The sequence below is a fragment of the Procambarus clarkii genome, chromosome 6 (genome assembly GCF_040958095.1).
Source record: "Procambarus clarkii isolate CNS0578487 chromosome 6, FALCON_Pclarkii_2.0, whole genome shotgun sequence".
In the NCBI taxonomy this organism is placed as follows: Eukaryota; Metazoa; Arthropoda; class Malacostraca; order Decapoda; family Cambaridae; genus Procambarus; species Procambarus clarkii.
Genome location: NC_091155.1, coordinates 41367647 through 41656004, shown reverse-complemented (window position 1 = coordinate 41656004; position 288358 = coordinate 41367647). Strand labels below are relative to the sequence as shown.

The window sequence follows — 288358 nt, the reverse complement described above, 5'->3', positions numbered from 1 at the left end:
GTTGATATGTGTCTGAGTCTGTGGGATTTTACTTGAAAGGTTAGCACCAACCGATGAAAAGAAGCTATTAAATTCATTCGCCATTTCTAAGTCAGATGACGGTGTAAGGCCATCCTTAGAGAGTGTTATTTGGTTGTGGGAGTGTTGTTTAGTTCCCAGGATGCTAGAGATGGTATTCCATGTGCTTTTCATGTTGCCTTTTGCTTCTTTGAATCTAGTCTAATAATATGAAAGTTTGGCTTTTCTTATGATACTGGTAAGCACTGATGAGTACCTTTTAACTACTTCCTTTGTAACTAGGCCAATCCTAAATTTCTTTTCATATTCATGTTTTTTGTTGATTGATTTGATTATGCCACTTGTGAGCCACGGATTGTTGTTTCTTTTATCAGTTACTTGTTTGGTAAGTTGGGGACAGTGAGTGTTGTAGAGGCTTAGAGTTTTGGAGAGAAAGAGGTTAGTTAATGAGTTTATATCCTGTGTATTATTAAATTCAGATTCCCAGTTAATATTGTGGAGTGCATTAGAGAGATTGCCTAAAGCTGATTCACTATGTAGCCTAAATGAGAGTTTCTTGGTTTCTGGTGGTGCTGTGTCCATGTTTGCTATGAGGAAGGTAGGATAGTGGTCACTTGTTCTGTCATAAATTACCCCAGATGTAAGGGGAGCTGTTATATTAGTCCATAAGTGATCCAGGGTAGTGGCAGATGTTTGAGTGACTCGGGTGGGCTTGGTGATTGTGGGGATTAGCATACAGGAGTGCATGCTGTTACGGAAATAGTCAACTTGAGGGTTATTTTGAAGACCCAGGTCAATATTGAAATCACCTCCCAGAATGATGTGATTTTTGTTGAGATTGTTATTTATGATAAGATTCCTTACATTGTCTGTGAATGAAGCTATGTTGGTATTAGGAAATCTATAGATGGCACCGATTATCAGGGAGGATTTAAGGGATTTACTGGAGAACTTGGCAAAGGTATGTTCACAATAGTCGTCTCTATCACTAATGACACTATTGTAGATGAAGGAATCTTTGTAATATATTGCTGTGCCACCTCCTTTTTTATTAGGCCTGCAGTTATGAATGGCTTTATAACCAGCTAAGTTGTAGAGTTGGATATAGTCTTTACTTAGCCAAGTTTCTGTTAAAATGATGAATGATAATTTAGTACCTAGTGCTGTGAGTAGTGCATTTATATCATCAAAATGTTTACCAAGTGACCTAACATTTTGGTTGTAAACTGATAAGCAGATGCTATTTAGGAGTTTGTTTTTTGCAAGATTTGCTGTGTAATACCTGTGTAATAATGCTCTAATAACAGCTTTGTGTTGAGTAATTAGAGGATGGAAATGATTTGGGTAGTAGAACCCCAAGCACAATTACCATAAATGAGATAAGAATAGACGAGGGAGTAATAGAGCGCCACCAGGGCAGGGGGAGGAACATAATATCTAATCTTTGAAAAATGCCAACAATTTTATAAACTTTTTTTTGCTATATTTAGAATGTGTCCCTGGAAATTCAGCTTCTTATCGAATTCGTCGATAATGATGACTTCAGTAGCACCAACGAATTTACTATCTACTGTGTTACATAAAGCCTACTGTGTTACAAATTTGTATATTGTTTATTTTTAGATTTATTTGATTTGAGGATTTATTACCAAACAGAATATAGAAAGTTTTGTCAATGTTAAGGGTGAGTTTGTTAGCAGTTAGTCAAAAATGGACTTTATTTAGTTCAGTATTTACTGTGGCATTTAGAGCAAGGGGGTCAGGACTGGAGTAAATGAAGGTTGTGTCGTCAGCAAATAAAATTGGTCTGAGGTGTTGGGAGGCATTTGGAAGGTCATTAATGTAGATGAGAAAGAGGAGAGGGCCAAGTATGCTGGCCTGAGGAACACCAATGTTGATGGGTAGGGTGGGAGAAATTGTATTATTCACAGAAACATACTGGAGCCTGTCAGTAAGGTAAAATTTGAGGTATTGCAGGGAGTGTCCTCTGACTCCATAATGATGTAATTTAAGAAGAAGGTTTTGGTGGTTGACAGTGTCAAAAGCCTTACGCAGGTCCACAAATAACCCAACAGGGAACTCATTTTTATCAAGAGCTGCATGAATCAAGTTAATCATACTAATAAGTGCATCGTTAGTGCTTTTTTGGGTCTGAAGCCATATTGGCAAGTACTCACCTAATTGTGCTTGCCGGGGTTGAGCTTTGTCTCTTTGGTCCCACATGTACTAAGTATTATATATTTGGCTAGATAAGAGTAAAGCTGCTTGTAGATTAGCTTTTCAAATATTTTTGATAAATTTGGCAGAATTGATATAGGTCTGAAATTATTGACATCAGTGAGATCACCACATTTATGGACTGGGGCTACTCTCACTTTTTTTAAGCAGATCCGGAAAGGTTTGGAGTTCAAGTGATTTATTGTAGAGCAATGGAATGACAGTGTAGCGAGTAGATTATCTCAATAATCTACTCACTACTCGCAGGTGACAATTCACGAGGAATGGTGTGATCGCGAGTTGAGTGCAGTGATAGTATCTCACTGTGCAGTATCTCTCAAGTGTCTGTTCTCAACCACTCTTGAGAGTAGACTGGTTATTACCAGCTATTCTGCTGCTCATATGGTCGGCAACACCTCACCGTTCTTCAAAGGTTGGAAGGAATTTTAACTGTAAAGTAGAGAAAAGGTTTGAGTTCTGTAATTAGTGCTAATAAGAGCTTTGCTTCTCTCGTTAGGCTAATGAGTTTGGAGTATATTATTGGGATAATCTACTCGCTACAGCAGGAGCTAAAACTCTGGAATATTTTTTTTTAACCAAACTAGGAAGGAATGCTTTACAAATCAAGGGACCCAGAATGTGGAATGACCTTCCCAATCATGTCAAAGGCTGTACCTCTCTCAACCAGTTTAAACTAAGTACTACCTAATTAACTCCATGTAACCTACCTTCCGGCTCCTAAATGTCAACCCATGTCTTACTATTTTTAAACAATGCTGTTTGTTGACCAACTTGTATATTGGCTATTTTCTGCCATGTTCTTCCCCCCCCCCCCTTTTATATTTTTTATTTTATATTTTTAACACAATTTATACTTTAAGCTCAATTACTATTAAGTTTTAGTCTAAGTGTTTTTCCCCACCTCACCTTGCCCTAAACGCTATGTGTACTAGTGGCTTTAGGTATTGTATGTACTACCTCTATCTTTAAATCAATCAGAATGTTTGTAACTGCATCTATGTACGTACTTTTCTTAAATAAATTATTATTATTATTATTATTATTATTATTATTAGTAGTAGTAGTAGTAGTAGTAAATAGGTTTTTCCAGTGTCAGTCCTCGTAGCTATAATTTTACCATCTCGCACAAAACAATGTTTAATTACAGGGGAATTTCTGCAGAAACCACGCAGTTTAAGAAAGAGATTTTGTCTGAACCTGGTCAGACATTCAATCACATAAACAGTGGATTTACAAGAGATTGAAGATTTGATAAAGTCGGACTTGAGGGAGCAGCTATCTAGTTTAACTCGAATTTTCCTGTTATTTATACCAGGTGATTTGATGCCCACTTTATAAGCTGATTTGATGTCACTTGTTATGATTGAATACTTTATCTTATCCTGCAACTGATGGATCACGATGGCAGCACAGTGTTCTCCTTCAGATTCTTGGGGAAAATCACGTGAAGAGATAATGACAGAATCAAGGAGTTCATGTTGGTCTGATTCATCTTGGATAACAGTGTGTTGCTGTTGTAGGGTGTTAAGACGATTTTCAAACTGTTGTAGCATTTCTTCCTGCTTTCTAGTTCTTTCTGTTGTTTTAAAGTCAGTAACTGTGGTCTTGAGAGAGTTTAATTCTAGTTATGCAACTCCCAATGTCCTTTTTTGTCTATATATAGACCCTTCATAAGGGTCTCTAGATTTAATTACTTTTAAGCAAGTCAGTTCTTGGTGGTAGTAAAGAGCAGTACCACCACCTCTGTGTACAGGACGACAGTTGTGAATAGCTGAGTAGTTAGGTATGTTGTAGAGTTGAGTAGTATCCTCTTTTAACCACGTTTCAGTAAACACAATAAAACAGAATTTGTTGTCAACTGTTTGAATCAGGACATTAACATCATCAAAGTGTTTGCTTAGAGATCTTACACTCAAGTTAATTATAGAAACATTGTGATTATGTGTAAAACATTGTTTACATCATGTGCTGTGTAATACCTGTATTTTTTATCATTAAAGTGATGATTGTCATAGATACTAGATAAGAGGTTAATGTTTTGGTCTATAATAGCTTGCTAAGAGGGCTGTTTAACAGAAAAAAAGACAATTATAAAAGAACTAGATATGAAAGAAAAAGAATAATATAAAACTATACACAAAAAGAGGTAGGTTGCTTAAAGGTATCTTCAGGTACACTGAAGGTAATAATTTGCACTAGGAGACAGGTGAAGCCTAGCGCACAATGGAGCAAGGGTGGTGAGGCTAGGCAACCTGGGCTACAAAGAAAAAGTAGAATAAAAATTCTAAAGTAATATAAATTTAATGGTAATTTAAGTAATATAAACTTAATGGGAACTTAAGAAAAGTAAAAATGAACTAGAATAATTAATAACAATAGATGACCAATAAAAATCAAATAGCACTTAATAATTCTATAAAACAAATACCTTACTTATTATAATAGTCTCCGTGGTGTAGTGGTAAGACACTCGCCTGGCGTTCCGCAAGTGCTTTGTCATGGGTTCGTATCCTGGCCGGGGAGGATTTACTGGGCGCAATTCCTTAACTGTAGCCTCTGTTTAACTCAACAGTACTAACGTCGATTGAAATAAGGGTAAAAGGGATCGCTGCGTGCATGCTGACCAAGATACTGACTAGACCTACAATCAGTTCACTTAAAGATATAATCACCGGAGCACTAACTCTGGACAGAAGAGCCTCCAATAGCAACAGGTGGACCCATTGTGCGATAAACACCATCAATACATTCGATATAACAAACACAGTCACTGAGAAGGGTGTCGACGAAATACATGCAGACTTTGTTATGCAAGCCCCTTGGGAATCTCTGCCAGCAGACTTTAAGATTATGGTTATTGAAGGAAAAAAGAACCAGACAAATCCTCATCTGCTACGTAACATTGCACAGATGCATATAGAAGCAAACTTGGCATCCGACAGCTTCACATACTTCACAGATGGATCAGTAGACCAGCAGGGACAAGAAACCGGAGTTGCAGTTAAAGCAGGAAACTCTGTAAATAGTTGGAGGCTCTCAAATGGGTGTTCGACTTTACAAACAGAGATGCTAGCCATTCAAAAGGCTTTGGAACATGCTCTTGCTTAACACCGACAACATGTTATCATACATACAGATTCGAGAACCGCCATTGAAACCTTGCAACAAGAACACATATGTGATAACATACTTCTGATCACAAATGTTATATCATTAATGCAAACACTCAAACGACAAGGCCGACGGGTACTTATCAACTGGGTGCCAAGTCATGTGGGAATAATAGGAAATGACATTGCAGACGAAGCTGCAAAACTTGCAACTAAGAGAAGAAATGTAGACATTTACATACCACAGAGTCTATCACAGATTAAGAAAGTAATTAGAAACAGAGCAATGCAAAAGATGTACAGTGACCACAACATAGCAGTTGCAACATCAGGATCTGCGGGTTGGTACAAGAATTCAACCAACTACGAACCACTTAGTTTGATGAAAGGGAGCAGTAGAGCAACAGAAGTACACTTACATCGCATCAGGCTTGATGTACCCATGAGCATGGGAAATAGGCTTACAGGTTCCGGAAGATGAGAGGAAATGTCAACACTAGAGAAATGCCCGACAGACCACTGGAACATTATCTAACACAGTGCACAGTTACAAACCCATTAAGATTTCAACTTAGATTCAACAGAGCAGAAGTTGTTAAACACATATGGCAAAATCTTACTGAAGCGACCATACGAGTGATAAATACTCATACACCGCCCAAGTAAAACAGAAACAAGCAACACTTAGTGGGCCAGCCAGAGGCTTAGGGCCCGCGCAGGAATATCCCTAAAAAAAAAAAAAAAAAAAAAAAACTCAACAGTAAAATGTGTACTTGGTTGTAAAAACGATTCTTCGCGGCAGGGGATCGTATTCCAGGGACCTGCCCGAAATACTACGCGTACTAGTGGCTGTACAAGAATGTAACAACTCTTCTATATATCTCAAAAAAATTATAAGCACACTGTAGTAAATTACTAAAGTTACACTAACGCAAAATGAGGTACAGTAAATAGAGATACACAGACTGATTATGTTTAAACTAGAGGACACAGGCAAAGCCAGTGTACAAAAATAAAATAATTATGGAAAGCAGATAAAAAGAGAAAATATGCAAATATATATATAAATAATACAAACAAAATAATAAAAAAATAACAATCACTGAAATGAGACAGTAATAGCAAAAACAAATGATAATTCTATAAAATAATGGCTTACTTTTCAGGAGGGTAGAAATAGCCTAAGCTACTCTAGCCCTTTGAGATGTATTTTTTTTCTTGTCTCAATAAACTTACTTGAACATGAACTTGAATGGCTTACTTTAATAATATGCAGGCGATGAGTCACAATAACGTGGCTGAAATAAGTTGACCAGACCACACACTAGAAGGTGAAGGGACGACGACGTTTCGGTCCGTCCTGGACCATTCTCAAGTCGATGATTAATAAATAAATAAATAAATAAATGTTTATTTAGGTAAGGTACATACATAAAGAGATTTTACAAAGTTTGTTGGGTTAATAGATAGAGTTAGTACATACAATGCCTAAAGCCACTATTACGCAAAGCGTTTCGGGCAGGAAAAACATTAATGACTAAAGCTTAAAACTAATGGGTAAAAAGAATAAAATGTGTTGAGAATAAATAAAAATAGAGGTAAAAGAGAGGGGGAACATGGTTGAAAAAGCAGCACAAATACAATTACAAATTATTACAGAAAATTACATTCAAACAGCGTTGTTTTGAAAAAAAAAACATACATGGGTTGATAACAGAGGGGTAAGGTAGGTTACAGGGAATTTATTAGGTAGTGCTTCGTTTTTATCTTAAACTGGTTGAGAGAGGTACAGTCTTTAACATGGTTGGGAAGGTCATTCCACATTCTGGGTCCCTTGATTTGTAGAGCATTTCTAGTTTGATTAAGTCGTACTCTAGGAATATCACAACTGTATTTATTTCTGGTGTGGTGCTCATGGGTTCTGTTACAACCTTCAATGAATCTTTTGAGGTCAGGATTGGCATTACAGTTCAGCGTTTTATATATGTATAATACACATGAGAGAATGTGCAATGACTTAATATCTAACATATTCAGAGATTTGAGTAGGGGTACCGAGTGATGTCTGGGGCTAGAGTTGGATATTGTCCTAATAGCAGCTTTGTGTTGAGTAATTAGAGGACGTAAATGATTTTGGGTAGTAGAACCCCAAGCACAAATACCATAGTTGAGATATGGATAGATGAGGGAGTAATAGAGCGTCACCAGGGCAGGGCGGGGTACATAATATCTGATCTTAGAAAGAATGCCAACAGTTTTTGAAACTTTTTTTTATATATTTAGAATGTGTCCCTGGAAATTCAGCTTGTGGTCGATGAGAACGCCAAGGAATTTGCCATCTAATTTGTTACAAATTTGGGTTTTGTTTATTTTGAGATTTATATGATTAGAGGATTTATTGCCAAACAGAATATAAAACGTTTTGTCAATGTTAAGGGTGAGTTTGTTAGCAGTTAGCCAAAGATGGACTTTCTCTAGCTCAGTATTTACTGTGGCATTTAGAGCAAGGGGGTCAGGACTGGAGTAAATGAAGGTTGTGTCGTCAGCAAATAGAATTGGTTTGAGGTGTTGGGAGGCATTTGGAAGGTCATTAATGTAGATGAGAAAGAGGAGAGGGCCAAGTATGCTGCCCTGAGGAACACCAATGTTGATGGGTAGGGTGGGAGAAATTGTATTATTCACAGAAACATACTGGAGCCTGTCAGTAAGATAAGATTTGAGGTATTGCAGGGAGTGACCTCTGACTCCATAATGATGTAATTTAAGAAGAAGGTTTTGGTGGTTGACAGTGTCAAAAGCCTTACGCAGGTCCACAAATAACCCAACAGGGAACTCCTTTTTATCAAGAGCTGCGTGAATCAAGTTAATCATACTAATAAGTGCATCGTTAGTGCTTTTTTTGGATCTGAAGCCATATTGACAAGAGCTAAGTATATTGTGTTTGGCTAGAAAAGAGTAAAGCTGCTTGTAGATTAGTTTTTCGAATATTTTTGACAAGTTAGGCAGGATTGATATAGGTCTGTAGTTGTTAACATCTGTGTGATCACCACATTTGTGGACAGGGGTTACTCTTGCTTTTTTTTAGAATGTCTGGAAAGGTTTGGAGTTCAAGTAACTTGTTGAAGAGCAATGCAATAGCAGGGGCTAAAGATCTGGAGGCTTTTTTGTAAATTAAAGTTGGTATCTCCTCGAGGGCACTAGACTTGGTTTTAAGGGAAAGGATTATCTCATTGACGTCAGTGGAGTTAATAGGCTTTAGGTACAGAGACTGTGGGTAGTTACCTGTAAGATAGTCATTAACATCAGTACTGGAAGATGGAATATCATTTGCAAGGGATGACCCAATGGAAGAGAAGAACCTATTGAACTCAATAGCAGAATCAGAGGCTGAAAGCTGACCAACGTTATTGGACAGGAGTGTTGGTTTGTTATTTAAAATCTTCTTTGATCCCAATATTTGTGAAATTGTGCTCCAAGTTTTTTTAATGTTGCTCTTTATTTGGGTAAATTTATCTTCATAGTATTTAGTTTTGGCTCGTCTAATTATTTTAGATAGCAATAACGAGTAATTCTTTGAGAATTCTTTGGAGACGGTTCCTAACCTATACTTCTTCTCAAGGTCGTGTTTTTTGTTAATGGATTTAAGTATTCCCTTTGTAAGCCAAGAATTGTTAGGCCTTTTGTTTGTGACTTGTTTTGTAAGCATAGGATAGTGGGTGTTATAAAGGCTAAGAGTTGTTTGAAGAAAAGATTGCACTGCTAGGTTGATGTCCCCTATGTTACCTAACTCGGACTCCCAGTTGACATTATCAGCAGCGGTTATAAAATTGTTTAAAGCAGTTTCATTGTGCAGCCTAAAGCTTAACTCCCTTGACTCAAGAGGTGGTTTGATAATGTTAGTTAAGAGAAATGTGGGGTAATGGTCTTTAGTGCTATCGGTGATTATACCTGAAGTAAGCGGAGAGGTTATGTTGGTCCAGATGTGATCTAGAGTCGTGGCAGTACTATCAGTGATTCTAGTAGGTCTAGTGATTAAGGGTATGAGGAAGCAGGAATTCATACAGTTGAGGAAGCTAACAGCAGTAGGGTGTTCAGGCTCGCAGAGGTCAATATTAAAGTCCCCTGCGATAATTAGATGGTTTTTGTTCAGTCTGTTATCTAGTATCAGAATAATATAATTACATTATATTTAATTACAAAAGTTACACTAAGATAAAATGAGGTAGATTAATTAAATCAAGGGACCCAGAATGTGGAATGGCCTTCCCAACCATGTTAAAGACTGTACCTCTCTCAACCAGTTTAAGATAAAAACGAAGCACTACCTAATAAATTCCCTGTAACCTTCCTTACCCCTCTATTGTCAACCAATGTCTATTTTTTTAAATGACGCTGTTTGTCGACCGAATTGTATTTGTGCTGCTTTTTCAGCCATGTTCCCCCTTTTTTATCTCTTTTTTTTTATTTGTTCTCAACACATTTTATTCTTTATACCCAATTAGTATTAAGCTTTAGTCATTTAAGTTTTTCCTGCCCGAAACGCTTTGCGAAATAGTGGCTTTAGGCATTGTATGTACTAGCTCTACTTATAAGTCAACCAATCTTTGTAAAATCTCTTGTATGTATGTACCTTACCTGAATAAACATTTATTTTTATTTTTTATTTTATTTAATTTTTAATAGGCCGTATCAAGCAGTAGTGAACAGATATAAACGGCGAAATATTTAAAGACAGCGAGACGGAGACAGTGAGGAGGAAATAACAGTTAGTTAGTTAGTTTAGTTCATTTATTATGCCCCCCATACCCATCTTGTGGGCGGTAGTGGAAAGAGTTACAGAGGCACATAATGGGATCAGGGACTGAACCCCACAATTCATTTAGCTAAGCAAGTTACAATCTTGTTGAGCTAGTTACAAAATTCAATATAAGTCATCACATCAACAATGGGTTCGAGATCGACCTCAAGTACAGGTTCTAAATTAAGCAACTGACATATGTGGAGAGCTAGTGTCAAAATTTATATGTTTGTCCTGCACACGGCCCCCCATCCAGTGGGCAGCGGTGGATAGGTTACACCGCCCCCCATTCAGTGGGCAGCGGTGGATAGGTTACAATCACTTAGTTACTACCTACAGTTAGCAAACTGGGGATATTTGGCTAAAATTTCTGGTAGCAGATCATTTTGAATGAAATATTGACACATCGCTGGAACATTGGTTATAGAATTGTCTCTAAATTCACGTATCTTTTCGCACTCCATCACATAGTGACGGTGGGTGTGCGAATAATTTTGTTGACACAGTTTACATTTGGTCAGGTCTACATCAGCAGATAATGAGAATTCCCAGAGATACTTGTAACCGAGTCTAAGCCGAGCAGTAGTAACATCTAGAAGTCTGCTGATTTTATTGGATGATCCATAGATGTGTGGCTCCTCTTGCATGATAGTATGATGATAGATGGAATTACTGGTGTCAATTTCACTTTGCCTCAGATCTACAAGATCTTGTTGAAGTTCTCGGTGTACTGCTGCTCTCAGATTGCTCATTGACAATCCAAGGTTACACTCAACGGATCCTTTAAAGGCAGATTCTTTGGCTAACTTATCAGCTCTATCATGCATTCGGAGGCCAACATGAGATGGAGACCACATGAAATGACTCTGTTACCATCCTTAATAATTCCAGGGACCAGAAAATGAAGCCATGCTCAGCAGGACGCGGGAGATGCAGACTAATGGAAGGAAGAGGCTGTTGTTCCCTACAGCGTGTCAACTGAACTTTCATCAAAAGCTGGAGTGGACGGTTCGTTTGGCTAAGGAGTTTTTTTTAATATGAACCACTATTGAAGGAGGGTCTTCACCGGCCCTACATAACAGTTGGGACAGAAAAGGCTGTGGAACACCTAACGACGGATGGGTTTGAGAATATTGTGATGGTTATTCCGGAAGAAGGTATGATACATACCAAGGTCATAGTGTTTAAGTATCCAACTTATTTAGATCCTGATTATCTATTGCTCAACAATGACAGTGTTGTTTGGGCAAAGAGGAACAGTGTTCGTGGTGACAAACAAAGCCAGGTTGTTGCTTTGGTAAAGGGTGAGGGTCCAGAAAGAATTTTGTGCAAGGACTAGGCTACAAGAAAGTTGCAAAATACACTGAGGAGCCCATATTATGCATGAAGTGTTCTCGTTGGGGACATATGGCTTGGACATGCCAGTTTGACTCCAGGTGTCAGTATTGTGGTAAGAAACACGACTCTCGAGAGTGTAGAGTCAAGATTAAAAACGGTGAAAAAATCGTCCCATCTTGTTGCAATTGTCGAGGCAGCCACAATGCTGGTTCCTATCTGTCGCATGAAGCCTCATCTGAGAGACTCTAGGACAGGTGCTACAAGCAGGATAGATGTATCCTCGAAGGAAGGAAAGATTGTGCAAGAGGAACATGGAGGAAACAGCTGGAAGCCAATGGCAGCGCCTATGAACAATGTGTGGGAGAAAGGAAAGGAGACACTTAAGGCGAGCCTAGGGAAAGTAGGAAATGCAGCTGAAAAAAATAAACCTTTTGGAAACAAGGTTCAGGACAATATAGTGAACTCTGAGGTTGGTACTCAAATATTGGAATATCTAAAAAAACTAGACAAGAGGATTGAGGCATTAGAAAAATTAGTTATGAAGGGTAGACGAGGTGAAGATAATGGTGAAACAGGACGTGAAATGGAAAGTGAAACAGGACGTGAAATGGAAAGTCAAATGGAAAGTGAAACAGGACGTGAAATGGAAAGTGAAACAGGACGTGAAATGGAAAGTGAAACAGGACGTGAAATGGAAAAGTGAAACAGGACGTGAAATGGAAAGTCAAATGGAAAGTGAAACAGGACGTGAAATGGAAAGTGAAACAGGACGTGAAATGGAAAGTGAAACGTGCGTTGAAGAAAGTAAGGAAGAACATGACGTATTGATGATAGAGGATAGTCAGGAAAATGAACTTTCTAGTAGTGTTAGCGTTCAACCTTCTGTAGCGACAAATGTTGAAACAAAGGTTAAAGTAAAACGGTATAGAGAAATAAAAAAGAAATTAGATATGAATAAGATCACCTTTGATGTTAGTAGCTGTTGTGCAAGTGAGGAGAAAGCAAAAATGTTACAGTGTTGGGAGAATCTGACTGAGAAAATCTCGTATCTCATGGAATGTGACAGACAGGGCAAAGGTAGTTTTATTATTAAGCATGGATGAAAGTAGAGTGAGAATATTATCTTGGAGCGTTAATGGGTTAAAATCTAGTGCGGTGGATGTACACCATTATACTCTTAGATAGTACTATATTAACTTGAAATGTTAAATGGGATTCTTGTATTTGTACTCACTGAATTTGTGCGCCCCTTGAGGGACTTAAAGTAGAGGGGGTAGAAATAGCATAAGCTACTCTATCCCTTTGAGATGTATTTTTTCTGGTCTCAATAAACATACTTGAACTTGAACTTGAACAGTCATTCAAGGAAAGAATTGAGGTGTGCCTCAGTGGTTATAACATGAGTTCTGTCAGAGTCAGACTTCCTAGCTATAATTTTACCATTTCGCACAAAACAATGTTTAATTGCAGGGGAATTTTTGCAGATTCCACGTAGTTTAAATAAGAGCTTTTGTCTGATCTTGGTCAGACATACCCACTCTATAAGCTGGTTTGATGTCACTTGCTTGGATTGTATATCTCATCTTATCCTGCAATTCCTGGATCACGATGGCAAGACAGTCTTCTCCGTCAGTATCATGGGGAAAATCACGTGAAGAGATAGCTACAGAATCAAGGAGCTTATGTTGGTCTGATTCATCTTGGGTAACAGTGAGTTGCTGTTGTAGGGTGTTAAGATGGTTTTCAAACTTTTCCAACATGTCTTCCTGCTTCTTAGTGGTTTCTGCTGGGTTAATGTTAGCAACTGTGTTCTTAAGAGAGCTTAATTCCTATTGGAGGAGGTCGACTCTGGTAGATCTTGATGATTCCTGAGCATGGCTGCAGGTTCATGCTTAAGGCCGACTGCTCTCGGATTACTGCCATTTGTTCTCCATGTATGTGGGTTAATAACTTGAGCCATGGGTTATCAGCAAAGCGCTTGAAGTCAGAACAAGGGGCGGCAGCTCGTTTAAGTTGATCCATAAGGTTACAATAATTGTCGCACGGCCCGTGTCACTCACGGCGCTCAACCCAGCAGAAATGTTTAGTTATAAATAAATAAATAAATAAATAAATAAATTTTTATTCAGGTAAGGTACATACATACAAGGTGAGATACAAAGTTGATGAATTTATAGATAGAGCTAGTACATACAATGCCTAAAGCCACTATTACGCAAAGCGTTTCGGGCAGGAAAAACATTAAAGACTAAAACTTAATACTAATTGAGTTTAAATTATAAAATGTGCTGAGAACAAATAAAAATAAGAAAGGGGGAACATGGCTGAAAAAGCAGCACAAATACAATTAGGTCGACAAACAGCGTTGTTTAAAAAATAGACATGGGTTGACAATAGAGGGGTAAGGTAGGTTACAGGGAATTTATTAGGTATAGCTTCGTTTTTATCTTAAACTGGTTGAGAGAGGTACAGTCTTTAACATGGTTGGGAAGGTCATTCCACATTCTGGGTCCCTTGATTTGTAGAGCATTTCTAGTTTGATTAAGTCGTACTCTTGGAATATCAAATAGGTATTTGTTTCTGGTGTGGTGCTCATGGGTTCTATTACAACCTTCAATGAAGCTTTTGAGGTCAGGATTGGCATTACAGTTCAGCGTTTTATATATGTATAATACACATGAGAGAATGTGCAGTGACTTAATATCTAACATATTCAGAGATTTGAGTAGGGGTACCGAGTGATGTCTGGGGCCAGAGTTGGATATTGTCCTAATAGCAGCTTTGTGTTGAGTAATTAGAGGACGTAAATGATTTTGGGTAGTAGAACCCCAAGCACAAATACCATAGTTGATATATAGATAGATGATAGATGAGGATAGATAGATGATAGATGAGGATAGATAGATGATAGATATAGATATATCAAAAAGAGTTTCAAAAACTGTTGGCATTCTTTCTAAAATCAGATATTATGTACCCCGCCCTGCCCTGGTGACTCTCTATTACTCTCTCATCTATCCATATCTCAACTATGGTATTTGTGCTTGGGGTTCTACTACCCAAAATCATTTACGTCCTCTAATTACTCAACACAAAGCTGCTATTAGGACAATATCCAACTCTGGCCCCAGACATCACTCGGTACCCCTACTCAAATCTCTGAATATGTTAGATATTAAGTCACTGCACATTCTCTCATGTGTATTATACATATATAAAACGCTGAACTGTAATGCCAATCCTGACCTCAAAAGCTTCCTAAAAGGCTGTAACAGATCCCATGAGCACCACACCAGAAACAAATACCTTTTTGATATTCCAAGAGTACGACTTAGTCAAACTAGAAATGCTCTACAAATTAAGGGACTCAGAATGTGGAATGACTTTCCCAATTATGTCAAAGACTGTACCTCTCTCAACCAGTTTAAGATAAAAACTAAGTACTACCTAATTAACTCCATGTAACCTACCTCACCCCTAAATGTCAACCTATGTTTTACTAATAAACAAAGCTGTTTATTGACCAAATTGTATATTTGCTATTTTTTCTCCCATGTTCCCCCTTTTTGTATTTGTTTATTTTCTCAACACATTTTATACTTTAATCTCAATTAGTATAAAGTTGTAGTCATAGTGTTTTTTCTGCCCGAAACGCTTTGGGTAATAGTGGCTTTAGGCATTGTATGTACTATTTTATTTTTTATTTTATTTATATATTTACAAGAAGGTACATTGGGTTTGTGAGAATACATTGGATAGTACAGTAATTACATTCTTGTAAAGCCACTAGTACGCGCAGCGTTTCGGGCAGGTCCTTAATCTAGCAGATAATTTTAAGTAGGTAATTTCTATCAGAATTGATAAATGAAAGATACATTACAAGAGAAAAATGAGATGAGAGAGATAAGAGTTTTACATTATACAAGAGTTTTTTACATTCTTGTAAAGCCACTATTACGCGTAGCGTTTCGGGCAAGGTCCTTAACCCTAATTTCCCCGGAATACGACCCGCCGAATCGTTTAACAACCAGGTACCCATTCACTGCTGGGTGAACAGAGGCTACAGTTAAGGATTGGCGCCCGGTCAATCCTCCCCGGCCAGGATTCGAACCCAAGGCAAGGCGCTTGCGAAACGCCAGGCGAGTGTCTTACCACTGCGCCACGGAGACTGCTAGTAAGTATATTAATGCACATTGTTATATTAAAGCTCTGACTGATTACATTGACAGCTTGATTAGTAATTTAAGGGGGGCATGGTAACCGAAAATCCGATGAAAAATGGAATATTTACGAAAAATTACGAAAAATACTACAACGTTCTGGCAACACTGTGGTCCAAACCGTTTAATGATATCTTGAAAAATAACGTAATTAGAGTCAAATTTCCCGCTGCAACTTTCGTGAATCTGGTCCTCGCGCCGTGAGTACGCCGCGGGGTATTGTATCTTACGTTGTAGATGTCTTATTTTTCGTAATAGCGTTGAAAATAACATGTTATGCATAAAATGAATATAAACTAACATATATGGCAACACTTTATTGTCTGACACGAGGGTGGTGCAGTCAGTGACTGCGTGTCTCTCATGGAGAGAGGATGTATGCTGACGCGCTCACACAATATCTCCCAGAACATGCTATTTTTGCTATTTTTAGCTATTTGTACTACAATATGACTTACCAAACGAACAAGAGAAAAGCATTGACAGCTAGATGCATGCGAGCTCTCCATACGAGCTGGCCGCAATGCGTAAATCACCAGTCACTAGTGACCGCAGGTTGAGTAAACTTTGAGAGCACGCTACGCAACTCCAACTTTTACAACTAGATCTTGTTTCACAGCCTTTATTTATTATTCAATTTACATGAAACTTGCACATTATATGTAGAGTTTACGCCTCTATAACGCATGTCATTATTCTTATCTACGTAGATTTATTGATTTTATAAATAATGATACACTTCATTTTGTTGCATACGTTTTTGGGAATCTTTTATAAAATCTGTATTATTGCACTAAATACATCTGGGATAATGATGTGACATGCAAATCTTTATTATATAGTAAGGTCATAGCTGAGTGTCGTATAAATGATTTTGGTTCACAATTGTGGGCTGTGAAATCAATTGAACATGGTTGAAAAATCCTTCTTTTTTTTCTTTTTTTTTTCTCCGTCTCTATTTAGGCTGAGATGCTGAAACTTGGCCTTGGCCTTTCACATGTATCAGGATAATAAATTATGAATATCCTACAACAATTTTTTAAATCCTGGCGATATGGCCCCTTAAACAAGATTAATAGACACCATACAGCAGATTGACAGCACATATAAGACAGCAATGATCACAATGGTAAAGATGTTCAGAATGGGTACATAAAGATTGGGAGACTGGGTAGTAAAAGATACAGATAAACAAGATTTATAAACACCATACAATAGAATGGCAGCACATATAAGAAAACAGCAATGATCTCAATGGTAGAGATGTTCAGATTGGGAACAAAAAGGTTGGGAGACTGGGTAGCAATTTTACAGTGCAATTTTAAGGCAAAAAGAGAAAAACTATGAAGATGAAATTAGGTACTTTTTAGTATTGATTTTGAATGATGTAAAAGTTGGACAGCTTTTCAATTCAGTAGGGAGTGAGTTCCATAAACTGGGTCCCTTTATTTGCATAGAGTGTTTACACAAATTAAGTTTAACTCTGGGGATATCGAAGAGATATTTATTTCTGGTGTGGTGATAATGGGTCCTATTACATATGTCCAGGAAGAGTTTCAGAGCAGGATTTGCATTTAAGAACAGGGTTTTGTAAATGTAGTTGACACAAGAGAATTTGTGGAGTGAGATTATGTTTAGCATGTTTAGGGAGTTAAACAAGGGGGCTGAGTGTTGTCTGAAAGCAGAATTTGTTATTATTCTGATAGCAGATTTTTGCTGGGTGATGATGGACTTGAGGTGGTTTGCAGTGGTTGAACCCCATGCACAGATACCATAGTTGAGATAGGGATAGATTAGTTCATAATATAGAGAGATGAGAGCAGAGTTAGGAACATAATATCTGATTTTGGAGAGTATACCAACTGTTTTAGAGACTTTCTTAGTTATGTGTTGTATGTGGGTACTGAAGTTAAGTCTCTTGTCTAGGAATATACCAAGAAACTTTCCATCATTTTTATTGCTAATGTTTACATTGTCAATCTGAAGCTGAATTGCATTTGTAGATTTGCTTCCAAATACGATGTAGTAGGTCATTTCTATGTTAAGTGTTAGTTTGTTGGTTGACATCCATAAGTGGACTTTTTTTAGTTCATTATTAACAACATCATTTAGTGTATGTGGGTTGGGGTTGGAGTAAATGAGGGTAGTATCATCAGCAAACAAAATAGGTTTCAGAATGTTGGAGACATTAGGCAGATCATTGATGTATATAAGAAATAGAAGAGGTCCCAAGATGCTGCCCTGTGGCACTCCAACGGTTATTGGTAGAATGGGAGAGATAATATTATTGATGGCTACACATTGGTGTCTATCACTAGGACACCTAGCTTTACTAGCTTTATTTATTAATCCATCAATGTTTTGTATCTCACCTTGTATGTATGTACTTTACCTGAATAAATATTTGATTTTTTTATAGCATGGTGGGTGGTCCTAGAGCATGGTGGGTGGTCCAAGTGCATGGTGGGTGGTCCTAGAGCATGGTGGGTGGTCCTAGTGCATGGTGGGTGGTCCTAGAGCATGGTGGGTGGTCCTAGTGCATGGTGGGTGGTCCTAGAGCATGGTGGGTGGTCCTAGTGCATGGTGGGTGGTCCTAGTGCATGGTGGGTGGACCTAGAGCATGGTGGTTGGTCCTAGACCATGGTGGGTGGTCCTAGAGCATGGTGGGTGGTCCTAGTGCATGGTGGGTGGTCCTAGTGCATGGTGGGTGGACCTAGAGCATGGTGGGTGGTCCTAGACCATGGTGGGTGGACCTAGAGCATGGTGGGTGGTCCTAGAGCATGGTGGGTGGTCCTAGAGCATGGTGGATGGTCCTAGTGCATGGTGGGTGGTCCTAGTGCATCGTGGGTGGTCCTAGAGCATGGTGGGTGGTCCTAGAGCATGGTGGGTGGTCCTAGTGCATGGTGGGTGGTCCTAGAGCATGGTGGATGGTCCTAGTGCATGGTGGGTGGTCCTAGAGCATGGTGGGTGGTCCTAGTGCATGGTGGGTGGTCCTAGTGCATGGTGGGTGGTCCTAGAGCATGGTGGGTGGTCCTAGTGCATGGTGGGTGGTCCTAGTGCATGGTGGGTGGACCTAGAGCATGGTGGGTGGTCCTAGACCATGGTGGGTTATCCTAGAGCATGGTGGGTGGTCCTAGTGCATGGTGGGTGGTCCTAGTGCATGGTGGGTGGACCTAGAGCATGGTGGGTGGTCCTAGACCATGGTGGGTGGACCTAGAGCATGGTGGGTGGTCCTAGAGCATGGTGGGTGGTCCTAGACCATGGTGGGTGGACCTAGAGCATGGTGGGTGGTCCTAGAGCATGGTGGGTGGTCCTAGACCATGGTGGGTGGTCCTAGTGCATGGTGGGTGGTCCTAGTGAATGGTGGGTGGTCCTAGAGCATGGTGGGTGGTCCTAGTGCATGGTGGGTGGTCCTAGTGCATGGTGGGTGGTCCTAGTGCATGGTGGGTGGTCCTAGTGCATGGTGGGTGGTCCTAGACCATGGTGGGTGGTCCTAGTGCATGGTGGGTGGTCCTAGTGCATGGTGGGTGGTCCTAGAGCATGGTGGGTGGTCCTAGTGCATGGTGGGTGGTCCTAGTGCATGGTGGGTGGTCCTAGAGCATGGTGGGTGGTCCTAGAGCATGGAGGGTGGTCCTAGAGCATGGTGGGTGGTCCTAGAGCATGGTGGGTGGTCCTAGTGCATGGTGGGTGGTCCTAGAGCATGGTGGGTGGTCCTAGAGCATGGTGGGTGGTCCTAGAGCATGGTGGGTGGTCCTAGAGTATGGTGGGTGGTCCTAGAGCATGGTGGGTGGTCCTAGAGCATGGTGGGTGGTCCTAGAGCATGGTGGGTGGTCCTAGAGCATGGTGGGTGGTCCTAGAGCATGGTAGGTGGTCCTAGAGCATGGTGGGGGTCCTAGAGCATGGTGGGGGGTCCTAGAGCATGGTGGGGGGTCCTAGAGCATGTTGGGGGGTGTTAGAGCATGGTGGGTGGTCCTAGAGCATGGTGGGTGGTCCTAGAGCATGGTGGGGGTCCTAGAGCATGGTGGGGGGTCCTAGAGCATGGTGGGGGGTCCTAGAGCATGGTGGGTGGACCTAGAGGATGGTGGGGGGTCCTAGACCATGGTGGGTGGACCTAGAGCATGGTGGGTGGTCCTAGAGCATGGTGGGTGGTCCTAGACCATGGTGGGTGGACCTAGAGCATGGTGGGTGGTCCTAGAGCATGGTGGGTGGTCCTAGACCATGGTGGGTGGTCCTAGTGCATGGTGGGTGGTCCTAGTGCATGGTGGGTGGTCCTAGAGCATGGTGGGTGGTCCTAGTGCATGGTGGGTGGTCCTAGTGCATGGTGGGTGGTCCTAGTGCATGGTGGGTGGTCCTAGTGCATGGTGGGTGGTCCTAGACCATGGTGGGTGGTCCTAGTGCATGGTGGGTGGTCCTAGTGCATGGTGGGTGGTCCTAGTGCATGGTGGGTGGTCCTAGTGCATGGTGGGTGGTCCTAGAGCATGGTGGGTGGTCCTAGTGCATGGTGGGTGGTCCTAGTGCATGGTGGGTGGTCCTAGAGCATGGTGGGTGGTCCTAGAGCATGGTGGGTGGTCCTAGAGCATGGTGGGTGGTCCTAGAGCATGGTGGGTGGTCCTAGTGCATGGTGGGTGGTCCTAGAGCATGGTGGGTGGTCCTAGAGCATGGTGGGTGGTCCTAGAGCATGGTGGGTGGTCCTAGAGCATGGTGGGTGGTCCTAGAGCATGGTGGGTGGTCCTAGAGCATGGTGGGCGGTCCTAGAGCATGGTGGGTGGTCCTAGAGCATGGTGGGGGTCCTAGAGCATGGTGGGGGGTCCTAGAGCATGGTGGGGGGTCCTAGAGCATGGTGGTGGGTCCTAGAGCATGGTGGGTGGTCCTAGAGCATGGTGGTGGGTCCTAGAGCATGGTGGGTGGTCCTAGTGCATGCATGGTGGGTGGTCCTAGAGCATGGTGGGTGGTCCTAGTGCATGCATGGTGGGTGGTCCTAGAGCATGGTGGGTGGTCCTAGTGCATGCATGGTGGGTGGTCCTAGAGCATGGTGGGTGGTCCTAGTGCATGCATGGTGGGTGGTCCTAGAGCATGGTGGGTGGTCCTAGTGCATGCATGGTGGGTGGTCCTAGAGCATGGTGGGTGGTCCTAGTGCATGCATGGTGGGTGGACCTAGACCATGGTGGGTGGACCTAGACCATGGTGGGTGGACCTAGACCATGGTAGGTGGTCCTAGACCATGGTGGGTGGTCCTAGACCATGGTGGGTGGTCCTAGACCATGGTGGGTGGTCCTAGACCATGGTGGGTGATCCTAGACCATGGTGGGTGGACCTAGACCATGGTGGGTGGACCTAGACCATGGTGGGTGGTCCTAGACCATGGTGGGTGGTCCTAGACCATGGTGGGTGGTCCTAGACCATGGTGGGTGGTCCTAGACCATGGTGGGTGGTCCTAGACCATGGTGGGTGGTCCTAGACTATGGTGGGTGGTCCTAGAGCATGGTGGGTGGTCCTAGACTATGGTGGGTGGTCCTAGACCATGGTGGGTGGTCCTAGACCATGGTGGGTGGTCCTAGACCATGGTGGGTGGTCCTAGACCATGGTGGGTGGTCCTAGACCATGGTGGGTGGTCCTAGACCATGGTGGGTGGTCCTAGACCATGGTGGGTGATCCTAGACCATGGTGGGTGGTCCTAGACCATGGTGGGTGGTCCTAGACCATGGTGGGTGGTCCTAGACCATGGTGGGTGGTCCTAGACCATGGTGGGTGGTCCTAGACCATGGTGGGTGGTCCTAGACCATGGTGGGTGATCCTAGACCATGGTGGGTGGACCTAGACCATGGTGGGTGGACCTAGACCATGGTGGGTGGTCCTAGACCATGGTGGGTGGTCCTAGACCATGGTGGGTGGTCCTAGACCATGGTGGGTGGTCCTAGACCATGGTGGGTGATCCTAGACCATGGTGGGTGGTCCTAGACCATGGTGGGTGGTCCTAGACCATGGTGGGTGGTCCTAGACTATGGTGGGTGGTCCTAGAGCATGGTGGGTGGTCCTAGACTATGGTGGGTGGTCCTAGACCATGGTGGGTGGTCCTAGACCATGGTGGGTGGTCCTAGACCATGGTGGGTGATCCTAGACCATGGTGGGTGGTCCTAGACCATGGTGGGTGGTCCTAGACCATGGTGGGTGATCCTAGACCATGGTGGGTGGTCCTAGACCATGGTGGGTGATCCTAGACCATGGTGGGTGGTCCTAGACCATGGTGGGTGGTCCTAGACCATGGTGGGTGGTCCTAGACCATGGTGGGTGGTCCTAGACCATGGTGGGTGGTCCTAGACCATGGTGGGTGGTCCTAGAGCATGGTGGGGGGTCCTAGAGCATGGTGGGTGGTCCTAGAGCATGGTGGGTAGTCCTAGAGCATGGTGGGTGGTCCTAGAGCATGGTGGGTGGTCCTAGAGCATGGTGGGTGGTCCTAGAGCATGGTGGGTGGTCCTAGAGCATGGTGGGTGGTCCTAGGCCATGGTGGGTGATCCTAGACCATGGTGGGTGGTCCTAGACCATGGTGGGTGGTCCTAGAGCATGGTGGGTGGTCCTAGACCATGGTGGGTGGTCCTAGAGCATGGTGGGTGGTCCTAGAGCATGGTGGGTGGTCCTAGAGCATGGTGGGTGGTCCTAGACCATGGTGGGTGATCCTAGACCATGGTGGGTGGTCCTAGACCATGGTGGGTGGTCCTAGACCATGGTGGGTGGTCCTAGAGCATGGTGGGTGGTCCTAGAGCATGGTGGGTGGTCCTAGACCATGGTGGGTGATCCTAGACCATGGTGGGTGGTCCTAGACCATGGTGGGTGGTCCTAGAGCATGGTGGGTGGTCCTAGACCATGGTGGGTGATCCTAGACCATGGTGCGTGGTCCTAGAGCATGTTGGGTGGTCCTAGACCATGGTGGGTGATCCTAGACCATGGTGGGTGATCCTAGAGCATGGTGGGTGGTCCTAGAGCATGATGGGGGTCCTAGAGCATGGTGGGGGGTCCTAGAGCATGGTGGGGGGTCCTAGAGCATGTTGGGGGGTCCTAGAGCATGGTGGGTGGTCCTAGAGCATGGTGGGTGGTCCTAGAGCATATTGGGGGGTCCTAGAGCATGGTGGGGGGTCCTAGAGCATGGTGGGGGGTCCTAGAGCATGGTGGGTGGACCTAGAGGATGGTGGGTGGTCCTAGACCATGGTGGGTGGACCTAGAGCATGGTGGGTGGTCCTAGAGCATAGTGGGTGGTCCTAGACCATGGTGGGTGGTCCTAGAGCATGGTGGGTGGTCCTTGACCATGGTGGGTGGTTCTAGTGCATGGTGGGTGGTCCTAGACCATGGTGGGTGGTCCTAGAGCATGGTGGGTGATCCTAGTGCATGGTGGGTGGTCCTAGTGCATGGTGGGTGGTCCTAGTGCATGGTGGGTGGTCCTAGTGCATGGTGGGTGGTCCTAGACCATGGTGGGTGGTCCTAGTGCATGGTGGGTGGTCCTAGTGCATGGTGGGTGGTCCTAGAGCATGGTGGGTGGTCCTAGTGCATGGTGGGTGGTCCTAGTGCATGGTGGGTGGACCTAGAGCATGGTGGGTGGTCCTAGAGCATGGTGGGTGGTCCTAGAGCATGGTGGGTGGTCCTAGTGCATGGTGGGTGGTCCTAGAGCATGGTGGGTGGTCCTAGAGCATGGTGGGTGGTCCTAGAGCATGGTGGGTGGTCCTAGAGCATGGTGGGTGGTCCTAGAGCATGGTGGGTGGTCCTAGAGCATGGTGGGCGGTCCTAGAGCATGGTGGGCGGTCCTAGAGCATGGTGGGTGGTCCTAGAGCATGGTGGGTGGTCCTAGAGCATGGTGGGGGTCCTAGAGCATGGTGGGGGGTCCTAGAGCATGGTGGGGGGTCCTAGAGCATGGTGGTGGGTCCTAGAGCATGGTGGGTGGTCCTAGAGCATGGTGGGTGGTCCTAGTGCATGGTGGGTGGTCCTAGTGCATGCATGGTGGGTGGTCCTAGAGCATGGTGGGTGGTCCTAGTGCATGCATGGTGGGTGGTCCTAGAGCATGGTGGGTGGTCCTAGTGCATGCATGGTGGGTGGTCCTAGAGCATGGTGGGTGGTCCTAGTGCATGCATGGTGGGTGGTCCTAGAGCATGGTGGGTGGTCCTAGTGCATGCATGGTGGGTGGACCTAGACCATGGTGGGTGGACCTAGACCATGGTGGGTGGACCTAGACCATGGTGGGTGGTCCTAGACCATGGTGGGTGGTCCTAGACCATGGTGGGTGGTCCTAGACCATGGTGGGTGGTCCTAGACCATGGTGGGTGATCCTAGACCATGGTGGGTGGACCTAGACCATGGTGGGTGGACCTAGACCATGGTGGGTGGTCCTAGACCATGGTGGGTGGTCCTAGACCATGGTGGGTGGTCCTAGACCATGGTGGGTGGTCCTAGACCATGGTGGGTGATCCTAGACCATGGTGGGTGGTCCTAGACCATGGTGGGTGGTCCTAGACCATGGTGGGTGGTCCTAGACTATGGTGGGTGGTCCTAGAGCATGGTGGGTGGTCCTAGACTATGGTGGGTGGTCCTAGACCATGGTGGGTGGTCCTAGACCATGGTGGGTGATCCTAGACCATGGTGGGTGGTCCTAGACCATGGTGGGTGGTCCTAGACCATGGTGGGTGATCCTAGACCATGGTGGGTGGTCCTAGACCATGGTGGGTGGTCCTAGACCATGGTGGGTGGTCCTAGACCATGGTGGGTGGTCCTAGACCATGGTGGGTGGTCCTAGACCATGGTGGGTGGTCCTAGAGCATGGTGGGGGGTCCTAGAGCATGGTGGGTGGTCCTAGAGCATGGTGGGTAGTCCTAGAGCATGGTGGGTGGTCCTAGAGCATGGTGGGTGGTCCTAGAGCATGGTGGGTGGTCCTAGAGCATGGTGGGTGGTCCTAGAGCATGGTGGGTGGTCCTAGAGCATGGTGGGTGGTCCTAGGCCATGGTGGGTGATCCTAGACCATGGTGGGTGGTCCTAGACCATGGTGGGTGGTCCTAGAGCATGGTGGGTGGTCCTAGACCATGGTGGGTGGTCCTAGAGCATGGTGGGTGGTCCTAGAGCATGGTGGGTGGTCCTAGAGCATGGTGGGTGGTCCTAGACCATGGTGGGTGATCCTAGACCATGGTGGGTGGTCCTAGACCATGGTGGGTGGTCCTAGACCATGGTGGGTGGTCCTAGAGCATGGTGGGTGGTCCTAGAGCATGGTGGGTGGTCCTAGACCATGGTGGGTGATCCTAGACCATGGTGGGTGGTCCTAGACCATGGTGGGTGGTCCTAGAGCATGGTGGGTGGTCCTAGACCATGGTGGGTGATCCTAGTCCATGGTGCGTGATCCTAGAGCATGTTGGGTGGTCCTAGACCATGGTGGGTGATCCTAGACCATGGTGGGTGATCCTAGACCATGGTGGGTGGTCCTAGAGCATGGTGGGTGGTCCTAGACCATGGTGGGTGGTCCTAGAGCATGTTGGGTGGTCCTAGAGCATGTTGGGTGGTCCTAGACCATGGTGGGTGATCCTAGACCATGGTGGGTGATCCTAGACCATGGTGGGTGGTCCTAGAGCATGGTGGGTGGTCCTAGACCATGGTGGGTGGTCCTAGAGCATGGTGGGTGGTCCTAGAGCATGTTGGGTGGTCCTAGACCATGGTGGGTGATCCTAGACCATGGTGGGTGATCCTAGAGCATGGTGGGTGGTCCTAGAGCATGGTGGGTGGTCCTAGACCATGGTGGGTGATCCTAGACCATGGTGGGTGGTCCTAGACCATGGTGGGTGATCCTAGACCATGGTGGGTGGTCCTAGACCATGGTGAGTGATCCTAGACCATGGTGGGTGGTCCTAGACCATGGTGGGTGATCCTAGACCATGGTGGGTGGTCCTAGACCATGGTGGGTGATCCTAGACCATGGTGGGTGGTCCTAGACCATGGTGGGTGGTCCTAGTGCATGGTGGGTGGTCCTAGAGCATGGTGGGTGGTCCTAGAGCATGGTGGGTGGTCCTAGAGCATGGTGGGTGGTCCTAGAGCATGGTGGGTGGTCCTAGAGCATGGTGGGTGGTCCTAGAGCATGGTGGGTGGTCCTAGAGCATGGTGGGTGGTCCTAGAGCATGGTGGGTGGTCCTAGAGCATGGTGGGTGGTCCTAGAGCATGGTGGGTGGTCCTAGAGCATGGCGGGTGGGAATTCCGTTGGGTACATGGTACCTGTCTCTTGAACTAAGTGTTTGTGTGCGATACCAATTTTTATATCATGATAGCATTGTGAGATATCATATCATAAAAAAGCGTATCATTGGGTTTTCCTGTCTCAAGGTTAACGCGAGTGAAAATGCGAGGGTTCGATTCCAGGTTGGTTATTGTGCGGTCGTCGGTCACTGTGAGAGGTAAGTCTGCTCCCATCCACCTCCTGAGCTCTGTAACGATGACTGTAACTGCTCGACTCTGATTTCTAGACATTGTCTGTTAGTTCGGGAACACGCAGTGTTAGTTTAGTTCATTTATTATGCACCCCATACCCATCTTGTGGGCGATAATGGAAAGGGTTACAGAGGCACATAATGGGCTCAGGGACTGAACCCCACAATTCATTTAGCTAAGCAAGTTACAATCGTGATGAGCTAGTTACAAAATTCAATATAAGTCATCACATCAACAATGGGTTCGAGATCGACCTCAAGTACAGGTTCTAAATTAAGCAACTGACATATGTGGAGAGCTAGTGTCACAATTGATATGTTTGTCCTGCACACCGCCCCCCATCCAGTGGGCAGCGGTGGATAGGTTACACCGCCCCCCATCCAGTGGGCAGCGGTGGATAGGTTACACCGCCCCCCATCCAGTGGGCAGCGGTGGATAGGTTACAATCACTTAGTTACTACCTACAGTTAGCAAACTGGGGATATTTGGCTAAAATTTCTGGTAGCAGATCATTTTGAATGAAATATTTACACATCGTTGGAACATTGGCTATAGAATTGTCTCTAAATTCACGTATCTTTTCGCACTCCATCACATAGTGACGGAGGGTGTGCGAATAATTTTGTTGACACAGTTTACATTTGGTCAGGTCTACATCAGCAGATAATGAGAATTCCCAGAGATACTTGTAACCGAGCAGTAGTAACATCTAGAAGTCTGCTGATTTTATTGGATGATCCATAGATGTGTGGCGAAACAATGGGCAGAGTTTCTTTCACTCTATGCCCCTATTACCTAGCAGTAAAATAGGTACCTGGGTGTTAGTCAGCTATCACGGGCTGCTTCCTCGGGGTGGAGGCCTGGTCGAGGACCGGGCCGCGGGGATACTAAAAAGCCCCGAAATCATCTCAAGATAACCTCCTCTTGCATGATAGTATGATGATAGATGGAATTACTGGTGTCAATTTCACTTTGCCTCAGATCTACAAGATCTTGTTGAAGTTCTCGGTGTACTGCTGCTCTCAAATTGCTCATTGACAATCCAAGGTTACACTCAACGGCTCCTTTAAAGGCAGATTCTTTGGCTAACTTATCAGCTCTATCATGCATTCGGAGGCCAACATGAGATGGAGACCACATGAAATGGACTCTGTTATCATCCTTAATAATTTTGTTGTATTTGTGTCTAGCTTCGGACACGAGCATGTTACAGTTATGTCTTAAAGAGTTGAGAGCATTTAATTAATTTATTTTATTTATTTATTTATTTATTTATATACAAGAAGGTACATTGAGGGTTAACAGAGAATATAGAAATTAAGTTGATTTTACATTCTTGTAAAGCCACTAGCACGCATAGCGTTTCGGGCAAGTCCTTAAACTAACAGAAAATTTTTAGATAATTAACAGTAAAATTGACAAAAAAATTTACAGGTACTTTATAGCTTTACATTACAGGTACAGATAATTTACGTAGATTAATTATAGTAAGATTGACAACAAATGTTTACAGGTCCATTGTAAGAAATTATAACACAAGCAAATTAAAATATTACACAATAATAACAATACACAATAATGAACAAGGATTACTAGGTACATGAGGATAACATTTCAGGGTTATACATTGGTTCACTGAAGCACAATATGAGGATCATGTCAAGGAATAATGCAGTATTCCCTCTCCAAATATAACTTCTTTTATTCTTCCTTCAAATAGACAGTACGTTTTAATACTAAATGTAATAAGTACATTCCTAACTGTCTGCTTAATACATAAACATACCTAATTATGCCCTTACATTTATCTTCCTATATGTTCACCTAATTTTGTATTAATATACTTTAAATTTTTAAGTTAAAGTTTTCATGTTTAATTGTTTATACACAAGTTTTCAATATAAAGAATTTGCTTTTCAGTTTTATAAAACAAAAGAGATTTTATACAAAATATGAAAATACACTGAGTTTCTTTATAATTTATTGAAAGACTTTAGTTTTGTTTTATAAAATTGTAATATCAATATAGTCATATATTTAGTAGTAATAGTAATAAGCAATAAATGCTATGCTATACTTTTTGCCTTAAAATTGCACTGTATCTATTGCTACCCAATCTCCCAACCTTTATGTTCCCAATTTGAACATCTTTACCATTGTGACCATTGCTGTTTTCTTATATGTGCTGCCAATCTGCTGTATGGTGTCTATTAATCTTGTTTAAATTACTAATCAAGCTGTCAATGTAATCAATCAGAGCTTTAATATAACAATGTGCTTTAATATACTTACTTATCTCTCTCATCTCATTTTTCTCTTGCAATGTATCTTTATTATTTATCAATTCTGATAGAAATTACCTACTTAAAATTATCTGCTAGATTAAGGACCTGCCCGAAACGCTGCGCGTACTAGTGGCTTTACAAGAGTGTAAATACTGTACTATCCAATGTATTCTCACAAACCCAATGTACCTTCTTGTATATATATAAATAAATAAATAAATAAATAAATATTTACATGCTTGTTCTCCTACACTCTCAAGGTCGTCTGGGGTCGTGGTTTTCTATACAGCTTTTCAGGTAAACTTTAATATTCACAATATTTTGGTGCGATGCTGGCGATTAAGTGTATTTATGTACTATGCCGATAGTCAGGAATGTACTTATTACATTTAGTATTAAAACGTACTGTCTATTCGGAGGATGGGCTGGCACTTCCAGCTGCACCTGTGGGGCGCTGTAGGGAACCATCAATGTATATGATTTAAGAGAGAATGAACTATGGACAGAGCATCAATATGGCTTAAGGCGTTAAGCGATACATCTAACATGTATTACTAACTATCCACATCTAACATTATTACTAACTATCCACATCTAACATGTATTACTAACCATCCACATCTAACATGTATTACTAACTATCCACATCTAACATGTATTACTAACTATCCAAATCTAACATGTATTACTAACTATCCACATCTAACATGCATTACTAACCATCCACATCTAACATGTATCACCAAATCTATATCTTATAAAATTCTCAATATAATTTATCCTTTATAGCCTAGCGCTCTGTAGTTAATCATAATTGTTCTTGTAATTCTCTCACCATCAACTACTCTTAAGGCATCTCTATGGTCAACAAATATATCTCATCATCATCACAGTCATATATCAACACTTTAACAACACTCTTAATAATAATGTCACTGAGGGCACAAGAATCAATGATGTAACACTGTAAAAGTGTTTGGTTTAGTTTAATACATACATAGAGTACACGAGTCACAGACAGGGATCTGAGAGGCGCCAGTTGTCTGCCTGAGATCTCACACCTCTAAGCGTTAATGACCCCAAGACCCCAAGTCCACCTCAGGTACACACCTCTTGGTGAGTGCTCAGGTACACACCTCTTGGTGAGTGCTCAGGTACACACCTCTTGGTGAGTGCTCAGGTACACACCTCTTGGTGAGTGCTCAGGTACACACCTCTTGGTGAGTGCTCAGGTACACACCTCTTGGTGAGTGCTCAGGTACACACCTCTTGGTGAGTGCTCAGGTACACACCTCTTGGTGAGTGCTCAGGTACACACCTCTTGGTGAGTGCTCAGGTACACACCTCTTGGTGAGTGCTCAGGTACACACCTCTTGGTGAGTGCTCAGGTACACACCTCTTGGTGAGTGCTCAGGTACACTCCTCTTGGTGAATGCTCAGGTACACACCTCTTGGTGAGTGCTCAGGTACACACCTCTTGGTGAGTGCTCAGGTACACTCCTCTTGGTGAGTGCTCAGGTACACACCTCTTGGTGAGTGCTCAGGTACACACCTCTTGGTGAGTGCTCAGGTACACTCCTCTTGGTGAGTGCTCAGGTACACACCTCTTGGTGAGTGCTCAGGTACACACCTATTGGTGAGTGCTCAGGTACACTCCTCTTGGTGAGTGCTCAGGTACACACCTCTTGGTGAGTGCTCAGGTACACACCTCTTGGTGAGTGCTCAGGTACACACCTCTTGGTGAGTGCTCAGGTACACACCTCTTGGTGAGTGCTCAGGTACACACCTCTTGGTGAGTGCTCAGGTACACACCTCTTGGTGAGTGCTCAGGTACACACCTCTTGGTGAGTGCTCAGGTACACACCTCTTGGTGAGTGCTCAGGTACACACCTCTTGGTGAGTGCTCAGGTACACACCTCTTGGTGAGTGCTCAGGTACACACCTCTTGGTGAGTGCTCAGGTACACTCCTCTTGGTGAGTGCTCAGGTACACACCTCTTGGTGAGTGCTCAGGTACACACCTCTTGGTGAGTGCTCAGGTACACACCTCTTGGTGAGTGCTCAGGTACACACCTCTTGGTGAGTGCTCAGGTACACACCTCTTGGTGAGTGCTCAGGTACACACCTCTTGGTGAGTGCTCAGGTACACTCCTCTTGGTGAGTGCTCAGGTACACACCTCTTGGTGAGTGCTCAGGTACACACCTCTTGGTGAGTGCTCAGGTACACTCCTCTTGGTGAGTGCTCAGGTACACACCTCTTGGTGAGTGCTCAGGTACACACCTCTTGGTGAGTGCTCAGGTACACTCCTCTTGGTGAGTGCTCAGGTACACACCTCTTGGTGACTGCTGAGGTACACACCTCTTGGTGAGTGCTCAGGTACACACCTCTTGGTGAGTGCTCAGGTACACACCTCTTGGTGACTGCTGAGGTACACACCTCTTGGTGAGTGCTCAGGTACACACCTCTTGGTGAGTGCTCAGGTACACACCTCTTGGTGAGTGCTCAGGTACACTCCTCTTGGTGAGTGCTCAGGTACACACCTCTTGGTGAGTGCTCAGGTACACACCTCTTGGTGAGTGCTCAGGTGCACACCTCTTGGTGAGTGCTCAGGTACACACCTCTTGGTGAGTGCTCAGGTACACTCCTCTTGGTGAGTGCTCAGGTACACACCTCTTGGTGAGTGCTCAGGTACACACCTCTTGGTGAGTGCTCAGGTGCACACCTCTTGGTGAGTGCTCAGGTACACTTCTCTTGGTGAGTGCTCAGGTACACTTCTCTTGGTGAGTGCTCAGGTACACTCCTCTTGGTGAGTGCTCAGGTACACTCCTCTTGGTGAGTGCTCAGGTACACACCTCTTGGTGAGTGCTCAGGTACACACACACCTCTTGGTGAGTGCTCAGGTACACTCCTCTTGGTGAGTGCTCAGGTACACTCCTCTTGGTGAGTGCTCAGGTACACTCCTCTTGGTGAGTGCTCAGGTACACTACTCTTGGTGAGTGCTCAGGTACACACACACCTCTTGGTGAGTGCTCAGGTACACTCCTCTTGGTGAGTGCTCAGGTACACTCCTCTTGGTGAGTGCTCAGGTACACACCTCTTGGTGAGTGCTCAGGTACACACCTCTTGGTGAGTGCTCAGGTACACACCTCTTGGTGAGTGCTCAGGTACACTCCTCTTGGTGAGTGCTCAGGTACACACCTCTTGGTGAGTGCTCAGGTACACCCCTCTTGGTGAGTGCTCAGGTACACACCTCTTGGTGAGTGCTCAGGTACACACCTCTTGGTGAGTGCTCAGGTACACACCTCTTGGTGAGTGCTCAGGTACACTCCTCTTGGTGAGTGCTCAGGTACACACCTCTTGGTGAGTGCTCAGGTACACTCCTCTTGGTGAGTGCTCAGGTACACACCTCTTGGTGAGTGCTCAGGTACACCCCTCTTGGTGAGTGCTCAGGTACACACCTCTTGGTGAGTGCTCAGGTACACACCTCTTGGTGAGTGCTCAGGTACACACCTCTTGGTGAGTGCTCAGGTACACACCTCTTGGTGAGTGCTCCGGTACACTCCTCTTGGTGACCTCTGTCATGTTGTTGACAATGTTGAGGTTAAACCCATTTACATCAACAGATAACGAGTGAAGGGAAGATGGCGACCTTTCTACATCTACGAGGAGCCATGGCGCAGGGTAGAGTGTTGCGTCAGACCAGTAGCGTGTTCCGGCCGGGGCAGCAGCTTGCACAGATGCACCGGTCAACACCTGTGATGGTCCTCTCAACACCTGCTACCGGTACTCGCCTCGACTCCATCCCGTACGTTATTAATATCATTTATCATATAACTATAAACTAAGTCATTTTGTAAGAACTTTATATATTTATATTAAAAATATATATAAACATATGTATATTTTATATAAAATTATGTTTAGTAACAAAAGATTAGCGTAATTTATTATTTACTGTTTTATTATTTTTTATTATTTATTTACTTATATAAAAAAGATGTATTGCTAATTATTATTTGTGAAATGTTGCTATGTCATAGATGATGATTGTGATCCTGGACACTGGTTGTGTCTCCAGGTACACAACCAGGCAAGGTACACAACCAGGCAAGGTACACAACCAGGCAAGGTACACAACCAGGCAAGGTACACAACCAGGCAAGGTACACAACCAGGCAAGGTACACAACCAGGCAAGGTACACAACCAGGCAAGGTACACAACCAGGCAAGGTACACAACCAGGCAAGGTACACAACCAGGCAAGGTGCACAACCAGGCAAGGTACACAACCAGGCAAGGTACACAACCAGGCAAGGTACACAACCAGGCAAGGTACACAACCAGGCAAGGTACACAACCAGGCAAGGTACACAACCAGGCAAGGTACACAACCAGGCAAGGTACACAACCAGGCAAGGTACAACACAACCAGGCAAGGTACACAACCAGGCAAGGTACACAACCAGGCAAGGTACAACACAACCAGGCAAGGTACACAACCAGGCAAGGTACACAACCAGGCAAGGTACACAACCAGGCAAGGTACAACACAACCAGGCAAGGTACAACACACACAGGCAAGGTACACAACCAGGCAAGATACACAACCAGGCAAGGTACAACACAACCAGGCAAGGTACAACACAACCAGGCAAGGTACACAACCAGGCAAGGTACACAACCAGGCAAGGTACACAACCAGGCAAGGTACACAACCAGGCAAGGTACAACACAACCAGGCAAGGTACACAACCAGGCAAGGTACACAACCAGGCAAGGTACACAACCAGGCAAGGTACACAACCAGGCAAGGTACACAACCAGGCAAGGTACACAACCAGGCAAGGTACAACACAACCAGGCAAGGTACAACACAACCAGGCAAGGTACACAACCAGGCAAGGTACACAACCAGGCAAGGTACACAACCAGGCAAGGTACAACACAACCAGGCAAGGTACACAACCAGGCAAGGTACAACACAACCAGGCAAGGTACACAACCAGGCAAGGTACACAACCAGGCAAGGTACACAACCAGGCAAGGTACAACACAACCAGGCAAGGTACAACACAACCAGGCAAGGTACACAACCAGGCAAGGTACACAACCAGGCAAGGTACACAACCAGGCAAGGTACAACACAACCAGGCAAGGTACACAACCAGGCAAGGTACACAACCAGGCAAGGTACACAACCAGGCAAGGTACACAACCAGGCAAGGTACACAACCAGGCAAGGTACACAACCAGGCAAGGTACACAACCAGGCAAGGTACACAACCAGGCGAGGTACACAACCAGGCAAGGTACACAACCAGGCGAGGTACAACACAACCAGGCAAGGTACACAACCAGGCGAGGTACACAACCAGGCGAGGTACAACACAACCAGGCAAGGTACACAACCAGGCGAGGTACACAACCAGGCAAGGTACACAACCAGGCAAGGTACACAACCAGGCGAGGTACAACACAACCAGGCAAGGTACACAACCAGGCGAGGTACACAACCAGGCAAGGTACACAACCAGGCAAGGTACACAACCAGGCAAGGTACACAACCAGGCAAGGTACACAACCAGGCGAGGTACAACACAACCAGGCAAGGTACACAACCAGGCGAGGTACACAACCAGGCAAGGTACACAACCAGGCAAGGTACAACACAACCAGGCAAGGTACAACACAACCAGGCGAGGTACACAACCAGGCGAGGTACACAACCAGGCAAGGTACACAACCAGGAAAGGTACACAACCAGGCAAGGTACACAACCAGGCAAGGTACAACACAACCAGGCAAGGTACAACACAACCAGGCAAGGTACAACACAACCAGGCAAGGTACACAACCAGGCAAGGTACACCACAACCAGGCAAGGTACACAACCAGGCAAGGTACAACACAACCAGGCAAGGTACACAACCAGGCAAGGTACAACACAACCAGGCAAGGTACAACACAACCAGGCAAGGTACACAACCAGGCAAGGTACACAACCAGGCAAGGTACACAACCAGGCAAGGTACAACACAACCAGGCAAGGTACAACACAACCAGGCAAGGTACAACACAACCAGGCAAGGTACACAACCAGGCAAGGTACACAACCAGGCAAGGTACACAACCAGGCAAGGTACAACACAACCAGGCAAGGTACACAACCAGGCAAGGTACACAACCAGGCAAGGTACACAACCAGGCAAGGTACAACACAACCAGGCAAGGTACACAACCAGGCAAGGTACACAACCAGGCAAGGTACACAACCAGGCAAGGTACACAACCAGGCAAGGTACACAACCAGGCAAGGTACACAACCAGGCAAGGTACACAACCAGGCAAGGTACACAACCAGGCGAGGTACAACACAACCAGGCAAGGTACACAACCAGGCGAGGTACACAACCAGGCAAGGTACACAACCAGGCAAGGTACAACACAACCAGGCAAGGTACAACACAACCAGGCGAGGTACACAACCAGGCGAGGTACACAACCAGGCAAGGTACACAACCAGGAAAGGTACACAACCAGGCAAGGTACACAACCAGGCAAGGTACAACACAACCAGGCAAGGTACAACACAACCAGGCAAGGTACAACACAACCAGGCAAGGTACACAACCAGGCAAGGTACACCACAACCAGGCAAGGTACACAACCAGGCAAGGTACAACACAACCAGGCAAGGTACAACACAACCAGGCAAGGTACACAACCAGGCAAGGTACACAACCAGGCAAGGTACAACACAACCAGGCAAGGTACAACACAACCAGGCAAGGTACACAACCAGGCAAGGTACACAACCAGGCAAGGTACACAACCAGGCAAGGTACAACACAACCAGGCAAGGTACAACACAACCAGGCAAGGTACACAACCAGGCAAGGTACACAACCAGGCAAGGTACAACACAACCAGGCAAGGTACAACACAACCAGGCAAGGTACACAACCAGGCAAGGTACACAACCAGGCAAGGTACACAACCAGGCAAGGTACAACACAACCAGGCAAGGTACACAACCAGGCAAGGTACACAACCAGGCAAGGTACACAACCAGGCAAGGTACACAACCAGGCAAGGTACACAACCAGGCAAGGTACAACACAACCAGGATGACAACCAAGGTTGTTATCCCTACTGTCCGATGACATTAACAGTTAGTTTTAGTTTTCCCTATAAATTTCAATCGTTCTGTTTTCAATGACTGCATATTTAATCCCATTTTCAATGATTGAGTATTAATTTCCATTTTCAATGATTGCATATTTATTTCCATTTTCAAATCTTTACACAAAGAAATCACAATAGCGTGATGCATCAAATGGACAAATCTACAAGGGCCATCATTTGTTCATTTGATGCATCACGCTATTGTGATTCTGTATGTAATGAAGTGAGGGTGAAGAGGTAGAACGGCCTATTGACATAGCTCGAGTGCAGGGGGGAGTTGTGTAAACCCTGGTTTGTGTCTCGGAGAGGCTGCAGGATCCAGTAAGTTCAGTAGAACTTCGGTTTCAACTCTTTTTGACCATGTCGTAGCTCAGTCGATTAAGGCATCGTCTGGGATGCTCCCGAACGTAGGTTCGAATCCTCGTCACGGCCCTTGTGGATTTGTTCATTTTCAAATCTTGTTTATTTCTGCCAAATAGCTAGTTAAAGATTATTTATTGAGTATAAAAATGAATGAAGAATCAATCAGGGCTCACTGAGGGGAGAGAGAGAGGAGAACTCATAACCTGGAGGTCAGAGTAGGAGGTAGAGAAGACCTCAGAGGTAGAAAGGAGAGCTGGAGGTTACAGAGAGGTCAAGAGAGAACATTTCAAAATCTGAGTAAAATATGAACAAAATATGGCTGTCTTTGTCACTGGAAGAGTGTGCCCGGTTCTTGTTATCATATGTTATCTATATGTACATTTGGTGGTATTAAGGCTATTAATAAGATTATGCTACCCAAGGTCACAGCCTAACAAGTTTTCGTCTTATGTTCCATGTATGTTTAAGAATGTAAGAATGTTACCAGACTTTAATTACCATATATTTTGAATGTTAAAACTGGTTCTCCTTGCCTTAGAAATAACTTTTTTAAGATTTTTTTTCAATAAGGGTGATAATCTTTCTATGTTTGATAAGACCTTAGCCCAACCACTTGAGGTGGACGGTAGAGCGACGATCTCGCTTCTTGCAGGTCGGCGTTCAATCCCCGACCGTCCAAGTTTCTTGGCACCATTCCTTCCCTCCGTCCCATCCCAAATCCCGACCTCTCCCCAGTGCTATATAGTTGTAATGACTCCTGATAGTTCCTTCCTTGATAAGAGCTGAGATAAGAGTCAAGAACGACGTGTTCCCACAGACGTGAGAGTCCCGAGGTCACTTGGTTCCACCCAGGCGACTACAGAGTCGCGCCCATGATAGAAAACAACAAGCGAGGAGACATGATCATTGGCCTCACCCTGGTCTTCAACTCTGACAAGCCATTGGACCAGGAACTGGTTTATGAAGCTCTTACACACTTGTACAAGTAAGCTTTCCGTAATGTGTATGTATATATATATATAAAGGGTACCACCTTTGTTGCAATTGTAGGAGGGTTCATAGCCTCGAAGAAGAGAATATAAGGTATTCAGGGAAGACCTTGTAGATTCTCCTTGAACCCTGAGTATTTTCATCTCCTATCACTCCTAATTTTTTTATTATTTTATATAATAAGATTTATTTATTTTATTACATTGTGTTACGATTTACAGAAAACACACATATATGGAAATCACTGTTCGAAGACCTCTTCCACCTCTTAGAGTTAGAGTTAGATTTTTGTATTCAGGTAAAGGTACATCCATTGAGTTACAAACATAATGTTGGATTTAAAGAAAGAGGTCGTACATATAATACCTAAAGCCACTAGTACGTATAGCGTTTACGGCAAGGTGAGGTGGGGAAATTTTTTTTAGACTAAAACTTAATAGTAATTCAGCTTAAAGTATAAATTGTGTTGAAAAAATAAAAAATAAAATAAGGGAGGAACAAGGGAGAGAATAGCAATTATACAAGTTGGTCAACAAACAGCATTGATTACAATAATAATACATGGGTTGACATTTAGGGGTAAGGTGGGTTACATGGAGTTTATTAGGTAGTATTTAGTTTTATTGTTGACCTCTAACTCCCCCTTGCCACTTCGGGGGGGGGGGGGGTATAGGGTGATTATGTAGCTTCAGGGCACCAATCCCCCAGCCACAGAGCGAGAAGGCGCCCCTAAGCTTAAACTGGTTGAGAGAGGTACAGTCTTTAACATGGTTGGGAAGGTCATTCCACATTCTGGGTCCCTGGATTTGTAGAGCATTTCTAGTTTGGTTAAGTCGTACTCTTGGAATATCAAATAGGTATTTGTTCCTGGTGTGATGCTCATGAGTTCTGTTACAACCTTCTAAGAAGCTTTTAATTTCATGATTCACATTACGGTTCAGAGTTTTAAATATATAGAGTACACATGAGAGAATGTGCAGTGACTTAATATCTAACATATTCAGAGATTTGAGTAGGGGTACCGAGTGATGTCTGGGGCCAGAGTTGGATATTGTCCTAATAGCAGCTTTGTGTTGAGTAATTAGAGGACGTGAATGATTTTGGGTAGTAGAACCCCAAGCACAAATACCATAGTTGAGATATGGATAGATGAGGGAGTAATAGAGAGTCACCAGGGCAGGGCGAGGTACTCGCCTGCGTATCTGTGGTACGCAGGCGATGAGTCACAATAACGTGGCTGAAGTATGTTGACCAGACCACACACTAGAAGGTGAAGGGACGACCACATTTCGTCGTCGTTTCTTCTGTCATGTGAGGGATTCTAATCATCCCATTGATTGGTCTTCCTCCAAAATAATCTTTCCTGCCTCTACTCTACACAGACGCCGTCTTGCTGAATCGGCTCTAATACACAATGTACCCAACATGAACTTGAGTCCTGGCTTTGTTGCTGTGGACTCTTCCCTTTCACAGTATATACTCAAATGCTCTAATCTTTCTAACAAACGTGACCTAACATAAGCTTACCCTTCCATTTATCTTTCTTTCTTTCTATTTCCTTTTCTTTCTCTCTTTTTCTGTTCATTGTTTTCTTTACGTTCCCTTACTATCCTCTTCTTATTCCTATTACTATTTCCTTCACATTCAGTGGTTATAATGGGAGCTGCCTCGTATGGGCCAATAGGCCCTCTGCAGTTCTTATTCCTTCTACTATCCCCTCTACTACACTTTGCTCCTCACCTCTCTCTAACCTATTTATTGCCTGCATCTACTTCCTCATCACGACCCATCTGGTCACCACTTGGTCCGGGAGACATCTCCCGTCACGCAGGGTGCAGTTGCGCCTCCACAGATCTCACGTATCATCTATTGATACTGGTGATGGCTCAAAAGGGCCACCACTTACGAGCTATTCATGCCCGTGCCACCTTTTGGGTGGCTTAATCTTCATCAATCAATCAATCTTCCTCATCACACACACGGGATGCATCTCCCGTCACGCAGGGTGCAGTCGCACCTCCACAGATCTCAAGTATCAGCTCTTGATACTGGTAATGGCTGAAAAGGGCCACCACTTACGGGCTATTCATGCCCGTGCCACCTCTTGGGTGGCTTAATCTTCATCAATCAATCAATCTTCCTCATCACACACACGGGATGCATCTCCCGTCACGCAGGGTGCAGTCGCACCTCCACAGATCTCAAGTATCAGCTCTTGATACTGGTAATGGCTGAAAAGGGCCACCACTTACGGGCTATTCATGCCCGTGCCACCTCTTGGGTGGCTTAATCTTCATCAATCAATCAATTCCTCATCACGACCCATCTGGTCACCACTTGGTCCGGGAGACATCTCCCGTCACGCAGGGTGCAGTCGCACCTCCACAGATCTCCAGTATCATCTATTGATACTGGTGATGGCTCAAAAGGGCCACCACTTACGAGCTATTCATGCCCGTGCCACCTTTTGGGTGGCTTAATCTTTATCAATCATTAATCTTCCTCATTACAATCGACTTGAGAATGGTCCAGGACGGACGAGAAACGTCGTCGTCCCCTCACCTTCTAGTGTGTGGTCTGGTCAACATATGTGTTAATAACTTGAACCATGGGTTATCAGCGTAGCGCTTGAAGTCGGAACAAGGGGCGGCAGCTCGTTTAAGGTGCTCCATGTGGTTATGTAATTGTTGCATGGCCCGTGTGGGAGACACCCATGATGACGTCGCTCCACTCAGCTGAGATGGTGTGTTCCTGTTGCCGAGGGGAGGGTCTTAAATCCTCCCCGGCCAGTTTACGAACCCATGACAAAGCGCTCGCGTAACGCCAGGCGAGTGTCTTACCACTACACCACGGACTTTTTCATTTATTTATTGTATTTATTCATTACAAACGTATTGTCAGAAAGCTTGGGGTAATTAGACGGACCCAGTATGCCTGGCTGGTTGGGTTATTCCTCATAGGTGTGCTATCTTTATTTATAGCATATTATCGTAAGTGCTTCTCTTTATCTAGATGTCTTAACTATTTTCCCTCTGGAGTGTTCTCAGCGCTTATCTGGACGATCTTATTTACTATCTTGATTGTTGATACGGGTTTTCCCAAATTCTAAGCATGACTCAAACTTGCGACAGATAGTGTGTGTCCTTGGGCATTTTGACACTAGCTCTCCACATATGTCAGTTCCTTAATTTAGAACCTGTACTTGAGGTCGATCTTGAACCCATCTTGAGTTTATCTTGAGATGATTTCGGGGCTTTTAGTGCCTCCGCGGCCCGGTCCTCGACCAGGCCTCCACCCCCAGGAAGCAGCCCGTGACAGCTGACTAACACCCAGGTACCTATTTTACTGCTAGGTAACAGGGGCATAGAGTGAAAGAAACTCTGCCCATTGTTTCTCGCCGGCGCCTGGGATCGAACCCAGGACCACAGGATCACAAGTCCAGCGTGCTGTCCGCTCGGCCGATTGTTGATGTAATAATAATAATAATAATAATAACAATAATAATAATTTTTATTTAGGTAAAGGTACATACATAAAGAGATTTTACAATGTTTGTTGGCTTTATAGGTAGAGCTAGTACATACAATGCCTAAAGCCACTATTACGCAAAGCGTTTCGGATGTGACGACTTATATTGAATTTTGTAACTAGCTCATCACGATTTATCTTGCCCGAAACGCATTGCGTAATAGTGGCTTTAGGCATTGTATGTACTAGCTCTATCTATATATCAATCCATTAATGTATCATCACTTGTATGTATATACCTTACCTGAATAAACATATTTATTTATTTATTTATTTATTTATTTATATATATACAAGAAGGTACATTGGGTTTGTGAGAATACATTGGATAGTACAGTATTTACATTCTTGTAAAGCCACTAGTACGCACAGCGTTTCGGGCAGGTCCTTAATCTAACAGATAATTTTAAGTAGGTAATTTCCAGCATAATTGATAAATGATAAAGATACATTGCAAGAGAAAATGAGATGAGAGAGCTTAGTAAGTATATTAAAGCACATTGTTATATTAAAGCTCTGATTAATTACATTGACAGCTTAATTAGTAATTTAAAACAAGATTAATAGACACCATACAGCAGATTGACGATTGTAACTTGCTTAGCTAAATGAATTGTGTGGTTCAGTCCCTGAGCCCATTATGTGCCTCTGTAACCCTTTCCACTACCGCCCACAAGATGGGTATGGGGGGCATAATAAATGAACTAAACTTGGACATCAGGCATGGCATCAAGTTCAATATAAATTCAAATTCAAATTTTTATTCGGGTAAAAGTACATATATAGAAGATGAGTTAGTTTAGTTCATTTATTATGCCCCCCATACCCATCTTGTGGGCGGTAGTGGAAAGGGTTACATAGGCACATAATGGGCTCAGGGACTGAACCCCACAATTCATTTAGCTAAGCAAGTTACAATCGTGATGAGCTAGTTACAAAATTCAATATAAGTCGTCACATCAACAATGGGTTCGAGATCGACACAAACATAATGTTGGATTTATTGATAGAGGAAGTACATACAATACCTAAAGCCACTAGTACGCATAGCCTTTCGGGCAAGGTGTTGGAAAAAAACACTTAGATTAAAACTTAATAGTAAATGAGATTAAAGTATAAATTGTGTTGAAAAAAGGAGTAAAAAAAGGGGGGGAGGACATGGCAGAAATCAGCAATTGTACAAGTTGGTCAACAAACAGCATTGTTTAAAATAGCAAGACATGGGTTGACATTTAGGGGGTGAGGTAGGTTACATGGAGTTTAGTACTGCTTAGTTTTACTCTTAAACTGGTTACTATCATTTGTTCCCCATCCACCCTTGTCCGTGTGGGAATTACTTTGTGGATAGGAATAGTGCTAAGCTCTTGGGTTTGATCTCTGACGCCTCCTTAATTGTACGTCAAAGCTAGACAATGGCTTTCTTTTATATTCATAGACTTTATTCTAGACCCTTCACTTGGACACTTTGCATTATATAGGATTTTGCCGCAGTTCTGGTCGCTTTTGTTATATCTCGAAATAAATTTTCCATCACTACACAATCATCATGATTTGTATGACTTTCATTAGTTTACAGTGTCCATACAACACCGCCATTTCATCTTTACTCTCTTGCAATGCAAGACTGACCTGTTTGGAGAGAGCTCTCTCGGGACATGTCCGCGATGTATTTCCTTCTGGTGATCCTACCTTGGCCTCGTCTAGCGTCCTCTTTGTGAAGTTTTGTAAAGCCATGACCCACACAATGAAACATTTTACTCCACGACCTCTCCAACTGTCATGAAAAGCTTTTCTTTGAAAGACTGACAGACGATTTATTTTTCATATACTGTTTTTTTTCTTACCTCGCACACTTAAAAAAATACTTCACTTTCCAGGACATATACAAAATATTACCTGGACACATGCATCAAATAAGTTTCATCAGTCATTAACGCTTCTTACTGGATATAAATAATAATAATAAGTAAATGTTTATTCAGGTAAGGTACATACATACAAGAGGTTTTACAAAAAATGATGGATTTATAGTTAGGGCTAGTAAATACAATGCCTAAAGCCACTATTACGCAAAGCGTTTCGGGCAGGAAAAACATTAAAGACTAAAACTTAATACTATCCTTTTTTGCTGCCAGAAGATTTGATGAACTGAAACCAATTAATAATCTTTTTGTGGTTTTCAGCAAGACGAAGGCGCTGAGGACCTGCCTACGTCAGCATGACAACCGCTGGTGGTACTGTCATATGCCTAAACCTGTTATTGACCTTAAGGTGATTATTGCTCATGTTTATATTCCAGTTCATTCTCCTGTTTACCTAATACTTATATAGTAACGATGACGACCATAGTACATATATATGTCGCAATGCACAATTAGTTACTTTAGTTCATTAATTATGCACCCCATACCCATCTTGTGGGCGGTAGTGGAAAGGGTTACAGAGGCACATAATGGGCTCAGGGACTGAACCCCACAATTCATTTAGCTAAGCAAGTTACAATCTTGATGAGCTAGTTACAAAATTCAGTACAAGTCGTCACATCAACAATGGGTTCGAGATCGACCTCAAGTACAGGTTCTAAATTAAGCAACTGACATATGTGGAGAGCTAGTGTCACAATTGATATGTTTGTCCTGCACACCGCCCCCCATCCAGTGGGCAGCGGTGGATAGGTTACACCGTCCCCCATCCAGTGGGCAGCGGTGGATAGGTTACACCGCCCCCCATCCAGTGGGCAGCGGTGGATAGGTTACACCGCCCCCCATCCAGTGGGCAGCGGTGGATAGGTTACACCGCCCCCCATCCAGTGGGCAGCGGTGGATAGGTTACACCGCCCCCCATCCAGTGGGCAGCGGTGGATAGGTTACAATCACTTAGTTACTACCTACAGTTAGCAAACTGGGGATATTTGGCCAAAATTTCTGGTAGCAGATCATTTTGAATTATATATTTACACATCGTTGAAACATTGGTTTTAAATTTGTCTCTAAATTCACGTATCTTTTCGCACTCCATCACATAGTGACGGAGGGTGTGCGAATAATTTTGTTGACACAGTTTACATTTGGTCAGTGACACAAAGATTGTCATAATGGAGCAGCCTACCCGACAAACGCTGAACGAACCTTTGTGACATTTGTCCGTTTTTCAAATTTTTTCAACTGTTTTTTTATTTTATTTGTTTTTATTTAAGAAACATGGAGCAGCCTACCTGCCGAACACGGAACGAACCTTTTTGACATTTGTTCCGTTTTTCAAAATTCTTCATTTTTTTCATTTTTTCTAAAGAAACATGGAGCAGCCTACCTGCCGAACACCGAACAAACCTTTTTGACATTTGTTCTTTCTTAAAAAAATCGTTTTTCTACAAAAAAAGTCAATGCCTCTTAACATCTTAGCATCAATAGCATCTCTAAACAAAGAAAAATAATTTATTTGCATCGTCGGAGGCGACGGAGAATGTGCGAGAAGCCCCCCGACCCCACCATGTGGTGGTGACCTTATTCAAACGAGCGGGCGCCTAACGAGACGAATTGTCGGCGATCGGAGCGTTCGTTACCCAAAATGGTCACCACTTGAGGCAGTCGTTACTCGAGGTTCTATTGTTTGTATGTATGTATGTATATGTTGTTGAATATGACCGAAAGGGTAAGATTAATGATTTAACATGAATCTTTTCAATATTTCTTATGTTTTTCTTCACTATTGAGGGTAGTTGAAAAATCAACTCTCCAAAGTTCATATTCACACTTACTTTATTTTTGGTATTACGCCTAGAAGCGTTTCGCAAGACACTTCTTTCATTCTCAAAGACAATTTTACATACTCCGTTAATGCTTACATTCGTTTTTGGGGTAAGGTGATAGGACATGAATCAATGAATACACAGAACCAAGAAAATAAAACATGCTGTGTTGTTGGACCAAGTGACCCCAACCAGTTCGGGGTCACTTGGTCAAAAGAATTGCAACCTGGAGTGCTACTGCCCTCATTAGGATCCCGAAGCTTCCCCCAGGACCAATCGGAGTTTCACACAATTCCCCCCATGCACCCAGGCTCCGTCAGCCAGAGCCCGCAGGTGTGTACTAGAAGTAGAACATCTGGTTGACAGTGCCTGGGTGCCTGGGGAAATTGTGTGAAACCTGGATTGGGCCTGGGAGAAGCTTTGGGATCTTAGTGAAGGCAGTAGCACTTTAGGTTGCAACTCTTTTTGACCATGTCATGGTACAGTTAACTAAGGTACATCTGGGAACATCCCGTGCATAGGTTCAAACCCTTATCACGGCCCTTATGGATTTGTTCATTATTATGATTTTCGTCCTTCAGGTTGTGGAAGCTGGAACAAATGCATATAAGAAAACAGAAGAACTTGTGAAGACTCCCTTCAACTTGGCTGATGGACCTTTGTGGAAGGTCCGGCTTGTCCCAAGCCCTGTAGACGCTCCCTGTCTCTGGCCGGAGGTGAAAGAGAAGTTTCCCTATCAGAATTCATTGCTGCTTAGTTTACATCACGCGTTGTTTGACGGTTTTGATATGGTGGTGCTCATTACGATGTTGCACAAGTTTCTTGATGATGTTATGAGCGGAAAGCCAATTGATGATAGGAAGATTGGTCACCTTTTAGACCACAGTCAGACATATGAAACTACACAACGAGTAAAAGAGAATCTTGAAAGTAATCCACAGAAGTTAAATTCCTTACTTAATGACAGGAAGAGTAAAGAATTCAAACCTCTCATTATGCAGGCATTTGGAGCTCCTGAGCCGTCTTCCGTAAGAACAGAATACTTCAAAGGTGCAATACTAAACCTTTCCCTGCTTCAAAATTTCCATAAGAAGTGTCACTCTGAAGGAATCACCCTGAACTCTGGGCTTGTGAGTGTAATAAACACGGCCTTGGTAGAACTGGTGAGGGAGGGCGGGCTGGTGCAGGACGAGTATACAGTCACCAGTCTTCACCCTACTGACCTCCGCCGCTACATGACAACTGACGTCAAAACTCTCCCCATGGGCTTCCATGTAGCCCCAATGTCTCAGACTATGCCAACCCCATACAATGTAAGAGATCATTTTTGGAAGTACGCAAAACAATTTGATATTGAATTCAAGAAAAATTTAGAGAATAAATTTGTATTTGAAGAGTTGATCTTGAACGGAATGATCAAACCTAATGACAAAAATTTATTGCCTATAAAATATGACTATTTGTTTACAAATATATATTCGCCAAAATATCCAAATATGGGAGTAGGCAGACATGTTCAACTTACAGAAATGAGAAATATTGTCCCCATTGACACTTCGACTGTTGGCTACGCATGTGGCTTAGCCAGTCTTCGGGACAAGGTTCGATACGAGCACTGGTATTCAACACGTGCCATGACCAGAGAAATAGCACAAAGGCAATTTGAAAAGTTATTATCAATTTTCCGTGAAATGGCCCAGTAATATCTTCACTTGGGAATTGGATGATGGGCAACTGTGTTTACTGAACCAACATACTACTTACAACCCTTCAATTAAGTTGAATTAATAATTAAGGGAACGAACGAAGGTGAAATGAATAAATAGTGACGACACCGATGAACAGGGGACGAGAAGAACGAGCGGATGTAAAGTGAATGAAAGATGAAATGAACAAACGAAATGACATAAATGAACGAAGATGAAGTGAAGGAACCTTCACTTCATCTGGAGTGAAGGTTCAATGGAGATGACGTGAACAAACGGAGATGATGTGAACGAATGGAGATGATGCAAATGAAGAGATAAAATAAACAATGATGTGAATTAGCAACTGAAGTGAAAGAATGGAAATTGAACAACCAAATATGTAATGAACAGTGATGAATGTGAACAAATGTAAATAACATGATAGGAACAACAGATGAACAAGGTGTCGCAGTAGCAGGGACCATTTGAAGTGGTTAAGATATAAGGAATAAAAGATGCCTGACAAACCATGTACTTGGAATAGTGTTGATAATCACACAACTGTAAGCAACAAGTGTCGTTCAAACAAGTGCGAACCTCACACTTCACCCAATAAATGGTGACTAGATGACAGACTGTAGAACTTAATATGCAAGTGAATATAGTTTTAAAACTTCCTTACATATATAGTGGTGTAGTTTTTAATTTTTGGGACATTTCTATATTTTCTAGTAAGGAATGAAAATGACAGAGCATAATGCCAACACATACCACATGGTAATAATTAGAATGACTGGGGGCCAAAGATGCCCCGACGAACCAATATGTTGTACAAAGTGACTCGTTCAACTTGTGAGCAAGTCCTTTGGGTTTCCTGTAATCTCATAAGTTGATGATATGAATAATCTATCTTTACATAAATGATTTATTCTCAACTATTAGTTTTAAGGTTGAATATATATGAACCATAATAGTTAGATAACGGAATAGACATTGAGTCATAATATTGAATCAAGTAATTGCCAAAAGAAGGCATCAAGCTGAGGCTAATCATACATGGAATCAGGGGAGGAAACGACCACTCTCAATACAAAAACAAATCCTGTGAGATGGGAATGTTGGATAAACTTAAAGGTAGTTATTTAGTCCGAATTGGTTTGTTTTTGTATTGAGGCTGGTATTTTCTCCCCCCGATACCATGCATGACTAACTATCCAGTGAGATGGGAATATTAGATGAACTTATTAGCTAGTTTTTTCATCTACACTGTGTAATCTTTCGTATAGTAGCAGCACATTGCTGTGTATACCTAAGCTTAATAAAAAATATATAATCAAGCCGAGGAGGCAATGTAACACCAGCAGTATTGCTGGATATTCAAAGGCGCTAAATATCACTGTGGATGCCAATATGAGAACAAAAGCACATAAAGCGAGAGATATCATATGAATCCGATTCACCAAAGATTCTATTGAGGAACAAATGACCTTGAGGGAGATTTGGAAAGCAAGATGTGCAATCATCCTGAAAATTGGGACATTCTACACAGAGATGCACGACTGTAAATCAAACAATGCAGTTTGGACAATAAGGAGCAGGATTGACACAGGTGTAGGTTAGACAAATGCTTGAGTTGTCTCATTGGCTAATAGATCTTCTGAAGCTGCCTTTGTTATGTTCTTGTTATCTATAAGAACAATTTTATATATAAGTTGTGTACTTATACTTAAGATAATTGCAATCTTCCCTTCAATTTATGATCATATACTAACAAAGCTTTATTTAAAATATTATATTAATGTTTGAATTGTCCATTAACTAAATTTTTCCAAACCTAACCAGAATATTATACTGCATAATAATATAATCTTGTATCATGATTATCTATAATAAAATTATTCACAACAGCAATAGTTTTTGCATATACCGTTAATATTCCTGTGTTGTTCTATGAATAATGGTTTGTATCAAACCATCAATGTCATTCATTTGAGAATGTGAGTGAATGTAAGGGATGAAATCGACACACGGCGATAACATTTAATTAATAATATATTTCTCATCTGGGCTATTAATCTGTTAATCAACTTGGTAGATAGTGTCACTCAACTTGACCTTGCCAGTATCACATCAGCCAAGAACTGCAGAGGGAGGGGGGGGGGGGGAAAGGGCCGGTGCGAGGTTTTTTTTGGCTCCCCCCTTCCCTGGGGATGTGCAGACAGCAGCGCGGCCATTTTTTTTTTTTTTTTTGAGATATATACAAAAGTTGTTACATTCTTGTACAGCCACTAGTATGCGTAGCGTTTCGGGCAGGTCCCTGGAATACGATCCCCGCCGCGAAGAATCGTTGTTACAACCAAATACCCATTTTACTGTTGAGTTAAACAGAGGCTACAGTTAAGGATTTGCGCCCAGTAAATCCTCCCCGGCCAGGATACGAACCCACGACAAAGCGCTCGCGGAATGCCTGGCAAGTGTCTTACCACTACACCATGGAGACTGGTATTGATGACGTCATATTAGTTTGCTAATTTTTATTTGGGGAGTTCTGTCCACTCATTCAGCTTTCAGTAGCAATATTTTCACCAGAATAGAGGGTTTGTTTTGGGGCGCCTACCTATCTGAGTGCCTAACCTGGTCGATGGCAGACACAATGCTTCCAACTACACGGGAGATTCTATAGGCCATTGCTCCTCGTGCCTCTCCGAGGGGGCCAGGTTTTAGCTCATGGTCCCCAGTAAGCCTGAACTCCATGCACTTTGACTGATGCCAGAAAGCTAATATACAGAATCCATATCAGCCTGGATAGCTCCGGGAGCCTCTGGGTCACACCCAGAAAAAGCGTTTCATTACATTCAACGCTGGTTTTTTCTAGGGGAAACCCCGTCAGCTCCCCGGAGCTATCCCAGGCTGATATGCTAATGTCAGACTTTAGCATCAGTCATGTGTATGGAGTTCTTAGGCCTACCGGGGACCACAGCCAGAACCTGGCCCCCTCAGAGAGGCAAGGGGAGCAATGGCCTATAGTAACCCCCGTGTCTGCCATCGACCGGATCAGGCACCCAGAAAGGTAAGTGCCCCAAAACAAATCTCTATTCTGGTTCAAATTGCTACCAAAAGCCGAACTAGTGGATAGAACTCCCAAACAGAAAACGAGCAAACTAGTATGATGTCACACGTCACCGCTCCGCTGTCTGCACAGCTCCCCTCTCCCCAGGAGGGGGGAGGGGGAGCCCCAGACCCTTCACGCCAGCTACCCACACCTCAGTTCTGAGGCTGGATGTCAAAAACCCGAAAAAAACGCCGACTGGAGGAAGGGAGGGATGCCGGGGAGCCTCCGGGACTCACCCAGAAAATGGAGTTTCATTACAGTACATTCAACGCTGGTTTTCTGGGGGGAGCCCTGTCGGCTCCCCTGAGCTAACTACCCACAGACGGAAAAAGAGGGACATGCCTGGAAGGCGGTCATCGCTCACTCTTCAACTCGAAGTCGAGACAACTGGCTGCAACCGCCGACCCAAAGGAACATAGGCCCAACGGGGCCCAGGGACATTCACAAGGTAACGAGCAACCAGGACCCTGTCCGACCGCCAAAAATCCCGCTCCCGAATATCAGACCAAGACATGTTCCCAAAGACAGCAGCAAGAGCCGCGAACTCACGGACGTCATGGGCACGGGGATAGACCGCAGGCTGGCTGGATTTGATAACCCTGCGGACGACCTGGGAGACCTGAACATGCGAACAGGGAAGAAGGGAAGTCAGATCAATTCAAAGCGCGTCCCAGGACACAGAAGCCATGGCACGCATATAATGGCGAAGCGCCACAACCAGACACAAAGCATGATGCACCCCGGGCCATACCAACCAAGCATCAACCACCCACGGACCCCTCCGGAATGCAGCAGTCTCATTCTTCGCCAGAAAAGGAGACGGCTGCAGGTGAACAAAACAATTGCCAGGACTGAAAGAGCAGAAACCCCTGCGCCGGAGGAGAGCATGAAGCTCCCTGACCCTTCCTATTGCCAATAGGAAAAGAGCCTTGGAGAAACAATTCTGGACTGAAGGGGCCACGACGAAACAAGGAGACGAAAGGTAAGTGAGCACTCTGTCCAAAAACCAAGATGACTCAGGTGGCACATGAGCAGGCCGGAGGTGAAACAAAGCACGAGACAGCTTGCGAAATGGCAGAGACGTAACATCGATACCGAAGGCAAGCTAAAGCTGCTCTGCCAGCGCCGCATGATATGAGGCGACAGTGTTAGACATAAGATGACGGTCCTGAAACAACCAAGAGAGAAAGGACAAGACCACCCTAACCGACAGCGAACCAAAACGACGAAGACGCAAAAAGAAACAGAAGGACCGCCAGGAAACTTCATACTGCCGCCGAGAAGAAGCCCCCAGGTGGGACACCAACAAAGAAGCCACCTGATCACCATAGAGATGATGATAGACTCGAGTTAAAAAAACATACACAAAGACTCCAGGAGAAGATTGAACCAGCCACGTGACGTACCGGACCGATTTGCTGATAGAGGCGGAGCCGCAGGAAAACCCTCGGGTTGGAACACCGACCAAGCAGCGCCTGAAACCAAGGTGGGCAGGCTACCAAGGGGCCAGAAGGACAAGTCTTCCCTGGTAAGTCTCCAGGCAAGTCAGGACCTGGATTTCACTGGGGAAAGAGGTACAGGAACCCCCACCTCGACCAGTCCAGCCGAAAGGCATCGACCCCGATGGCCTTGCGATCGGGGAAGGGGCGCCGCATAAACGGGAAGGCGCCTCGACCATGCCAACGCGAAGAGATCCACCTCGGGATGCCCGAACGTCTGGCAAAGCCAACGGAAGGAAGCGTCGTCGACCATCCACTCTGTGGAGAGGGGAGCGAAGCGAGACAGGATGTCGGCCAAGACGTTGGACACTCCCTGTACGTGAACCACCAGGAGAGCCAAACCCCGAGAACTCAGCAGATGAGTCACCTGAAGCGACCAACCAGAAAGAGCCAAGGACCGCATCGAACCTCTGCGGTTCAGGCAATGAACCATCGGAGAGCAGTCCGAATGGAGCCGAATCGTCGATCCGTGGGCGACCCGAATCCTCCGAAGAGCAAACCACATCGCTGTGAACTCCCGCACTGTGCTGTGGGCTTGAGGGAAGGATGAACCCCAATGCCCCTGGCCGGCCTGGTGAGCACTGGTCACAAAACCCCAGCCGAGAGACGAAGCATCCGTAAACCCATGTAGGGAGCCGGCCGCTGAGCGGATAGAACACTGGACGCGTGATCCTGTGGTCCCGGGTTCGATCCCGGGCACCGGCGAGAAACAATGGGCAGAGCTTCTTTCACCCTAATGCCCCTGTTACCTAGCAGTAAATAGGTACCTGGGAGATAGTCAGCTGTCACGGGCTGCTTCCTGGGGGTGGAGGCTTGGTTGAGGACCGGGCCGCAGGGACACTAAAGCCCCGAAATCATCTCAAAATAACCTCAAGATAACCCATCGAGCGAGGGCTCGGGTAGGCGCCAAGGCACTGAACCCCGAAAAATCCAAAGAGAAAACCGGAGATGCAGCAGCCGACGCAAGGCCTCCGGGGGTCGAACCTAGCAATCGCGAGAGGCAGAAGGGACGACCCTGAAGGAACCAGAACAGCTGACGAAGCCAACCCAGCGGGTAGACCAACATCGCGAAGTTTAGGCTCCCGCACAGCCCCTCAAGCAACCGCCAGGTGACCCGAGAGCCCACCAGAAACAGATGAAGGCGGGATCGCAGCCGCAGGAGAGACTTCGGAGGGAGAGACAAGGAAGTGGTCCAAGAGTCCCAAACGAGACCCAGCCAAGTCCGAACCTGAGAGGGAACCAGATGGGATTTCTTCCAGTTCACCAAGAACCCGAACCCGGCGAGCTGGGAAAGAACCAAATCCCTGGCTAGCAAGCAAGCCGACCAGCTGGGAGCCCAAACCATCCAGTCGTTGAGGTAGGCCAACACCCGAACACCTAAGAGACGCAAACGGGCCACCACGACCTGCGTAAGGTGTGAACACGCGAGGTGCCAGGTTCAACCCGAATGTGAGACAGCGAAAGTGGTAACCTTGATGCCCCACAACAAAACCGAGCCAGTCCCGGAACCTCGGATAAATCGGGACATGACAAGCAGACGAAGCAGCCTGGATAAACTGTGCTACGGCAGACGCCTCAAACAAAAGAGGACAAAAAGGCGACGACAATTTAAGAGCCAGAGCCAAAGCAGATTCCATGGAGGAACCCAGCATCGCCTGCCGACACGCGACCCGGGAAGCATAGAACAGGGAAAGCACAGCCTGCAAAATTGACGCGAAAAGCTTCAACAAGGCAGCCGACGAGCGAGCCGCCAAGGACAAGGCGCCAGACCCAGGGACGGACTCAAGTGCCCTCACATCCACCACGAGCCAATCCGAGGACAGCTCCAGGAGGAAAAAAGAACCGCAAGGCCGAAGCCAAAAGGCCCCGGGAGCGCAAGTCCGCAACAAGCGCCGCTGAAAGGGAGGGAACCTGCACATGGAGCTGAACAATGCCAACATCACGTAGAAGGGCAGGGGCAAACAAGCACTCATTTAGGTACTCAAGATCGCCCCCCCCCCCCCCAGGAAAACCTGAACCACAGTGTTAGCTTCTCGCCACTCCAGCGTGTGGGAATGACAGAAGGAATGCCAGGCATCCAAAACAAACAAGGGGCAGTCCGCTAGCCAGGAAGACTCCGGAACTTCATAACGGAGCCAGAAAAGGAACGAAATCCCAAACCTGAATTCCGAGGGATCAATCTCCGAGGCATAATCCGGGTTACGCAAGACGTGTGCTGCAAGGGCTGCCTGCACCACACCAGGTTGGATGCGATAAGCCGAAAACCTCTGAAAAGACGGAACCGACACACCCGGGGGAACACACAACCGAACCCAGGTAGGGGCCGACACCAGGCCCCTGACCCGGAGACTCCCGGAGCTATCCAGGCTGATATGGATTCTGTATATTAGCTTTCTGGCATCAGTCAAAGTGCATGGAGTTCAGGCTTACTGGGGACCATGAGCCAGAACCTGGCCCCCCTCAGAGAGGCACGAGGAGCAATGGCCTATAGAATCTCCCGTGTAGTTGGAAGCATTCTATGTCTGTCATCGACCAGGTTAGGCACTCAGAAAGGTAGGTGCCCCAAAACAAACCCCCCATTCTGGTGAAAATATTGCTACCGAAAGCCGAATGAGTGGACAGAACTCCCCAAATAAAAATTAGCAAACTAATATGATGTCATCACATTGCCGCGCCGCTGTCTGCGCAACCCCAGGGAAGGGGGAGCCAAAAAAACCTCGCACTGGTGATCACCCCCCCCCCTCAGTTCTTGGCTGATGTGATACTGGCAAGGTCATGTGCCTCTGGCTCCAGATTGTATGCTCACCGGGAATGATTGGGTTGTATGCTCACCGGGAATGATTGGGTTGTATGCTCACCGGGAATGATTGGGTTGTATGCTCACCGGGAATGATTGGGTTGTATGCTCACCGGGAATGATTTGGTTGTATGCTCACCGGGAATGCTTGGGTTGTATGCTCACCGGGAATGCTTGGGTTGTATGCTCACCGGGAATGCTTGGGTTGTATGCTCACCGGGAATGCTTGGGTTGTATGCTCACCGGGAATGCTTGGGTTGTATGCTCACCGGGAATGATTGGGTTGTATGCTCACCGGGAATGCTTGGGTTGTATGCTCACCAGGAATGATTGGGTTGTATGCTCACCGGGAATGCTTGGGTTGTATGCTCACCGGGAATGCTTGGGTTGTATGCTCACCGGAAATGATTGGGTTGTATGCTCACCGGGAATGCTTGGGTTGTATGCTCACCGGGAATGCTTGGGTTGTATGCTCACCAGGAATGATTGGCTTATCTTACGGTGCCCTGCCGGGCATGCCAAAGTGTTAAGTTTTGTTTTTTAACTATTTTTTCAGATTCTATAAAGTGAATACTAACAAATTCTAGTATATAATTACCTTTCATGTCAATGTTTGTACTATGGAGCACATAGTTACAAAAAATACTATCTAAGCAGTAAAAGGTAAAGGTAATTATCAACAGAAGGCACCAAACCAGGAAGGTTATGTAGCGCCATCAAAGTGCGAAATAATCAGAGGGCGCTAAATATCACCAAGAATGCCAATACGAGAACAAAAATGCACAAGGTGAATGATATCAAAAGTATCCGATTCACAAAGAATTCTATCGAGGGACAAGTGACCGCGAGGGACTGTCGGAAAGCAAGACACACGTTCGTCCTGGAAGTCAGGACATTCAACATCTAAACAGCAGGATGGGTTGAACATTTACATTTCTAAGAATGAATCCTATTTTTCCATAAGGATCTCAAGATTGATCTGTCTCAGGAAAATATCCTTTTGTAAAATTGTAACCCTTTTGTACATTCACTACCTGTAAGAAACATTATCATCATTTATGAAGCCTTCAGTCATTATATACCAGGAAAAATAAACACACTAATGTCTGATTAAGGATAATCATGAACTTCTATATTTACATTATACACACGCAAACATTACCAACAATACTGCACTTGGATAATCTCCATTTCCACATTTACAAAAGAGTTATAATCATCATTTACAACTCATTCATGATTTTAAGAAGTAAAACATTAGCCACCAATGTTGGAACAAAAATATAACAGCATGTGAGGTGTACTGGAGAAGACTGGGACAGGGACATCAGAGAGAGTAAAGCAAAGGTGTGTACCAACAGGATAGAATAAGATGCACCTTTGTTCCTTGAAAAGTCTTAATTCTTTGAGGATGTTATTTCTCAAGCTCAATTACTTCTCAAATAAATGTTTCCATATGCATTGAAATATATACATGTCCAATAGAATTGCAGAATAAGTTATATATTAAATGCCTAAAAAAATTTAATTTTTTACACAGTTGGCTCTCATAATACACTCTAACTTCTGGAGTTTACTAAAAAGTATATAAAATATTTATCAAATTTCTATATTCCTAGCAATATCTCTCCAAATCAACAAAACATTTAGAAAAAACCAGTATTGAGAGTTATGAAACGTTAATTTCTGAGTGAGCCCCGATGGCCCCCCCTGAAGCCACAATGCTGATACAGTGCCAAACTACTAGGTGGCATCAGTCATAGAGCTCATTTTCAGCCTACTGGGGTCCATGAGCCAGAAGCTGGCCCCCCTCTAAAGTGGCACAGATAGAACTGGCACTATGATAAAATTATCAGTGAATTTTTATCATATCTGCCACCACCAGGAAAGCACCCACATTCAGCAAAAGAAAACAGACCACTGCAAGTTATAAGGAAAGATCAATGCCTCAAAATTGCCAAAAGAACTCCCTGAACAATATAAACAATAGAAAAATCATGGAACTAGTGCAAGCTCAATCGCCCTACTTCCCTCCCTCGTTTGGGAGGCGGAAGGAGGCAGATAAAATCAGCCAGCTGTTCCAGCCTCAGTTATATGATGATGGAAAACCATCACTGAATCCCTGGGGAAGGGAGGGTGGCAGGGAGCCAACGGGGATCACCCAGAAATTAGCGTTTCAGTACACTCAACACTGGTTTTCTGGGGAGGGGGGAAAAGCCCATTGTGACTGAATCCCTGGAGCTACCTACCCACAGAGAAGGAAATAAAGGGGAAATACCAGAGAGGAAGGAGCACTGCAGGTATTACAATGAAGAAACAAAGGGCCGCAACACACGACCCAAGGTCAAGTGAGGATGGAGGAAAGTACCAGGAAACCAAACCTCCCAAAAAAACTGAAAAAGAAGTCTGTGAAGGGCTCCCCGAGTCTACATCCAGCAATTACGGTCGCTGTGGAAAAGCAGGCTCTGAACAGGCACTTAGACAAGTTCTTGTAAGACATTCCGGACCAACCAGGCTGTAGTGGATATGTGGGCCTGCGGGCTGCTCCAAGCAAGAGCTGGTTAAACCAGGTTATCACAAGTTGAGCCTGGCCCCAGGCTGGGCTCAGGGAGTAGAACTCCTGAAACCCTCTCCGGGAATGCTCCAGGTGTGGACAATCAAAAACAACTTCCGAAGCCAAACCCTGCCCAAAGAAAAGAGTAGGGCAAAGTCGAGGTTCCCTCACAGCTGCTTGAGCCACTGCAGGTGGGGACAGCAAAGCTGACCGAGAGTCTCAAATGAGACCCAGCCAAGTCCAAACCTGGGATGGAACCAAATGGGACTTCTGTCATTTCACCCAAACCTGGCGAGCTCAGAAAGAACCAGATCCGTGGACAGTTGACATGCAGACCAGCTGGCAGCCCACACCAGCCAGTCATTGAAGTAGGCTAGAACTCAATCACCGAGAAGACGAAGACAGGTCACAACAAACTGCGTGAAACATACAAAAAAACCAGCGTTGAATGTAATGAAACGCCATTTTCTGCGTGAGTCCCGGAGGCTCCCCGGAGCTATTCCAGGCTGATATGCTAATGTCAGACTTTGGCATCAGTCATGTGTATGGAGTTCTTAGGCCTACCGGGAACCACGGCCAGAACCGGGCCCCCTCAGAGAGGCAAGGGGAGCAATGGCCTATAGAAGCCCCCGTGTGGTTGGAAGCATTCTATGTCTGCCATCGACCGGAATAGGCACCCAGAAAGGTAAGCGCCTCAAAACAAACCCCTATTCTGGTTAAAATTGCTACCAAAAGCCGAACTAGTGGATAGAACTAGTTCGGTTAGAAATAGTAGCACCCCCAAGTCCGGGTCTCGAAAAGCAAAGCGGGGCAGCCCGGGGCATCCGGGTGAGCAACCAACCGAGCGCGTTGCAACAGACGAAACCTAGACTGCAACGCACGCGCCGCCTGTACCCGAATAGAATCATCAGAGGATTGGGTAAATTGAGTCACAAGCAAGCAGCAACACTCACAGGACTCAGGGTCGAAAGTATCACCGACCCAACAGGCAGCGTGGCAGAGGCAAAAACAATGAAGGTCACCCTGAGACAAGGGGACCGAGCAACCCTCAAACTCGCACACAGCGAGTGGGGACTCCGGAGTCACATCCATCGGACCCACGCGCCCCCTAGGGGATTCCCAGGGTCCTGAGCATTTACTTTAAGAGGACTAGTGCTCAGGTAGTCCCAGGCAGGGTGCTGCAAACAGGCGCCCAAAACTACCAAGCAAACTTCTATAGCTGAACCCCAGGGACGTGTACACTCACGGGGACCTAGCAGGGGGCGCCACCGAGGAGAACAGTGGAAGGGCAAACACAAACTGAATAAAATGACAGAACCCCCCACCAGGCAAAAACAAAAAACAAAAAAAAAAAAACCCGCAAGAGGACAGCGAACCCCAAGGAACAGAGCCGGCCGCTATGTCGGGAAATACAAGCTGAGCAGCACCCTGCGCCCCAACCAGTGCAAACTGCCTCTTACCTGCCGGTAACAAGGGAGAACAGAACACCCAAGAGCCCAACAGGCGGCCGAAAAACCGAAAGGCAAAACGGACCAGCAGAGGCAGACCCCGAGGAGCCTGTGGAAGGTGGCCCCAAGCCCCAAGGGCAGTACTTACAGGGCACCTAGGGAAGGCAGCCCTAGGCGCATGCAGCCCGAGTACTGAAGATAACTCCTGGCTCTCGCACCCACAAAACCAACACCATACGCAAAGCACAGTGCAGTAGCAACACCGGAGCCAGAGCACACGACCATCGCCTATAGCATCAGCCTCAAGAACTGAGGTGTGGGTAGCCGGCGTGGGGGTCTGGGGCTCCCCCTTCCCCCTCCCGGGGAGGGGGGAGCTGCGCAGACAGCGGCGCGGCAGTGTGTGACATCACACTAGTTTGCTTGTTTTCGGTTGGGGAGTTCTATCCACTAGTTCGGCTTTTGGTAGCAATTTTAACCAGAATAGGGGTTTGTTTTGAGGCGCTTACCTTTCTGGGTGCCTGTTCCGGTCGATGGCAGACATAGAATGCTTCCAACCACACGGGGGCTTCTATAGGCCATTGCTTCCCTTGCCTCTCTGAGGGGGCCCGGTTCTGGCCGTGGTCCCCGGTAGGCCTAAGAACTCCATACACATGACTGATGCCAAAGTCTGACATTAGCATATCAGCCTGTGATAGCTCCGGGGAGCCGACGGGGTTCCCCCCAGAAATGCAAAGAACCAGATTGAGTCTGAACTGGAGGACACAAAAAAGGCAAATTCATTGCCCAGTGACAAAGTCGAACCAATCCCTCAACCCCAGATATATAGTGACGTGCCAGTATATCTAATGGAGGTCAAGGGAAATCATCCAAGTGCGGGCTTCAAGAACGAGATGGACATGGGACAATGTGGTTATATGAAAGGAGGGGCAAGGAAAGTACTGGTTCAATCCAGACTGGTCGAGGATGAACCAAGATCCAGAGAGTCGCAGAGAGAAAGGGGCATAACAGGCAAACCCCTCACAGTGTTCAAGAGAGAACTGGATAAGCACCTCCAAAGGATACCTGATCAACCAGGCTGTGACTCATACGTCAGGCTGCGAGCAGCCGCGTCCAACAGCCTGGTTGAACAGTCCAGCAACCAGGAGGCCTGGTCGACGACCGGGCCGCGGGGACGCTAAGCCCCGGAAGCACCTCAAGGTATCCTCAAGGTAAGGTAAGGTCCCATTATGGGACCAAAATTAGGCGGGAAACCCACCAAAGGGATTCTCAAGAACTCTCAAAGACACCCAACTCCAAGATGACCCAACAAAGACAAGCAGAAAAGGCCTGCCCGGAAAGAACCGACCCTCTGAAGTGAGGAGGAACTAACCAAGTCCACTGCAGACTGCGTGAAATGATCCGAAGAGCCCATGACCCATGGGACCAGGTGCTGGTAAACCATTCCAGCCTCATCTCCCCCATCAAAAGGGCAAACCATGAAAGGGCCAGTGCGAACCCCCTCAAACCAGACTTCAGAACAGAGTGAGCACGGCACCAACCAGACAAAGTAGAACCGGCCAAGGAAAGAGCATGAGGCCTGGCCACCTGCACCGAAACTGGCCCACCCCGAAAACAACAGATACCACCCTAGTCCTATTAAACCACCTCAAAACACAAAGATGACTCTAAAGACATAGTAAGTCTGACACCAGCCGTCAAGCCATAGCTGCGGAGGACAAAAGTTATTTCACAATGTTCTCCGGAAACAACAACAGAGAAAAGGGAGTAGAAAAAATAGATCTAGGGCTCACACTGAAATCAGGGAGGCCATCATGGCCTGTCAACACAAGAGCTGGAAGAAAATAATGCAACCACTGCCTCTTGAAGGATAGGCACATACAGACTAAAGATCTTCCTCAACCAGTGTAGCCGACAACTGAGCAATTGGAACATGGAGCCGCAACATCCCAACGTGCCTAGAAAGAGAGGGGCAAACAGGTATTGAGAGGTGCAAAAGAAGTGCCCCCAGAAACACCTGTAACACAGAAGAAACCTCACACCACTCGTGGGCAAGTGGAACCAACAGAAACTGTGCCCAGCTCCAAGCAAAAACAAAGGATCGTCTGTCAGCCAGGATAGTTCTGGAACCTCATAATGCATCAAAGAAGGAGAAGAACCAAACTAAAAAGAGGCCAGAACCTTCAACGAGGCAGAATTTGGGTCGTGCAGGAAGTATGCACAGAGAGCCACTGTTAAGACCCCTGGGTTCTTAATTGGCACTGCAAATAAACCGAGCTCATAGGGGTCCTGTTTTACATTCATGCAGGAACCATTCACTTTAGCATTTTCTAGTGATAGGCTTTGATTGTGTGGGATTTTGTGTGGGATGTTGATTAAGTAAATTACAGAGCATTAGTAGATGTGAGGGGTTTTTTGTAGGTGTAAAAGATCTGGCAGTTTTAAATATTCAAGAGGACCTGAAGACTCTGCTTGGTTGATGGTTCCATTTCCCAGTCAGATGTAGGGAATAAACCTTGATGCTCACAGAGCTGGTATACTCTGATACTTGAATATTAGTATAATGTAAAGCCAGATGTTAGTTATACTTAGAACTGATTAGTAGCAAGTAAATGTTTGTATTGGAGGATTAGTAATTGTTACTGTACAGTCAGTTAATAGACTCCGGCAGCAACTACATGGGAGGAGTTTTTGATCTTCTCTACTGGGTGTTCGAGCGGTCTATACATGTGGCTAGTTATTCCTCTTTCCACTCCTTCCTTCTTCTCTCTCCTTATCCTTTAACTACCAAGATAAGCACCTGTTAATGTTACCGTGCCACTGAATGTTGCTAAAGTAATTGCTAGTGGTTCTATAGGCCAGAGTTTTGAGCCCCAAGTGTTACCTCTAGGGTGGCCTAGGGTGATCACGTGGGTGTTACGTTATCAAGTGCTATGTACTGTCCCTTAAGGAAGTAGACTTATCCCTAGTTTGCTGTTTGTAACTCTCATCACCTACCAATGTGGAGTCAGGGAATTAACTTACGATCGAGGTGGTAAGGTATTAAGTGTATTTGGGGGTTAGGATTAATAAATTATATATTAAAAGTTTTGCCAGGAGTTTCCATCACTTGCAGGAGTGGGGTAGGTTATTACTCTAGACGTCAGTCCATATAGTGTTATCCACACTTTGCTGGGAATTGTTTTCCCCTGGGGGCCGGGCCTTACCTAACTCCACTAATCGGAGCTCTAGTGATAGCAATACCTTAAGCATTGCCCTTCAGAGCAAGCACTAGTTTGTAACAGCTACCCAAACCTCCGCCAGGTAAAGTCAAGAGGTCGGAAACCTCCGGAAGGATGAATCTGAGGAACCCAAAGGCACCCAAACAAACCCTGGGGAAAGCTGCATCTATATCAAACTCATACAGGGAAGGGAGATTTGTTAACTCCTTACCCTGCAACAGAAGACCCTCTGTAGAAGAAACAAGAGTCCACAAAGGATCAACCAGGACCCAAAGGCCCATAGCCTTAGTCCTCCTAAGCCTCGGGAACCATAGCAGAGGCCCAAGAGGCAGAGCCGTCATCCATGCCCATCACCCGGGACAGAGAATTGGAGTCCAAGGGAAAGGTTTCAAAGGTTGAGGCTGGCTAAAAAGAAGACCCAGCAGCCTCAGCAGGATCATCACACTCAATTGTCTTCACAGTTCAGAGGCAACCCTCATAGCTGACTGTAATGACTGATATATAAAGTCTAGCTTTTGTTGTTATTAATGTAAATGTTTCTCTAAGTTAAAATACCAGTTTGTTTTATTTGTGTTTGAGAGTATGTATTGGTAAATGCATATGCTTCAGCTTGTGTAAAGTTTCCTGCATGTTTTTGTGTGGGTAGCGTCCCTGCACCACATCAGGATAGAGAGACCTGAGACTCCAGACACACAGGTTGTTGTGTGTGCTCATGAGGTACCCAGCTCACTGTGTGTGGTTATTGACCTCCATTATATCTGTGTGACTGGAATACTGGCATTAAACTGGCGCATGAAAAATTATTCCTTTGTAGTGTAATGTCCCAGTTCCTGTATCTTAATAAATGTAATGCAAGCACTCTGCTTGTTTGTCGAGTCCCACCAATTCAAAAATATGGTACTGGACCCACGTGGCTACTCTTGTGTTTGAGATGTTTTATAAGTAATACTTGTTCTACATCACTGTTTTAAAGTAACGTACCTATACTGTAAGTATGGACAGGTTTTGTTAGTCTGTATTCTAAGGTACGGCTTTCAAGCTCGTGCCCTTACAAGACAGCCACATCCCGGATTAAAACCTTTCCCCGACCACAAAACCCTCAGATGCTTTGGGGCTGGAAGCAAAGGGAAAGGGCCAGAGGGAGGCCATACCATGCCCAACGTGAAAGGAAGATGTGCTGAGGGAACATCACAGCTGAATAAACCACCACCTCCAATTACGGGTTCCTAAAAACCAAACAGGGCAACTCTGCGACATTCAACTGCACACACAACCTAGACCACTGTAAAACAGAAAACCACACGCATAAAGAAGTTGCCACTGCAAAACCCTGAACATCAACAGAAGGGTTTGTAGGGAGAGTAATGTGCAGAGAATAAGTCCCCACATAACTCCGGAATGAAAGCGTCACCAACTCAGCCGACAGCATGGTGGAGGCACAAAGAAAGAGAGGCTTCAGATGGGATATCCATTGGGCAACTGATCCCACAGGAACTTTCCCAGGGTCTACAGGGAGTCCAGGCAATGAGACTGCTATGCTGGAACCCCAGAATAGGGAACAGGTTTCCTGAGAAGGGAAGTCTCTTTGTAAGAGAAGACAAATACGACAGAGGACAGAGTTATCTGGGCAATGTTATCTGGGATGTATGTAGGTCAACACAGCTCGCCTGAGGCTGAGAAAGTTGACCTTTGCGTGCCTTGGTTATGTCACGCAAATCCCATCTTGCCCCACCAGCCAAAACTCACTCCCGACCCCCTGGGAAGACAAAGCCAAAAACAAACTGACTTACCAAGGGCAGGGACCACCACAAATGAAGAGGGAGTGAATCCCGAACATTCAAGAAAAAGATAACCCTGGTAGTGTAAGGGCAGCACTAGGGAGTGCACAGGGAAGAAAGCCCTGTGCACATACAGCTCTAAACACCCTATACTCCTGGAACAGACACAAAGGTAAAACCACCATTTAGCTGAAGCCAGAGCACAATGAAGCCATGGGAGCCAGAGCACCAGGTAGGGCACCACACACTGTCTACCATCAGCAAAGACAATACCATCAACTATTTGAAGGAAAAGCAGCTGACTGCCCCTGTCTGCCTCCCTTCTTTCCCAAAAAAATGGGGTGGAGGAAGTGGGGTAAATGTGCTTTCGCTAGTTTCATTAGCTAAAAAACTAACTAAAACTAGCACTAGCTAGTGCTAGTTTTGTTTCTAGTTTCGATCAATTGTTTACATCCTACTGAGGGAAGAAGGTGGGGGAGGGGTTTAAGGTGTCGATCTTTCCTTATAACCAGCAGTGGTTTGTTTTGTTTCTCTGACTTTGTGGGTGCTTTACCAGTGGCTGTGGACACAGTTAACACTTTCGCTCCGCGACTACTCAGCACTGCGTCGTCTGTTAAGTAGATGGACTTCCGGTAACGACGCAATGCTGCGTCGTCCGTTAAAAACTGTGCCCAGCATTTGCACTTGGCTGTGGGAGGGGCACGCCATGGTTTTGGACTTTATATGCCTTATATATAAAGTTAAAAAGAGTATACTCATTTTATTGTGCTTGAATAGCGCTCACGAGGGTAACGCGATGTCACTTTGTTTGCTGTTGGTGGTACGCCTGGCTTTTGAAGTTTATATGTATTTAGTCCTGTAGAGAATTCAATTGTGAACACATTGATAACAAAATGAAAGACCTATGACGAGAATTGAAGTGACCAAAGTAAAAAGAGTGTACACATTTCATTGCTCTTGAGGGGTCCAGGGTAACTCCCTCTCACTTTCTCTGTTTGCTGTGGGTGGTAAGCAGGGCTTTTGGAGTTTATATGCATTTAGTCCTGTAGAGAATTCTATTGCGAACACATTGATATGAAATTGAAAAACCTAAGATGAGAATTGAGATGACAAAATTGAAAAGAATATAAACTTTTCAGCATTACCACGCTCTCTAATGGAAGACCAGGCGCCCCTTGGGGTGGCAGGGCACACTCTTCCTGGTAACCTTGGCCTGCTTTCATCATGTCGGTGGGTGAAGCGCGCTGCGGTTTTTGACATTATATGCATATACTGCTGTTGGAAACTCTATTGCGAACACATTGATACCAAAATGAAAGACCTAGGACGAGAATTGAGGTGACCAAAGTGAAAAGAGTGTACACATTTTATTGCTCTTGCTCGCTCCCGGGTAACACACACTCACTTTCTCTGTTTGTTGCGGATGGTATGCCGAGCTTTAGGACTTTATATGCCTTTAGTCCTGTAGAGAATTCTATTGCGAACACAATGATACCAAATTAAAAAACCTTGGACGAGAATTGAGGCAAGTTGAAATGAGTATACACTTTCCAGAATTACCGCACGCTCCCGCGGATTACCCAAACCCACCCGGGATAGTGCAGCGCTCGTGCACCCAGAGCAACAAAGTGTTAAATTTCACTGACAATTTTATCATAGTGCCACTGCTCTCTCTACCTCTTTAGAGGATGCCAAGTTCTGGCTTGTGGTCCTTAGTAGGCTGAAAAGAGCTCTACAACTAATGGCACCTAGTTGATTGGCACTGTATCAGCATTGTAGCTTCAGGAAACCACACAAGGGGCTCCCTACGAAAATCTATGTCTATATCATTTTTGTGAGTAATGGTAGTGGAAATTCACAAATTAAAGTTTCTGCTGATAAATGAAGCAAATCCTCCATGCTACCCAGCACAGGACATGTTGACTGGATTTTCCTCACTTGTCCATGTGAATCTGGCTTTAGAGAATGATGGAGGAAGATATCCACAGCATTTATATTAGAAATCTCAATTCTATGTGTAAATCGAGTTTATAATACTGAGACAATCTGAAACAGGTTAGCAACATCTATTAGCTTCCATCATTTTCAATTTGTTTTGTTTTGTAATACCTGTACTATACAGTACATAAATCTTTGGGGTATCGATAGTTTACTAAATTACTGTATTCCAATACTTCTCTCAATTATTTTCATGTTAGTAATTTTCAGAGTATGAATGATTTTTGAGGTAGCTCATAAACACAAAGTAAATATTTGTGAATCTCATACATTGACATTTTACTGGCAAACTACTGCAAAAAGTTCTTCCTTGCACTGTTTTGACATTTTGCCAAGTGTACAACTCCAAGGATTTCTTTCTGAATATTACAGCATGGTTGGCATACACAGCGCTCGATGTTTAGAGAAAGATGATAATGACTCTCATCCCGAGATATGAAATGGCCGACGCTACCGATTCGGAAACTAGCCCGTTACTCTACCAACATTTCACATATTCATAAACAAAATGCTGATAAAGGGTTAACAAGAACTTGAAGTTGGTTAACGTATGTCAGCCTTGACACTTTAACTACAGAAACCTTCACAGCTAGTTGGTCTGTATGAATGATCCCGTAAAAACATAGCCACTGCTCTGTGCAGCCACAATGACCACAAAATTTCAAATCATTCTGTCTATAATTGACACTGGGTATACAGAATAGCTTAATAATATAATTGGGTATACAGAATTTGGACGAACACAGATGGAATGAGAGATAACAATACACTTTGGTCAACTGACAAAGAAAAACTTATCAGTAGCAAAACAATGCATTTTTTCAATTTGAAATTACTGTAGTATAATTTTTTTAATTTGAATCATGACATTACAAAAATAAATGATACTCTTATATATATCTAAAATATATTAATAACTTCAGTACCTGGAATATTGGCTCGAAGCATACAGCAGTTTCTATCAATTTGTATTTATCTCTCGAATAAAATGCTAATCCAATGGTGTTTATTGACTTAGCACGACTCATCCAGATTATCACATATTTAAAGTCTGATGCCTCTACGTGGTTCCCAGCTGCCATGCCCTCTCTCAGCAGGCGCATGGTGCTGACTGAACTGCAGGAGCAAAGTTCAGTACTTACTGCAGTAAGTAAGTACTGAAATAAGTACATACTTACTGCAGTAAACTACAGTAAGTTCAGTGGAAAGACCCCACCACATTATGATGCTCTGAATGTGTCGAGTATTATTCGAGGTCACATCACGTTGAATCAACAATAACAAGTGATCTAATGTGTGGTTGCTGAAAATAATATTGGTTCAAAACTTCAATTGAATATGGTGTACTTGTCGGTCTTTCAAACAAGGTCATTTTTGGCCACAACTCGTCTTTTTCACCCAGCTTGTCCCTGCAATACTCTACCATAGGGGACAGCTGGTTTTCGATTTCATCAATATTTTACTCTTTTCTTTAAGCTTTCTATCCTCATTCCTGTCTACTTTTACATCCCCATCATATGCAAAGCACTCTCATGTTTAAGTATGAAGGCGATGTTGCCTTCACGCACCAGCTCGTGCTCTCTAGGAGTCACGTTACTAAACTATTGCACTAAATAGCCCAAAACTAACCTAACTTAGGACCCATGAACAGAAAGTGGGACTGTGTAATTTTGCGAGCTGCTATGGTTATTAGCACACCAGTTTTTGGCCTTAGGGGATTCATACATCAAAATGCAATATACTATTTGAGAGGACGGGTTGCACACAGTAATTGCACACATGTGTATGCAGTATATATATATATATATCCTAAAATTAGCATTTAAAAACCGCCTCTCTTTATCACTATCACTAAAGAGAATGGAGATATGGCAAGATTCTAAGTGTAATATTATGGGAGGGCGATGATTCAACAATGCTGATGATGATGAGTGCACCAACAACTTTCCAGAAATTTATATATTCATGTATTTGCTAATTATACAAAGCTTTTGTGCAGAACAATGATAGTTAGCTGCTGGTGGGTGGTTGGTTTTCTTCTGGAGTTCCCAGCACATCTTTCTCCACTTCTGCTAGGCTTATGTTCTGTGATTTAAGTGCCTTCTGTGGACAGAAAAAATGCACATATAAAAGACACACACATGTGAAAAAGCAATCTGGGAAGTCACAAGCAGCAAAGCTCGACCTTGAGGTAAACAAACCTCCCAGCTACAATGGGTCCTGGCTGCACGGACTATCACATGAATGGGCCAAGTGTAAGGTAAGCATTTCAGGAAAGTGTGCACTGAACCCCGACCTGATCCACCTGGCAAAGGAAGGCACAGTATATAATTTCACAGATAAGTAAAAGTCAATTACATGACCCAAATGTACACCTGGCTGCAATACAAGGCTTGCAAACCAAAATGCAAATGAATCAGAGCCCAGCAGGGAGCCGGTCGGCTGAGAGGACAGCACGCTGGACTTGTGATCCTGTGGTCCCGGGTTCGATCCCAGGCGCCATCGAGAAACAATAGGCAGTTTCTTTCACCCTATGCCCCTGTTACCTAGCAGTAAAATAGGTACCTGGGTGTTAGTCAGCTGTCACGGGCTGCTTCCTGGGGGTGGAGGCCTGGTCGAGGACCGGGCTGTGGGGACACTAAAAAAAAAGCCCCGAAATCATCTCAAGATTACCTCAAGATAAGCATGATAACAACACAAACCCTCGGCCAGCTTATTTATCTGTATACACTCTCTACAAGAAAGTGCAATGGATTGTGTTAGTACAGATTTGGGTAAACAATTGGTACATTCTTGCAACAATGCTAACACATAAGCTAGGCAAGGAAATTCAACAGGAAAAAAAAAAAAGAGCTTCTGTCAGTAAATACCTGATTCCAAGGATCAACGTCCCCTGGTTGGTGGTCTGGTCAACCAGGCTGTTTGATGTGGCTGCTCGCAGCCTGAGGGAGAAGGTTACATAGGATATAGAAAAATGCAAGACATATATGCTACTAACCTAGGCACAATTACCTGGTTGATGGGGTTCTGGGAGTTTTTCTACTCCCCAAGCCCGGCCCGAGGCCAGGCTTGACTTGTGAGAGTTTGGTCCACCAGGCTGTTGCTTGGAGCGGCCCGCAGGCCCACATACCCACTACAGCCCGGTTGGTCCGGCACTCCTTGGAGGAATAAATTTAGTTTCCTCTTGAAAATGTCCACGTTTGTTCCGGCAATATTTCTTATGCTTGCTGGGAGGACGTTGAACAACCGCGGACCTCTGATGTTTATACAGTGTTCTCTGATTGTGCCTATGGCACCTCTGCTCTTCACTGGTTCTATTCTACATTTTCTTCCACATCGTTCACTCCAGTACGTTGTTATTTTACTGTGTAGATTTGGTACTTGGCCCTCCAGTATCTTCCAGGTGTATATTATTTGATATCTCTCTCGTCTTCTTTCTAGCGAGTACATTTGGAGGGCTTTGAGACGATCCCAATAATTTAGGTGCTTTATTGCGTCTATGCGTGCCGTATATGTTCTCTCTATTCCCTCTATTTCAGCAATCTCTCCTGCTCTGAAGGGGGAAGTGAGTACTGAGCAGTACTCAAGACGGGACAACACAAGTGACTTGAAGAGTACAACCATTGTGATGGGATCCCTGGATTTGAAAGTTCTCGTAATCCATCCTATCATTTTTCTGGCTGTCGCAATATTTGCTTGGTTATGCTCCTTAAACGTTAGGTTGTCAGACATTATTATTCCCAAATCCTTTACATGCTGTTTTCCTACTATGGGTACATTTGATTGTGTTTTATACTCTGTATTATGTTTAAGGTCCTCATTTTTACCGTACCTGAGTACCTGGAATTTATCACTGTTAAACATCATGTTATTTTCTGATGCCCAGTCGAAAACTTTATTAATATCAGCTTGAAGTTTTTCAATGTCCTCAGTCGAGGTAATTTTCATACTGATTTTTGTGTCATCTGCAAAGGATGATACGAAGCTGTGACTTGTATTTTTGTCTATATCTGATATGAGAATAAGGAAAAGCAGCGGTGCAAGGACTATACCCTGAGGTACAGAGCTTTTAACTGCACTTGGACTAGATTTTATATGGTTGACCGTTACTTGCTGAGTCCTGTTTGACAGAAAACTGAGTATCCAGCGTCCTACTTTACCGGTTATTCCCATTGACTTCATTTTGTGTGCTATCACGCCATGGTCACATTTATCGAAAGCCTTTGCAAAGTCCATGTATATCACATCAGCATTCTGTTTTTCTTCTAATGCCTCAGTGACTTTGTCGTAGTGCTCAAGTAGCTGTGAGAGGCACGATCTTCCCGCTCGAAATCCATGTTATCCTGGGTTGTGAAGGTCATTGGTCTCCATGAAATTGGTGACCTGACTCCTAATCACTCTCTCAAATACTTTTATGATGTGCGATGTTAGTGCAACTGGTCTATAATTTTTTGCCAATGCTTTGCTCCCTCCCTTGTGTAGAGGGGCTATGTCTGCTACTTTAAGTGCATCTGGTATCTCCCCCGTGTCCAAGCTCTTCCTCCACACTATACTGAGTGCCTGTGCTACCGGCACTTTGCATTTCTTTATAAATATTGAATTCCATGAGTCTGGACCTAGGGCTGAGTGCATGGGCATGTTTTCAATTTCTCTTTCAAAATTTAGTGCGCTCGTGTTTACATCAGTTATATTTACAGGGGTTTGAATATCCCGCATAAAGAAATTGTCTGGATCTTCCACCTTCATGTTGTTTATTGTAGTGCTAAACATGTCCTCATACTGCTTTTTTAGGATTTCACTAATTTCTTTGTCATCCTCCATGTATGAACCTTCACTTGTACGAATAGGTCCAATACTGGCAGTGGTTTTTGCTTTTGATTTCGTATATGAGAAGAAATATTTTGGATTTTTCTTTATTTCCTGAATTGCTTTCTGTTCTAACTGCCTTTCTTCAGTTTCATATGAGTGTTTCAATTTCCGCTCGATTTCTTCAATCTCCCTATTTAAATTATTCCTTCTTTGACGGGAAATTCGTGTCTGCATAAGCAGTTCGTTATTTTTTTCCTGCGTTTATAGTGTCGTCTGCGTTCTCTTTCTACATTAGATCTCTTGGCCAGATAGAAAGAAATATTAGATGAAGCAGTTAATGAAGACAGAAACTACAGCAACCAGAGAAGTGTGTGGATATCAGACAGGAAATTAGAAAGCCACTTTTTTTTTTTTTTTTTTTTTTGAGATACTGTATATACAAGAGTTGTTACATTCTTGTACAGCCACTAGTACGCGTAGCGTTTCGGGCAGGTCCCTGGAATACGATCCCTGCTGCGAAGAATCGTTGTTACAACCAAGTACACATTTTACTGTTGAGTTAAACAGAGGCTACAGTTAAGGATTTGCGCCCAGTAAATCCTCCCCGGCCAGGATACGAACCCATGACAAAGCGCTCGCAGAACGCCAGGCGAGTGTCTTACCACTACACTACAGAGACTGGTGAGACTATTTCTTTCTATTGCTCATTTTACAGTGTCCCATTTAGTTCATGATTCTGTTCGAAAAGCCTTGTTTTTTCTCTCTTGCCTTCGGTTGTTGGGTGGGTGAGCATCATGCTCTTCTCCAGTGCCAGGCTTTTTGTTCCTTCAGCCCTGAGGGTTGTTTTCATCATCTACAGCCAGATCACTCTCAGATTGGCCTTAGCCTTATGACTCAGCCTTATTGGCGTGGAACAGCGAGGAATGGCCAACAACAACAAGCATACCACATGTTCCCGACATAGATGCCAGCGCAGCTCCTCCTGCTGACGCGGCAGTTTCAACACCCAGCCCATCTGGTGCGAGGCGTCCTCTGCTCACCTCAACACCTCAAGCCCACTCATCAACCACAAATTCTGAAATGGACATTGAGGACATAGAACCACTTGATGTTTCTGATTTCATAGAAGATTCTACTACAAGTTTGGTGGTTCCTGTAGAAGACAATATTCCTCCAGTGCATCCAAGAAATACAAGAATTATAGATTCAGAACAACGTCTCAACTACAAGTTGACGCATGAACTCGTGCACTTGGCTAAAAAAAGAAGATGCCATGTTTGTTTCAAGTCTGGCAAAAGGAGGGACGTGATATATGGATGTAAAACTTGTGATGTGGCACTGTGCGCTGTGCCTTGCTACACAAGGTACCACCGAAGAAAGATATTTTGGGTGGAGAAAAAATAACCACCGGCAACAGCTTCACTCCACCTAAGAAACATCAGATGAACAACTTCAGGATCAGAAGCCTGAAGATGGTGGAGTGAAGAAAAAATGCTCAACTGTTGATCTTCAATCAACATAGACAGGGTAAGTACACCTATTTGGAATTTTTTATCATCTATAAGAAGTTATATTATATACGTTTTGCAGAGAATTTATTTGCGAATTTTTTGTTACCAGAATGAATATTATATCACATAAACTTCTATGAGTAAAAAAAAAAAACACAAAGTATGTTTGGGGGTGTGGCGGGTGTGTGTGGCTCTGGGTGTGGCGGGCGTGTGGCAGTGGGTTCCCTTTAGCCGTTGATATATCCAACACGTGGGAAATATTTGTATGTGTTATGTATATGTCTGTGTAGGGAATTTTACTGCGATCACTGTCATACAAATTATAAAATGTTTCAACAAGTATAAACATGACAAACATCAAACGAACGAAAACAATGCGTTCGTTTCTGCCGCGAACGCATACTGAGCGACGTGGTTCTATATTTGGCGCTTCTCTTACACATGCTTTGTACAAATGTTATACATTTCATCTTATAGAAAATTTTATTGCAAACACATTGGTATAAAAAAAGAAATACGTACATAGAAAAGTAGGGTCAGGAAACGTATAAATGTATAAACTTTCCAAGCATGATTTCCCCCGTGTTTTCGCCAGTGCGCTCACGGCTAACTACTCTCCACTTCACACACTCTTGCGGGTGGGCAATTACCTATATTAAACATTCATATGCATATGTCCGTGTAGAGAATTTTATTGCGATTCCAATGATACCAAAATTAGCGATGTAGGACAACTGTAGGCTTCGCAACCATTAAGAGAGTGGAAACATTTTGTTGCTGTTTGGCGCTCTCGGCGAGTGATCTGCATAGTTTTTTATTTGGTGTTGATACTCCTTATGCTTGGGCGGCATTTTATAGGTATGCTCTTATAGACAATTTCATTGCGAACACAGTGATACCAAATTTAAATACGTGCGCCTTCAATTATTGTCAGGACAGTCAAAAGAGTGTACACTTTTTCGGTCTTACCGCGTAGGCGCGCGAAGTGCCGAAAGCATCTGGGGTATTGTTTTTTGTGAGCGCCGAGAGCGCGAAAGTGTTAACTCAATGTTGAAATTCTAGTTTTAGAGATAATTGAAGTTGAAGATATCGACAATGTATAAAGTAGTTCTAATTCATTAATTTACTTGTATGTTTTAATAAACATTGTTTGGCATTCGTACTCGAATATGCAAATTGTAGGTCAATATGTTTTGAAATGAAGTCGGGATAAAATACCCTCCCCCAAAAAAAACAAAATATAGGGATAATTATAATAATTATAATGATTTAGGGGATATATTTAGGGTATACTTTATATAAGTCAAAAAGCCCTAATCTGGTTCCTAATCTTCAAAACAATCTAAAGAAACAAGGAAAATAGAGTTTGAAATCTGTGAGAAAATCAGCCCCAAAAAATTCAGTCCTAAAGTACTACTAGTTATGACTGATTTATTTGTTGACCAATTTAATTTTATCTTCACATAGTTATGGAAGGGTATGCATTCTCCCGGATGTGTCTTCACATAGTTATGGAAGGGTATGCATTCTCCTGGATGTGTCTTCACACAGTTAAGGAAGGGTATGCATTCTCCCGGATGTGTCTTCACATAGTTACGGAAGGGTATGTATTCTCCCGGATGTGTCTTCACACAGTTAAGGAAGGGTATGCATTCTCCCGGATGTGTCTTCACATAGTTAAGGAAGGGTATGCATTCTCCCGGATGTGTCTTCACATAGTTAAGGAAGGGTATGCATTCTCCCGGATGTGTCTTCACATAGTTAAGGAAGGGTATGCATTCTCCCGGATGTGTCTTCACATAGTTAAGGAAGGGTATGCATTCTCCCGGATGTGTCTTCACATAGTTAAGGAAGGGTATGCATTCTCCCGGATGTGTCTTCACATAGTTAAGGAAGGGTATGCATTCTCCCGGATGTGTCTTCACATAGTTACGGAAGGGTATGTATTCTCCCGGATGTGTCTTCACACAGTTAAGGAAGGGTATGCATTCTCCCGGATGTGTCTTCACATAGTTATGGAAGGGTATGCATTCTCCCGGATGTGTCTTCACATAGTTAAGGAAGGGTATGCATTCTCCCGGATGTAGAGCTTACAACAAAATCAGATAATAAACAAAGAAAAAAATCTTTAACATAAAAAATTTGTGGACATTGGTGAAAGTAACAGATATTACCATTGGAAAATGTATTTGTATGATATACAACAAAATAAGAGCATAATAACATACTTACTCATTATTATTTGTGTTATTATGTATTACTCAGCAATGCTATAAAGTCACCAGCTGCATATCAACTTTGTGGACACTTCTAACTACTATTCTTCTTTGTGCATCGGACAGGTGCTCACATCTCTTATTACTGCATTATCCCTCAGTTCCAGTTAATAGCAGCTGTTATCCTTATCAACAGAACGTTCTTTTAAAAAAAAATTGTCTAAAATCCATTTCTGAAAATATTGGGATGAAACTTTCAAGACGCTGAAGCCAATAAGTTGGAGATTTGTTTAACATTTAATATTAATTTTCACATACAGGGGTAGCTCGGTTTAAGAATTTAGTCCGTTCCTCAAGACGGTTCGTAACCTGAAAATTTGTAAACCGAAGCAAATTTCCCCATAAGAAATAATGGAAAATGAATTAATCTGTTCCTGACTCCCAAAAAACTTCACTTCGAAGTCAATTTTATACCTAATTCACCCAAATCTTCATTACAAAAGTATGTTCAAGTTATTACTTACCCTTGCTGATGACTCCTGTTGGCGTATGGAAGATGGTGAGGAGGGGGGGGAGGAGAGGTGTTACTGTTTGGAAGGGGAGTCCCCTTCCATTATAACATCAGGCAGTTAAGATTTCTCTGAAGTGCACTCTCTAGCACGTTTTGCCTGCATACCACTAGGTCCTGGTTGTGGCTCACTGCTTGATTTTCTCACTTTTCTCACAAGGAAACGTTCCATTGAAGATTGTTTTTCCCTTCTTTGCAACACTTGTCTGTAGTGAGGCATCACATTGTCATTAAAAAGATCAATGCAACGGCCTACTAACTTTGCAGTCCTTCCCATACTGCACACATTTTCTTAATTAATGAGGAAGGGACATTCTCTACTGCCTCCTCTTCCTCCCCTGAAGATTTGTTGTACTGCCTAGCTCGTTCAACAACACTAGTATCATTTTCATGCTTACGAATGATCTCTTGTTTTTCCTCTATGGTCATTCTCACATGTGAATTTTTGCCTTGAACCTTACCACTGGCTTTCTTGGGACCCATGGCGAGATATATAATAATAAATAACTTTTATTGTCAAATGGGCAAAACTCCGACAAAAAACTGTAAATTCTTGTGAAGAATTCAGGCGGGATAGTCACTGGGCGCGAGGCACTGGTAAACTGAGGCGCGATCGTCGTGCCACCACGTGCTAGGTCGGCCGTACGAGTACAGTATCAACAAACTCGTATCCTGATACAAAGTCCTGATTCAAATTTTCCAAACAAATCGGGCTCGTAATCCGAAAAGTTCGTAACAAGGACGTTAGTAACCTGAGGTACCACTGTAATTCAAATATATTTTCACCCAGCTCTAGCTTATACCCCCATTTACAGCCCAGGCTGTAGCAGTGTAAGAATTAAACAGAGTAATCACACTAATGTGACTGCATCAATGAGAAAATCCGTAGGAGCCGTGATGAGGGTTCGAACCTATGCGCTGGGCTGGGTCCAGAGCGCGTGCCTGGGAACACAGAACACAATGATTCGAATCGTCAACATGGCTCCTATGGATTTTCATTATTATTATTATTATTATTATAAAAATGATACAGATGCAAAATGTGTTATTGAAAACGGCCAATAAGTTATGACTAATGCAAGCATCGTTAAATTCTCACCTTAACACAGGACTGGTAATTACTAAATATTTTACTGCAGTCTTTGTCCTCCTCAGCTAAGCCTTTCAAAAACTTCTCAGCAAACCACTTGTTAAAGCAGCTGTCATAGGTCTGCTTCAGCTCAAGACACTCCTCTCCAACACTATTCATTTTAAGGCTTTTTTACCTGCACAAAGAAGAATGATTTATTAGGAAGTATAAGTGCTGTAACATATACTGTTACAGCACTGTAACATATACTGTTACAGCACTGTAACATATACTGTTACAGCACTGTAACATATACTGTTACAGCACTGTAACATATACTGTTACAGCACTGTAACATATACTGTTACAGCACTGTAACATATACTGTTACAGCACTGTAACATATACTGTTACAGCACTGTAACATATACTGTTACAGCACTGTAACATATACTGTTACAGCACTTGTTACTATTGTACTATGCTTAACAGTTTTAAGCATGCTATAGAGTACACTACTATAACCCATAACATTAAAATTATAGAGCAGGTGTGTTAGCTGTATACAGTAACTATAACTATCACAATAGTAGAAATAACCCTAATGACACATATCATAAACTATTCTAAGGTACTGCACTCGTTTGGTCACCATGGCAAGCGTTTACTAGACCCTCGGCAAGGATCTGGAACAGGTTCTGCACATTAGTGGTGCATGCAGGCAGGATCCTTTCAAACATCTGTATTTGGCCATACTGGTGATAGGAAGACCAGAGAATTTTCATACATCTAGGAATTACCTCCAGAAAAACTTTGTTAGAACAAAGTTTCTCCAAATGCTACTTAGCATAACAGGAACCAGCAAATAGTGCTCCAGATGAACTCCCAAATAACCCAGCCCAACCAAACAATATATAAGTTTTAATAATTAGGAAAAAGAGAGGGAGAACAGTTACAGCCCCGCTCCTGTGCCAGGTAAGTCCACTATGGGCTCACCATAGCCTATACTACACCATAGCACGTACTACAAGTCCCAGTTGTGTCTGGGTACGAGTGACATGATGAACAACCCAGCAGGTTTTCTTCCTATTGGGGAGTGTTGCAGTTGCAACACAACCGCAAGCACAATTAGTAAGTACTTGGATACTCGGAACTTTTTGTTCAAATTAGCTGAATCTAAAACAGCAAAAAAGAGCTTTACCTAAACGACTTGACGATTTGACTGTACCCCGCTGGTAGATGGTGTAACGAAGGTGGTGGCTGATGTTAAGCAGATCCCTGATACTTGGCGATGCTAGACTAAGGTGTGGGGAAGGTCCAGAGCTCTGGATGACTAGGATGGTGGCGGTGGGCAGGGAGAGGGTTGATGAACAGGACCACGGAGCGTGGATGGTGGTGGTGTGGGTGACGGTGCGCAGCCAGAGGGTCAAGGAGCACGGAGCATGGATAGTGACGGCGGACAGCCAGAGGGTCAAGGAACACGGAGCATGGATAGTGACGGCGGACAGCCAGAGGGTCAAGGAGCACGGAGCGTGGATAGTGGCGATGGACAGCCAGAGGGTCAAGGAGCACGGAGCGTGGATAGTGGCGATGGACAGCCAGAGGGTCGAGGAGCGTGTGCAACGTGAGGCGTCTGCTTGTTTACCTTCCGCCGACAGGGATCTCAAGGCTAACCAAACATAAAATATCAAAATAACATATTATCCCCTTCATTAGATGATATATGCCTAATATATCCGTTGTTATATTTTGCTTAAAATCTACATATTTTAGAAAAATATAGCATTCCATTTATCCCCGATGTAATGAATTATGACACAAAAATATCGCGGTCTCTTAATCTTGAACAACGAAAATTGTCTCATTCCTGACGAAAGTGAAGATAAACACTAATTCAAAAATATACATTCAAGTGGAAAAGACTAAAATGCATCAAGAGGGTCAAATAAATAGGTATCCTGCCTGAAAACGCTTTAAAATATTAGTGGCGTTTGAACGAACGAAAAATAATACCACTATTATAAAATCTCACAAACCCATCGTACCTTCTAGTAAATAAATAAATAAATAAATAAATAAACACGGAAATAAATGAGCACAGAAATATATAAATCACAGTGATTTATTTAGAGACTGAAATAGAGATTTTGAACAGGAGTTGTTTACATGGGACAAGCAAGAGGCAGCTGTCAGCGGCGGACGGCAGGACTCGTCAAGCTCTAAGAGGCCGATATTACAGGCTACAGCTGCACACAGCCGGACCTACTGGACAGCTGCGACCTCAACCGCGGGCAGGGCAAGAATTAGAGATGATGTCGAGGTCGCTGAGGGCGGAGACGCGGTCTAGGGGCAAGGAGGAGACGAAGCGCTCCATGCAAGCCTTGGATAAAGTCCGCAGATGGTGAGACACTTGTACAGCAGGGAGCTTCAGCTATCACCTAATTACGCCTGTTACATTCATATTTTGCCCCGAGGGGCGAGTTATTGGGCAGCGTCACTCATCCTGTGAGTGGACACACCGCCATAGCAGCATGTACAACACTCCCCAATAGGAAGAAAACCCGCTGGGTTGTTCATCCTGTCACTTGTACCCAGACACAGCTGGGACTTGCTTAACTGTCTCAAGTGAACAAACTGTCAAACAGGGGAGTAACATCTTACAAGCCTTCAAATTTACGTTATTTTGAGGGTGGTGGTATTGGTATGAAGTGTGCAGAGTTGAGAAACCTTTTAAGGACAATATGGCTACAATTTCTCGGGTAGTGGTCCAGACAATGTCCTTTACTCGTGCTGCATATTCTTCAACATTGCTCCTAAGCTGTTGTTTCCATCCCGAGTCTCCATGGGTACCAGGACGAATTCTTGCAATTACAGATTCCCCCTTCAGCCACTTTTCGTCCGTACTGAATGAGGTTGTCGGCTGCGGTGGCAGTGTACCAGTGTGCAGATTCACTGGATTGCTCTTCCAGCCTCCTTTCCTCGACTATCTTATCAGTGATGTGTGATGGTGCTCTAATTTATAAAAGCGTTTTGTGGATGAAGTATTCAATATGGTCTCCTTCAGTGCCCCCAGTGGCCATTGCCTCAAAATTATTTTCAATATTTTGAATAGTGTGGAGTTCAAGACTCCTCCTTGAAGGGTTTCAAGCTCCATATACTTTAATTTTGAAATTCCTCCGTCAAAGGTGACTTTGGCTTTCCTTCCTGTGAGAATCCATTTCATTCAATAGTCCATTTCAGGAATATTCCCTTGATGCCAGAAATATGTCAGGGCACCTGACAGCTGAGTGGACAGTGCTTCGGATTCGTAGTCCTGAGGTTCCGGGTTCGATCCCCGGTGGAGGCGGAGACAAATGGGCAAAATGTTTTTCACCCTGATGCCCCTGTCGCCTAGCAGTAAATAGGTACCTTGGTGTTAGACAGCTGCTACGGGCTGCTTCCTTGGGGTGTGTAACAAAAAAGAGGCCTGGTCGAGGACCAGGCAGCGGGAACGCTAAGCCCCCAAATCCTCTCAAGATAACCTCAAGATTGACACCCATGCTTGCAAGTTCATGTAGGATTGCATTCCCTTGTGCTTATCGAAAGCTCCTTTTATGTCAACATGCACAGAGTACTTGACTGTGTCATTGGCTAAATTGCTAGTTCAATTATCTGTGCTCTATCAATAACGGCATTGAAAGCCACTGTAGGCAATGCACTAGTGCCCCCACCCAGATGATGGGCCTCCTGCCCACAAAGGTGCAGGATTACTGTCACATAGTAATACATAAATTATTTATACAGTATTATGAATATAATTTGAAACAGATTTGAATCCCAGATCTTTCCAGTGAGATATACAGTAATTATCCACTCTGTCACAATATCTCTCATGAATAATATGGTAGCATAGGGCCCATAGAATTGTGGGGCACTTGGGCAACTACCTGGTATGCCCGTGTGTTACACTGGCACTGGGCCTATGTACTAGACACCACATTTTATAATGTACACCATCTAGTGATCTAATACTGTGGTGCCTGAGCCTGCTTGGTCTCTGGCCTACATTCTTGCATATCTTTCTTCCTCTCAGTTTACAGTCTTCACATCATTCCATGAATCTTTCTTTAATCTTTTTGTTCGTTTGCAGCTTTCTTATCCTCCCTATTATCTTAGCATCATCAGCAAACATGTTCATATAGTTCTGTATTCTATCTGGCAGATCGTTTATGTTGACAATGAACATTACCGGTGCAAGAACTGAACCCTGTGGTACTCCACTTGTGACATTCCTCCAATCTGATACCTTGCCTTTGATTACTGCCCTCATTTTTCTATCAGTCAGAAAATTTTTCATCCATGTTAGAGGCTTACCTGTCACTCCTCCAATATTTTCCAGTTTCCAGAACAACCTCTTATGTGCAACTCTGTCGAAAGCCTTTTTTTAGGTCCAGATAAATGCAGTCAACCCAACCATCTCTTTCCTGTAAAATCTCTGTGGCTCGATCATAGAAACTGAGTAAATTCGTTACACAGGATCTTCCAGATCGAAAACCATACTGTCTGTCTGATATTATATAATTTCTCTCCAGGTGTTCTACCCATTTAGTTTTAATTATTTTTTCCAATATTTTGACTTACACTTGTCAATGATACCACCGGTCTATAATTAAGGGGATCTTCCCTGCTGCCACTTTTGTAGATTGGAACTATGTTAGCCTTTTTCCACACATCAGCTACAACTCCTGTAAACAGGGATGCCTGAAAAATCAGTTGAAGTGGAATGCTGAGCTCAGGTGTACATTCTCTCAGAACCCATGGTGAAACTCCATCTGGACCAACTGCTTTGTTCTTTCTTAGTTCCTTGAGCATTTTTTCCACTTCGTCTCTAGACACCTCTATGTGCTCTATGCTGTTCTCTGGAATTCTTATTGTATCTGGTTCCCTGAAGATTTAATTTTGTACAAACACACTTTGGAACTTTTTGTTTAATGTTTCCACATTTCCTTTTCATTTTCCGTGAATCTATTTCCCATTTTCAACCTCTGAATATTATCCTTTACCTGAAATTTGTTGTTTATGAATTTATAGAATAGACCTGCCCGCCTACTAGCCCTGCCCACCTACTTGCCCTGCCCACCTACTTGCCCTGCCCGCCTACTTGCCCTGCCCGCCTTCTTGCCCTGCCCGCCTTCTTGCCCTGCCCACCTACTAGCCCTGCCCACCTACTAGCCCTGCCCACCTACTTGCCCTGCCCGCCTACTTACCCTGCCCGCCTACTTGCCCTGCCCGCCTACTTGCCCTGCCCGCCTACTTGCCCTGCCCGCCTACTTGCCCTGCCCGCCTACTTGCCCTGCCCGCCTACTTGCCCTGCAAGCCTACTTGCCCTGCAAGCCTACTTGCCCTGCAAGCCTACTTGCCCTGCCCGCCTACTTGCCCTGCCCGCCTACTTGCCCTGCCAACCTACTAGCCCTGCCCGCCTACTTGCCCCTGCCCGCCTACTTGCCCTGCCCGCCTACTTGCCCTGCCCGCCTACTTGCCCTGCCCGCCTACTTGCCCTGCCCGCCTACTTGCCCTGCCCTCCTACTTGCCCTGCCCGCCTACTAGCCCTGCCCACCTACTTGCCCTGCCCACCTACTTGCCCTGCCCGCCTACTTGCCCTGCCCGCCTACTTGCCCTGCCAGCCTTCTTGCCCTGCCCACCTACTTGCCCTGCCCTCCTACTTGCCCTGCCCACCTACTTGCCCTGCCCTCCTACTTGCCCTGCCCACCTACTTGCCCTTCCCACCTACTTGCCCTTCCCACCTACTTGCCCTGCCCACCTACTTGCCCTTCCCACCTACTTGCCCTGCCTTCCTACTTGCCCTGCCTTCCTACTTGCCCTGCCTTCCTACTTGCCCTGCCCACCTACTTGCCCTTCCCACCTACTTGCCCTGCCCACCTATTTGCCCTGCCCACCTACTTGCCCTGCCCTCCTACTTGCGCTTCCCGCCTACTAGCCCTTCCCACCTACTTGCCCTGCCCGCCTACTAGCCCTTCCCACCTACTTGCCCTGCCCGCCTACTTGCCCTGCCCACCTACTTGCCCTGCCCGCCTACTAGCCCTGCCCGCCTACTAGCCCTGCCCACCTACTAGCCCTTCCCACCTACTTGCCCTGCCCGCCTACTAGCCCTTCCCACCTACTTGCCCTGCCCGCCTACTTGCCCTGCCCACCTACTTGCCCTGCCCGCCTACTAGCCCTGCCCGCCTACTAGCCCTGCCCACCTACTAGCCCTTCCCACCTACTTGCCCTGCCCGCCTACTTGCCCTGTCCACCTACTTTCCCTGCCCACCTACTAGCCAGGCAGCTAACCACCCACCTAGTCCCTCACTAATTATAGTGTGTGGAAACATAAATGATGATGGTTGTGGTACAAAAAAAGGTTGCAAATGTTCGTCACTTTTGGACTTCTCCCGGTAAAACGTCCTTTACTCTGGATGACGGGCCCATCCAGACAAGGGTCCTTCCCATGTAGTCCGGACTGGCGAGCTAATAGAGTATAAATACTGTACTTAAAACTTTCTTAAACATTAGTAATAGAGCCGTCTATTTTCTTGAATTTTTTTCACATTCAAATATTTGGTGATGTCTGCGAATGGTTTTGCTGACAAAATTTACACTTGTCAAATGTTTGTCATCAGGTGGTGCAAACTTTCCCGAAGTTGTTTTAGCCAACCCTAAGTCATGCAGCAGTAATATGTAGAATACCAAAAGAATAAGTCGAGATACCAATAGAGCACAAGCGTGTAGTTGTAACCTCTCTAGAGATTTCAACTTCTAGAAATTTCATTACAGTTCAAAAAATCTGTTGTCTACAGGAAATTTTGTGGGGCATTACACACTTTTTGGAATAAAATATTTGAGTAATGTTAAATAAATTAATTATCATAAAAGCAAATGAAACTTATTTTTAAAAAGATTAGCTTGCTTAGGTAGATATACTGTACTCAACATTATCTTTAAACAATTAACCACTTTCATAGGGTGGGAGAATGCTTTGCTATACGTTTGGAGAGAATAGAGAAAATGGAACCCCCAGTCCAACCTGCAACCCCAAATTATCCTAGAGAATGGCAGGTTATTTGCACCATAGTGGTAGGTGTTGAAGTTAAGACATACTGGCTCCATATATGATGGAGAACCATCAGAATGTCATTGCTGCACTAAGTGAACAATCATTATAGTCTTGTGCCATAGCTTTATATACTAGTATACTGAAAAATTTTCATGGGCAACTAATGTAAATCTTATTCATTGTATTGCTTATTAAAGTTCCTATAGTTTTGTTTGATTTTACTTCATTTCAATTGATATCTTTTTAGGGAGAAGAAGTGGATAACCATTCATGATACTACAATGAAGATCTACAAGTGGGTTCCTATTGTCACAGATGTAAGTACAATTATCTTAAATGCAAATAATTGTTTTCTAAAACAAAACAATGATTTGCTTAAATGCAAATCATTGTTTTCTAATGCTGTAAATTAAACCAAGAAAGTCACATGTTGCAGTGATAAATATGGTTTTGTTGATGCTTGAAGTGTTTGTAGGTGTATTATAGAGCTGGAAGCATGACTAAGGAAGCACTGGGAATAATATGGGAATGTTTGACAAGCCACTGGCTTCTTGTCGTTGCGCAGTTTAAGGGTTAAAGTCTATCGTATCTGCACTCGTTCCAGGGGTTTTCTTTACAAGGTCTTCGTGCAATACCTTGACTTTCTCACAAATGATGGCCTCTGAAACACTATCACCCGCTAACTCCTTGTTGTGTATCCAAATTAATAATAACTTTTCCACTTCCTCAAGTATTTGTGGTCTTTGTTTCATGATTGTTCTTATGCCTTTTGCCACTTTAGCACTCATAATGTCCTTTTTCTTGCTGAGTATAGTGCATATTGTTGACGTGGCTTTGTTGTACTGCCTACAAAGTTCAACAACACGTGTACCATTTTCATGCTTCCGAATGATCTCTTGTTTTTCCTCTACTATCATCCTCACATGCACTTTCTTGCCTTGATCCTTACTACTGGCTTTCTTGGGACCCATGGTGAGATATATAATAACAACTTTGATGGTTAAATGACCAAAAATCCAACAAAACACTGAAAATCCTGGTGAAGAATTGAGGTGGGATAGTCACTGGGCACGAGGCACTGGTAAACTGAGGGGCGATCGCTGTACCACCACGAGCTAGGTCGGCCTGTACGCGTATCAACACCCACGCCTTCCGAGGCAACTTTTCCAAGCAAATCCTGCTCGTATTCCGAAAAACTCGTATACAGGGCCACTCATATTCCGAGGTACCACTGTATTTGTGTCCTTGTGGCGTTTCCTTCAGTTTGTGGCACGTTGACCAGGAGTAACATAGTGTACTGGGACTGCATGCACTTAGGGCTGCCTTCCTTAAGCATCCTGTAAATACTACCCTTGGGTTCTAGGATTGCCTTCCTTAGTGTCTTCGGGACTCCACTTCCGTGTAGATTCTTGCTGCTCAGCATTTACCCCGCCCTTGAGGCCAGCTGGTCTTTCGTGGCTTTTGTTTGGCCTTGGGTAGGAAGTGGTGTTGTTGCTGGTTGGGGCGCAGGGTGCTGCGTTACATACTTACCTACACAGCGGCCGTGTTCCTGTTATTTCTGGTAGCATTGTACTTTTGCAGGGTTTTTATTTTATTTATATTTTCCTTGCCAGGAGAGGGTCTGCCTTGTTTGACTATTAGTCAACCTACAGTATGTTGGTGGTCCTCCTTTATGCCCCCATGCTTGTACATGTCGCAGGGATCCAGCGTATAGCCCATTCCCTCTTTGTTAACATTCGGGTTCCACTGGCTTAGCAGCACCTTGCCTAGGCTTCCCATAGGCAAACCCCCCTACGGGCCCTGGAAAACCCTGTTGGAGTTTGGTTGACCAATGGATGCATCTTCTGAGTCCCATTTCACCTTGTGAGAGTTTGAAGGTTGTGCTGTGTCCTTGACCTGGAGTCTTGCGAGACGTGTTCTCTGCTTTTGCTCCAGCTTATCCATTTTACTGTAACTGAGATTAGGGTTCAGGCAGCTTCCGTGTTGCATGTTAGGTTCAGGTTGCTGCAACACGCTGGGTTGGTTGCCAGCTCGGATGCCCCAGGGCTGTCCCGTTATGGTTTTAGGGACCCAGACTTTGGGGTGTTGGTCGCTTCGACTCTGGTTCAGTCGATGCCTGCAAGGCTTGCCCCAGTTGGCGGCTTTTGCTCAGCTCCCAAACATCTGAGGGTTTCGGAGTCAAAGCGGGGTTTAGTTGGAGATCAGACTCGGGTGGCTTCCATGGCTACCCCATTCGAGATGGAGGCATTCGAGCATTTGAGCCTGCTCTTCCTGTTGAGACTTCTGGGTCCTACCAGCAGACCCCCCTTTTTTACTGCCTTTTCTTCAGGGGTAAGAACATAAGAACAAAGGTAACTGCAGAAAGCCTATTGGCCCATACGAGGCAGCTCCTATTTATAACCACCCAATCTCACTCATATGCATGTCCAACCCATGTTTGAATAATCGAGGGATCCCACCTCCACCATGTCACGTGGCAACTGGCAAAGAACAGGGACGCATTAAGGCACTCAAAATCATCCCCCAAGTAAACCTGCAGAACGGTAGCAGCCTCCTGCCATTCGAGCATGTGAGTCCGACAAAACCCATGCCACACCCACCAGCCCTCAGAGCAGGGCTTTCTGTTACAAGGAGTGGGGGTTTTCCTTTTCCCCCCCTCTGCGTTCAAGTTAGTTTGGGCGTCGGCCCCTCCCTGGGTTCGGTTCCGTGTTCCTTCAGGTCCGTCGATTCCGTCCTTCCTGTGGGTGTTTTTAACCACTTTCTCGCCATTCTTATCTAGGACATGTATTCTTCTATGTCATGTCGCAATCATGTTTAAATATTATCGGGATCCTGCACGACCATTGGTCACGGATGCCAATAGGCCCGTATGAGGCTCAGTGGTTTTGTGCTTGAATATCAAGGTTCGAGAAGATCTTCGATACTTAAAAGATTATTGGAACGTCTGTCGACTTCCGGTGAAGCTTACCTCCAGTGTCCTTTATAAGACTCGTTAGTCCTCTTCCGTACTACCTATCATTTTTCATTCCTGTATCTAATTATTTTATAATCACATCTTCTCTCCGTACTCTGTCTTCACTATGGCATCACTGTGGCAACATAACTTGGTTAAGCATGACTAGACAGCCAAACTCATATTCTCTCTATCTTGTGTTTTTATTGTCAGTGCTACCTGGTTTTCATATGATTTTTTATTTTGCCAGGAACGAAAGAAGAAGAGTGGAAGCAGCGCAAACAAAGAAAATCGTATGTGCAGCCGAGACAGCAGCATGTCAGCATTTCAGATGGGAGGGGATGATTCCAATACAGGTACAGTATGAAATTGAAAATGAATTTGCCTGCCACTAGTCCTTTTGGCCCTCGTGCAGCATTGTTAATATAAGATTTGCCTTTAGAAATCTGAATAAGGAATCATTCAGGACTTGTATACCACATATGTCAGACACAATTAGGTAAGTGGGTGGTAGGTTAGTCAGATTGGTTAGGTATTTTTAACACTGATTATAATGTTTATTGTTATGACCAGGGCTGGAGTAACCCCCCTAACTCAAAGTAAGAGCAGGCTTAGCGCATCAAGGGAAAAGGGGGACACCACAGAAAATTACCATTGCTGGTTTTACCGTGGACCATATTGTGCAAAACTGCAAATGTTGCAGTTGAACCAGTTTCCATAAAAGGGTACTCGTGCAATAAAAGAAAGATTACATATGCAGTACAGTATATTAGATTTGTATATTATACAAATTGTATATTATACAGACTTGTAACTGGCATTTCATTACATTTGATGCTGGTTATTGGTGAAGAGCCCCTGTCGTCTCCCTGAAGCTAACTACCCACAGAGGACAAAAATCGGGAAACTTATATTCTTTGATCTTCTCTTGTATGAGTATCTTGGTTAAAATACCCTAACAATGATGAAATTAAAAACATTTAAGATTTCTGCAGATTTATATTCTAAGATATATAATACACTGTATCTGAAATGTTAGAAACCCAGTTTATCCCATTATGCTTGGAAGTGGACAGGGTTGAGCTAGAAGTTCATGTACTTTTCATTTTTTATTCTCAGCCATGTCGATGATGAGCGACTCGCAGGATGCCACCGACTTCTCGTCCACCCAATTCAACATCTCGGAAGACTCCAATTCTGAACCACCATTTAAAAAGAAGTTGTTGGAAGGTTGAGGGAAAGTTCCTTCATTAGTCACTGAAAAAGAAACAACAAAAAGTGTATCACTAGACAGTGTTGGAACTAGAAAAGGGAAACTCTGTATTGCAAGGCACTAAAATTCCAGCTGAATACTGTATGTGGAACTGTAGCAGTAGTGGCTATTTTCCCTGTTTGTTTTTTTAAGTTACATGTAACAGTATTTAGCTATGTTTAGATCTTTTCTAATGAGAATAAAAACCACTCACCTAATTTTTAAACTATGGGAATGGTCATGCTTGGTGTCCACTGAATGCACAAACAAATGATTTAAATTATTGTTCTTATGAAATCATATATCTGTGTGGAAATGGAAATATACAAAAATAGTGCAACTCCCTATTGTCCTAGTGATGTCTACATGGTGGATCATCACGTGATCTTCTATTCAATGCATACAACAATTTTATTCATATGAAATAAGAGAGATTTAAAATGAAGAACACAAAATGACAGTACATTACTGTATCTACCCGTGTCTAGGCCTAATGAAGGGTGTGATTTCACTCTTGAGATTTTATTTTGGCACTATAGTACTGTAGTTTTGATCATATGAGAGGCTAGAGTGGGAAGCACATGTACCTCTCATCACTGTGGTAGAGGTATGTAAAGTGGGAAGCACATGTACCTCTCATCACTGTGGTAGAGGTATTTAAAGTGGGAAGCACATGTACCTCTCATCACTGTGGTAGAGGTATTTAAAGTGGGAAGCACATGTACCTCTCATCACTGTGGTAGAGGTATGTAAAGTGGGAAGCACATGTACCTCTCATCACTGTGGTAGAGGTATGTAAAGTGGGAAGCGGTGGTCTTCAGTGACTGCTGGACAACACCATGACACTAGTGAGTACCTCGGTATTCAACTGGCACTGCACAAATTAAAATGTGTGTGTGTGTTGCAACCCGTGACTTGCACAGGAATTGTTCACATGAGACGAGCCATTATTGAAGGGTTTTAGGCCGAGGTATTCCACTTTAGGGTGAAAGAGTAACTTATTAGTTTCTGTGATTACTAATGTTCTGGTCCAGTATTTTGAAATCTCTGTAGCACATGCTTTTAAAGTCTAAAAATCTGCCTTGTATCCATTATGATTTGTTGTGCTCTTGTTAGTACTGTATAGGTTCACTTTGTGCTTGCCATGGGTTACATTTGTTTAATCCTCGACCATTTCAGAATGGCTAATATCTTTCACTTGCCGTGAAGTAGTATATTCTGTCACAAAAAAAATGTTGTAACCATAAATAAAAATAAAATAAAAATTTGGTTTGACTTGACTTGAGATAATTTCGGGGCTTAGCACCCCCGTGCCCGGTCCTCGACTAGGCCTCCTTTTTTGTTACACATCACCAGGAAGCAGCCCGTAGCAGCAGTCTAAATCCCAGGTTCAGTGGTACCTCGGAATGCGAGTGTCCCTGTATGCGAGTTTTTCGGAATACGAGCACCATTTCCTCGAAAAATATGTCTCGGAACGCGAGGGTTACCTCGGGACACGAGTTTGTTGATACGCGTACAGGCCGACCCGGCGCGCGGTGGTTCAGCGATCGTCGCCCCTCCACCCCTCCGCCCCTCAGTTTACCATTGTCTCGCGCCCAGTGACTACCCCACATAAATTCTTCTCGCGGATTTTCAGAGTTTTGTTGGATTTTTGGTGATTTGACTATACAATTTGTTATTATATATCTCACCATGGGTCCCAAGAAAGCCAGTGGTAAGGATAAAGGCCAGAAAGCCCATGTGAGGATGGCAATAGAGGAGAAACAAGAGATCATTCGGAAGCATGAGAACGGTACACGTGTTGTTGAACTTTGTAGGCAGTACAACAAAGCCACATCAACAATATGCACTATACTTAAGAAGAAAAATGAGATTATGGGTGCTAAAGTGGCAAAAGGAGTCAGAACAATAACGAAACAAAGACCACAAATACTTGAAGAAGTGGAAAAGTTGTTATTAATTTGGATACACGACAAGGAGTTAAGGGGTGACCGTGTTTCGGAGGCCATTATTTGTGAGAAAGCCAGGGTTTGGACAGATTTGTGGTGAGGAAATCGAGCAGTGAGCCTCAACCAGGACCTAGTGGCACTCAGATAAAACGTGCCAGGGAGAGCACACCAGAAAGGTCTTCACTGCCTGATGTGATAATGGAAGGGGACTCCCCTTCCAAACAGTAACTCCTCTCCTCCTCCCCCTCCCCGCTCAGCTCGTTGTCGCCGTGTGGGGGCTTAGTGGGCGGCTGCCGGAGTGTGATGCTCCTTGGGACAGTCCTCTGTCCTTTTCTAGCCTTGTGCTCCTGCTGCCGTCCTCTCCGATTTTGCTGGGCATCTTTTCCTTTTCCTTCTGTTTCGTTTTTCTCCCCCCTCTTCTCCTATCTGCTTGCCGTTTCCTGCCGACCTTTTACTCGTTCTGGTTCTTCCATGGACTTCTTCTATTTTGATGCCCGGGTGCTTGAGGAGGCATACTCATGCACCCGTAGAACTGCAGTACCCAACGTCGAGAGCGAGGGGAACCTTTAATTGTCAATCCCCACTTCGTCACTGAACCCGATCTCGACGGACTGTCGGTTTCTTAAGGTGGCGTTTGTGGGGCGTATACTCACGACGCACCCCTAGGAGGCCCCGACAAGATCGGCGATAGCTTCTTGTTGGGTGTCCTGCCTCTAATTGTGGCTCCATGGTGGGTGTGGGGGCACATTCGTGAGTGAATTCTTCATTTCGTCAAGATGATAACCCCTGCTTCGGCTCCTGGCTTACCTTCTCAGGCTCGTGGGGTGGGCGACCAAGCCCCCGAGTCGGTCCGTATTGGAAGACCGGGCTCTGTAGCCTCCGCTGCATTGGGCCCCGACCTTGCTCCTCCTTTGGCCTCTCTGACTCCTTCCCCTGGCTCCCCTCCCTCCTCTGTGGTTGGGTCGAGCCCCAAGCCCCCAGTGGTGACTACCTCGTCCCCTGGCGCGGCTCCTTCTCTAGTTGTAACTACTGCGCCTTTTAACCCCTCTCTCTCTGGGGGTTCTCACCGCCGTCCTCGTCACGGCCGCCCTCGCTCGATTCCTTCCAGTTCTGGTACCTATCAAGCCTTGTTTGGTCCCGCTTCGTGGGCCAAATATTTTGATCTCCTCCCTCTTGATTCTGCGCCTCCTGACGATTTCTCCCTTCATCAACATCTCATTGATTCCGTGGATGCCTCCATTACTTTCAACCCCACTCGTCTCGGTACACGTGTCGTTGCTGCTCCTTCTCAGGATGCTGCTTCCCGCTTGGCTGCCTTATCCTGCCTTGGCGAGACCCCCGTTCGGGTCTCGAAGAACGCTCAGTTGAATGCCAGTGTTGGCACTATTTTGCTCCCGCCCCATGTTGCAACCGGTGTTCGGGACCTGCGCGACTGCCACGACGATATTCGCCATATCCTCGCTGCCCAGGGCCATTCTATTCTCCAGGTGGACACGTTTACTCGTCCCCCTCGTGGTAGTCGCCGTCAACCCCTCCGGGTTGTGAAGATTACCTTTGATGGTAGGACCCTTCCACCCTCTGTCATTCTTGCTGGTGCCAGGTGCTCTGTCCAGGAGTACATTCCTTCTCCTCGGCTCTGCAACAAGTGCTGGAGGTTTGGGCATGGTGCCCTCCGCTGCTCCGGGACTGTCTCTCTCTGTCCTTTGTGTGGTGGCGAAGGTCACTCTAAGTCGGAGTGCGCTTCTCCCCAGGCTCGTTGCCTCAACTGCGGTGAGGCCCATCCTACCTTCTCCCGTGCGTGTGTCCATTACAAGCTTGAGGCAGCCGTCCTCAACTTGAAGCACCAGGAGCGTTTATCTTTTCCTGAGGCGAGACGCCAGGTTTGCCGGCTCCCGCCTTATGCTAATATCTCTTATGCTCGCGTGTTGCGCTCTTCCTCTCCTCGTCCTTCCCGCCTTCCTCAGACTCACAACCGTTTCCGGGCCTTGGACCCTGATGCGCCCACTGCCCCCTCCTCTGTTCCTTTGGGTTCTCTCCCGAAGGATCCTCCTCCTGGTCATCTGTCTGGGGTTCCCCTTCATTCTACCCGGTCTGTCGTGTCTTCTGTGTCTTCTTCCTCGTCCCCCTCCGATCCTCCTTCCCATCCTCTTCCTCCATCTATTGGCTCTCCCCACCGCCTGTCGGTGCGGGCGGATGTCCATCGCTCTCCTAACGGCCGTCGTGTGTGCTCTCGTTCGGCTTCTCCTGTTGAGACACTGGAATCCGTTGCCCAGTACGTAGTTGCTGGGACACCGGTCTCTTTAAGTCAGAAGCGTAAGCCTGGCTCCTCTCCTTCCTCTTCCCCGGCGGGTAAGAAGGCTTCGCTTTCTTCCTCAGCTCCTCCTTCTGGCTCTGTTGCTCCTTCCCCTCCCGTTTCAGTGCTTGCGCCCCCTGTTCCTGCTATGGAGGTTTCTTTGGCCCCCGCTTCCCTTTCGGTTGCTGCTCTTGCTGGGGTGCGCTCCCCTCTTTCTACTCCCCCTCCTCCTGCTGCTGTCCTTGACTGCTCCTCTCCGTTGTCTCCTCCTCTTCCTCCTCCTCCTCCTCCTCCAGACCCTGCCCGCCCACCTCTGCTCTGTTCTCCCGTTTCCTTCCCTCCGTCTTTGCTCAGTTTACCCATGCCCCCTAACCCTGACTTTGCCGACCCTGATCCCGACCCTGATATTCTTTAACGTGCTCTGTTGCTCTTTCGCCTTTGTTTCTTCCTTGTTCTCTGTTTTTGTCCTTTCTCTTCTCGTCGTTGTCCATTCTTCAATGGAACGTTCGAGGTTATTACGCCAATTTCCTCGAACTCCAACTTCTGATTTCGCGGTTTTCGCCCCTTTGTGTCTGTCTCCAGGAGCCAATGCTTGGTGCTCGTCCTGGTCGTTTTCGTGGCTATTCCTTTCTCTCCCGCCCCCCCAGCCATTGCTGGGGCTTCTAATTCTTCTGCTCTTTTGATTCGGGCTGATGTTCCCTTTGTTCCTTTACTTTTTCCTTCGCCTCTCCATTGTTCTGCTGCTCGTATCTTTGTGGGGAAATGGTACACAGTTTGTTCCATTTATCTCCCCCCGAGTGTCCCGCTCTCTCTTCCTGATTTGAAACACCTCCTGGACTCCTTGCCGGAGCCTGTGCTCCTGCTGGGTGACTTCAATTGTCGTCATTCTCTTTGGGGTGACGTTCTGACGAATACCCGGGGTCGCCTCCTTGAGCCGTTTCTCCTCTCTTCTTCCCTGTCTCTTCTGAATTCTGATGAGCCCACTCATTTGGACTCTCGGACTCGCACCCTTTCTTGTCTTGATCTTTCTCTCTGCTCTTCTTCTCTTTACTTAGATTTCACGTGGCAGGTTCTTGATGACCTCCATGGAAGTGATCATTTCCCCATCCTTGTTTCCTTTTTCTCTTTTCGCCCTTCCCTCTCTTTCCCTAGGTGGCAGTTTGCTAAGGCAGACTGGACCCTCTTTACCCTCAGTGCTGCTCTCCCTGACCTCTCCCTTCTGCCTCTCTCTCGCGCTCTCCTCCTTTTTCATGACACTGTCTTCAACGCTGCCCTCCGCTCTATTCCTCGCTCTTCCTCTCGGGGTCCACGGAAGTGCGTTCCCTGGTGGAATGCGGACTGTGCTCGGGCTGTCCGCTGTAAGCGTGCAGCCTGGAAGAGACACCGCCGTAGGCAGACGACCGATTCTTTTCTTTTCTTTCGGAAAGCGAGTGCGGTGGCCCGTAGGGCCATCCGTACGGCTAAACGTGAATGTTGGGCATCTTATGTCTCAACAATTACGTCCGAGACCCCTCTGGCCCAGATCTGGAAGCGTATCCGCAAGATAGAGGGTAAGTTCGTTCCCGATGTTTCACCGGTCCTTCACCTCCATGATACTCTTGTGGCGGACCCGTTGCAGGTCGCTTCCGAACTGGGTTCCCACTTTTCTTCTGTTAGCTCTGGTCTTCATCTTCCCCAATCTTTCCTTCTTCGTAAACCTGTCCTTGAGTCTCGTCCTTTAGATTTCTGCACTCATCTTCAGCTTCCCTATAATGATCCCTTCTCTCTCTCTGAACTTCGTTCTGCCCTGGCCCTCTGCGGTTCTACGGCGGCGGGCTCCGATGGTATTCATTATGAGATGCTTCGCCATCTCCCTCCGAGCACGTCTCAGTATTTACTGAGTCTGTATAATCGGATCTGGGAGTCGTCGTCAGTCCCTGAGGACTGGCTCGATGCCGTTGTCCTCCCTGTTCGCAAACCGGGGTCTCTGGGTACTTCCCCTAAGGACTTTCGCCCTATTGCTCTCACAAGTTTTGTCTGCAAACTCTTTGAACGTATGGTTAACGTTCGTCTGATGTGGTTCCTGGAACACCATCACCTCCTCTCCCCTTCTCAATTTGGTTTCCGCAAGTGCCGCAGCACGACAGATGTCCTGGTGAACTTGGAGGTCTATATTCGTACTGCTTTTGCTGCGAAGACCTCCGTTGTTGCCGTCCTTTTTGACCTAGAAAAGGCTTACGACACCACTTGGCGTTATCATATCCTATCTCAACTTCATTCTTTTGGCCTTCGTGGTCATCTCCCTCTCTTTCTCCGCAGCTTCCTCTCTCGTCGTTCCTTTCGGGTGCGCCTTGGTACCGCTCTCTCTCCCTCTTTTCAGCAATACGAAGGTGTGCCCCAGGGTAGTGTTCTGAGCACTACTCTTTTTCTTGTTGCCCTCAATGGTCTTCTTTCCTCTCTTCCTTCTGGTGTCTTCTCCGCTCTCTATGTCAATGATCTTACCCTTTGTTGTCAGGGTGATGATTCGCCTCTCCTTCAACGCCGGCTTCAACTTGCAATTGATGCCGTGTCGTCTTGGGCCACAGGTCATGGCTTCAAGTTCTCTACTTCTAAGACTTGTGCCATGACTTTTACGCGGAAACGGGTTGTTCTTCGTCCCTCTTTGTCACTTTATGGTCATCCCCTTGAATACAAAGATTCCGCGAAGCTTTTGGGGTTATTCCTTGACACTCGTTTGTCTTGGTCTCCCCATATCTCTTACCTCCGTGTTGAGTGCTCTAAGGCCCTTACCCTCCTTCGGGTCTTGTCCCATACTTCTTGGGGGGCAGATAGGCGCACTCTCCTTGCTTTACATTCCTCTCTCGTCCTGTCTAAGCTCGATTATGGTTGCCCTGCTTACTCGTCTGCTTCTCCTTCTACTCTTCGCCGTCTTGATGCTTTGCACCATACTGGGTTGCGCCTCAGTTCTGGTGCCTTTCGTTCGACTCCCATCCTTAGCTTGTATGTTGACACTGGCTTCCTGTCTCTCCAGGACCGCCGTGATCGCTACTGTCTTCGCTATCTTGCGCGGTCCTTGCAACATCCTTCCTCTCGCCTCTGTCGTGCTTTAACTTTTACCCCTCCTGCGGTTCCTGTTCCTCTTCACCACCTCCCTCTTTCTGTCCGGTTATCTCGCCTACAGGATTCTCTCTCCGTTCGTATTTCTGATGTTTCTCCTCGTGTTGTTCCTTCTTTGCCCCCGTGGAGGGTCCCTCTTCCGCGGTTTTGTACTTCCTTGACCCGTATCACTAAAGCTTTTACCCCTCCTACGGTTCTAAAACGCCTTTTCCTCGAGCACTTTTCTTCTCACTCCCGCTCCGTTTCTGTCTTCACCGATGGGTCTAAGTCAGCGGACGGTGTTGGCTACTCTGTTGTTTTTCCTGATCGCACTTATATGTGTCGCTTGCCTCCGGAGACTAGCATCTTTACAGCAGAACTTTATGCTATTCTCTATGCTCTTCGTCTCCTGCTTTCTCGTTGTCAGTCTTCCTTTGTGGTTGTTGTTGACTCTCGTAGTGCCCTCATGGCTCTCGGGTCCTTTAATCCGGTTCATCCAGTAGTTGTCGAGATCCAACATTGGCTGTTTCTCGTTCACAGTAAATTTAAGTCGGTTGAGTTTTGTTGGGTTCCCAGCCATATTGGTGTGTCTTTAAATGAGCGTGCGGATGCTGCCGCTAAGGAAGCTGTCCGCTCTTGTCCCATCTCTCGTAAAGGCATTCCGTATTCCGACTTTTACCCAGTTATCCATTCCTCAGTCCTTACCCGTTGGCAGGCTTCTTGGTTGTCTGTTACTGGTAACAAGCTACGTACTCTTAAATGTTGTGTTTCCTCGTGGCCGTCCTCCTTCCACCGTAACCGGCGGTGGGAAACAGCTCTGGTGAGGTTGCGTATTGGCCATACTCGCTTAACCCATGGTCACTTGATGGAGCGCCGCCCTGCTCCTTATTGTCCTAGTTGCATTGTCCCTCTTACGGTCGTGCATGTCCTTCTTGAATGTCCTGAATTCCAGGACGAGCGTGTCTTGCTTTCCGACCGCCCCTCGCGGTCACCTGTCCCTCGATAGAATTCTTGGTGACTCGGATACTTTTGATATCGTTCGCCTTATGCGTTTTTGTTCTCGTATTGGCATCCTTGGTGATATTTAGCGCCCTCTGATTATTTTGCGTATTTGATGGTGCTACATAGCCTTCCCGGTTTGGTGCCTTCTTTTGATAATTACTTCCTTCCTCTCCTCCTCCCCCCTCCTCACCATCTTCCATATGCCTACAGCATTCAACAGCAAGGTAAGTAATAACTTGAACATAGTTTTGTAGGTTTATTTAGATGAATTAGGTATAAAAATTTAGTTTGATGTGGGGTTTTTGGGGTAGTCAGGAACGGATTAATTCATTTCCCTTTATTTCTTATGGGGAAATTAGCTTCGGTATACGAGTTTTCGGAATACGAGGCGTCTCCAGGAACCAATTAAACTCTTAAACTGAGGTATGCCTGTACCTACTTACTGCCAAGTGAACAAGCGCATCAGGGTGAAAGAAACTCTGCCCATTTGTTTCTGCCTCCGCCGGGGATCAAACCCAGAACTTTAGGACTATGAATCGCGAGTGCTGTCCACTCAGCCATCAGGCCCCTCACCCACTACACTATGTATGAAATAAGATGCACAAGTTAGTTTTTTTTAGTTAATTCATTTATTATGCACCCCATATCCATCTTGTGGGCAGTAGTGGAAAGGGTTACAGAGGCACATAATGGGCTCAGGGACTGAACCCCACAATTCATTTAGCTAAGCAAGTTACAATCTTGATGAGCTAGTTACAAAATTCAATATAAGTCGTCACATCAGCAATGGGTTCGAGATCGACCTCAAGTACAGGTTCTAAATTAAGCAACTGACATGTGGAGAGCTAGTGTCACAATTGATATGTTTGTCCTGCACACCGCCCCCCATCCAGTGGGCAGCGGTGGATAGGTTACACCGCCCCCCATCCAGTGGGCAGCGGTGGATAGGTTACACCGCCCCCCATCCAGTGGGCAGCGGTGGATAGGTTACAATCACTTAGTTACTACCTACAGTTAGCAAACTGGGGATATTTGGCTAAAATTTCTGGTAGCAGATCATTTTGAATGAAATATTTACACATCGTTGGAACATTGGCTATAGAATTGTCTCTAAATTCACGTATCTTTTCGCACTCCATCACATAGTGACGGAGGGTGTGCGAATAATTTTGTTGACACAGTTTACATTTGGTCAGGTCTACATCAGCAGATAATGAGAATTCCCAGAGATACTTGTAACCGAGTCTAAGCCGAGCAGTAGTAACATCTAGAAGTCTGCTGATTTTATTGGATGATCCATAGATGTGTGGCTCCTCTTGCATGATAGTATGATGATAGATGGAATTACTGGTGTCAATTTCACTTTGCCTCAGATCTACAAGATCTTGTTGAAGTTCTCGGTGTACTGCTGCTCTCAGATTGCTCATTGACAATCCAAGGTTACACTCAACGGCTCCTTTAAAGGCAGATTCTTTGGCTAACTTATCAGCTCTATCACGGAATGTAGAGATGGTACTATTATGGGGTTGTGTAGCTTCCTTCATTTTTTTTGCTTACTATTAGTAAAATAAAGAATTTAAATTTGAGGGGAGGAGAAGCAATAATATGGCCGGGCTTGATGAGTTCGTGAGGTAGACCATGTTGGATCATATAACCCACCTTAATTACCCCTAAATGTCAACCCATGTCTTGCTATTTTTAAACAATACTGTTTGTTGACCAACTTGTATAACTACTGGTTTCCGCCATATAAATTTTTCCACCTTTTTCAACTCAATTTTATGCTTTGATCTCAGTTAGTATTAAGTTTTAGTCTTAAGTGTTTTTCCCCACACCTTGAATCGCTGTGCATATTAGTGGCTTTAGGCATTGTATGTACTAGCTCTATCTAGAAACCAACATTACGTTTGTATCTCCTCTTGTATGAATGTACTTTTACCTGAATAAACATCTGATCTGAACTGTTATACTAGAGAGCATAAAACTGGCTGAAACATAAAATGTAGCCGGGTTGTTCTAAATTGTGATAAATCAGACTTGGATAGGATATGTTGAGTGGAGTATTGCATGATTCCTTCTTAGGGACCCTTTATTATATACAGTATATACATACATTATAAATAAAAACAATAACAAACCACATCAGTTCTGAAAGATGACACTGATGAGTGTTAGTAAGAAGTGAAAATGTTATTGAGGCCAACATGACCTCCAGAAATGGTCTGGCAAATGTTTTCAATTTTGAAAAATGCAAGGCATTACTTATTGGGCATAACAATACACACAAACACCATAACTTGAACACAAGGATAAATATTAGGAATATTTTGCAGGTTTCTCTCAACAAGAGCAATGAAAGGTGGTTTTCTTGGCAGGTTGCCACCTCACTGTCGCCGTGAGGGGGCTTGGTGGGCAGCTGCCAGAGTGTGATGCTCCATGGGTCAGTCCTCTGTCCTTTTGCAGCCTTATGCTCCTGCTGCTGCCTTTACCAATTATGCCAGACTCCTTTTCCTTTTCCTCGTGTTTCATTTTTCTCCCCCCCCCCTCTTCTATCAAATTGTCATTTCCTGCCGACCTTTTGCCTGTTTTGATTATTCTTTCGCCCTTCTTTTGACGCCCGGGTGTTTGAGGAGGCATACTCTTGCACCCGTAGAACTGTAGTACCCATTGTCTCGAGTGAGGGGAACCTTTTATTGTCAATCCTCCTTTCGTCACTGAACCCACTCTCGATGGACTCACGATTCTTAAGGTGGCGTTTGTGGGGCGTATACTCACGACGCACCCCTGGGGGGCCCCCGGCAAGATCGGTGATAGCTTCTTGTTGGGTGTCTTGCCTCTAATTGTGGCTCTATGGTGGGTGTGGGGGCACATTCGTGAATTAAAGTTTTCCCTCGTTTTCATGGCTGATAATGTTTCCCTTGTACTTTCTCAGGCTCGTGGGGTGGGCGACCAAGCCCCCGAGTCGGACTGTGTTAGAAGACCAGGCCCTGTAACCCCTGCTGCATTGGGCCCCGACGACCTGACTACTCCCCTCAGCTCCCCTCCCTCCTTTGCGGTAGGGTCGAGTCCCCAGCCCCCAGTGGTGACCACTTCGTCCCCTGGCGCGGCTTCGTCTCTCATTGTGACTACTGCGCGTTTTACCCCCATGAACTCCGGGGGTTCTCAATACCGTTCCCACCACGGCAGCACTAGCACGATCCCTTCCTGTAATAGTACAGTACTTACAACGCCTTGTTTGGTCCCGCTACGTGGGCTAAATACTTTGATCTCCATCATCTGGATTCTACTCCTCCTGACGCTTTCTCCCTCCATAAACACCTTGTTGATTCAGTAGATGCCTCTGTTACTTTTAACTCCACCAGTTACGGTACACATGTCGTCGCTGCTCCTTTTCAGGATGCAGCTACTCGTTTAGATGCTTTATCCTGCATTGTAGAGACCCCTGTTCGGGTCTCCAAAGACGCTCGGTTAAATGCCAGTGTTGGCACTATTCTCCTCCCACACCATGTTGCAACTGGTGTTCGGGACCTCAAAGATTGCATGAGGATATTAAACATATCCTCGAAGCCCAAGGCCATTCTGTCCTCCAGGTGGACACGTTTACTCGACCTCCTCGTGGTCGTCGCCATCAGCCCCTTCGAGTTGTAAAAATCACCTTTGATAGTAGAACCCTTCCGCCCTCTATTATTCTTGCTGGTGCCAGATGCTCCGTTAAGGAGTACATTCCCTCTCCTAGACTTTGCAATAAGTGTTGGAAGTTCGGGCACGGTGTCCTCAAATGCACCAGTACTGTGTATCTATGCCCCACGTGTGGAGATGATAGTCATTCTAAGTCCGAGTGCACTTCTCCCCAGGCTCGCTGCCTCAATTGCGGTGAGGCCCACCCTACCTTCTCACGCTCGTGTATGCACTACAAACTCGAGGAAGCCGTCCTCAACTTGAAGCACCGTGATCGTCTGTCTTTTCCTGAAGCGAGACGCCAAGTTCGTCGTCTCACCCCTTTCGCGGGCATCTCCTACGCTCGTGTGTTGTGTTCTACCTCTCCTCGTCCTTCCCACCTTCCTCAGTCTCACAACCGTTTCCAGGCCTTAAACCCGTCCACACCCACCACCTCCTCCCCTATTCCTTTGCCTCCTGTCCCAGATGGTCTCCCTCCTGGCTCTTCATCTGGGGTTTCCCCCCTTCCTATGCAGTCCACCATATCTCCTTTGTCTTCTTCCCCATCTCCCCCCCCCCCCAGCTCTGGCTGGGGCCCATAACTCTACTGCTCTCTTAATTCGTTCTGATATTCCCTTCGTCCCCCTACTTCTTCGTTCTCCTATCCATTGTTCTGCTGCCCGTGTTTTTGTGGGTAAATGGTATACAGTCTGTTCCATTTATCTCCCTCCAAATGTCCCGCTTTCCCTTCCTGATCTTAAGCACCTCCTGGACTCCTTGCCAGAGCCGGTGCTCCTTTTGGGTGATTTTAACTGTCGACATTCCCTCTGGGGTGATGTTCTGACAAACACCCGACGCCGTCTTCTTGAACCGTTCGTCCTCGCTTCTTCTCTATCTCTTCTGAATTCTGGTGAGCCCACTCATGTGGACTCTCGAACTCGCACCCTTTCCTGTCTTGATCTTTCTCTCTGCTCGTCGTCCCTTTACTTAGATTTCACGTGGCAGGTTCTTGATGACCTCCATAACAGTGATCATTTCCCCATCCTCGTTTCCTTTTTCTCTTTCCACCCTCCCCTCTCCTTCCCTAGGTGGCAGTTTGCCAAGGCTGACTGGTGCCTATTCACCCTCCGTGCTACTCTCTCTGACCTCTCCTTTCTGCCTCTTCCTCGCGCCCTCCTTCTTTTTTATGACACTGTCTTCAACGCTGCCCTTGGCTCTATCCCTCGCTCTTCCTCCCGGGGCACTCGGAAGTGCGTTCCCTGGTGGAATGCGGACTGTGCTCGGGCTGTCCGCTGTAAGCGTGCAGCCTGGAAGAAACACCGCCACCGGCAGACGGCTGATTCTTTTATTCTGTTTCAGAAGGCAAGTGCGGTGGCCCGTAGGACCATCCGTACTGCTAAACGTGAGAGTTGGAAATCTTATGTTTCCACCATTACGTCCGATACTCCTCTGCCGCAGATCTGGAAGAAGATCTGCAAGATTGCGGGCAAGTTCGTTCTGGATGTCTTGCCGGTTCTCCACCTCCGTGGAACTCTTGTGGCGGATCCTGTGCAGGTCGCGGCCGAACTGGGTTCCCACTTTTCTTCTGTTAGCTCTGGTTCTCATCTTCCTCAATCCTTCCTTCTTCGTAAGCCTGTTCTTGAATCTTATCCTTTAGATTTCCGCACTCATCTCCGCCTTCCCTATAACGATCCTTTTTCTCTTTCTGAACTTCAGTCTGCCCTGGCCCTCTGCGGATCTACGGCGGCGGGCTCGGATGACGTTCATTATGAGATGCTTCGCCATCTCCCTCCGTGTACGTCTCAGTATTTACTAAGTCTGTATAACCAGGTCTGGGAGTCGTCGTCCGTCCCTGAGGACTGGCTCAATGCCGTTGTACTCCCTATTCGGAAACCAGGGTCTCTCGGTACGTCCCCTAAGGACTTCCGCCCTATTGCTCTCACGAGTTGTGTTTGCGAGCTGTTTGAGCGTATGGTAAATGTTCGTCTGATGTGGTTCTTGGAACACCATCGCCACCTCTCTCCTTCTCAATTTGGTTGTCGCAAGTGCCGCAGCACGACAGATGTCCTGGTGAACTTGGAGGTCTATATTCGTACTGCTTTTGCTGCGAAGACCTCCGTTGTTGCCGTCCTTTTTGACCTGGAAAAGGCTTATGACACGACTTGGAGATACCATATTCTGTCCCAACTTCGTTCTTTTGGCCTTCGTGGTAATCTCCCTCTCTTCCTTCAAAGCTTTCTCTCTCGTCGTATCTTTTGAGTCAGGCTTGGTGCCACTCTCTCTGTCTCTTTTCAACAATACGAAGGTGTGCCCCAAGGTAGTGTTCTGAGTAATACTCTTTTTCTGATTGCCCTCAATGATCTTCTTTCCTCCCTTCCTTCTGGCATCTTCTCTACTCTTTATGTTGACGATCTTACTCTTTGCTGTCGGGGTGATGATTCGCCTCTCCTTCAACGGCGGCTTCAACTTGCGATTGATGCCGTGTCGTCTTGGGCCACCGATCATGGCTTCAAGCTCTCTACTACCAAGACTTGTGCCATGACTTTTACTCGGAAGCGAGTCGTTCTTCGTCCCTCTGTCACTTTATGGTCATCCCCTTGAGTACAAAGATTCCGCGTAGCTTTTGGGGTTATTCTTTGACACTCGTTTGTCTTGGTCTCCCCATGTCTCTTACCTCCGTGTGGAATGCTCTAAGGCCCTTAACCTACTTAAGGTTTTGTCCCATACTTCTTGGGGAGCCGATAGGCGCATGCTCCTCTATTTGCATTCCTCTCTCGTCCTATCTAAACTCGATTATGGTTGCCCTGCATACTCTTCTGCTTCTCCTTCTACTCTTCACCGTCTTGATTCTTTGCACCATACTGGGTTGCACCTCAGCTCTGGTGCTTCTCGTTCGACTCCTACCCTCAGCTTGTATGCTGACACTGGCTTTCTGTCTCTCCAGGATTGCCGTGATCGCTGCAGTCTTCGCTATCTTGCGTGATCCTTACAGCATCCTCACTCTCGCCTCTAATTGTGCTTTGACTTTTACCCCCTGTAGTTCCTGTTCCTCTTCACCTCCTTCCTCTTTCTGTCCGTTTGTCTTGCTTACAGTTTTCTCTTTCAGCTCATATTACCAATGTTTCTCCTCGTATTGTTCCATCCATGCCCCCGTGGAGGGTCCCCCTTGCCCCCGTGGAGGGTCCCCCTTGCCCCCGTGGAGGGTCCCCCTTGCCCCCGTGGAGGGTCCCCCTTCCCCCCGTGGAGGGTCCCCCTTCCCCCTGTGGAGGGTCCCCCTTCCCAAATTTTGTACTTCTCTGACCCGCATCACTAAAGCTTTTACCCCTCTTACAGTTCTGAAACGCCTCTTCCTTGAGCACTTTTCTTCTCACCCCCACTCCGGTCCCATCTTCACCGATGGGTCTAAGTCTGCTGACGGTGTGGGCTACTCTGTTGTTTTTCCTGACCACACTTATATGTGTCGCCTTCCTCTGGAGGATAGCATCTTCACAGCAGAATTTTATGCTATTCTCTATGCTCTTCATCTCCTGCTTTCCCAGTGTCAATCCTCCTTTGTGGTGGTAGTTGACTCTCGTAGTGCCCTCATGGCGTTAGGGTCCTTTAATCCGGTCCACCCGGTCCACCCGGTCCACCCGGTGGTTGTCGAGATTCAACATTGGCTGTTTCTTATCTCCAGTAAATTTAAGTCGCTTGCATTTTGCTGGGTTCCCAGCCATGTTGGTGTCTCTTTAAATGAGCGTGTGGATGCTGCCACTAAGGAAGCTATCCGCACTTGTCCCATCTCTCATAAAAGTATTCCTTATTCCGACTTTTACCCAGTTATTCATGCCTCCATCCTTGCCCGCTGGCAGAGTTGTTGGTCTTCTGTTATTGGTAACAAACTGTGTACTCTTAAGAGTCGTGTGTCCCAGTGGCCTTCCTCCTGCCACCGTAACCGGCGGTGGGAAATGGCTCTGGTGATGATGATGATGATTAAGCCACCCAAAAGGTGGCACGGGCATGAATAGCCCGTAAGTGGTGGCCTTTTTAAGCCATTACCAGTATCAAGGGCTGATACTGGAGATCTGTGGAGGTGCGAATGCACCCTGCATGATGGGAGATGTCTCCCTTATGAATGTGTTAAGATGAAGATGAAGCCACCCAATAGGTGGCACGGGCATGAATTGGTAAGTGGTGGCCCTTTTGAGCCATTACCAGTATCAATAGATGAATGGCTCTGGCTAGGTTACGTATTGGCCATACCCGTTTAACTCAGGGTCACTTAATGGAGCGCCGCCCTGCTCCTTATTGTCCACATTGCATTGTCCCTCTTACGGTCGTGCATATCCTTGTTGATTGTCCTGACTTGCAGGACGAGCGTGTGTCTTGTTTTCCGACCGTCCCTCGCGGTCGCTTGTCCCTCGATAGAATTCTTGGCGACTCAGATACTTTCGATATCGTTCGTCTTATGCGTTTCTGTTCTCATATTTGCATCCTTGGTGATATTTAGCGCCCTCTGATTATTCTGCACATTTGATGGTGCTACATAGCCTTCCCGGTTTGGTGCCTTCTATTGATAATTACTTACTTACTTGGCAGGTTAGTGATTATTGAGGACATGCTAAAGAAATATGAAGAAAATGTAATTAAATTAGAACAAGAAAATGAAAGTTTCGAGGTTGAGTTTTGTAATTTAAAAGGAAGTATTTTCCAGCAAGGTAAGGAAATTACCAGCTTGACTGATAAGGTAAGGATACAGGAGGCACACATCAAGGAACTGGTAGAGGATAATGAGGCATGTAAAGTGATGAGTAGGGAATTTGAAGAAATAAACAAGAAAATAGACTCGAATGGTGAACAACCCCAAGGTACCCTGAGGGCTAACATGGAGTTAGGTTAGGTATTGTTATAACTGCTGCTGCTAATGTCAACTGGGAGTCCGAATTAGGTAACATAGGGGACATCAACCTAGCAGTGCAATCTTTTCTTCACAAAACTCTCAGCCTTTATAACACCCACTGTCCTATGCTAACGAAACAAGTAACAACTAAAAGGCTAAACAATCCTTGGCTTACAAAGGGAATACTTAAATCTATTAATAAAAAACATGAGCTTGAGAAGAAGTATAGGTAAGGGAATCGTCTCCAAAGAATTTTCAAAGAATTACTCATCATTGTTATCTAAAATAATTAGAAGAGCCAAAACTAAATACTACGAAGATAAATTTACCCAAACAAAGGGCAACAGTAAGAAAACATGGAGAACAATTTCACAAATATTGGGATCAAAGAAGATTTTAAATAACAAACCAACACTCCTGTCCAATAACGATGGTCAGCTTTCAGCCTCTGATACTGCTATTGAGTTCAATAGGTTCTTCTCTTCCATTGGGTCATCCATTGCAAAAGATATTCCATCTTCCAGTACTGATGTTAAGGACTATCTTACAGGTAACTATCCACAGTCTCTGTACCTAACGCCTGCAAATATCACTGATGTTACTGAGATAATCCTTTCCCTTAAAACCAAGTCTAGTGCCCTTGAGAAGATACCAACTAACGATGCACTTATTAGTATGATTAACTTGATTCATGCAGCTCTTGATAAAAATGAGTTCCCTGTTGGGTTATTTGTGAACCTGCATAAGGCTTTTGACACTGTCAACCACCAAAACCTTCTTCTTAAATTACAACATTATGGAGTCAGAGGACACTCCCTACAATACCTCAAATATTTCCTTACTGACAGGCTCCAGTATGTTTCTGTGAATAATTCGATTTCTCCCACCCTACCCATCAACATCGGTGTTCCTCAGGGCAGCATACTTGGCCCTCTCCTCTTTCTCATCTACATTAATGACCTTCCAAATGCCTCCCAACACCTCAAACCAATTCTATTTGCTGACGACACAACCTTCATTTACTCCAGTCCTGACCCTCTTACTTTAAATGTCACAGTGAATACTGAGCTAAATAAAGTCCATCACTGGCTAACTGCCAACAAACTCACCCTCAACATTGACAAAACTTTCTATATTTTGTTTGGCAGTAAATCCTCAAATCAAATAAATCTCAGGATAAACAATACCCAAATTTGTAACAAAATAGATGGCAAATTCCTTAGTGTTCTCATTGACTAGAAGCTGAATTTCCAGGGACACATTTTAAATATATCAAAAAAGTTTCAAAAACTGTTGGCATTCTTTCTAAGATCAGATATTATGTACCTCGCCCTGCCCTGGTGACATTCTATTACTCTCTCATCTATCCTTATCTCAACTATGGTATTTGTGCTTGGGGTTCTACTACCGAAAATTATTTACGTCCTCTAATTACTCAACACAAAGCTGCTATTAGGACAATATCCAACTCTGGCCCCAGACATCACTCGGTACCCCTACTCAAATCTCTGAATATGTTAGATATTAAGTCAATGCACATCCTCTCATGTGTATTATATATATATATATATATATATATATATATATATATATATATATATATATATATATATATATATATTTATATATATAAAACGCTGAACTGTAATGTCAATCCTGATCTTAAAAGCTTCATAGAAGGTTGTAACAGAACCCATGAGCACCACACCAGAAATAAATACAGTTTTGATATTCCTAGAGTACGACTTAATCAAACCAGAAATGCTTTACAAATCAAGGGACCCAGAATGTGGAATGACCTTCCCAACCATGTTAAAGACTGTACCTCTCTCAACCAGTTTAAGATAAAAACTAAACACTACCTAATTAACTCCCTGTAACCTACCTTACCCCTATATTGTCAACCCATGTCTGTTATTTTTAATAATGCTGTTTGTCGACCAAATTGTATTTTTTGCTGTTTTTCTGCCATGTTCCCCCTTTTTTATTTTGATATTTTCTCAACACGTTTTATACTCCAATCTCAATTAGTATTTTAAGTTTTAGTCTTTAGTGTTTTTCCTGCCCGAAACGCTTTGCGTAAAGGCATTGTATATACTAGCTCTATCTATAAATTCATCAATATTTGTATCACACCTTGTATGTATGTACTTTACCTGAATAAACATTTGAATTTGAAGGAGATGGAAGGAGAAACTTCATTGGCAACTCAAATAGAGGAGGCTAATAAAGACCTACAAAAGTATAAAGAAGAAATAAAACACAAGTTGTAAAAGAAAAAGAGACGATTAGGGAAGTGTGTTTGGAAGTCAAAACCAGAAATAACAAATAAGAAGCGGATCTTAGGCAAGCAATTATGAAAGAACTGATTACCAACAGTAAACTGGTACAAAACACTGCTGATAAAATTAAGTCCATAATAATATTTGTATGTTTAGAGAAGGAAATATCCTCTAGGGTGGACAGAGCAGCAGAAGAGATGAAAATCATAGGAAAAATAGTAGGATTAGGAGAAGGCCTAAATTCAAAGGAGAATGTCAGTGATTTTAGGAGGATAGGTAAATATGAGAAAGGCAAGAACCGCCCCTTAAGGGTGACGTTTAATGGAGTGAAGTATATGACAAGTGCTTTGGAATGCGAGAAAATTGTAATGTGATAAATATGGCAAACTTTGGTCAATAAGGCAAGACCTCTCAAAGGAGGACAGAGAAATGGCCTCTGCTTTGTAACACCAAAGCGGAGATGTTTCTGAAAGGGGGACAAAGAAACAATTGCACAGCGCGTCCCGCGCGTATGCGCGGGAAGTCTGGGGGCCATAAATTCCGGGGCAAAGAGGGGTTCTGCCTCACTCTGCCCGCCACCGGCGCTGCACTCGAAACTTTTTTAAAATTACAAATTTTCTTAAAATTACATTTCATCTGCCATTAGGTTTCTGCAGAACGTGTTTGCCATGTCACTAGGCTAAGCTTACTCTTACTTACTACGGGGTACATTTTAAGTTAAATATTGGTACTCAGACATGGACATGTTACCTTTGTTAATTCCTACTTATATATATTTACATGTTCTGTAGAATTTAATTTACTAATAAATAAGCCCCCAAACTGTCGGTGTCTTTTTCCCCTTGATCAGAAAAAGCTGAAAACGAACCTCACTGAAGCGAAACGTCTAAATAGGGATAGAAATGAAGAAGAAAGGAATTCTTTTTCTACAAAGTGTCAGGGACTGGAAAGCTTGTGAGATGGTACATGAAGACAAAGCAACAAAATCATTAAAGTAAGTAGGGTGTAAAGAACAAAGGGAAGGGGAACATGTTCCTGAAAATAGTATATACCAACATAGATGGAGTGAGATCGAAAATATTGGAGTTGAAGGATATAATTCGGCTCAAAGTGCCAGATATTGTTGCATTAACAGAGATGAAACTTGAAGAAAATATTTTAAATGAGGTCGTATTCCCAAGGGGCTACTCAGTTTGGAGACGTGACAGGACAACTAGGAAGGGAGAAGGAGTGGCTGTGCTGGTGAAAGAACACCTGAAGGTAAGAGAGTTAATATTTGAAAACCCTCGAGATATTGACATAATGGCATTTCAGATCTGGAATCAAGATGATAAGCTGATAATTTTAAATGCCTACAGCCCACCAGCAAGCAACACATGGACAATTGAAGAACTGGATGACAAACGAGAGGGCCTCATAATGGTCATGAGAGATTATGGTAAGAGTGGACAAAGATAAATCCCGATTGTTGGGGGGGGGGGGACTTTAATTTTAAGGCAATAGACTGGGATGCCTACGAGGCAAGAACAGAGGACATTAGGACAGGCAGACTTGTAAACTTCATCTTGGAGACATTGTTGGATCAACACGCCAAGCAGGCCACAAGAATGAGGGAAGGACATGTTTCGTCAGTACTGGATCTAGTATTCACCAGGAAAGAAGAAGCGGTATTTGACATCCAGTACCTTCCTTCCTTGGGAAAGAGATCACGTCTTCTTGAACATTAAATACACAATGCGATATAATCTAGTAGAGAATGGGGACATTGAAACAGTTGTTAAACTCGATTTCAAGAGAGGACGCTATGGGAAACTTAGAATTTTTTCAGGGGTATAATTGGACAGACTTGTTGCTAGGTAAGGAAGTAAATGAGATGTATGCCATATTTTGCAAAATATACGATGAAGGTACACATACATTCATACCAAAACAGAGATGCAGACCTAGGAAACAGGGTTGGTCCAACAGAAATTGCGAGAGGGCCAGAGGTCCAAAGACACAAGCATGGAATCATTATAGGAAAAGGCCAAACCCCTAAATATACCAGCGATACAAAGATGCGAGAAACAACTACACATCAGTAAGGAGAGAGGCAGAGAGGAACTTTGAGAACAGTATAGCAGACAAATGTAAATCAGATCCAGGACTTTTCTATAAATTCATTAAAAGTAAGCTGCAGGTAAAGGATAATATTCAGTGGTTGAAAATGGGGGACAGATACACGTGAAATGAAAAGGAAATGTGTGAAATATTAAATTAAAAGTTCCAAAGTGTGTTTGTACAAAATGAAATCTTCAGGGAACCAGACACAATAAGAATTCTAGAGAACAACATTGAGCACATAGAGGTGTCTAGAGACGAAGTGAAACAAATGCTCTTGGAGCTAAGTAAGAACAAAGCAGTTGGCCCAGATGGAGTTTCACCATGGGTTCTGAGAGAATGTGCACCTGAGCTCAGCATTCCTCTTCACCTGATTTTTAAGACATCCCTACTGTGTACAGGAGTCGTAGCAGATGTGTGGAAAAAGGCTAACATAGTTCCAATCTACAAAAGTGGCAGCAGGGAATTAGACCCCTCAATTATAGACCTGTGGCTATCTGCCAACACACTCACCCTCAATATTGACAAAACTTTCTATATTTTGTTTGGCAATAAATCCTGAAATCAAATAAATCTCAGGGAATAACAATACCCAAATTTGTAACAAAGTAGATGGCAAATTCCTTGGCGTTCCCATTGACCAGAAGCTGAATTTCCAGGGACACATTCTAAATATATATAAAAAAGTTTCAAAAACTATTGGCATTCTTTCTAAGATCAGATATTATGTACCACGCCCTGCCCTGGTGACTCTCTATTACTCTCTCATCTATCCATATCTCAACTATGGTATTTGTGCTTGGGGCTCTACTACCCAAAATCATTTACGTCCTCTAATTACTCAACACAAAGCTGCTATTAGGACAATATCCAACTCTGGCCCCAGACATCACTCGGTACCCCTACTCAAATCTCTGAATATGTTAGATATTAAGTCCCTGCACATTCTCTCATGTGTATTTTATATATATAAAACGCTGAACTGTAATGTCAATCCGGACCTTAAAAGCTTCCTAGAAGGTTGTAACAGAACCCATGAGCACCACACCAGAAACAAATACCTTTTTGATATTCCAAGAGTACGACTTAATCAGACTAGAAATGATCTACAAATCAAGGGACCCAGAATGTGGAATGACCTTCCCAATTATGTTAAAGACTGTACCTCTCTCAACCAGTTTAAGGTAAAAACTAAGTACTACCTAATTAACTCAATGTAACCTACCTCACCCCTAAATGTCAACCTATGTTTACGATTTTAAACAATGCTGTTTGTTGACCAAATTGTATTTTTGCTTTTTTTCTGCCATGTTTCCCCCCCCCCCCCTTTTTTCTTATTTTTTCTCAACACAATTTATACTTTAATCTCAATTAGTATTAAGTTTTAGTCTTATATAGATACAGTGTAATTTTAAAGCAAAAGGCTCTCTATGAAAAAATCTATGAAGATGAAATTAGGTACTTTTTAGTATTGTATTTGAATGACGCAAAAGTTGGACAGCTTTTCAATTCACTAGGGAGTGAGTTCCATAGACTAGGTCCCTTTATTTGCATAGAGTGTTTACACAGATTAAGTTTGCCTCTGGGGATATCAAAGAGATATTTATTTCTGGTGTGGTGATAATGGGAGTTAGGTTACAGGGTGTTAATTAATAAATAATAAATAAATAAATATGTTTATTCAGGTAAGGTATATACATACAAGTGATGTTACATTAATGGATTGATATATAGATAGAGCTAGTACATACAATGCCTAAAGCCACTATTACGCAATGCGTTTCGGGCAAGAAAAACATTAATATCTAGAACTTAATACTAATTGAGCATAAAGAATAAAAAGTGTTGAGAACAATTACAAATAAAGATAAAAAAAAAAAAAAAAAAAAAGGGGAACATGACTGAAAAAGCAGCACAAATACAATAGGTTGACAAACAGTGTTGATTAAAAAAAAGAAAATAACAGACATGGGTTGACAATAGAGGAGTGAGGTAGGTTACAGGGAATTTATTAGGTAGTGTTTAGTTTTTATCTTAAACTGGTTGAGAGAGGTACAGTCTTTAACATGGTTGGGAAGGTCATTCCACATTCTGGGCCCCTTGATTTGTAGAGCATTTCTAGTTTGATTAAGTCGTACTCTAGGAATATCAAAACTGTATTTATTTCTGGTGTGGTGCTCATGGGTTCTGTTACAACCTTCTATGAAGCTTTTGAGATCAGGATTGGCATTATAGTTTAGCGTTTTATATATGTATAATACACATGAGAGAATGTGCAGTGACTTAATGTCTAACATATTCAGAGATTTGAGTAGGGGTACCGAGTGATGTCTGGGGCCAGAGTTGGATATTGTTCTAATAGCAGCTTTGTGTTGGGTAATTAGAGGACGTAAGTGATTTTGGGTAGTAGAACCCCAAGCACAAATACCATAGTTGAGATATGGATAGATAAGGGAGTAATAGAGAGTCACCAGGGCAGGGCGTGGTACATAATATCTGATCTTAGAAAGAATGCCCACAGTTTTTGAAACTTTTTTTGATATATTTAGAATGCGTCCCTGGAAATTCAGCTTGTGGTCAATGAGAATGCCAAGGAATTTGCCATCTAATTTGTTACAAATTTGGGTATTGTTTATTTTGAGATTTATTTGATTAGAGGATTTATTGCCAAACAGAATATAGAAAGTTTTGTCAATGTTAAGGGTGAGTTTGTTGGCAGTTAGCCAAAGATGGACTTTATTTAGCTCAGTATTTACTGTGGCATTTAGAGCAAGGGGGTCAGGACTGGAGTAAATGAAGGTCGTATCGTCAGCAAATAGAATTGGTTTGAGGTGTTGGGAGGCATTTGGAAGGTCATTAATGTAGATGAGAAAGAGGAGAGGGCCAAGTATGCTGCCCTGAGGAACACCAATGTTGATGGGTAGGGTTAGTACTTACTTTTTATCTTAAACTGGTTGAGAGAGGTACAGTCTTTAACATGATTGGGAAGGTCATTCCACATTCTGGGTCCCTTGATTTGTAGAGCATTTCTAGTTTGGTTAAGTCGTACTCTTGGAATATCTTAAACGTTGTTATCTTATCTTAAGTCTTAAACATTGGCTTGTGAATTCAGTAGTAGATGAGATTAGAGCATTTTAACAATGCAACTACGTCTACTGCCAGAAGTGGAACATATCACTTCGGGGTTTCCGGCGGAGCACCCTCAACCGCCAGGCCAGCAGGCGTGGAAATCCCTACCCACCCCGGAAAGCAAGCGATAGCTGGCAGCCATAACCCCTCCTCACTACCACTACTACGGACTACCCCCCCCCCCTCACGGGGGTAGAGAGATGTAGTCCCGTCTGATGTAAGAGTTGAAAGCCTCGCTCCTCCGATTGATTGATTGATGAAGATTAAGCCACCCAAAAGGTGGCACGGGCACGAATAGCCCGTAAGTGGTGGCCCTTTTGAGCCATCACCAGTGTCAATAGATGATACTGGAGATCTGTGGAGGTGCGACTGCACCCTGCGTGACGGGAGATGTCTCCAGTCCTCGCTCCTCCACCTCCCCATCGTCTTTATGGTCTCGGTCGGGAGGTTGTCCATGTGCATTTGCAATTTCCCTTCCTAATGCCAAGCCCCCTTGTGAGTTGTGCAGCATCCTAGCGAAACCTTGCCTTGTCATTGGGCTCCCAGTCCTGTGCATGAATAATGGTCTCGGATGTATGCCCCGTATCTTGATAAGCGTCCGCAGCGCCCGCACGGGGCAGTGTGCACAAAGGGTTGGCCCTCAGTTGTAGGGCCGGAGTCTTGCTTGCACCGTGCTTATAGGAGAAGGTGAGTATGGCGCTACTCCTCCAGAGCTTAAGCTGTTCCGGGCAAAGTGTGTAATTACCTAAGTGTAGTTACAGGATGAGAGCTACGCTCGTGGTGTCCCGTCTTCCCAGCACTCTTTGTCATATAACGCTTTGAAACTACTGACGGTCTTGGCTTCCACCACCTTCTCACCTAACTTGTTCCAACCGTCTACCACTCTGTTTGCGAAAGTGAATTTTCTTATATTTCTAGCTAGTTTAAATCTATGACCTCTTGTTCTTGAAGTTCTAGGTTTCAGGAAATCTTCCCTATCGATTTGATTAATTCCTGTTACTATTTTGTATGTAGTGATCATATCACCTCTTTTTCTTTTGTCTTCTAGTTTTGGCATATTTAATGCCTCTAACCTCTCCTCGTAGCTCTTGCCCTTCAGTTCTGGGAGCCACTTAGTAGCATGTCTTTGCACCTTTTCCAGTTTGTTGATGTGCTTCTTAAGATATGGGCACCACACAACTGCTGCATATTCTAGCTTTGGCCTAACAAAAGTCGTGAACAATTTCTTTAGTATTTCGCCATCCATGTATTTAAAAGCAATTCTGAAGTTAGAAAGCGTGGCATAGGCTCCTCGCACAACATTCTTTATGTGGTCCTCAGGTGATAGTTTTCTATCTAGAACCACCCCTAGATCTCTTTCTTTATCAGAATTCTTTAAAGATTTCTCACATAATTTATAGGTTGTGTGGGGTCTATGTTCTCCTATTCTAAATTCCATAACATGACATTTATTCACATTAAATTCCATTTCTCAAGTGTTGCTCCATATACTTATTTTGTCCAGATCTACTTTTTTTGTCATTCTTGAAGGGCATGACAATCATCTAAGTTTCTTATCCTTCCTACTATCTTAGTATCATCAGCAAACATGTTCATATAATTTTGTATACCAACTGGTAGATCGTTTATGTAGACAATAAACATCACTGGTGCAAGAACTGAACCCTGTGGTACTCCACTTGTGACATTTCTCCAGTCCGATACATTGCCTCTGACTACTGCCCTCATTTTTCTATCAGTCAGAAAATCTTTCATCCATGTTAGAAGCTTACCTGTCACCCCTCCAATATTTTCCAGTTTCCAGAACAACCTCTTATGTGGAACTCTGTCGGAAGCCTTTTTTTTAGGTCCAGATAGATGCAGTCAACCCAACCATCTCTTTCCTGTAATATCTCTGACTCGATCATAGAAACTGAGTAAATTCGATACACAGGATCTTCCAGATCGAAAACAATATTGTCTGTCTGATAATATATCATTTCTCTCCAGGTGTTCTACCCATTTAGTTATTATTAATTTTTCAATATTTTCACTATTACACTTGTGAATATGATACAAGTCTATAATTGAGGGGGTCTTCCCTGCTTTCACTTTTTTAGATTGGAACTATGTTAGCCTTTTTCCACACGTCTGCGACGATTCCTGCACCCAGGGATGCCTGAAAGATCAGGTGAAGTAGAATGCTGAGCTCAGATGCACATTCTCTCAGAACCCATGGTGAAACTCCATCTGGACCAACTGCTTTGTTCTTACTTAGCTCCTTTAGCATATTTTCCACTCCATCTCTAGACACCTCTATACGCTCTATGTTGTTCTCTGGAATTCTTATTGTGTCTGGCTCTCTGAAGATCTCATTTTGTACAAACACACTTTGGAACTTTTCTTATAATGTTTCACACATTTCCTTTTCATTTTCCGTGTATCTGTCCCCCATTTTCAACCTCTGAATATTATCCTTTACCTGCAGCTTGCTTTTAATGAATTTATAGAAAAGGCTTGGATCTGATTTACATTTGTCAGCTATACAGTTTTCAAAATTCCTCTCTGCCTCTCTCCTTACTGACGTGTAGTTGTTTCTCGCATCTTTGTATCGCTGGTATGTTTGGGGGTTTGGCCTCTTTCTATAATGATTCCAGGCCTAGGTTTGCATCTCTGTTTTGGTATGAATGTTTGTGTGCCTTCATCGTATATTTTGCAAAATATGGCATACTATCTCATTTACTTCCTTACCTAACAACAAGTTTGTCCAATTATACTCATGAAATTTTTGTTAAGTTCCCCATAGCGTCGTCTCTTGAAATCGAGTTTAACAACTGTTTCAGTGTCTCCATTCTCTATTAGATTATATCGCAAAGCGTATTTAATGTCCAAGAGGACGTGATCACTCTTTCCCATGTGTGCTGACCTCCTGCGGTATGCAGGTCAGTGTTCCCTGAGTGTTCCCTGTCCCACCGGAATCGTCTGTCAAACCATTTCCAGTCGCCCCTCAGTCCCTCCTTCATGGACTCCACGTATATCATGTAAGTGAGCAGGGCCCGTCCTTTCAGGGATGCTTCACCAGGTAGATCGCTGCATACATGGCGAAGCTTTGGGCCCACTGTCCGTCAGTTAATGGCGGCGTCTTTTTGCCTGCAGGATGTGCGACTGGGGTGTGTCTTGTGACGCCAGTCTCAGTGGGGTCGATCCCCGGTCATGGCCCAGTAACTCTCGCAGGTCAACGTATTTGTTGGCCCATATCCTTTCCTTGAGGACCGCCGGTACGTGTTCCCCAGGTAGGGCATGTCTGGCCCTGCCTGAGCAGAGAGCGGCCCGGGCCAAAAGCTGGAAGGAGGTGGAGGGGAAGGGGAGACTTGCTCACATGTCGATACTCACTAGAAGGAAGTGGAACTAGAGGTGCGCCTCCGTCTTCTTGTTTCATGTTTACGTCCAGACCTCGTGCTCCGGTGCAGTGGTGCATTTTCTGTGGAAGAGTTTTCACTCTGCGTCTTGTACCGCGGCTGCCCCTGGTGTACGTTTTGTGTTGGCCCCAGCTGGGCTTCACAACTGGGCCAGGAGTGTCTGTAGTGTGACACAGTCCTCATCTGACAATTGCTGACACCCGTGCGTCTCGTCTCCCGTTTTCGTGTCTGAGGGGCCCTGGGGGAGTCGTCATCAGAATCTGAGTCTCCTGACGTGCCCTCTGAAGTCGGGGAAGCGAAGCGTGCTGCCTGTTGTTGTTTCAGATTTAGCTACTCAAAACGAAATGTCCATGTAGGACGGAATATGTTGAGCCCATAACCTATCGGCTTAGTCCGGGTTCTCGGCAGCTGCCTAATTCCGTGCATTGCTTCGCTGCCGCCCGCCAACCGGCCATACCTTCTGCACGTGGGACGTGAGATCACCTTCTCATTTCTGCGAAACAAGTAATTGAAAATTAGATAGCCCAGGCATGCGTCGTGCACTGTCCTACCATGCAGTGCCGACATGAGAAATGCTTGCGTAAAGCGTAGCAGGGGCCAACTGACATTAGGAAGAGAGCGGGGAAGGGAGGTAGACCGTAACAAGTAGAACTACCCTGAAGTTATCAGAGAGGAACAACTATGTAGAATAACTACTGCAGTCAAAAGAGATGAAAATGAAATTGGAATTCGGATTCGTCCCGGATTTCATATAATAATGCGAACGACAGCTGCAAGGAAAGCCTAATTGAGCCAGTAAAATTTCAATACTAAAATGGTTTGTATAATTTGTAGAAAAATCAGCAAATAACCCAAATAATGCAAAATAAAAGCATCAAAACGCACCCACGAACCATTACCAGCGTCAGTGAACACCGCTGATGCTGAGAAATAACGTTACCGGTGACTAGGAAGAAGACTAGGATGCAAATTCAATACATGCATAATAAATGAACTAAACTAAATTACTGTATAATCTGTAGTTAAATAGGGTAACAAACAGTGTTGAAATAAACAGTCCTGCACGAGATCATGCATAGGATTTTGCAATTATTTCATCAAGATTGTAACTTGCTTAGCTAAATGAATTGTGGGGTGTAGTCCCTGAGCCCATTGTGCCTCTGTAACCCTTTTCACTACCGCCCACAAGATGGGTATGGGGTGCATAATAAATGAACTAAACTAGATATCTAAAACAACATTATCAACAACTCTAAACCATACCGAGTATTTATATGCTACAATTGTATTCATTGTATTTATACAGCTACATAATTGTCTTAATTGCATGTATACGTTACAATTAAGGATTATAATAAAGTCCTTGTCCGAAACGCTGTGCGTGTTAGTGGCTTCTGGCATTGAATGTACTAGCTCTATCTACTCATTTTCAATGTATGTACCTTTACCTGAATAAACATCTTATCTCATCTCATCTTATTTTATCTTATCTTATCTTATCCTATGTTATGTTATGTTATGTTATCTTATATTATCTTATCTTATCAACGGTTCGGGATCCTGGTGTACGAACGCAAGGTTCACAGCGGACGAAAAGTAAACAACACAGCTGTTGTGTGTACGAAGTGACCCCTTGTAGTGAAGGCTGATCTGTCAGCCTGTAGCAGGCCGCCCCTCGCATGGCTCTCTAGCCACAGTCACCACACATCACACGTCTCCCAGACGCAGCGTGTATATCTAGTCTCTTGGTGACGTAAGTGTTCTCTTTAGTTTATTAAAGGTTACGCGCCATTTGGGACAATTATTGGGCGGGTCAAGTCGCCCCAGTTGCCAGCACTCTGCTCAAGATTATCTTAGTTAGGCTGACATAAAGATACTCTAACCATAGTATAAGCTGACATAAAGATACTCTGACCATAGTATAAGCTGACATAAAGATACTCTGACCATAGTATAAGCTGACATAAAGATACTCTGACCATAGTATAAGCTGACATAAAGATACTCTGACCATAGTATAAGCTGACATAAAGATACTCTGACCATAGTATAAGCTGACATAAAGATACTCTGACCTAATCTGATCATACGTCAACGCAACTCGTCAAGAAAACCTTGAAAATTGGTGCCAGGTGGAAGGGGTTCTCGCCTAGTTGTACTCGTCTAGTTGTGCTTGCGGGGGTTGAACTCCGCCTCTTTGGGCACGTCAATCAATTTTTTGTTTTTGTCTTCCATAAACACACATCCCCATCATGCAGCCTATAGAAGCTGTCTAACCCCCAGGTACCTATTTACTGCTAGGTGAACAGGGGCATCAGGGTGAAAGAAACTGCCCATTTGTTTCCACTTCCGCCGGGAATCAAATCCAGACCCCTTAGGAATACGAGTCCCGAGGGCTGTCCATTCAGCCGTCAGGCCCCCAAAAGTAGTACATTACCAATGTCCATTCTTTTAATTGGCCATAATTATCATTGTACCATACTGTATGTCCCTGTTCAAATGAGCAGGGTACAGTCGAAACATATTCATTACCTTTAGTTGTACGGTGCTTACTTGGAAGTAGAGAATACACAGTACTGTAGTTCAATTCCGTAGTTTATTGGATAAAGGCAACAAGGTATAGATGCGAGCCTGCCGAGGTCCTACCTACTTTAGACTCGTGAGAATACTGAGGCCTGCTACGAGAGCGGCAAGTGCCAGCTCTGTGTGGAATGACGTCAGAGTCCTACTCGCCTGTGATTGGGTATGTCCCAACCGTCAATCAATTTGAGTACTAAGAAACATACACTAGTGTTATATAATACCTGATTTTGTAGTTGTTAATGCTATTCAGGGTACTTTAAATTGGTATTGTCTAGGCTAGGCTAGGTTAGCCTTGTGGTCTCGCAACAAAAATCATAAGTTTATCTTTTATTTCATCTTTTATTTTTTTTCATGCTATGTAACTGTTATCATTTTTATAAATTTTGCAAGTATTTACCTACTTATAAGTTTCTTAGATTAAGGACCTGCCTGAAACACTGTGCGTACTAGTGGCTTTACAAGAATGTAATTACTATGCTATGTTTCCTCACAATCCCAATGTACCTTCTTGTATATATATAAATAAATAAATAAATAATAAATAAGTTGAACTAAGTTGACTCTCAGATCAGGAACGGTTGAGGGCCACAGGACTAAACACTGCACACCAGGCATGCCAGGGCAGATCTCACAGAAACTTTTAAAATACTGAACAATTTGGAGGACATTATCCTCCGAATTATTATCCTAATTTGTAAAATTTAACATATTAATTTAACTCCCTGTCAGTTTGGCTTTCATTTCCAAATAAGTACCAATAATGCCATTATTAGTCTGCTTAATATAATATTGAGTGCATTTTCTACTGCATTATTCCTTGAAACTTTTCCTCGAAATGATCCTCATATTGTGCTTCAGTGATCCAATGCATAACCCTGAAATGTTATCCTCATGTACCTAGTAATCCTTGTTTCATTATTGTGTATTGTTATTATTGTGTATTATTCTGATCTGCTTTTGTATCAAAATTTCTTCAAATTACCTGTAAACATTTTTTGTCGATTTTAATGTAATTATTCTACTTAAAATTATCTGTACCTGTAAAGAAAAGCTGTAAAATACCTGCTAACTCTTTTTATCAATTTTACTATTAATTTATCAAAAATTTTCTGTTAGTTTAAGGACTTGCCTGAAACGCTATGCGTGCTAGTGGCTTTACAAGAATGTTAATTCAACTTATTTTCTATATTCTCTGTTAACCCCCAATGTAACTTCTTGTATATAAATAAATAAATATACACAGCCCTTGACAAAAATTAGTTCCTGATTGGCCTCTTCATTGACCTGAGAAGGGCCTTTGATACTGTTAACCACAACTGCCTCTTACTTAAACTTCACCATTATGGAATCCGAGGCCTTGCTCTGAACTATATCCGATGATATCTTAGTGATAGACACCAATATGTAGCCAACAATGATATAACCTTACCCACTCCACCATTAATTAATTAATTTATTTATTTATTTATATGCAAGAAGGTACATCGGGGGGTTAGGAGAGTACATAGCAATGAAGATTTTACATTCAGATTAACGATCTGCCCGAAATGCTATGCGTGCTAGGGGCTTTATAAGAATGTATAACTTAAAGTCTCTGTACTCTATTAAACCCAATGTACCTTCTTGTATATAAATAAATAAATAAAATAAATTCTTGTAAAGCCACTAGTACGCTCAGCGTTTTGGGCAGGTCCTTAATCTAACAGATAATTTTAAGTAGGTAATTTCCAGCATAATTGACAAAAAATTGTTTGCAGATACATTGTAAGAAAATTTAACATAATACACAAAGATTAGATTAATACACAATGTAACGGTTCTATTGTTACGTAAAGTATGGTGACAAATAAACACAGACACTAAGATACTATATATATATTTGGTCGAATATACAGAAGTACACCGGTGATACTTTGGTGTGAGTTGAGCGCACTGAGCGTCGGTACAGTATCTCGCAAGTGTCTGCTCTAGACCACACTTGAAAGTAGACTAGTTAATGTTTGCTATTCTTGCCGCTTATATTGCTCGGGCAACACCTCACCGTGCTGCCCGTGCAACGCCTCACCTCATTCATCTCCAAAGGTTGACAGGAATATTAACACTATATTTGGAGCGAGTATATTATTGGGATAATCTACTCGCTACAGAACTCCCCCTCCCAGGGGATGAAAGGAAAAATACTTGATCAAGGAACTTAGCTGGTCGGTGAATTGTACGCCCTGCTCGTGTTACATAACCATCAAAGTTAACTTCCTCCTCTTCGCTGATGTCATCTAACTGGGGTCGTAGGGTGGGAGGTCGCACAGGATCGTCCGTCGTCGTAGGATCAGGTTGTGGTGCGGCTGGTAACTGGGGTTGTAGGGTGGGAGGTCGTACAGGATCGTCCGTTGTCGTAGGTGGCGGTGCTGCTGGTAACTGTGGTCGAAAAGTGAACTGCGTAGTCGGCGGATGTGTCTCTGGATTTAGCAGTGTTGCAGATGTTGAGACGAAGCCTGGAGCAGAGCAGAGAGCTGAGTGAGGCCAGAGTCGTGGAGCTCTATGTGGGAGAGCGTGGCGGCTCGATTGAGAATTGTGAGTGTCTAAACTCGGGGAGCGAGAGCGTGGCGGCTCGATGCGGTCGTAGTCTGCTGTCTGCTCTGTGTCGAAGCTGTAGCGTCTTGGGTTGATTAGGACTGTACACGCCGAGTACTACATTGTTGACTGTGGAAATTGAAGTCTGGTACTAAAAGATGTAGGCAGTGTGTGGACAAGCTCGGTGTAGCAGGAGAGAAGAATGTGCATAATTGTTGCGTCCTTGGGTCGCTGGTGGAGCATTTAGATCCGGGGCGGATGGGCTCGGGCACCAGGACATTAGGAGGTAATGTAGGCACGTAGTTAGGACAACGAGGGAATCACTGCTAGAGCTGAATTGTCCTGGAGGCGACGAAGAGTCGGAAACGCAAGCTGTAAGTCCTGTACTGCGTAAAGGTCTTGAGTCGGCAGAGTATCAAAATGCAGTGAACGTGTAGATGAATCTGACGAAAGAGCAGCTCTCGTGGGCGCCCCTGTAGAACAAGCAGTGCCCTGGCAGCGACGGAGAGTCGGCAGGGCAGGCTGTAGATCCCACGTTATGTAGTTACTGATGAAGCTGCCAGATGAGTGAGTAGTGATCGTGGAGCAGCAAGCCGTAGTAGATGAAAATGCAGAGATGATCGCGATGAAAATCATAGCTGTGGCAAGGGTGTTGGCAACGTTCCACGACAGGTGGCTGCGGTCCACAGCAAGCAGCAGCAGTGGAGGCCCAGTGAGAGTCCATGTTGTAGTCCATCGTGGCTGGGTATCGTCGAAACTCTCTGGGGTCACCAATGTAACGGTTCTATTGTTACGTAAAGTATGGTGACAAATAAACACAGACACTAAGATACTATATATATATTTGGTCGAATATACAGAAGTACACCGGTGATACTTTGGTGTGAGTTGAGCGCACTGAGCGTCGGTACAGTATCTCGCAAGTGTCTGCTCTAGACCACACTTGAAAGTAGACTAGTTAATGTTTGCTATTCTTGCCGCTTATATTGCTCGGGCAACACCTCACCATGCTGCCCGGGCAACGCCTCACCTCATTCATCTCCAAAGGTTGACAGGAATATTAACACTATATTTGGAGCGAGTATATTATTGGGATAATCTACTCGCTACAGAACTCCCCCTCCCAGGGGATGAAAGGAAAAATACTTGATCAAGGAACTTAGCTGGTCGGTGAATTGTACGCCCTGCTCGCATTACATAACCATCAAAGTTAACTTCCTCCTCTTCGCTGATGTCATCTAACTGGGGTCGTAGGGTGGGAGGTCGCACAGGATCGTCCGTCGTCGTAGGATCAGGTTGTGGTGCGGCTGGTAACTGGGGTTGTAGGGTGGGAGGTCGTACAGGATCGTCCGTTGTCGTAGGTGGCGGTGCTGCTGGTAACTGTGGTCGAAAAGTGAACTGCGTAGTCGGCGGATGTGTCTCTGGATTTAGCAGTGTTGCAGATGTTGAGACGAAGCCTGGAGCAGAGCAGAGAGCTGAGTGAGGCCAGAGTCGTGGAGCTCTATGTGGGAGAGCGTGGCGGCTCGATTGAGAATTGTGAGTGTCTAAACTCGGGGAGCGAGAGCGTGGCGGCTCGATTGAGAATTGTGAGTGTCTAAACTCGGGGAGCGAGAGCGTGGCGGCTCGATTGAGAATTGTGAGTGTCTAAACTCGGGGAGCGAGAGCGTGGCGGCTCGATGCGGTCGTAGTCTGCTGTCTGCTCTGTGTCGAAGCTGTAGCGTCTTGGGTTGATTAGGACTGTACACGCCGAGTACTACATTGTTGACTGTGGAAATTGTAGTCTGGTACTAAAAGATGTAGGCAGTGTGTGGACAAGCTCGGTGTAGCAGGAGAGAAGAATGTGCATAATTGTTGCGTCCTTGGGTCGCTGGTGGAGCATTTAGATCCGGGGCGGATGGGCTCGGGCACCAGGACATTAGGAGGTAATGTAGGCACGTAGTTAGGACAACGAGGGAATCACTGCTAGAGCTGAATTGTCCTGGAGGCGACGAAGAGTCGGAAACGCAAGCTGTAAGTCCTGTACTGCGTAAAGGTCTTGAGTCGGCAGAGTATCAAAATGCAGTGAACGTGTAGATGAATCTGACGAAAGAGCAGCTCTCGTGGGCGCCCCTGTAGAACAAGCAGTGCCCTGGCAGCGACGGAGAGTCGGCAGGGCAGGCTGTAGATCCCACGTTATGTAGTTACTGATGAAGCTGCCAGATGAGTGAGTAGTGATCGTGGAGCAGCAAGCCGTAGTAGATGAAAATGCAGAGATGATCGCGATGAAAATCATAGCTGTGGCAAGGGTGTTGGCAACGTTCCACGACAGGTGGCTGCGGTACACAGCAAGCAGCAGCAGCAGTGGAGGCCCAGTGAGAGTCCATGTTGTAGTCCATCGTGGCTGGGTATCGTCGAAACTCTCTGGGGTCACCAATGTAACGGTTCTATTGTTACGTAAAGTATGGTGACAAATAAACACAGACACTAAGATACTATATATATATTTGGTCGAATATACAGAAGTACACCGGTGATACTTTGGTGTGAGTTGAGCGCACTGAGCGTCGGTACAGTATCTCGCAAGTGTCTGCTCTAGACCACACTTGAAAGTAGACTAGTTAATGTTTGCTATTCTTGCCGCTTATATTGCTCGGGCAACACCTCACCGTGCTGCCCGGGCAACGCCTCACCTCATTCATCTCCAAAGGTTGACAGGAATATTAACACTATATTTGGAGCGAGTATATTATTGGGATAATCTACTCGCTACAACAATAATACAAAATAATGACAAAGATTAGTAAGTACAGTACATTAGGGTAAGATAGGGTTATCAACTAGTTCATTGAAACACGATTTGAGGATCATTTCAAGGAATAATGCAGTAAAATATGCACTCAAATCTCAACTCGTCTGCAAATTTTATGATGTGGTTTGTAATATTCTCAACTATGCCATTGATGTATATGACAAAAAGGGTTGGCCCCAAAATGAACTCATGTGGGACCCCACTTAGCACATATTCCCTAGTGAAATTCATTCCCATTTAGCATGGCCCTTTGTTTTCTATGTTTTACCCATTGTGTTACCCATTCCAGTATTCTTTTATTTATTCCATGTGCCTGTAATTTCCCTGCCAGTCTCTCATGTGGTACCTTGTCATAAGCTTTAGCAAAGTCCATGTAAGCTAGATCTAACGGAAGTCCTTTGTCTGAATAGCTGGTTACCATTTTCAGAAATGTGAGCAGGTTAGCGAGGCAGGATCTATTTTTAACAAATCCCTGTTGCATTGATTTTACAAGATTGTTCTCTGTGAGATGATGTATGATTCCCTCCCTTAGGATTCTCTACATGAGCTTGCAAATGTGATGTCAAACTGATGGGATGGAAGTTTTCTGCTGAGCTCTTTCTGCCGTTTTTGAAAATGGGGGTAACATTTGCATTTTTCTAATCCAGGGGGAACTATCCCTTGGTCCAGGGATTTTCTGAAAAGGAGTTTCAGTGGCATGCATAGTGCATTTGTCAATTCCTTTACAACTTTGGATTGAAATCCATCCATACCTGGGGCTTTTGAATCTTTATTTTGGCATTGTTCTTCCTGATTGTGTCGCATGTCTCCATACCATGCTCCGTGGTGTAGTGGTAAGACACTCACCTGGAGTTCTGCGAGAGTTTTGTCATGGGTTCGTATCCTGGCCGGGGAGGATTTACTGGGCGCAAATCCTTAAGTGTAGCCTCTGTTTAACTCAACAGTAAAATGTGTACTTGGTTGTAACAACGATTCTTCGTGGCGGGGATCGTATTCCAGGGACCTGCCCGAAACGCTACGTGTACTAGTAATTACCTAAGTGTAGTTACAGGATGAGAGCTACGCTCGTGGTGTCCCGTCTTCCCAGCACTCTTTGTCATATAACGCTTTGAAACTACTGACGGTCTTGGCCTCCACCACCTTCTCACCTAACTTGTTCCAACCGTCTACCACTCTGGTTGTGAAAGTGAATTTTCTTATATTTCTTCGACATCTGTGTTTAGCTAGTTTAAATCTATGACCTCTTGTTCTTAAAGTTCCAGGTCTCAGAAAATCTTCCCTATCGATTTTATCTATTCCTGTTACTATTTTGTATGTAGTGATCATATCACCTCTTTTTCTTCTGTCTTCGAGTTTTGGCATATTTAATGCCTCTAACCTCTCCTCGTAGCTCTTACCCTTCAGTTCTGGGAGCCACTTAGTAGCATGTCTTTGCACCTTTTCCAGTTTGTTGATGTGCTTCTTGAGATATGGGCACCACACAAGCGCTGCATATTCTAGCTTTGGCCTAACAAAAGTCGTGAACAATTTCGTTTGTATACCACCATCCATGTATTTAAAAGCAATTCTGAAGTTAGAAAGTGTGGCATAGGCTCCTCGCACAATATTCTTTATGTGGTCCTCAGGTGATAGTTTTCTATCTAGAACCACCCCTAGATATCTTTCTTTATCAGAATTCTTTAAAGATTTCTCACATAATATATAGGTTGTGTGGGGTCTATGTTCTCCTATTCCACATTCCATAACATGGCATTTATTAACATTAAATTCCATTTGCCAAGTGGTGCTCCATATATTTATTTTGTCCAGGTCTTCTTGAAGGGCATGACAATCATCGAAGTTTCTTATCCTTCCTATTATCTTAGCATCATCAGCAAACATGTTCATATAATTCTGTATACCAATTGGTAGATCATTTATGTAGACAATAAACATCACTGGTACATGAACTGAACCCTGTGGTACTCCACTTGTGACATTTCTCCAGTCCGATACATTGCCTCTGATCACTGCCCTCATTTTTCTATCAGTCAGAAAATTCTTCATCCATGTTAGACGATTACCTGTCACCCCTCCAATATTTTCAAGTTTCCAGAACAACCTCTTATGTGGAACTCTGTCAAAAGCCTTTTTTAGGTCCAGATAGATGCAGTCAACTCAACCATCTCTTTCCTGTAATATCTCTGTTGCTCGATCATAGAAACTGAGTAAATTCGATACACAGGATCTTCCAGATCGAAAACCATACTGTCTGTCTGATATTATATAATTTCTCTCCAGGTGTTCTACCCATTTTGTTTTAATTATTTTTTCCAATATTTTGACTATTACACTTGTCAATGATACCGGTCTATAATTGAGGGGGTCTTCCCTGCTTCCACTTTTGCAAATTGGAACTATGTTAGCCTTTTTCCACACATCAGCTACAACTCCTGTAAACAGGGATGCCTGAAAAATCAGTTGAAGTGGAATGCTGAGCTCAGGTGCACATTCTCTCAGAACCCATAGTGAAACTCCATCTGGACCGACTGCTTTGTTCTTATTTAGCTCCTTGAGCATATTTTCCACTTCGTCTTTAGACACCTCTATGTGCTCTATGTTGTTCTCTGGAATTCTTATTGTATCTGGTTCCCTGAAGATTTCATTTTGTACAAATACACTCTGGAACTTTTCGTTTAATGTTTCACACATTTCCTTTTCATTTTCCGTGAATCTATTTCCCATTTTCAACCTATGAATATTATCCTTTACCTGCAATTTGTTGTTTATGAATTTATAGAATAGACCTGGTTCTGTTTTACATTTGTCTGCAATCCCTTTTTCAAAATTTCTTTCTGCCTCTCTAATCACTGCCGTGTAGTTGTTTTTCGCATCTCTGTATCGCTGGTATGTTTGGGGGTTTGGCCTCTTCCTGTATTGATTCCATTTTTGTGTCTTTTAGTCTCTGGCCCTCTCGCAATTTCTGTTGAACCAATCCTGTTTCTTAGTTCTGTATCTCTGTTTTGGTATAAACTTTTTTTGTGCCTTTATCATATATTTCACAAAACTTGACATACATCTCATTCACTTCCTTGCCTAGCAACAAGGCTGTCCAATTATGCTCATTAACAAATTTTCTAAGGTTGCCATAATGTCTTCTCCTAAAGTCAGGTTTTTCAATTGCATCAACCTTCATATTTTCTTCCAGATTATAATGCATTGCATACTTTATTCCCAAAAAGACATGGTCACTTTTACCCAAGGGAGGAAGGTACTGAATGTCAAATATTTCTTCCTCCTTCCTGGTAAATATCAAATCTAGCATGGAGGAAACGTCCCCTTCCCTCATCCTCGTAGATTGTTTAACATGTTGATACAAGAATGTTTCCAGGATGAGGTCTACAAATTTACAGGTCCAAAAATCTTTTGTTTTAGCTTCATATGCTTCCCAGTCTATGGATTTCAAGTTGAAGTCGCCGACTATCAACAGTCGTGAACTATCGTTATCCGCTCTTGCTATAATCTCTCATTATTGTTATAAGACCTTCACGTTTACTATCTAGCTCCTCCTTTGACCATGTGCTGCTTGGCAGTGGACTATATGCATTTATGATCATTAGTTTATCATCCTCATAGCAGATCTCTAGTGCTATTATGTCAACTTCTTGTGGATTGACAGTCATTATTTCCTTCACTTTTAGGTGTTCTTTCACCAGCACATCAACGCCACCGCCTTTCCTAATTTTTCTGTCCCGTCTCCAAATTGAGTACAGTAGTCCCTTGGGAATATGACCTCATTTAAAATAACATCTTCAAGTTTTGTCTCCGTGAGTGCAACAATGTCTGGTGTCTGCAGCTGTATTACATCACTTAACTCCAATATCTTCGATCTTACACCATCTATGTTGGTGTATGCAATCTTCAGGAACTTGTTCCCCTCTTCTTATTTTTCACTCCACCTCTCTCTAATGATTTTGTTGGTTTGCCTTTATATACCACTTTACTGGTCTGCCTACCCCTATCACTTTGTTGAAAAAATAATTGATTTCTTCTTCATTCCTGCTCTCATTTAAATGTTTTGCCTCGGCGAGGTTCAGTTTCAGCTTCTCTCTTTCTTTTGAAAGATCTCGTCTTAACGACCACACTTTCCCATCCTCATCACTTTGTAATTTTCTAGCATTCCTTAGTACTTCTTCCATCTGTTAGTGGCTGCACAAGAATGTAACAACTCTTGTATATATCTCAAAAAAAAAAAAAAAATGTAATGGGTATATCCTTTAATTCATTCTCTTCACCTCCTTCAAACATTTGTGGGGGTGATGGGATGTCGTTCAATTTTTCTAGTGTGAACACTGATGTAAAGTATTCATTGAGAGTGTTTGCTGCCCTTCTATCATCCAATATAACTTGGTTAGTCTCATCTTTTAGGGGTCCTACAGAGTCCTTTGTTTTGGTTTTACTATGTAAATATGCATAGAATGATTTTGGCTCTTCCTTTTTGTTTTGGGCAAGTTTTCTTTCATAATTTCTTTTGGCTAATCTGATTTCCTGGGTGGCTGAATTTAATGCCCTTTTATATATCTCATAATCTACGATGTTCATCGTTGATTTGTACCGTCTCCAGAGGTTGCGTTTAGTTATTAGCACACTTTTTACAACCTGTGTCATCCAACTTGTTCCCTTTCTTTTCTTTCTCCATTTTGGCGGCACGTATCTTTGTAAAAGTTCAGTATTTACCTTTTTGAAATTTTCCCATGATGTTTCCATGCCTGATCACCTATCAGCTTCCTCCCATGAGGTGTTTTGCAATTCCTCTCTCATTCCCTGATAGTCTACTCGATGGTAATTTAGAAGGTCATCATCCTGGACCTTTACAAGACTTTCTGTAATTGCATTCCATCTTAGAATATTGTGATCACACGATGGGGTGAGCTTTTCCCATACTTGAATTAGATCGATCATGTCCTCGTCTGATGTTAGCACAAGGTCCAGAATGCTGTTACTTTACCTCAAGTCGGCTCATTCACATGTTGTATGAGAAGTGAGTCCTGCACTAGGTTTAGAAATTGATCTTTAGCTTGTGATGTTAGATTTACCCAATCTATTGTCTCGTGGTTTAAATCTTTCATTATAAGCGTTTGGGTTTGTGACACCGCATTCATCACATTATGCAGATGAGTGACTTCCTCTGCTGCTGCTGCTGTGACAACCCTGTAGCATACTCCCACTGTCAGTATGTTACCATCTTGAGCTAGTATATCGCACCATACAGACTCTGAGGATCCCATGGTGTTCAGTTCCTTATTGGTGGTTGCATTCAGGTCCTCCTTCACATAAATCAATACACCACCTGCTCTTGTTGTTCTGTCATTTCTGAACAGTGGATGATACCCTGTGAGGTGGAATTCCCCTTCAATAATGTCCTCTTGTCCCCATGTTTCACTTATGCCAATGATGTTTGGCGTCTCTGTCTCAGCATATGCACACAATGCTTCAAATGTATTCACCAGGCTTCTTGCATTAGTGTAGAAGCACTTTAAATTTCTTTCGTTGTTCCTATTGGTCTGAGTGATAGCTCCTAGATTCTGTACATTAGTAAACTGTTCGTTGTCACTCCGGTTTTGTGCCTGGTATTCTTCCGTGATATATAGGGTTAGTTCTGCCTGGCTGGGTGGAGGACTATGACCTCTCCTCCATATATTCAGTATATCAATGAATTGCCAAATGTCTATAACATTCTTAACCCCTGCACTGTGCACCTGTTTTTGACAAAACTTCATAGTGCAATTGTTAAGGACATATTTTTGTAGTTTTTATAAATGTTCAGGTAAAGTTAATGTCAAAATGTTCCCAAACTCAACTATTTTCCATTCAAAACACAAAGTGTGATGAAAACATTAAAAACAATAAAATGTTGCTTAATTAAAAAGAAATGGACAACATTGAAAACAGCATTTGTTGTTTGGCGCAGTGCAGTGGTTAAACCTATACTATTGCTGAGTATTCCATCTTCATTGACAGGTTGAATGACATCCCATCACCCACACAAATGTTTGAAGGATGATAGGAGAAGAAATTTAGTGATATACCCATAACATGCAAAATAATTATAACATTGACAAACTATAAGACTCGAAAGCCCCAGGTGTGGATGGAATCCAGTGCAAAGTCTTAAAGGAACTGGCAGAAAAACTATGCCTTCCACTGAAACTACTTTTCACAAAGTCTCTGAACCAAGGGATGGTCCCCTAGATAAGAAATGTGCAAATGTCACCCCTATTTTTAAAGAAGGCAGAAAGAGCTCAGCAGAAAACTACCGGCTGATCAGCTTGACATCACACATCTATAAGCTCATGAAGAGAATCCTCTGGGAGGGAATCTTTCACTGTCATGTATATTCCATTATAAGAATTGTACAACCTTTTACAATCAACAACATGGATTTGTTAAAAACAGATCCTGTCTTGCAAACTTGCTCACATTTTTGGAAACGGTAACCAGGTACTCAGACAAGGGTCTTCCGGTGGATGTAGTATACATGGATTTTGCTAAACACTTTGATAAGGTACCACATGCAAGACTGGCAAGGAAATTTTGGGCCCATGGAATAAATAGTAAAATATTAGAATGAATAAAACAATGGTTGACGGAAAGAAAACAAAGGGTCGTGCTAAATGGGAATGAATTTAGGGAAATAACTGGGGAAATGTGATAAATAGGGTGCCACAAGAGTCCATTTTGGGACCTACCCATTTTGTCATATACTGTACATCAATGACATAGATGAAAATATTACAAACCACATCATCAAATTTGCAGACAACACAAAGATTTATGGTAAAGTGGGAAATGATAATGATATTGAAGCCTTACAAAGAGATCTACATTCAAGAGATATACAACAAAAGTCATTCCAGAGCTAAGTCATCTCTTGTATCAGGAACACTTGAAGGCCACAGGGCTAACAACACTGCAAACCAGGCATGACAGGGCGAATCTCTGAAACTTTTAAAATACTAAACACGTTAGAGGATGTTGATCCAGATATTTCGTCAAAAGGTCAGATGTACCACAAACAAGGAGCAGCGGTTTCAAGCTCAACAAGCCACAATGTAGGACTGAGAACAGGTGATGTTTTTTCACCCACAGGGTTATTAACCCATAGAACTGCCTACCCACCGAAGCCGTTACTGCTAAAACTGTGTTGTTTTAAAATATACAAGGGAAAAGATCTTCAAGGCAAATGGGGGGACCTTCAACAAGCAGCTGGCTTCCTGTCCTTGTCGAGGCACTAGGATTAGTGGTCCTCAGGTAAATCAGATAAATCTATTCAGACCACGACCTCTACACACTAAATAGTATTGTAAATAACAAATTTTAGAAAGTCCAATTATGGATGTCAACCAACAAACTCTCACTAAACATAGAAAAGACTTACTACATTTTATTTTGAAGTAAATCATCAAACCAAATTCAACTCCAGATAAACAATGTTCAATAAAAATTATGGAAAGTTCCTTGGCCTATACATAGAAAAAAGACTAAACTCGAGTATCTACACCCTGGAAACACAAACCGAAACTGTCTCTATTTTCCACTTGTTACAACTTGTAATAAAGTTGTTACATCTTGGCTTAACGTGTTTATGACGTATTAGAACGTTGTTACAACTTGCTATATTGGTTGTTATAACTGATTAGGAGGTGTTAAAACTTGTTCGAACGTTGTACCAACGTCGTAGTTTCGGTGTGTGTTTGGCGGGCACAAAACACAGTAAAAAATGTCTCGAACACTGTTGATATGCTCTCTAAAATGAGATATTATGTTCCCTATTCTGCTCTCCTCTCGGTATACTACTTCCTAATCTATTCCTATCTTACATATGGTATCTGTACATGGGGTTCAACCAATATGGTGTTACAGGCCACAAAATGCATGCAAAAGGAATTACTGGCAAAGTAAGAACTGGATCTTCAACTTCCTAACGAATAGAACGCATAGTGTAATAGTCAACACAGTAAAATCCGGATCATGTACTGTGAAAAGCTCAGTCCCCCCAAGGTACTGTACTTGCTCCGGTACTTTTTCTCATCCTAATATCAGACATAGACAAGGATACAAACTACAGTACTGTATCATCATGTGCAACTGACACTAAGATTTTCATGCGAGTAGACAATATAGATGACACTGCAAACCTCCAATCAAATGTAAATTGGCTCTTTCAATGGGCCACAGATAATATAATGTTTAACCCTCGTGTTGCTCAGGGCTAATTAGCATTTGTCACCCACAGGTGCATACCAAAAAAAATATATATTTTTTTTCTTTTAAACCTGTTAATTTGTGTTCTCTGATCGTGGGAAAAATAATAAAAATATCGTAAAGGCCATATATATTGTCCGCTATAGGGCGGGGAAGTCTGGCAAAAAACAGGCGCTGACTCAGCGTGCGTCCCAGACGGTCTGTTGCTCCCAGCTGTCAGGCAGAAGTGGCCACAAAGAGATAATTACCTAATTATTTCGATGTCTCTGATTGATTTTTCGTAGTTTTTTTTTGCTGTAATATTATTCAATAGTGTGTACTGTGATATATTTATATAATAAAATGAGTGAATCATCGCTGTACTCAAAAATATGGTGTGCATATTGTTGATTCAATTATGTTCATCAAACAGTGAACAAATACTTTGTCGGTTATTACACTATATACACAGGTTATATATAAGTATCTACATGTTTTGTTCACCATAACGAACCGCTAAGTTGGTATTATGAGTCATAAAGCAACGAGGAGTGACCGCCACACACCAGCCAGCCACTCGCTGCCACTCACTCTCTCAACACCTCACTCGCCCACATTCTCCTCCCACCATACTGTTTTTACTTTTATTTACTATATACAAACATTATATATAAGTATCTACATTCGTGTTCACTATAACGAACCACTGGTTGATACCTGGTTGATACCACTGATGTTAGTGGTTGATACCACTAAGTTGGTATGCTGAGTGGCAGTGGCAGCCCACCACTGGCTGCCACTCCCTCCCTCCCTCAACTCACCTGACTCACCACCATTCTCCTCCCACAATACTGTTTTTGCTTTTATATACAGACATTATATATAAGCATCTGCATGTTTTGTTTAACATAGCAAACAACTAAGTTGGTATAGTGAGTTTTAAAAAAATGGCGTCTGTTTACAAGAGCCCTGATGAAGGTGAGGTGAACCCCGTGTATCCGCGGGCCATTTAAATCTTGTGTAGTACTCCAATACATCATATGATGAGATGGGCAATTTATAGCAAGTCACTCAAACCATCATATGATGTGTTGCACAACTTAAGGGTTAATGAAAATAAGTTCCAGCTTTTGTGCTGTGTAAAAAATTCAAATTTAAAAATGGAAACCATATATAAAACAGAATCAAATCACACTATACAGTAGAACAAAAGAGCAATGTAAAGGATCTAGGAATAATCATGTTAGAACATAAACAAGCTGTTACGACTGCATGAAAAATGACAGGTTGGATAGCAAGGACCTTCCAAGCAAGGGATAGGGATGCCATACCAATGATGATACTTTTTAAGATGCACTAGAAAAAGTGCACTAGCACATTTGCTAGTGCTCTCTAAAGTGGAATATTGTTGAACTCTTAACAGCCCCATTCAGAACCAGAGAAATTGCTGACCTGCAGAGCATACAAAGATCCTTTACTGCTAGAATCCACTCTATAAGTTATCTTAATTATTGTGACCTATTAAAAGTTCTAAATATGTATTCTCTAGAGTATAGGCGAGAGAGATACATAATACTCTACATGTGGAAGATATTAGAGGGACTGGTTCCAAATCTGAACACAGAAATAAAATCACATGAGATATATTGTAGAAACACATATTTGCATGTCCCTATCCTTCCAGGGTTCAGGGATTGGTTAGGTTTTGTGGTGGTGTGACAGGCTTACTGCTTTCATTGTCTCCTTTTTGAGTTGAATCTGGCACGTTGGGTTTTATGCATTTGATTTGCATCGTTGTAGTCCATCTTTGTCTGCTAGGTCTTCAAATCTTGACCTACATCGATGACTGGTCAGTATGGGCTCCCAGCCAGTCTGCTTGTCTGCTAGCCAAGAATCTGGCTCTTTCCCAGCTCACTGGGTTACCTGGTGTACTGGCTGAAGTCCCAGTTGATTTTGTTCTTGTTATCCTTGGCTGGGGTCTTGTGTGGGATTCTTGGACTGCGTCTCTGTCTCCCTCCCGTGGCCTTGCTCCAGTTATGGTCACACCATCGGCAGTATTTGTGGGGAACCGGGGTCACTCAGAGGTTGTTCGAGCAGCTGCTCGGGAGCCTGAGCTTTGCTCTTCTGGTTTATCTGCTGGGCATGGTTTGGCTACAGAGGCTGTTCTGGTATCTTTGGGACAGCCTCTTTCGAAGCTCTCACAATCGCTGGGTTCCTGGTGCCCTTGTGCCAGTTGCTGCATCACAAGGTTGCTCTTCAGGTTTTCAGGGTTTTCATTTCCTTCTTCTTCCCTTGCTCAATGTGTTCACAGATGCCATGTCTGTCAGTTGGGGCTTTGTGACCAGTGCTCGCCAGTCCAGGTAGGGGCATTGGCGGCTGTCCTTGCGTTTGGCTCACAGCATGGTGCGGGAGTTTGTGGCTGTGTGGCAGGCTCTGTGGTGGATTCAGCTCCGTTGGGGGTCACTGATCCAGCTCCATTCGGACTGCTCCCCCATGGTTCATTGTCACAACCAGAGGGAAGGGGGGGGGGGGGGGGAAGGGGGAGTCTCTTTGGTCCGTGGCTCGTTGAAACTGGTTGCTTCGTGTAGTTCTTATGCAGAGTTCTCAGGGTTTAGCTCTCTGTGCTATTCACATTTGGGGAATGTCAAACGTCCTGGCAGTCGGCCTGTCTCGCTTCATTCCTATTTCCACGGAGTGGATGGTCAAGGCCACTTACTTTCTTTGGCTTTGCCAGACGTATGGGCACCCGGAGGTGGACTTCTTTGTGTCAGAGTGGTTTTGGCATCTCCTATTGTACATGGCGCCGTTTCCTGAACGTTGCGCGTTGGACATTTTTTTGGCAGGACTGGTTGAAGTGTGGGTTCCTGTATCTTTTTCCTGGTCCAGTTGTTGCTCTGGGTTCTGGCTCAGCTGGAATTGTATCTGGGGAGAATTCTTCTCCTGGCCCCCATGGTGCTGGCCCAGCCTTGGTTTCAGACACTGCTTGCTCTGTGTCTGAACCTGATCATTTTTTCCACGGCTCTGCCTCTTTCAACAGGTAGGGCCGGTAAGGTACCTCGCTGGTTCGACTTCTCCTCCGCAATACGCGTCTGATATAGACGCGGGTGTATCGCCATTTGTATGATGATCAGGTGGTTTCTTTGATGGTGTCCTACCTGAGGTCTTCTTCTCAACGACAGTACGAAGTTTCTTGACGGGCTTTCCACCATTTTCTTTTTCTTCATCGGGTTTTGTCGGTGTCAGACAGGGTTGTTTTGTTCTCCTCTCTCTAGGCTTTTCTTGGATCGTCATCTCATGTCGAATACTGTTGCTTCTTATCGTGTGGCATTGGCGGAGCCGCTGCAGCTCGAGTTCAGGGTGGATGTCACTTCTGCTCCGTTTTGCAAGCTTTCTCGTGTATTTTTTCTCCCCTGGCCTGCTCATGCGCCGCTTGAGCCTGCTTGGTCCTTGGACTAGGTTCTCTCCTTTCTTTCCTCTCCTTGGTTTGTTGTGGCCCCTTCAGTTCATGATTGGTCCTGGTGGTCGTTTTGTTCATTTGCAGTCAGTTCCTTCTTTTCTGGCGAAGAATGAGACGTCATCCAACTAGCGTCACCCCCTTCCCCCATGGGGGGAACGGAGAGCAGGCCCAGGTGAGCCAGCAACCCACTAATTCAGTTTTTGACTGATGTGCTTTTTTTACTTGACGGGTGTTCCCACACTTGTTGGGTGTGCTGGCCTGAGGTTCTACAGGGTACCAGAGCTGCATGCATATATTATCACCTTCCCTAGGTGCTCCATGAGTGGTCAGGATTAACTTTCCCGGGGCATTTGGGAATCACTCCCTTTAGAGGGCTTCCTCTGGGAGGTAGTGTCTATGTAATAGTAATAATAATAATAATAATTTTTATTTAGGTAAAGGTACATACATAAAGAGATTTTACAATGTTTGTTGGCTTTATAGATAGAGCTAGTACATACAATGCCTAAAGCCACTATTACGCAAAGCGTTTCGGGCAGGAAAAAACATTAATGACTAAAGCTTAAAACTAATGGGTAAAAAGAATAAAATGTGTTGAGTACAAATAAAAATAGAGGTAAAAGAGGGGGGAACATTGTTGAAAAAGCAGCACAAATACAATTACAAATTATTACAGAAAATTACATTCAAACAGCGTTGATTTGAAAAAAAAAAAAAAAATACATACATGGGTTGACAACAGAGGGGTAAGGTAGGTTACAGGGAATTTATTAGGTATAGCTTCGTTTTTAACTTAAACTGGTTGAGAGAGGTACAGTCTTTAACATGGTTGGGAAAGTCATTCCACATTCTGGGCCCCTTGATTTGTAGAGCATTTCTGGTTTGATTAAGTCGTACTCTAGGAATATCAAAACTGTATTTATTTCTGGTGTGGTGCTCATGGGTTCTGTTACAACCTTCTATGAAGCTTTTGAGATCAGGATTGGCATTATAGTTTAGCGTTTTATATATGTATAATACACATGAGAGAATGTGCAGTGACTTAATGTCTAACATATTCAGAGATTTGTCTTATCTCTCATCTCACGTGTCGATTGACTGTGCAAGTTTTATAAAAAAATTTTCTTTTTTAGATTGGCATCTCCTGCCGAATACTGTCGCTTCTTATCATGCGGTGTTGGCGGAGACTATGCAGCTTGTGTTCGGGGTGGATGTTACTTCTTCTCCATTTCGTAAGCTTTTTCGTGCATTCTTTCACCTCCGGTGAAAGAATGAGCTTGTGATCTACCCTCGTGCCCATGATGTTGGGAAGTATGTCGCTCTTTCATCCATCTTTGGTAATATGTCCTGGGACGATATTTGGGCATGGGTTTTTAAGGTCGAACAAGGTTCTGACCTCCAGGAATCTTGTGAACGTCCCAGGTCCTCTGCGGTCTTGAGGCACCTGTCGTGGCTGTCTCTCTTCCTTACTTTTAGACCTGCAGTGCTGCTGCATTCCTAGCAAGTCCCTGTTTTCCTTCTTTGTAAGTAGTTAGCTTCAGGGAGCCAACAGGGCTCCCCACAGAAAATCAGCATTGAATGTAATGAAACATCAGTTTCTGGGTGAGCCCCGGAGGCTCCCTGACACCCTCCCTCCCTTAGGTCAGCGGCTTTTATCATTCCCGGGCCAGCTTCCCCTTCCCTAATAATGAGGGGGGGCTAATGAGTAGGGGCTATATGAATGATGTGCTGCTTGTTGGCTTTCTTTCTGGGGAAGTTCTTTTGCTATTTTGAGGTCGTAGCTCGCAATTTTCAACCAGATAGTAGTCTGTATTGATTTGCCTACTTTTCTGGGTGCCTTCCCTGGTAGTTGGCAAAATATGACATGCGGTATTTTAAATGTAATGTGCTTGCTCCCTGCTCTTCTCTAAGGGGGTGGCCAGTATCTAGCTCTGGTCCCCGGTAAACAACAAGAACTCTGCAACTGATGACCCTAACTAATATAGCACTATATCAGTGGGATAGCTTCAGGTATCACCAAGGGGCTCACAAAAAAACTGGCGTTTCATTACATTCAACGCTCGCTTTTTTCCTAATTATTTTATATTTTGCCCAAAACACTTTTTTTAATAGTGGCCACATTAGCTTGTGAAACTTGTGTCCCCACATTTGTACATTCCTCTTATGCTCTTTGTACATACATAAAATTTTGAAATTTGAATTTTTGAATTTGATATATAATTTCAGGATTAAGATGCCACTGACATTCAATTCTGGTAATATTAGGACAGTATCTGGACTCTGCAAGATTATTGAAACAGTGAGTATTTTATCTGAACTGGTTTTTTTTTTACCATACTGTTATTGCTAATTTTATACTTGTACTTGTAACATTTTGATATACATTTTTGATAGACATTATAGTGGTAGTGCTCAGTATTTTGCTACATAAAGATGTGCCAAGTGATGTGAGACACAATAACTGGTGGACTGTAATGTAGAGAGACGGTAAGTTATATATAATTCACTATTTAAGGCTACCGATAGTACACTTGGCATCATTCTCCATGCACAGTCCAGAATTCCAGGTTCAAATTCGCAGCGGGACAGAAATGGTTAGGCACATTTCCTTTCACCTAATGCCTCTGTTCACCTAGCATTAAGTAGGTACTCAGGAGTTAGTCGGCTTGTTGTGGGGTTGCGTCCTGGGCGGGGTCAGTAATTCAATCTTGGGGTGGGGTGGGGGGGGGGGTGGAGGACCTTGATATCAAGTCCAGGCTCAGTTAGTAGAAGAACTTCTGAAATCCTTTCCAGGTATAAGCCTAATGTGTATGAATACACTCTGGCTGCCTGTCCCCCAACACAATGAATTATATTATTATTATTATTATTATGAATGATTATTATGATGTTGGGGTACAGGCAGCCAGTGTGTGTATACATGTTAGGCTTATATCAAGGTTCACCCCCCCCCCCCCAGGGTTGAATTGCTGACCTTCACCAAGATATAACCCCACAACAAGCTGACTAACTCCTGGGTACCTATTTACCGCTAGGTGAACAGTGACATTAGGTGATAGGACTCATGTCCAGCATTTTCTGTCCTGCTCAGTGTAATGACTGGTACAGTGGTACCTCGAATAACGAGTTGAATCCGTTCCGGCGCCGTGTTCGTCATGTGAAATGCTTGTGTTTCAAAACGAATGTCCCCATTTAACCACTGTGATGTGCCGAGTTTATTGTGAAATTCCCCCCAGTGTGCATGACATCAAGTGTTCCCCAAAAAATCATTTTTCTTTGTAAAATGATAAATTCTCTTCCCTGAACATGTCTATGTAAAAATAAATACCAAATTCCACTTACTATGGATGTGGGGATGTGGGCAAGGTGCGCTGTGACGTCATCAGGGGCTGGTCGCCCGTGTGTGAAGCTCCCAGACACGGTCGCGCGGGCCATTCAAGCACTGCGTGTTGCCACAAATATAATTTCAATTATTTGTTCTATGTATTTCCAATGCGGTTTTATTTTTTTTTATCATATATGATGCATATTTGTGTCCTTTACAATATGTATACAGTAGAACATTCATAATGTTCCATGGAACTGTGATGCTTGTTTCAGTAATGTGTCCACAATAAATGTTTATTGTTGCAATATTACTTATTAAAAATTCACTAAAATTACAATATGTACAGTTTCACACACTATTTACACAGTAACACACTGTATTACACACTCAGTACTTCGGAAGTGAGTAATAATCAACGAAGTAGCCCATGGTACACAGCGCGACTTCGCTCTCGTTGCACCAAGTACAGATAGATTTTCGCTTCCTGTTTCTTCGTTCTGTGTGCTTGCAAATAATGCACTCACGTACACCCTTGGCTTTAGTACTTGTAGGTGGTATGTATCCAAGCTTGTAAAGCATAAGGTAGTATTGAAAAGTTTATAGGAAAAGATGAATTTGTAAGGGAGTCGTGAAAAGATTGCTTTGTAAGGTCCCACACAGGAAGAGATTTAGCCAGCCTCAAAGAGTGTCCATTAGTCTGGAAGAGATTCTGGCATTCTGGAAGAGATGCAGCCAGCCTCAAAGAGTGTCTGTCAGTCAAGAGGAGATTCAGCTAATCTTGAAAATATCTTTGGAAAACACCACCATGGAAACCGCTAACACTGTTCATCTATGCTACTTGTATCAGATGCATCATCATTGAATGTAGAAAACGATTCATCTATGTATCATCTATATAAATTGGAGATGGTATAGGTTGGCAAGGGTGGCGCTCAGAGCTACAACTGGTTACACTCGCTGTATCGTCCTCATAGGTGCCGTATCACTTGCATCCGACCTTTGTGTTAGGTCCTTATTGTGCCTAGCTTCACCAATATCATGACCCCTTATGTTCTTCAAACAATAAGGTCTGAATTTCACCGACAGAGTGCAATTTTTCAACACTGCATTGGACAGGTGTTTGGGAGCCAAAAGCACATGCGCCACCCATAGTTGCTCACTCGGTACAAACCCAGTCAGCAGCCCTAATCTTTCATATATGTTATAGCAAAAGGTTTGTTCGGTGTACAGCAGGCAGGCTGCTCTATGTTTCCTAAAAAAAAATGAAAAATGAAAAAAATGAAAATTTCTGGGGGGAGCCCTGTCGGCTCCCCGGAGCTTTACCGGCTGATATGCTAATGTCAGACTTTGGCATCAGTCATGTGTATGGAGTTCTAGGGCCTACCGGGGACCACGGCCAGAACCTGGCCCCCCTCAGAGAGGCAAGGGGAGCAATGGCCTATAGAATTCTATGTCTGCCATCGACCGGGTCAAGCATCCAGAAAGGTAAACATTCCAAAACAAACCCCTATTCTGGTGAAAATTGCTACCTAAAGCCGAACTAGTGGATAGAACTCTTCAACAGAAAACAAGGAAACTAGCATGACGTCATACGTCACTGCGCTGCTGTCTGCGCAGCTCCCCCCTCCCCGGGAGGGGAAAGGAGGAGCCCCAGACTTCCCACGCCGGCTATCCACCCATCAGTTCTTCAGCTGATGCTATAGGCACCGGTTATATGCTCCGGCTCCAGTGGTTGTTTCAGCACTGTACCTAGAGTGTGGTGTCTATTTTCTAGGTGGTGCGTGAGCCGGGAGTGATTCTCCAGTACTCGGGCTGCATGCGCCTAGGGTTCCCTTACCTAGGGGCCCTGAAAGTACTGCCCTTGGGGCTTGGGGCCGCCTTCCACAAGTTCCTTGGGTCGTGCCCCTGCTTGGCCGTTTACTGCTTGGTTTTCGGCCGCTCTTTGTGTGCTCGGGTGTTCTGTCTCCATTGTTCGCCTTAGAGTAAGGGGCAGTTTTTGCACTGGTGGGGCGCAGGGTACTGTGCAGCTTGTCTTTACCAATCATAGCGGCCGGCTCTGTTCCGCTTGGGTACGCCGTCCTCTTGCGGGGTTTTCTTTTTTTTTTTGTTTATCTACCTGGTGGGGGGTCTGCCTTCGTTCTTGCCCCTTGTGTCCCTTGTGTTCTGAGTATTTTCTGGTGGTACCCCCTGCTAGGTCCCAGTGAGTGTACACATCCCGGGGGTTCAGCTCTTAGAAAGTTGTTTGGTAGCTTTGGGTGCCAGTTAGCAGTACCCTGCCTGGGATTACCTGAGCGCGAGTCCTCTTATAGTAAACGCTCGGGACCCTGGGAAACCCCTGGGGGCGCGCGGGTCCGGTGGATGTGACCCCAGAGTCCCCCCCCTTGCTTCCAGCGAGTTTGAGGGTTGCTCTCACCCTTTGTCTCTGGGTGACTCTCTGTTTTGCCTCCATCTGCTGCCTGTGGGGTCGGTGACACCTTCGACCCGGAGTCCTGCGAGTTTGGTTGCTCGTTGTGGCTCGGTTACCCAGTTGTGCTAACAAAGCGGGTGCAGGCAGCAGGGGCGTTGCACTTGAGCCTTGGTGGTGGCAACGTTCTCGTGGTTTCCTCCCCGGGAGCCCCGGGGCTGCCCCGTTGTAGTTCGTTTTGGGACTTGGGGGTGTTGGTTGCTTCGGTTCCATCCACGCCCCCTTGTCTTTCCCCTGGATCACCCTTCCTGCCTGCATCTGGTTCCTTACCGTCTGTAGGTTCGGGGCGGGGTTTTTGATGGTGTTGAGACTCGGGCAGTCTCGGGGAATTCCCCTTCCGGGGTAGTGACGATGGCATTTGAGCCTGTTCCTCCAGCCGTGTTGTATGAGTCTGCCAGTGGGCTCCCTTCCTTAGTGTTTTCACGGCTGCCCCGGTTTTCTGGTACGGCCGGGGCTTTGGGGGAACGGCTCGGCCCCAAGGCCTGTCATGTAGGTTCCTGGGGCTGGGGAGGGGCTGACTTGGGGAGCCTTGGCCCCGTTGGACCCCGTGGGTTTTTTTTTATCCCCCTCTAGGCGGGGCTTGTGGTTACGCGGAGTGGGGTCTTTCCTCCCCACTCGCCGTACGTGCTGTTGGGCATCGGCCCCTCCCCGGGCTCGGTTCCTTGGCCTTTGAGTCGGTTGGTTCCGTCCTGTGGGTGGATGTTTCCTCCCACCCTTTTTTGGGACGGTGATTTCGTCACGTTTCCCCGTTCGATGGGGTTCTACGTGACTTCTGATCTCGGGTACGCCTGCGCCTTTGTGTGCCTTCGAGACTAGTGTTGGCTTCTGTGTTCTCGTGGGTTCGGGAAGGTTTTTCGCTACTTCCCGCATTATTGGAACGTCTGTTGGCTCCCTCGACCTTGTCGCCGTTTTGGGCTACTTGTGGCTCGGTTGGGCTACTTGTGAGCCGGTTGGGCTACTTGTAGCCCTGTTGGGCTACTTGTCGCCCTGTTGGGTTCCTTCTTGGGCTCTTTGCTTCTTTGGCCGGTTTTATTGTTCCTGCTTCCTCTTTTGGCTACTTTTCTAGTGCAGTAGTCCTGGTTGGTGCCTTCCCACAGAGGGTTGTGCGGTTCGGCGAGCGTGTCATGCGCATGCGCCGTGGAGTTTGTTTTGGTCTGGGCAGTGTTTCAGTGCTGGTGTTTTGCGCCCTTTTTGCTACAGTGCTTCGCCTCTCATTCTTCTCCCTGGCTGCGGTATGTGCCCCTTCGCTCCGGGGGTGTCCTGGTTCCCAGTTGTGGGGAGGACACCGCGGTTTTCCCTGTGTCATGGGTGTGGGCTGCCTCCTTCGCCTCTCCCAGCTCTCCTGCGGGTCCGGCAGGGTCCGGCTCTGGCGTCTTCACCTGGCGGTGCTCCCAGGTTCTTCTGGGCACGGTTGAGTCGTGTCAAGTTCGTGCCACCGTTCGTCAGGTGAGTTTCTGCGGTCTGGCGTCTTTTGGCCGGGCGCTGGATGCGGTGTTGTTTATATACCTGTCTTTATTTAGGTAAATTTTTGTACGACTGAGACCGTTCGCACACCAGTGACTGTTCCTTATTCAACCCTTCCTGTCCCCCTCATGTGCATGTCCAACCCATGCTGGAGTCATTCAGGGGACCCACCTTTTTTCATGTTGTGAGGTGTGGGGGTTGTAGGGTTGGTTCTGTACTCACCTGGTAAGGCTCCTGGCTGTGCTTGCAGGGTTTGAGCTCTGGCTCTTGGGTCCCGCCTATCTGGTAGAACTTGTGGGATAGTACCAGTGGAGTGCAGTGGTGCTATTGGCACAATTGGGGAACACTGTATTACCATCAGAGGTCTGTGCTTGTTACACGACCTACTTGCGAGCATAAGCCTTCTTGCTGGTTCGTCTGTGGACTTCCAGGACACACTAGCCTGTTTTCGTATAGCAGTTCCGGCCCATCCTGGTTGTGGGGGTATGTGGGCCGGCGGGCTGCTTCTAGCAGCTGCCTGGTGGGCCACCCTCTGGCCGGTCTAGCCTTGCCTTGGGCCTGGCTTGGGGTGTAAAAGAGCTCCCAGTACCCCATCCAGCAGGGTTCGACCGGGGTTTCTCCGCCGTCGGTCGCCTGGTGCAGGTTTCTGGGCCTGCTGGGTTTTGTTGTGTCTCTATTGGCCCTGTCTGGGGTCTGCCTGCTCTGTTTCTCTGCCTTTGCAAAAGGGAGTTGCTATTTACATGTTGCATGTTGGGGTGGTGCCTGTTGCTGCTGCTGCACGTGTGCATTGGTGCCGTGTTTCACGGTGGCGTGTCCTTGTTCCTGTGTCCGGTTGTGGTGTGGCACTTTGCTGCTGTTTTGTGCCTGGGGATCGCGTGGGGGTTTTCTGTCCCTGCCTGATTGTCCACCCCTGGTTGTTTTCCTGGGGTTTTTGTGCTTCTGCTCTTTCTTCCTGCCTCCTCTGCAGCAGGGGTGTTCTGCGTGTGTTCTTGGGCGTTTTTCAGCCTGTGTCCTGTGATGTGCTTCTTTGTCTCGGTCTATTGCAGTTGTTCGTACCCCTTGGTTCGGGTACTGTTCTGGTGGCGACCCTTCCGCCTTCTTTGGTTTCCTAGCTTGCCCTGCCGGTTGTTGTTTTTATTTGGGGGGTCTTGCGATGTCTCGCGTCGGACCCGTCGTTTCTGAACTCCTGGCGGGCTTGCATGCTTTGGGGAGTTTTTCCGTTCGGCAGACGTTCCATCTCCTTGTGCCGCCTGGGTTTCGGTGGTCGTGCCCAAGATCTTCCCGCGGCTCCGCCTTTTCCTGGGCTCGAAGGGGCCTTGTCGGGGCTGCTTATGTTCTGCCTCGCGGTCTCGCCTCCGGTTGGTGGTCGGGTGGCTTCGTGGTAGGTGTCCCACCTGCGTGCTTCTCTTGGCGGCAGTATGGGGTATTTTGGCGGTCCTTCCTTTTCCTGTCCCTTCTTAGGTGGTTACTCTTGTTAGCTTGGTTTACTCTCGGCTTGGTTTTCTGGTGGGGGTTGGGGGCCGTCGTCTTGCCACATACTGTCGCCTCTTTTCATGCGGCGCTGGCGGAGCCGCTTCAGCTTGCTTTCGGTCTTGGTGTTGCTTCTGCACCGTTAGTAAGCTGTCTTGTGCGTCGTTTCATCTCCGGCCTGTTCGTGCGCCGCTTGCACCATCCTGGTCTCTGGTCAGCGTGCTCTGTCTTCTCCTCGGTTGGTAGTGCCCCTTCGGTTCCGGTGTGTTTTTTCGTCGGCTCTTTCCTTTTGGCCTTTGCCTCTGGGGGTCGAGTCGCTGAGTTTTCTTGCTCCTTCGGTTTTAGCGTTTTGGTTGTTCGGTGGCAGCAGTCTCCATCTTTTCTGGCGCGGGATGGGGCTGCTGCGTTCCGGAGGGGTCCAGGGTTTGTTGGTGCTTCGTTGGTCGGGCCGGGGGTGTGTTGTGTTTTGTGTTCAGTGGCGGCCCTCCGCTGTTTGCGTGCCACGGCGTTTGGGTCCGGAGCGCGTTTTGCGTTGATCCGGTTCTGTTCTTCCCGGTTCGCGGGTGATGGTGTCCCAGGTGGTCAGCCGTGTTCTTGCGGCTAAGCTGCCTGTGTTCTTCCCTCATGCCAGTGGCGTTCGTGGCTTCGCTGCTCTCGCTGCCGTCTGGGCGACGTGGCCTTGCGGTCTTTCGGGCATGGATTTTTGGTGTTCGTGCAGGGGCCTTGCTGCTCGTTGTTCTCGTGTTGTTCCCGGGACTTTTCGGGGCTGTGGCGCCTTGGGTTGGCGTTTGCTGCTGGTTGTCTCGCTTCCGTGGGGGGGGTGGGGGTGTCCGCCTCCCGGTTCTGTCCCTTTTGACCTTCCTCTGTGGGTAGTTAGCTCCGGGGAGCCGACGGGGCTCCCCCTAGAAAACCAGCGTTGAATGTAATGAAACGCCATTTTCTGGGTGAGACCCAGAGGCTCCCCAGCAACCCTCCCTCCCTCCGGTCGGCGGTTTCCTCAGAACCTCAGAACTGATGGGTGGATAGCCGGCGTGGGAGGTCTGGGGCTCCCCCTTCCCCCTCCCGGGGAGGGGGGAGCTGCGCAGACAGCGGCGCGGTGACGTATGACGTCATACTAGTTTCCTTGTTTTCTGTTGAAGAGTTCTATCCACTAATTCGGCTTTAGGTAGCAATTTTCACCAGAATAGGGGTTTGTTTTGGAATGCTTACCTTTCTGGATGCTTGACCCGGTCGATGGCAGACATAGAATGCTTCCTACCACACGGGGTTTCTATAGGCCATTGCTTCCCTTGCCTCTCTGAGGGGGCCAGGTTCTGGCCGTGGTCCCCGGTAGGCCCTAGCACTTCATACACATGACTGATGCCAAAGTCTGACATTAGCATATCAGCCAGTAAAGCTCCGGGGAGCCTCCGGGTCTCACCCAGAAAATGGTGTTTCATTACATTCAACGCTGGTTTTTTGAAACAGAACAAATGTCAAAAAGGTTCGTTCGGTGTTCAGCAGGTAGGCTGCTCCATGTTTCCTAAAAAATAAAATAAAAAAAAAAAAACGAAAAATAAAAAAACAGTTGAAACAATTTGAAAAACGGAGAAATGCCATAAAGGTTCGTTCAGTGTTTGTCGGGTAGGCTGCTCCTTTATGATGATCTTTCTATACACACAGAAATCTCACTAACGTGATGGATCAAATGAACAAATCCACAAGGGCCATGGCGAGGATTCGAACCTGCGTCCGAGTGTCTGGGACGCAGGTTCGAATCCTTGTCACGGCCCTTGGTGATTTGTTCATGATCTTTCTTTGTTTCAAATATGTTCCATTTGTTTTGTATTTTCCATTTACGTCTTAATAATGGAGCAGCCTACCCGACAAATACTGAATGAACCTTTATGGCATTTCTCCATTTTTCAAATTGTTTCAACTGTTTTTTTATTTAAGAAACATGGAGCAGCCTACTTGCCGAACACCAAACGAACTTTTTGACATTTGTTGTATTTCAAAAACTTTCATTTCTCTTTTCTACAAAAAAGTCATTGCTTTGTAAAATCTCAGCAGGCACCCCTTTATATCCTAGCATCATTAGCATCTTTAAACAAAAACAACATAATTTATTTGCTTTGTCGGAGGCGTCCGAGAATGTGCGAGAAGCAGCGCGACCCCACCATGTGGTGTTGTCATTATTCAAACGAACGGTCGCCATACAAGACAAATTGTCGGTGATCTGGGCGATCGTTACCCAAAATGCTCGCCATTTGAGGCGATCGTCACTCAAGGTTGTACTGTATTTAAATGACTAACTTTTGGTTGTTTGATTGGTGTATATATATAGTCTAGCTTTTGTTATCATTAGCAGTCGAGGGGCCTTGATGGCTGAGTGGACAGCACTCTGGATTCGCAGTTCTAAGGTTCCGGGTTTGATCCCCGGCGGAGGTAATAACAAATGGGCATAGTTTCTTTCACCCTAATGCACCTGTTCACCTAGAGGTAAATAGGTACCCGGGAGTTAAACAGATGTTACAGGCTGCTTCCTGGGGATGTGTAACAAATAGGAGGCCTGGTCGAGGACCGGGCTGGGGGGATGCTAAGCCCCGAAATCATCTCAAGATAACCAAGATAGAATCATTAATCTACATGGTATCTTGGTTAAAATACCAGCTTGCTTTAGTTTTGTAAAATTTTATGTTTAATTTTGTAAGTGTTGCAAGCTCAGTATGTTAAATTGAGCTTACATTTATTCCTTGTGTGTGTGTGTAAAGGTTTCCCATGTATTTCTGTGGGGAGGTAGTGTCCCTGCACCCTACGAGGACAGAGAAGGAGCTAGACTTCACACACAGAGGGTGTGTAGTGTATGCTCGTGAGGTGCCCACCTCACAGGCACCCAGTTTATATATACAGTACATGTTGGACTGATATCGAGAGGTCCCTACCCCCCCACCCCAGGTTGATTTACTAACCCTTCTCCTCAGGATGTAGCCCCACAACAAGCTGATTAACTCCTGGGTACCTATTTACTACTAGGGCATTAGGTGGTACAGTAAGCAACTTGCCCAATCATTTCTGTCCCACCCGAGATTCGAACCTAGAATTCCCAATTGTGAGTTGAGACCGAACTAACTGTACTACTGGGGACCCAAAATCAGACTTCTGGAGCACAATCTTCAATCTGGTGAGTGAAAGGTTATTTACCATTATATTATGTTCCATTCCCTGTGTTAATAAATGTAATGCATGTACCCTGTTCATTTGAGTCTGCCAATACAAAAATATGGTACCAGCCCCAAAAGTGTTTACTATCATGTTTAAGATTCAAGTTCAAGTTCAAGTATGTTTATTGAGATAAGCAATAAATACATCTCAAAGGGATAGAGTAGCTTAGGCTATTTCTACCCCCCTCTACTTCAAGTCCCTCAAGGGGCGCACAAATTCAGTGAGTACAAATAGACAAATAACATTACAAGAATCCCATTTAACATTGCAGGTTAATATAGTAAGTACAGCATATAATTGTTACACTCTCAGGGCAAAATTCTTGTAGCTCCTAAGTATACTGTCTATCATACCATTATCACACATCCAAACAATTTGATGTGGTACACTATTTATTTCCTTATTTCTATAGTTTTCAATAAGTTGACACTCTAATACATAATGTTCTAAGGTGTGGGCGTGCGGCATACTACATAATTTACACTCCTTATCTTTTTCACTGACATCAACACCGTATTGCCAGATATATTTGTATCCTAATCTTAATCTCATGTAAATTGAATCCTTCCAAGTAGACTTTCCTTTACCATAAGTGAAGGACGAATTTGTATTTATTATTGAATAATTCTTAAGTGTGTTACTACTGTCCACCATTGCCATTCTCTTTATCATTTCTTCACCCTCTTGGATCATCTTGATTCTTGTTTTTATTTGTTTCAAGGTTAACTGACATACAACATCAACAAGAGTTTTTTCAGTGGCTCTCTTCGCTATGTCATCAACTACCTCATTCAACAGTATTCCCACATGTGAAGGGATCCACATGAATCTTACTTTATACCCAGTTTTTTCTAGTCTCTTAACATTCTCTCTACACTCTATCACAATATTCTGATATACTGGGCGTCTGCTATTTAAAGACTCTAACGCTCCTCTGCTGTCAATAAAGAAGCAAGCATTTTTACCACATTTGACTACTTCCTGTAATCCTGCTAATACACCTTGGAGTTCAGCCTGCGTTGAAGAGACATTGTCAGTTAAGCGACGTCCAATAACAGTATCTACAGTGCCGATGTCAGTGTACTCCCTGATCAAGACTCCACATCCTGCCTTCCCATCCCTAGCTACTGACCCATCACAATATACATGTAGAGTGTTTTCTGTAGGCAGTTTTCTAATTATACAATCATATGTTGCCCTCAGCTCTCCTATTTCATACATACTTTTTTTCTTATGCAAGGGAGTAATTATTACATCTACATTACAATCCTCCCATGGTGGTGTAAATTTTCTCTTGGGCACAGTAATACACTCTGTAATAACATCATACTTTATAACATTATAACATAATTTATTCATATATACTCTCTTCTTCATCATACACTGTTCACTACTTCCCACCTTTTGAACCGAGAGGATTAATTCATTAGCTTCCCCACCTCTCATTAATCTAATGGCAGAGGCTACATTTGTCTCTTCAATTCTATCCCCAATACTCTGCAGATTCAACTCCATCCTCATTATCTCAATCATAGCATTTCTTGGGCATCCTAAGATAATTCTCATGGCTTCATTTTGTGCCTTCTCAAACTTGCCCATCTACCTTTACCAAAACAAGAAATGACAGGTGCAGCATAATCAATAAGAGGTCTTACAGTACTCAAGTATATCATTCGTAGCACAGGGACTCCCACTCCCTTTCCACAGCATGCCAAGGCCTTCAGAGGTTGTAATCTCTTCCGACATTGACCCAACAGTCTGTTCATCTCAGCTTCCAAACTCTCATGGGTATATCCAATGTATATGCCTAAATATTTATATATATTAACTCTCTTTATATTTTTACCATTTATTTTCAATATAATGGGCCTCCGACTTCTACATTCAAACTTAGTTTTGTTTTCATTAACCACCAGTCCCATATGGTGACACAGGTTTCCGAAATTGTCCAACACTGTTTGAACCTTTGAAATATCTTTGCCCTGAAACAAAATATCATCGGCATATATGATTGGAGTTACCCCATTTGAGTATCTCTCAGATGCTATCTTATTCATTAGTACATTAAACAGGGTGGGACTCGACACTCCTCCCTGAGGTGTGCCGAGTTCAAAAGACCTCACACCTGACATACAACCTTGATACCACACCTGAGCCTTCCTTTCATAAAGATAATCCCCTATCCAGCGCAATAATCTCCCTTTAACACCAAGACTAGCTAATTCATATAAAATAACCTCTTTGTTGGCTTTATCAAAAGCTCCTTGTAAATCAATGAAAATTCTATAATAATCATTTTCATTAGCTAGACATTTAATAATACAATCAGAGGTACTTTTTCCTTTGAGGAACCCGAACAAATTACTAGACAGCTGATCACCTATTATATATAAAAGTCTATTTAAAATGATCCTCTCCATCATTTTACAAAAACACGAGGTTAAAGACACAGGTCTATACTCTCCATTGGCTTTAGGGATAGGGATGGTCATAGCTTTTTTCCATTTACTGGGAATACTGCCCTCTTTATAACTAATATTAAAGAGGTCTAAAAGTGGGCTTTTCGTCATAATGGCAAGTTCATTAAGTATTTCATAAGTTACTCCATCCTCCCCAGGGGCGGTAGATTTCCCAACTTTAATCGCCGTTATTAGTTCTTCTCTGGTAATACCTGTGCAAGTGACATCACCACTGTTACCTGCTATAAGTATAAAATCCTTTCTTAGAACTTTCCAAGAATCTAATGACTCTCTCGTTACAGCGGGTAATGAACTAAGTTTGGCAGCTTCTGCTCATTTATTTATGAGCCCATTTGCAATTCCTTGCAGGTCTGGATGTGCAACAAAATTATGCTTTTTACCCCTTATTTTATTTACGTCTTGCCAGATTTTCTTCAAGTTTCTGTTACTCCCAACTTTCTCTGCAAATTCCTGCCAATACTTGCTCCTAATTTCCTTTCTCTTCTCCCCACACAGCCTAGCAACTGCCAGTAAAGCATTCTTCCCTTCCTCAGTCCTACCATTCCTATTCCAATCCCTGTGAGCTCTCCTCATTGTTAATGTCCACCCCTTATGCATCTTGTCATGTGTATAATTTTCTTTTCTGGGGGGATGCCTTTTTATACTAGATGGTTTCCGGTTCAATGTTGCATTAAATACATCTACCTCCTTAATTAAATCTTCATAAAATGCTTCTGCCGAAACTGGCTTATAAGTATCATACCAAGACTTAATATGGCCAACAAGACCCCTTAATTCTCCCTCATTAAACTTTAACCTTTTCCTCTGAAGGCAGGCATGCTTTTTATCTAGTTTAAGCTGTATTTGTAATGCAAAATGATCACTTAGCATTTCATCCACAGTAAGACAATTCCCCTCTATGCCCTCAGCATTTATTAAACAAGCATAATCTAATCTCCCTCCCCTCAAATGAGTAGGAGAGGGCTCGCCCAGCAGTTGAACATCTTCATGTTCCTGCAAAAACTGGTACCATCTGCAACCATTCCTATTTGCTTTACCCCCTTGATCCTAAAGCTGGATGTCTGGCATTAAAATCCCCTACCACAAGTGTATCTTCAGAAAAGAAGGAATCTGGCAAGTATCTTAAATCAAGGGAGCTATCAGAGATGTATAGATTAATGAAATTTAACTCTCGGTCCTTTAATTGTATCCGCAAGCTAATACTTTCAATACCTCTATATCTCTGAGGGATTCCAGTTATCTCGGCAGGTATGGTACTTTTGACATAACATGAGACCCCCCTAGTTCCTCCATCAGCATATAAGTGAAAGCCTCTATAGCCATTTAGCCTCAGACTGCTACCATCCCTATCCCCAGTTTCCTGGAGTGCTACTATGTCAATATTCTCTCTAAGAGTATAATAGTGTACATCCACCGCTCTAGTTTTTAATCCATTAATGTTCCAAGATAATATTCTCAATTTACTTTCATCCATGATTAATAATAAAACTACCTTTGCCCTGTCCGTCACATTCCATGAGATACGAGAGTACCTTAGAAACTTCCTTCCAACACCGTAACATTTTTTCTTTCTCCTCACTTTCACAACTACTACTAACATCGAAGGTAATATTATTCATATCTATTTTCTTTGTTATTTCTGTAACTCGTTTTACTTTAACCGTTCTTTCACCATTTGTCACAACAGGAGGTTGAACACCGCTAACACTACTAGAAAGTGTATTCTCCTGACTATCCTCTATCATCGTTACCTCATGCACATCATTACTTTCTTCTACGCACGTTTCACTTTCCATTTCACATCCCGTTTTACTTTCAATTACACGTCCTGTTTCACCACCATCTTCACCCCGTCTACCTTCCATAGCCAATTTTTCCAATGCCTCAATCCTCTGATCTAGTTTTTTTAGATACTCCAAAATTTGATTACCAACCTCAGAGGTGACCATATTGTCCTGAACCTTGTCGTCACAAGGTTTCAGTTTTTCCACTGCATGATGTACTTTCCCTAAGCTCGCCTTTACTTTCTCCGTCCCTTTTTCCCACACATTGATCATAGGGGTTGTCGTTGGCTTCCAATTGTTTCCTCCATGTTCCTCTTGCACAATCTTGAGTTATCTTGAGTACAATCTTTCCTTGCTGCGAGGATACATCTATCCTGCTTGTAGGACCCGTTCTAGTCTCTTTCAGATGAGGCTTCATGGGGCATAGAGAGGAACCAGCATTGTGGCTGCCTCGACAGTTGCAACAAAATGGGACGATTTTTTCATTTCTTTCAATCTTGACTCTACACTCTCGCGAGTTGTGTTTTTTCCCACAATACCGACACCTGGGGTCAAACTGGCATTTCCATGCCATATGTCCATAACGTGAACACTTCATGCACAGTATGGGCTCCTCAACGTATTTTGCAACGTTCCTATAGCCTAGTCCTTGCACAAAAATTTTCTCCGGCGCCTCACCCTTTATCAAGGCAACAACCTGGCTTTGTTTGTCACCACGAACACTGTTCCTCTTCGCCCAGACAACATTATCATTGTTAAGAAGAAGACAGTCAGGATCTAAATAAGTTGGAAATTTGAAAACTATGATCTTTGTGTGCAACATACCTTCTTCTGGAGGAACCATCACTACATTATCAAAACCAACCGTCGTGAGGCGTTCCACGGCCTGTTCAGTCCCAACTGTTATGTAGGGCTGGTGAAGACCCTCCTTGAAGAGTGGTTCGTATTCCAAGCATTGTTTAGCTAGACGTACCGTCCACTCTAGCTTTTGGTGGAAATTCAATTGGCATGTTGTAGGGAACAACAGCCTCTTCCTTCTAGTAAATTGCTTGTCTTGAGTCTTGCTGAGTAGGGTCTCATTCTTTGGTCTCTTTGTAATTTCATCGTCACTCTCACTGTCTCGCTGTCTGTTATTATTTCTCCGTTTCTTTCTGTTCACTACTACTTCAAACGGTCTGTTATCATCTTGTCTGTCCTCCCTACCACTTAGGCATACCGCCTCAGCCATTTCTTCGACGCTGTCAATAATCGAGAACAAATTCACAATATCCTGTATCACCACGTGCAAAAACGAAGAGTGTGGGGCAATACTCCACCTCCCACCAATCAGCAGACGCCAAGAGCGCCAACCTTGCGACCGCACACAACCGTGGTCTGGACACAACTCATGTTTAAGATGTTTGTAATAACACATGTTCTATATTTCTGGTTTAACCCTTAACATGCTCGGGGTTTAAAGTAGAAGAGAAGGATTTGTTTGATTCGTATTATTGAGTTATAATATTAAACTAAAGGGGATGGGAAACAAGTTTCTCAAACTTCCTCAAATGCCTTAATTTTTTTTTGTGCATAATCTACATGGCAAATGCTCCAACTTTTTCTAAATGATCACTAATGTGACATGAGAAAAAAATGAAAATTTCAGATTTTTAAATCGGGTTAAAAATATAAAACATCACCAAATGTTTATTTGGTGTTATTATGGTTCCAGAATAGCATATGATCTTCATGTTCATTTTTGTAGAATATAGTTTGGCAGTATAGTTTACTGTAAAACAATTTATCTATGTAATTACCTAAGTGTAGTTACAGGATGAGAGCTACGCTCGTGGTGTCCCGTCTTCCCAGCACTCTTTGTCATATAACGCTTTGAAACTACTGACGGTCTTGGCCTCCACCACCTTCTCACTTAACACTTTTGCGCGCTCGCCGAAGGTCACTCAGCCAACCGTATGTGCGCGCGGCGTTTTTATCGCTTAAGCGTAAAAACAAAAATGTGTATACTCTTTTTACTTTTCTGACCTTAGTTTTCATGCTACGTATTTCATTTTGGTACCAACGTGTTCGCAATAAAATTCTCTAGAAGAACATCAGTAAAAAAAGTCACGAAAGCTATAGAGATACCAGCATGAAATAAATAACTACGAAGATGAGTCGCCGTGAGCGCTCAACAGCAACAAAATGTTTTTACTCTTGGGATTATTATCACCTCTACAATTGTCCTACAGCCTTAATTTTGGTATCAATGGACTCCCAATAAAATTCCCAACACGGTGATATGAATATAATCGTAGAATAATGGTCCCGGCCCACCCGCAAGAGTGTGGGAAGTGGGCGCACTGTTACCCGGTAACGGTGACCGGACGACACACGTGCGAAACGTTGCTTTGAAAGTTTATACTTATTTCACTGTTCTGATATTATTATTGTATGTATGTCATTCATTTTTGTGGCAATGTTTTTGCAATAGAATGTTCTATGAGCTAAATTATACTACACAAACTTGGACCAAATAGGTGTACTTACCAAGGGAAGGCTGGTTGTGGAACAGTAAGTTGAGCATTTGTTCTTCACTCCACCTTTTTCAGGTTCTTCATTCCTGAAGTTGCTCAACAGATGGTTTGTAGGTGGAGTGAAGCTGTTGTGGGTGGTTACTTCTTCACCACCCAATACACCTGTTTCTGGTGGTAATTGGTGTAGCAGGGAACAACACAGAGTGCAACACCACAGGTCTTGCATCCATAGTTCGTGTCCTTCCTTTTACCGGACCGTGCGCATGCATGACACTTGAGACGTTTGGGCAGTCTGTAAATTTCATGTTTCAGTTTGTAGTTCATGCGATTTTCTGAATCAACAATAGGGCGGCCAGGTCCTCTCGCTGGAGGTGTAACAGGAGTTGCAGGAGAGTCAGATTCATCTGACAAAACAGTTTCGTCAACTGGCAGTGTGGCAGACATGTCGGGTTCAGATTCGTTGTCTGCTTCATCTTGAGGTGGTGTAGTGAACAAAGGCCGCCTCGCACCAGATGGTCCGGGAGTTGGCATGGCGTCAGCATTGGCAGGAGCTGTGTCATCATTTATGTCTGGAGCGTGCCGCAAGTGTTGAGATGATGATGTTGTTTTAGGCCACTCCTCTGTGTCCCAGTGCAATAGGGCCCAGATTGCCACTTCGTGGAACTGTAGCAATGTTAGCTTTTTTCGATCAGTTGTGTTGTATTTGTACAAAACAGGCATTATGCAATGCCATTTGCAGGAAATAAAAGGTAATCTTTTTGGTCCACTTGTGAGTTTTCCTGGTAAAATGGTAATATTTAACCATTTGATCGAAGTGGTCCACACCTTTCATGAACTTATTGTACTCGCAAATTGCAGTCGGTTTGTTCACTGTTACCTGTTGTATTCCACTTGTTCCGTCTCGGTTGCGAATTCGCTTCCTTCGCTGAACTCGCTGAGTGTCTGCATTGTGGATGTTGGTAATGATTGAAACCACTCGCTTGTCTTTCCAGAGGAGAATGAAGGTATTATCTTTGCGGCGGTATACTGTGGTATCCAGTGGAAGTTTACCCTTGGCTAGAGCTTGCAATACCTTTGGGGCGCCACGTAGCATTCTAATTGTGCCACATGTGTACACCCCAAGTTCTCTCAATGTTTCTTGAGTGCTTGTAGAAGTGCTTGGGCCTTGACCTTGATCCATTTTTGATGAAGTAATTGGGTATAATCCACACGGAAACGGGTAAAAATGCTCGAGCTTGGCGCGCGAGGGGAGCGTGATCGACTCACAACACGTGACACGAAAACAATGAGCCCGTCACGTGACCAGGTAGGCCGACGCGCAAGGCGGCCTAGTGGTGAGAAAGAGAACTTCATGGCGCGTCGTTTGAAACAAACCCCAATGAAATCGGATTAAAATTGAATTTTATACAAATATTTTAAAAGAAGACATAACTTTATGTCCACTATGCGTTTACGTTAGACGAAACCGGACGCGCCGGCGTGTCCAGATAGCGCGAAAGTGTTAACTTGTTCCAACCGTCTACCACTCTATTTGCGAAGGTGAATTTTCTTATATTTCTTCGGCATCTGTGTTTAGCTAGTTTAAATCTATGACCTCTTATTCTTGAAGGTCCAGGTCTCAGGAAATCTTCCCTGTCGATTTTATCAATTCCTGTTAATATTTTGTACGTAGTGATCATATCACCTCTTTTTCTTCTGTCTTCTAGTTTTGGCATATTTAATGCCTCTCACCTCTCTTCGTAGCTCTTGCCCTTCAGTTCTGGGAGCCACTTAGTAGCATGTCTTTGCACCTTTTCCAGTTTGTTGATGTGCTTCTTGAGATATGGGCACCACACAACCGCTGCATATTCTAGCTTTGGCCTAACAAAAGTCATGAACAATTTCTTTAGTATATCGCCATCCATGTATTTAAATGTAATTCTGAAGTTAGAAAGCATAGCATAGGCTCCTTGCACAATATTCTTTATGTGGTCATCAGGTGATAGTTTTCTATCTAGAACCACCCCTACATCTCTTTCTTTATCAGAATTCTTTTAAGATTTCTCACATAATATATAGGTTGTGTGGGGTCTATGTTCTCCTATTCCACATTATATAACATGACATTTATTAACATTAAATTCCATTTGCCAAGTGGTGCTCCATATACTTATTTTGTCCAGGTCTTCTTGAAGGGCATGACAATCATCTAAATTTCTTATCCTTCCTATTATCTTAGCATCATCAGCAAACATGTTCATATTCTGTATACCAACTGGTAGATCATTTATGTAGACAATAAACATCACTGGTGCAAGAACTGAACCCTGTGGTACTCCACTTGTGACATTTCTCCATTCTGATACATTGCCTCTGATTACTGCCCTCATTTTTCTATCAGTCAGAAAATTTTTCATCCATGTTAGAAGCTTACCTGTCACCCCTCCAATATTTTCCAGTTTCCAGAACAACCTCTTATGTGGAACTCTGTCAGAAGCCTTTTTTTAGGTCCAGATAGATGCAGTCAACCCAACCATCTTTTTCCTGTAATATCTCTGTGGCTCGATCATAGAAACTGAGTAAATTCGATACACAGGATCTTCCAGATCGAAAACCATACTGTCTGTCTGATATTATATCATTTCTCTCCAGGTGTTCTACCCATTTAGTTTTGATTAGTTTTTCCAATACTTTCACTATTACACTTGTCAATGATACAGGTCTATAATTGAGGGGGTCTTCCCTGCTGCCACTTTTGTAGATTGGAACTATGTTAGCCTGTTTCCACACGTCTGCTACGATTCCTGTACACAGGGATGCCTGAAAGATCAGGTGAAGTGGAATGCTGAGCTCAGATGCACATTCTCTCAGAACCCATGGTGAAACGCCATCTGGGCCAGCTGCTTTGTTCTTACTGAGCTCCTTTAGCATATTTTCCACTTCATCTCTAGACACCTCTATCCGCTCAATGTTGTTCTCTGGAATTCTTATTGTCTGGTTCTCTGAAGATTTCATTTTGTACAAACACACTTTGGAACTTTTCATTTAATGTTTCACACATTTCCTTTTCATTTTCCGTGAATCTGTTTCCCATTTTCAACCTCTGGATATTATCCTTTACCTGCAATTTGTTGTTTATGAATTTGTAGAATAGGCCCGGTTCTGTTTTACATTTATCCGCTATCCCTTTTTCAAAATTTCTTTCTGCCTCTCTCCTTACTGCTGTATAGTTGTTTCTCGCATCTTTGTATCGCTGGTATGTTTGGGGGTTTGGCCTCTTCCTATACTGATTCCATTTTTGTGTCTTTTGGTCTCTTGCCCTCTCACAATTTCTGTTGAACCAATCCTGTTTTCTGGCTCTGCATCTCTGTTTTGGTATGAATGTTTGTGTGCCTTCCTCGTATATTTGTAAAAATTTGGCATACATTTCATTTACTTCCCTGCCTAGCAACAATTCTGTCCAATTACACTCATTAAAAAAATTTCGAAGTTCCCCATAGTGTCCTCTCCTTAAATCGAGTTTATCAACTGTTTCAATGTCCCCATTTTCTTCTAGATGATATCTTAAAGCATAATCAACGTCTAGCAACCAAGGCTGGCGCTCGCAGCATGAGCTCACAGTACTGCTGTTCAGCGTGTGACCACAGCATCGCCTAATAATGTCAAAATATATATATAACTTGTATTATTTAGCCATGATAGTATTATAGAAGAGCCTGAGTGTAATAATGACTGGGTACAATGTTCAAATATCAGTGATTCAATGTTGTTCACGATGTTCACAGCGCTAGCCACAGCACCACAGCATTATTTCGTCCATCTAGGAATCTTCAAACGACTTCTTACGTTCCTTTTCAAAATAAACGTGTGGTCAGTTATTCATTTACATGAATTAGTGACCAGGATTGTGGTTCTAATTAGCATTGTGCGTAGTATTGTGAAAGGAGAAATTTTGGTGAGGGAGGGAGGAAGGGAGAGAATTGAGGTAGCCTCACTGTGTGTGGCAGCCACTCTTGTTTTGCTCACCATACTAGCTTAGTGGTTCCCTATGGGGAACACACATGTACATGGGTATATACAGTCTGTGTGTATATAGTGTAATAATAGCAACAGGAGTATGTTGAGAGGAGCTATTTTGGTGAGGGAGTGGCGTCGTAATCGTAGCGTTGTCTGCTGGCTGCTGTGTGATTTCTCATGCAGTGTATGGGGGCCACTGTGCTGTTTGGTCACAATACCGGCTTACTTGCATAGTTATGGTGAATAGAACATGTAGATACGTATACATAACGTGTGTAAAAGGTGTAATAAAATCAATAACAGTATGGTGGGAGGAGCAATGTCAGCGAGTAAGATGTTGGAGTAAGGGAGGGCTGGCTGGGTGTGGCTGCTCACACTTGCGGTGTTCTGAATGTGTTGATGGTGTATGTATTTAGTGTGTGACAATGTATAGTGTGTACATATGTTGTAAATATACATAAATGAACATGAAACATTGGTGTGAATAACTGTATGATGGGAGGGGCAATGTTGGCGAATACAATGTTGGAAGAGTGAGGGAGAGCTGGCTGGGCGTGACAGCTCTCACTCGCGGTGTTCTGAATGTGTTGATGGTGAATGTATATAGTGTGTGACAGTGTATAGTCTGTAAATAGATTGTATATATACATAAATTAGCATGATACATGGTAAATATGTGCAACATATGTGTACACAAGTGTTATGCATGTAACACAGTGTCTTCGGACAGTACGGATGTTTTACTGCCATAATATAGTGTACATGTTCATTATACATAGGATTAGCACATAAAAATAAATAAAATGTATTTGGAACTGTGCACAAAAAATGAACAAAAATATATTCGCGGCAACTCGCATACCCCGCCCCAGGCGCCCAACTGGCCCCGGGAAGTACATCACGGGCATACGGGGAATGAAGACGTCATGCACCAACTTACGGACCCCATAGCAGCCAAAGTAAGTACAATTTCGATTTTTTTTTTACATACTCATACTGAGGGAAGGGTTTTTGACACTTTAAAAAAATAAAAGAATTTTTTCCAGAAAAATTTTTCCGGTGCACTAGGGGGGGGGTGTCATATTTGGAACCCGAGCAGTTAAGGGGTTAATGAGGAAGGGACATTCTCTACTGCCTCCTCTTCCTCCCCTGAAGATTTGTTGTACTGCCTAGCTAGTTCAACAACACTAGTACCATTTTCATGCTTACGAATGATCTCTTGTTTTTTCTCCGTGGTCATTCTCACATGTGATTTCTTGCCTTGAACCTTACCACTGGCTTTCTTGGGACCCATGGCAAGATATATAATAACAACTTTTATGCTCAAATGGCCAAAAATCCGACAAAAAACTGTAAATTCTTATGAAGAATTCAGGCGGGATAGTCACTGGGCGCAAAGCACTGGTAAACTGAGGCACAATCACAGTGCCACCACGCGCTAGGTCGGCCCGTACGTACAAACTCGTAACTTGATGCAATGCTCATATCCCGATGCAAATTTGCCGAACAAATCGAGCTTGTAACCCGAAAAACTCATAAACAGGGACACTGTTGGTATACAGAATTATATGAACATGTTTGCTGATGATGCTAAGATAATAGGAAGGATAAGGAATTTAGATGACTGTCATGCCCTTCAAGAAGACCTGGACAAAATAAGTATATGGAGCACCACTTGGCAAATGGAATTTAATGTTAATAAATGTCATGTTATGGAATGTGGAATAGGAGAACATAGACCCCACACAACCTATATATTATGTGAGAAATCTTTAAAGAATTCTGATAAAGAAAGAGATCTAGGAGTGGTTCTAGATAGAAAACTATCACCTGAGGACCACATAAAGAATATTGTGCAAGGAGCCTATGCTATGCTTTCTAACTTCAGAATTGCATTTAAATACATGGATGGCGATATTCTAAAGAAATTGTTCATGACTTTTGTTAGGCCAAAGCTAGAATATGCAGCTGTTGTGTGGTGCCCATATCTTAAGAAGCACATCAACAAACTGGAAAAGGTGCAAAGACATGCTACTAAGTGGCTCTCAGAACTGAAGGGCAAGAGCTACGAGGAGAGGTTAGAAGCATTAAATATGCCAAAACTAGAAGACAGAAGAAAAAGAGGTGATATGATCACTACATACAAAATAGTAACAGGAATTGATAAAATCGACAGGGAAGACTTCCTGAGACCTGGAATTTCAAGAACAAGAGGTCATAGATTTAAACTAGCTAAACACAGATGCCGAAGAAATATAAGAAAATTCACCTTCGCAAATAGAGTGGTAGACGGTTGGAACAAGTTAAGTGAGAAGGTGGTGGAGGCCAAGACCGTCAGTAGTTTCAAAGCGTTATATGACAAAGAGTGCTGGGAAGACGGGACACCACGAGCGTAGCTCTCATCCTGTAACTACACTTAGGTAATTACACTTAGGTAATTACTCGTAACCTGAGATTCCACTGTACTATATTTGAAGAATTTGATGACTGTAAACAGTGGAGAGAGTGGAAGTAGGCTAGAGGGACAGAGGATTGGGGTGAAAGTTTGAAATACGATGAATAGGTTAGGTTAAAGTGGGAAAGATTTCTGGTATAGATGGAATAATAGCAGCTATGTTGGGGTATGGGGTGAGATGACGGACACGTTAGCTCTACTGTAAGTCGGATGGTATGGCAGAGGTGCGATGTATCAGATGATCAGACTAAGGCCATTAGGGTACCTACATATTAGGTAAAAGGTAGCTGAGCATGCATGTGAGTAGGGAGAAAAGTAGCATGGACACATCATAAGAAAGACATACTTTCTGTAGAGAAAGTTAAACACTGAGCAACAAAATTCATTCCAGAACTAAGTCAACACTTATATCAAGAACAGTTGAGGGCCACAGAGCTAACAATACTGCAAACCAGGCATGACAGGGCGGATCTTATCAAAACTTTTAAAATACTGAACAATTTGGAGGATGTTGATAAATACAAATTCTTCAAAAGGTCAGATGTAACACAAACAAGGAGCAACAGTTTCAGGCCCAACATGTCACAATGTAGGAATGAGGACAGGAGATTCTTTTTCACCCACAGGGTTATTAACCCATGGAGCCGCCTACCTGATAAAACCATAAATGTCAAAACTCTGTTGAACTTTAAAATCCAGCTTGAAAAATTTATCCTGACAAATTGACAAACGAGGGACCTTTGACAAGCCACTGGCTTCCTGTCCTCATCGAGGTCACTATAGTGTTAGTGGCCCTCAGGTAAATTCAGGTAAATATAAATGCTGTGAGTTGCATTCTGGGAAAATCAGTTGTTGGCCTAGAGGTGACTTAAGCCTAACAGGCATCCTGTCCCTAAAATGGGATACAGTATATGAATGAGTTAGCAAGGGACAGGCAAGAACAGATGGAGTGGGAGTTGATTCTGATGGAAATAAGTTGTTATTGACATGTTTTTCTGGGAGGGACATCTCAGTACCTCCGCGAATTTAACTTTGGTACTGTAGCACCAAGCTTTGGCCCAAAATGCCTAACCTCTGAGGCCATCCGTCACCTTGCAGGAGCCAGGGCCAGAATTTGGCGCTCTCATTGAGACAAGAGAAGCTGGGAATTGGTAGCCAACCATAAAACTGGAAAAATTCACCAGGAAGTATGGGTGCAGCAAAACAAACGATTACTTTAAAAAATTTAACACCCCCTAGGTAAGCTAGACAAATGGTTGGTTGTGTGTAGTAAATGCCCTAACTTTGCAATGCATGACCACCACCAGATGACAGCTCAGATCACCTGTGGTCTTGGCCAGTCCGTGTTCTCACCCTTTCCCCTAGTGCAACCTGTCCAACGCCTGTAGCGTCTGCTGAACCCATAGTTGGCTTCTAACTTTCAGCTAAGCGATTTTGGCTTTCTCTGAAATTTTGTTACAAGAGCTTTTTTTTATGAGTTTTTGTTTTATCTTAATTATTATATTGCTGTATGTTTCATTCTTTTTGTATAATAGTGGTGGAATAGTTTGCTCCATTTCCCTCTGGGACTGAAACCTGATGTTGGACTCGCTTTTGGCTGCTTCTCCTCAGTATGGTTCCCAGTTGAGGCATGTCAGTTGCTCTTACAGTCGCTCTCTTATATCTGTTCTTCATATGTTCTTTGTTTTGGAACATACTCTTTTGTAATGGAGCATATTTTTTCTCTGTTTCAATTTTATAATTTTCATTATTCCTCTTGTGCTTAAGACTCTTTGTGTTGTGCATCATCTACTTTTTCCTGTGGTTGTGGTAATTACCTAAGTGTAGTTACAGGATGAAAGCTATGCTCATGGTGCAGCATTCTGTGTGTTACTCTATGGGTAACTATGGTAGTTACCCTGAGTTACTCTATGGTAGTAGAGGGCCTGGCGGCTGATTGGACAACGCTCGGGATTTATAGTTCTAAGGTTCCGGGTTCGATCCCCTGGCAGAGGCAGAAACAAATGGGCAGAGTTTCCTTTACCCCAATGCACCTGTTCATTTAGCAGTAAATAGGTACCTGGGAGTTAGACAGCTGATAAGGCTCCTTCTTGGGGGTGTGTAATAAATAGTAGGCCTGGTCAAGGACCGGGCCGCAGGTACGATAAGCTCCGAAATCATCTCAAGAGAACCTCAAGATAAGATACCTTCTTTACTCCTTGTCTCAGGACGCATCCTCCAAGCTCGTCTATTGTGTGGCGTAATGCAGCATGCCCGCCATCTCTCCTTGCATTCCTGATGTACACAAGTTTACGTTTTTTTGGATCTTCTCTGGGCTTGGGGCTTGTGACGGGTCCATTTAGGTGTCAGCCTTGTGTTCCTTGTTGAGTCTCCCTTGGCCTTATCTTGACCATGTTGGACTAATTTGGCATTTGCTACAAAAGTGCCATTCTTTTGCCCTGGGCCACTGTCTTTTGTGTTTGCCACTCTTTGTTGGGAGATAAGCATGGGGGATACAGTATACAGAAGGTTCACTTCCCTTCCCTTCCCAGAAATCAAGTATTGAAAGGGAACATCCTTCTTTGGTAGGCTTCCCCAGTAGCTGCCTGTTCAAGGGAACACCCTTCTTTGGTAGGCTTCCCCAGTAGCTGTCTGTTCAAGGGAACACCCTTCTTTGGTAGGCTTCCCCAGTAGCTGCCTGTTCAAGGGAACACCCTTCTTTGGTAGGCTTCCCCAGTAGCTGCCTGTTCAAGGGAACACCCTTCTTTGGTAGGCTTCCCCAGTAGCTGTCTGTTCAAGGGAACACCCTTCTTTGGTAGGCTTCCCCAGTAGCTGTCTGTTCAAGGGAACACCCTTCTTTGGTAGGCTTCTCCAGTAGCTGTCTGTTCCCTGTTTATCGGAGGGTTCCTCGTTTCCTTCAAACAGTCGTTTATTTTGCTGTGCCTATGCTTTTTGATGGATTTGACCCCAGTTATATGTTGATCTCTGTCCCCTATGCTCCCCCCTCACCTTGTAAAGCTGGCTCGATTGTGGTCCTAGTTCCCAGTAGGTAATGACGGTTTCAGAGGACTCTTGTGGGATCTAAGGCTAAGCTTTTCTAGTGTATAATAAGCATGAAAAACTACTGTTAGGATGTTGGGGGGGGGGGAGGGGACCAGGGAGGATAGGTCCATTAGAACAGGCATTTCATTGTATTGACAGCTTGTTTTATTGCACCTCTGGGCCTATTCATCATAATTTGCTCATGATTAGTATTACAGATATGATGCAAAACGTAAACATAGACCACCCAATTATGTGATTTGGCCAGATATATATGTACCTGTTCACAACAGTGGACCCAATAAAAAAAAAGAAGCTGGTGGTACAGGAATCAATTATCAAGATGACTTTGCCTGCTCAAAAGTCATGGATTCTTTACTGTATTTCCAGAGCCTGCTGCTGGTGGCGATAATGATACAGAGGATAACAAATACACAGTTTGGTCAGCAAGATGCTCATATCTTCAGCATGGGCCTGTTGGTGGCCGGACTCATCATCACGCCCATCCTGCTGATCTGCTACATTGTTGACAAGAGTATAACCAGATCCTCTCTGCTTGTGAGTCAATGTTTACTGATTTCTATTGTGTTCTGTAATTATCCTCTTGTTGCCTCTTATATTAACCCCCCCCCCATGTTGGACATTTAACTAATGTACTCTATTGCATTCCATTCCATTTTGCACATGCTGGTCATTTACCGATTGCTTTGTACTTTAACGTTGAATATACTGTACTGTAATTATATACGCTTCGCGAGCTTTGTGCGTCACAAGTGCTTTGGCCTGGGGTCGTATCCTGGCCAGGGAGGATTGACTAGGCACCAATCCGTAACTGTAGCAAGCAGGTTGGCAGGTAGGAGGCATGCAAGCAGGTTGGCAGGTAGGAGGCATGCAAGCAGGTTGGCAGGTAGGAGGCATGCAAGCATGTTGGCAGGTAGGAGGCATGCAAGCATGTTGGCAGGTAGGAGGCATGCAAGCATGTTGGCAGGTAGGAGGCATGCAAGCAGGTTGGCAGGTAGGAGGCATGCAAGCATGTTGGCAGGTAGGAGGCATGCAAACAGGTTGGCAGTTAGGAGGCATTCAAGCAGGTTGGCAGGTAGGAGGTATGCAAGCATGTTGGCAGGTAGGAGGCATGCAAGCATGTTGGCAGGTAAGAGACATGCAAGCAGGTTGGCAGGTAAGAGGCATGCAATCAGGTTGGCAGGTAGGAGGCATGCAAGCATGTTGGCAGGTAGGAGGCATGCAAGCAGGTTGGCAGGTAGGAGGCATGCAAGCAGGTTGGCAGGTACGAGGCATGCAAGCAGGTTGGCAGGTAGGAGGCATGCAAGCATGTTGGCAGGTAAGAGGCATGCAAGCAGGTTGGCAGGTAGGAGGCATGCAAGCAGGTTGGCAGGTAGGAGGCATGCAAGCATGTTGGCAGGTAGGAGGCATGCAAGCAGGTTGGCAGGTAGGAGGTATGCAAGCATGTTGGCAGGTAGGAGGCATGCAAGCAGGTTGGCAGGTAGGAGGCATGCAAGCATGTTGGCAGGTAGGAGGCATGCAAGCAGGTACGGTAAGGTAATTCTCAGGAGAAAGCACTAAGCCACTATGAATATTTTTCTTATTTATATATACAAGAGTTAGCGCACACAGCATTTCAGGCAAGACCTTAATCCTAATATTCCCCAGAACACGACCTGCCAAATCGTTTAACAACCAGGTACCCATTTTACTGTTGGGTAAACAGAGGTTACAGTTAAGGATTGGCACTAAGTAAATCCTCCCCGGCAAGGATACGAACCCAGGCCAAAGGACTTGTGATGCACAAAGCTCAAAGGATGGAGGTATAAAATGGTTCCTAATCATTTGGACCAATGCATTAATGCAGACCATTACTGCAATAATCAGTCCAGGTGGATGGATAGGAGGCATCCAAGCAGGTTGGTAGGTTGGAATCAAGCAAGCAAGCAAGCTGGAGGCATCCAAGCAGGTAAGAGCCATACAAGCCGGACAGCAGATAAAAAGTATTCAAATAGGTTAACATTTAAGGCAATAAGCATGCAGGAAGCATGGAAATAGGTAGAGATGCAAGCAAGGTCAGCATTCAAGCAGGCCGGCATGCAGACATGCAAGCAGGTTATCATGGAAAAGCATGCAATCATGTGAAAGACCAAACAGTTAGTGAACCAGTAACGAACTTTATCAAGTTCCTTCGTCACCCCTAGAGTTGATGGGCGGCTGCCACTCGTTTCCATCGTGTTCGTATTCACCCCCTTCCCCTTGCACCCACACCCACCTTCCTACCAGTCTGTGTATTAGCATGTGATCATGACTCGGTTGACTTTAACTTTAGTTTCCGAGTGTTGATCTATGACGACGTGGTAATGTACCAAAAAATTTACATACCCAAATTGTTGCAAAACCCATTATACATTCTTGTATGTAATTTAAATGAATAAATGAAAGTATACAAATACATGTACTGTATTGTGTATCATCATTGGCAACAATGGTGCCAAGCAGATACCATTTACAGATAAGAAACAGGAAGCATAGAAGCAGGTTGTAACAAACTAGGTTTGTTGTAAGAAATTATTCGGTATAGATTCTCATAGAAATGGGGACTGTGTAGTCTTGAAAGTTTGGAGTAAGAGGGTACTCGACCCGATTCTGCAGAGAAAGGCCATCCCTTCAGGGATTAAAGGGATTAGTGTTTAAGATTACAAGATGACTGGTTTTCTGTATTAATGCAACATAAAATGAATATTTCGACAAAAATACATTAACAACTAATTTGATTAAGTATGTAGGCTAGGCCAAGATGAAGGTAGAGGTTGAGATCAGGGTTCATACACCGTCATTATTAAGTGACGTCACGAGTAGGAGGTACTAGGTCGGTGGCCGCTTATGACGTAGCTGAGGCAAGGGGGTCACGCGGTTGACGTGACCACAATCTCCCATATTTAGTAATTCATAATGTACAAATTCAGTTCACTAGCCAATATTGTAATTGGAAATAGCCTTTCCCTAAGATGCCTGTACCATTACCATCAGTTTAATAACAGTTCAACCATCTGGGTTGTTCAGTATAATAGAGATGTTCAATTTAAACCCTGCTTAGTAAATTGATAAACCTGGCGGAGTAATATTCACTAGCCTCAGTCTTGAGTAGTGGAGGCTAGAAGCAGTGTGGTTTTGGGCAGCAACTGAAGAGGTCAACCATTCTCACCTCTCCAGAGATCAGCACTCCATCGGCTGGTCTCCTTAGATTAAGGTAAACACTGCTTTAAGTTTTGTGCATTTATGGTTCATGTTGTTGCCTCTTTTTATTTTTAGTTTCAGATTAGGGAGTGATTCTTGTTATTTTACATGGCTTAGTTTTGACTAATAAACTCTGCTAAGATTTTCTCGTTCATATTTTTGAGTATCTCCATCAGTGATTTTATATACTTATTGTCCTGGCCATCGGGCTCCACGAGTCTGGGTATTGGAGTGAATCAGTCTGAATGCTACAAGCGGGTTTGTTATCTTAACTCCCAAATATATCTCTTTGTTTTGTTCAAGTAATTCACACACTTAACGTAAATTCATCCCCCTTTTCTAAGTAATTTGGGGATTAAGCCCCAAGGGTTAAATGATTGATTAATTGGTCCAAACCCCGATTAATTGACAGCTTTGGTTACTGGTCTGGTGGTTATGGCATAAAGAGATCCCTTGAGTTGGCTAGTAAGCCTGGTACGACGTCACGTGTCTGTAGAATCTTAACCGATTGAGCGGTCAAGATCACGTGGCGCAGGACTCTGCTGAGAGTTAGCTCTGGGGTCCTTGGAATTAAGTTTAAGTAAGTTAATTACGGATGGGGTAAAGGACGAAAAGAAGTAGCCAATACAACGTCCCTTGTTACAAGGTCATCACAACACATAGGTAGGAAGCATACAAGTAGTTCATCATACACACAGGAATTATACAAAAGGTCATCATGCACACAGGTAAGAAGCATACAAGCAGGTCATCATGCACACAAGAAGCATACAAGCAGGTCATCATGCACACAGGAAGGAAGCATACAAGCAGGTCATCATGCACACAGGAAGCATACAAGCAGGTCATCATGCACACAGGAAGCATACAAGCAGGTCATCATGCACACAGGAAGCATACAAGCAGGTCATCATGCACACAGGAAGCATACAAGCAGGTCATCATGCACACAGGAAGGAAGCATACAAGCAGGTCATCATGCACACAGGTAAGAAGCATACAAGCAGGTCATCATGCACACAGGAAGCATACAAGCAGGTCATCATGCACACAGTTTGTTTGGAGTTTGGAGTTGCAAGATATAATCCAGCTTAGGGTCCCAGATATTGTTGCATTATCAGAAACGAAACTTGAAGGAAATATAATAAATGAAGTCATATTCCCAAGAGGCTACTCAGTTTGGAGACGTGACAGGAAAACTAGGAAGGGAGGAGGAGTGGCTGTACTGGTGAAAAAACACCTGAAGGTAAAAGAGTTAATATTTGAAAACCCTCGAGATATTGACATAATGGCATTGCAGGTCTGGAATCAGGATGATAACCTGATAATTGTAAATACCTACAGCCCACCAGCAAGCAAGACGTGGACAAAGGAAGAACTGGATGACAAACGAGAGGGCCTCATAATGGTCATGAGAGATATTATTGTACAAGCAGATAAAGATAAATCACGACTGTTGATACTGGGGGACTTCAACTTTAGAGCAATAGACTGGGAGGCCTATGAAGCAAGAACGGAGGACTTTTGGACATGCAGATTTGTGAACCTCATTCTGGAGACATTCTTGTATCAACACATAAAGCAAGCCACAAGAATGAGGGAAGGAGATATACCGTCAGTACTGGATCTAGTATTCACCAGGAAAGAAGAAGAGATTTTTGACATCCAGTACCTTCCTCCCTTGGGAAAGAGTGATCACATCCTGTTAGACATTAAATATGCTTTAAGATATCATCTAGAAGAAAATGGGGACATTGAAACAGTTGATAAACTCGATTTAAAGAGAGGCAACTATGGGGAACTTCGAAATTTTTTTAATGAGTGTAATTGGACAGAATTGTTGCTAGGCAGGGAAGTAAATGAAATGTATGCCAAATTTTTAAAACTATACGAGGAAGGCACACAAACATTCATACCAAAACAGAGATGCAGGACCAGAAAACAGGATTGGTTCGACAGAAATTGTGAAAGGGCCAGAGACCAAAAGACACAAAAATGGAATCAGTATAGGAAGAGGCCAAACCCCCAAACATACCAGCGATACAAAGATGCGAGAAACAATTATACAGCAGTAAGGAGAGAGGCAGAAAGAAATTTTGAAAAAGGGATAGCAGATAAATGTAAAACAGAACCGGGCCTATTCTACAAATTCATAAACAACAAATTGCAGGTAAAGGATAATATCCAGAGGTTGAAAATGGGAAACAGATTCACGGAAAATGAAAAGGAAATGTGTGAAACATTAAATGAAAAGTTCCAAAGTGTGTTTGTACAAAATGAAATCTTCAGAGAACCAGACACAATAAGAATTCCAGAGAACAACATAGAGCGGATAGAGGTGTCTAGAGATGAAGTGGAAAATATGCTAAAGGAGCTCGGGAGGAACAAAGCAGCTGGCCCAGATGGCGTTTCACCATGGGTTCTGAGAGAATGTGCATCTGAGCTCAGCATTCCACTTCACCTGATCTTTCAGGCATCCCTGTGTACAGGAATCGTAGCAGACATGTGGAAACAGGCTAACATAGTTCCAATCTACAAAAGTGGCAGCAGGGAAGACCCCCTCAATTATAGACCTGTATCATTGACAAGTGTAATAGTGAAAGTATTGGAAAAGCTAATCAAAACTAAATGGGTAGAACACCTGGAGAGAAATGATATAATATCAGACAGACAGTATGGTTTTCGATCAGGAAGATCCTGTGTATCGAATTTACTCAGTTTCTATGATCGGGCCACAGAGATATTACAGGAAAGAGATGGCTGGGTTGACTGCATCTATCTGGACCTAAAAAAGGCTTTCGACAGAGTTCCACATAAGAGGTTGTTCTGGAAACTGGAAAATATTGGAGGGGTGACAGGTAAGCTTCTATCATGGATGAAAAATTTTCTGACTGATAGAAAAATGAGGGCAGTAATCAGAGGCAATGTATCGGAATGGAGAAATGTCACAAGTGGAGTACCACAGGGTTCAGTTCTTGCACCAGTGATGTTTATTGTGTACATAAATGATCTACCAGTTGGTATACAGAATTATATGAACATGTTTGCTGATGATGCTAAGATAATAGGAAGGATAAGAAATTTAGATGATTGTCATGCCCTTCAAGAAGACCTGGACAAAATAAGTATATGGAGCACCACTTGGCAAATGGAATTTAATGTTAATAAATGTCATGTTATGGAATGTGGAATAGGAGAACATAGACCCCACACAACCTATATATTATGTGAGAAATCTTTAAAGAATTCTGATAAAGAAAGAGATCTAGGAGTGGTTCTAGATAGAAAACTATCACCTGAGGACCACATAAAGAATATTGTGCAAGGAGCCTATGCAATGCTTTCTAACTTCAGAATTGCATTTAAATACATGGATGGCGATATACTAAAGAAATTGTTCATGACTTTTGTTAGGCCAAAGCTAGAATATGCAGCTGTTGTGTGGTGCCCATATCTTAAGAAGCACATCAACAAACTGGAAAAGGTGCAAAGACATGCTACTAAGTGGCTCCCAGAACTGAAGGGCAAGAGCTACGAGGAGAGGTTAGAAGCATTAAATATGCCAAAACTAGAAGACAGAAGAAAAAGAGGTGATATGATCACTACGTACAAAATAGTAACAGGAATTGATAAAATCGACAGGGAAGACTTCCTGAGACCTGGAACTTCAAGAACAAGAGGTCATAGATTTAAACTAGCTAAACACAGATGCCGAAGAAATATAAGAAAATTCACCTTCGCAAATAGAGTGGTAGACGGTTGGAACAAGTTAAGTGAGGTGGTGGTGGAGGCCAAGACCGTCAGTAGTTTCAAAGCGTTATATGACAAAGAGTGCTGGGAAGACGGGACACCACGAGCGTAGCTCTCATCCTGTAACTACACTTAGGTAATTACACTTAGGTAATTACAGGTAAGAAGCATACAAGCAGGTCATCATGCACACAGGTAAGAAGCATACAAGCAGGTCATCATGCACACAGGAAGCATACAAGCAGGTCATCATGCACACAGGAAGGAAGCATACAAGCAGGTCATCATGCACACAGGAAGGAAGCATACAAGCAGGTCATCATGCACACAGGAAGGAAGCATACAAGCAGGTCATCATGCACACAGGAAGGAAGCATACAAGCAGGTCATCATGCACACAGGAAGCATACAAGCAGGTCATCATGCACACAGGAAGCATACAAGCAGGTCATCATGCACACTGGTAAGAAGCATACAAGCAGGTCATCATGCACACTGGTAAGAAGCATACAAGCAGGTCATCATGCACACAGGAAGCATACAAGCAGGTCATCATGCACACAGGAAGGAAGCATACAAGCAGGTCATCATGCACACAGGTAAGAAGCATACAAGCAGGTCATCATGCACACAGGAAGCATACAAGCAGGTCATCATGCACACAGGAAGCATACAAGCAGGTCATCATGCACACAGGAAGCATACAAGCAGGTCATCATGCACACAGGAAGGAAGCATACAAGCAGGTCATCATGCACACAGGAAGCATACAAGCAGGTCATCATGCACACAGGTGAAAAGGTGACACCCCTAGGGTCAACACTTGCAGCAGAGGAGCTCCAGCATATTTCAACAATCCTAAGTATTGTAGTACAGGTTGATGGTAGTGAGTGGTGTCCCAGAGAACATAAAGGTATAGTGCTCTTGAAAAATAGGTGAGATAACAGGAAAGTGCTAAGGGAAGTGAAAAATCGGATGAGAAAAAGTTGCCCTAGTGTTTACAGTGCAGAGAAGAACATTCAAGATGGCCACTGGCAAGGGGAAAAACAAAACAGAGCTTGATTTTGAGGGATTCAATGAAGAAAGCATTGATATTAGTAGTCTACATAACAAGTTGGTAAATTTAGATACTATAGTGAACTCTCATGTAGAAATAATTAGTAAATTGAAAGAAAGTAATGACCATTTGAATAGCAAAGTTTTATGTCTTGAGGGTTTAGTGAAAGACTTGTGCAAGGATAAGAATCAATTGGAAACAAATTGCAAAGCCATGGAAGAAGAAAATAAACTCTTAAAAATAGCTTTGGAAGAAGTTAAAGTAAATTTAAACATAAATGACTACAATAGGTTAGGTAAGGAAATTCAACAGGAGAAACAGCTTTTGTCAGCACAGATGGAGGAAGTTACACAGGGAATAGAACAGTGCAAGAAAGATATGCAACTCACTTATGCACAAGTGGCCAAGGAGAAGGAAAAAATAGAAGAAGCAGTAAAGGAAGTCAAACACTGCAGCAACCAAGATAAAACAAACATTAGGCTAGAAGTGAGAAAAGAATTGGCATCTAACCCGAAGTTGGTGCAAAACACAGTTGATCGGAGTAAGTCCCTGATCATTTTTGGCTGCAAAGAAAAGGCGATAACATCTAGGTCAGAAAGAGCTGTAGAAGAAGCTAAAGTAGTAGATAAAATTGTTGGCCTCGTAGAAGGTCTTACAACCATAGAGAATGTGTGCGACTACAGGAGAATAGGCAGGTACGTAAAAGGGAAAGATCGACCTTTGAGGATCACCCTAAACAGTGCCAAACAGATGGAAGAAGTACTAAGGAATGCTAGAAAATTGCAAAGTGATGAGGATGGGAAACGGTGGTCGTTAAGACGAGATCTTTCAAAAGAAGATAGAGAGAAGCTGAAACTGAACCTCGCCGAGGCAAAACATTTAAATTAGAACAGGAATGAAGAAGAAATAAATTCTTTTTTTCTACAAAGTGATAGGGGTAGGCAGACCAGTAAAGTGGTACATAAAGGCAAACCAACAAAATCAATAGAGAGAGGGGGAGTGAAGAATAAGGAGAGGGGGAACAAGTTCCTGAAGATTGCATACACCAACATAGATGGAGTGAGATCAAAGATACTGGAGTTAAGTGATGTAATACAGCTGCAGACACCAGACATTGTTGCACTCACGGAGACAAAACTTGAAGATGCTATTTTAAATGAGGTCATATTCCCAAGGGGCTACTCAATATGGAGACGGGACAGAAAAATTAGGAAAGGCGGTGGCGTTGCTGTGCTGGTGAAAGAACACCTAAAGGTGAACGAAATAATGACTGCCAATCCACAAGAAGTTGACATAATAGCACTAGAGATCTGCCATGAGGATGATAAACTAATGATAATAAATGCATATAGTCCACCGCCAAGCAGCACATGGTCAAAGGAGGAGCTAGATAGTAAACGTGAAGGTCTTAAAACAATAATGAGAGATATTATAGCAAGAGCGGATAACGATAGATCACGACTGTTGATAGTCGGTGACTTCAACTTGAAATCCATAGACTGGGAAGCATATGAAGCTAAAACAGAAGATTTTTGGACCTGTAAATTTGTAGACCTCATCCTGGAAACATTCTTGTATCAACATGTTAAACAAGCTACGAGGATGAGGGAAGGTGACGCTCCCTCCATGCTAGATTTGATATTTACCAGGAAGGAGGAAGAGATATTTGACATTCAGTACCTTCCTCCCTTGGGTAAAAGTGACCATGTCTTTTTGGGAATAAAGTATGCAATGCGTTATAAGCTGGAAGAAAATAAGGAGGTTGAAGCAGTTGAAAAACCTGACTTCAGGAGAGGACATTATGGTGACCTTAGAAATTTTTTTAGTGAGTATAATTGGACAGACTTGATGCTAGGCAAGGAAGTGAATGAGATGTATGTCAAGTTTTGTGAAATATATGATAAAGGCACAAAAATTTTTATACCAAAACAGAGATGCAGAACTAGGAAACAGGATTGGTTCAATAGAAATTGCGAGAGGGCTAGAGACCAAAAGACACAAAAATGGAATCAATACAGGAAGAGGCCGAACCCCCAAACATACCAGCGATACAAAGATGCGAGAAACAACTACACGGCAGTGAGGAGAGAGGCAGAAAGAAATTTTGAAAAAGGGATTGCAGACAAATGTAAAACGGAACCAGGTCTATTCTATAAATTCATAAACAACAAATTGCAGGTAAAGGATAATATTCATAGGTTGAAAATGGGAAATAGATTCACGGAAGATGAAAAGGAAATGTGTGAAACACTAAACGAAAAGTTCCAAAGTGTGTTTGTACAAAATGAAATCTTTAGGGAACCAGATACAATAAGAATTCCAGAGAACATCATAGAGCACATAGAGGTATCTAGAGACGAAGTGGAAAAAATGCTCAAGGAGCTAAGTAAGAACAAAGCAGTTAGTCCAGATGGAGTTTCACCATGGGTTCTGAGAGAATGTGCACCTGAGCTCAGCATTCCACTTCAACTGATTTTTCAGTCATCCCTGTGTACAGGAGCTGTAGCTGATGTGTGGAAAAAGGCTAACATAGTTCCAATCTACAAAAGTGGAAACAGGGAAGACCCCTTTAATTATAGACCTGTATCATTGACAAGTGTAATAGTCAAAATATTGGAAAAAATAATTAAAACTAAATGGGTAGAACACTTGGAGGAAAACGACATAATATCAGACAGACAGTATGGTTTTCGATCTGGAAGATCCTGTGTAACGAACTTGCTCAGTTTTTATGATCGAGCCACAGAGATTTTACAGGAAAGAGATGGTTGGGTTGACTGCATCTATCTGGACCTAAAAAAGGCTTTCGACAGAGTTCCCCATAAGAGGTTGTTCTGGAAACTGGAACATATTGGAGGAGTGACAGGTAAGCTACTAACATGGATGAAAAATTTCCTAACTGACAGAAAAATGAGGGCCATAATCAGAGGCAGGGTATCGGATTGGAGGAATGTCACGAGTGGAGTACCTCAGGGTTCAGTTCTTGCACCGGTAATGTTCATTGTCTACATAAACGATCTACCAGTGGGAATACACAATTACATGAACATGTTTGCTGATGATGCTAAGATAATAGGGAAGATAAGAAACTTAGATGATTGTCATGCCCTTCAAGAAGACCTGGACAAAATAAGTATATGGAGCAACACTTGGCAAATGGAATTTAATGTGAATAAATACCATGTTATGGAATGTGGAATTGGAGAACATAGACCCCACACAACCTATAAATTATGTGAGAAATCTTTAAAGAATTCTGATAAAGAAAAGGATCTAGGGGTGGTTTTAGATAGAAAAATGTCACCTGAGGACCACATTAAGAACATTGTGCGAGGAGCCTATGCTACACTTTCTAACCTTAAAATTGCTTTTAAATACATGGATGGCGAAATACTAAAGAAATTGTTCACGACTTTTATTAGACCAAAGCTGGAATATGCAGCAGTTGTATGGTGCCCATATCTTAAGAAGCACATCAACAAACTGGAAAAGGTGCAACGACATGGCACTAAGTGGCTCCCAGAACTGAAGGACAAGAGCTACGAGGAGAGATTAGAGGCATTAAATATGCAAAAACTAGAAGATAGAAGAAAAAGAGGCGATATGATCACTACGTTCAAAATAGTAACAGGAATAGATAAAATTGATAGGGAAGAATTCCTGAGACTCAGAAATTCAAGAACAAGAGGTCATAGATTTAAACTAACGAAACAAAGCTGCCGGAGAAATATACGAAAATTCACTTTTGTAAACAGAGTGGTAGATGGTTGGAACAAGTTAAGTGAGAAGGTGGTGGAGGCCAAAACCGTCAGTGGTTTCAAAGCGTTATATGACAAAGAGTGCTGGGAAGACGGGACACCACGAGCGTAGCTCTCATCCTGTAACTACACTTAGGTAATTACAGGTAAGAAGCATACGAGCAGGTCATCATGCACACTGGTAAGAAGCATACAAGCAGGTCATCATGCACACAGGTAAGAAGCATACAAGCAGGTCATCATGCACACTGGTAAGAAGCATACAAGCAGGTCATCATGCACACTGGTAAGAAGCATACAAGCAGGTCATCATGCACACTGGTAAGAAGCATACAAGCAGGTCATCATGCACACTGGTAAGAAGCATACAAGCAGGTCATCATGCACACAGGAAGCTTACAAGTAGGTCATCATGCACACAGGAAGCTTACAAGTAGGTCATCATGCACACAGGAAGCTTACAAGTAGGTCATCATGCACACAGGAAGCTTACAAGTAGGTCATCATGCACATAGGTAAGAAGCATACAAGCAGGTCATCATGCACACTGGTAAGAAGCATACAAGCAGGTCATCATGCACACTGGTAAGAAGCATACAAGCAGGTCATCATGCACACAGGAAGCTTACAAGTAGGTCATCATGCACACAGGAAGCTTACAAGTAGGTCATCATGCACATAGGTAAGAAGCATACAAGCAGGTCATCATGCACATAGGTAAGAAGCATACAAGCAGGTCATCATGCACATAGGTAAGAAGCATACAAGCAGGTCATCATGCACACTGGTAAGAAGCATACAAGCAGGTCATCATGCACACTGGTAAGAAGCATACAAGCAGGTCATCATGCACACTGGTAAGAAGCATACAAGCAGGTCATCATGCACATAGGTAAGAAGCATACAAGCAGGTCATCATGCACACAGGAAGCTTACAAGTAGGTCATCATGCACATAGGTAAGAAGCATACAAGCAGGTCATCATGCACACAGGAAGCATACAAGTAGGTCATCATGCACACAGGAAGCTTACAAGTAGGTCATTATGCACATAGGTAAGAAGCATACAAGCAGGTCATCATGCACACAGGAAGCATACAAGTAGGTCATCATGCACACTGGAAGCTTACAAGTAGGTCATCATGCACACAGGAAGCTTACAAGTAGGTCATCATGCACATAGGTAAGAAGCATACAAGCAGGTCATCATGCACACAGGAAGCTTACAAGTAGGTCATCATGCACATAGGTAAGAAGCATACAAGCAGGTCATCATGCACACAGGAAGCTTACAAGTAGGTCATCATGCACATAGGTAAGAAGCATACAAGCAGGTCATCATGCACACAGGAAGCTTACAAGTAGGTCATCATGCACATAGGTAAGAAGCATACAAGCAGGTCATCATGCACACAGGAAGCATACAAGTAGGTCATCATGCACACTGGAAGCTTACAAGTAGGTCATCATGCACATAGGTAATAAGCATACAAGCAGGTCATCATGCACACAGGAAGCTTACAAGTAGGTCATCATGCACATAGGTAAGAAGCATACAAGCAGGTCATCATGCACACAGGAAGCATACAAGTAGGTCATCATGCACACAGGAAGCTTACAAGTAGGTCATCATGCACATAGGTAAGAAGCATACAAGCAGGTCATCATGCACACAGGAAGCATACAAGTAGGTCATCATGCACACTGGAAGCTTACAAGTAGGTCATCATGCACATAGGTAAGAAGCATACAAGCAGGTCATCATGCACACAGGAAGCTTACAAGTAGGTCATCATGCACACAGGTAAGAAGCATACAAGCAGGTCATCATGCACATAGGTAAGAAGCATACAAGCAGGTCATCATGCACACAGGAAGCATACAAGTAGGTCATCATGCACACAGGAAGCTTACAAGTAGGTCATCATGCACACAGGAAGCTTACAAGTAGGTCATCATGCACATAGGTAAGAAGCATACAAGTAGGTCATCATGCACACAGGAAGCTTACAAGTAGGTCATCATGCACATAGGTAAGAAGCATACAAGCAGGTCATCATGCACATAGGTAAGAAGCATACAAGCAGGTCATCATGCACACTGGTAAGAAGCATACAAGCAGGTCATCATGCACACAGGAAGCTTACAAGTAGGTCATCATGCACATAGGTAAGAAGCATACAAGCAGGTCATCATGCACACTGGTAAGAAGCATACAAGCAGGTCATCATGCACACAGGAAGCTTACAAGTAGGTCATCATGCACACAGGAAGGAAGCATACAAGCAGGTCATCATGCACATAGGTAAGAAGCATACAAGCAGGTCATCATGCACACTGGTAAGAAGCATACAAGCAGGTCATCATGCACACTGGTAAGAAGCATACAAGCAGGTCATCATGCACACAGGAAGGAAGCATACAAGCAGGTCATCATGCACACTGGTAAGAAGCATACAAGCAGGTCATCATGCACACTGGTAAGAAGCATACAAGTAGGTCATCATGCACACTGGTAAGAAGCATACAAGCAGGTCATCATGCACACAGGAAGCTTACAAGTAGGTCATCATGCACATAGGTAAGAACCCTGTGTACAGGAATCGTAGCAGACGGGTGGAAACAGGCTAACATAGTTCCAATCTACAAAAGTGGCAGCAGGGAAGACCCCCTCAATTATAGACCTGTATCATTGACAAGTGTAATAGTGAAAGTATTGGAAAAACTAATCAAAACTAAATGGGTAGAACACCTAGAGAGAAATGATATAATATCAGACAGACAGTATGGTTTTCGATCTGGAAGATCCTGTGTATCGAATTTACTCAGTTTCTATGATCGAGCCACAGAGATATTACAGGAAAGAGATGGTTGGGTTGACTGCATCTATCTGGACCTAAAAAAGGCTTTCGACAGAGTTCCACATAAGAGGTTGTTCTGGAAACTGGAAAATATTGGAGGGGTGACAGGTAAGCTTCTATCATGGATGAAAAATTTTCTGACTGATAGAAAAATGAGGGAAGTAATCAGAGGCAATGTATCAGAATGGAGAAATGTCACAAGTGGAGTACCACAGGGTTCAGTTCTTGCACCAGTGATGTTTATTGTGTACATAAATGATCTACCAGTTGGTATACAGAATTATATGAACATGTTTGCTGATGATGCTAAGATAATAGGAAGGATAAGAAATTTAGATGACTGTCATGCCCTTCAAGAAGACCTGGACAAAATAAGTATATGGAGCACCACTTGGCAAATGGAATTTAATGTTAATAAATGTCATGTTATGGAATGTGGAATAGGAGAACATAGACCCCACACAACCTATATATTATGTGAGAAATCTTTAAAGAATTCTGATAAAGAAAGAGATCTAGGAGTGGTTCTAGATAGAAAACTATCACCTGAGGACCACATAAAGAATATTGTGCAAGGAGCCTATGCTATGCTTTCTAACTTCAGAATTGCATTTAAATACATGGATGGCGATATACTAAAGAAATTGTTCATGACTTTTGTTAGGCCAAAGCTAGAATATGCAGCTGTTGTGTGGTGCCCATATCTTAAGAAGCACATCAACAAACTGGAAAAGGTGCAAAGACATGCTACTAAGTGGCTCCCAGAACTGAAGGGCAAGAGCTATGAGGAGAGGTTAGAAGCATTAAATATGCCAAAACTAGAAGACAGAAGAAAAAGAGGTGATATGATCACTACATACAAAATAGTTACAGGAATTGATAAAATCGACAGGGAAGACTTCCTGAGACCTGGAATTTCAAGAACAAGAGGTCATAGATTTAAACTAGCTAAACACAGATGCCGAAGAAATATAAGAAAATTCACCTTCGCAAATAGAGTGGTAGACGGTTGGAACAAGTTAAGTGAGAAGGTGGTGGAGGCCAAGACCGTCAGTAGTTTCAAAGCGTTATATGACAAAGAGTGCTGGGAAGACGGGACACCACGAGCGTAGCTCTCATCCTGTAACTACACTTAGGTAATTACACTTAGGTAATTACAGGAAGGAAGCATACAAGCAGGTCATCATGCACACTGGTAAGAAGCATACAAGCAGGTCATCATGCACACTGGTAAGAAGCATACAAGCAGGTCATCATGCACACTGGTAAGAAGCATACAAGCAGGTCATCATGCACACTGGTAAGAAGCATACAAGCAGGTCATCATGCACACTGGTAAGAAGCATACAAGCAGGTCATCATGCACACTGGTAAGAAGCATACAAGCAGGTCATCATGCACACAGGAAGCATACAAGCAGGTCATCATGCACACAGGAAGCTTACAAGTAGGTCATCATGCACATAGGTAAGAAGCATACAAGCAGGTCATCATGCACACAGGAAGCTTACAAGTAGGTCATCATGCACACAGGAAGCTTACAAGTAGGTCATCATGCACATAGGTAAGAAGCATACAAGCAGGTCATCATGCACATAGGTAAGAAGCATACAAGCAGGTCATCATGCACACAGGAAGCTTACAAGTAGGTCATCATGCACACAGGAAGCTTACAAGCAGGTCATCATGCACACAGGAAGCTTACAAGTAGGTCATCATGCACACAGGAAGCTTACAAGCAGGTCATCATGCACACAGGAAGCTTACAAGTAGGTCATCATGCACATAGGTAAGAAGCATACAAGCAGGTCATCATGCACACTGGTAAGAAGCATACAAGCAGGTCATCATGCACACAGGTAAGAAGCATACAAGCAGGTCATCATGCACACAGGAAGCTTACAAGCAGGTCATCATGCACACAGGAAGCTTACAAGTAGGTCATCATGCACATAGGTAAGAAGCATACAAGCAGGTCATCATGCACACAGGAAGCTTACAAGCAGGTCATCATGCACATAGGTAAGAAGCATACAAGCAGGTCATCATGCACACAGGAAGCTTACAAGCAGGTCATCATGCACATAGGTAAGAAGCATACAAGCAGGTCATCATGCACACTGGTAAGAAGCATACAAGCAGGTCATCATGCACACTGGTAAGAAGCATACAAGCAGGCCATCATGCACACAGAGAAGCATACAAGCAGATCATCATGTATGCAGGTTAAAAGCATACAAGCAGGTCATTATACACACACAATGTGTAGGGGAGCCGGTCGGCCGAGCGGACAGCACACTGGATTTGTGATCCTGTGGTCCCGGGTTCGATCCCGGGCGCCGGCGAGAAACAATGGGAAGAGTGTCTTTCACCCTATGCCCCTGTTACCTAGCAGTAAAATAGGTACCTGGGTGTTAGTCAGCTGTCACGGGCTGCTTCCTGGGGGTGGAGGCCTGGTCGAGGACCGGGCCGCGGGGACACTAAAAAGCCCCGAAATCATCTCAAGATAACCTCAAGATAATCTCAAGATAACCACAGGTAGGTCATCATGCACTCGAGTAGAAATCATACAAACAGGTCATCATGCACGCAGGTAGGAATCGTAAACACAGGTCAACAGATAGAAGCAATAGAGAATGGTTAGATTATAATGCAAGAAGAGAACTAAATGGGGGATAAAACCTAGACTTTCACAACTTTCTTAGCCCTTTAACTGTGCGGCCTATAAATATGACACCCCCCCCCCCCTCAGTGCGCAAGAAATTAATTCTCGGGAAAAAATTCTTTTTAGTTCTGAATGTGTCAAAAACCCCTCCCTGTATATGGGTATAGCAACGGAATTTCGAAATTGTACTTACTTTGGCTGCTATGGGGTCCATAAGGTGGCGTGTGATGTCATCATTCCCCCATGCCCCAGTGCAGTAAGCTCCCGGGGCGGGGCGCGCGAGTTGCTGCGAATATATTTTTGTTCATTTTTTGCGCGCAGTTCCAAATACATTTTATTTGTTTTTATGTGCTAATCCTATGTATAATGAACATGTACACTATATTATGGCAGTAAAACATCCGTACTGTCCAAGGACACTGTGTTACGTGCATGACACTTGTGTACATACATTGCACATATTTACCATGTATCATGCTAATTTATGTATATATACAATCTATTTACAGACTATACACTGTCACACACTATATACATTCACCATCAACACATTCAGAACACCGCAAGTGAGAGCTGTCACACCCAGCCAGCCCTCCCTCACTCCTCCAACATTGTATTCGCCAACTTAAGAAAATAAGAACAAAGGTAACTGCAGAAGGCCTATTGGCCCATATGAGGCAGCTCCTATCTATAACCACCCAATCCCACTCATATACTTGTCCAACCCGCGCTTGAAACAATCGAGGGACCCCACCTCCACCACGTCACGCGGCAACTGGTTCCACAAATCAACAACCCTGCTACTGAATCAGTATTTACCCAAGTCTTTCCTAAATCTAAACTTATCCAATTTATATCCATTGTTTCATGTTCTGTCTTGTGTTGATATTTTCAATACCCTATTAATATCCCCCCTGTTATGTCCATTCATCCACTTGTAAACCTCTATCATGTCACCCCTAACTCTTTGCCTTTCCAGTGAATGCAACTTAAGCTTTGTTAATTTTTCTTCATATGAAAGATTTCTAATTTGGGGAATTAACTTAGTCATCCTACGCTGGACACGTTCAAGTGAATTTATATCCATTCTATAATACGGTGACCAAAACTGAACTGCATAATCTAAATGGGGCCTAACCAGAGCAAGATATAGCTTAAGAACCACACCAGGAGTCTTGTTACTAACGCTTCGATTAATAAATCCTAGTGTCCTATTCGCCTTATTACGAACATTCATGCATTGATCCTCTTGTTTTAAAATCTTACTAATCATAACTCCCAGATCCCTTTCGCAATCCGACTTCGCAATCTCAACACCATCTAGCTCGTATCTTGTAACTCTATCATTATTACCTAGCCTCAGAACTTTACATTTATCAGCATTAAACTGCATTTGCCAATCCTTTGACCATTTCAAAACCCTATCTAGATCAACTTGAAGTGATAGCGAGTCCTCCTCCGAATTAATTTCCCTACCGATTTTCGTATCATCGGCAAATTTGCAAATGTTGCTACTCAAACCTGAATCTAAATCATTTATATATATTATAAACAACAGAGGTCCCAGGACAGAGCCCTGAGGTACTCCACTAACAACATTATCCCACTCTGACTTAACCCCATTTATACTAACTCTCTGTTTCCTTTGGAATAGCCATGTCCTAATCCAACTTAATATAGCACCCCCAATACCATGAGCTTCTATTTTTTTAATTAATCTTTCATGTGGCACTATCAAAAGCTTTGCTAAAGTCAAGGTACACAACATCACAATCCTTACCACTATCAACTGCCTCAACTATGCTGGAATAAAAAGTTAGCAAATTTGTTAAACATGAACGGCCATTTGTAAAACCATTTTGCGACTCATTTATTAATTTATGTTTTTCAAGATGGAGGCGAATTGTATTTGCAATTATTGATTCAAGTAACTTTCCCACAATAAACGTTAGGCTAATTGGCCGATAGTTTGACACAAGTGATCTATCTCCTTTCTTAAAAATTGGTACCACATTAGCTACCTTCCATGACTCTGGCACTCTGCCTGACTCTATTGATTTGTTAAATATGGTAGACAGTGGCTCGGAAAGCTCCTCTTTGCATTCTTTAAGCACCCTGGCAAACACTTCAACCGGCCCTGGGGATTTGTTTGGTTTTAGTTTTTCTAATTGTTTAATTACATCCTCCCTGGTAACTGCTAAACTAGTCAACCTGTCCTCATCCCCACCCACATAGACTTGTTCGGCTGAAGGCATATTGTTAAGTTCTTCTTTAGTAAATACAGATATAAAATATTTGTTAAAAATAGTACTCGTCTCCTTGTCATTATCCGTTATTTGACCTGTCTCAGATTTTAATGGACCTATCCTTTCCCTAGTCTTAGTTCGATATAACTGAAAAAACCCTTTAGGATTTGACTTTGCTTGCTCTGCTATGCGAACTTCATAGTTTCTTTTTGCTTTCCTAATCTCTTTTCTGGGGGGAGCCCCGTCGGCTCCCCGGAGCTATCCCAGGCTGATATGCTAATGTCAGACTTTGGCATCAGTCATGTGTATGGAGTTCTTAGGCCTACCGGGGACCATTGCCAGAACCGGGCCCCCTCAGAGAGGCAAGGGGAGCAATGGCCTATAGAAGCCCCCGTGTAGTTGGAAGCATTCTATGTCTGCCATCGACCGGAACAGGCACCCAGAAAGGTAAGCGCCCCAAAACAAACCCCTATTCTGGTTAAAATTGCTACCAAAAACCGAACTAGTGGATAGAACTCCCCAACCGAAAACAAGCAAACTAGTGTGACGTCACACACCGCCGCGCCGCTGTCTGCGCAGCTCCCCCCTCCCCGGGAGGGGGAAGGGGGAGCTCCAGACCCCCCGCGCCGGCTACCCACACCTCAGTTCTTGAGGCTGATGCTATAGGCGATGGTCGTGTGCTCTGGCTCCGGTGTCGCTACTGCACTGTGCTTTGTGTGTGGTGTTGGTTTTGTGGGTGCGAGAGCCAGGAGTTATCTTCAGTACTCGGGCTGCATGCGCCTAAGGCTGCCTTCCCTAGGTGCCCTGTAAGTACTGCCCTTGGGGCTTGGGGCCACCTTCCACAGGCTCCTCGGGGTCTGCCTCTTCTGGTCCGTTTTACCTTTCGGTTTTTCGGCTGCCTGTTGGGCTCTTGGGTGTTCTGTTCTCCCTTGTTACCGGCAGGTAAGAGGCAGTTTGCACTGGTAGGGGCGCAGGGTGCTGCTCAGCTTGTATTTCCCGACATCGCGGCCGGCTCTGTTCCTTGGGGTTCGCTGTCCTCTTGCGGGGTTTTGTTTTTCTTTTTGTTTTTGCCTGGTGGGGGGTTCTGTCATTTTATTCAGTTTGTTTTTGCCCTTCCGCTGTTCTCCTCGGTGGCGCCCCCTGCTAGGTCCCCGTGAGTGTACACGTCCCTGGGGTTCAGCTTTAGAAGTTTGCTTGGTAGTTTTGGGAGCCGGTTTGCAGCACCCTGCCTGGGACTACCTGAGCGCGAGTCCTCTTAAAGTAAACGCTCAGGACCCTGGGAATCCCCTAGGGGGCGCGTGGGTCCGATGGATGTGACCCCGGAGTCCCCACTCGCTGTGTGCGAGTTTGAGGGTTGCTCGGTCCCCTTGTCTCAGGGTGACCCTCATTGTTTTTGCCTCTGCCACGCTGCCTGTTGGGTTGGTGATACTTTCGACCCTGAGTCCTGTGAGTGTTGCTGCTTGCTTGTGACTCAATTTACCCAATCCTCTGATGATTCTATTCGGGTACAGGCGGCGCGTGCGTTGCAGTCTAGGTTTCGTCTGTTGTAACGCGCTCGGTTGGTTGCTTCCCCGGATGCCCCGGGGCTGCCCCGCTTTGCTTTTCGAGACCCGAACTTGGGGGTGGGGGTCGCTTCGATCCTGATTCAGTCCGCACCTCCTCGTCCTTCCCCTTCTGTTCGTTCTGGTCCCCCGCCCCTGCTTCCGGCCCCGAAGCGTCTGAGAGTTTCGGGGTCGGGGCAGGGGTTACTTGATCTCGAGACTCGGGCAGCTTCGGGGGTTGCCCCTTCCGGGGGAGCGGCAGAGGCATTTGAGTCTTGTCTCCCGGCCGAAGCTTCAGGGTCTGACCAGTGGGCCCCCCTTCCTCCAGCTTTTCCGGCTGCTCCGTCCTTGTCTTGTGGGGTCGGGGGCTTGGGGAGAGGACTCGGCCTCGGGTCCTCTGGTGACGGACCTCGAGGCTGGGGAGGGGCTGACTTGGGGGCCTTGGGCCCCGCTGGACCCCGCCTGGGTTTTTCTTCCCACTGAGCGGGGCTTATTGTTACAAGGAGTGGGGTTTTCTTTTCCCCCCTCTGCGTACGAGTTGGATTTGGTGTCGGCCCCTCCCCGGGTTCGGTTCCGTGTTCCCCCGGGTACGTCGGTTCCGTCCTTCCGGAGGTTTTCGGCTTATCGCATCCAACCTGGTGTGGTGCGAGCGGCCTTTGCAGCTTACCTCCTGCGTGACCCGGATTATGCCTCGGAAATGGATCCGTCCACGTTCAGGTTTGGGACTTCGTTCCCTTTCTGGCTCCGTTACGAGGTTCCGGAGTCGTCCTGGCTAGCAGACTGCCCATTGTTTGGTCTGGATTCCTGGCATTCCTTCTGTCGTTCCCGGGGGACGCTTGGGTCCGTCCCGGGGTCCCGCACCTTGTCCTCGGCTGCGCGTTCGTCAGCTGCCTTGTTGAAGCTGTTCACGCCGATTTTGCGGGATGCGGTTTCCCTGTTTTATGCTTCCCGTCTCGCGTGTCGGCAGGCGGTGCTGGGTTCCTCCGTGGAATCTGCTTGGGCTCTGGCTCTTAGGCGTTCTTCACCTTTTTGTCCTCTCCTGTTTGGGGAGTCAGCCGTGGCGCAGTTTATTCAGGCTGCGTCTGCGGCTTGTCGTCCGATGTCGGACTTGTTGGTTTTCCGGGGGTCCCGGGGTGGGTCTTCCTGGAAAGGTCGTGCCAGGGCTCGGGGTTCCTCTCGTCGTGGTAGGCCTCTGGTGTCAGGTTTGGGGTTGGCTCCTCCTGCGGACCCTCCCTCGTCTGGTCGGCGCGGTGTTCGCGCTGTGCGGGGTTCTGGGTCTCGTAAGGGTTGCCGGCCCTTTCGCGGTTTGCCCCCTTGACGGGGCGATGGGGGGGGGGGCGGCTTGCGCTGTTCGCCCGCGCCTGCTCCCACGATTCGTGCGCCTTTCGGGTCGTGTCTCGCGGCCTGCGGTGGCGTTGGGTGGCCCCTCCCCCCTTTGGGGGGTCGGGGCTGGCAGGGCAGGTTTCTTCCCCTGCGCTGTCGAGTCGTCTTGGAGTGGGTACGCTTGGGCATTGTCGAAACGACGTCGTCCCTCAGATGGGTTTCCCGTCTGTTTCCGGTTCCGAAACGGGACTGCGCGGACCTGCGGTTCATTCTGGACTTGTCCCGTCTGAACCCCTGGGTTCATTGCCCCTCCTTTCGGATGACTATGCTGTCTCAGGTTCGGCTCCTCTTGGAGCCGGGAGCTTGGATGGTGTCCTTGAACCTCTGGGACTCTTATTGGCATGTCCCGATTCATCCGCGGTTCAGGGACTGGCTCGGTTTTGTTGTGGGGCGTCTGAGTTACCGCTTTCGTTGTCTCCCGTTCGGGTTGAACCTGGCACCTCGCGTGTTCACGCGCCTTACACGGGTTGTGGTGGCTCGTTTGCGTCTCCTAGGTGTTCGGGTGTTGGCCTACCTCGACGACTGGCTGGTTTAGGCTCCCAGCCAGTCAGCTTGCTTGCTAGCCAGGGATTTGGTTCTTTCCCAGCTCGCCGAGTTTGGGTTCTTGGTGAACTGGAGGAAGTCCCATCTGGTTCCCTCTCAGGTTCGGACTTGGCTGGGTCTCGTGTGGGACTCTCGAACCGCCTCCTTGTCTCTCCCTCCGGAGTCTCTCCTGCGGCTGCGGTCCCGCCTTCGTCTGTTTCTGGAGGGCCCTCGGGTCACCCGGCGGTTGCTCGAGGGGCTGTGCGGGAGCCTAAACTTCGCAATGGTAGTCTACCCGCCGGGTCGGGTTTGGCTTCGACGGCCGTTCTGGTTCCTTCGGGGTTCCTCCTTCCGCCTCTCTCGCGATCGCAGTGTTCGACCCCCGGGGGCCTTGTGTCGGTTGCTGCGTCACCGGCTTCCTCTTTGGGTTTTTCGGGGTTCAGTGCCTTGGCGCCTACCCGAGCCCTCGCTCGATGTGTACACGGATGCGTCGTCTCTCGGCTGGGGTTTTGTGACCAGTGCTCACCAGGCCGGCCAGGGGCGATGGGGTCCGTCCTTCCGTCGAGCTCACAGCACGGTGCGGGAGTTCGCGGCAGTGTGGTTTGCTCTGGGGAGGATTCGGGTGGCCCGCGGATCGACGATTCGGCTCCATTCGGACTGCTCTCCGGTGGTTCATTGCCTGAACCGCGGGGGTTCGATGCGGTCCTTGTCTCTTTGGGGTTGGTCGCTTCGGGTGACTCGTCTGCTGAGTTCTCGGGGTTTGGCTCTCCTGGCGGTTCACGTACGGGGCGTGTCCAACGTCTTGGCCGACGCCCTGTCTCGCTTCGTTCCCCTCTCCACGGAGTGGACGGTCGACGACGAGTCCTTCCGTTGGCTTTGCCAGACGCTCGGGCGCCCCGAAGTGGACCTCTTCGCGTCGGCGTGGTCGCGGCGTCTTACCGTTTATGCGGCGCCCTTCCCTGATTGCGAGGCCGTCGGGGTCGATGCCTTTCGGCTAGACTGGTCGAGATGGGGGTTCCTGTACCTCTTTCCCCGGGTTCGGCTGTTGCTCCAGGTCCTGGCTCGCTTAGAGACTTACCGGGGGAGAGTTGTCCTTCTGGCCCCTTGGTGGCCGGCCCAGCCTTGGTTTCAGGCGCTGGTTGCTCGGTGTCCGAACCCGAGGGTTTTCCCGCGGCTCCGCCTCTTTCAGCAGATCGGGCCGGTGCGTCACGTGGCTGGTTCGATCTTCTCCTCGAGTCTTCGCGTATGGTTTTTTTGACTCGAGTCTATCATCATCTCTATGGTGAACAGGTGGCCTCCTTGTTGGTGTCCCACCTGAGGGCTTCTTCTCGGCGGCAGTATGAAGTTTCCTGGCGGTCCTTCCGTTTCTTTTTTGCGTCTTCGTCGTGTTAGCTCCTTGTCTTTTCGGGTGGTCTTGTCCTTCCTCTCGTGGTTGTTTCAGGACCGTCATCTTATGCCTAACACTGTCGCTTCGTATCGTGCGGCGCTGGCGGAGCCGCTTCAGCTTCCTTTCGGTATCGATGTTACGTCTGCGCCGTTTCGCAAGCTGTCTCGTGCATTGTTTCACCTCCGGCCTGCTCATGCGTCGCCTGAGCCGTCCTGGTCTTTGGACAGAGTGCTCGCTTTCCTTTCATCTCCTCGTTTCGTTGTGGCCCCTTCGGTCCAGGATTGTTTTTCCAAGGCACTTTTCTTGTTGGCTTTGGCCTCTGGGGGTCGGGTAGGGGAGCTTCATGCTCTCCTCCGGCGCAGGGGTTTCTGCTCTTTTGGTCGTGGTGATTGTTTTGTTCGTTTGCAGCCGTTTCCTTCTTTTCTGGCGAAGAATGAGACTGCTGCGTTCCGGAGGGGTCCATGGGTGGTTGATGCTTGGTTGGTCAGGCCGGGGGTGCATCATGTTTTGTGTCCGGTTGCGGCGCTTCGCCGTTATTTGCGCGCCACAGCTTCTGTGTCCGGGGACGCGCTGTGGGTTGATCCGGTTTCCCTTCTTCCCTGTTCGCGGGTTCGGGTCTCTCGGGTCGTCCGCAGGGTTATTAGGTCCAGCCAGCCTGCGGTCTATCCCCATGCCCATGACGTTCGTAAGTTCGCGGCTCTTGCTGCTGTCTTTGGGAATATGTCTTGGTCTGATATTCGGGCGCGGGGATTTTGGCGGTCGAACAGGGTCCTGGCTGCTCGTTACCTTGTGAATGTCCCTGGGCCTCGTCGGATGTGTGATGCTTTGGGTCGGCGGTTGCAGCCAGTTGTCTCGGCTTCGAGTTGAGGAGTGAGCGACGACCGCCTCCCGAGTAAGTCCCTCTTTTTTCTGTCTGTGGGTAGTTAGCTCCGGGGAGCCGACGGGGCTCCCCCCAGAAAACCAGCATTGAATGTAATGAAACGCCATTTTCTGGGTGAAACCCGGAGGCTCCCCGGCAACCCTCCCTCCCTCCGGTCGGCGGTTTTTCGCGTGTTTTTGACATCCAGCCTCAGAACTGATGGGTGGATAGCCGGCGTGGGAGGTCTGGGGCTCCCCCCTTCCCCCTCCCGGGAAGGGGGGAGCTGCGCAGACAGCGGCGCGGTGACGTATGACGTCATACTAGTTTCCTTGTTTCATGTTGAAGAGTTCTATCCACTAGTTCGGCTTTAGGTAGCAATTTTCACCAGAATAGGGGTTTGTTTTGGAATGCTTACCTTTCTGGATGCTTGACCCGGTCAATAGCAGACAGAATGCTTATAACCACACGGGGGTTTCTATAGGCCATTGCTCCCCTTGCCTCTCTGAGGGGGCCAGGTTCTGGCTCGTGGTCCCCGGTAGGCCCTAGAACTCCATACACATGACTGATGCCAAAGTCTGACATTAGCATATCAGCCGGTAAAGCTCCGGGGAGCCTCCGGGTCTCACCCAGAAAATGGCGTTTCATTACATTCAACGCTGGTTTTGTGTTCCTTTGGAGATAGCTTACTATCTAAAAACCATCTCTATGTCTCGTTCTTTATTAGAGTTCTGTAATTCCTTTCCACATAATTTGTAAGGTGTGTGTTATCCATTTTCTCCAATTCCATATTCCATAACATGGCATTTATTTACATTGAACTCCATGTGCCACTTGTCATTTCAAGCACTTTTTTTATCTAGATCAATTTGAAGGGCATTACTGTACAATCATCTGCATCTCCTAGCTTCCCCAGTATCTTAGCATCATCTGCAAACCACAAATGAGGGTTGGGGACCCTCAGTTCTCAATGTACAATCGAGAATTCCGGGTTCAAATCCTGGGCAGGACAGAAATGGCTAGGCACATTTTCTTTCACCTAATTTCTCCTGTTCACCTAGCAGCAAATAGGTGCTCAGGAGTTAGTCAGCTTGTTGTGGGGTTGCATCCTGGGCAAGGTCAGTAATTTGACCAGGGGTGGGGGGATGGGGGAGGAACCTAGATACAAGCCAAACATTTATGAATACACACTGGTTTCCTGTCCCCCCCTTCCCCCCCCCCCAGACACACTTAATTATAATTATTATAAACATGTTCATATAATTTTTTATTCCTTCTGGTAGATCGTTTATGTAGACGATGAGCATTACTGATGCATGAACTGAACCCTGTGGTACTCCGCTAGTAACACTCCTCGAGTCAGATACATTCTCTCTTTTTACCGCCCTCATCTGTCTGTCAGTTAGACAATCTTTCATTCATGTCAGAAGTCTCCCTGTCACCCTTCCAGCATGTTCCAGTTTCCAGAACAGCCTCTTGTGTGGAACTCTATCAAAAGCCTTTTTTTAGGTTCAGATACACAGTCAACCCAATCCCCTCTTTCCTGTAGTATCTCTTTGGATTTATCATAAAAACTAAGTAAATTTGTTACACATGATCTAACTGTTCGAAAACCATACTGTCTGTCCGTTATTATGTCATTACTATCTAGGTGTCCAACCCATTTGACTTTAACTATTTTTCTAGTGTTTTGACTACCACGCTTGCTAATGATACGGTTCTATAATTTAGGGATTCCTCTCGATTACCATTTTTATAGATTGGTACTATGTTTTTTTCCATATACTGTACAGTATCTGCTAAGATTCCTGTGCACAAGGATGTCTGGAATATTAATTGGAGTGGAATGCTCAGCTAGTTGCACATTCCGCAGCACCCAAGGTGGAACTACTACTACTTTGCGATAAGTGCAGTCTGCATGAAGATTTGTCCTCCCGATGACTGCACGAATGGTGATGTTGAAAGATACGGCACTCACAGTAGCTCATCAATGTTCATAATTTGACAGAGATTGAAAGTTATCGATGTCTTCTATTTATGCGAGGATAATGAGAAAAATACACATGAGTGGAAATGGACTCAGGATGGCAAAAATGAGGAGTTGTGTTAATGGTGGTATCAAATTGTTGCTGTTTAATGAAATGTGTGTGGTTTAGTTAAGAGACCGAGTTTGTGAGTCGAAGTATGTTTGGGAGTTAGTCACAAGTCAGATAGGTTAGGATGGATTATGGTAAGGTAAGGTAGAGTACATTAAGTAACATGGGGTTAATGTGTATAAGGTTGGGGTAGGTTAATTGAAAATGGAATGTTATGTTGTCGTATTTAAAATTTTTACGCCTGGGATGTGATTACATCTGTCTTCTTTGAAGTGCCAGTAGTACACTGTGTTGAATATCTGGGAGTGGTTGGAGTTTGTGTCGTAGGTGAATTTGGTTTATGTGCTTTTTCGGTCAAAGTGCCAGGTCGTTGGGAGGTTTGTACAGCTGGGGGGTTTCTTACTTTTGGTGCCGGTGGTTGGGGTTTGTGGCAAGGCAACCTGGGGAGTGACTTTGGTAAGGCGTGCTAAGGAGTCATCATCAGTTCAAATGATGTATATCCAGCAATGGTAGCTGTGTTAGGGCGGATGTCATTGTCTGGACATGTTGATGGGGTGTCTAATGGGTCAGCCTCAGGGATGGGTTGGTTTACCTGTGTAATGAATTTAGTTAGGAGACAGTCCAGCATCTTTTCTAGTGCATTTTCATTGCAAGTGACAAGAATCTCAACAAGATCGGGACTCAGTTGTATGTTGTTTTTGTGGGAGAGGATTGGACTCCAAGTGCAGGATTGCCAGTGACAGAATTATCATATACAGGTACAAGCAAAGGTTGTGGTTGTGCATCTCTGTTTTGGTATGAATGTTTGTGTGCCTTTTTTTGCAAAATTTGGCATACATCCCATTTACTTCCTTGCCTAGCAACACGTTTGTCCAATTATACCCATGAAATTTTTTTAAGTTCCCCATAGCGTCCTCTCTTGAAATCGAGTTTAACAACTGTTTCAGTGTCTCCATTCTTATTTATTTATTTATTTATATATATACAAGAAGGTACATTGGGTTTGTGAGAATACATTGGATAGTACAGTATTTACATTCTTGTAAAGCCACTAGTACGCGCAGCGTTTTGGGCAGGTCCTTAATCTAGCAGATAATTTTAAGTAGGTAATTTGTATCAGAATTGATAAATGATAAAGATACATTGCAAGAGAAAAATGAGATGAGAGAGCTTAGTAAGTATATTAAAACATCATTCTCATTCCCATCGTATCTCATTCTCTATTAGATTATATCGCAAAGCATATTTAACCCTTAAACGGCGCATAGCTATATACCATTTGACACCCACACCAAAAAAAAAAAAAAAAAAAAAAAAAAAAATTTTTCTTCCTAACCTGTTAATTTGTGTTCACTGATCACGGGAAAAATAATAAAAAAATCGTAAGTGGCATATATTGCCCACTATAGGGCGGGGAAGTGTGACAAAAATCAGGCGCTGACTGAGCGTGCGTCCCAGGCGGTCTGTTGATCGCCAACTGTCAGGCCAGAGTTTCCACAAAGAGATAATTACCTAATTATTTCAATGTCTCTGATTGATTTTTCGTAGTTTTTTTGCTGTAATATTATTCAATAGTGTGTAGTGTGATATATTTATATAATAAAATGAGTGAATCATCGCTGTACTCAAAAATATGGTGTGCATATTGTTGATTCAATTATGTTCATCAAACAGTGAACAAATACTTTGTCGGTTATTACACTATATACACAGGTTATATATAAGTATCTGCATGTTTTGTTCACCATGACAAACCACTAAGTTGGTATGCTGAGTGGCAGTGGCAGGCAGTGACTGGCTGCCACTCCCTCACCTCACCTCACCTGACTTGCCACCATTCTCCACCCACCATACTGTTTTTGTTTTTATATACAGACGTTATATATAAGTATTTACATGTTTTGTTCACCATAACTGTACATCTAAGCTTGTATGGTGAGTAAAGGCAGAGACGTAGCTACTCACACAGTCAGCTGGTGGCGGCCACCCTCAAGGCCAGACGCACTAATATTTCTCCTACAACAATACTGTTTGTGGTGTTAATACGCTATATACACACATTATATATAAATATCTACCTGTTTTATTCACCATACTTGTACAAGTAAACTGGTATGGTGCCCAAAGACCATCGTGGTCATCAGTAAACAACATGATAAGTCCTGCAGACGACGCTCCTCCCTCACCAAAATGGCGGCTCCCAACCTCCTACTCTCGCTGTTATCTCACACAATACACACGTTATATATAAGTATCTACATTTGTGTTCACCATAGCGAACCACTAAGCTGGTATGGTGAGTGCAGTCAATAAAAGGTGGCCACACACACTCAAAAGACAACGCCACCATCCTCCCTCCCACAGCATTACTCCTCCCTCCACGGCGCACAGCGCCAAATATCACCACAATCCTGCTATTATCAGAACCCTGGTCAGTTTTATCACAGTCAGGGGTCTTTTGTAATAATATCATCACTACATAATAGCATGAACAAGTATATTATGGCATTTTTAGGCGATGCTGAGGTCACAAGCTGAACAGCAGTGCTGTGAGCTCATGCTGCGTGCGTCAGGCTTGGTTGCTCACTCAATACTGAGGCCAATAACACCCGGGAGTTTGGCCCACGATTTTTTTTTTAAATGGCGTCTGTTTACAAGAGCCCTGATGAAGGTGTGGTGAACCCCGTGTATCCACGGGCCGTTTAAATCTTGCGTAGTACTCCAAAGCATCACATGATGCGATGCGCAATTTACTGCAAGTCGGTCAAAGCATCATATGATGCGATGCACAATTGAAGGGTTAATGTCCAAGAGGACGTGATCACTCTTTCCCATGTGTGCTGACCACCTGCGGTATGCAGGAGGTCAGTGTTCCCTAAGTGTTCCCTGTCCCACCGGAATCGTCTGTCAAACCATTTCCAGTCGCCCCTCAGTCCCTCCTTCATGGACTCCACGTATCTCATGTAAGTGAGCAGGGCCCGTCCTTTTAGGGATGCTTCACCAGGTAGATCGCTGCATACATGGCGAAGTTTTGGGCCCACTGTCCGTCAGTTAATGGCGGCGTCTTTTTGCCTGCAGGATGTACGACTGGGGCGTGTCTTGTGACGCCAGTCTCAGTGGGGTCAATCCCCAGTCATGGCCCAGTCATGGCCCAGTAACTCTCGCAGGTCAACGTATTTGTTGGCCCATATCCTTTCCTTGAGGACTGCCGGTACATGTGTTCCCAAGGTAGGGAATGTCTGGCCCTGCCTGAGCAGAGAGCGGCCCGGGCCAAAAGCTGGAAGGAGGTGTAGGGGAAGGGGAGACTTGCTCACATGTCGATACTCACTAGAAGGAAGTGGAACTAGAGGTGCGCCTCCGTCTTCTTGTCTCATGTTCTCGTCCAGACCTCGTGCTCCGGTGCAGTGGTGCGTTTTCTGTGGAAGAGTTTTCACTCGAAGTTTCTTCCTGTGCGTCTTGTACCGCGGCTGCCCCTGGTGTACGTTTTGTGTTGGCCCCAGCTGGGCTTCACAACTGGGCCAGGAGTGTCTGTAGTGTGACACAGTCCTCATCTGACAATTGCTGACCACCCGTGCGTCTCGTCTCCCGTTTTCGTGTCTGAGTGGCCCTGGGGAAGTCGTCATCAGAATCTGAGTCTTCTGACGTGCCCTCTGAAGTCGGGGAAGCGAAGCATGCTGGCTGTTGTTGTTTCAGATTTAGCTACTCAGAACGAAATGTCCATGTAGCACGGGCTATGTTGAACCCGTAACGTATCGGCTTAGTCTGGGTTCTCGGCAGCTGCCTCCGTGCGTTGCTTCGCCCGCCAACCGGTCATACCTTCTGCACGTGGGACGTTAGATCACTGACGGTCTTGGCCTCCACCACCTTGACCGTCAGTAGTTTCAAAGCGTTATATGACAAAGAGTGCTGGGAAGACGGGACTCCACGAGCGTAGCTCTCATCCTGTAACTACACTTAGGTAATTATCTACCAGGTCAGGCACCCCTGAAAGGTAGGAATTCCAAAACAAACTACAGCTGGTTAAACTTTGCAAATTGAAAGCAGAACAAGCAAGCAGAACTCCTTAATCAGTAAACAATCAAACAAGCATGACGTCACCACAGCTGCCACATCTGCGCAATTCCCCCTTCCCTGGAAGGGTAAAGGGGGAGGGGGGGTAGAGATGGCAGACATAGACTGCTTCCAACTAGATGGGGGTGGCTATAGGCCATTGCTCCTCGTGCCAAAACCTGGCCCCCTCTATGAGGGGGCCAGGTTTTGGCTTCTGGTCCCCAGTAGGCCTAGAACTCCATCGATTGACTGTTGCCACGGTCTAATATATGCACACATCAGCCCAGTATAGCTCCGGGAAGCCTCTGGGTCTCGCCCAGAAAATGGCATTTCATTACATTTAAGGCTGGTTTTATTGCAGATCATTTATATACTGCTGAGATATTGATTATTTTCTGGTTTCTAGGAGCCTGTGCTGAACATCACTCTCTTTGGACTGCTTCTGATTGCTGCTATCATATGCTTCGTATTTTGGACACGTCACTATGTTCCTCGTGATCCTAATGCACGTTCTTCTGGCCTTGCTTTGGGATGCTTCGTCTTGTTCTCCAGCATCACGTACCTGGTTGACGGTGTCTTTGCGTGTCGTTTATATTTCCGGTCTAACTGAGCAAGCACTTGCCATTTGACTTGCTTGTATGTTAGAAATTAAGGTATACTAGTACATGATATTTTATTAAATGTTGTCCAGAGGAAAACTAAGCTGTAATCACTGTTTTGAGAATCTCTAATTTGTATTAAGTGTTATTTCTGCTATTAGATACTTTATAATCTTCTATATGAGAAAGTTTTTAATTTTTCAGTTAAAAACATTTATATATCAGTGCCTGTCTGTTACATATCTCTCATACCATATCCCCCTTACTGAAGTGAATGACTGTGTAAGTACTGTATTAAGAACATTTCTGCATAGTTGCCTTCCTTCATGTTGTCTATGCTTGAAACAGGTGTTTGAAGAAGTGTCCATGCTAGATTGACATACAAAAGTGTTCATACATGATTGACTTTCAGAAGTGTTCATGCTAGATTGACTCGCACAAGTGGTGCATTCACCAACTGCTTGTAAAAACAATGAAAAAGAATGCACCAACACATATGGTTGTCTCAATTCATAAATAGAAATTGAAAAGCTGAAGAATGATCACTTAGAAAACATGTAGCCAGAAAAAATGGAGATTGTATATAGATTGTAAATTAGAAATTGAATTTGAAAGTTGAAAAGAAGAGAAAGTCATGGATTTATTGACTTGATAAATGCTAAATGTGCAGACTCTTATGTTGTTATTTGTTTGTGCATATGGTGTAGGCAGGCCTCATGCCTGCCTTCCATTGGTTAACTGCGGTGCCTATAGAAGTAACATCGGGAAATTTCTAACCATGTTAGTGAAGTGATTCTCATTTTTGTTCCCCGAGAACAGTCATAGTCAAACTAGCATGAGAAATCTGTTGATAAATGTTTCAATAGTCTGTTTAAAAATCTTCATGATGTTAATGAGTTCCATAGTACAGTTGGGTTCATACTTGACTCACATTCGGGTTCAAATCCCAAGTGGGACAAAAATGGTTGGGCAATTTCAATTTCACCCTTTCCTTTCCAGAGATTTATACAGTTGAATAACTACCTTCTTTTCCTTGAAGTTAAAAGTTCACATTACTTACCAAACCCAGGTAATAGTATTTTTTTTTTTTTTACTGCAGCTCCCACTTGTGCAACTTTCAGTGATTCAGATTCCACGGTTCTTTTCTTCTTCATAAGTGTACACAAGCTGCCTGTCCTCAACAAAGTGAACTATTATTTGTATTGTTTGTTGCTTTTGTATTTTCCTTGGGTTAATTACTTCCAGAAGTGCCAATTGCATTGTATATTATCCATACCATTTAAATTCAAATTATTTGCGTTATGAAATCTGTAATGTATCCATTAAATTATATTGAGAATTTTAATTTTTTATCTTTAAGTACTGTGCAGTTATATAATATAAATATGTACAGGTAGTCAGTTGATACATTTTTCCTATGATTTGATTGTAAATGTTAAAGAATGCATAATAATATTAGTTGTGTGAGAACGAAACCACACACCAGAAAGACGAGGATAAGACGACGTTTTGGTCCATCCTGGACCATTATTAAGTCGATTGTTTCGACAATGAAACATCGTTGTCTCATGTTTCTGGTGAGTGGTTTAGTTCACATACCTTCAAGCCACGTTATTGTGACTGATCGTCTGCATATTTGTTGTGTGTTATATTTAATGTTCCGAATCTCATAATATTGTCAAGGGTAACAACCATATCCTGTGTACAGTGTATAATAAGTAACTCTCCATGACTTCCGGTAAATTAAATTGTATTATGTGTGTGAATAAACTACATGCTTGAAGCTGTTTTGTATCTTTGATGCCCGAATTGTTCAATCTAGCAACTACGCAGTTTTGAAAGGGAAGCATATATGACTTTTCCCAAGTTTTGTGCAGCAAAACATTCCTTGAGACCTCAACCAAACTATGCAGCATTTTGTTAAGGATCTTGTAGGAAAAATAGAGACATGAAATGGGGGAAGAGAGTGATTGCCAGTGAGAGGTTCTGTGCTTGAGGAAAGTGGGAAATGTGAGGTAGAGTGGAGAGTGTATGAATGCTTCTAGTTATTCATTTAACAAATTTAAAAGTTACAAAGAGCATTGACTGGTTGCATGACTGGATTATCTCCATGAGTTGCTGCTTGACTAGATAGCATTAAACTAATTGAACCATCCTTACCCACAGTTCCTGAGTCTGTAGTAATCCGGGGCCAGATTCACGAAGGTACTTATGAAGGTTTTTCTTCTTAGCTATGAATGTTTTCCTTCTTAGCGCCTTCGTGGCGGCTACACAACCTGTCCTCTTAAAAAGAACGTCGCTTTTGGCCGTTTGTCCGTATGGCCGAATATGGACGTAATTTGAAAATGAAAAAAAAATGAAAATAAATTTTGGATTTTTTTTCAACAAGAGTAAGTTAAGGGTCCTCTGATAGGTTAGGTGGGCAGGAAATTCTCATAAAAGTTTCAAAACGGTATGAAAAACGTGAATTGAAAGTCATCTATTCTAACCTTACAGAGTCGGCCAGACGACTCAAACAGAAAACGGAACGGTACGTCACTTTTGTGAGTCGATTTCATTTCAAATTACGATCAAATTTGGCCATAGCGTGCATACGAGCCAAAAGTGACGTTATTTTTAAGAGGACAGGTTGGGCTACGTCGGTATTCAGGTAGCTACACTAAGTCGAAAAACCTTCGTAAGTTTGGTCCGGGATCTAAGTGTGCTGTCGGGCACTCGTAGCTTTACGTAAACTGGATATAACTCGATTTTTCTCTACTACATGACACTGGGATCAATTTTAAAATTTTGGAACAAACTAAAGATTATAAAAATTGAATCTCGTGAAGAGGAGTCCTTCGTGTTAGTTATATATGCATTCTCTGCTTGAAACTTTGAGTAAATATGTCTTTTATGATATTAGAATTAGTTTTATAATAGCAAGATATTATACCCATAGTTATTAAGTAAACACACACTGGTGAACATGAAATATGAGAGAAGGTGATGAGCCCTGCCTGATGGGATCATTTACTATCACCAAATGCCCCTGTTCACCTAGTAGTAAGGGTGTACCTTAGCTATACATACCCATTTCTAATTTATTTAGTTTGGTTTTATTTTGAGATTAAATCTGGGTGAGACATAAAATAAAAATATGCTGCACAAATGATGTTAGGTAAGGAGAAGGGTAAAAATGTCAAAAACTTTATTCATTGAATACTTAAAGCTATAATTATGACTATATGGACTATTAAAAAAAGAGAGAGGGAAGTAGGGGTCAAGACCTCTTCCTGTTATACAATTTGGGTGTGGAACAAGTAATTATCAAAAGAAGGCACCATGCCGGGAAGGCTATGTAGCAGTAAGGCAGTGAGGTGAGGCAGCTACTTATTTGAGAAATGCTTATTTTATTTACCTTATAAGCTGAGACAACTTATTTTATTTGAGGAATACTCAGCTGATTCCTCTACATTTAGCATGGAATAAATTTGTGTCCAAGACCTCTTCCTGTTACACAATTTGGCTGTGTGTAACCAAACTAGAAATGCTCTACAAATCAAGGGACCCAGAATGTGGAATGACCTCCCGAATCATGTCAAAGGCTGTACCTCTCTCAACCAGTTTAAGAGTAAAACCAAGTACAGTGGAACCTCGATTAACGAGTGGCTCTATTAACGAGTTTTTCCAGTAACGAGCAAGCCACTCGCAGCAAATTTGTTTCTATTGACAAGCTCACCTCTATTAACGAGCAAAACCACATGGCGTTTCCTAGCATCTCGCGGGTTCTCGCAAATTCTCGGACGCCTCCGACGCCAGTGTTGTTGTATCGCACACGACAAGCATCCCTCTGGATTTATTTGAGCTTTTCTTTGGGTTTTTAGTGGTTTTGCGACTACAATTTGTAACACATGATGTCTCCAAAGAAGCTGCTTGCTAAAGATAGTGTTGTCAAGAGGAAGAAACACAATTACTGTGGATTTGAAGAAGGAAATTATAGCAAAGCACGAGTGTGATGTCTGTGTGACTGATCTCACAAGGGAGTATGGCAGGTCTCATCAACAATTTACACCATTAGTAAGGGAATGAGGAGGTAAGGGAGGATGCTGCCTCTTCCACTGAATTCAGGGAAGTGTTTGGAATGTTTGAAAAGGTGAACGCATTCTTGGAAAAGCTGCCCTGATAAAGCAGTGACAACCCGGTGTGTGAAAATGGTTAATTAATTTATCACTTTGTGATAACACTTTATGAAAGTGTTATCACTTTCGCAGGTATATGTCGCTTGAACGTGACACACTTTTTTCTCTTGAATGCACCCAAACACCGCGCTCAAGCGTCATTTGAGCAAATATTTCTATAAAATCCAATTCTTATCCGATTGTATACATGTTTGCCATGAAATTTCCGTTTTCTTTAATAACCACATTGCCTATTTGAGAAAACGGCATTGTATTGTAGCTTCGTGGTAAGACTTATATTGTTGACACGAGTGTATTCGACGTAGTTTTTTATTTGGTGCTGGTCTAACGCATCCTTGTGTGACATTTGAAATGAAATTTGGGTGAAATTCCCAAGAAGAGAGAGTCTGCCTGACTCAGAGGTGGATTCTCCTTCCACACCATAACCCCTCTCCTCCTTCCCACCTCCCCATCGTCTCCCTCAAGCCAGCAACTACTCTTCATAAAGTAAATATTAAAACACTACAACAAAACATTTATATTTACAATGTGCAGTATTATATTTACATAAAAAAAGTCATACAAGTATGGATGTTTTTGGGAGTGGAATGGATTAAATTTATTTCCTTTATTTTAAAAGGGGAAATTTGTTTCTCAAGACGAGTTTTCCAGGTAACGAGCTCGGTGCCAGAACGGATTAAACTCGTTAATAGAGGTTCCACTGTAATTGGACAGACTTGTTCCTAGGCAGGGAAATAAATGAAATGTATGCCAAATTTTTAAAAATATACGAGGAAGGCACACAAACATTCATATAAAAACAGAGATGCAGGGCCAGAAAGCAGGATTGGTTCAACAGAAATTGTGAAAGGGCCAGAGACCAAAAGACACAAAAATGGAATCGGTATAGGAAGAGGCCAAACCCCCAAACATACCAGCGATACAAAGATGCGAGAAATAACTATACGGCAGTAAGGAGAGGGGCAGAAAGAAATTTTGAAAAAAGTATAGCGGATAAATGTAAAACAGACCCGAGCCTATTCTACAAATTCATAAACAACAAATTGCAGGTAAAGGATAATATCCAGAGGTTGAAAATGGGAAACAGATTCACGGAAAATGAAAATAAAATGTGTGAAACATTAAATGAAAAGTTCCAAAGTGTGTTTGTACAAAATGAAATCTTCAGAGAACCAGACAATAAGAATTCCAGAGAACAACATAGAGCGGATAGGTGTGTCTAGAGATGAAGTGGAAAATATGCTAAAGGAGCTCAGTAAGAACAAAGTAGCTGGCCCAGATGGAGTTTCACCATGGGTTCTGAGAGAATGTGCATCTGAGCTCAGCATTCCACTTCACCTGATCTTTCAGGCATCCCTGTGTACAGGAATCGTAGCAGACGTGTGGAAACAGGCTAACATAGTTCCAATCTACAAAAGTGGCAGCAGGGAAGACCCCCTCAATTATAGACCTGTATCATTGACAAGTGTAATAGTGAAAGTATTGGAAAAACTAATCAAAACTAAATGGGTAGAAGACCTGGAGAGAAATGATATAATATCAGACAGACAGTATGGTTTTCGATCTGGAAGATCCTGTGTATCGAATTTACTCAGTTTCTATGATCGAGATATTACAGGAAAAAGATGGTCGGGTTGACTGCATCTATCTGCACCTACCTTGAGGTGCTTCCGGGGCTTAGCGTCCTCGCGGCCCAATCTTTGACCAGGCCTCCTGGTTGCTGGACTGATCAACCAGGCTGTTGGACGCGGCTGCTCGCGTCCAACCTAAAAATCTAAAACCTAAAAATACCTAAAAATGGCTTTCGACAGAGTTTCACATAAGAGGTTGTTCTGGAAACTGGAAAATATTGGAGGGGTGACAGGTAAGCTTTTAACATGGATGAAAAATTTTCTGACTGATAGAAAAATGAGGGCAGTAATCAGAGGCAATGTATCAGACTGGAGAAATGTCACCAGTGGAGTACCACAGGGCTCAGTTCTTGCACCAGTGATGTTTATTGTCTACATAAATGATCTACCAGTTGGTATACAAAATTATATGAACATGTTTGCTGATGATGCCAAGATAATAGGAAGGATAAGAAACTTAGATGATTGTCATGCCCTTCAAGATGACCTGGACAAAATAAGTATATGGAGCACCACTTGGCAAATGGAATTTAATGTTAATAAATGCCATGTTATGGAATGTGGAATAGGAGAACATAGACCCCACACAACCTATATATTATGTGAGAAATCTTTAAAGAATTCTGATAAAGAGATCTAGGGGTGGTTCTAGATAGAAAACTATCACCCGAGGACCACAAAGAATATTGTGCGAGGAGCCTATGCCACACTTTCTAACTTCAGAATTGCTTTTAAATACATGGATGGTGATATACTAAAGAAATTGTTCACGACTTTTGTTAGGCCAAAGCTAGAATATGCAGCAGTTGTGTGGTGCCCATATCTTAAGCAGCACATCAACAAACTAGAAAAGGTGCAAAGACATGCTACTAAGTGGCTCCCAGAACTGAAGGGCAAGATCTACGAGGAGAGGTTAGAGGCATTAAATATGCCAAAACTAGAAGACAGAAGAAAAAGAGGTGATATGATCACTACATACAAAATAGAAACAGGAATTTATAAAATCGATAGGGAAGATTTCCCGAGACCTGGAACTTTAAGAACAAGAGGTCATAGATTTAAACTAGCTAAACACAGATGACGAAGAAATATAAGAAAATTCACTTTCGCAAACAGAGTGGTAGACGGTTGGAACAAGTTAAGTGAGAAGGTGGTGGAGGCCAAGACCGTCAGTAGTTTCAAAGCGTTATATGACAAAGAGTGCTGGGAAGACGGGACACCATGAGCGTAGCTCTCATCCTGTAACTACACTTGGGTATTTACACGGAGGAAAACTGGACTCTCCCTTAGTAACCTACTCAGTAGACTGTCAATGTACTCCATTTCTTCTTGCAATCTTTTAAATACAACTTAGTGGATTATCTTAAAGTATAGCAGGAGAAATCCCTCGCCCCTGAATACTTTATCCTTCAAACTCTTAATGACAATTAACAATATTCCCTACACAGGTTATGTGATCCAGTCCACTTTTTCTTCACACAATTTTGTTGCAAGGCAAAACATTATTCCTGAACAATCTCCAGCTCAAAGAAACTACTTTACTGGGCGGGATAATCTCAGTCACCCATGGCCAGCTGAATATTTATTGGAATAAAACACGCCAATACCCCTACCCAACTCCTTTGTATTAACAGATAATTTATTATAAAGACTGCCTCCATTTATACCTCTCCACAGGAGATAAGGTTCATAACAATCTTTTTTAATTTCTGCAAAGGAACATAATTGAAACACTTTGAATGCTTCTTAAGCCTTTATTAATTTTACTCCTTTTATAGCTTACATTTTTACAAAACCATAAAAATTTTTTTTACAAAACATACATTTTTACAAAACTATATAAATTTTTTACATTATTTTTACAAAACTATATAAATTTAATAAATCTTTTATATGAAATGTTAATGGTAACGGTAATGCCAGAAAAGACATTTGCAGATCCCAAAACTTAAACACTTTTTAAAGTAATTTCTTCTATCACCCCCTACATTTTATTTTTATCTAATGTAATTGGTTTAACTTTGTCTTTCATTTTACAGAAAACACAAAGGCGCATTTACATTTGCCATTACAGATAAAATTATACCAGAGCAGAGGGCAACTTCTTCACAGGTAGACGGTGATGCAGATGAGGAGTCACAATAACGTGGCTGAAAAATGTTGACCAAATCACACACTAGAAAGTGAAGAGACGAGACGTTTTGGTCCGTGTGGGACCATTATCAAGTCGATTATGGTAATGTAGTAATACAATCCACTTGATAATGGTCCAGGACGGACAGAAACGTCTCACCTCTTCACTTTCTAGTGTATGGTTGGTCAACATGTAGATGGTGTTAGTGTGCCATCCCCAATTAGATCAAACAAGATACCATAGTTAAATTCATCAAGGACAGACAACAGACCTTATCCACATATGTCTTTTAAATTTTATTTTAATACATTGAGTTAAGTTTACAGAAAACACACAAGTGCACTTTTCCATTACAGACAAAATTACACTAATGCAGAGATCAAGTTCTTCACATTTTAATGGTGTTAATGCATCATTGCCAATTAGATCAAGCAAGATGCTCACATCAAATTCATCAAGGACACAGACAACAGATCAGATTACCCCGCAGAGTTGTACCTCCCACTTTCAAGCGAGTAAGACACCATCGCCTAATCCTTCAAGGGCACCGAGAACAGAGAGCACGAGAAATCCTGGCTTTGAAATAAATAGAAAATGCTTCCGTAGACCTTTTAGTCTGCAAAATAATGAAAAAGAAAATTTGCAGGCTAGCGGAAGGGTTGCAAGCTCTGGTTTCAAAAAATTTATAACAGAAAAAATGGATTACATAATTAAGGATCTATCAAAACTGACATTATCAGGGGTTATCTTCAATGAAGTTACAATATTGAAAAAGCTTATAGCAAAAACACAAGATGATATCCCAATCCTGGAAGAAAATTTTTCCTTCACCACTTAAAAACTTCAAACTGTACAGGATTTGGATATTCTATTATCAGCTTTCATCTGGTCTAGTCAATATAATAAGATATACAATGAGTTGCTTATAAATATTTAGTCTTTTTTTTTTTTGAGTGGGGGAAGGGGGCACAGAATTCACTGTTCAGTGCTATGTTGTACCAATACTACATAGCACTGTTGTGCTACAACAGTGTAGTAATTAATTAAGTACAATTAAAGTGTATGTACCAATACACTTTAAACAAAAATTATTCCAGATATTTGATTTTTTGAACACTTTTAGTACAATAGTTTACTGGTATTTTATTATTACATTAGGAACTTATAAAATCTAATTTTCAGATTGAATGATATACATTATACTCTGTATTGCCTTAAAGATTATGCATGATCTTAACAGGTGCAAATGCTGTTTGCTGAGAGGTGCAAACTGCAGTGACACAGACGAATCATGAGGTTAGGGACCTATACAGTGTGTTCCCAGTATTCTCTCGTCGGGTGCAAGAAGAAACATGTCTTCAAAACCTTGGAGATTTCCAATGTAAACATAAGTAAATTTTATAATATTTGTGCAACATATGTATGTGTATTTACATACACAGCACATTGGGACTGTAGAAGTGTTGTGGATCCACTTGGATTGTGGAAGCATTAAGCTGTCACCTTGGCTAAGAGGGACAGGTTTTGACACTTCAAAAAGGGAAGTGTCACATCACTGGTGGGGGTGACCGCCATGTGTGTGAATAGTTATGTAACACAACACCAAGGTGAACTTTGAAGACAGTTTAAGATTTTATTGCCATTTAACATTGAGAGATGTGAGAGGTGTAGAGGAAAATGCTGTGGAAAAAGAGTTGGTTATTTAGCAAGTGCAATTTTTTTTGAGAGAAAAGTTTATTATAATTTGACACTACGTAAGTCAATAATGTTAGTTATATTATAAGAAATATAACTATATATACAAATATTTGTTATAACTTATATAATATAATACTGTATATATATATATGTATGCAACAAGGATGTGGGTACATTCACACCCAGTGGGTGGTGACCTGAATGGTACACGCAGACTCTCACGTGTCCGCCCCGAGCGAGGCTAACACACCTCACCTTGGCCCTAATAATGTGACCTCACACGAAGATCACCTCAGTAAGTCCCACACAGCTCTAGGGACAAACTTCACAACAATTTTGTCACAAATTCAATGTTATTGCTTCAAGATGTAGTTCTGCCTTTGTGTAGGGCAGAGTCTAGTTCATTGTGAGATTGTTTTCTTTGACTTTATTAAAGAATTGATTCCTATTGATGTTACATTAATCGTAACTACCTCACAAGAGAGGCAGACCTCAAACAGCAAGAACTGCCAGTGGCAGATGTTGGGAGCAAATCGCCAGGCGTCACCACACAGGTGAAACCTGTCACTTAACCCTTAAACTGTGCATGGCGTATATATACGCCACAAGTAACATGTCCCACGGTGTACATGGAGTATATATACGCCATAGGGTGCCAGGCACGATTCAAATGGCCCGCGGCTACATGGGGTTCACATCGGCTCTTGTAAACAGACGCCATTTTTTAAAAAAATAGTGGGCAATATTCTCCAGTGTGAGACACAGTACTGTTGGAGCATCCAAGGCACGCAGCATGAGCTAACAGCATTGCTGTTCAGCTTGTGACCACAGCATCGCCAAAAAATGTCAAAATAAATATATAACTGCTATTATTTAGCGATAACAATATTACAGAGGTCCCCTGACTGACAAAAATGACCAGGATTGTGATAATAGCAGCATTGTTGTGATAATTAGTGCTGTGGGAGGAGTGATGCTGAGGAACGGAGGGAGATAGCATCGTTTATGGACTGTGGCTACCTGTTATTGTCTGCATTCACCATACCAGCTCAGTGGTTCTCTATGGTGAACACAAATATAGATGCTTCTATATAATGTGTTTATTAGTATAATAACAGCAAAAGGATTAAGTTGGGAGGAGCCATTTGGGTGACGGCGGTGAAGTCGTCTGCATGATTTGTCTGGCTGTGTAGAGGGAGGCCACTATGCTCTTTGGGCACAAGCTTAGGTGTACAGTTATGGTGCATACAATATGTAGATACTTATATATAATATGTGTATATAGTGTAATAACACTGCAAACAGTATTGTTGGGGGAAAAGGTTTAGTGCGTGTGACCTTGAATGAGTGAGGGAGCCGCCAGCTGTGTATAGCGACGACTCTGTGCCTGAACTAACTATATCAGCTTAGCTGTACAGTTGTGGTGAACAAAATATATACAGACGTTATATATAACGTCTGTATATAGTGTAATAACACCACAAATGGTATTGTTGGGGGAGAAAGTTTAGTGCGTGTGTTGAGGGAGTGGCAGCAAGTGGCTGGCTGGTGTGTGGCGGTAACTCTTCGTTGCTTTTCAACTCTCAATACCAACTTAGTGGTTCGTTATGGTGACCAAAACATCCAGATACTTATATATTACCTGTGTATAGAGTATAATACAGGTAGCAGCAAAACTATTTGTTTATTGTTTTATGAACATAATAATTGAATCACTAATATGCACATCATACTTTTGAGTATAGCGATTATTCAGCACTTTAATTATATAAATATATTACAACACACTATTGAATAATATTACTGCAAAAAAACTAAGAAAAAATCAATCAGAGACATTGAAACAATTAGGTAATATCTTTGTGGCAACTCCCACCTGTTAGCACGGGTGACGCTGACCGGGTCTGACGACCGCTCTGTCAAAGCCCACTTTTTGCCAGACTTCCTCGGTTAATTGCGCCCAAAATATGTCACCTACGATTTTTTTTTTTTTCCGTGCTCAGGGGACACAAATTAATATGTTTAGAAGACGAAAAAAAAAATTTAATTTTTTTTTTCTTGCGCACAGGGGTGTAAATGTCCCCAGGGCCCCTGAGCAGTGTAAGGGTTAAAGTGTGTCCTGAGGAGATGTACAGGGCCATGTTGCAGAGGCTAGAGTCTAGCCTCAAGTGCTACTTTGAGTTAAACAATGCCGTCATTCTGGAAGATGGTGCATTGTTTGAGCCGATGACAAGAGAGCAGTTCCTAGAGGCAGTGGAACCTGCTCTCCGTGCAAAACTCAAAGAAAACGAGATAGTCTCTAATGAGGCTATGGCTGAACACTCCGACAAGTGGGCAGAGACTCGCAAACCTAGGCAGGGAGGTTCATCAGAGAACAGACGTATTGCCCAAGCCTCAGGGACTGGGGCTAGGCCTAAGGAGAACAAGTCTAGGGGGAGCCATAAGCCACCCAAGGGTCATGTACCCCTGTTACACTTGCAACCTGCCAGGTCACAAGGCAGCTCAATGCAAGAAGGGCAAGAGTGCAGGATTGGTAGGAACACATGCACAGATTGCTGGTCTAGGTGCCCACAAGAAGTGCACGCTGTTGACACCGAAAGGTATAGTTAATGGAAAATGGACCAAGGTCTTTCGGGACAGAGGAGCCACCACTCATATGGTCCGAGAAAGCCTATCAAGCCTGGGAACGAGACAGGCAGGACTATCCATGTAAGCTACCCTGATAGTACCCAGAAAGACATGATATAGGTATTCCCGATTGTTGACACGACCTATATAAAGGGTAAAATACGAGCTGTACGATGCAAGGAAGCAATGTCGGTCCTGTGGAAAAGACACGTAGAAAACGGGACCCCCACATTAGCTGGAGGTGACATCACCCGCCAGCCAGCTGGTAGTCAAGTCAAGGCCGCCGCTACCCAGCCAAAGGAACAGAGGCAGCAGGGTGAAGGAAGCAGAGACCTTCAAGACGAAATCGGGAAGGGACGGGACTAGTTCCCCACCCAGTACACACTGCATTTATTGCAGGGGTGTCCGTCATCAGTGATGACAGTGAGGTGGGTCAGCCACAGTTGTATAATCGCAAGCAGAAGGAAACATACAAGGATGTAAAGATTAGCGAACGGCTGACCCCAGAGCAGAGTACGCAGGCCAGACAGTTGACTAGTTCAGAGTTCAGTGGCGTGCTCTCAGATGTTACCAAGGTAGCTGATGTTGAAGGCTACCGGGTACCGTTAATGGAAAGGCAGGTGGTATGCACAAAACCTTATCCAGTTCCCCAGGTCAGGGCTGAACTGAAGGATATGAAAAGAGGTGTGATTGAAAAATCTACTTTCCCCTACTCCAGTCCCATGGTCATTGTGAAGAAACCTGAAGGGGAAGTAAGGATTTGTCTATTTCAGGAAATTGAACTTGGTCATAGTTTGATACAGAACCAATGTTCAACCAAGATGAGATTTTCGCTCTGCTGGCACCAAGCAATTATTTCTCGAAGCTGGATCTGACGAAAGGATTCTGGCAGATCCCACTGCATCAAGACAGCAAGAGATGCACAGCTTTCATGACCAGTGAAGGTCATGGGGGACATCAAAGTGGTGGAAACATTTGTGGATGATGTACTTATCCAGTCTGCCACTTGGGAGGAGCATCTGCAACTGCTGAGACAGGTGTTCTCCCGGCTGCAAGGAGTTGGCATGGTCGCCAAACTTACCAAGTGTGAGGTGGGATGCGCAGAGGTCAAGTACCTTGGGCATGTGATCGGTGGGGGTTGTTCCAGGCCCCTACCTGACAAGATACAGAAGATACAGGATGCCGTTCTACCCACCACCAAGACACAAATGAGGTCATTCCTTGGTCTGGTGGGTTACTACAGGAAGCTTATTCCAGACTTCGCCTCTGTAGCAAATCCCTTGACAGAGTTGACAAAGAAGGCTGCCCCTACTAAGGTCAACTGGATGGGTGAGGAAGCTGCTGCTTTCGCTTGCTTGAAAAAGATGAGGGTCGAGCAGCCTATCTTGAGGCTACCCAACGAAGATAAGGAATATATCCTCAGGACTGATGCTTTCAACACAGGACTAGGAGCTGTACTCCTGTAGGAGCATGAAGGCATGGTGTGGCCTGTTGCCGCCTACAGTCGGAAGTTGTGACGTAGAGCATCGGTACTCGATGGTTGAGCGAGAACTGTTGGCAGCTGTGGTAGGCTAAGAACATTAAAAAGTTCTATAAGTATGTGTATGGAAGGCATTTCGCCTTCCAAGTAGACCATCAGCCTCTTAGCAACTTGAGTACGTTGAAGAACGCTAATCCTCAGATGACGTGGTGGGCTCTATTCTTACAGCAGTTCAAGTTCAGGGTCGAGTACATCAAAGAGGCCGATAATGAGAGATCTGGCCGAGATATGTGAGATGCAGAGATCTCGCATCCTAATCCTCTGCACAGAGCAAATGAGCTTGTTGGTGCTTGGGCCACGACTTCCAGCTTTGACAGTCTTCCTCTTCCCACACAGAATGAATTAAATAATAGATATGCTGATAGAGCAAGGATCCTTGACTTTATGCTTCATCAAGAGGATGACTGTGACATGCTTTTTACTGAATATGAATGAGACTGCTCTACATAAAGGCAAAGCTACATCACCTGGGGAGAATGGAGTTACTTAAGTCATACTGCATATCCTTCTGCTAGTTCCAGGGAATCCCTTGCTTGAATTGTATAATATGAGCTATGTAACTGGGGAGCTTCCAAAGTCATGGACCAACAATCTTATTATTCCCATTCCTAAACCAAACCAGCAGAGTGCTTTTCGCCCAATCTCTGTCACTAGTTGTCTCCAAGTGTCTTGAGAGAATGGTTCTCAACCGTCTCCTTTACAGAATTAGTAACATGTTGTCCCCCCAGATATATGGCTTTATACATGGAAAGTGTACATCACTGTATTACCACATTCCTCACCCTGCATACTGATAGGTCATATACCACTTCCCTAGATCTTAAGTCAGCCTGTGACATTGCTAACCCACACATCACCCACACATCATTCTGAGCAAACTTGCTAAAATGAATGTTGGAGGATGGCTTCTACGGTGGATAAGAGGCCATCTATCCAACCGGAAGTCATCTGTACTGTTCCAAGGGCATAGGAATGTAACGAGAGATTTTGAACTTTGCACTCCACAGGGAGGTGTCCTCAGTCCTACTCTGTTCAATGTGTTAATCAATGCACTTTTAAACTCGGTAACTAGGAGACCCAGCGAACACATCATTAGCTATGCGGATGATATACTGATCCACGCCAATGGGTATACCAACACCCAAAATGTTCTGAACTCTGTATTGCACACATGTCAGGAACTAGGCTTGGTCATCTCAGTAGAGAAAACAAAGATCCTGAACCGACGCCCACCCAGACAAGGTAGGGCCGTTCGTAAAACGCAGTTGCATGATGGCTCTGCTCGACTATGTAACCAGATACAAATTCCTTGGTCTTGAAGTTCCACTGTACTGCAATGTTGTAGCCAGACTGGGTCGCCAATGTAGAGAGAGGCTCCGTGCTCTCAAGGCTGTGGCAGGCTACCATCCATGCTATAGTGCAAATGTGAGAATTGCCAAAATGATGTATCTCTCATATATTAGGTCTCTGATTATGCTGCACCCATGCCTGCTCTAGTGCCTGAGAGAATGCTTGGAGGGGATGGAAAAGATGCAAAACGAAGCCATGAGGATTATCCTCGGATGCCCCCGTACAACTAAATTACTAAACATGAGGAAGGAACTGAATATTTCATGTGTAAGTGATCATATCACTGAAATTAATGCTTTAATTGGTATCAAGACGCTTAGGCTAACCCACCCTAACCCCTGCACTGAAGCCCTCCAAGCCGTCTTCCTTGAAGATCAGAATCCCTCCAAATAGATTACCGAAACTGCCAATGTGTTCAGAATGTACAACTTTCATCACCCCTACCAAGAGAGACAACACTACTACTTTCCTACCCCATGGGAGATTGCTCCTTTCCAAATTACTGTCCCCCTTTCCCACCCAAAAAGCTGATTAAAGAACAAGCCTTGCTTCAACAAGAAGCAAAGTACAATGCCTTAAGCCAAATTAATGCTTTAGTCAGAGAGCGCTGCCTTTCCCAGATTATTTACACTGATGGATCCTTGCATCAGTCCCATGGTGCAGCTGGAAGTGCAGTTGTTGTGACAGGGAGAGATGGTTCCTTCTCCCAAGAGTGTGGAGCACGTCTGTAAGTAACTGAGCCTCCACTCAAACAGAATTGGTTGCCATAATCCTTGCACTCTAGTGCGCATATGAATCCAAAGATGACATGCTAATTGTAAGTGACTCCTTGTCATCCTTCCCAAAGGCATAACTGTGACATGCTTATCTCTGAAGCTAGACACAGATATAATGAAATAATCAATGATGGAGTCAGAGTTTGTCTCCTGTGGATTCCTTCCCATATTGGTCTCCGAATGCATGATAGAACTGATGAGTTGGCCAAGACTTTTGCTCGTAAAGAGGGAATTGATTACCAACTTGGACTGCCTTTGAGCAGCAATATCCCAGGAACATCAACTAAATTTCAGAGACTTGAGGCAAAGTGAAATTCACACCAGTTACTCCATCTATCATCATTCTATTATGCAGAAAGAACCGCACATCTATGGGTCATCCAATAATGTTAGCAGACTTCTAGATGTTACCACTGCTAGGCTTAGGCTCGGCCACAAGTACTTCTGGGAATTTGTAACATCTGCTGATGTAGATTTGACTAAATGTAAACTGTCAGCAGAACTATTCTCATACTTTGCCTCATTATATAATGTAATGTGAAAAAATCGTGGAATTTAGAGATAACACAAATAGTGTCCAAGAAATGTGTAAGTACTTCATTCATAATGATGTGCTGCCCGAAATCTTAGCGAAGTATCCAAAATTTGCTTACTGTAGGTAATACATGCACATGACTGTAAAGCTGCCGCCCAGTTGGGTGGGTGTGAAGCACATGACTGTAAAGCTGCTGCCCAGTTGGGTGGGTGTGGAGCACATGACTGTAAAGCTGCCGCCCAGTTGGGTGGGTGTGTCGCACATGACTGTAATGCTGCTGCCCAGTTGGGTGGGTGTGGAGCACATGACTGTAAAGCTGCCGCCCAGTTGGGTGGGTGTGGAGCACATGACTGTAAAGCTGCCGCCCAGTTGGGTGGGTGTGGAGCACATGACTGTAAAGCTGCTGCCCAGTTGGGTGGGTGTGAAGCACATGACTGTAAAGCTGCCGCCCAGTTGGGTGGGTGTGGAGCACATGACTGTAAAGCTGCCGCCCAGTTGGGTGGGTGTGCAGCAAGACTAGTAACTGTGTGACTCACCATAGATGTAAAGTCCCTTGTATAGTGACTGTTGTGAGCCTCTTGTTGATCACTTGTGACAAACGATTATTGATGTGTGTATTTATGTGGATGATTAAATATATATATATATATATATATGCAAACAAGCCTGAATGGTCCCCAGGACTATATACAACTGAAAACTCACCCCAGAAGTGACTCGAACCCATACTGCCAGGAGCAACACAACTGGGGCGTGAGTTTTCAGTTGTATATAGTCCTGGGGACCATTCAGGCTTGTTTGCACACACACATATATATATATATATATATATATATTTCTCAAATTCACATTCTCAAACATGTATGTTTGAGAATGTGTACATGTATATATAACATTAATAATTTTGTAACAAGCGTCAAAAATTGTCATTTGCTAAGCTTAACGAACTAGAGGGTTCAGTTCCTGAACCAATTATGTGCCTCTGTAATCCTTTACACCACCGCCCACGGGATGGGTATGGGGTGCATAATAAAGAAATTGAATTGAATTGAAGTCTTTAATACACTATCATATCATATTGTATAATACAAATTAGATAAATATATGCAATATTAACACCAAATCGTCAGCTGCTATTTCCAAAACACTTATATTATACACCATTTAATTAAACAGCTCATTCACTTCGTGGGCATTTACGCTGATATGGTTTTTTGGAAAATCCCAATTTTTTCGGATTGAAAATATTCTGTCTTTGGCACATATTTTAGTATTTCCAATATAAGGTTTTCTTGATATGAAGCCCCATTAGTAATCTCTTTTCAGCTTTAGTTTTTTGGTCCCAAAGTTCCTTAGAAACAATGTACTTATTTAAATTTGGTTATATTATATAATTTCCTTCTCCGTGTAATGCTCTCCCCAGATCTAGCATTTGGAGTGTTGAAACATTGCAAACTTTGTCAATTAATTCTGGCAGTTTTGGGGGTTTCCAATCAATAATCAGTTTAAGGATGTAGTTTAGTGACTCACAATTGTTATTAGTCCGTAACTTATCCATTTTGGCTTTTGCGTGAGGTGTACACACACACACAATTCCATAGAGAAGATTTCAAATGGCTATCAAAATAATCTTTGAACTTTGGGTATTTGTAAAAGTAACATATGAGATTGTTGATTTCCCTTTCAAACTAATCCTCACAAACACTTTTTACTAGTCCAGTTTTACAAAACATTTTCTTTTGGATACAAATCCTCTCCGTGTTTGTACAACCAATATTATCAGTTAAATAGTGTCGAACATTTTCCTTCAGGTGGTTACTACACAATAACAATGTTGTCTTCGGAAAACAACACACAAGTGCCTTTCTTAAAGCGATTTCCTGATCACTACCAATCATTACGTTATTAATACAGTCTGCTAGCTCCACACAAGCAGAACTAGCAGCATTACAACTAGCTATCAGTACATTAAAAAACAATGGAGGAGGAATAATATTTTGGAATTCAAAGTCTGCTCTTCAAGCAATCGAAAACTTCTCCTGGAAGATCGATAGTAAGAACTTCATACTACCAATTATAAATGACCTAATCGCTGCACAGAGCAAAGGGTCTCGAATCTCCTTTGTACTGATACCATCACACACAAATATAACCCATCATAATGAGACAGACATTGCAGCCAAGTTAGCATGTAACAAAAATGAAGTTGAATTAGATCAAGGTATTCCCATCTCTTCTGTCAAAACTGTATTGTTCCAAACACTCAGGTCTGATAGGAAAGAAATTACTGACTCCCAACGACCTGAAAGCACTAGTATAAAAAGCTATGATTTGTTCAGATCTGAAACCTATATCTTTGGGCAGCACAAAACATCCATCAGACTGTGCTACACAATGGTTCCCAGGATCAGGTTAGGTTACCGTTACTTGCGGCAGGTGGCTACAGGTGACGGATCTCCCAATCCTGAGTACTCCAGGTGCAAACTCTGAGCAGGAGCTGCGGCATAATCCCCCACACTACATCACCGAATGCCCAGTTATTAGACCTTTCAGACCAGTTGGCATGAGGTACCTGGAGCTTTGTAATTACTTTATTCACTCTCGTGTTCTTTAAGATATGCTCATAGTGCACCCAAAATTTGCCAGTCCAGGCTACTGAATATATGGCCCTGTATGACTAACCATCCTGTGAGATGGGGACATTTAGTATCACTGCTACCTTATTCACTCTTGTGTTGATGATATCCTCATAATGCACCCAGAGTCTGCCAGTGCAGACTACTGATCACATGCCTCTGACTAACCACATCCTGTGTGATGGAGATTTTTTAGCATCACGTAGCTAGCTTTTTGACACACTGTACGCCCCTTCATATAGTCTAGGGTAGCTAAATGTACCTATGTATTAATAATAATAAAATAGAGCTTGCCTCTTAGGTGGGAGAAAAATGATAAGTAAGTCTCGTATTCACCATCCCAGTGTAAATACATGGGCCCGAGGAATATAGGGTTGCTTGATGTTTCTTTGTTATTACAGTAGTATTCTTGTTCACAATTGTTGTTAAATAACAAGGGCCAAGATTGAAAGTCCTGTCAACACCGATGATATTAGGGCTTTCCTTTCCTTCAGCACACAAATGTTGTTTGAAATCTTCAAATTGTTCCTTGGAATACATTATCACACAGGGGACTTTTTATGGGAACAGGGACTTATGAATCATCTCCTGTACTGGAGTGCAAAAAGATACGTTAATTCAGAGACAATTCTTTAACAAACGTTCAAGAAATTTGTAAATGATTTGTTCAAACCGAACTCTGCAAGAAATGCCGCAGTTTCAGATGATTGCTATATTGAGTGGACTTTTTAAATCTGTTATTTTCATTACTATTCAGTGCGTTTGGGTTGGGGTCTGAACAGATAAAGGTAGTATCGTCAGCACTTATCTTTACACTTACTGAAAGTATCTAAGTATCAACTGAAGTATCTTCACACACTTGAGTTAAACTTTAGTAGCTATTTTCTGGACCAATCCTTAAGTTTCGGAGGCCAACGAAGATGGAAATCCCATGAAATGGATTTTGTTACCATCACTAATAATGTTGTGTTTTCTCTGTCTAACTTCAGACACGGTCGTGTTATAATTCTGTCTTAGAGAATTAACACTTTAATTAACGAGTGTTAACACTTTCGCGCTCTCGGCGCTCAAAAAAAAAAAATACCCCAGATGCTTTCGGCACTTCGCGCGTCTACGCGGTAAGACCGAAAAAGTGTACACTCTTTTGACTGTTCTGACAATAATTGAAGGCGCACGTATTTAAATTTGGTATCACTGTGTTCGCAATGAAATTGTCTATAAGAGCATACCTATAAAATGCCGCCCAAGCATAAGGAGTATCAACACCAAATAAAAAACTATGCAGATCACTCGCCGAGAGCGCCAAACAGCAACAAAATGTTTCCACTCTCTTAATGGTTGCGAAGCCTACAGTTGTCCTACATCGCTAATTTTGGTATCATTGGAATCGCAATAAAATTCTCTACACGGACATATGCATATGGATGTTTAATATAGGTAATTGCCCACCCGCAAGAGTGTGTGAAGTGGAGAGTAGTTAGCCGCGAGCGCACTGGCGAAAACACAATCATGCTTGGAAAGTTTATACATTTATACGTTTCCTGACCCTACTTTTCTATGTACGTATTTCTTTTTTATACCAATGTGTTCGCAATAAAATTTTCTATAAGATGAACTGTATAACATTTGTACAAAGCATGTGTAAGAGAAGCGCCAAATATAGAACCACGTCGCTCAGTATGCGTTCGCGGCAGAAACGAACGCATTGTTTTCGTTCGTTTGATGTTTGTCATGTTTATACTTGTTGAAACATTTTATAATTTGTATGACAGTGATCGCAGTAAAATTCCCTACACAGACATATACATAAAACATACAAATATTTCCCACGTGTTGGATATATCAACGGCTAAAGGGAACCCACTGCCACACGCTCGCCACACCCCCAAACATACTTTGTGTATTTTTTTTTTTTACTCATAGAAGTTTGTGATATAATATTCATTCTGGTACCAAAAAAATTCGCAAATAAATTCTCTACAAAACAAAAGTATCCCCATCCATTTCGGTTAAAAAATGGAATTTATAGAAATATTTTTTCGATTGACGAGAAAAGTAGGCAGTTATGCGGAATCGTAAGAAAAACCAGTGACGAGTTATCTCTAATCGAAAGCGCGAAAGTGTTAAGCACAATTAAGGATGATAGAAAATCACTTACAATTAATGCATCAAGTTTGGAGACTTGTACACATTTTAGCGTAAAAAGCAAGGCAAATGGCTATCTCTGATGGGTAGAGGCAACTGCACCCGTGGGGCAGTGTAGGAAACTATCAGTGTATATGATTTGAGAAAGAGAGATGATGCTCTGGACAGAGCATCAGTATGGCATAAGGTATTGGGCATTGCCTCAAGGCTGAAGCATAATAAAGAACCCGAATATTAGGAGAAAAAATTGCCTTAAAAAATGTCCACACGAGACAATTCTATAACCAATGCTCCAACAATGTGTAAATATTTCATTCAAAATGATCTGCTACCAGAAATTTTAAGCCAAATATCCTCAGTTTGCTAACTGTAGGTAGTAACTGAGTGATTGTAACCTATCCACCTCTGCCCACTGGAGGGGGGGGGGGGGTGCAGGACAAACATATCAATTTTGACACTAGCTCTCCACATATGTGTCAGTTACTTAATTTAGAAACTACTTATGGTCGATCTCGAACTCATTGTTGATGTGACGACTTATACTGAATTTTGTAACTAGCTCAAGTAAATAAGTAATTATCAAAAGAAGGCACCAAACCGGGAAGGCTATGTAGCACCATCAAATGTGCAGAATAATCAGAGGGCGCTAAATATCACCAAGGATGCCAATACGGGAACAAAATGCAACTAGGACAATAAGGAGCAGGGCGGCGCTCTATCAAGTGACCATGGGTTAAGCGAGTATGGCCAATACGCAACCTCGCCAGAGCCATTTCCAAACGCCGGTTACGGTGGTAGGAGGACGGCCACGAGGAAACACAACATTTAAGAGTACATAGTTTGTTACCAGTAACAGACGACCAAGAAGCCTGCCAACGGGTAAGGACGGAGGAATGGATAACCGGGTAAAAGTAGGAATATGGAATACCTTTACGAGAGATGGGACAAGAGCGGACAGCTTCCTTGGCGGCAGCATCCGCACGCTCATTTAAAGACACACCAATATGGCTGGGAACCCAACAAAACTCAACCGACTTAAATTTACTGTGAACAAGAAACAGCCAATGCTGGATCTCGACAACTACTGGATGAACCGGATTAAAGGACCCGAGAGCCATGAGGGCACTACGAGAGTCAACAACAACTACAAAGGAAGACTGACAACGAGAAAGCAGGAGACGAAGAGCATAGAGAATAGCATAAAGCTCCGCTGTAAAGATGCTAGTCTCCGGAGGTAAGCGACACATATAAGTGCGATCAGGAAAAACAACATAGCCAACACCATCCGCAGACTTAGACCCATCGGTGAAGACAGAAACGGAGCGGGAGTGAGAAGAAAAGTGCTCGAGGAAAAGGCGTTTTAGAACCGTAGGAGGGGTAAAAGCTTTAGTGATACGGGTCAAGGATGTACAAAACCGCGGAAGAGGGACTCTCCACGGGGGCAAAGAAGGAACAACACGAGGAGAAACATCAGAAATACGAACGGAAAGAGAATCCTGGAGGCGAGATAAGAGGGAGAAAGAGGGAGGTGGTGAAGAGGAACAGGAACCGCAGGAGGGGTAAAAGTTAAAGCACGACAGAGGCGAGAGGAAGGATGTTGCAAGGACCGCGCAAGATAGCGAAGACAGTAGCGATCACGGCGGTCCTGGAGAGACAGGAAGCCAGTGTCAACATACAAGCTAAGGATGCTGAGCTGAGCAAAGATGGAGGGAAGGAAACGGGAGAACAGATCAGAGGTGGGCGGGCGGGGTCCGGAGGAGGAGGAGGAGGAAGAGGAGGAGACAACAGAGAGGAGCAGTCAAGGACAGCAGCCGGAAGAGGGGGAGTAGAAAGAGGGGAGCGCACCCCAGCAAGAGCAGCAACCGAAAGGGAAGCAGGGGCCAAAGAAACCTCCATAGCAGGAACAGGGGGCGCAATCACTGAAACGGGAGAGGAAGGAGCAACAGAGCCAGAAGTAGGAGCTGAGGAAGAAAGCGAGGCCTTCTTACCCGCCGGGGAGGAGGAAGGAGAGGAGCCAGGCTTACGCTTCTGACTTAAAGAGACTGGTGTCCCAGCAACTACGTACCGGGCAACGGATTCCAGTGTCTCAACAGAAGCCGAACGAGAGCACACACGATGGCCATTAGGAGAGCGATGGACATCCGCCCGCACCGAACAAAGCAGCTGGCCCAGATGGCGTTTCACCATGGGTTCTGAGAGAATGTGCATCTGAGCTCAGCATTCCACTTCACCTGATCTTTCAGGCATCCCTGTGTACAGGAATCGTAGCAGACGGGTGGAAACAGGCTAACATAGTTCCAATCTACAAAAGTGGCAGCAGGGAAGACCCCCTCAATTATAGACCTGTATCATTGACAAGTGTAATAGTGAAAGTATTGGAAAAACTAATCAAAACTAAATGGGTAGAACACCTAGAGAGAAATGATATAATATCAGACAGACAGTATGGTTTTCGATCTGGAAGATCCTGTGTATCGAATTTACTCAGTTTCTATGATCGAGCCACAGAGATATTACAGGAAAGAGATGGTTGGGTTGACTGCATCTATCTGGACCTAAAAAAGGCTTTCGACAGAGTTCCACATAAGAGGTTGTTCTGGAAACTGGAAAATATTGGAGGGGTGACAGGTAAGCTTCTATCATGGATGAAAAATTTTCTGACTGATAGAAAAATGAGGGCAGTAATCAGAGGCAATGTATCAGAATGGAGAAATGTCACAAGTGGAGTACCACAGGGTTCAGTTCTTGCACCAGTGATGTTTATTGTGTACATAAATGATCTACCAGTTGGTATACAGAATTATATGAACATGTTTGCTGATGATGCTAAGATAATAGGAAGGATAAGAAATTTAGATGACTGTCATGCCCTTCAAGAAGACCTGGACAAAATAAGTATATGGAGCACCACTTGGCAAATGGAATTTAATGTTAATAAATGTCATGTTATGGAATGTGGAATAGGAGAACATAGACCCCACACAACCTATATATTATGTGAGAAATCTTTAAAGAATTCTGATAAAGAAAGAGATCTAGGAGTGGTTCTAGATAGAAAACTATCACCTGAGGACCACATAAAGAATATTGTGCAAGGAGCCTATGCTATGCTTTCTAACTTCAGAATTGCATTTAAATACATGGATGGCGATATACTAAAGAAATTGTTCATGACTTTTGTTAGGCCAAAGCTAGAATATGCAGCTGTTGTGTGGTGCCCATATCTTAAGAAGCACATCAACAAACTGGAAAAGGTGCAAAGACATGCTACTAAGTGGCTCCCAGAACTGAAGGGCAAGAGCTACGAGGAGAGGTTAGAAGCATTAAATATGCCAAAACTAGAAGACAGAAGAAAAAGAGGTGATATGATCACTACATACAAAATAGTTACAGGAATTGATAAAATCGACAGGGAAGACTTCCTGAGACCTGGAATTTCAAGAACAAGAGGTCATAGATTTAAACTAGCTAAACACAGATGCCGAAGAAATATAAGAAAATTCACCTTCGCAAATAGAGTGGTAGACGGTTGGAACAAGTTAAGTGAGAAGGTGGTGGAGGCCAAGACCGTCAGTAGTTTCAAAGCGTTATATGACAAAGAGTGCTGGGAAGACGGGACACCACGAGCGTAGCTCTCATCCTGTAACTACACTTAGGTAATTACAGGCGGTGGGGAGCGCCGATAGATGGAGGAAGAGGATGGGATGGAAGATCGGAGGGGGACGAGGAAGAAGACACAGGAGACATGACAGACCGGGTTGAAAGAAGGGGGAACCCCAGACAGAGGACAGAGGAGGGGGCAGTGGGCGTATCAGGGTCCAAGGCCCGGAAACGGTTATGAGTCTGAGGAAGGGGGGAAGGATGAGGAAATGAAGAGCGCAACACGCGAGCATAAGAGATGTTAGTATAAGGCGGGAGCCGGCGAACCTGGCGCCTCGCCTCAGGAAAAGATAAACGCTCCCGGTGCTTCAGGGTGAGGACGGCTGCCTCAAGCTTGTAATGGACACACGCACGGGAGAAGGTAGGATGGGCCTCACCGCAGTTGAGGCAGCGAGCTTGGGGGGAAGTGCACTCCGACTAGCGCATACACTGAACTACCTATACTTAAACTACCAGCCCCTCACGACGCTAGAATCGCCTACTCTATGCAAATCGCACTACATAGGATTACCGTCGACTATCCCGTGGGCCCCGGCTGCACTCTCACCACACAGCATAACCAAACGGACAGGCGCGTGAGGCTTCAATAATCGTCAAGAAATTATTGAAACACCGCTGCTACCATTGTGATAACCCATTGTACCATTGTATTAACCCTGTTATCTTGTGATCGTAATCGTTCGCTATCCCTGTTGTAAATCTCTCTTTCTCTTCACTCAATACCCCAGCTCAACACTGTTACCGTCCAGTATGACCCCTCACTGGACTGCCATGTATATAAGAAGAATATTAAATGAGGAAGATACGTCAAGGACAAGGGTTATTAATTAAAAAAAAAAAATAACAAAACTCATTAAACTGCCACCACCTTCCCGACTAACCATACCTGACTGTGTCGATCACCGATCCCCCAGGAAGGCAAGGAGTCAGTAATCATGGGACTCCCAGGGTAGTACCAAAAGGTTTAGCAGGGTGAAGCTTACCCCCAGTAAAATTCCTGAAGTGTTGGATCGTTTATCAGATGTGGAGGCAGATGCTGAAGGGGAAGAACGTGAAAGTGATTTTAGTAGTGATAATGAGGGGACAGCCACGTCTGATGAGTTTGATGAATCTTCAAGTGAGGAGAGTAGCGAGGGGAGTGAGGATGAGGCGGCGGATCAGGGCCGCCCCAAGCCACCCATAAGGAGGAGTGCAGGACGTCTTCAACAGCCTAATCCCGATGATGCATGGTCTAGTGACAATACACCACCAATTGTAGATAGTTTCACTGCCACACCAGGCCTAACTGTCCCAGTGCCAATCACTACCCCTGCAATTTATACAATTATTCCTGACCTGTGCCCTCATTGAATATATCACAGTGGAAACGAACAGGTATGCCAGACAATTTATTCAGAATGCTTCCAGGCGCACCATGAGGTTGTGGAAAGAGGTATCTGTGAAGGAAATGGCCAGGTATTTGGGTTTGTCAATGTTGATGGGTATTGCACGACTCCCGACAATGAGAATGTACTGGCAAACAAGCCAGTTGTGGCATAGGACCTTCAATATTTTCATGACTGAAAACAATACCAACATATCAGCCAGTTTCTTCGAAGTTATAACCAGCTTGCAATTCCCCCAAACAACAAGAACCGCATGATAAAACTGAGCACAATCATTACTTATTTTACCAACAAATTTGGCACATACTACGTTCCCAATTAATCACTGTTTGGATGAAGGTACAATGTCCTGGCGTGGTCGTTTATCCTTCAAGGTTTACAACCCAAATAAACCTGATAAGTATGGGATAAAGTTGTACATGCTTGCTGAGGCAGGGACTGGCTATATTATTGATATTGAGGTGTATGTCGGAGTTGGTAAGACAACAGTGGAGACAGTGATGGGCCTTATGCGACCCTTATTGAACAAGGGTTATCATCTTTATATGGACAATTACTATAACTCTGTCCATCTCACAGAATTGCTAAGGGAACATGGTGTATACACTTGTGGAACACTCAGATTGCAGCGTGGCACCCCAAAAGTTCTGCAACAACTTGCAAAAGGTAAATTCCCTGTTGATCAAACAATTTTCAGGCGCAAGGACAACACTTTTATTATCCTATGGAAAGACAAGAGAGTGGTGTCATTGATCATAAACTGCCATAATGCTGACACACAAGAAGTACAAAGAAGGAAGAGAGAGGAAATGTGACGGTTCAGCATCACTAAAGATTGTAACTGTGAACAAACCCACTGCCATTTGCGACTACAACACCAACATGAAAGGTGTTGATCACTTCGACCAAATGGTCAAATATTACAGGTTCACCAGGAAATCACATAAGTGGACAAAGAAGATCACATTTTATTTCCTTCAGATGGCTATACACAATGCCTGTGTGTTGTACAAGATGTACACAAATGATGCCAAGAAATTGACCCTACTCCAGTTTCACGAGGTAGCAATATGGGCCCTGTTGAGGTGGGACCTGGATGAGTGGCCTGCCACTGAAAGCCCTCTCCCACATGCTGAGGATTACCAAGGTCCTTCTGATTTGGCAACACCGGGACCATCTGGAGTGAGGCGTCCTTTATTTCCTCCTGCACGCCAAGCACACTACTCATCCTCATCCGACACAACCTGAAACGGAAACGCCTGCACCTGAACCTAGCCCTCCCCCTGTGAAAAAACCCACGTATTGTTGATCCAGAGGATAAGCTGAACAAGAAGTTGACCCATGCTATAGTGAGAATTGCAAAACGTAAACGGTGTCATGTTTGCATCAAGTCAGGGATAAGGAAAGACCATGTATCAGTGCAAGACATGTGGAGTTGCTCTATGTGCCACACCTGCCACACCTATGTGCCTTAGCTGCCCACACTTTCACGTGAAAGGCACGGAACGCTACATAAAGAGTGGCAAGCAGGATAATGAATTTGGAGGAAACTCTATAAATTTTTTATACCAGACCGGCAGAGAATTCAAAAGGAGCAGCATGGAGAGTGTATGGAACTGGATGCCAGATCCACTTGCATTCCAGAATTACAGATACAATTACCCACCGAAAGGGAACTACAACTACGACAGAAAACTGCCCTACAACAATCAGTACTGGTCAGAACAAACTCATTATGTCCACGATTAATGGACTTGCCGAAAAAGTCTCCCATTCAAACTATCACTAATAGAGTAACCTCATTCATCTTTGCCAACATACAAGGACTGAAAACAAGAACAAACAACAAAGTACAGTTCATAAATGGCCTCCTCACGGAGTCAAATGCAGTATTTGGAGCTTTCACAGAAACCCATGCAGGGGAATTGTTGGACAGTGAGATCTGGATTCCAGGATATAACCTATACAGGTGTGATAGGAAAATTAGGTCACATGGAGGAGTGGGTCTGTATAATAGGGAAGACCTTGTATGCTCGGAGCTCCTAAACGTTACAAATGAGGTGGTAGAGGTACTGGGATTAAAAATAGAGAAAATAAATTTAGTGATTATACTAATATACAAACCGCCAGATGCAACGGCTGAGGAATTCACAGAACAGATAAGCAAAATAGAGAATAGCCTTGATAATTTGGAGAACCCGATACCTGATATTATCTTCCTAGGTGACTTCAACTTGCCTAGTCTCAGGTGGAAAATAGCAAACAATAATATTATACCAGGAAATCTATCAGGACCTAACCAACCACAGATTAGAGAACTACTTAGATTCTGTGACAAATTTTCACTCAATCAGCAGATATCGGAGCCAACGAGAAATTAAAATATTCTAGATCTGGTCTTTACGAACAATGAAGACATTATCAGAGACATTACGATATCAGATACCACATACTCAGATCACAAACTCATTGAAGTGCAAACGACCATCAATACTCAGAATAGACCTAAAACGTTGATAAAGCGAGAGGGGCTATTCAGTAAATTCAATTTTAATAATAAAAGGATAGACTGGGAGATAATAAACAGGGAACTTACAAACATTCCATGGGGAACTGTTCTAAATAATACAAGTCCTACAGAAGGAATAGAAAAACTGACTTCAGAAGCGTATCAAGTCTGTCTGAAACATGTTCCTTTGAGGAAAGCCAGAAAGAGATCTAACGTAGAAAGAGAACGCAGACGACACTATAAACGCAGGAAAAAAATAACGGAACTGCTTATGCAGACACGAATTTCCCGTCAAAGAAGGAATAATTTAAATAGGGAGATTGAAGAAATCGAGCGGAAATTGAAACACTCATATGAAACTGAAGAAAGGCAGTTAGAACAGAAAGCAATTCAGGAAATAAAGAAAAATCCAAAATATTTCTTCCCATATGCGAAATCAAAAGCAAAAACCACTGCCAGTATTGGACCTATTCGTACAAGTGAAGGTTCATACACGGAGGATGACAAAGAAATTAGTGAAATCCTAAAAAAGCAGTATGAGGACATGTTTAGCACTCCAATAAACAACATGAAGGTGGAAGATCCAGACAATTTCTTTATGCGGGATATTCAAACCCCTGTAAATATAACTGATATAAACACGAGCGCACTAAATTTTGAAAAAGAAATTGAAAACATGCCCATGCACTCGGCCCCAGGTCCAGACTGATGGAATTCAATATTTATAAAGAAATGCAAAGTGCCGGTAGCACAGGCACTCAGTATAGTGTGGAGGAAGAGCTTGGACACGGGGGAGATACCAGATGCACTTAAAGTAGCAGACATAGCCCCTCTACACAAGGGAGGGAGCAAAGCATTGGCAAAAAATTAGACCAGTTGCACTAACATCGCACATCATAAAAGTATTTGAGAGAGTGATTAGGAGTCAGGTCACCAATTTCATGGAGACCAATGACCTTCACAACCCAGGCCAACATGGATTTCGAGCGGGAAGATCGTGCCTCTCACAGCTACTCGAGCACTACGACAAAGTCACTGAGGCATTAGAAGAGAAACAGAATGCTGATGTGATATACACGGACTTCGCAAAGGCTTTCGATAAATGTGACCATGGCGTGATAGCACACAAAATGAAGTCAATGGGAATAACCGGTAAAGTAGGACGCTGGATACTCAGTTTTCTGTCAAACAGGACTCAGCGAGTAACTGTCAACCATATAAAATCTAGTCCAAGTGCAGTGAAAAGCTCTGTACCTCAGGGTACAGTCCTTGCACCGCTGCTTTTCCTTATTCTCATATCAGATATAGACAAAAATACAAGTCACAGCTTCGTATCATCCTTTGCAGATGACACAAAAATCAGTATGAAAATTACCTCGGCTGAGGACATTGAAAAACTTCAAGCTGATATTAATAAAGTTTTCGACTGGGCATCAGAAAATAACATGATGTTTAACAGTGATAAATTCCAGGTACTCAGGTACGGTAAAAATGAGGACCTTAAACATAATACAGAGTACAAAACACAATCAAATGTACCCATAGTAGGAAAACAGCATGTAAAGGATTTGGGAATAATAATGTCTGACGACCTAACGTTTAAGGAGCATAACCAAGCAAATATTGCGACAGCCAGAAAAATGATAGGATGGATTACGAGAACTTTCAAATCCAGGGATCCCATCACAATGGTTGTACTCTTCAAGTCACTTGTGTTGTCCCGTCTTGAGTACTGCTCAGTACTCACTTCCCCCTTCAGAGCAGGAGAGATTGCTGAAATAGAGGGAATACAGAGAACATATACGGCACGCATAGATGCAATAAAGCACCTAAATTATTGGGATCGTCTCAAAGCCCTCCAAATGTGCTCACTAGAAAGAAGACGAGAGATATCAAATACAGTAATATACACCTGGAAGATACTGGAGGGCCAAGTACCAAATCTACACAGTAAAATAACAACGTACTGGAGTGAACGACATGGAAGAAAATGTAGAATAGAACCAATGAAGAGCAGAGGTGCCATAGGCACAATCAGAGAACACTGTATAAACATCAGAGGTCCGCGGTTGTTCAACGTCCTCCCAGCAAGCATAAGAAATATTGCCGGAACAACCGTGGACATTTTCAAGAGGAAACTAGATTTATTCCTCCAAGGAGTGCCGGACCAACCGGGCTGTGGTGGGTATGTAGGCCTGCGGGCCGCTCCAAGCAACAGCCTGGTGGACCAAACTCTCACAAGTCGAGCCTGGCCTCGGGCCGGGCTTGGGGAGTAGAAGAACTCCCAGAACCCCATCAACCAGGTAACCAGGTACACCATGCTACACAAAATACCACCGCAAGAGGGTATTTTGGGGGGCGAAAAAATAGCGCCTCTGCAACCATCCACTCCACCTAACGTAACATCTGTTGAGCAACTTCAGGGACATTTTCCTGAAGCAGGTGGAGTGGATAACCAAATGCTCAACTTATTGACCTTCCATCATCACATCGTGGGTAAGTACACACACTTTGTATAACTCATTGTGAAGTTATTACTTCTTCCTACTTTGCTGTGGGTAGCTCTATATATATTCCGATTCTTAGTGCTCAGATTGGAGTGTCTACATAGTGCATCTTATTGCGAGTATTTTGATACCAAAATGAACAATGTAGCACAAAAACTTCCATTGGAAAAATATTTGTTTGGCGGGTGTATTGGGTGTAGCGGGGTGGAAATGGCGGGTGAGGCATCAACGTGATTGGGGGTGTTTGGGGGTGAGGCGCACCCGTGTAACCCACTTTTATGGATATGTTTGTGTAGGCAATTTTATTGCGATCACCGTGATACCAAACAAAACCATATGCAACAAGTTTTGACTTGATAAACACAGTAGAAACATATGGGGAGAGTTTAGCCGAGTCTAGCGTGAGCGCGAAACAAAGGACGCAGTTATTTGGTTGGTGGTGGTGTAATGTTAGTTTTGGTGAAATGTTATGCCTATGTTCTTATAGAACATTTCATTAGCTACACAGTGATACCAAAATAAAACACGTACATCGAAAATGAGGGTCACAAACATGATTAGAGTATAAACTTTTCAGTTGTGGTTGAGCGCATGTGCAGCTGGGCGCGCTGGAGCGGGTAACCCTAAGCCAACTTCCCACATTCCTGCGGGTGGGGCGACACCATTATTTATTGTTTACATTCATATGTCCGTGTAGGGAATTTTATTGCGGTCAGAATGATACCAAAATAAACCACGAATAACAATTATGGGGTTGGCAAACGTAAAAACATCGTCAACATTGATGCCCGGTTTGACGCTCACGGCTAACGAACGCCACAGTTTCTTATTTGGTGTGGTTCTCATGTTGGATTTGGTGACAATTTATGTATATATTCCTCTAGAGCATTCTCTTGAACACATTGATACCAAATTTAAATACATACATCGAAAATTAAGCTCAGCAGCCCGAAAAGATTATAAACACTTTAGTGCTGACGCGCAGTACGCCCACATGAACGGCTCACTTGGGGGTCAAGGTCAGCCTATTGCCAGGGAGCCCAAAAGTGTTAAAAAGAAAAAAGATTTTTTTCCAGATAATTTATTTCCTGTGCACTGCAGGGGTGTCATATTTGGAGGCAACCCAGTTAAGGGGTCAAAAAGTCCACTGAATTTAGCAATCATCTGAAACTGCGGCATTTCTTGCAGAGTCCGTTTCGAACAAATCATTTACAAATTTCTTGAACGTTTGTTAAAGAATTGTCTCTGAATTAACGTATCTTTTTGCACTCCAGTACAGGAGATGATTCATAAGTCCCTGTTCCCATAAAAAGTCCCCTGTGTGATAATGTATTCCAAGGAACAATTTGAAGATTTCAAACAACATTTGTGTGCTGAAGGAAAGGAAAGCCCTAATATCATCGGTGTTGACAGGACTTTCAATCTTGGCCCTTGTTATTTAACAACAATTGTAAACAAGAATACTACTGTAATAACAAAGAAACATCAAGCAACCCTATATTCCTCGGGCCCATGTATTTACACTGGGATGGTGAATACGAGACTTACTTATCATTTTTCTCCCACCTAAGAGGCAAGCTCTATTTTATTATTATTAATACATTAGGTACATTTAGCTACCCTAGACTATATGAAGGGGCGTACAGTGTGTCAAAAAGCTAGCTACGTGATGCTAAAAAATCCCCATCACACAGGATGTGGTTAGTCATACAGAGGCATGTGATCAGTAGTCTGCACTGGCAGACTCTGGGTGCATTATGAGGATATCATCAACACAAGAGTGAATAAGGTAGCAGTGATACTAAATGTCCCCATCTCACAGGATGGTTAGTAGGCAAGAGCTCTACGCGCTAGCCAAGTAAAGAAGGAGCGTAAAGCCGCACTGAGGCAAATCAGGGTTCTCGAGTGAAGATAGAGGAAGTTTCGCTGTGAGGAGTATGTCGCAGCCTCCCGCCCCACAACACACACTACCTCGCCTCACTCCCTCACACTCCCAGGCAGCCACACCTCCGGCGGCACCTGCCACACCTGCCACACCTCCTGCGGCACCTGCCACACCTCCTGCGGCACCTGCCACACCTCCTGCGGCACCTGCCACTCAAGATCTTAGACCTGCAACTCCAGACGTTCTCCCTCTTGATGTTGTAGGACCCAGCACTGCTCTTGATGTCGTAGGACCCAGCACTGCTCTTGATGTCGTAGGACCCAGCACTGCTCTTGATGTCGTAGGACCCAGCACTGCTCTTGATGTCGTAGGACCCAGCACTGCTCTTGATGTCGTAGGACCCAGCACTGCTCTTGATGTCGTAGGACCCAGCACTGCTCTTGATGTCGTAGGACCCAGCACTGCTCTTGATGTCGTAGGACCCAGCACTGCTCTTGATGTCGTAGGACCCAGCACTGCTCTTGATGTCGTAGGACCCAGCACTGCTCTTGATGTCGTAGGACCCAGCACTGCTCTTGATGTCGTAGGACCCAGCACTGCTCTTGATGTCGTAGGACCCAGCACTGCTCTTGATGTCGTAGGACCCAGCACTGCTCTTGATGTCGTAGGACCCAGCACTGCTCTTGATGTCGTAGGACCCAGCACTGCTCTTGATGTCGTAGGACCCAGCACTGCTCTTGATGTCGTAGGACCCAGCACTGCTCTTGATGTCGTAGGACCCAGCACTGCTCTTGATGTCGTAGGACCCAGCACTGCTCTTGATGTCGTAGGACCCAGCACTGCTCTTGATGTCGTAGGACCCAGCACTGCTCTTGATGTCGTAGGACCCAGCACTGCTCTTGACGTCGTAGGACCCAGCACTGCTCTTGACGTCGTAGGACCCAGCACTGCTCTTGACGTCGTAGGACCCAGCACTGCTCTTGACGTCGTAGGATCCAGCACTGCTCTTGACACCGTAGGACCCAGCACTGCTCTTCACGTCGTAGGACCCAGCACTGCTCTTGATGTCGTAGGACCCAGCACTGCTCTTGATGTCGTAGGACCCAGCACTGCTCTTGATGTCGTAGGACCCAGCACGGCACTTGATGTTGTAGGACCCAGCACTGCTCTTGATGTCGTAGGACCCAGCACTGCTCTTGATGATGTAGGACCCAGCACTGCTCTTGATGTCGTAGGACCCAGCACTGCTCTTGATGATGTAGGACCCAACACTGCTCTTGATGTCGTACGACTCAGCACTGCTCTTGATGTCGTAGGACCCAGCACCTCACGTGATGTTGTGGAAACTCCCAACATTTCCACAAAGCGTAAAGGTACCCAAAGCAGTGCCAGAAAACGAATTAGGTTATATAAACAAGAACAAATTGCCAATGACAGTGCCAATGAAAATGACACTGACAGTGAAAGTGACGTGAAATGCAGAATAACTCCACGTGAGGCAACGATAATGTGGACAGATAGGAAGCTTGAACATTACCTAAATGAAAATTGTGTATGAAAGTATTGCTCAAAAGATCATCTACGTCATACAGTTACGCTTGTGCAACACGATGTGAAACTGGAAAAAACCTGTAATTGTCATATTTCAAATACTGAACAGTTGATGGGAAATCATGAAAATTTAACATCCTTTGTGTACAGCAACATGATAAATGGGCACGGATTTACATATTACAGTAGCACGTGTGCTGTAAATAACATGAAATTCGTGTCATCTTATATATGCCAAGATCCAGAAGAAGACAAGAGATGCTGCTAATGAAAGATGGGTTCATTTGCAAGAAAGTACTTGTCATAACATATTCAATCATTACAGAGAACAGTTCAATAGGCACCCCAGTGGTGGTGTCCTGGACATTGATGTGTCCTATGATGGATCTTGGCATACAAGGGGCCAACATTCACAAATTGGCACTGCCTTTGTTGTTGAAATATTCACAGGGCTAATTGTGGACTACAATACTTTCTGCAAAAACTGCCATAAGTGCCAAATAACCAAGCGTAGAAAACAACAGGAAAAAATAACACAGGCCGAGTTTGACGATGAGATGGCTAAAAATTTACCATATTGTGACAAGAACTACGATGGCACTGCCAAAAATATGGAAGCGGATGCCGCGGTACTGATGTGGGCTCGATCTCAAGACATCAAATTCAGGTATACGACCTTGGTCAGTGATGGTGATTCTTCGGCCTTCAATAAAGTATGTGCAATGAACAATGGTGATGGACCATATGGAGATGTAAAAGTGGAAAAGGCTGAGTGCATAAATCACTTCAGCAAGAGACTTGCAACACAGCTTCGCAACTTTCAGAAAACAGCTGTGGAAATAAAGGAGACAAAAGGGCCAATCAAAAAGACCAGACGAATGTCACTGGTCAAAGGGAAGGGAAAATTAACTGACGGCACCATTCTGAAGTTGGCAGGTTACTTCACAAAAGCCATCAGGGATAACGTCAACTCTGACTGGAAACAAATGAGGGATGCCTGCCTATCTGGACTGTTCCATGCAACGTCCACTGACGAAAAGCCACGGCACATGCACTGCCCTAAAGGAAAAGACTCTTGGTGTTTTTACCAGCAAGACGCTGCAAATGGAAAGACTACACGATCACACGAGATAATGAAAGTATATTTCCAGCTACCCAGTATTCACATGACTGAAGTCATGAAGATATACTACAATCTTGTATCAGAGGACAACATGACCAAGTGTCTGAAGGGGAAGACTCGAATCCAAACGAGTCTACACCACCGAGTTTGGCAACTCGCCTGCAAAGACAAATATGTTAGTCGTGTAATGGTAGACTTCGCCATGGCAGTGACATCCGTCAACTACAACGCTGGCTATATACTGGGATCTCTGACCAACCTCCTTGGTCTACCACAGAGTGACATGCGGGACTGGTACTTCAGTATGAAGGAAAAGAACATGCAGAAACAAACCAGACGCACCACCAAGCCAAGAAAGGCCCCTGAAGAAGCTGACCCTGGCTATGGGGCAGGTACCTACTAGTACCAATGAAGTGACACCTTGAGGAAGTTTGGGACCAAAAAACTAAAGCTGAAAAAAGAGATTACATATAGGGGCTTCATATCAAGAAAACCTTATATTGAAAATACTAAAATATGTGCCAAAGACAAAATATTTTCAATCCCAAAAAATTGGGAACTCCCAAAAAACCATATCAGCATAAGTGCCCACATAGTGAAAGAGCTGTTTAATTAAGTGGTATATAATAAAAGTGTTTTGGAAATAGCAGCTGATGATTTGGTGTTAATATTGCATATATTTATCCAATTTGTATTATACAATATATGATATGATAGTGTATTAAAGACTTCAGTTGGGAAATAATTGGACTTGTAATGTGATTATTCATCCATCTGTATCCTAGTTATTTTATTATGTCAATCTTTATTTATTCTTAAGCTTAATAACATTTAAATGTGCTAAATTTACATTTATATATATGCTCAATAATATTGTCAATTGTTTTTTTTGTTACTGTATTTTTAATTAAATCTTACTTCTAAGTTCCTCCTTATATCCAACTCTATATCTTACAATTTTTGTAGATTATTGAATTTTTAACTTTAATTCTTTATTGTTCACTTAAATATTAAATCCGTTTCAATACTGCCAGTGTCGAATGCAGTAATTGCCAGTGTTCAATAAGTGTTCAAGTAGTTCACTGTTGTTCATGACCTGTCCAGTGGGTCGAGACTGGTCTCATTAGCACCTTTCTTATTGGTGGGAAGAAATTCTTGCGGCAAGAAGGTGTGTTCTCAGAGCTAACTAGCGTAACTAAAATACACTTTTCCCAAATAAATACTTTAATTATAATAATTTTAATATATATAGTACGTTTCCAAATTTCTGATACAAAACATTGTGGTTTATTGTGGTAAGTTCTTACTAATAGCAATCCTGCATCATCTTGAGGTTATCTTGAGATGATTTCGGGGCTTTAGTGTCCCGCGGCCCGATCCTCGACCAGGCCTCCACCCCCAGGAAGCAGCCCGTGACAGCTGACTAACACCCAGGTACCTATTTTACTGCTAGGTAACCGGGGCATAGGGTCAAAGAAACTCTGCCCATTGTTTCTCGCCGGCGCCTGGGATCGAACCCAGGCCCACAGGATCACAAGTCCAGCGTGCTGTCCACTCGGCCGACTGCATCATAATGAACATATGTTCTACTTCTGTTTTGTATGTTAAAATGACAACATTTTTATGTTAATTTCTTTCTGCAAATAATGATGATAAAGTGCAATAAAGGTATGATTGAAACAATAGAAAATTGTTAAATCCTAAATATGTCTCGATTCTTATACTTGAAATATTGTATACGTTGCTGTCTCCATCGTACCAGCAGGTGGTGGTCATTGCCAGGTGACCTGGCTGGCTGGTGGTGTTCACTGCTAGGTAAACTGCTCTTCACCTAGCAGTAAGTAGGTACCCGGGAATTAGTTAACTGCTTGTGGGGATGTATATACTAAGGCACTGTATACAATGATCACAACAAAACAATGTATAATCACATCATTGCATACAACACATTGAGAAAGAATGAAGGTTAGATCCAAAAATTTAGTTTATAATTAATACAAACATTTATTGGGTCTTTCCTTTGCCTTCAAGCGCTACGGAATTATAGTAATTTTTCATTATTATTACTATTAGTTTAATTTTTATCAAGAGAAGGAGTGAGGGGGGGATAGGTTCACATGTCCACATTCCAATGCCCCTTTCCCAGGGCTGGGGGTGCGAGTGTGTACAATAAACTACCCATGCACCCCCAGAGGAAGTGGAGCCTAGGCCATTTGTCATGATAATTAGTGATGGCTCTTATTTTGATTATGAATCCAGTGAAGCCATTATTCTTAATTTATATTTCCATGCTGGTAAAATACACTTCTTGACGAGTATGCATCCAACAGCTAGGGGCCCAAATGGATTTAACACCCACAGGTGCAACAAAATAAAAATTAAAAAAATTCTTTCGTCTTATAGAAGTGTTCATTTTTGTTCCCTGATCACAAAAAAAAATTAACAAAAACATTGTAGGTGGCATAGGTTAAAGTAACATCTGAATGCAGCGTTTTAGGGCTAAAAATATCTGCACAGAAGTCTAAGGCAATGAGACTAGGCGGCAACACTCCAGACAGGCACCTACGCATTCAAGACATTAACCTTCAGTGGGTTACACAATATCAATATCTCAGTGTGGATAGATTTTAAAATGACATTCAACAAGCAAATTCAATATCTAAAGGAGAAAGCAAAATCACGACTGGATATAATGAGAGCAATCACAGTGCCCCATCTAGGAGCGGGACACACAGTGTTAAGAATGTTTTACATGCACGCCACTTGTTCCCTAGTTCATTATGCAGCGCCTGCCTTATGTTATACTCAAATTCTATGTCAGTTGGAACATAACCAATCACAGGCAAGTAGGCCTCTGACGTCATGCCAGACAGACAGTTACGGGCCATGCTCCCAGCAGCCTCAGTTCTCTCGACAAACCCAGAGTAGGTGGACCTCGGCTGGCCAGTTATACACCTGTTTGCCTCACTCAATAAATATATACAGAAGCGACTACTATGTCTACATTCAACCCGAACAAGGCAAACAAATATTTACTCACTCTTTTTCCTGGTCAGTGGGCAAACGTTGAGGTTATTCAAAACGATGCATTGCGAATCATAACAGGAGCTCCCAGATGGACTAAAATACTGAGCCTAAGACTAGAAACCAAGCTAACGTCAATTGAAATAAGGGTAAAAGGGATTGCTGCGTACATACCTGCCTAAGATATTGACTAGACCTAGAATCAGTTCACTTAAAGATATAATCACTGGAGCACTAACTCTGGACGGAAGAGCCTCCAATAGCAACAGGTGGACCCATTGTGCGATAAACACCAATACATTCAATACAACAAACACAGTCACTGAGAAGGGTGTCGATGAAATACATGCAGACTTTGTTATGCAAGCGCCTTGGGAATCTCCGCCAGCAGACTAAGATTATGGTTATTGAAGGAAAAGAGAACCAGACAAATCCTCATCTGCTACGTAACATTGCACAGATGTATATAGAAGCAAACATGGCATCAGACAGCTTCACTTACTTCACAGATGGATCAGTAGACCAGCAGGGACAAGAAACCGGAGCTGCAGTTAAATCAGGAAACTCTGTAAATAGCTGGAGGCTCTCAAATGGGTGTTCGACTTTACAAACAGATGCTAGCTATTCAAAAGGCTTTGGAACATGCTCTTGCTGAACACCGACAACATGTTATCATACAAACAGATTCGAAAACCGCCATTGAAACCATGCAACAAGAACACATATGTGATAACATACCAAATGGGTGTTCAAATGATCACAAATGTTATATCATTAATGCAAACACTCAAGGCCGACGGGTACTTATCAACTGGGTGCCAAGTCATGTGGGAAAAATAGGAAATGACATTGCAGACAAAGCTGCAAAACTTGCAACTAAAAGAAATGTAGACATTTACATACCACAGAGTCTATCACAGATTAAGAAAGTAATTAGAAACAGAACAATGCAAAAGATGTACAGTAATCCCTGTAAGCGAGCCTGGGTGTTGGAGCATAGTGCAATACCGGGTTCAGAATAAGCCTCTGCATGCCAGGAATTACTTTGCCAAACTTCTGTAGTAATTGTGTTACTACACAATTGGGGAGCCGGTCGGCCAAGCGGACAGCACGCTGGACTTGTGATCCTGTGGTCCTGGGTTCGATCCCAGGCGCCGGCGAGAAACAATGGGCAGAGTTTCTTTCACCCTATGCCCCTGTTACCTAGAAGTAAAATAGGAACCTGGGTGTTAGTCAGCTGTCACGGGCTGCTTCCTGGGGGTGGAGGCCTGGTCGAGGACCGGGCCGCGGGGACACTAAAAAGCCCCGAAATCATCTCAAGATAACAGGTGGCACTTCATTGGTACTAGTAGGTACCTGCCCCATAGCCAGGGTCAGCTTCTTCAGGGGCCTTTCTTGGCTTGGTGGTGCGTCTGGTTTGTTTCTGCATGTTCTTTTCCTTCATACTGAAGTACCAGTCCCGCATGTCACTCTGTGGTAGACCAAGGAGGTTGGTCAGAGATCCCAGTATATAGCCAGCGTTGTAGTTGACGGATGTCACTGCCATGGCGAAGTCTACCATTACACGACTAACATATTTGTCTTTGCAGGCGAGTTGCCAATTTCAGTGGTGTAGACTCGTTTGGATTCGAGTCTTCCCCTTCAGACACTTGGTCATGTTGTCCTCTGATACAAGATTGTAGTACATCTTCATGACTTCAGTCATGTGAATACTGGGTAGCTGGAAATATACTTTCATTATCTCGTGTGATCGTGTAGTCTTTCCATTTGCAGCGTCTTGCTGGTAAAAACACCAAGAGTCTTTTCCTTTAGGGCAGTGCATGTGCCGTGGCTTTTCATCAGTGGATGTTGCATGGAACAGTCCAGATAGGCAGGCATCCCTCATTTGTTTCCAGTCAGAGTTGACGTTATCCCTGATGGCTTTTGTGAAGTAACCTGCCAACTTCAGAATGGTGCCGTCAGTTAATTTTCCCTTCCCTTTGACCAGTGACATTCGTCTGGTCTTTTTGATTGGCCCTTTTGTCTCCTTTATTTCCACAGCTGTTTTCTGAAAGTTGTGAAGCTGTGTTGCAAGTCTCTTGCTGAAGTGATTTATGCACTCAGCCTTTTCCACTTTTACATCTCCATATGGTCCATCACCATTGTTCATTGCACATACTTTATTGAAGGCCGAAGAATCACCATCACTGACCAAGGTCGTATACCTGAATTTGATGTCTTGAGATCGGTACATCAGTACCGATCATCAGTACATGATCTACAATTCAATCTTCAATTTCCTGACTAACAGAACCCAATGTTCAACAAAATAAAATCCAGCCCATCAACCGTGAAGAGCTCAGTCCCCCAGGGTACTGTGCTTGCTCCAGTACTTTTTCTCATCCTCATATCGGACAGACAAGAACACAACCTAGAGCACTATCATCCTTTGCAGATGACACTAGGATCTTCATGAGAGTAGGCAACAGAGGACACAGCAAACCTCCAATCAGATGTAGATCAGGTCTTTCTATGGGCTACAGAAAATAATATGGTGTTTAACGAAGATAAGTTCCAGCTCATGCACTACAGAAAAAATGAAAATATAAAAACGGAAACCACGTACAAAACTCGGGCAAATCATAACATAGAACGAAAAGGCAATGTAAAGGATCTGGGTGTACTCATGTCGGAAGACCTTACCTTTAAAGTACACAATAAAGTAGCCGTCACAATTGCAAGAAAAATGACAGGTTGGATAACAAGAACTTTTCACACTAGAGATGCTATACCGATGATGATACTTTTCAAAACGCTTGTGCTCTCTAGAGTGGAGTACTGCTGCACAATGACAGCCCCTTTCAAAGCTGGAGAAATTGCTTACTTGGAGAGCATATAGAGATCCTTTACTGCTAGAATCCACTCGGTAAAACATTAAATTACTGGGACTGACTAAAGAGCCTAAATCTGTACTCCCTTGAGCGCAGGCGGGAGAGATACATAATAATTTACACGTGGAAAATAATTGAGGGGCTGGTCCCAAACCTGCACACAGAAATAACATCACATGAGACCAAAAGACATGGCAGGATGTGCAGAATACCCCCGTTGAAAAGCAGAGGTGCAACAGGTACTCAGAGAGAACTCTATCAACATCAGAGGCCCGAGACTGTTCAACACGCTTCCACTACACATAACTGGCAGACCCCTTACAGTGTTCAAGAGAGAACTGGATAAGCACCTCCAAAGGACACCTGTTCAACCAGGCTGTGACTCATACGTCAGGCTGCGAGCAGCCGCGTCCAACAGCCTGGTTGATCAGTCCAGCAACCAGGAGGCCTGGTCGACGATCGACCATGCCTCCTGGTTGGTATAATATGTGGCCCTTCTTCAGATATGGTGCAAGCCTTCACCACACTACCGGAGAAGCCATGTTGTTCTTTAGCAGGAATGTCTACATTTGTACCCGTATACATTATCATGTTTAACAACTCCTGTTTCATAGTCAGAGTACAAAGAAATTCCATCCAAATCGGTGGTGTTTAGAGGGAATATACTGCTAGAAGGCAAGACGTCCTTTGGACGTTCCGATCCAAAGGACAGACCGGTAGTTCCGGACTAGATCCTCGAGAGTTTTAACGTAAAAGGTTCGTGTATACCTTGAGAGATTATTGAGCATGTGATTAATTGTCGAGATCTGGGTCGAGTTAAAATTTCACGGCAATAGCTTGTCGTGATCAGAACTTTGCCTGCTTCACCAATTAACACTTTCGCGCTTTAGATTAGACGTAGGTCGTCACCGTATTTTCTTACGTTTCCGCATAACAGACTACGCCTGTAGTCCAGCGAAAAAATATTTGTATAAATTCCATTTTCTAACCAATCTGGATGGGGATACTCTCAGATTTTGCCATGAAATTCCCGTTCTCCCTCACCGAACACATGGCATCTCGGCCTACCCGGTCACGTGGTCGGCCCATTGTTTTGTTGACACCCCAAGTGCCCACACTGCGCTCCCCTCTCGCGGCAAACGTGACCCGTTTTACGCATTTATTTCCGTTCCGTTTCCGTTCTCGTGTACCTAAAACCCATTCAATACCTTCAACATGGATGCTGCACCAGGAACAAGCAGTGGAACGCAAAAGAAAGGTAGGAAATCTAGGAAAGCAGAAGAGATCGCCATGATTCACGATCTGTATCGTGGGGTCAAGCTCACTCCATCCAAGATTCCCGACGTTGTTGAAGCGTTTTCAGGGTCTTCTGATGATGATTTTGAGGCTGACGAACCTGAAAATGACGTGCTATATGAGGTTTCCACAACTGATGATGATATTTCGAGTGAGAGTGAGGATGAGTGATGAAGAAGCCCCAGCCCCGCCACGCGGAAACCGCACGTGTCCGGTACCAAAGAGGGCTAGGCTGGGTGATGAGTGGAATCGTAGCAATACTCCTCCCATCGTTGATGACGTTAGGCCAGGGTTTTCTGCAAACCCTGGCCTAACAATTCCACTACCTACTACTCCATTGCAGTTTTTACAACTCTTTTTCACTAGAGCAGTAGTTGAATACTTAGCGTATGAAACCAATTTGCATGCCACACACATCATACATCTCATGGCTGACTCGGCAAGAAAAACATGGAAACCAGTGTCTGAAAGAAATGGCCCGATATTTGGCCCTGTACATACTGATGGGGATAGTGAAGATGCCTACAATGAGGATGTACTGGCAGACGAATCAGATGTGGCATTGTCGATTCTTCAACTTGTTTATGTCGTCTGCTCGGTTCCAACATATTTCTAAGTTCTTTCACATGTATAACAAAAAAGGCGTTCCAGTGAATAATAGTGACCAATTGATAAAAGTTAGACCACTAATTGACTATCTTTCCGAAAAATTTGCATCTGTATATATCCCCAAAAAAGAATCGAGTCTCGATGAGGGTACAATGGCATGGCGCGGCCGCCTCTCTTTCAAGGTCTACAATCCCAACAAGCCTGATAAATATGGTGTAAAATTTTATATGTTGGCCGAAGGGACATCAGGCTACATATATAAATTTGATGTGTATTGTGAAATTGGAAAAACAACAGTGGAAACCGTGATGGGGTTGATGGCGCCCCTAGTCAACAAGGGTTATCATCTGTATATGGATAACTACTATAACTCGGTAAGCCTAACAGAACAATTACGTGAAGTGGGTGTTTACACATGTGGCACACTTAGACTCCAACGTGGTGCCCCCAAGGATCTGCAACAACTGGTAAAGGGTAAAATGGCAACAGACACGACCCTACACATGCGTAAGGATAACACCTTTGTTATAGTATGGAAGGACAAGCGCCCCGTCTGTCATCACCCATATCCACAATGCTGACACTACTGAAGTACAGCGCAGGAAACGCGTTCGTAAACGTGACGGGAGAACTGGAGTAGAAATTGTGAAAATAACAAACCAAAGGCCATAGTTGATTACAATAAGTTCATGAAAGGTGTTGATCATTTCGATCAAATGGTCAAGTATTACGAGTTTGCAAGAAAAACGCACAAATGGACCAAGAAGATCACTTTCTATTTTCTGCAAATGGCCATGCACAATACATACGCATTGTATAACCACTACTCCACAGACAAAAAAACTAACATTATTAGAGTTTCACGCAGTAGGAATAAAAGCCTTATTGGCATGGAACAGCGAGGAATGGCCAACAACAACAAGCATACCACATGTTCCCGACATAGATGCCAGCGCAGCTCCTCCTGCTGACGCGGCAGTTTCAACACCCGGGCCATCTGGTGCGTGGCGTCCTCTTTTCACCTCAACACCTCAAGCCCAGTCATCAACAACAAATTCTGAAATGATCAACCACTTGATGTTACGGATTTCATAGAAGATTCTACTACAAGTTTAGTGGTTCCTGTAGAAGACAATATTCCTCCAGTGCATCCAAGAAATAGAAGAATTATCTTGAGGTTATCTTGAGGTTATCTTGAGATGATTTCGAGGCTTTTTAGTGTCCCCGCGGCCCGGTCCTCGGCCAGGCCTCCACCCCCAGGAAGCAGCCCGTGACAGCTGACTAACACCCAGGTACCTATTTTACTGCTAGGTAACAGGGGCATAGGGTGAAAGAAACTCTGCCCATTGTTTCTCGCCGGCGCCTGGGATCGAACCCAGGACCACAGGATCACAAATCCAGCGTGCTGTCCGCTCGGCCGACCGGCTCCCTTATCGATTCAGAACAACGTCTGAACTACAAGTTGACGCATGAAATCGTGAACTGGGGGAGGTCAACCATCTTACCTCTCCCCAAGACCAGCCCAACATCTTTAGCTGGTAAAACATAGAGGTATAGTTGCTATTTGTTATTTATAGGGATAGTCAACTCATTGCATTCAGGTCAAGTAGGGAGTGTTAAAGTGACAGGTGATTGAACATATTTAGATTTTGTTTTAGTTTTTCTTTTAATAAATTAATTAGTTAATAATTTGCATTTTTATTGTTTCCATTTGTTTATGTTTACTTGTCCTGGTCACGTGGTCCACACGAGGCAGAGTTGAATTGGGCGCCGATTCTACCATCGAATCGGAATTCATCATTACCGTGTAATTTATTCCACACTCAAGGTCATCGATTATAGTGGGGATCAAGCCCCAAGGTTGATTAATTAGCATGATCGATCCAGACATCGATCATTGCTCTGTGTTACTGGTCTGGTGATGGCGGCGGAGGCGACTCTAGGGTTTTGCTCAAAGCCTAGGTCACGTCATACTGGGTGTAGAATCCTAAGTCGGTCAATCGTCTTAGGACCACGTGGCGTGGAGTTGGCTTTGGTAAAAGTTTTGGAGTCCCTTGTAGAGAATAAAAAGTAAGAATACGGGTAGAGGGGGAAAAGAAGGAGGAAAGATTAAGTCGAGAAACCCTACCCGTGTTACAATGGTGCCGAAGATGCCGTGTTTGTTTCAAGTCTGGCATAAGGAGGGACGTGAGACTTTGATGTAAAACTTGTGATGTGGCACTGTGCACTGTACCTTGCTACACAAGGTACCACCGAAGAAAGATATTTTGGGTGGAGAAAAAATAACCACCGACAACAGCTTCACTCCACCTAAGAAACATCAGATGAGCAACTTCAGGATCAGAAGCCTGAAGATGGTGGAGTGAAGAAAAAATGCTCAACTGTTGATCTTCAATCAACATAGACACGGTAAGTACACCTATTTGGAATTTTTTATCATCCATAAGAAGATATATTATATACGTTTTGTAGAGAATTTATTTGCGAATTTTTTGGTACCAGAATGAATATTATATCACATAAACTTCTATGAGTAAAAAAAAAAAAATGGGGGTGTGGCGGGTGTGGCTCTGGGTGTGGCGGCCGTGTAGCAGTGGGTTCCCTTTAGCCGTTGATATATCCAACACGTGGGAAATATTTGTATGTGTTATGTATATGTCTGTGTAGGAAATTTTACTGCGATCACTGTCATACAAATTGTAACAAACTAGGCTGGTTGTAAGAATTATCCAGAGTGGTTTATCGACAAAAGAGAATGGGAAGCTGGGCCAGCGTGGTGACCCGGGACCTGACCCCCAGGGAATTCGAGGTGAAAATAATCGACGCCTTGTTCATAGCTTCGTATAATGAACCATTCTATAGTATTCAGTAATTTAGAGAAATTAGCCTTTATTCATTTTGTATTAAAATTGTATTGTATAATATTACTGGGTACAATATCAAGAGTATTCTAATTATTGAGTTAAGTCACCATCAGTGACGACACGAGTCAGATCTAAGTTGTAAGGCGCGAGTGACCGGCGGTCATAGGTCATCAGAGTTGACGACGTCCACTATTTCTCAAAGTTCAAATAACCATTTTTGTGATCGGAAACAGCTCTGCCGTTAGATGCTTGTGTAATTTAACTTCAGTAAAATAATTCAACCGGTCTGGATCAATTAAGTACAACAGAGGTTAATTGTTATAACTTAGACTATGCGGAAGGATACAATGCTCTAGTCTGCGGTAGACCAGACGAGGAGAGATCAGTGTGGATGCCAGATCAACTGGGGGAGGTCAACCTATCTCACCTCTCCCCCAAGACCAGCCCAACATCTTTAGCTGGTCAACAGAGGTATAGTTGCTATTGTTATTTATAGGGATAGTCAATTCATTGCCGTTCAGGTCAAGTAGGGAGTGATAACCATTAAGATTTTGTTTTAGTTTTCTTTTAATAAATTAATTAGTTAATAAATTGCATTTTTATTATTTCCATGTGTTTATGTGAACTTGTCCTGGTCACGTGGTCCACACGAGGCAGAGTTGGATTGGGCCCTGATTCTAACACCAAATCGTAAGTCATCTTTACCGTGTAATTAATTCCACACTCTTAAGTTTCCAAGGTCATCGGTTACTAGGGTTTTGCTCAAAGCCTAGGTCACGTCATACAGGTTGTAGAATCCTAAGTCGGTCAGAATACGGGTAGAGGGGGAAAAGAAGAAGGAAAGATAAGTCGAGAACACCCTCCCCGTGTTACAATGGTGCACAGCGGTGGTTTCAACAATTTGGTTTGAAATTGTTGAAAGGCTCACGCGTCTAGCCATTCGAACACGCGCGTGGATGCTAAGGAGACAGCCGCGGGCCAGGATTAGCAGTGCGCCTCAACAGTGTGTTTGAGTGGGGATTGGCGAATCTTGGGTTCATGCGGGCTGATACGATTAAGGTTTAGTTAGTAAGATTAGGCTGTTAAGATTTATTGAATAGGAGACCGCTCCGAGTTGATTGGACTGGGTACCATACTCGACCCATTGCAATTAATTCAGAGGTGTTGGGAGCCGCCATACTCTCAACAGCAGTTCCTTGTGGGCTGTCTGGGCGGATATATCTGTGGGACGCCAGGAGATAGGTCCGAGGGCGTTGTTTGACGACCCAAAACGCTAGGAAAAACGTAAATCCGTGAAGGGCGTTGCGGCCTCCGAGGGACGGACTAGTAACCTACCTAGCAGCGATTCAACAACTAAGTGCTCGCACACTTAGTGGAGGTTGAGTCGTCCCTAGTCTTAATTGTTGCTGAAAGCTGCGTGTCGCTCTGTTAGAACCTAGATGGTCGAGACCCCTAGGCTAGGTGTGGTACGGCGAGCCGGTAGGAGCAATTATAAGATTAAGTCGAGTGTATTTTTGAATTAAGTATACTTAAATTTATAAAGTAATTCCGTTTATTTACGTTGTTCTAGAGATTAATTTTTTTTTTCCTTATATTCAATCCCCGGTTAAAAAAATTTTTTTTATCTAAGCGTTTAGCATTTTCTTGCATATTAGGCTAAGTGCGTACATTAAGTTTTGCTATTCCCTGTTGTATTAGTCTAAGTCAGAGGTGTTGGTTCTAGAGCGTAGGTAACCCTCTGGACTTAGGGCTATAGGTCGGTCACGATAGATAAGTGAAGGAGTTTAAGGGATAGCAATTTTCGTGTAAATGTTTAATGGAGCTTATGGAAATATTTCTAAGTATTTCGGGATAAGTTTTCGGCTAAGTCAACGTCGGAAAGTCGTTACAGTAATTAATTTGTATTCGTGGGTCACGTATATGATCTGGGTATCATTAGGATTCTCCAGTCGATGAGGATGATATTATCCAAGTTTTTACCAGTAAGACGGTAGAATTGTGTTTTTTAGACTTAGAATTTTTTGTAGAAACAGACACGTTGGTGGAAAATTTTCTAAGTCCAGCTTGGGCTAGAATCTGTCTTTTTGGCGTAAATTCTAATTTTCATGTTTCGTGTATATTCTAGGGTCAGTATTACTCTAGTGCGCGCAAGGGACGTAATTCTGTCCGTAAGCATTAAACAGTGATAATTATCTTTTTGCCGAATTTAGTTATTTTTCGAGAAAATCGTGTTGTAATTTTGTCAGAGTCCACTTGAGGTGAAAATCTCGGATTTTGACGAAAATTCGAATTAATGAGTGTTGAAATCGCCTGATGTGTCAGTATTGTTCGGCCTATAACGTCAGTAGTAAATACTAACTTATTTATATCTGTGAACGAGAAACCCAATTTTTTGCGAATTACAGGAGTTGTGATATTTGGGGTGATAGAATTTTTTTTTTTTCCCTCGGAGTCAGGAAAATTGGCAGAGTCCAGCAATTGAGTTAAAACGCAGTTTTTTTTATAAAAATTCAATTTTTGATAAGCAAATATATGTCCTGGGTGTCTATATTAATCGCTAGAGCGGTTTATTAACGTAAAACTAGTTATTTTCCTTCAGAACAAAAATTTTGATTTTTCAGCGTTTAAGCGAAAAGCGAAAAAGCGCGGGACTTTGAACGTGGAAAAAAGAACGTGGCCCGGTTCCTATAGGAGCTATCCTTTTCTCCCTGGATATAGTCTCCCTCTACCCTAGCATCCCCCAGCGAGAAGCGGCCAACCTGGTAGCAGATTTCTTCGACAGGAATGCATATAAAGTGGGAAGGGAACTCCGAAGTGCAGGAATTTTTAAACCTCCCTCAAAAGAACTACTGAGGGAAGCAATCCTTCACATAATGAGGGACACAATCCTGACCTTTGGTAACAGGACCTATAGGCAAATAAAAGGAACAGCCATAGGAGCCTCTAGCAGTGTAGCGATTGCAGAAATCTTCGTGCACGAAGTCTTTGAATCCAGAAGAAGGAACCTGGGGAATGGACCTGACCTATATTTCAGGTACATCGATGACATCTTTGGGATTATGACTGGGAATATAGATGATCTAGATGGTTTCTTTAATTGGACAAACACGGTCCACCAGAACCTAAAATTTACGCTCGAAAAGAATCCTAACGAGTTGAATTTTCTAGATACAACCATATACATAGACCCGGTAACCCGCAGGTTGGAGACGAAGGCATATTACAAGCCAACGAACCTTCACATGTATCTCCATTATTCCTCAGATCACCCTAAAGCACTCAAGGATTCACTCCCCTATTCTCTAGGTTTACGTTTGAAAAGGATTAACAGCTCCGAAAGCACTCTACATAGCCAACTAGAAGCCTTGTGGACATTCTTTAAGGACAGAGACTACCCAACAAATGTTTTAGAAAAAGCAAGAAGCAAGCTAGACTCCATAACAAGAGATCAAGCTCTTGCAACTATTACAAACAAAAAAGAAGACAGGGACATCCTAGTCTCGACTTACTTTTCAGGACTAGAGAAACCTCTCAGAGACTCTATGAATGATCTATGGGAATGGTTAGAAAGCCGGTTCAGGGAGCACCCGAACTGGAACAAATTCCCTCGCAAACTTTCAATGATAGCATGGAGGAAGAATAAGTCCCTTAGGGATAAGCTGGTATCAGCCAAGCATAAAATGTAGCTGGGCCGATTAAGGCGGTGTAGCTATAGTAGTTAAAAATCAATTACTATAGCCTACCCGCTGGGGATAGGAGTAAGTACGAGAGATTAAGGGCTTAGGCCACGAAACACGTGGTCGGGTTGAGACCTAAATTTGAAAACCTAAGCTAACCGCTGTGTTGTCTCCCCGGTAATGAATGGTGCCCAGTAGCACTACCCCATCCGTGTTTCTTTGTATTAATCTTGTCTGCTTTCTCCCCCTAGCAAGTTGCAGATTTTAAGTACGGGGTTCTCCCATCTTGGAATCTGGAGACATGAAACACAACAAGTAAGTGTTCAAGAAACCATTGGACCTGACAAGTGAGTGTTTAAAAAATCCCCTAGGACTCTAGTGCAGCTTTAACCAAGCCGGTGAGGTCTACAGGTGGACACCCCGACCTGGACCTAACCTGCAAGTGGGGGAACGAGGACCTGAGTGCTGCCCCTACCTAGCCGGAGAGGTCTACAGAAGGACTCCCCTTCCTGAACCTAACCTGCAAGTGGGACAGCAAGGAAATCAAGACACCATGGACCAACCTTTTTTCTGTAACAAACCTGTGTATTCCTTTCCTTCCCCAATTATTTTTGTACCTCACCCTGTTTTTCAAATAAATAGAGCGGTCTGGCCCAGGTGCTATTCACACAAGTAAGCGAAGTCTTGGACTGATGAGAGTGGCTCCTAACGGACCACTCGAAACAGTACTGTCTCCTACATACTTCGTCTGAAAAATCTGGAAAGAAATAATCTTAGTTCAAAGAAAAATAAGTGTCCTCCTATAGAGCAGATAAGTCCCGAGACGATACGCACTAAACTAGAAAACTTGTTGTGACAAAGCACCTGTGACCAGAAAAACACTGCTCATATTAAGGTTTATAACAAGTGTTTCTTTCTCCATTCTATAAAAATTGGTTTTTGGTGAAAAAAGTGTTTTCAAAAGGATCTATTCTGGATTTACACGCCTCTACGACAGGAAGCTACACGGATAACATACTGAACAAAGTATTTGCACCGCAACCAGAGTTTTAAAAGGGAGGTAAGTGATAAGTTAGTTGTTCTATGTCTTATAACAGAGGTCAGAACAAGGACTCCAACACACCACCCAACACACAAGGCTTTGAGGTAGACATGCAACCTTACAGCAAACCAACCAGGCCAAACACAAGGGCAACTAACAATAGGGAAACACACCTTATTGACGAGGCATCGGCAGTTTCCCTAGCCCCATATTACCGTTCTGAGGCTAGGATTAACACGTCCCAAACCCCGAGTACCTCGAAACAACAAATTGACCCAGTAACTAACATGTCAGGCTCCCCTAACACATCAAGTACGACTGAAGCACCCAGAAAGGATGTCTCAGTCAGGCCTAAAGGGGGCAAAACAATAGGGAGTAGAATGAGCATAAGTAATGACTACTCGGAACTCCCTCGAGATAGCTGGAAACACCTAGTAGAAGCCCTTAACAGACAGGACATAACGCCTCCTGTAGAGTCGCTCCCAGGACTTTGGAGTGAAAAACGGGTATGGGAGGGTCCAGGGGATAATCTTTTAAAAGACCTCCCGGTGACCACCTTAGAAAAGACTCAGAAACGACTGACATGATCAGAGACATTTTTACTAGTGAAAGAAGCTTTACAAAAATTGAACTAGCAGAAGATGACCTGGAAGCAGCAGACATGTTGAAGAGGTTTTTCTCAACCTTAGACAATTTAAGAGAAAAACTCAGACAACACCAATGGTCTGCAAACTGGGGTAAGACCCCAGCTTACCTAACCCAAGCCCCGATTTTCCCGTTTTTTTCAACAGACCTATCCATCCCACCAGGTCTGGAATCCTATTTAGAGGAATTTTTCGAAAAACATGCTAGGGAAACCGCAGCAATTTACACTTTGCTTTTGAAAGGTTCTATAGCCAGGGAGCATGCAAAAATAGAGCTTATTGTAGAATGCATGAGGGGTGAGGGTTTCAGCCAAGAAAGGTTAGGAGCAATCCTATGGGCCGCCTATAATAGGCGTACAAAGACCACTACCCAGTATCAGCCCGAACCCTTTGAAGGCAAATTGATGATAAAAGCCAATAAAAAGATAACGCCTTACAATGAGTTCAGGACGCCCCCCAAAATAAGCACATATGATGACCTGAGGGAGGAAATTTTCCAAATTATAGCCCCAAAGGGAAGACTTATAGAGGAAGGGTATCCTAGACCATCGGTATGGGACCTGATACCGGACTCACATGCCTCTTTAAACAAACCTTTGCCTACACAGCAAGAAAAGGAAGAAAGGAAGTCCGGGGTAAACACCAAAGGACAGCAACACATTCCTAAAAAACAAGGTAAGCCCAAATTCAGGGATACTAGTACCCAGAAGAACAGCAAGAATAACCAAACACACAAAGAGGACGGACAACGAGGTTCCATTAAAAAAGGTAAGAATAAAAACCGCTCACAAAGCAGAGGGAGGCCGAGGAAGACAACCTTCCCCTCAAAGAAAAGGGGCAACAAAAGCCCCCACTCCCCTGACAAAGAAACAGACGAATCCCCCCGCAGATCAGCCACACCTCAGTCAAAAAACAGAGGACCAAACAAAGGGTGGAAAGATGGCGGGAGGCAAAGAAACGACAAGAATTGGAAAGGAAAAAGAAACAGGACAGGATCAGGAGCTCGGTAGTCTCGGAGGTGAAAATCTCCGGGGTCGAGTGGGACCTGTTGGGCAAGGGACTTTCCTTTGTGCCAGGTCCTCCACCAAGGTGTAAACGCCAGGAAATTGTCGAGGACTCCCTTAACACACTAGGTTCTCTCGTCAATAACACGTGGGCCACCCTACAAACCACAAACCTACACGAAGATACCACAGGTTACAGACGAAACACTGTACCCAGGTCCCTCTCGTGGAAATACATGAACCCTCCACCTCTGTCACATAACAACACTTTTAAACTTAATGGCCTCAGTGATAAGATAGACCTTCTAACGGACTCCCTTAAAACTCGAGTTCGAATTGGACGCCCCTTTAACCTAGGGGCGAATCACAACTTAGCACTCAAGGACCTTTGTAACAGGAAAGATGTAGTTATCAAACAAGCGGACAAGGGAGGTTCTGTGGTCCTGTGGAAAAAGAAGAATTACGAAGAGGAAATGGGTAGACATTTGGATGACACCCAAACATACACACAGGTGCACCATGGCCCGACGGCACTACTAAACGCACAGAAAAGAAGCAAATCGCTGGTTTTGAAACTCTACAACAACGAAGGGGCGAAAGGCCTGATGAGAGTCCCAGCTAGGGACTCCTTTCTGGCTTTCAAGTCAGAGATCCCGAATATCTACCTACTCCCGAAAATACATAAAGGAGTGGACCCTTTGACAGGGACATGGCCGGGCCGCCCAGTCCTGAGCGGGTGCATGGCACCTACAAAACCAGTGGATAAAATAGTAACAGCCCTACTTAACCCCCTCCTACCCCTACTCAAGGAGAGGCTTAAGGACACAACTGACCTCCTTCTAAAACTAAACAAAACTAATGAAGAACGTGGCCCGGTTCCTATAGGAGCTATCCTTTTCTCCCTGGATATAGTCTCCCTCTACCCTAGCATCCCCCAGCGAGAAGCGGCCAACCTGGTAGCAGATTTCTTCGACAGGAATGCATATAAAGTGGGAAGGGAACTCCGAAGTGCAGGAATTTTTAAACCTCCCTCAAAAGAACTACTGAGGGAAGCAATCCTTCACATAATGAGGGACACAATCCTGACCTTTGGTAACAGGACCTATAGGCAAATAAAAGGAACAGCCATAGGAGCCTCTAGCAGTGTAGCGATTGCAGAAATCTTCGTGCACGAAGTCTTTGAATCCAGAAGAAGGAACCTAGGGAATGGACCTGACCTATATTTCAGGTACATCGATGACATCTTTGGGATTATGACTGGGAATATAGATGATCTAGATGGTTTCTTTAATTGGACAAACACGGTCCACCAGAACCTAAAATTTACGCTCGAAAAGAATCCTAACGAGTTGAATTTTCTAGATACAACCATATACATAGACCCGGTAACCCGCAGGTTGGAGACGAAGGCATATTACAAGCCAACGAACCTTCACATGTATCTCCATTATTCCTCAGATCACCCTAAAGCACTCAAGGATTCACTCCCCTATTCTCTAGTTTTACGTTTGAAAAGGATTAACAGCTCCGAAAGCACTCTACATAGCCAACTAGAAGCCTTGTGGACATTCTTTAAGGACAGAGACTACCCAACAAATGTTTTAGAAAAAGCAAGAAGCAAGCTAGACTCCATAACAAGAGATCAAGCTCTTGCAACTATTACAAACAAAAAAGAAGACAGGGACATCCTAGTCTCGACTTACTTTTCAGGACTAGAGAAACCTGTCAGAGACTCTATGAATGATCTATGGGAATGGTTAGAAAGCCGGTTCAGGGAGCACCCGAACTGGAACAAATTCCCTCGCAAACCTCCAATGATAGCATGGAGGAAGAATAAGTCCCTTAGGGATAAGCTGGTATCAGCCAAGCATAAAATGTAGCTGGGCCGATTAAGGCGGTGTAGCTATAGTAGTTAAAAATCAATTACTATAGCCTACCCGCTGGGGATAGGAGTAAGTACGAGAGATTAAGGGCTTAGGCCACGAAACACGTGGTCGGGTTGAGACCTAAATTTGAAAACCTAACCTAACCTAACCTAACCTAACCTAGGTTTTTTTCAGCGCAGCTGGTCCCGCTCCATCAGTCATCAGGGGCCACGCTGCTCACTTCAAGTGCGTTTAGTATTCAAGTACAGTAAATATTCTTTATTAATCCATCACGAGTGCTGCGCGTTAGTTGCGTTATCATTTAAATTGTTTTATATAAATTAGATTCTTTAATTTTTTTTAACGTAAAGGACTTAGGTTTCAGCAATAGAACTGCGGGATATTTCACGGTCAGACACGAGTGCGGGGCAGACACTCATTCATTGGATTCACTTCAGCGATTCTCTCGATTAATTGTTATTTTCCTATTTTGGGAATTTAGTAGTTTTCTCTTGGAAAAAGAGTTGTGATTTTTTTAATATTGTACAAGGTTACGGTTGTAGTGAGTCCGGGTCGAGGGTGTACTAAAGGGTAGTTACAAGAGACGTGGCACACCAGAAACCTCAGGAAATGTTTAACCCAGACAGTGACCAGTCAGTGGGGACCAGTGGAAGTGGAAGTGTAGAGGACAGCACCTCTTCCGACACCACTGGGGATCGCTCAGGTAGCTCAGCTGACGCCACAGGTGAGGTCAGTGGGACTGAAGCGACGAGTTCACGGGTTCTGCATGGGACTGGGCAGTCGAGGGTATCTTTCCATCCCAGTAGAGATACTATTATTGACATGAGTGGGGAGTCTTGCGAGGAGTCGTCCCAAGAGTGGGGAGAGCCGTCTTGGGTTCCCCCACAAATAACATCGACGCCATGCCAACAGGGCAGACAGGGAGATGGACAGGGGGCCTCCGTTAGTAGGGCAGGACGTCCCACTTCGCTCGGTAGAGAACAGCAACCTGTTCAACGGGAACATGAACAACCACACCAACAGCAGTAACTACCCAACATAACACCAATACCACAACACCCAGAAATTCAAAAGGTGACACCCCTAGGGTCAACACTTGCAGCAGAGGAGCTCCAGCATATTTCAACAATCCTAAGTATTGTAGTACAGGTTGATGGTAGTGAGTGGTGTCCCAGAGAACATAAAGGTATAGTGCTCTTGAAAAATAGGTGAGATAACAGGAAAGTGCTAAGGGAAGTGAAAAATCGGATGAGAAAAAGTTGCCCTAGTGTTTACAGTGCAGAGAAGAACATTCAAGATGGCCACTGGCAAGGGGAAAAACAAAACAGAGCTTGATTTTGAGGGATTCAATGAAGAAAGCATTGATATTAGTAGTCTACATAACAAGTTGGTAAATTTAGATACTATAGTGAACTCTCATGTAGAAATAATTAGTAAATTGAAAGAAAGTAATGACCATTTGAATAGCAAAGTTTTATGTCTTGAGGGTTTAGTGAAAGACTTGCGCAAGGATAAGAATCAATTGGAAACAAATTGCAAAGCCATGGAAGAAGAAAATAAACTCTTAAAAATAGCTTTGGAAGAAGTTAAAGTAAATTTAAACATAAATGACTACAATAGGTTAGGCAAGGAAATTCAACAGGAGAAACAGCTTTTGTCAGCACAGATGGAGGAAGTTACACAGGGAATAGAACAGTGCAAGAAAGATATGCAACTCACTTATGCACAAGTGGCCAAGGAGAAGGAAAAAATAGAAGAAGCAGTAAAGGAAGTCAAACACTGCAGCAACCAAGATAAAACGAACATTAGGCTAGAAGTGAGGAAAGAATTGGCATCTAACCCGAAGTTGGTGCAAAACACAGTTGATCGGAGTAAGTCCCTGATCATTTTTGGGTGCAAAGAAAAGGCGATAACATCTAGGTCAGAAAGAGCTGTAGAAGAAGCTAAAGTAGTAGATAAAATTGTTGGCCTCGGGGAAGGTCTTACAAACAGAGAGAATGTGTGCGACTACAGGAGAATAGGCAGGTACGTAAAAGGGAAAGATCGACCTTTGAGGATCACCCTAAACGGTGCCAAACAGATGGAAGAAGTACTAAGGAATGCTAGAAAATTGCAAAGGGATGAGGATGGGAAAGGGTGGTCGTTAAGACGAGATCTTTCAAAAGAAGATAGAGAGAAGCTGAAACTGAACCTCGCCGAGGCAAAACATTTAAATGAGAGCAGGAATGAAGAAGAAATAAATTCTTTTTTCTACAAAGTGATAGGGGTAGGCAAACCAGTAAAGTGGTACATAAAGGCAAACCAACAAAATCAATAGAGAGAGGGGGAGTGAAGAATAAGGAGAGGGGGAACAAGTTCCTGAAGATTGCATACACCAACATAGATGGAGTGAGATCGAAGATACTGGAGTTAAGTGATGTAATACAGCTGCAGACACCAGACATTGTTGCACTCACGGAGACAAAACTTGAAGATGTAATTTTAAATGAGGTCATATTCCCAAGGGGCTACTCAATTTGGAGACGGGACAGAAAAATTAGGAAAGGCGGTGGCGTTGCTGTGCTGGTAAAAGAACACCTAAAGGTGAAGGAAATAATGACTGCCAATCCACAAGAAGTTGACATAATAGCACTAGAGATCTGCTATGAGGATGATAAACTAATGATGATAAATGCATATAGTCCACCGCCAAGCAGCACATGGTCAAAGGAGGAGCTAGATAGTAAACGTGAAGGTCTTATAACAATAATGAGAGAGATTATAGCGAGAGCGGATAACGATAGATCACGACTGTTGATGGTCGGTGACTTCAACTTGAAATCTATAGACTGGGAAGCATATGAAGCTAAAACAGAAGATTTTTGGACCTGTAAATTTGTAGACCTCATCCTGGAAACATTCTTGTATCAACATGTTAAACAAGCTACGAGGATGAGGGAAGGGGACGTTCCCTCCATGCTAGATTTGATATTTACCAGGAAGGAGGAAGAGATATTTGACATTCAGTACCTTCCTCCCTTGGGTAAAAGTGACCATGTCTTTTTGGGAATAAAGTATGCAATGCGTTATAAGCTGGAAGAAAATAAGGAGGTTGAAGCAGTTGAAAAACCAGACTTCAGGAGAGGACATTATGGTGGCCTTAGAAATTTTTTTAGTGAGTATAATTGGACAGACTTGATGCTAGGCAAGGAAGTGAATGAGATGTATGGCAAGTTTTGTGAAATATATGATAAAGGTACAAAAAAATTTATACCAAAACAGAGATGCAGAACTAGGAAACAGGATTGGTTCAATAGAAATTGCGAGAGGGCTAGAGACCGAAAGACACAAAAATGGAATCAATACAGGAAGAGGCCGAACCCCCAAACATACCAGCGATACAAAGATGCGAGAAACAACTACACGGCAGTGAGGAGAGAGGCAGAAAGAAATTTTGAAAAAGGGATTGCGGACAAATGTAAAACAGAACCAGGTCTATTCTATAAATTCATAAACAACAAATTGCAGGTAAAGGATAATATTCAGAGGTTGAAAATGGGAAATAGATTCACGGAAGATGAAAAGGAAATGTGTGAAACACTAAACGAAAAGTTCCAAAGTGTGTTTGTACAAAATGAAATCTTTAGGGAACCAGATACAATAAGAATTCCAGAGAACAACATAGAACACATAGAGGTGTCTAGAGACGAAGTGGAAAAAATGCTCAAGGAGCTCGGTAAGAACAAAGCAGCTGGCCCAGATGGCGTTTCACCATGGGTTCTGAGAGAATGTGCATCTGAGCTCAGCATTCCACTTCACCTGATCTTTCAGGCATCCCTGTGTACAGGAATCGTAGCAGACGGGTGGAAACAGGCTAACATAGTTCCAATCTACAAAAGTGGCAGCAGGGAAGACCCCCTCAATTATAGACCTGTATCATTGACAAGTGTAATAGTGAAAGTATTGGAAAAACTAATCAAAACTAAATGGGTAGAACACCTAGAGAGAAATGATATAATATCAGACAGACAGTATGGTTTTCGATCTGGAAGATCCTGTGTATCGAATTTACTCAGTTTCTATGATCGAGCCACAGAGATATTACAGGAAAGAGATGGTTGGGTTGACTGCATCTATCTGGACCTAAAAAAGGCTTTCGACAGAGTTCCACATAAGAGGTTGTTCTGGAAACTGGAAAATATTGGAGGGGTGACAGGTAAGCTTCTATCATGGATGAAAAATTTTCTGACTGATAGAAAAATGAGGGCAGTAATCAGAGGCAATGTATCAGAATGGAGAAATGTCACAAGTGGAGTACCACAGGGTTCAGTTCTTGCACCAGTGATGTTTATTGTGTACATAAATGATCTACCAGTTGGTATACAGAATTATATGAACATGTTTGCTGATGATGCTAAGATAATAGGAAGGATAAGAAATTTAGATGACTGTCATGCCCTTCAAGAAGACCTGGACAAAATAAGTATATGGAGCACCACTTGGCAAATGGAATTTAATGTTAATAAATGTCATGTTATGGAATGTGGAATAGGAGAACATAGACCCCACACAACCTATATATTATGTGAGAAATCTTTAAAGAATTCTGATAAAGAAAGAGATCTAGGAGTGGTTCTAGATAGAAAACTATCACCTGAGGACCACATAAAGAATATTGTGCAAGGAGCCTATGCTATGCTTTCTAACTTCAGAATTGCATTTAAATACATGGATGGCGATATACTAAAGAAATTGTTCATGACTTTTGTTAGGCCAAAGCTAGAATATGCAGCTGTTGTGTGGTGCCCATATCTTAAGAAGCACATCAACAAACTGGAAAAGGTGCAAAGACATGCTACTAAGTGGCTCCCAGAACTGAAGGGCAAGAGCTACGAGGAGAGGTTAGAAGCATTAAATATGCCAAAACTAGAAGACAGAAGAAAAAGAGGTGATATGATCACTACATACAAAATAGTTACAGGAATTGATAAAATCGACAGGGAAGACTTCCTGAGACCTGGAATTTCAAGAACAAGAGGTCATAGATTTAAACTAGCTAAACACAGATGCCGAAGAAATATAAGAAAATTCACCTTCGCAAATAGAGTGGTAGACGGTTGGAACAAGTTAAGTGAGAAGGTGGTGGAGGCCAAGACCGTCAGTAGTTTCAAAGCGTTATATGACAAAGAGTGCTGGGAAGACGGGACACCACGAGCGTAGCTCTCATCCTGTAACTACACTTAGGTAATTACACTTAGGTAATTACCCACAACACCTAGGTACACCTCATCCGTCACTACAACAACCCCAACCCCACCTCCCATACCAACCCCATCCTCAATTCCCATACCAAACCCATCCTCAATTCCCATACCAACCCCATCCTCAGTTCCCATACCAACACTTCCCCCCAACCCCAGGCCACTCCATACCCATTCCAACCCCAGGCCACTCCATACCCATACCCATTCCAACCCCAGGCCACCCCATACCCATTCCAACCCCAGGCCACCCCATACCCATACCCATTCCAACCCCAGGCCACCCCATACCCATACCCATTCCAACCCGAGGCCGCCCACACCATTCCTCAACCCCAACCTCCATCCACACCCCAACCCGAGGCCACCCACACCATACCTCAACCCAAGGCCACCCACACCGTACCTCAGCCCGAACCCCAACCTCAACCCAGTTCCCAACCCCAGGACCCACCCACTGCCAGTAGCCCAGCGTCACACAAACCGGGAATTGTGAGTGATTCCCGAGTTGACTCTGCCGACACTCAGAGATAAGGAGTTGCGGCTTATTAAGGTGGAACGCAACCACCGAGTGGAAGACTGGCTTTGTGAGATTAGTTCGATGCTGGAGGCTGTCCCAGAGGATAGTTCGAAAATTACTCTCGCTATGGGGGCTTGCGTGGACGTAGCCGGTCCACTGGCGAGACTGACAGTTTCAGCACCTGACGACTTGGCCACAGTTTGTCCAAGCGATTAGGGACAGATTCAAATGCAAGGTGTCAGAGGATGAGGCTTATTTTTATCTCCAGTCATGATGGAGGGAGGGATGACCGAAGCACTGTCAAGGATTTCGGGTCAATATTAAAGAGCAGGGTTGACGACCTCACTAAGGAACTGGGGTTAGATTCGAGTCAGGCAGAGCGATTCGCTAAACAATTGTTCTGCAAAACGTTACCTTCTGATATGGGGCCATTGTTACTTGCGGGAGGAGCGGGTGAGAGTTATAAAGACCTAGTCCAACAGGCCGCCACAGCCCTAGACAGGCAGACGCGCGCAAGGACATCGGGCACTCGGTTGTCGCCATACGTAGAGGCGGTAAGTAAAGGCGAGGGAGCCAAGCCGAGTCACTGTGGCGCGGGTTCATCAGGCGGGAAGCAGCCCTCAGCAAGTTCGAGCCACCCTGCGCGGGGTAACAACAGGGATCCGCGGAGGTGTTACTCCTGCGGGATGCGTGGGCATATACAGAGGGACTGTAAAGTCACTATTACGAGAGCATGAAAGCAGGCTCCTAGTGAGGGTAGGCCTACTTTTGAGGTGAAAGTGGAAGGTGTGAGATTGACAGCTTTTGTTGATACAGGAAGCCAGGCAACGGTAATTAAAAAGTCAGCCTTCAGCACTTTTAAGTATGCACGTCTTAAACGTTGCGCAAAGACATTAACAGCGGTCAATGGGGAAAAGATTGAGATCGTTGGTCAAGGTACAGTTAATTTTGAGATTGATGGGGAATTGCAGCCTCACACATGTACGATCGTAGAGAACCTTGATTTTCCTGGTCACATCTTAATGGGAACTGATTTTCTGTTGCGATTTGATTATTCCTTGTCTGCTCAAAAAGGTGCTAGGAACTGCAGGTTGCAGTTGGGACAGACTTCCTACCCAGTGGAGATGATCGACCATCCCCCAGTTGTAGCTTCAATTAAACGGAAGCTGAAATATAATGCGCACTATCCAAAATTGATTTTTAAGTCTCTTCCAGACACAGTTAAGAGGTCATGCCAAACAGAGTTGCCCACCACATTGTTAAATTTATTAAAGTAGCCGTGGGACGTCACATACAACCAGGTACCACCCTTCAGGTGTCTGGGAGATGTGACAGATTATTAATTCCTCATCACTTAATTGTAGTGCTCGATAAAGGGGCACTCATTCCAGTTGTCAATCTTTCACATAAGACTTTTCGCTTCAGGGCAGGTGATAGGGTATTTCAGGGAACCATGGTGGAGGACACAGAAATCTTTCACCATGAGTCAGCTGAGACGCCAACCGTCACTGCACAATGTAGTGCACTGGACATGTTGAATTCTAAAACACCATCCAAAGTAAAATACGAGACGAGAGATGTTGCACAGAATGTAGAAGAAATAGAAAAATTAATATCAGCACTTGATTTGCAACATGTTGCACAGGCGGATAGAAAGGCACTGAGAGGAGTTTTACGAAATTTCCCGAAATTGTTTGCGACAGTGGATGACCAGATTGGTCTCCTTGATAAGATCGAGCACACCATTCCAACTGGTGATCATTTGCCTGTGTACACAAGACAGTGGAGGTTGCCGGAACAAGCGAAGAACGTTATTAGGGATGAGTGCCAGAAAATGTTGAGACAGGGCGTGATAGAGCCTAGTACGTCAACGTGGCTCTCTCCTGTTGTGCTAGTTCGGAAACCGGACGGTAGTTATCGTTTCTGTGTTGACTACCGGAAGGTGAACAAACTAACTAAGGGTGATGTGTATCCGTTGCCCCGAATACAGGAGATAATAGATCAATTTGGTGCTGCTAAGTATTTCTCAACTCTTGACGCAAAATCGGCGTATTGGGCGATTCCGGTGGCAGAACAAGATAGGGAAAAAACAGCATTCTCGGATGGTAGGCACACCTATCAATTCCGTAGGATGCCGTTTGGTTTGAAGACAGCGCCCTCGTCGTTTCAGAGGGCCATCAACTTCATTCTTAGTCCGGTACTGGGTAGGCATTCTTTAGCGTACCTGGATGACGTGGAGATATATTCCAGGACGTTTGAGGAACACCTACAGGACTTGACTGAGACTTTGAAGTTGTTAGGTCAGGCAGGTTTCAGGCTGAATGTTCAGAAGTGCACCCTGGCGGCTCAGAAATTCAAATTTCTGGGGTTTCAGGTGTGCCCAGACGGTATCCGACCTGACCCAGATTCTTGCCGCGCCATTGCTGACATGCCTACTCCAAGGACAGCAAAGGACGTGCGTAGGTTTTTGGGGGCGGCCGGATATTTTCGTCGTCATATTGAAGGTTTCGCTGGCATTTCAGCACCCCTGACTGATCTGACAAAGAAAAATGCGAAGTTTGTGTGGAAATCTGAACATGACGAGGCCTATCGCAAATTAAAAGACCAACTAATCACGACACCGGTATTGGCTATTCCTGATTTTGAGATAGAGTGGGAAGTGCACACTGACGCCAGCGGTATTGCTATTGGCGGGTGCTTAATTCAGCGAGATGCGGATAATTTACCCCATCCAGTAGCCTATTTCAGAAGGTCAAAGGACCTGAAATTCGTTATTCAGCTACGGATCGGGAGGCACTGGCAGTAGTAGAATCAGTTAGGTATTTCGAGCCTTACCTATTTCAGCGGCATTTTGTAATCTACACAGACCATCGAGCGTTAACACACACATTTAAAAAGCGAACGAAATGCCCACGAATGTCACGCTGGTCTCACGAACTTTCGGCCCACTCATTCCAGATTTTGTACAAGCCTGGTCCAGCCCATGTTGTGCCAGATACGCTAAGTAGAAATATAGCGGCAGTTCAGATTAATGAAAATATTGAAACCATTCCATCAGATAAAATGAGAGAATACCAGATGAGTGAGCCTAGATGGAAAGAAATTATTGAGTATTTAGATGGAGGAAAATATCCGAAGAAGAAAAAGAAGTTACCTATTCATGATTTTGAAATTAAACAGGGCGTCCTGTATTATGTGAATAGCCAGAATGATAGGGCAGTATTTCAACTAGTTATTCCAGACGCGTTGCGGTCATCAGCGTTTAAGCTTGCGCATGCATCTAAAATTGCAGGGCATCCGGGGGTCTTTAAAACCCACCTGAAAGCAAAGTCTCTTTTATTTTCCAGGATTACTTTCTGAAGTAATCAATTTCGTGAAGTCGTGCCCTCGTTGTCAGAGGAGGAAAGGCACCCTTAAGGTACAAGCCCCACTTCAGGAATTTCCTGAAATTCGTGAACCGTTAGATCGTGTGGGGGCCGATTTGATTGATTTACACCACAGTCATTCAGGTAACAGATACGTGTTGGTGCTAGTTGACCATCTGTCTAGATACACTACACTAGTTGCATTACCTCAGAAGGATTCTCGAACGGTTGCAGATGCGTTCTTGCGTAGGTTCGTTACGGTATTCGGACCTCCTAAAGTTTTAGTCTCTGACCGGGGGTCAAGAATTCAATGGGAATATATTTAGAGAAGTTTGTAAGATTTTAGAGACAACTTCGGCTTTTACAACAGCCTACCACCCACAAGCAAACGGAATGACGGAACGGACTAATCGTTCAGTCAAGGATATGCTTGCAATCCTTGCTGAACATTGACGCAAACACCTGGGATGAACACCTACCCTATGTTCAGTTAGCCTTGAATACTGCCATCCACCAATCAATTAACACCCAACCACTTCATTTGTTTACTGGCAATTCATGCAATTTCCCCTCAGGTCTGCTTAACAGACATAATGTTGCATACGGGGAGGACTATCCTTCAGAGGTCCTTGGAAAAATGAGAAATGCGTGGAATATTGCAGCTGAAGCGTCCAAGAAGGCACGGACTCGGTATGCTCATTTTTATGACAAGAAAGTGCGCCCTCTTGAGTTGACGGAAGGAAGCCTCGTATTGAGAGTGAATGAGGCTGCGCCCGCCAATCAGAGCAGGAAACTAGCTCCGAGGTGGCGAGGACCATATAGAGTAATTAAAAGGGCGGGGCCGGTTAATCTTGTTATAAAAGGAGTGTTCGAGGACCAGGTGGAAAGGACAATTCGTGTGAATAAATTGAAACATTATCATGCTAGAGAGGAATTAGAACTGCCTTCAGCGGGTCTAGTTCCTGACTCGGCAGTGCTGACTCATGGCTTCACCGACGAGTCAGAAGATGAGGATGACCCTCTGTCGTCGCTCATCAGTAGTCAGGTGCAGTCTCGCCACCCTATGGTAACGAGATCTCGCGCTGTACAGTAAAGTAACTTCCTTGGTTAGTATAATTTAGTATTCATTAGATTTTCCTGTAAAGGCAATGAGATGTACTATCGCTATACTTGGCTCAGGTAGCAACTTTTACCGTGCTCTGGGGTTCCACCTCCACCAAACCCAGAGTATATCTATGCTTCCGCTGTGTTGTCTGTGTTCCCAGGGCTGATTGGTACACCGACCCAGTTGTTCCAGCTACACGTGAACCCTTGTCTGTAAAGACCGAGGGATGAGGCACGTTACACAAAGACCTCCCCCCACCAGACCCAGTAACCCATACATCAGTTACTTTGGGGATGAGTGACTGTCCAAGAGTCACCCGGCCGACGCCTCACGTCACTAACGAGGTTGTCAGGGCCAGCGAGCTGTCCACATTATAGCAGTCACCGGAGGTGCCATACAACGCCGGGGTAGCTGTCTCGAGATCACCACTACCCACCGGCTGCGTCATCAAGACTGCAGCCATTCCAGCAGTGTTGGAGGAGAGGTCAAGAAATGGAAAGCACGTAGCAGTACTCAAGAATTTCGCCGGAAGATTAATGATTACGTCATCTGAAGTAACAAGAAAGCGGAAGTAAGGCGGTCACAGGTGGAAGGCACGGTTTCCCTACAGAGTACCGGGACTCGCCAATAGAAGGTCGCAAAATTGTCTTCTTTGGCCTAAAGTCGGCGGTACGAGGGTATACACAGTTGGTGTTTACGGCCTAGTAACCTGTTGACATCAAGAAACGCCTGAGATGACGTGAGCAATGATGGAAGACGAGATTCACCTGTTCTGCAAACAAGCAACCCGCCTCTACGACCCTCTAACATCACTCCTACTACGAGACACCATTGGTACATCCAGTCCTGCTCTGCTGTGGTCATCTGCGACGTCAAGTTTAACTTAAAGACTGCCGTGTGAACTGTGATTGATATGAAGGCGTGTGGACTGTCGAGAGCAAGATTAATGGCCGAAGTAACAGTATTCTACAGCTGTCACTTGGCACTCAGCTCTACTACACTCTGTCATCATTCAGGAGTACCGGATGGGAGTACAAGAGGACCAGGTATTGATGTCTACACATGAGAAGAAGCAAGATCGACACCGTCATCGTCAGCGACTACATTCAGCATCCAGCAGCATCGATTTTTTTTTCTCGATTACTCAATATGAACAATTGATACAAACAACAAAGTTGGCTCTGAACATCTGTGTAAAGAATATCTGGACACTTGTTTAAATGTTGAAAAACAGATTTAGAATCAATACTTTATAAATGTTGTTGAAAAACAGATTTAAAATAATTCTGGTATAATATATGAAAATTTTACTCTATAAATTGATCAGTAATCAAAATCGAAGCCCCTGTGTAATTGTCTCAGCCCAGAACAAACGGTTATGGAAAATTATGTTGTGATACTGTTTCATAATGTTTGAACACAGGAGAGGCGGACCAATATAAACATTGACACTCTTACAGTGAGAACACTTGGCTGTACAGTCAGCTGAAACCTGTGATATAGTATAGGAATTTTTGTTTATATTTTTAGATACATGTAATAAACATTAGGTGTGTTCCTTAGCATGTCAAGGTTGACATTGATGGGGAGTGGTCAGTACACGGATGTGAGCTTGATAGTTCCGTAGTACGCTCCCGGATGACAAAGTTCAGTCTGAAGATATAACTTTAATGTTTATGTTTGAGCACGGTGTGGCCGGCTCTAGAGGACACATGAACTTGGCTAGTGAAGAGCCAAGAGAGTTTAATAGCTAGTCTTTGATGGTAGAGTAGGGACATGTTATTTAGCTATGTCAGTAAGGATAGGATGTATGTTTCCTGATGTTAGAGGATTGCTGTCAGTTGACAGCTGAGAAATTTATGAAATGTGAACACATTTATTATGATGTTGGACTCTATTAATTGTCAAATTTTATTAGTTAGGTTAGCTTTTGTTTGTGGCATGAGTTGAATTGTGGATTTGGATAGTAAACCTCGTGATTTTTAACAAATTAACAAGGTTTACTAAGTGCTTGTGCGGGGGGGTTGTAACAAACTAGGCTGTTGTAAGAATTATCCAGAGTGGTTTATCGACAAGAGAATGGGAAGCTGGGCCCGCGTGGTGACCCCGAGACCTGACCCCCAGGGAATTCGCGGTGAAAATAATCGACGCCTTGTTCATAGCTTCGTATAATGAACCATTCTATAGTATTCAGTAATTTAGAGAAATTAGCCTTTATTCATTTTGTATTAAAATTGTATTGAATAATATTACTGGGTACAATATCAAGAGTATTCTAATTATTGAGTTAAGTCACCATCAGTGACGACACGAATCAGATCTAAGTTGTAAGGCGCGAGTGACCGGCGGTCATAGGTCATCAGTTGACGATGTCCACTATTTCTCAAAGTTCAAATAACCATTTTGGGGATCGGGAACAGCTCTGCCATTAGATGCTTGTGTAATTTAACTTCAGTAAAATAATTCAACCAGTCTGGATCAATTACAACAGAGGTTAATTGTTATAACTTAAACCTTGCTAGTAACTTGGTAAAACTTAGACTATGCGGAAGGATACAATGCTCTAGTCTGCGGTAGACCAGACGAGGAGAGATCAGTGTGGACGCCAGATCAACTGGGGGAGGTCAACCCATCTCACCTCTCCCCCAAGACCAGCCCAACATCTTTAGCTGGTCAACATAGAGGTATAGTTGCTATTGTTATTTATAGGGATAGTCAATTCATTGCCGTTCAGGTCAAGTAGGGAGTGATAACCATTTAGATTTTGTTTTAGTTTTCTTTTAATAAATTAATTAGTTAATAAATTGCATTTTTATTATTTCCATGTGTTTATGTGAACTTGTCCTGGTCACGTGGTCCACACGAGGCTGAGTTGGATTGGGCCCCGATTCTAACACCAAATCGGAAGTCATCTTTACCGTGTAATTAATTCCACACTCTTAAGTTTCCAGGGTCATCGGTTACTAGTGGGAATCAAGCCCCTAGGTTGATTAATTAGCATGATCGATCCAGACCTCGATCATTGCTCTGTGTTACTGGTCTGGTGGTGGTGGCGGCGGAGGCGACTCTAGGGTTTTGCTCAAAGCCTAGGTCACGTCATACGGGTTGTAGAATCCTAAGTCGGTCAATCGTCTTGGGACCACGTGGCGTGGAGTCGGCTTTAGTAAAAGTTTTGGAGTCCCTTGTAGAGAATAAAAAGTAAGAATACGGGTAGAGGGAAAAGAAGAAGGAAAGATTAAGTCCAAGACACCCTACCCGTGTTACAAAATTATAAAATGTTTCAACAAGTATAAACATGAGAAACATCAAACGAACGAAAACAATGCGTTCGTTTCTGCCGCGAACGCATACTGAGCGACGTGGTTTTATATTTGGCGCTTCTCTTACACATGCTTTGTACAATTGTTATACATTTCATCTTATAGAAAATTTTATTGCGAACACATTGGTATAAAAAAGAAATACGTACATAGAAAAGTAGGGTCAGGAAACGTATAAATGTATAAACTTTCCAAGCATGATTTCCCCCCCCCCCCGTTTTCGCCAGTGCGCTCGAGGCTAACTACTCGTCCACTTCCCACACTCTTGCGGGTGGGCAAATACCTTTATTATACATTCATATGCATATGTCCATGTAGAGAATTTTATTGTGATTCCAATGATACCACAATTAGCGATGTAGGACAACTGTGGGCTTCGCAACCATTAAGAGAGTGGAAACATTTTGTTGCTGTTTGGCGCTCTCGGCGAGTGATCTGAATAGTTTTTTATTTGGTGTTTATAGTCCTTATGCTTTGGCGGCATTTTATAGATATGTTCTTATAGACAATTTCATTGCGAACACAGTGATACCAAATTTAAATACGTGCGCCTTCAATTATTGTCAGGACAGTCAAAAGAGTGTACACTTTTTCGGTCTGACCGCATAGGCGCGCGAAGTGCCGAAAGCATCTAGCGTATGATTTTTTTTTGAGCGCCGAGAGCGCGAAAGTGTTAAGTTAGTGTAACAAACTAGGTTTGTTGTAAGAATTATCAAGAATGTTTTATCTACAAGGGAGAATGGGAAGCTGGACCCAAACGTCGGTTGACCCGGGACCTGACCCCAGTGAATTCGCGGTGAAAATAATCGACGCCTTTGTTCACAAGTTTCGTATAATGAATCATTCTATAGTATTCACTTTAGAGAAATTAGCCTTCATTCATTTTGCATTCAAATTGTATTGTATAGTATTACTGTTTATAATATCAAGAGTATTCTAATTATTGAGTTAAGTCACGAGCCAGGACTACTCTTTATTGAGGAGTGACCTGGCGGTCATAGGTCACGAGGTTCCATGTCCTCTATTTCTCAAAGGTCAAAGAGCCATTTTGTAATTGGAAATAGCTCTTCCTTAAGATGCTTGGGCAATTCAACTTCAGTAAAATAATTCAACCAATCTGGATCATTCAGTACAACAGAGGTTAATTGTTAAAAAAAAACTTAAGCCTGTAAGTAACTTAACGATGCGGAACAATACTCTGCTCTGGGCTCCTGGGTAGAGGAGCATCAGAGAGAGGACAGACAGTGTGGTTTAAGTAGCAGCTCAAGCAGGTGGCCTTCCATCATCGGCCCCAAGACAGCACCAACAGCTAGCTGGTCGCCCAAGGTAAAGTTGCTCAGAGGTTATAGTTAGGGAATAGTCAATTCATTGCCTGACAGGGAGTGCTCCAATTATTTAGATTTTGCTTAATTTTGAATAAATTAATTAGCTAGTAATTTGTCTTTTTATTAATTTCCATGTGTTATATTTATGTGAATTGGTCCTTGTCACGTGGTCCCCACGAGGCAAGAGTTGAATTGGGCGCTGATTCTAACACCAAATCGGAATTCATCATTACCGTTGATTTTTAATTAATTCCACACTTAACACTTTCGCGCTCTCGGCGCTCAAAAAAAAACAATACCCCAGATGCTTTCGGCACTTCGCGCGCCTACGCGGTAAGACCGAAAAGTGTACTCTCTTGACTGTCCTGACAATAATTGAAGGCGCACGTATTTAAATTTGGTATCACTGTGTTCGCAATGAAATTGTCTATAAGAGCATACCTATAAAATGCCGCCCAAGCATAAGGAGTATCAACACCAAATAAAAAACTATGCAGATCACTCGCCGAGAGCGCCAAACAGCAACAAAATGTTTCCACTCTTAACACTTTCGCGCTATCTGGACGCGCCGGCGCATCCCGTTTCGTCTAACGCTAACGCATAGTGGACATAAAGTTGAGTCCTCTTTTAAAATATTTGTATAAAATTCAATTTTTATCCGATTTACTTTGGGTTTGTTTCAAACTACGCGCTATGAGGCTCTCTTTCTCACCACTAGGCTGCATGGTACAATAAGTTCATGAAAGGTGTGGATAACTTCGATCAAATGGTATTTTGTCCCAAACGGGTTGCAGGTGGGTGACTTTAGCCGTTTATACTGGTAATGCTTCCCCCATATCATGTATTATATGCATATGTCTGTTTAGGGAATTTTATTCCGATCAATATACAACCAAAAATAACTGTGTGCAACAAGTATAAACTTGACAAACATAACAAAAGTAAAAACATTTCGTGTGTGTTTGACGCTCACTGATATGTTCCAGCGTTGTTTTATATTTGGCGCTATTCTAACTTACGCTTTGTTGATATTTTTTACCTATGGGCACATAGAACATTCTATTGCGAACACATTGACACAAAAATGAATGACGTACATAGAAAATTAATGTCATGAGAGTGAAATAAGTATAAACTTTCAAAGCGCCGTGCGTCGTCCCGTCACCGATACCGGGTAACAATTTCACCACTTCCCACACTCTTGCGGGCGGGCCGCATCATTATTCTACGCTTATATTCATATCACCGTGTTGGGAATTTCATTGCGAGTCCATTGATACCAAAATTAACGCTGTAGAATAAGTGTGGAGGTGATTACAATCCCAAGAGTAAAAACATTTTGTTGCTGATGGGCGCTCACGGCGAGTCATCTTCGTAGTTATTTATTTGGTGCTGGTATCCCTATACGTTTCGTGACTTTTTTTACTGATGTTCTTCTAGAGAATTTTATTGCGAACACGTTGGTACCAAAATGAAATACGTAGCATGAGAACTAAGGTCAGAAGAGTAAAAAGAGTATACACATTTTTGTTTTTACGCTTAAGCGATAAAAACGCCGCGCGCACATTCGGTTGGCTGAGTGACCTTCGCGGAAAGCGCGAAAGTGTTAATGGTTGCGAAGCCTACAGTTGTCCTACATCGCTAATTTTGGTATCATTGGAATCGCAATAAAATTCTCTACACGGACATATTCATATGAATGTTTAATATAGGTAATTGCCCACCCGCAAGAGTATGTGAAGTGGAGAGTAGTTAGCCGCGAGCGCACTGACGAAAACACGGGGGAAATCATGCTTGGAAAGTTTATACGTTTCCTGACCCTACTTTTCTATGTACGTATTTCTTTTTTATACCAATGTGTTCGCAATAAAATTTTCTATAAGATGAACTGTATAACATTTGTACAAAGCATGTGTAAGAGAAGCGCCAAATATAGAACCACGTCGCTCAGTATGCGTTCGCGGCAGAAACGAACGCATTGTTTTCGTTCGTTTGATGTTTGTCATGTTTATACTTGTTGAAACATTTTATAATTTGTACGACAGTGATCGCAGTAAAATTCCCTACACAGACATATACATAACGCATACAAATATTTCCCACGTGTTGGATATATCAACGGCTAAAGGGAACCCACTGCCACACGCTCGCCACACCCCCAAACATACTTTGTGTATTTTTTTTTTACTCATAGAAGTTTATGTGATATAATATTCATTCTGGTACCAAAACATTCGCAAATAAATTCCCTACAAAACAAAAGTATCCCCATCCATTTCGGTTAAAAAATGGAATTTATAGAAATATTTTTTCGATGGACGAGAAAACTCGGCTGTTATGCGGAATCGTAAGAGAAAACGGCGACGAGTTATCTCTAATCTAAAGCGCGAAAGTGTTAAGATCCAAAGTCATATGTTCCTAGTGGGGATCAAGCCACAAAGTTATTGATTGGCATGATCGATCCAGACCTCATTGCTCAGTGTAACTGGTCTGGTGGTGGCGGCAGAAAGGCGACCCTAGGGTTTTGCTAGAAGCCTAGTACACATCATACGGGTTGTAGAATCTCAAGTCACTAAATCGTTTTGAGACCACGTGGCGTGGGGTCGGCTCAAGTGAAAGTTTTGGGGTCCCTTGGTAGAGAACAAAAGTAAGAATACGGGCAGAAAGGAGTAAATAAAGTAAAGAGCATTGAGAATGCCTCACGTGCATCCACCTCACGTGCACGTAGCCGCCGTGCTTCTCGCAGACGGTATTCAGCTCCTGGTCGCCGGTATGCATCGCTTCCTCGCCGTCTTTCCTCTGCATCTCGCAGGACGCCTGGTGTATTTGAGTGGAGTGATGGTGACGATTTTATTCCTAATATTCCTCACTTTGACAATAAAGATGTAGGGATTACAAACCTTTTCCCTAATCAAGGTGAGGACATGGCTGAGATGGAATATTTTACAGCATTCTATGATGAACCACTCATGGAATACATTGTACACCAAACAAACCTGCATGCTGCTTACCTGATTGAGAGGGAAATCACAATCTTCACGACTGCAGCATTGGAAAAATACCACAGTTGCGGATATGTATGTATTTTTGGCACTGTTTGTTGATGAAGCACTGTCAAACATGCAATAAGTGACTATTGGAGCAAGGACAAGACAATACCAACACCTTTATTCGGGAAATATATGTCACGAGACAGGTTTCAGATACTCCTCAGGTGTCTACATTTTGGAGGTGTTCAGGACCGAACACCAGATGATAGACTGTGGCGAGTGAGGCACTACATGAACGATGTTATTGGAAAATTCAGAGATTTTACGTACCAGCACAGAAGCTGGTGGTTGATGAATCTCTCGTACTTTTCAAGGGACGTGTTCCATTCAAACAGTACATTCCCTCAAAACGAAACCGATTTGGCCTGAAATTTTTTGTTCTTTGTGATTGTGAGACAGGATACGTGTTACACATGATTCTGTACTCGGCTAGTGATGTAGACATTCCCGGTAACGACGAACATGGATTCTCGGGGAGTATAGTGAAGACCATCATGGCTCCGTGGATGAACAAGGGACACATTTTATACACAGATAATTACTATACAAGTCCCTTGCTAGCTCGGTTCTTGCTAGAAAATAGAACCGGATTGGTTGGTACAGTAAAGCCACAACGAAGGGAAATGCCTGTGTTTGACAACGACATTGCAGTTGGTGAATGTCAAGAGAAGGAAAAGTGATAACATTGTCAGTTCGGTGGAAAGACAAAAGAGAGGTGAACTTGTTGACAACAATTCATGATGGAACAATGGTGAACAGTGGGAAAGTGAGCCATAAAACAAACGCACCACTATATAAGCCAGACTGTTTTAAACTATAATATCAACATGCGGTTGATTGATAAATCAGACATGATGATTGGCACTGCAGAGTGTGCGGAAGACATGTAGGTGGACGAAAAAAGTGTTCTTCAAAGTAATCCAAAGCTTTGGATTGAAGCTTTGAAGCTTACCATCCAAAGTAAAATACCAGACGAGAGATGTTGCACAGAATGTAGAAGAAGTAGAAAAATTAATATCAGGACTTGATTTGCAACATGTTACACAGGCGGATAGGAAGGCACTGAGAGGAGTTTTACGAAAATTCCCGAAATTGTTTGCGACAGAGGATGACCAGATTGGTCTCCTTGATAAGCTCGAGCACACCATTCCAACTGGTGATCATTTGCCTGTGTACACGAGACAGTGGAGGTTGCCGGAACAGCCAAAGAATGTTATCAGGGAGGAGTGCCAGAAAATGTTGAGACAGGGCGTGATAGAGCCTAGTTCGTCACCGTGGCTTTCTCCTGTTGTGCTAGTTCGGAAACCGGACGGTAGTTATCGTTTCTGTATTGACTACCGGAAGGTGAACGAACTAACTAAGGGTGATGTGTATCCGTTGCCCCGAATACAGGAGATAAGAGATCAATTTGGTGCTGCTAAGTATTTCTCAACTCTTGACGCAAAATTGGCGTATTGGGCGATTCCGGTGGCAGAACAGGATAGGGAAAAAAACAGCATTCTCGGATGGTAGGCACACTTATCAATTCCGTAGGATGCCGTTTGGTTTGAAGACAGCGCCTTCGTCGTTTCAGGGGGCCATCAACTTCATTCTTAGTCCGGTACTGGGTAGGCATTCTTTAGCGTACCTGCATGACGTGGTGATATATTCCAGGACGTTTGAGGAACACCTACAGGACTTGACTGAGACTTTGAAGTTGTTAGATCAGGCAGGTTTCAGGCTGAATGTTCAGAAGTGCACCCTGGCGGCTCAGAAATTCAAATTTCTGGGGTTCCAGGTGTGCCCAGACGGTATCCGACCTGACCCAGATTCTTGCCGCGCCATTGCTGACATGCCTACTCCAAGGACAGCAAAGGACGTGCGTAGGTTTTTGGGGGCGGCCGGATATTTTCGTCGTCATATTGAAGGTTTCGCTGGCATTTCAGCACCCCTGACTGATCTGACAAAGAAAAATGCGAAGTTTGTGTGGAAATGTTTGTGTGCCATCCACCAATCAATTAACACCCAACCACTTCATTTGTTTACTGGTAATTCATGCAATTTCCCCTCAGGTCTGCTTAACAGACAATGTTGCATACGGGGAGGACTATCCTTCAGAGGTCCTTGGAAAAATGAGAAACGCATGAAATATTGCAGCTGAAGTGTCCAAGAAGGCACGGACTCGGTATGCTCATTTTTATGACAAGAAAGTGCACCCCCTAGAGTTGAAGGAAGGAAGCCTCGTATTGAGAGTGAATGAGGCTGCGCCCGCCAATCAGAGCAGGAAACTAGCTCCGAGGTGGCGAGGACCATATAGAGTAATTAAAAGGGCGGGGCCGGTTAATCTTGTTATAAAAGGAGTGTTCGAGGACCAGGTGGAAAGGACAATTCGTGTGAATAAATTGAAACATTATCATGCTAGAGAGGAATTAGAACTGCCCTCAGCGGGTCTAGTTCCTGACTCGGCAGTGCTGACTCATGGCTTCACCGACGAGTCAGGGGATGAGGATGACCCTGTCATCGCTCATCAGTAGTCAGGTGCAGTCTCGCCACCCTATGGTGACGAGATCTCGCGCTATACAGTAAAGTAACTTCCTTGGTTAGTATAATTTAGTATTCATTAGATTTTCCTGTAAAGGCAATGAGGTGTACTATCGCTATACTTGACTCAGGTAGCAACTTTTACCGTGCTCTGGGGTTCCACCTCCACCAAACCCAGAGTATATCTATGCTTCCGCTGTGTTGTGTCTGTCTGTTCCCAGGTCTGATTGGTACACCGACCCAGTTGTTCCAGCCACACGTGAACCCTTATCTGTAAAGACCGAGGGGGGAGGCACGTTACACAAAGCCCTCCCCCCACCAGACCCAGTAACCCATACATCAGTTACTTTGGGGATGAGTGACTGTCCAAGAGTCACCCGGCCGACGCCTCACGTCACTAACGAGGTTGTCAGGGCCAGCGAGCTGTCCACATTATAGCAGTCACCGGAGGTGCCATACAACGCCGGGGTAGCTGTCTCGAGATCACCACTACCCACCGGCTGCGTCATCAAGACTGCAGCCATTCCAGCAGTGTTGGAGGAGAGGTCAAGAAATGGAAAGCACGTAGCAGTACTCAAGAATTTCGCCGGAAGATTAATGATTACGTCATCTGAAGTAACAAGAAAGCAGAACTAAGGCGGTCACAGGTGGAAGGCACGGTTTCCCTACAGAGTACCGGGACTCGCCAATAGAAGGTCGCAAAATTGTCTCCTTTGGCCTAAAGTCGGCGGTACGAGGGTATACACAGTTGGTGTTTACGGCCTAGTAACCTGGTGACATCAAGAAACGCCAGAGATGACGTGAGCAATGATGGAAGACGAGATTCACCTGTTCTGCAAACGAGCAACCCGCCTCTACGACCCTCTGACACCACTCCTGTTAAGAGACCGTTGGTACATCCAGTCCTGCTCTGCTGTGGTCATCTGCGACGTCAAGTTTAACATCAAGACTGCCGTGTGAACTGTGATTGATACGAAGGCGTGTGGACTGTCGAGAGCAAGATTAATGGCCGAAGTAACAGTATTCTACAGCTGTCACTTGGCACACCGCTCTATTACACTCTGTCGTCATTCAAGAGTACCGGATGGGGGGTACAAGAGGACCAGGTATTGATGTCTACACATGGGAAGAAGCAAGATCGACACCGTCATCGTCAGCGACTACATTCAGCATCCAGCAGCATCGAGTTTTTTTTTCTTTCTCGATTACTCAATATGAACAATGGATACAAACAACAAAGTGGCTCTGAACATCTGTGTAAAGAATATCTGGACACTTGTTTAAATGTTGAAAAACATTTTTAGAATCAATACTTTATAAATGTTGAAAAACAGATTTAAAATAATTCTGGTATAATATATGAAAATTTTACTCTATAAATTGATCAGTAATCAAAATCGAAGCCCCTGTGTAATTGTCTCAGCCCAGAACAAACGGTTATGGAAAATTATGTTGTGATACTGTTTCATAATGTTTGAACACAGGAGAGGCGGACCAATATAAGCATTGACACTCTTACAGTGAGTGACACTTGGCTGTACAGTCAGCTGAAACCTGTGATATAGTATAGGAATTTTTGTTTATATTTTTAGATACATGTAATAAACATTAGGTGTGTTCCTTAGCATGTCAAGGTTGACATTGATGGGGAGTGGTCAGTACACGGATGTGAGCTTGATAGTTCCGTAGTACGCTCCCGGATGACAAAGTTCAGTCTGAAGATATAACTTTAATGTTTATGTTTGAGCACGGTGTGGCCGGCTCTAGAGGACACATGAACTTGGCTAGTGAAGAGCCAAGAGAGTTTAATAGCTAGTCTTTGATGGTAGAGTAGGGCCATGTTATTTAGCTATGTCAGTAAGGATAGGATGTATGTTTCCTGATGTTAGAGGATTGCTGTCAGTTGACAGCTGAGAAATTTATGAAATGTGAACACATTTATTATGATGTTGGACTCTATTAATTGTCAAATTTTATTAGTTAGGTTAGCTTTTGTTTGTGGCATGAGTTGAATTGTGGATTTGGATACTAAACCTCGTGATTTTTAACAAATTAACAAGGTTTACTAAGTGCTTGTGCGGGGGGGTTGTAACAAACTAGGCTGGTTGTGAGAATTATTCCAGAAGGTTCCAGAAGTTTCGTGTAGGGACCTGACCTCAACAACACACATTCCCCTGGGGATTAGCAGGTCTGAGTCACAAATGGCGGGCGTCTCTGTTCATAGTTGCGTATAATGAATCATCCTATAGTACAGTATTCAGTAATTTAGAGAAATTAGCCTTTATTCATTTTGTATTAAAATTGTATTGTATAATATTACTGGGTACAATATCAAGAGTATTCTAATTATTTAGTTAAGTCACCATCAGTGACGTCACGAATCAGATCTAAGTTGTAAGGCGCGAGTGACCGGCGGTCATAGGTCATCAGAGTTGACATGTCCACTATTTCTCAAAGTTCAATTAACCATTTTGGGGATCGGGAACAGCTCTGCCGTTAGATGCTTGTGTAATTTAATTTCAGTAAAATAATTCACCCAGTCTGGATCAATTCAGTACAGAGGTTAATTGTTATAACTTAAACCTTGCTAGTAACTTGGTAAAACTTAGACTAGGCGGAAGGATACAATGCTCTAGTCTGGGGAAGACCAGACGAGGAGAGATCAGTGTGGCATCAACTGGGGGAGGTCAACCCATCTCACCTCTCCCCCAAGACCAGCCCAACATCTTTAGCTGGTCAACATAGAGGTATAGTTGCTATTGTTATTTATAGGGATAGTCAACTCATTGCCGTTCAGGTCAAGTAGGGAGTGTTAAAGTGACGGAGTGAACATATTTAGATTTTGTTTTAGTTTTCTTTTAATAAATTAGTTAGTTAATAATTTGCATTTTTATTATTTCCATGTGTTTATGTGAACTTGTCCTGGTCACGTGGTCCACACGAGGCAGAGTTGGATTGGGCGCCGATTCTAACACCAAATCGGAAGTCATCTTTACCGTGTAATTAATTCCACACTAAGTTTCCAAGGTCATCGGTTACTAGTCGGGATCAAGCCCCAAGGTTGATTAATTAGCATGATCGATCCAGACCTCGATCATTGCTCTGTGTTACTGGTCTGGTGGTGGCGGCGGAGGCGACTCTAGGGTTTTGCTCAAAGTCTATGTCACGTCATACGGGTTGTAGAATCCTAAGTCGGTCAATCGTCTTAGGACCACGTGGCGTGGAGTCGGCTTTAGTAAAAGTTTTGGAGTCCCTTGTAGAGAAATAAAAAGTAAGAATACGGGTAGAGGGGGAGAAGAAGGAAAGATAATTTGAGAAAACCCTACCCGGGTTACAATAACTTCAAGAAGTAGATCAGATCGAAATTGGAATTTATACAAATTTATTCTCGTGACGCCCGCCTGAGTCACCCTTGCAGAACCCAAACAAAGCTTAGTGACGCATTCGTGTGCCACTGAATGGCGAAAGTGCTAAAAAAAATTGGAATGGTGGTAACTGCATTCTAATCCTTTCTTATTACCAGCATATCTATGTATGCATATGTCCTTTACATAAAATTTGCATATGTCTGTCCTGGTTCACAGCACGAGAACTTCGTATGTTAGTGTCACTTTGCACTGATATCATTATCTTGACACCTTGAAAATTGGACTAAATCATGAATACATTCCACTGACTATCTATACTAATCTTATAGTATTGGAAATGCTGTTCTTCTATTTAACCTTATATGCATATATCCCTCTTATCTTGAGGTTATCTTGAGATGATTTCGGGGCTTTAGTGTCCCCGCGGTCCGGTCCTCGACCAGGCCTCCACCTCCAGGAAGCAGCCCGTGACAGCTGACTAACACCCAGGTACCTATTTACAGCTAGGTAACAGGGGCATAGGGTGAAAGAAACTCTGCCCATTGTTTCTCGCCGGCGCCTGGGATCGAACCCAGGACCACAGGATCAAGTCCAGCGTGCTGTCCGCTCGGCCGAACGGCTTCCAGGTCGGCCGAACGGGACAGAGCATTCTAATGAGCATTCAATAGGCAGCGGGACAGAGCATTCATTCCTCTAGAGCATTCTATTGAACAATTTGATACTAAAATTAATGAAATGCACGAAAATTGAGGGCAGAAAACTGGAAGGAATACAAACATTAGTGTTGTGCACTCACAGGTAACGCCCGGCCAACCTTGTGGTATGCTGGGGGAGCCCGCTGGGCACAGCAAAGTGGTAACATCTAAAAAAAATTATGCGCCAATTATGTCGCTGGCACAGTCACAGATACGTCATCATCAGCTGAGCATCATAACCCTTCTGCTGCTTTGTTATTAATAGCCATCAACACCACCAGGCATAATAAATCAAATTAATAAAAATTGGCTTATAAGTGTTCATATGTTTCCTGATAAGGAAACAAGATAAAGGATAAGTCACAAGAAAAATAATTAAATCGTAGGCGACATATTTTGGCTGCAATAGAGCAGGAAAGTCTGGAAAAATTGAGACGGAGATAGACCAGGCATCCTGTGGCGGTCTGCTCCACCCACGCTGACAGGCGGGAGTTGCCACACATTATTACCCAATTATTATTTTTTTCAGAAATATTATTCAATAGTGTAATGTGATATATTTATATAAAATGTGTGAACCAACTGTACAACTAAGCTGGTGTGGTGAGTCAAGACGACAATTGAGGTTGCCACACAGTCGGCTGATGCTCCCTCCCTCACTTTCCAACATTCCTCCTCCCACTATTCTGTTTGTGATATTTTTACACTATATACACACATTGTATGTAAGTAGCTATATGTTTTATTCACCATACCTGTACAACTAAGCTGGTATGGTATCCAAACAGTGGCCACAAAAAACTGCTTGACGAGTGACACAGCAGCCACCAGACGACACCACCGCCCTCACGAAAATGACTCCTCCCAACACTCCTTTTGCATTGACTACGCACATTATATACAAGTATCTACATTTATGTTCACCATATGGTTAGTCAAGACAATAACAGGTGGCAACAGGCAACAGTCAATGCTACCTCCCTCCCTCCCTCACCAAGATTACTCCTCCCACCATACTACAGTGCTAATTATAACAACAATCCTGCTATTATCAGAATCCTGGTCATTTCTATCACGGTAATGGGTCTTCTGTAATACTATCATCGCTAAATCATAAGTTACATTTATATGTGATGCTGTGGTCACAGGCTGAACAGCAGTGCGGTTAGCTCATGCTGCGTGTGCCAGCCTTGATGGCTCAGTACCGAGGCCCTCACACCCGAGAATGTTGCCCGGGATTTTTTTTTTTTTTAAATGGCATCTGTTTACTAGAGCCCTGAGGAAGCTGATGTGAACCCCGTGTAGCAGCAGGATATTTAAATCGTGTGCGGGACCCTCAATTGCCAATGTATGACGTGTGCCATTCCGTGACAGTTACTCCCACCGCCTATGTAAGTATTGTGCAGCATAAGGACTAAAAGACTGTGTGGAAAAGACCTTGTAGAGCGTCAAGTTATTTTACAGAGACAACCAGTGAGAGGCAACACTTCAAATTTATGACTGCTGGAAGGAAGTAAATTTTGGAAACTTTAAGACAGGTGTCATGTTCAACTACTCAAGTGCAGAGTGGCAAGTCTTGAAGCAGTGATGCTGAATTTGTGACAAAATTGCTGTGAAGTTTATCCCTAGAGCTGTGTGGGACTTATTGAGGCGATCTTCGCGTGAGGTCACATTATTGGGGCCAAGGTGTTATGACCCAGTTATGCGAGTCCAGATAATAAATGAGTTAACTTATTTTAAGTACATTAATGAATACATAATTATAATACATACACACACACTACAAATCTAACATTACTAATTTACGTAGTGTCAAATTATAACAAAACTTTTGTTGTTGTTAGACTACTTGTACTACTTGCTCAATATCCAGCTCCTCTTCCGCAGCATTTTGCGTCTGCACCTCTCACATCCGTCAGTGTTTCTTGTAAACTTCTCAAATTCTTCCTCAGAAGAATTCTGCCAATTACCACTTTGCAGATTGGTAATGTTATATATGCCAGCATCGTCTTCTATATCCATTGCCCATGTTGATGAAGAGTGGCATTCAGTAAAGACGCTGTCGAAGTCGGGAGTTCGATGAACATTTCTTTTTTTGCTTCACCACCCTATTATGAAATACAGTATTGTGTGTTATTTCATCCCACAATATTTAAATACTTTTATCAAGTAAAAATTAATTGTATATTACAGAAAAACTCCTGTATTATACACAGCAATTATACAATATATTATACAATATTAAGAGCTAGTACCCACCACTAATTTAAGATCTCAATTTTAGAGAAAACTGAAGATCTACATATTTAGCAGAGGCAAAGCAAATTTACTTTAACTTACACCTTACATAAATGCTCCCAACTAATACAAGAATAGATTGAATGTTACTACAACAAATATGCAATCTTAACCTTGTATGTGTTTCCACCAATCTTGCTCATTGCTTGCTTCAACATACCAGCAGTGCTTGTCTCAACATCTCTTGCAGCTGCTGCAGATTGTATGTTGACACAGGCTTCTGGAAATTGACAAGCCACCAAGAATTTTATATTAAATCAATAAAATAAATAAATTACATAAATACACATACATACATAAATACACACGGTGGAATACATGCCGTGGAAACAGGAGGCCAGACACAGGATACCGAATGACGGATGAAGTCCTTCATGAAATGCACAGAGAAAGATCTAGGAGTTAATATCATGCCAAACCTGTCTCCTGAAGCCCACATAAATAGAACATCTGTGGAGTATGCAAGGCTAACTAACATCAGAACTGCTTTCAGGAACCTGTGTAAGGAATCCTTCAGAACCTTCCATACCACATATGTAAGACCAATCCTGGAGTATGCAGCCCCAGCATGGGGCCCGTACCTTGTCAAGCACAGGACTAAGCTGGAAAAAGTTAAAGTTCAGAGGTATGCCACCAAGCCAGTCCCAGAACTAAGAGTTACGAGAGAACCAAGAACTAAGGCGATGCGAAATGCACCTCACATCGCTGGAAGACAGGAGAGCTCGTCGAGACATGAGCACCACCTACAAAATTCTAAGAGGAATCGACAAGGTAGATAAATTGTTTAACACAGGAGGAGTACGCGAACAAGAGGGACACAAGTGGAATCAGTCCCCCCAAGTCAAGTAAGCCACAGGGATGTTAGAAAGAACTTTTTCAGTGTCAGTAGTTAACAGATGGAATGCATTAGGCAGTAATGTGGTGGATGCAGACTCAATAAACAGTTTATAATGTAGATATGATAGAGCCCAGTAGGCTCAGGAACCTGTACACCAGTTGATAGACAGTACCAAAGAGCTCAACCCCCGCAACCACAACTACACCAGTTCATAAATACTGTACATACAAATACACAAATATATACACAAATTACATACATAAATTACATACATAATTACATACATAAACATTTATAATTTCCTAATGTAATAATTAAATACTAGTAAACTATTTCCCACAAACAACTCCAAATATCAAATAATTGGAATAACATTTTAAGTGTACTGGAACTTGAAACAATCAATCCTGTGCCCTAAAAAAATTAGATAAGAGATTAAATATTTATAAGCAAGTCTTATCATATCTTTATATATTAACTATCAGCTGGCCTGAAAGACTTTCCAAATCCTGGACAGTGTTAAGTGGTGAAGGAAAAATTTTCTCCCTCCTTGAGAGTTATTCATCAAGCCTGACCTGATTAGAAGGTCTAGCAAATATTGAGGTGATAACCCATATGTAAAATAGTTGCTTGGATATATATAACAATTTGAGATTATGGGGAATGAAGAAGAAAACATAAATGACTGGCTAGGAGATGTGGATATTTTGCTGGAGGCGTGAGGCTCGCTTCTGGAGGGGCTTTGACCTCACTTGAGTGCCAGACATCGCAGGGGAAAGCCGCGCTCCGTTTAGCTCCCGTCAGAAGGGAACCCCTAGTGATATATCTCGAAGAGAAGAGAAGTGTGCAGACGTACCAGCTGTGGAATCGAGCTGGGGACGTGTGGTCTCAAGTTCCAGGCGATGAGAAGTGTTTATTAAATCGCCCAGAGGCATTATCGTGGGCCGTGGCAGCGCCCTGACCAAGCTCCGTCAGAGGGAGGAGCGCCCTCGACTAGACAATCTGTGGTTTGTCTTTGGGGAAGAAGTTGCTGAGAACTTCGAAGCCAGCATAGATGAAGTAATTGATGAGACTCCAAGGTCGTGGAGCAGAGGACCTCGAGCTGTGAGGAGAAGCAGTGAAGAGTGTCACGTGCTTCTGTAGAGGTGGTGAAGCACCATAGTTGCTCGAGGAAACTTCATGGTGTAGCAGCCAGGAGAGCTGTGGAGGAACCTAGCAGAAAGGTGAAGCACCGTAGTTGCGCAAAGAAACTTCATGATAGCAGCCTGGAGGAGCTGCAGAGGATCCTGGTAGTGAAGCCCGGAAGAACCTGAAGATACCAGGGTAGTGAACTTCCAGAGGTGGAAGGGAAGTTCTGGTGGATTACTTGTAGGGAGTTGATAGTGTTTGGTTGTCATTAGCGTGCAAGACGCAGTGAGAGGTGAGTGACTGTTTGCATTCTTGGAGTGTTTTATACTGAAGTTTAGAGTTGCAGGCATAGGCTGGATTACCTACAGATGTATGTGTTCTAGGACTGATAGTGATCGATTGATCATTGTTGTGTATCAAGGAACGTTTATAATGATATATGTTATTGCATTCACATGCTGATTTTCTCTGTACACATTTATAGATACATATATATATTCTCTTGCTGATGGTGCAACAGTGTATGTAGACTTGATCAACTTAAGGAGGTTGATAGTATCAGGTGGTGAACCAGGAGATAGGATACCACTTGATAAGCTGATGATAGAGTTCTGATGATGTTGGAGTGCAACCTGATTGTAATATTATAGAGTATAGGATTCATTATTATTATGTGTGTATGTATCGTGTATGTGCTTTGTCCAGTAAATGCATCCCAATTTGCTGGTGTTTGGCCCTTGTCCTAGTGAGGCTTCCCAGGAGGTAGTAAAGAAGGAGAGAGAGAGAGAGAGAAAGAACCAAGAACCACTGCTGTGGACAGGGTAGAAGGTAATACTAGTAAGTCGTAGGGGATTGAGATCATATTACCTAAGGAGAGAGTGGGGAGTCACAGCGGCTCGAGTGGGTGTGTGCACGTGACAACGAGGCCAAGTGTTGGAGCCGCATCCCCTAAACGTGTGACGTTGAGCCCCTCTCCAAGAGCCAGAAGCGCCAAGGGTGATCTCCTAGTGAGGTATAAGCACTCTACCGAGTTGTGGGTTGGGTTGTCCGTAGAGAAGGATCGACGACGACAACAACACCAACAACCCACAAGACTATACTGTATATACATTATAGACCACAAGACTATATATACATTATAGACCCAAATCTTTATTACAAAAGTATGTACAAGTTATTACTTAACTTTATAGATGACTCCTGATGGCATATGGAAGACAGTAAGGAGGGGAGGGAGGAGGAGAGGTGTTACTGTTTGGAAGGGGAGTCCTCTTCCATTATAACATCAGGCAGTGACAATTTCTCTGGGGTACATTCTCTGGCATGTTTTGCCTGCATACCACTAGGACTTGCTTCTGGCTCACTGCTTGATTTTCTCATTAGAAATTGTTCCATTGATTGTTTTTCCCTTTGTAACGCTTGTCTGAGGTGAGACATCACAGTCATTAATAAGATCAATGCAACAGCCTGCTAAAGCTATATCTGGGTGATTCTTTTCAGCAAAACTTTGCAGTTCTTCCCATACTGGACACTTTTTCTTAAAGTGGAAGGGACATCCTTTACTGCCTCCTCTTCCTCCATGAAGATTTGCTGTACTGCCTAGTTCAACAACACGTGTACCATTTTTATGTTTACAAATGGTCTGTTTCCTCTATGGTCATTCCCACATGTGTCTTCTTGCCTTGAACCTTACCACTAGCTTTCTTGGGACCCCATGGCGAGATATTTAACAAATTTTATGTTCAAAAAGCCAAAAATCCCAAAAAACTGTAAATCCTTGCAAAGAATTCAGTCACTAGGCGGGAGCCACTGGTAAACTGAGGCACCCTAGGTTGGCCACACGCGTATCAACAAGCTCGTTTCCCCGAGGTAAAGTTTGTAACCCGATTAAAATTTTCCAAACAAATCAAGCTCATAACCCGAAAAGTTCATAAAGAGAGGCATTCGTAAGCTGAGGGACCACTGTAATCAAATGCAAAGTTCATAAACCAGTGTAAATATATGTACAGTATTTACATTTTAAGTGTAAATAGTGTAGCATTGATTATGAAGAGAAGAGAAATTACATATAAACACGAAGTGTCTCATGTCACAAGTATCTAACCTCTACCTCTGCATGGTAATTTGTTCTGTAATGAATAGCAAATGCCTTAGAATTGTATAGAAAATAACTACCAATTATATATACTTGTATATCAAATACAGTGGAAACTCTGTATGGGTCGACGAGCACGGATTCTGCTGGGGGTGGGGTAAGGCACCCTTAGTTTACTAGTATTTTGACCAGACCACACACTAGAAGGTGAAGGGACGACGACGTTTCGGTCAGTCCTGGACCATTCTCAAGTTGATTGTACTAGTCAAGAATACTAGTGTATTCCGCCTAGTGGCAACTAATATTTTTGTGAAGAATTTCATCGTTTTCCTGCTTTTTTGGTTTCTGAACATAAAAGTTCTTATTACATAGCATGCCATTGGTAAAGTTTGACCTAAGAAAATAGTTGAGTAGAGGATGTCCCTTCATCATTAAGAAAATGTGTGTAGCAGAGGAAGAACTGCAAAATTTTGCTGAAAAAACTCACCCAAATAAAGCTGTAATAGACAGTGGCATTAACCTTTTTAATGACAATGTGATGTCTGTAGTGAGACAGTGTTAAATATAGGGAAAAGCCTTACTAAGACTTAGACAGTCTTAGTAAGACAAGCCAGCAATGAGGCACAACCAGGTCCTAATGGTATGCCTGCAAAACTCAGTACCCCAGAAGTGTCATCACTGCCCCCTTTCCCTCCTCACCGCTTTTCATATGCCAACACGAGTCCTCAATGGTAACTACAGTATATAGTAAAAGAACCACATCAGACGAAGTTAACCATACGTTCAAAGAGTTTGCAGACAACTTGTGAGGGCAATAGTGGTAGTCCTTAGGGGATGTTCCCAGAGACCCTGGTTTGCAAACAGGGAGGACAACGGCATCGACCCAGTCCTCGGGGACCCCAGATCCAATTATACAGACTCGGTAAATACCGAGACGTGCATGGAGGGAGATGGAGAAGCATCTCCTAATGAATGCCCATCGGAGCCCGCCGCCTTAGAACCGCAGAGGGCCAGGGCAGACCGAAGTTCAGAGAGAGAGAAGGGATCGTTATAGGGAAGCCGAAGACGAGTTCAGAAATCTAAAGGACGATACTCAAGGACAGGTTTACGAAGAAGGAAAGATTGGGGAAGATGAAGACCAGAGCTAACAGAAGAAAAGTGGAAACCCAGTTCAGTAGCGACCTGCAATGGGTCCGCCACAGGAATACCACGGAGGTGAATGACCGGGGAGCAATCGGAAACGAACTTACCCGCTATCTTGCGGATACGCTTCCAGATCAGCGGCAGAGGAGTTTCGAACATAATGGTGGAGACATACAATGCCCAACATTCACATTCAGCCGTACGGATAACCCTATGGGCCACCGCACTAGCCTTCCGAAATAAAAGAAAAGAATCGACCGTCTACCGGCGACGGTGTCACTTCCAAGCTGCACGCTTACAGCGGACACCAAGCACAGTCTGTATTCCACCAAGGAGTGCACTTCCGTGGGCCCCGAGAGGAAGAGCGAGGAATAGAGCGGAGGGCAGCGTCGAAAATGATGTCATGAAAAAGGAGGAGAGCAAGGGAGAGGTCAGAGAGAGCAGCACAGAGGGTAAATAGGTTCCAGTCCTGCCTTAGCAAACTGCCACCTAGGGAAGGAGAGGGGAGGGTGAAAAGAGAAAAAGGTAACAAGGATGAGGAAATGGTCACTGCCATGGAAGTCATCAAGAAGCTGCCACGTGAAATCTAAGTAAAGAGAAAACGAGCAAAGAGAAAGATCAAGACAGGAAAGGGTGCGAGTCCGAGAGTCCAAGTGAGTGGGCTCACCAGAATTCAGAAGAGACAGGGATGAACAGCTCAAGGCGGCGACCTCGGGTGTTCGTCAGAACATCACCCCAAATGGAATGACGACAATTTAAATCACCTAGCAGGAGCACAGGCTCCGGCAAGGAGTCCAGGTGGTGTTTCAGATCAGGAAGAGAAACCAGGACACTCGGGGGAGATAAATGGAACAAACAGTGTACCATTTCCTCGCAAAGATACGAGCAGCACAACAATGGAGAGGCGAAGGAAAAAGTAAGGGGACAAAGGGAACATCAGTGTGAATCACGAGAGCAGAAGAGTTAGGAGCCCCAGCAACAGCTGGGGGGGGGGGAGTTATAGCCACGAAAGCAACCAGGACGAGCACAGCATCAGCTCCTGGAGACAGACACAAAGGGGCGAAAACCGCGAAATCAGAAGCTGGAGTTGGAAGAAATTGGCAAAATAACCACGAACATTCCATTGAAGCATAGACATCGACCAGAAGAGGAAGGACAGCAACAGAGAACAATGAAGAAACAAAGGCGAAAAGGGAACACAGCACGTTAAAGCGCAGGATCAGGGTAAGGGTCAGCGAAGTCAGGGTTACGGGGCATGGGTAAAATGAGTAAAGATGGAGGGAAGGTAGCTATTGTTCACGACTTTTGTTAGGCCAAAGCTAGAATATGCAGCGGTTGTGTGATGCCCATATCTCAAGAAGCACATCAACAAACTGGAAAAGGTGCAAAGACATGCTACTAAGTGGTTCCCAGAACTGAAGGGCAAGAGCTACGAGGAGAGGTTAGAGGCATTAAATATGCCAAAACTAAAAGACAAGAAAAAGAGGTGATAAGATCACTACATACAAAATAGTAACAGGAATTGATAAAATCGATAGGGAAGCTTTCCCGAGACCTGGAACTTCAAGAACAAGAGGTCATAGATTTAAAACACAGATGCCGAAGAAATAAGAAAATTCACTTTCACAGAGTGGTAGACGGTTGGAACAAGTTAGGTCAGAAGGTGGTGGAGGCCAAGACTGTCAGTAGTTTCAAAGCGTTATATGACAGAGTGCTGGGAAGACTGGACACCACGAGCATAGCTCTCATCCTGTAACTACACTTAGGTAATTACAGGTGGTTCTAGATAGAAAACTATCCGAGGATCACGTTAAGAACATTGTGCGAAGAGCCTATGCTATACTTTCTTACTTCAGAATTGCTTTTAAATGCATGGCTGGCGAAACAATAAGGAAATTGTTCACGACTTTTGTTAGACCATAGCTGGAATATGCAGCGGTTGTATGGTGCCCATGTCTTAAGAAGCACATCAACAAACTGGAAAAGGCGCAACGACTTGCCACTAAGTTGCTCCCAGAACTGAATGACGACTTACAAGGAGAGGTTCGAGGCATTACATATGCAAAAACTAGAAGATAGAAGAAAGAGGCAATGTGATCACTACATACAAAATAGTAACAGGAATCGATAAAATTGATAGGGAAGAATTCCCGAGACCCGGAACTTCAAGAACAAGAGGTCACAGATTTAAACTCACGAAACAAAGCTGCCGGAGACAAGAAAATTCACTTTTGTAAACATTGTGGTAGAAGGTTGGAACCAGTTAGGTGAGAAAGTGGGAGGCCAAAACCATCAGTAATTTCAAAGTGTTTTAAGACAAGAGTGCTGGGGAGACGGGACACCACGGGTGTAGCTCAGCCTGTTACTACACTTGGGTAATTACAGACCTACTCAAAAGGAAAGCAACATGTAAAAGATCTGGAAATGATGTCTGACGACCAGACATTTAATGAACATAACTGAGCAAATATAGTGGAGGCCAGGAAAATGATAGGGATGAATTATCCCTTTGTCTTGTGAATTATGAATTCATCCTTTATGAATTATTCGTTGTCACAGCTTAAATAAGACTTGGCTACAAGTATCTCTGGCAGTTCGGCATGTATAGGGATCTAGATGAAGTAAAGTGTGGACAAAGTCAGGGACACAATATATCTTGGATTTTAGTAAAATTGAGCCATTTAGAGATAAATCTAAGCTCATGCTATATGATATGGCAACCTATCTTATTACCAAGGATAAAATACCTGAAATCCTTGCGCTGTATCCACATTTCGCTCCCAGTAGATAAATGACACGAGATTAAGAAATTCAGCATTGTGAAGACTGATAATACACAGCAGCTCCCCTATGACTAATATCTCCATTGATCAAACAATTATGTATTAGCGATAAGACCTACCATTAATGTATAATGACACTAAATATATAGCTCTTGAAATAGAACATTCTCTGTAACTAGCTGACATGTAACTATAAGGTGTCAAGGATATATGAAATTGTTTGTGTAATAATCTAAGATGAGGGCTGATAAAGACCTTTTGTGCCCTCTGCAATGCTTTTGCGCTACCACTCACAGGATGAGTATGGGGTGCACAATAAACTTGTTGATAATGGGCAACAATCAATGAATTATGAGAACATTCAAATCCAGGGGACCCCACAGCAATGCTAATACTATTTAAATCACTGGTGCTGTCCCCATCTTGAATATTGCTCGGCACTCTCTTTCCCTTTCAGAGCACCTTGGTTACCTTGAGGTGTTTCCGGGACTTAGTGTCCCCGCAGCCCGGTCCTCGACCAGGCCTCCACCCCCAGGAAGCAGCCCGTGACAGCTGACTAACACCCAGGTACCTATTTTACTGCTAGGTAACGGACATAGGGTGAAAGAAACTGCCAATTGTTTCTCGCCGCCGCCTGGGATCGAACCCAGGACCACAGGATCACAAGTCCAGCGTGCTGTCCGCTCGACCGACCGGCTCCGGTCGGAGCAAGGTATCAAGAAAGGTATCAAATAATATACAGTACATGGAAGATACAGTACTGGAAGGCCAGGTCCCAAATTTGCACAGTATTATAACAACATATTAGAGCAAAAGGTATGTAAGGCAATGCAGAATAGAACCAGCGAGGAATAGAGGTGCCACAGACACAATCGGAAAGCACAGTCTTAATATCAAGAGGTCCACGGCTTCTCAACACCCTTACCTCGAAGTTATCTTGAAGTGTTTCCGGGGTTTAGCGTCCTCGCAGCCCGGTCGTCGACCAGGCTTCCTCGTTGCTGGACTGGTCAACCAGGCTGTTTGACGCGGCTGCTCGCAGCCTGACGTATGAATCAGCCTGGTTGACCAGGTATCCTTTGGAGATGCTTATCCAGTTCTCTTGAACAATGAAAAGTCGGCCAGGTATGCCCCTTATGTGTAGTTGAAGCGTGTTGAACAGCCTCAGGCCCGAGATGTTGATAGAGCTCTCTCAAGAGTACCTGTTGCACCTCTGCTTTTCAACGGAGGTATTCTGCACACCTGAAAATAACAGGTTTAACAGTGATAAGTTCAAGGTACATACCGAGGTATTGTGGAAACAAGGAATTTAAATAAAACACAGGGGTGCAGGACACAATCAAACCTATTCATAGAAGGAAATAACATGTAAAAGATCTGAGAATTATGTCCGACGACCTGACATTTAGTGAACATAACCAAGCAAATATAGCAGAAGCCAGGAAAATGATAGGGATGAATACAAGATGTAGATGACCCTACAAGCATTAGAAATATTGCCAGAACAAAGGTGGATGTATTCAAGGGGCACTTGGACAGGTGCATTAACATATATAATGTATGAAATACACTGCACAAAAATCACATTGAATAATAATAAATAACCAGTGTTGAATGTAATGAAATACCATTTTCTGGGCGAGCCCCGGAGGATTCCTGAAGCTATCCACACTGACTTGTGCCATGTTAGTTTGGTGTCATCAGTCACGGGTCATGTGCCTACTGGAGACCATGAGCCAGAACCTGGTCCCCTCAGAGGGGCGCAGGGAGCAATGGCGTGTCCAGTGTCCATGGACACTGATCCATTTTCAAACTATCCCAAAGTCGATCGCATAACAAATAGTTATAGAAATATTTTTTCTCGTGACTCGTGAGCGAGTCCGCTGTGCAACCTCAACACAAAAGGTGGTAATGCTCTTGAGTGCCATGATAACGCTAAAGTGTTAAGAAAATGTGTGAAGTATGGGAAGAACTGCAAAGTTTTGTTGAAAAAACTCGCCCAGATAAAGCTGTAGCAGGCCGTTGCATTGACCATTTAAATGACAATGATGTCTTACTACAGACAAGTGTTAAAATGTAGGGATAAAACAAGTGTCTTTAGACAGATTCTTAGTAAGACAAGAAAGTATTAGTGATATGCAGGCAAAACGTGCCAGTGTGTGCACACCAGTGAAGTCCTCACTGCCTGATGTTATAATGGAAGGGGACTCCCCTTCCAAACAGTAACACATCTTCTCCCTCCTCCTGACCATCTTCCAGCAAGGTAAGTAATAACTTGAACATAGTTTTGTAGGTTTATTTAGATGAATTAGGTATAAAAATTTAATTTGACGTGGGGTTTTTGGGGTAGTCAGGAACTGATTAATTCATTTCCCATTATTTCTTATGGGGAAATTAGCTTCGGAATACGAGCTGTCTCCAGGAACGGATTAAACTCTTAAACCGAGGTACCCCTGTATATGTATATAATGTCCAAAAGCCCGGTTTGACTCCCTGCAGCAAAGCCTAAATTTAGCCGTGAACGAGCACCAATTGGCACACCGCAACCTAATGTGTATACTCGTTCAGTTTGATAATGTTAATTTTCGTGTTACGTCTTTCATTTTGGTATCAAATTGTTCACAATATAAAGGTGTGAATTTTAAAACTAATCCCATAATAATAGAGCAATAACTGGAATTTTAACAAATATTTTAATTTTGGATGCTCATCACAAATCTATCTTTCCAATGTACTGACAAATTTTCGTGTTGCATCTGCATTTCATTTGCATTTCCTGTTGGTATCAAATTGTTCGCAATCTAAAGGAACGCATTTTAAAACTAGTCCCATAGTAGTAGCACAATAAATAGAATTGTAACATTTTAAATTTGGGATGCAAAAAGTATTTATAATCTTTCCAGTGTTTTGACATCAATTTGTGTTACATCTTTCATTCTGGTATCAAATTGTGCGCAATCTAAAGGCGCTCATTTTAAAACCACTCCCAGATTGATCAGATAACATTTACATTTTTAACAAATATTTTAAAATGTGGACGCCGCTCACGTCACCGACTGACACTAGAAAATTTTTAACGTCGGCGGCATTAACGGAGAGCGAAAGTGTTAAATGGGCTGCTGGCCCTTGTCCCGACTTCAAGCGAGTCACTGATAACCCATGGTTCAGGTTATTAGCCCAGATACTTGAAGGCCAAATGACAGAAACCAAAGAGCAGTAGACCCTAATAACGAGCCTGCAAGCTGAAGCTAAAGCCAGGCTTAAGGGGCCTATTACGGAAAATTACTGAAAAATGCTATAAATGAACTGGTTCGATTTCAATCAAACTTTTTTGGCTTTTTGTATATAAAATTTGGTTCAACTGGCCCAAGTCTCAGCATCGTAGCATAAATAGGGAAGGAAAAAAAATATTGAAGTGTCAAAAAAATTTCAAAATGGTCAAAAATTAACATCAAACAAGTGTCAACTGAAATCATGTCTATGACTAAGTTATCACAATAGCATATAATAAAGTATTTTAATATTTAGTTTTATGCCAAAAAAACTTAAAAAAAAAAACTAATTCAAATTCTCATTTTTTATGTAGAGCTAATATGTCTAATAAACTAATAAACGTCTTATTCCTAAGTTCATTTATTGATTTTATAAATATTTGCAAACATGAAATATTGGCATAATTTTGGGTTAACTTGTATTAGTAAAACTAAAAATATTTTGGATAATCCTTTTTATACAAATCTTTTATTATATGCTAATGTAATAGACGAGTGTCAACAATGATTTCATTTGAAAATTGTGGTTGTAGAGTTAATTGAAAGTGTGAAATTCGTTGAAAAAAAAACTTTCTATTTAGGGTGCGATATTGAAACTTAGAACTGCAGCCCTTCTTATATACAAGAAGTATAAAATGTTTGGTTGATGTTAAACATTAAAAAATTGGGAAATATGCCCCCCTTAACCCTTAAGTTGCACAACACATCATATGATGGGTTGAGTGACTTGGTATAAAATGCACATCATCATATGATGTATTGGAGTACTACGCAAGATTTAAACAGCCCGCGGATACACGGGGTTCACCACACCATCAGGGCTCTTGTAAACAGACGCAATTTAAAAAAAAAATCGGAGGAATAATCTTGGTGGGGAGGAAGATAGCATTGTCTGCTGACTGTGACCACCTTTTACTGTCTGGACTCACTATACCAGCCTAGTTCGCTATGAAACAAAACCTACAGATACTTTTATATAAAAGCAAAAACAGTATGGTGGGAGGAAAAGGGCGGCGAGTCAAGTAAGGTGAGGGAGGGAGTGGCAGCCAGTGGTGGGCTGCCACTGCCCTCAGCATACCAACTTAGTGGTTCGTTATGGTGAACACAAATGTAGATACTTATATATAACATATATAGTGTAATAACAGCAAAAGGAGTGTGGGGGAGAAGCCATTTTGGGGATGGAGTGTGGGGGAGAAGCCATTTTGGGGATGGGGTGTGGCAACATCTGCAGGATTTGTCATGGTGGTAGGGGTGGCCACTACGCTCTTTGGTCATTATACCGGCTTAGTTGAACAGTTATGGTGAACAAAACATGTAGATACTTATTACCCTATATACAGAAGTTATATATGCCACCACAAACAGTATTATTGGGGGGTGAAATTTTAGTGCGTCTGACCTTGAATGTGTGAGGGCAGCAGCTGCCAGCCGACTGTGCAGCGACGTCTCTTAGTGCCTGACCTAACTATATCAACTTAGTTGTACAGTTGTGGTGAACAAAACATGAATATAACGTCTGTATATAGGGAATAAAAGCATAATACTACTATAATAAAATAATATTAGCATAATAAAAGCATAATAAGCACTCCTAATACCAACTTAGTGGTTCGGTATGGTGAACAAAACATGCAGATACTTATATATAACTTGTGTATATAGTGTAATAACCAACAGTATTTGTTCACTGATAAACATAATTGAATCATCAATATGCACACCATATTTTTGAGTACACATTTTTGAGTTTTGAGAACAAACTACGAAAAATCAGACATTGAAATAATTAGGTAATTATTTCTGTGGCCACTCCTACCTGATAGCTGGGAGCAACAGACCGTCTGGGATGCATGCTGAGTCAGCGCCTGTTTTTTGCCAGACTTCCTAACCCTATAGCGGGCAATATATGCCACTTACGATTTTTTTATTATTTTCCCATGATCAGAGAACACAAATTAATACTATTGCTCACCAGGCAGGCGAGCGGTAAACTTAGGGGTCATGTACCGAGCGTGCGGCAACACCTAAATGTGTACTCGTTTCAGCTTTCTCACCTTAATTCTCGTGCAACGTCACTCGTTTTGGTATCATTGTGTTTG

The 288358-nt window shown here is 43.8% G+C and overlaps 4 protein-coding genes across 5 annotated transcripts; all 4 read left to right on the top strand.

Annotated features, from left to right (window-relative positions):
- Window positions 1-26053: 26053 nt before the first annotated feature.
- On the top strand, window positions 26054-47867 carry LOC123754132 (uncharacterized). Its single transcript, XM_045736333.2, has 5 exons — window positions 26054-26134; window positions 32077-32258; window positions 36820-36987; window positions 42704-42791; window positions 44850-47867. The coding sequence occupies exons 2-5, from the start codon at window positions 32095-32097 to the stop codon at window positions 45969-45971; spliced, it is 1542 nt and encodes a 513-aa protein (XP_045592289.2). The 5' UTR covers window positions 26054-26134; window positions 32077-32094; the 3' UTR covers window positions 45972-47867.
- Window positions 47868-76705: 28838 nt separating this feature from the next.
- Window positions 76706-87096, top strand: BCL7-like (chromatin remodeling complex subunit BCL7B-like protein). The gene is made up of 4 exons (XM_045736334.2): window positions 76706-76934; window positions 81874-81943; window positions 84830-84935; window positions 85699-87096. Exons 1-4 carry the CDS (start codon window positions 76843-76845, stop codon window positions 85812-85814), a joined length of 384 nt encoding a protein of 127 aa, XP_045592290.1. The 5' UTR covers window positions 76706-76842; the 3' UTR covers window positions 85815-87096.
- A 23504-nt stretch (window positions 87097-110600) lies between these two features.
- Window positions 110601-195190, top strand: LOC123754135 (uncharacterized). Of its 2 annotated transcripts, XR_011223576.1 has the most exons (5): window positions 115192-115348; window positions 135444-135516; window positions 159474-159614; window positions 161787-161954; window positions 193215-195190. XR_011223576.1 is itself a non-coding variant. In XM_045736336.2 (4 exons), the coding sequence occupies exons 1-4, from the start codon at window positions 110769-110771 to the stop codon at window positions 193416-193418; spliced, it is 561 nt and encodes a 186-aa protein (XP_045592292.2). In that variant the 5' UTR covers window positions 110601-110768; the 3' UTR covers window positions 193419-195190. The 2 variants fall into 2 exon arrangements, 1 of the variants encoding a protein (XP_045592292.2); XM_045736336.2 differs by lacking the exons at window positions 115192-115348; window positions 159474-159614 and adding an exon at window positions 110601-110884.
- A 51354-nt stretch (window positions 195191-246544) lies between these two features.
- Window positions 246545-248188, top strand: LOC138356083 (uncharacterized). The gene has a single exon (XM_069311724.1). The coding sequence runs from the start codon at window positions 246545-246547 to the stop codon at window positions 248186-248188; it is 1644 nt and encodes a 547-aa protein (XP_069167825.1).
- The last annotated feature ends 40170 nt before the right edge of the window (window positions 248189-288358 follow it).

What these genes read in the sequence shown, in the direction of transcription:
- LOC138356083 (XM_069311724.1), top strand. Translation starts at nt 246,545, where the DNA reads ATGAACCCTCCACCTCTGTCACATAACAACACTTTTAAACTTAATGGC.
- LOC123754135 (XM_045736336.2), top strand. Translation starts at nt 110,769, where the DNA reads ATGTATGCCCCGTATCTTGATAAGCGTCCGCAGCGCCCGCACGGGGCA. An exon ending in CACCGTGCTTATAGGAGAAG is followed by an intron (nt 110,885 to 135,443) that starts GTGAGTATGGCG and finishes ATATAATTTCAG; the next exon opens with GATTAAGATGCCACTGACAT. An exon ending in TCTGCAAGATTATTGAAACA is followed by an intron (nt 135,517 to 161,786) that starts GTGAGTATTTTA and finishes CTGTATTTCCAG; the next exon opens with AGCCTGCTGCTGGTGGCGAT.
- BCL7-like (XM_045736334.2), top strand. Translation starts at nt 76,843, where the DNA reads ATGATGTCGAGGTCGCTGAGGGCGGAGACGCGGTCTAGGGGCAAGGAG. An exon ending in GGGTTCCTATTGTCACAGAT is followed by an intron (nt 81,944 to 84,829) that starts GTAAGTACAATT and finishes TTATTTTGCCAG; the next exon opens with GAACGAAAGAAGAAGAGTGG. An exon ending in AGGGGATGATTCCAATACAG is followed by an intron (nt 84,936 to 85,698) that starts GTACAGTATGAA and finishes TTTTATTCTCAG; the next exon opens with CCATGTCGATGATGAGCGAC.
- LOC123754132 (XM_045736333.2), top strand. Translation starts at nt 32,095, where the DNA reads ATGGCGACCTTTCTACATCTACGAGGAGCCATGGCGCAGGGTAGAGTG. An exon ending in ACTCGCCTCGACTCCATCCC is followed by an intron (nt 32,259 to 36,819) that starts GTACGTTATTAA and finishes GTGTTCCCACAG; the next exon opens with ACGTGAGAGTCCCGAGGTCA. An exon ending in GCTCTTACACACTTGTACAA is followed by an intron (nt 36,988 to 42,703) that starts GTAAGCTTTCCG and finishes TGTGGTTTTCAG; the next exon opens with CAAGACGAAGGCGCTGAGGA.